This window comes from Paramormyrops kingsleyae, chromosome 18 (genome assembly GCF_048594095.1).
Source record: "Paramormyrops kingsleyae isolate MSU_618 chromosome 18, PKINGS_0.4, whole genome shotgun sequence".
NCBI lineage: Eukaryota > Metazoa > Chordata > Actinopteri > Osteoglossiformes > Mormyridae > Paramormyrops > Paramormyrops kingsleyae.
This window is the reverse complement of record NC_132814.1, coordinates 24,244,505-24,448,191: the sequence shown is the minus strand read 5'-3', so window position 1 is coordinate 24,448,191 and position 203,687 is coordinate 24,244,505. Positions and strand designations below refer to the sequence as shown.

The 203,687-nt window shown below is 39.7% G+C and overlaps 9 protein-coding genes, 1 long non-coding RNA gene and 1 other non-coding gene across 36 annotated transcripts; 7 read left to right on the top strand and 4 right to left on the bottom strand.

Moving 5' to 3' along the window:
* Nucleotides 1-12,640: 12,640 nt before the first annotated feature.
* LOC111855323 (sodium channel regulatory subunit beta-4-like) lies at nucleotides 12,641-31,835 on the top strand. The gene is made up of 5 exons (XM_023834241.2): nucleotides 12,641-13,115; nucleotides 20,937-21,100; nucleotides 24,078-24,297; nucleotides 25,594-25,723; nucleotides 25,960-31,835. The coding sequence occupies exons 1-5, from the start codon at nucleotides 13,028-13,030 to the stop codon at nucleotides 26,051-26,053; spliced, it is 696 nt and encodes a 231-aa protein (XP_023690009.1). The 5' UTR covers nucleotides 12,641-13,027; the 3' UTR covers nucleotides 26,054-31,835.
* Nucleotides 31,836-45,970: 14,135 nt separating this feature from the next.
* Nucleotides 45,971-56,599, top strand: LOC111855293 (uncharacterized). 2 transcript variants are annotated; one of them, XR_002840847.2, is made up of 3 exons: nucleotides 45,971-46,228; nucleotides 48,919-49,046; nucleotides 56,409-56,599. It is a non-coding gene; the product is annotated as an uncharacterized lncRNA (long non-coding RNA). The 2 variants fall into 2 exon arrangements; XR_002840846.2 differs by lacking the exon at nucleotides 56,409-56,599 and adding an exon at nucleotides 54,042-55,434.
* On the bottom strand, nucleotides 49,070-65,052 carry LOC111855292 (long-chain-fatty-acid--CoA ligase 4-like). 5 transcript variants are annotated; one of them, XM_023834165.2, is made up of 15 exons: nucleotides 64,940-65,052; nucleotides 59,539-59,776; nucleotides 59,164-59,341; nucleotides 58,329-58,438; nucleotides 57,841-57,979; nucleotides 57,483-57,633; nucleotides 56,442-56,565; nucleotides 56,263-56,334; nucleotides 55,273-55,412; nucleotides 54,164-54,336; nucleotides 53,502-53,576; nucleotides 52,526-52,714; nucleotides 51,253-51,367; nucleotides 50,977-51,134; nucleotides 49,070-50,722 (listed from the first exon to the last, which is right to left on the bottom strand). In XM_023834165.2, the coding sequence occupies exons 2-15, from the start codon at nucleotides 59,764-59,766 to the stop codon at nucleotides 50,565-50,567; spliced, it is 2,010 nt and encodes a 669-aa protein (XP_023689933.2). In that variant the 5' UTR covers nucleotides 59,767-59,776; nucleotides 64,940-65,052; the 3' UTR covers nucleotides 49,070-50,564. The 5 variants fall into 5 exon arrangements, with proteins under 5 accessions (XP_023689933.2, XP_023689929.2, XP_023689930.2 ...); XM_023834161.2 differs by having other exon boundaries at nucleotides 59,539-60,105; nucleotides 64,940-65,036; XM_023834162.2 differs by having other exon boundaries at nucleotides 59,539-60,100; nucleotides 64,940-65,009.
* A 3,367-nt stretch (nucleotides 65,053-68,419) lies between these two features.
* ppm1nb (protein phosphatase, Mg2+/Mn2+ dependent, 1Nb (putative)) lies at nucleotides 68,420-75,349 on the bottom strand. Of its 2 annotated transcripts, none has more exons than XM_023834021.2 (6): nucleotides 74,626-75,349; nucleotides 73,530-74,101; nucleotides 71,199-71,316; nucleotides 70,780-70,894; nucleotides 69,755-69,809; nucleotides 68,420-69,346 (listed from the first exon to the last, which is right to left on the bottom strand). In XM_023834021.2, the coding sequence occupies exons 1-6, from the start codon at nucleotides 75,017-75,019 to the stop codon at nucleotides 69,317-69,319; spliced, it is 1,284 nt and encodes a 427-aa protein (XP_023689789.1). In that variant the 5' UTR covers nucleotides 75,020-75,349; the 3' UTR covers nucleotides 68,420-69,316. The 2 variants fall into 2 exon arrangements, with proteins under 2 accessions (XP_023689789.1, XP_023689788.1); XM_023834020.2 differs by having other exon boundaries at nucleotides 69,755-69,812; nucleotides 74,626-75,343.
* Nucleotides 75,350-80,816: 5,467 nt separating this feature from the next.
* On the top strand, nucleotides 80,817-92,121 carry rtn2b (reticulon 2b). 2 transcript variants are annotated; one of them, XM_023834217.2, is made up of 8 exons: nucleotides 80,817-80,969; nucleotides 83,215-83,422; nucleotides 83,512-83,650; nucleotides 84,531-84,600; nucleotides 84,891-84,937; nucleotides 87,253-87,311; nucleotides 89,152-89,309; nucleotides 89,574-92,121. In XM_023834217.2, the coding sequence occupies exons 1-7, from the start codon at nucleotides 80,957-80,959 to the stop codon at nucleotides 89,234-89,236; spliced, it is 621 nt and encodes a 206-aa protein (XP_023689985.1). In that variant the 5' UTR covers nucleotides 80,817-80,956; the 3' UTR covers nucleotides 89,237-89,309; nucleotides 89,574-92,121. The 2 variants fall into 2 exon arrangements, with proteins under 2 accessions (XP_023689985.1, XP_023689986.1); XM_023834218.2 differs by having other exon boundaries at nucleotides 89,152-89,314.
* On the top strand, nucleotides 82,792-82,938 carry LOC111855350 (U4 spliceosomal RNA). Its single transcript, XR_002840875.2, has one exon. It is a non-coding gene; the product is annotated as a U4 spliceosomal RNA (small nuclear RNA).
* Nucleotides 92,122-94,621: 2,500 nt separating the features above from the next.
* On the bottom strand, nucleotides 94,622-134,160 carry LOC111855332 (glutamate receptor 3-like). Of its 10 annotated transcripts, none has more exons than XM_023834259.2 (16): nucleotides 133,914-134,077; nucleotides 126,723-126,757; nucleotides 126,138-126,296; nucleotides 117,381-117,620; nucleotides 114,372-114,559; nucleotides 113,688-113,741; nucleotides 112,459-112,620; nucleotides 109,622-109,789; nucleotides 109,391-109,495; nucleotides 108,442-108,549; nucleotides 107,533-107,739; nucleotides 106,524-106,897; nucleotides 102,388-102,586; nucleotides 101,193-101,440; nucleotides 100,203-100,317; nucleotides 94,622-96,913 (listed from the first exon to the last, which is right to left on the bottom strand). In XM_023834259.2, the coding sequence occupies exons 3-16, from the start codon at nucleotides 126,283-126,285 to the stop codon at nucleotides 96,668-96,670; spliced, it is 2,562 nt and encodes an 853-aa protein (XP_023690027.1). In that variant the 5' UTR covers nucleotides 126,286-126,296; nucleotides 126,723-126,757; nucleotides 133,914-134,077; the 3' UTR covers nucleotides 94,622-96,667. The 10 variants fall into 10 exon arrangements, 7 of the variants coding, with proteins under 7 accessions (XP_023690027.1, XP_023690022.1, XP_023690023.1 ...); XM_023834254.2 differs by lacking the exon at nucleotides 133,914-134,077 and having other exon boundaries at nucleotides 94,622-96,368; nucleotides 96,667-96,913; nucleotides 126,723-127,047; XM_023834255.2 differs by lacking the exon at nucleotides 133,914-134,077 and having other exon boundaries at nucleotides 94,622-96,363; nucleotides 96,667-96,913; nucleotides 126,723-127,047.
* Nucleotides 134,161-136,751: 2,591 nt separating this feature from the next.
* LOC111855348 (myelin proteolipid protein-like) lies at nucleotides 136,752-142,783 on the top strand. Of its 3 annotated transcripts, none has more exons than XM_023834278.2 (7): nucleotides 136,752-136,905; nucleotides 138,837-139,023; nucleotides 139,151-139,307; nucleotides 139,813-139,990; nucleotides 140,521-140,594; nucleotides 140,720-140,785; nucleotides 141,231-142,783. In XM_023834278.2, exons 1-7 carry the CDS (start codon nucleotides 136,902-136,904, stop codon nucleotides 141,303-141,305), a joined length of 741 nt encoding a protein of 246 aa, XP_023690046.1. In that variant the 5' UTR covers nucleotides 136,752-136,901; the 3' UTR covers nucleotides 141,306-142,783. The 3 variants fall into 3 exon arrangements, with proteins under 3 accessions (XP_023690046.1, XP_023690045.1, XP_023690044.1); XM_023834277.2 differs by lacking the exon at nucleotides 136,752-136,905 and adding an exon at nucleotides 138,142-138,485; XM_023834276.2 differs by lacking the exon at nucleotides 136,752-136,905 and having other exon boundaries at nucleotides 138,524-139,023.
* Nucleotides 142,784-145,426: 2,643 nt separating this feature from the next.
* On the top strand, nucleotides 145,427-153,968 carry rhogc (ras homolog gene family, member Gc). Its single transcript, XM_023834214.2, has 2 exons — nucleotides 145,427-145,721; nucleotides 150,344-153,968. Exon 2 carries the CDS (start codon nucleotides 150,373-150,375, stop codon nucleotides 150,946-150,948), a length of 576 nt encoding a protein of 191 aa, XP_023689982.1. The 5' UTR covers nucleotides 145,427-145,721; nucleotides 150,344-150,372; the 3' UTR covers nucleotides 150,949-153,968.
* Nucleotides 153,969-155,347: 1,379 nt separating this feature from the next.
* taf1 (TAF1 RNA polymerase II, TATA box binding protein (TBP)-associated factor) lies at nucleotides 155,348-176,500 on the top strand. 3 transcript variants are annotated; one of them, XM_023834168.2, is made up of 42 exons: nucleotides 155,348-155,588; nucleotides 156,306-156,420; nucleotides 156,721-156,844; nucleotides 157,157-157,273; nucleotides 157,816-157,932; nucleotides 158,048-158,292; nucleotides 158,900-159,115; nucleotides 159,616-159,696; nucleotides 159,806-159,949; nucleotides 160,150-160,351; nucleotides 160,461-160,574; nucleotides 161,202-161,366; nucleotides 161,456-161,583; nucleotides 161,692-161,799; nucleotides 162,214-162,387; nucleotides 162,821-162,994; nucleotides 163,072-163,176; nucleotides 164,851-165,051; nucleotides 165,155-165,296; nucleotides 165,986-166,116; nucleotides 166,413-166,493; nucleotides 166,587-166,736; nucleotides 167,033-167,152; nucleotides 167,265-167,440; nucleotides 167,569-167,798; nucleotides 168,549-168,756; nucleotides 168,909-169,074; nucleotides 169,175-169,386; nucleotides 170,014-170,122; nucleotides 170,248-170,346; nucleotides 170,466-170,643; nucleotides 170,758-170,825; nucleotides 171,199-171,321; nucleotides 171,468-171,560; nucleotides 171,831-171,915; nucleotides 172,151-172,218; nucleotides 172,467-172,583; nucleotides 172,943-173,047; nucleotides 173,661-173,759; nucleotides 173,868-174,081; nucleotides 174,714-174,885; nucleotides 175,181-176,500. In XM_023834168.2, the coding sequence occupies exons 2-42, from the start codon at nucleotides 156,307-156,309 to the stop codon at nucleotides 175,419-175,421; spliced, it is 5,916 nt and encodes a 1,971-aa protein (XP_023689936.1). In that variant the 5' UTR covers nucleotides 155,348-155,588; nucleotide 156,306; the 3' UTR covers nucleotides 175,422-176,500. The 3 variants fall into 3 exon arrangements, with proteins under 3 accessions (XP_023689936.1, XP_023689935.1, XP_072558388.1); XM_023834167.2 differs by having other exon boundaries at nucleotides 155,349-155,588; nucleotides 161,199-161,366; XM_072702287.1 differs by lacking the exon at nucleotides 172,943-173,047 and having other exon boundaries at nucleotides 155,349-155,588; nucleotides 161,199-161,366.
* A 3,219-nt stretch (nucleotides 176,501-179,719) lies between these two features.
* LOC111855280 (zinc finger protein 711-like) lies at nucleotides 179,720-194,565 on the bottom strand. 6 transcript variants are annotated; one of them, XM_023834145.2, is made up of 11 exons: nucleotides 194,367-194,565; nucleotides 193,937-194,126; nucleotides 193,392-193,693; nucleotides 188,102-188,182; nucleotides 187,747-187,845; nucleotides 187,011-187,460; nucleotides 186,437-186,589; nucleotides 185,871-186,008; nucleotides 184,962-185,096; nucleotides 182,593-182,736; nucleotides 179,720-182,424 (listed from the first exon to the last, which is right to left on the bottom strand). In XM_023834145.2, the coding sequence occupies exons 5-11, from the start codon at nucleotides 187,823-187,825 to the stop codon at nucleotides 181,247-181,249; spliced, it is 2,277 nt and encodes a 758-aa protein (XP_023689913.1). In that variant the 5' UTR covers nucleotides 187,826-187,845; nucleotides 188,102-188,182; nucleotides 193,392-193,693; nucleotides 193,937-194,126; nucleotides 194,367-194,565; the 3' UTR covers nucleotides 179,720-181,246. The 6 variants fall into 6 exon arrangements, with proteins under 6 accessions (XP_023689913.1, XP_023689912.1, XP_023689915.1 ...); XM_023834144.2 differs by lacking the exon at nucleotides 194,367-194,565 and having other exon boundaries at nucleotides 193,937-194,265; XM_023834147.2 differs by lacking the exon at nucleotides 194,367-194,565 and having other exon boundaries at nucleotides 193,392-193,460; nucleotides 193,937-194,265.
* Between the last annotated feature and the right edge of the window lie 9,122 nt (nucleotides 194,566-203,687).

Genomic DNA, 203,687 nt, shown 5'->3' with positions numbered 1-203,687 from the left:
TCTGTAGCTATTGACTCTGCAGACAGTTGGCGACTTCTGCACACTGTGCACCTCAGCATGCGTTGTCCCCGCTCTGTGATTTTACGTGGCCTATCACTTCATGGCTGAGTTGCTGCTGGTCCAAATTGCCCCCACTAACAGTTGACCGTGGAATATTCAGTAGTGAGGAAATTTCACGAATGGACTTATTGCACAGGTGGCATCCTATCACGGTACCACGCTTGAATTCACTGAGCTCCTGAGAGTGACCCATTCTTTCACAAATGTTTGTAGAAGCAGTCTGTATGCCTAGGTGCTTGATTTAATATACCTGTGGTATTGGAACACCAGCATTCAATTATTTGGAGGGGTGTCCCAATACTTTTCGGCAATTTAGTGTATTATTTAAGCATTCTGCTAAAATCGAAAGGAAGTAGTTAGTCTGCTATATTTATTATTTAGGTTTTTGTGCTTGCGGAAGGAATAGTGGCTCGTCCTAATAACAGAAAAGTAGTAGACGTACATTCCTTAAATTAACTGGCTATTCAAATCCCGATGAAACCTATGATCCTCAGTTATTTTCACTGTCTACTTCAATTAGTATAGATTAAACATGCTAAAGAGAACCTTTTAAGTTCTGGCAGCGGGGCCCAAAGGTTAGGCATGCACATTTGTAATCAAATGGTTGCTGGTTTGAATCCCTGACCAACACAGTACCACTGAGGTACCCTGAGCAAGGTACTGCTCCCCAGGTGCAGAATTAGCTGCCCCCTGCTGTGTCATGATGTGACGTAAGGGGTAAGTGCAGAGGACATATTTCTTGTTGTGCACCGTGTGCTATGGTGTGTGTCAACTATTCACTTTCCCTTTAAGGGCTGAGACATCAGAGGTGTATTTATGGTAGAAGGGGGAAGAGAAAATAAAGATTCAAGTAGCTTTGAATGAAACTGGAATACTTTTGGACCTTCTTTTTGCAGCCAACAACAGTCCAGTAGTCAAAAATGGCTCATTGATGTTAGGATGTGTATGTCTATAAATCAATAGACAACCATATGCTATAGTTGATTCTGTAAAATTTAAAGCATTTAGAAAAGTATATTGCGACATTCCCAGTCCAACTAAACAGATGTATTCAAAATATAATGCCGACTCTGCACTTGGCTGGGGGGAGACCGTGCACGTGTGCATTTTTGTTCCAGTCCACCACCTGCATGCCTGAGTTAGGTAATCAAGGAATGATAAATGGCACGAAGTTCAAGGGTATATTGTATATATTGGAAACTTGATTCAGTCTGCAAAAACAAACTTAGGCTTGGTAGGAAATTCACCTTTCAGCAGGACAGGGCTATGGAACGGTGGGTCACCACAGCAGCTCTGGGTCCCGACGGTGAGTGCAGTCGAGTGAGAATGATAAAAATCACACAAGAAAAAGGAGGCATAATGTAGAGCCACCATGAAACACTGCTAATCAGCATAAATGTGATGGATGTTTGATTGCTCTCTGCTGTCCTCACAACGCATTCCAGTTGCTTTTCATTTCCTTTTTTGTTTGTATAGTGAGGCCTGTTGGTGCATTAGAGTTTGTGAACATCATTTAGGGAGTATGGTGCCTGAATTAAAATTATCTGAGGGGGTTAAAAATACAAGTTACTTTGGGTAAGGAAATCCAAATGAAGTTGTTACTTTATCAGATGAAAGTCATCAAAAAAAAAAAAACAAATTCATTTTTCCCTGACATTGCTGCCACTGAACTCTCACTGCAGTTTCCCTAAAAACGGTCAAAACAATTATACTTTATTGCTGCTTGTAGTGTTTTGTCATTATTTTTTTGCTATTGTTTTTGTGGGAAAAGGTAGACCGATTGGAGTGCAGTACCCGTCCTGTTTCTGTTTTAGCTATAAATAATAGTGCATCTCACAATCTGAGGAAAATTACATCCTCCCAAACACAAACTTTTTAAACTTTGCTCTTGCACAAATTTAGATAATATATCCAACGACATCAGAATCATTCTGAAATATACTTTGGCTTATGACTTATAACAACACAACAAAATTAAAAAAAAAATCTATTTAAAAAGAGTAAGTGGCGATGACAAAGTTTACTTTCATTTTTCTTCCAGTGTATCAAATAGCAAACCAAATATTACAAGGTTGCCTTTGGTCTGCTGGCTGGTGTGAGATTTTCAGTTAGAGACAAGTCTACACACACATTTACATGCAGGTAAGAGTTTTATTACTGAATAGCCTGTAGGTCTTGCAAACTACCCTAATGCTTTTGATGTAGATAATTTTAGGTTTATAATGGAATAATAGATTTGCCATAAGATTTCTTGTATGAGTGTGACGATCTGAAAGTGTGAGTGTCACGGCAGATGCGTGAGAGTTGGCAGACCATATCATGAAATATGTTAAGGTGCAGACCCCTCAGAGGGTCATCAGCTTTCTGAAAGATGAAAGGTGGAGGTCACATGCAGAGTCATTCGGACGGCAGGCATGAATGGGAATTGGATGGGTTAAACTTTGGAAATGGACGCTGATTTGGAACCTTTCTGGCCTAAACTAGTGAAGGATAGAGTTAGACTTACTTGAACACACAGTTTAGGCTCTGAAAACAGACCTCTGGATCAGGGAAAGATTACAAACTGTTATAGAGAAGCTCTACGGCAGATAGGTACAGTTTTATGTTCAAGGACATACTTTGCTTTTGATTTTTAACTTATTTTAACTAAAAGAAATTAACATGGACAAAATTTTTGGGAGCCATAATCTATATTTTGCAGCCCATTTGTGGCAATAATTGCAATCAAATGCTTTTTGTAGCTCTGAATGAGAATCATACACTTCACAACAGATAATTTGGCCCACTCCTCTCCTCCCAGTTATAGAAAGAGTTTCATCTACTTCCAGAAATATTCAGTTAGATTCAGATCAGAACCCACAACAGACCACTTCAGAACAGTCCAATGTTTTCTTTTCAGTTGTTCTTGGGTTTGATCTGCATCTGATACAGATTTCTAACACTAGGTAGTATGTTTCACTCCAGGATGCCTGGATGAGCTTCTGGTTTCATTGTGTTCTGAACAGATTCAAGGCACCTGGTGCCAGAAGCAGCACAGCAGCCTCATAATATTACTGAACCTTCTCCATGGTTCACAGTGGGGATGCTGTTCTTTTCCTTGATAGCATCTTTATGTCTTTTGTGAATAGAGCTGCTGTGACTTACCAAGAAGCTCTCGTTTTCTTTCCATCTGTCCAAAGGACATTCTCCCAGAAGGCCTGTGGCTTGATAACATTTTAGTAAACTATAGTCAGGCTTTTTTGTGTCCATATTTTGGAACTGGGGTCATCCTGGGTTTTCCATCATGGAGCCTACTTTAATCCTGGAGGTCATCCTGGATCTGATCTGACGTTTTCCTTGGTTCGTTCTCCACCATTCAAACTATCCTTCTGTTTAATCTGGGGTCAATTTTCCTCTTACAGATACATCCAGGGAGACTGCCTTTGCTGTGCTGACCAGAACATGAAGCTCTTTGGTCATGGTCTTGCCACTAACAACTGATTCACTTTCTGCAAGGACTTGCACACAGCTAATCTACTGAAAGAGAATCCATGCAAAAGAACAGCTACCTTTGCCTAATAAGCTAATTTACACTTGGACACAGATTCCTGACAAACCACGCTACGTTATTCCTGCTTGCTCAAATGTGTCACTGTTTTTCCAGTTCAAAGACAAAATTAATGTCTTAATTACCAAAGACAAATTGCACTTTTCTATATTATAAGTAATGTATTTGAATGTTTGATTCTCTCCTTCACTCACTGAAGTTTGCACAAAGAGTTAGCTGCCATGTGGACAATGCTGTCAACATTGCATGCACTGTATCCTGCGACATCTGGACTCAATCACATATGCTGTAATTAGGGTGACCACCTAATCCATGTCAGGAGGGACACTATGAGCTACTTCAGCTTTTACGAACTACTTTAAAGCTGAAAGGATTCTGTGCTCTGCTAAAATGTTTGGTTAGTTCCTAGATTGAAAGCCTCATCCAGCTGTTTCGCATTAACATTACCGACGCATATGCATGATTATAGGAGACTGACCAATCAGCATACGGCAAGAACCCAGTGCTTAAGTGAAATCCTGGTCCTTTTAATTGAAATGTATGAAATGGTAGTTTACAAATCCTGTTGTAGCTCATAGTGTCCCTCCTGACATGGATTAGGTGGTCACCCTAGCTGTAATCCAGGTTGTGTCTGTATATTTCTCCATCTGACACCAGGATCCCCAAACTCTCTGTTCAGATGTAATAAAGCTCGCTCCATTTGTCTGTCAATAACTTTCTGACTCCATAAGATGCAGTGCATGAGACTGTATTCAGCTGTCTTGCTGATAGCAGGAGTACCTCGTACCTCACAAGGATGCATACTCTGTTACTCACTGCATCTTCCGTTCTGCTTCTTGCGTCTTGCATCATGTCCTTTTTCTTATCTCTTCCTGAAATATATGTACATATTGATTGTGCCTTTTTATTATACCTTTTATTACTAATCTTGCTCCTTACCTCCCTATGCCTCCTCTGGTCTACGTAATAAAAAAAAATTTACGGTGCTTGTCAGGAAAACAACCACGTCATGAGATCAAAGTCATTGTCTGCAGACCTCTGACACAGGATTGTGTCAAGGCACAGAGATGGGAAAAGGAGCCGGAAATGAAATGGAAGAACTCAGAACCACGGAGTCTTCCTTGAGTTCGTTGCCTAACCAAACAGAGCAAACATGGGAGAAGGGAGGTGACCAAAAATGTCTTGAACCATCTCTTCAGCACTTCATCAATGAACAGAGAATTTTCCCATGAGGGATCAAATAGGTGTCATTGTTGTGAATAGTTAAAGGCCGTAAGGAAAAAATTGTATGGCGTAAAGAAAGCATGATTGAATTCTTTGTCTTGAATAGTAAGCATAACATCATAAAACGAAAGCAGATACGGTTCATAAGCTGGCCAGTACCATTCCTGCACTGAAGTGCAGTGGTGATGGTGGTAATGTGTTGGTACACTGAGCCTCTAGTTGGAAGGTCAGTGGTTCAAATCCCAGGGTTCACACCGTTGGGCCCTTGAGTAAGGTCCTTAACCCCCAGTTGCTCCTGGGGCCGTCTGACACTGTTTTTTATTATTATTTTTTATTTATTTTTTTTAAAAAAAGGGCTGTCGCTTTCAATAAAAGCATCTGCTAAATAAATGCAATGTAAATGAATTGCAGCATCGTGTGGAGTTTCCCAGCAGCTGGGATGGGTAAGCTTGTAAAAATCAGGGCAAAGATAAATGAGTCAAGCGAGATCCTTAAGGAAAACTCATTGAGAGCTCAGGACATAGGTTAGAACACAGATTCACCTTCCGACGTGACGATGACCTGACGCAAGGCAGCACAGCACAGAACTGCCTTCGGGGCAAGTTTGTGGATGTCCTTGAATGGTCCAGCCGGAACCTGGACATAAACCCAGCAGAATTTCTCTGGAAAGACCAGAAAATAATGGTACTTTGACGCTCCAAGTCCAACCAGAGCAAAGGGTTTTGCGGAATAGATTCGCAAATCCTGGTGTGCCATGCTCAAAGGGTTCTTCATGTGCTACACATGCAAAGTATTTTCAATCAGACAACTGAACCAGGTTGTGATCTTTTTCTGAGCCATAGGTAGCTAGTCCTGATTCTTATTTAAACTGAGCAGTGAGCACTGTTTGAGGCCCCATTCTCATTGCTCTTTGAGTGTAAGGCCCAGAGCTTCATTTTGGAGCTTCATTCTGGATTTGAGAGGCTGGGTTTAGTTTGCTTGTGCTTTGTTCTCAGAAGCTGATCAAGGCTGGCTTTAGGGCTCTGAGTGCTTGAGTTTGGTTGCAGCAGTGGGCAGGGTTCTGCTAATCTGCTAACCCTTAATTAGCAAAGCTAATTAAGTCTACAGTCTACAGTATCTGGCATGCTATTGGTTGACTACTTGTAAACACGAGATGTGATTGGCCGATACCTTATTTAAGGTAATCTGAGCTAAATGTAAGCGAATGAAGTTCATTTAAACTGGGGTACCCTGAACTAAGCAGAGAAATGGGACCTGTGTCATGAAGTTGGATTTCTTGCTTAGATGCATGGCTTGTTTAAATGGACTTTTTAAATGGATCTGGGTAAAGGATGCCATGCTTGTAGTCCCAGAGTAACTTCGCTGATGGCAAAATGTCAGCATGAGCCAGTCGCAGAACAGGACTCGTCTGACAAAAATGCTTATATCTCGCAAACAGAATATCAAAGAAAATTTATTCTGCAGAATTAAATGGTCCCCAATTGGTTAAGTCCTACATTACTCCAGCCCTTTGGAACTAAATTGCTAAACAGGTTAGAATTTTAGCTCGCTAGGTTTCAGAGCCCAAAACCAAACCAAAGCTATAATAAAAGTTAGTGGTTATTGTTAGTGCCCACTAATTCTTTTAGTGGTTTATTGGTTTTGTGTTATCAAATTAAATTTTGAAGTTAGCAGATTAGTGATTATCGAAGCTCACTTTTCGGTTAGCTGTGCCCAACACTGGATTGCAGGTAAACAGTTCTGGCTTGGTTTGTTTCTGTGTTCAAGATCATGATTTGCCAGAGTTCTGCAGCTGGCATCTTATTTTAGGTTTGTTGTTTGTATGTTTTCAGCCTGATTTCCCATTTTCCTAGTTTTCTGATCTTCTGCACTTGAGTCTGCGTTTTGTAAGCCTCGTCCTGGAACCACCCATTCAGCAGTTTTAATCTCCCTTGGTTACCTGGTAATTGAAAGGTATCATCCAGTGGTCTCAGGAAGCACTGGGGGGAGACACCCTGGCAATATGGATAGGTTGGCCCTTTCAAGGTGCTTTATCTTAGCTGACTTAAGTACCATGCACTGCAGTGAAAGTGTACTGTATACACTTACAGCTCTCACTGTTTGTACTTGAGTCAATGTGATGTTTAATTCTAAAATAGCATATGTATAGTTGTATATTTATTATACTGTTCTTTTAAAAATATTAAAAGCTATTCTTGTTCTGCTTCTGCGGTAACTCAAGGTCATACCAGGTCTTCTGCACTTTCTGCACTTCTCTGCCTCACCAGGATAGTGTAGTGCTCAGGCTTTTGTTACCATTTGAGATGACATCCAGTGCTACATAATATGTCCTTCTCCTGTCATGCCTCTTCATGTCTAGGGGCATACGGACTGACCAACTATAGATGAGTTCAACAGGCATAGGTGTAAATCCCAGGGAGAGACAGGGGGGTCGGGATCCCCCTTCATGAGGGCTGCCCCCTATATATTTTTGTTAACCTAACTATTTGATTTTAAATACTATATTAACATGTACTGGAAGCACTTGTGCAAATTGTAAATGCATGCAATGCATTTTTAAGCTTCGAAAGATTTCTTCCCCCCCTCTCCTTCACAGTGGTTTGGTCCACTGTCTGCTATCACTGATTCCACTACTACAGTATATACATTATCCCTTACATGACTGTCTGTGGCTCAGTGGGGGTTGACCACCAGTACGTAGCTAAATGTTCACTTAAAACAGTGGATGTGTCAAATATGTTTCTTTACCTCCTACCACTCAGTAGAATAACACACATTTACATTTGTAACCAGACGGCATGTTGTTCGCTCTGTTACCTTGTGGGTGAATCTTTAGCTTGATTAGCTAATTAGTGGATGTTTCTTCTCTCCTACTGTAAATAACCTGCATGGCGTGTGTGTGTTTGTCAACCAGCTGAAATGGACGTATGGTTGTTTTTCAGTGCAGCAGAATGACAAGTAAGTAAAAAAAAAAGTCCCCAGTACTATCAAAAGAAATTTGATAAAATCTTGATAAGAAAAGAATAAATGTATTTAAACCATTTGACCATGCTAACCTTAAGTTATATATCAATCAATTATCAATTATCAATTATCAAATATGCAATAGTAACAAGGGTTTCATCTATATACATTTAATACAAGTACAATAGTACTTTTGGGGGCATTTTTTGTGTCCCTCTTAGGAATTGCTCTTGAGACATTTTTCTCTTTATTGTCCCTCCCAATTAAATTTTTCACCCATTTCAACAGGAGACCTCACTATAGACAACCAGACATGCTGAACAAACGCCATCCCTCTCCAAGGTCCTTACAGTCATGAAATGGAAAAGCTTGCATAGTGAATGCCATAAATCTCTGATAATAGAACATTATTAATATACAACTCTAAACGGAGACAGGATGACCTGTCCCATGACGCATGCCAAATAAAGTCTGCCATGTCATGACTAGGTGCCCCATGTTACATTTAACTGTTATCAGTCACATTAGAGGACTGCATAGGTCACCGCCGGATCACCATTCCTGCCGTATTTGAGGTTTGCCCTGTAGCAGTGACTCAGTCAACCAACCTCAGCAGCTGTCTTGAGACTTTGCTATAAAAATATGCAGCAGTACACACTTACTTAATACATTAATTAACCAGTAACTAAGTGTTAGTTATGTACTGATTGTGTCACCTCAAGTAAATACCAAAATGTTCAAAACTGCACCAGCACTAGTGTGTAAATCACGGTCAGGACTGTATTTGTATCCACTTCTTTACTGACTCCCTCAGTCAGGAAGGCAAGGGGTTTCATTTGGCAGAACTGTAGCTTCCCTAAACCATCTACAGAAAGTCTCTTTATTTATTTTATACGTTTCTAAAACTACTTGTTTGAGATGATGGATTTACAGTAACACTTTACTTGACGAGGCACAAATACGTAGTGGTAACAGTTACTGAAGCATAAATCATGAGCAAATATAGTAGCTACTTGGGATAAACGATTCATTAATGATGAACAAACATGAAATCAGCATTTCACTCGTGTTATTCATGATTGTTCCTTCAGTAGTTCCTTCAGTAGTTAACAGATACAATATAGTAAGAATAACTGCTTCAGTTAAAAGATACAATTCACAATTCATCAATAATGAACAAACATGAGATCAGTATGTAGCAAAGACTTAGTTTGTGGTTAATTAGTACGTATGTAATAGCATAATACTAAACAAGTAAAGTGTTACAATATTTAACAATATACATTACTAAAAGAAGAAATAGATGAGAAAAGAAGAAGGGGGATTGAGTCTAATCAGATAGAAAGCAGAGGATAGGTGGGATGTTGCTGCTGTGGGATGCTGGCTGGACTCGGAGCTGCTGCTGGAGCCTTTCTGATGGAGGGAGAAACTGCAGCAGCAGTGGGAACTCATCCAGAAATACACAAAAAAATCCCGGGGACTGCAGATTGATGCAGCACTGCAGAACTGTAGAGGGGAAATGCAGACACACACACACGCACACACACACACACTGCTGAGTTGCATTGCATCAAGGTGAACAAGGTCAGGACTGATACAATAAAGCTAACAGAATGTTTTCTTTCTCATACAAATGAATTAGATTTATTTTACCACATAAATACACAATCTGCAGAATATAATTACATTTCTGTTCCATTAACAAACAATGGCTGCATTTTTTAAATAGTACACAACAATACTGATCTTCTGCCCAAATTCAGTCTTTCCACACTTATTTTGCTAATAAATCTTATAGCACAGTACAACAAAACACATTTTGTAAGTAAATGAGAATAAGGGTAGCCATGACAAAAAAAAACAAATAAATATCACAATAAAATGCATTGTTTACTTTTGTTTTAACAAGTAATATGACCATTTTAAAATCTCCACATGTTATTCATAAACCAATATAAAACAGACATACAATAGAATAGTGTAATGATGTCTAAGTACAATTTTTAAATCTATTTCAAGAGGTTATTTATTTTAAAAGTAAACTTTAGTCTTATAAACATAAAAAACACTTCATTTGAGAAAATATCCTTTGTGAGAATAACATTTTTAGTTTTTGTCTTATGTCTTTTTAAATAAATATTTAATTCTTCAAATTCCACCAGCTTGTACGGGAAGCAGTTACAGCTATCCTCATCTTTTCGTTCTGTTGCCTAAACAGCCCTAACATTGCATGTGTTAACCTCCATTAACTGTTGTTGTGTTGACTGTCCCATGTCTTTGTGTGTGCTACATTTCTGTCCATCTTATCATGCCTATAGTTAAATCTAGCATATTGCACCAAAGTAACTTTGCTTGTGTATAACCTATTTATTGAAACAACCTTTTTTAAAAAAAAATCCTTTTTTGCTTCCTGCTTGGGTCATCAGCTAGACTCAGACTCACAATCTGCAACAGTGTCTCAAGAACAAACCTAGGGGTTTAGACAATGCCGCCTACTGACTCTGCTTAAAGGGGGTCATTGAATAATTTTGTATTTTAGTGCTTTTTTGTGTTTTTTCATGTAATTTGTCTCTTGACACATATATTGTAAGTTACTACACTACACTTGTATACGGTATATTTTCATAACATTTCTGTAACTACTTATCTCTAACAATATAATTAATTCCAACAGAGTCACATGACGCGTTGATTAAGACATCTGCTGATACAAACCTAGTGAATTCTTCACGGAAAACGTGCTCTGGTCCATTCTGTCATTCTGCTTCCATTGAGCTCCCAGGATACACCACTATGCAGTTTAGACAGAAGCTGGCATTGTGTGGATCAAGGCGATCTGCATTTCTTTATTGTCTTCTGCAGTGCCGTCGGAGTGACCTGGTTCTGTGGCTTTGTCTTCATGCTCGTTTTCTCGCTGTTTGTCATCTACCTCATGGCTTTCACCAGGAAAGCACTTTATGTAGAACATGCATGTGAACAGTTCTCTTCGTACGTACCCAGAGATGTATGTCAGAGGTTGAATACTGTACAGCTACGGTCGCAGATAAAAATAGACACCATGTAATTTGCCTATAACACTGCCACTGTTTGTACAACTGACAAACTCCTTTGTGTTTAGCACACGATTCCCTTTGTCACATTTCCCACTGTCATAAACATTTGAATGCTTGGTCACACTTTATTTGAGGGAACATGAATAATGTAGTAATACATTCTTACTTAATGCAACAATTAACCAGTAGCTAAGTGTTAGTTACATACTGATCCCATGCTTTTTCATGATTAATCAATCGTGACAGATCATTCCAATAAGACACTATATTAGCTAGCAGTTAACTAATTAGTTAATAAAGGTAAGAATTCACTCGAGGGGCAAAAATGACTTAACTAATTTACCACTCAAGAACAAATCATGAACTAATATAGGTTTCCCCATTAAATACATGAACTGTCATGATTGATTAATGATGAATGAACATGGGATCAGTACTTAACAAACACTTAGTTACTGGTTAATTAATGCATTAAGTAAGCGTGTACTACTACATTATTCAAAAGCTCGAGTAAAAGTATGCTGACTTCTTAATATGAGACTGTAACACCAGCCATAAGTAAGGTGAATCTAAGGATTCCCTGCCACCACAATTAATACCTGACCTTAACTATGTTACAAAAGTGACCTTCACCATCAGTTAATACAAAAACAAATTCCATTTCACTGATTTATATTATACTGACTCATGCACACTTACACTTCTGCTATATATGATTGCATTTGTGGGTTAGCTATGAAGGCAGAACTCAATAAAAATTATATTTTGCAAACCATCTAATCTTTGAAAATATTTGGATAGGTGCAAATTCCTCTCTAACAATCCAAAATATGCTCTTTGCCTCAAATAGAATTAAAATGAAATTTAAAAAAAAAAAAAAAACAACATGTATTTATTCAAAAATCTGTGATATTCTGATCTGTCATGTAAGCTTAAGTACCATGCCTTCACAAATATTAGTGTACCTGCTGCAGCTCTGCATTAAATTGGTTCACACGGTGAAAGGAAAGATGCATTCCTTAGTAAGGACAACATGTTTTCCACCACTTCTGCTGGAATTCCAATTACAAGCATGCCAGATGCATGCCACAGAAAAATACAATAGCCATAGGTGTCAAGTACTGGATATATAGGAACTTCAAAGGCTGACTTTATGATTTACCATGGATAAGAACCTGCACTGCAGAATTCCCCCTGATCTAGCACTCCTTAACACAAAACTGCCTACGTTTGCATTCGCTTCCAAAACTCAAGGAGGAATAATCAAACCAGAGAGAGAGAGGCAGTGATCCAAAAAAAGACTGAGGTGAAGTTGAGTAGGGGCCAGACGCTGAGTAACCGAGAGTGAAATGGACAGTCGGGGGAGCCTCACATCTACCTGAAATGTTATAAACATCAGAAATACACACCCCAATGCAATCAGATAGTTTCATTAATTCTTTTAAGGCTGAAAAAAATAGAATGAAATTCAAAAAAGGAAGGATTGCAAATTTTTGCAGCATCATTTTTCGGGTGAAAATGGATCGTTCTTTGAAAGGACAGGACCCCAGTTAATACCTGAGTTAGGCCCCCCTCTTCATACATGCCTCAGTCTCCTGCTCTTCTCCCCCCCCCCCCCCTTATTATAATCTGGGACAGATATACTATCCCAGGACTCCATGCTTGACTCACCTCCCTTTTGAGTCATTCATAAAATTCTAAAATCTAGGTGACTCATCAAGAAAATTGCGGACTACATCCTGCTTTATCTGCTGCTCAGACTCATCTAAAGTTCCCTCCTTTTGTGTGCACAAGGGAATTTGCTTTTCTGTTAGAGGCAGTGAAGTTGTGAAGTACTACAGACCATTTATATTTGTCCCCGGCTAATGCGGGAAGGACTGCAGCTTTCTCTCTCTCTCTCTCTCTCTCTCTCTCTCTCTCTCGCTCTCTCTCTCGCTCTCTTGCTCTTTTTTCACGCTCACTCTTTGTGCACCAGAATGAAGGAGGGAGGTAAGCGTTCCTCTGCCGGACATCAGCTGATTGACTAAGTCATCTCTTAATTTTTTTTTGGGTCTGTGTCCCACCCCCTCACACACACACTCCCCACACCCCTTACCTCCACTGATCTCCATCGGACTCCTTCTCAGAGGAGCGTACAGGGTGTTGACAGGCAGGCAGGAACTGCACCAGGGAGACAAACATGGAGTCCTGGATATATGGAGTTCTGCACAGGTGTACGCACTTCAGGGATATAGTGCATTGCGGTCTTTTTATCGGCTTGCTTTTAGGTAAGGTTACAAACTGCCTGTTATCTCTTCCTCATCCCTGCGTTTCTTTCTGCCCCCTCTCTGTCTCACGTTCACCTGGCCGGCTGCCTGCAGTGGGGAGGCATGAATTGTGCTGATCTCTGTCCCTTTTGAAGTGTGCAAATTTATGTGCCATTACAATCAGCTCCATAAAAAGTACTTAGAATGTGCTAAAAAATGCTTATTTACATTGTCGGGATTTTCAAATATATGATAAAACATTTTTCATTAGTCATTGTACTGTTCTGTCTGAGTTTCATCTTAGTTTTTTTCTGTGTGTTCATGCTTGGTGTAAATTTCTATTTTTCATGCAAGACGTCTAACCCACTTTCTGTGCCTGATCTGTAATTTATTTTTTTCAGTACATCTTGACAATGTGTTCAATCTAATATTCAGTAAACTTTAATGAAAACAACTTTCAGCGCTGTCACACAATGACATGGCTGCTTTTATATCGGTATATACATTTAAAATATAATGGCCGGTTTTATAGACATGCTTTGGCAATATAGTGGCTGGTTCTCTGAAAACACTGATGATAAAGACTATGGTACCGCAGTCCACAATCTTCTAGAGGAGTAAGGAGAAAAAGTTCAACACGGCGTTAAAATAGACATACGCTCGCTCCGCTTGCATGCTGGAAGACTGTTTCTCCAATTACTCCCTTCGACATTTTAAATGCCCTTTAACTTCACTCGTTTTAAAGTACAGAGATACAGACATTACTTATAAAATTGGTCTCAGAGCTCTGCTCTGTGTGTGTTGAGCTGATCCCCTGGTGATGTGTAGGGTTTCCTCCCACGATACACGGTCATGCAGTTATAGGCTATTTGGTTTCCCTAAATTCCCTGTAGTGATTGACTGCATCGTGACACTGCACATGTTACATCCCAAGCGCCGGGGGTTGCTGCTCATGTTGCGTTTGCTCACCTTTTCATTAGAACAGTGCTGTGGGATAGTGCCAGGCTGCATGTTCCTTTAATAAGTTTGCCTTAACTGGAAGGTAGAATCTGATAAAGGGTAGCTGAGAGTCATCGGGAGAGTTGGAGCTGTAGAGGAGAAAATATGTATTCTTAGTCGCTTATATTTGTGCTCCAGTGCTTTGTATTTTTATAATTTGTTCAGCATATCTACCACATCCCTTGTTTGTTGCATTCCCCCCGCATTACTCCGCACCAAACCTGGAAATACGTCATCTTCCACTCATCCATACCAGCCATCCCATTCCTCATTTCAGGATCGCTTATCCATTGCTTAGACTATGGCAATTACCATCCTCCCTGCAACTTAACTGGATCTCCAACAGACCGATTGTGTTCTTGTAGGATCCGGGTATCGTTACCTTTGTCATGTTCGTACTGCTTCTCCTCGTGAGGGTTGCGGTGGCAGCATGCCAGGCAGATCAGCCCAGACCACCCTTTCAAAGGTCAAAAACTCTTGCGCAAATATTTCACAGACGCTGTGAGATATAATCCATCCAGTATGTTCTGGGTCTGCACCAGGAACTCCGCTCATTGGGATGTAGCCGTTACAGCTAATTTGGAAGTCAGCTGGCATCCTTCTAAGATGACTGGCATCCTTCTAAGATGACTATTCTTGATCCAAAGGCGCAGTGGCTCCATTTAGAGGATATTTAGGATTTTCGAAATCCTCACCCAATCGCAAAGAAGTAGCCTAGCATCACACTGGAGATACCTCCTTTCGGCTGCCTGTACACGTGACCTTGTTGAGTAGGATATTACTCACGGTTCATGAGCATGGGTGCAGATAGGGACATCTTCACCATTATTAACTTGCCTGCAAAACCACAGCCATCAATCCGTTCTGCCTGTCAAATTCACATTCCCTCCTACTATCATTGTGTACAAGATCCTACGGTATTTGAACTCTTTGACTGAGGGCATACTCTCCTCCTCACTGGAAGAGAATAGTCCACTATTGCACAGGAGAACACTGTAGACTCAGGTTCTCATCTCAGCTGTTTTACATTTGGCACTGAATCCCTCAAGTATATGCGGGAGGTTCTGGTGAGAAAAGTACAACATAATCTGCAAACAGCAATGATGTCACCTCTAGCTTCCCATACTGTACACCATTTTAGCTTTACCTTGATATCCTGTCCATGAAAATCATAAACAAAAGTGGAGACAAGACATACCTTGCCAAAACCCACTCTAAATTTCGATTTCGTGCCAATTATGTAGACGCAACTTTTACTACATTCAGATAGAGACTGAAAAGCACACAGTAGAAGTCATAGTACCCCATGTACCCCATGTTCCTGAAATACATTGCACAGTACATTATGAGGCACGCAGTCATATGCCTTCTCTAAGTCTGCAAAGCACATGTAGACTGAAGTAGCATATTCCCACAAATCTTCAGACCGAAATGTGAGGGAGATTGCAATCTGCATTGTTCTATTTGAATCCTAGGATTGACTATTGGGTGCAGTGTCATCTCCAATATTCTGGCATAGGCTTTCCATAGAAGGCTGAGATATGAGCCCCACAAACTGAAACACCAGTTATAAAAACCACCATTGTTTTCCAGTCCAGAGGTACTCCCATATTACACGGTCCTAATTTCCATACCACACTGAACTATTGTATCAGCCACATCACCCCAACAAGATCCAGTGCTTTTGACATTTCTGGATGGAATTCATCCACCCATGCAGCTTTTCCCCTCTGGAGTCCTACGACTGCCAGAGTGATTTCAGCTGCAGTGATTCAGATCCACCAGAAGTTTCCAACACTGTAACCTGGTGAGAGGGCACCATGAGTTCTTCAAAGTGTCCTTTCTTCTGCACGCCAATATTCTTGAGTTGCACTTCTCCTCTCCTGCTGAACACAGCTTGATCAAGGTCCTGCCTCCCCCCAATGAGGCATCTAACGGTCTTCCAAAACATCTTTGGGTCACCCCAATGTCATCTACAAACTCTTTCCATGCACCAGCTTGTGCTTCTGCTGCAGCCCTTCTGGCATGTCGCTGCGTGTCAGTGGTCCTGTCAGGAGAATTCCATGCAAACACTTCCTTGAATGCCTCCTTCTTCAGGTTGTCTCACCTTCAGTTTCCACTAACAGCTCTGAGGTTTGTCACCTTGAGAAACTCCAGTTTGCTTCTAGAGTCCAAACTATGCATGGAGGAAAGACTGGGTGATACCTTTCTATAGCCCACACTAGCTGCAGAGACTTTCCCACATGAGATGTAAAATTGCACTTTATCTTAATATTGAACATGCTACTGTACAGTCACGTGTCTATTGTCATGCTATATTTATACCCTGTATAAATCACATGCATCACAGTATATTAATGTCAAGATGTCATGTGGACTGACATTCTAGTCAAGCTGTACCCCTGCCTTGTGCACTTAGCTTCCTGTGTTATTATTATTATTACTTTCAATCTGTGCTCTCGGTGCCCTGCTAGCATTGTGTGTCTGGTTTGCTCTGTCTTCATCATACCTATTGGGATATTCTGTATTTTGTATCATCAATTGTCATGCTACATTCCATGCTGATTTGAACAGCTATGAGGTCACCATGTAATACTTGTATTCCTTTCTTACTGCATTGCTTGCCACGGTCTACATATTTTGCTTTGTCGGTTTATCTGTTTATTCTCTCATGTCCATCACTGCCCTGCCCTGCTCCGCTCTGTGTTCTCCACCCTCTTGTAAATCATTGTAAAATTCGTCATGCTGATTCAGCTGTGAATTTATTAAAAAATCAACTAATTCATCACACAGATATCTGTCAAGAATTAAAATTATAATCAAAAATATTAATACATTGAATTCCAAATTAATGTACACTACCAGTCAAAAGTTTTTGCACACACTGAGATTTTCTACATTTGCATGTTACTCACTTAACAATTACTGAAAATACACAATATTTTTTGCTAACAAATGGTGAATATACATTTACAGTATATTCACCATTTGAGTTCCTTTATTAGCAAGAAAATGTCATCTTTTACTCATCAAATCAACCCCCTCTAGCAGTTACAAGAGAGGAAAAAATTCAAGGCATTATTTCTACAAAGGACATTAAATACTGCTCTAATCCAAACTAATGCATTTAAAGGACGGCCTAGAATTTGACTTGCCATCACCACAACCAGTTAACAGGATGTCAGACACGCACTGTTACATGCTCTTTCCATGTTATAAAGGAAACCTGTTTTATTTGGCTTAAATTTTAGTTTATAGTTGTAATAATGCTTAACAAGAAAAAAAATGGAAAAGTGGCAAAAATTTGTGGTGGGAAAAAGCGTGTACAATTGGTCGTGTACAATTAACACCAAGTGGAGTATAAGGGTCATTGGCATGAATTCTCTAATTTTTACACAGACTGAAATTATACATCTTCATTGTCTAAGCTGTCAATTTTGCCTCTGGGGTAAATCAGTTAAGTTTTGCTGCCGTTTATTTTTGTAATGTAAGTACATTACATTATAAATTTGATAAAATCCAGGACGAGATACAAATGAGAAAAAAAGACAAAACTAACAAAATATTGAGCAGATATATACATATTATTATACAAATTGGCGGTTTATTGTGGGTTACATGGAATAAAATTTTATGATTAAGTAGTAGTTTTAGTAATTTTGTGTTACAGATTTTTTGCTGTCTACTGCCCTACATTAAAAACAAACATTATATTTCCCCAAAAGATTTTGGTCTCCAAAATTCTCGAGAATATGAGAATGACTCACATTTTAATTTGTTTGATATTTAAACTTAAACTTGCAATGTACAGATTTCCAACAAAAATACTACTTGCAAGCTCAGTGCTTTCAAAAAACTTGATGAACCGATGGCATTAAAAAGGATAGGGTACTGTGTGATAAGTAGGGATGTTAAACGATATTTTTTTAATCGCATACCTTGGTGATTAATGGAGTATACCACATGTAGATATACTCGACCGGCCAATAAAAACATTTATTCCTGACGGTGTGATTGATGTAAAATCTTAAACCTACTTGGGAAATGACTGAAAACAGAAGCCTGACAACCGCGGAAAGTGCACTTTACAACATGAAAGATCGCAAGATTTTAAGGTATAAGCCCTAAGTAGAATAAAATAAATCTTATGCATAAATCTTACTTATATATGTTTTATCCTATGTATGCCTCCATCTGGAAATGTTTTAGAAAGAAATAAGCCTGGGGTCTGTATCACAAAGTGAGATTTGTTAATTAGCTAGATAACGTCATATTAAAGGTACCTCGGCTTAAATGGACTTTATCTTTGTTCACATACATTTAGCCCGGGCTAAATCTGACAAATTATCTTGCTAAACCGAAAATCCAGCAGGCTCCACGTAACATCAGCTTCTCTATGAGATGCTAATAGAATGTTTTGGTTTTATTTTATTATGATTATTATGACTATTATGATTATAGATTACCATTCCATTCATGTTACAGCACTCTCTGGTGTTACCAGGGTGCCATGGACTGGGCATCTGGGTATGTTGGCATTAAAAGCTATTCATTTTATATCATTAATCAATTATTAATACAACTGAATCACTAATGATCGATCAATTTGATCTGTATCTGTTGGGGGGGGGCAGACATTTTAAAATCTAGGGTGACCAGATAATCCATGTCGGGGAGCACCCAATGAACTAGGACAGGATTTGCAAACTACCATTTCAATTAAAAAGATCATGATTTAAGCACAGAGTTCTTCCTGTCTGCTCATTGGTTAGTCTCCTACAATCATGCGTGCATCACTAATGTTAATGTGAAACAGCTGGATAAGTCTTTCAACCAAAGAAGCAAACCAATCAAAGCGCGAGAAAAACTGAAGTTATTAGCCAAGAACAGGAGCCATTCAGTTTCCAAGCAGTTTGTAAAACCTGAAGTAGCTCAAAGTGTCCAGCCTGACATGGATTATCTGGTTACCCTATTAAACCCTCACATTGTTAACGCAATGCACACAAGGACTTGAACTTGATGCAAGCACTTACAGGGAGCCAATGGAGGTAGACAAGAAGAGGTGTAACATGTTGTGCATTTTGAATCTGGAGTGATTTCACAACTGATCTTCCTAATGTTACATGTCATAAGGAAATAGCTGTAACATGGCTAGCTGGTAATCTATCATTTCCCCATAGGTTCCATCTTTAAAAGGTGATGTTTCCCTTTCCAGTCTGTGCTGTCTTTCCCATGTCATTAACCAATTCAATTCTAATTTTATTTGATTTTTACATAATCAACTTGGATCACATTTCGCTAATTTTAATCTTCACCAATTTAAACTATGGTACCTAATCATTCACTTATTACAAGTCATAGGCAGTTCTGAATGTTCTGCGAATATAATATGTATGAGCTGAGAAAATAGAGAATGTTTGATAATATTGTTTGATAACTTTTTCAATATTGTTTTGATGATTTCATTTTACTAGTTTATGTATAGACTACAAATTCTAATTTACAAAAACTGAAAATTAAACGGTGTCAGTGTGATAATACTAGTTGCCTTTAAATAACAATAGGTAATAAGGGCAGTGGTGGCTTGATGGTTAAGGAACCACTGAGGTAACCGGAGCAAGGTACCGCCCCCAAGCACTGCCCCCCGGGCGCTGAATTAGCTGCCCCCTGCTATGTCACGAAAGTCACATATGGGTTAAATGCAGAGGACACATTTCGTTGTTGTGCACTGTGTGCTGTGGTGTGTCAACAATGACCACTGATCACCTTATTCTAAGAAATTCTTAAATTATGTCATTTTGCCCGTGAATTGACAGCTTTATTACAATAAAACTGTGTTCTAAGTAATGTGGTCTAACAGATCTTAAAATAAGTCTGGCACGATGCGCTACATTCGGATGATATATAAGCTGGTACTCAATACACAAACTACGTCTAAATTTATATCGTGACTCTCTGTTTGCTCTCTGCTGTGGCTCTGGTACCAGTGCTCACTGATGCTTTGACTGGCCATTTTGGCAGCTGCAGCTTGTTGGATTAATAGTAATTTGTAATTTTGCTTGTCCATCCCTCACAGCCCTGAGTTGAAGCATACGCTGGTGCAGTCTTCTGTACCAGCTATGTGAGACCCGAGAGAATGGTGACTTTATGATGGAAGTACAATCAGCATTAAATTTCACATCTGCAAGCAAAACACGGCCCCCAATGAAAACATATCCCTGATCACAAGTTCTTCCTTATTGATCATGATGGGAATACTGTCAGCAGGTTCGCAGAGATATACAGCTGGCAGATTCAGCAGATCATGAGGCCAAAAAAGGAGCTGACCCTGTGGTTAGTTCTTTGCAGCCTCTCAGAACTTGCAGTCATTTGTTAGTGAACTGAATATTGTGAAATGAAACTTATTTACACAAAAATAATTGGTAACACTTTCCTTTAGGGGGAAGAAGTAAGTCAGTAACTGCTGAGACTCAAGTACAAATCCTGAACAAATACAGTAACTGCAAAGTTCAACTGCAAAGTTCAAGTTATGATTATGACTGATTAATGACGAATGTACTACTACATTATCTGTGCCTCAAATTTAGCGTTACCAAGTCATTTATAAGTGTAATTACCAGACAAATAATGTTTCATTTAATTTTGCTGCAGTCAATAATCATTCATAAAATGGGAATTTATTTTTTTTTTGAATACCACTTTTCCAGTGTTCTTATATTTTGGTTGCTGAATTACAGCAATGTCAACGCTTTATATGGTTATACAGTATGTTTAGTTTGGACTCTGGTTAAGTAGTTTAATTTTTCACTGCTCACTGCCTTTTCTCTTTTTTCCTTGCTTCAGGGATATGGCAAGCCACAGCCCTGGAAATGTCCGTGGGCAAAATCCCCTTCATCGAGGCCGTGAACGGCAGCACTGTGTTACTGCCCTGTACCTATGCCAGCTGCATTGGCATTAAAAACCTCTACTTCAACTGGCAGTATGATGACAATGGCACCATGGAGAAGGTGAGGTATGATCAAAGCCACCATGTGCATTCATTCTTGCATAGTTTGATTGTACTAAAACTCAGTTTGTCAGGTATACTTTTTGTTTGCAGTTTGTATATATCACGATCTGGAACACCTGGCCATTACACCTACAGCAACTTTTATGACGTCCCATTCTAAATCCATAGGCATCAATATGAAGTCAGTCCCCCCCTTTGCAGCTGTAACAGCTGACACTCTTCTGGGAAGGCTTTCCACAAGATTCTGGAATGTGTCTGTGGGAATTTTTGCCCATTTATCCAGAAGAGCATTTGTGAGGTCAGGAACTGATGTTGCACGTGATGGCCTGGCTCACAATCTCCGTTGTAGTTCATCCCAAAGGTGTTCGATGCCGAATCATGTCTTAATGGACCTTGTTTTGTGCGCTAGGGTACAGTCATGCAGGAACAAAAAGGGTCTTCCCCAAACGTTTCCCCTAAAGTTGGAACCATAGAATTGTCCAAAATGTCTTGGCATGCTGAAGCATTAAGAGTTCCCTTCACTGGATCTAAGGGGCCTTGGCCAGCCCCTGAGAAACAACCCCTACCATTACCCCTACTACTCCAAACTTTACAGTTGGCACAATGCAATCAGGCAGGTAATATGTTTTACTGGCTTTTGCCAAACCCAGACCTGTCCACCCGACTGCCAGATAGAGAACCACCTACTGCCACAGAACATGTTTCCACTGCTCTAGAGTCCAGTGGTGGTGTGCTTTACATCACTGCATCTGATGCTTGGCAGTGCGTTTGGTGACGTGAGGCTTGCGTGCAGCTGCTGTGCCTGTGGAAGCCCATTGGATAAAGCAGCTGGCCCACACTTTTTGTGCTGGGTTTGACGCCAGAGGAAGTTTGGAACTCTGCAGCTATTGAGTAAATGGAGTATCATCAACTTTTACTCATTTAAATGCTTCCACTTTGCAATAATACCACTTACAGTTTGCCATGGCATATCTAGCCGAGAAGAAATTATCTATCTATCTATCTATCTATCTATCTATCCACCCACTTTCAATGTCCACAGGATCACAGAGCCTACCACAGAAGTTACAGGTACAAGACAGGGAATAAGTCAGGATGGGATACTACCCCACACCCACGTGCGCACAGGAGCTACAATTCACCTTAGCTTGCTTTTGGACTTTGGGGGGAAACCAGGAAGAAACCTCACAACATACTCCACACAAAGAGCTGGGACAGAAACTGTCCCAGACAGGAAAGGCAACACTGATAACCCCTCTACCACTCTACCACCTGGTATAGATTACTACTCGAATGTCTACCTGGCTAATTCATTCTTAGTATTGGTTTGCAAGTACAATAATAGACCTTCCCAGTAAATCAAAATGCAATGGAAACAAAGAAAATGTTCAGGGCTGGGTTTCCTGAAACCTTCTTAATGTTGCGTCATTCATAAGTTCTACCTTAAGTTGTTTCTTAATGCTTCGACGCATTTCCTGAAACGTCCTTAGTAAGTAGATCTTCCGTAAGATATTCTTTCGTAAAATTCGTCTGAGCCTCTCTTAGCTGTCTCTTATTGCTGTTGTCAGCTCGTACTGCTCATTGAAGATTCGTAATGAAAGATAAGAAACACGGTGTTGATTATGTATTTATTTATTAATTGGGAAGGAAGCGGGGGGAGGGATGGGGGGGTGCTCTGCTGTCCGTGGTGGATACATTCCACCTATTTCCGATGCCCCTGGAATGCACACACCTTTCTAAATGTGCCAAAGTCACAGTATTAAAACATTAGGTCATGAAGTTGATTAGAGTCGACACTGCTGGTTTATTTACATATTTCTCTGATACATTTTCCTCCAAAAAGCACCCTGGAATAGTCCTTAGTAGTCAGCACTGAAGCATATAGAACATTCTCTTATATTAAGACAGTAACGTAACTTTTATTTCAGCTATTGTGCCATTGCTCGTCCAAATATGAATGACATGTACACATATTGGTGCATGTAGGTGTTTTATAGAACAAATAAAAACAGCTTGGTGATACTACAATCTAGGAAGGTGGGTTCGTGCACCCAATCCCCGAAAATCATATTTACGGTCAAGCGATTCAATTTGTTAATTTTGTATTTTATTTTTCGGCTCTCCCCAGTTCTGATTAATGATTTCTGCAGTGTTATATTTATAAAAAATGCCACTGTCTCTCATGCAGCAGCCAAGCAGTTGTTGCATAGAGGGAATAATCAATTCTTGAGCCATCAATAATAATTGATACTTTATTCATCCCTGTGGAGAAATTGTCTTTACAACTCCCTCAATTTGCTCTTTGTAGAGTAAGTTGTCTGCGAAGGGCAGCCACCCGTAGCAGCGCCCAGGGAGCTGGGGGTTAAGGGCTTTGCTCAAGGAGCAAGCAGATGTGCTGAGGCTGGGTTTGAACTGGCAACCTTCTGATTACAGGGACGCAGGTTTAGCCCACTGAGCCACACGCTGCCCCATGTCAACCACTCAGCTTTTCTGGCGCCTATTAAAGTTACTCTTAAGATGCTCAATGTCTTAAGAGTTGGTCAGGAAACATACATAGGAAAACAAATACCTTTCGTAAGATTCTTCGTAGAGTCATCATAAGACGCTAAACGGCACCGTTATCGGGAAACCCAGCCCAGATTTTTATTCTTAACAGTGTAGTTTTAAGAGACATATTTATTAGGCCCGGTGAAAACTGTGGAGGCGATAAGCTGTGAGAACAAATTCAGAAACAACACTGGCCTGGGAGAATAGATGCCAACTGAATCAGAAAATAATTGTGCCCCTCTTCGTGCACATACATAGGCGCGCGCACACACACACACACACACACACACACCTATTAGCCATTAGGCAAATTAATTATATAACCAAGTGCAATATCCCCATTGAGTGGGTTCCTTTATAAACACCCAGGGTTAGCATTATTGTTAACAGTCCCCTGTTGCTTCAGTAACATTTGCCCACCTCCTCAGGTGTGCGAGGCGGTGATCCCTAATGAGAACATGGAGCCACACGTGAACATCTTCCGGGAAAGGGTGGAATTCGTGGGCACTAGCAAAACCAGCAACGTCTCCATCCTGCTGTGGAATATAACCTTTGACGATGAAGGGCAGTATACCTGCTATGGCCGCAACCCCAAGGAGAAGGGAAGAAATCACAGTGCAATCTTCACCCTTATCGTCGTGGACAAGTGTGAGGAGCTTAATATTCCTAAAAAAAACATATTTTTTAAAAAGAATAATAATAATACCTCAAAGGAGAAAATCTTTACTATTATACACTATTATACATTTCACTAACATAATTTAGCCACTAAACTAGTGATTAATGTTTGGATACAAAGTATTGGTTGGGGGAGGCCATATTATTTATTTTCCAATTTGTCCTTATTAATACAAAATATTTGCCATTTTAAGGCTTTAAAATTTTGAACAGAATACCTTCAAATGTAAGGATCAAAGGTCATCAAGATGAACAGAAAATCTAGATAGCTAAAATAGCCAGTGTCATGGGCATTAATTATGGGGGGTGGGGGGTTGTAACCCCCCAAATAATCAAAACCAGCCAATACAACCCCACGGACCCTCTTAAATATGTGGATACCTCAACCCCCAGTATTCAACCTAAAGTTATCCCCTTGGCCAGTCTTCACATATCCAGTGTTTTAGCATTATGCACCAGGAGCAAGGCCCAGTAGGTGGTTTATATTTGTGGTGCCTAGAATGCAAAGGCTTGTACTTGCCTGGTAAGAAGTACTAACAGTTTTTGGCAGGTGCTGCTGTTATCGACATTACATATGAGGAGCAGCTTGCACTACTAGGTGGTTCAGAAATATGGCACAGTTCATGTGTTCCTAGATGGCCCTATAAGAGAGTGAACAGTCACATCACAGGGGGTATGGTGGTACAGACAGGGTTAGGCTTGCAGCAGGGGGTGAAAGGGCTGAAGCTGGGATGAGAACTGGTACCTCCAGAAATGACTGAGCATGGAGGAGGAGAAGTGAAAACGCAGGATGAAGTGAAAGAAACGTTTGTTCACTGGCAAAACAAAACACCCAACGCAGTAATTTATACTATATCTGGCGATGAAAGACAGTCACACAAAAACAAACCCATTAGTCCCCTTCCTGTAATAGAACCTACCCCCCTTTTAAACCGATTCTGCCATCTCGATGAGCTCAGAAAGGGTTATGGAGTGGTAGCCTACCCAAAACTTCAAGAACAGTCTCATTTTACCCAATGAATCTACACAGTCTTAGAAAGTCCTACATTTATTTTGGAATAGGAGGATTAAATATGTACAGTATCAAGGTATCTGTTGCGAGCTTCTCCCACAATTAAACACAGTATGAACAGTTACATCTTAAGAGAAGACATTAGTAAATGACTAATAGTTGTTTTTCTTTTGACGGTTAACTCATAACTCATTACTTTTCCAATATTTTTCCCCTTCCTCACGTTCTCTACCGACCTTGTCGCATTTCACCAGTGAGGGTGGTCGACAACACTCTGACCCTCATTATTGCGGCGGCAGTGGGAGGCTCTATTGGCTTGTTAATGGCTTTCATGTTGTTGAAGAACTTCACTCTCTATGTCCTCGCCAAGATTGAAGAGAAGAAGTAAGTGACAGAGAGTGGAAGTACGGGGTGGAACAAAAGGGTGATGTGTTAAAGGAGGGTGTGTACGGAATTTATGCTACAGGGACAGCTTTTTGAGAAACGTAGCTTGTTTCTGTTTGGGAGGGTAGCAGTCATTACTTATTTAAATGAGAATCTGGGGTTTCCACTGCTGTAAGTCCTGAGTAAATGTAAGCCTCCCATTTATCCTACAATCTTTGTTTATTTTTTGTTCACAGCAAAGAGTGCCTCGTGAGTTCCTCAGGGATTGATAACACAGAAAATGGCCTCTCAGGATCAAAAGCTGGATCCAAAACACCAAAGAAGGCATGAAATGTGTTACATTTGTTTATATGACTGTGACATGAACATCTATATATGCAAATATATGTGGCAAAATAGCATATATTCACTTTTTTTATGGGCTATTTCCCCAAGTATTAGATTTAACAAATCCGTACAACTAATACATGGCTTTAACTTCGCAAACATTTATTCAGGACTTTCTCATAGGTCATTGCATAAGAGAGAGAACTTTTCAATTTAAGTTTCTAAAGCAGATAAATGACATTCAGGTTATATCCCCCCCCCCCCCGACACTTAAATGCATTTTATGAAAAACAATTCTAACATATGAAATGCATTGGAACGCTTTTATGATTTAAATATGTAGGAAATTTGATTTATTATTGTTAGATTGGTAGATTATAATAATACAAAAGACTGTTTCCTAGGTCCTGTTTTGAATTGATTAAGTATAACAGCCATCAACTGAAATAACATGAAATAGTTCAAAACTTTACGTGTATCACTGCCCCCATGACAAAGACATAAAAAAGCTGGGCTTTCATTTTTTTTGTCATGGTGGTACAATATGCTGCTGTGCAACCTGAAGTTATACTAACCTGAAGTTATACTAACCTGAAGTTATACTTATACTGTAGTTATACTCTTTTGTTCAATGATTATTTATTCCTTTAAAACTTAGAATCGAATACATGTTTACATACTATTCCATAGTATTTTTTTAAGAAAATATTTCACATAAATATTTACATTAAGATTTAACTGTTGGTTATTAAAATATGCCATAAAATTAATGCTAGGGAAAATTAAATAGAAAGTGTAATAATCTCTAAAGCAATAAAGGATATTTATGGCTAGAAAATACACTTTATATATTTTAGAAGGATCTAACATGTGAGTTTATTGTCATCAAATCTATTTTGATGACGCTCGTCTGAACCTCATAAGGCATACATATCATCAATTAATCAGTTAATTATTATGTTAAAAAAACGTTTTTTAATGTACATTAACATGCACTGGAAAAAGGATAGCCATAGAACAAAATATAGGATGTCTAAGCAAACACATAACTGTCGCTATTGTGCATGTCAAATTTACTAGAATTAAGCTTTAATAATAAGCGATTAACAACTTGAAGTTTGAAGTGCATACCGGGATTAATTATATGCATATAATCTTTTTCAAGACTAGAAAGTAATTAATTTTAAGCAAAAGAAAGAAAAGGAGGTATGGCAATAACAAGCTACTGCTGAATCCTTCTCTAGCCAAGTAAGGTCATCTTTGCTTGACATTAAACACAGGTGCCTGTAATCATTTCTTTCCCACTGATGCAAGGGAGGGTAAAAAACAATGCAAATGAATATGCTGCTACAACATGCAAAATAAAACTACTTTACTGATGAATTAAAAAAAAACAGCCAGTTCCTATATGAACTATATGAAAACTTGATGCTGCTTTAAATATTTAACCAATGCATTTTAGCATGCCAAGAAGGTATTGGATACACAATATTTCAGTTTAATATTTCATTGTAAATGCTCATTTTTGAAAAATCAAACTTAACCGACTTAATTTAAGTATTTGCGTAGAGAGAAGGTTAAACATCACCAAACAGGCCTAACCAGCCAAACATGTTAAAAATAATATACTTCACAAAATGGAGTGCAATGCATATGCTGTTACAGTTTTTTTCCTAAAAGTTTAAGCTGCTACATTCACTCTGGTGCCCACCGACTCAACCTCAGCCAGGGGCAGACTGACAACAAAAACAGTTTGGGAATTTGCTGCTGACCGGGGGGGTCCTCCATGGTATATTTTGTTGAAGAGTATTTTGTTAGTCGTGATCAACTGGTTGGCTCTATAATATATGGTTATATATAGGCTGTTTAGTACCATGATTGGGAAAGATAGACCGACCCTCACAAAACCGGCCCACAGGGAAAATTCCCGAACTTCCGAATGGTCAGTCTGCATTTCACCTCAGCCATTTGTTTTCACACACTTGGAGTTATCAGATAATGAGTATTACTAATCAACTCAGCCCTATTGAATTACTGATAATGTGTGTAGCTGATTTTTATGTTTTTACTGTAGATAAGGTAGAAAAGGAAATGACTTGATTTTTTTGGTAAGTCTATGAATCAAGAATGGGCTATTAATCGGTATATATGTCAAAGCGTGGCATGAGGGGATGATGTTCTCCTTTGCGGCTTAGACACAGGAACTTTATTAAAGACTTAAGTAAATGAACATGAAACAAAATAGGACCACAAGTGGTCTAAACAAAGGAAGATAAACAACATGGCAACTAACTACAGCAGAACTAAACGGCAAAAGAGCACACGGCCATCCAACAAACTAAGAAAGGGGAGTTACAAGGAACTACAAGAAACACAGGTAAACACAATCCAACACCTATAATGAATGACAGAGGAACCAGCATCGGGCAGGTACATATATATATATATATATATATATATATACTGCTAATGAGGATAGATGAGGAACAGGTGTGGGTCATTAACAACCAACCAAAATACTAGGACCTAGAAACTACACAGGAGAGAAAAGGAACATTAGACGTAACTACATAACTGGACACAAGCAGGGTAAACCTGGAACAAAGACACTAAAAGTAAGGACTGATTCTGAATAAATAAACACGACAACAAATGCAACAAATGGCAACAAAATGTCCAACATAATTGGCCCATGACAAAAGGGAACCACAATTACTTAGCCGCTTGCACAGCCCATTCAGCCACGCGGCGGCCCAGGGAACAAGGAAAAACAATAGGAACAAAGAACTTTGCTGAACCTAAGGAGACAGCAAGGAGAGAACTGGATGGTCAGTGACACCTGCTGGCCAAATGGGGAAACGACAGGCAGAATTGGACAAGGCAGGGACCGATCCTGACATACAGCATTTACACTCACGGGGTACTTTATTAAAACAACAATTTAATATTGAGAAGAACCACCCTTTGCTGTCAGAAAGACCTGATTTTTTGTGGCTTGGACTCAACCAGATGTTGGAAACATTCCTTAGATATTCTGGTCCATGTTGATATCGCAAGATTGCTACATATTTGTCTGCTGCACATTTCTGCTGCGAATCTCTCATTCCACCACAACTCAAAGGCCCTCTATTGGATTCACATTTGGTGACTGGAGAGGCCATTGAAGTATGTTGATCTCATTGTCATGTGTATAAACCTAGCTTCAAACAACTTTTGCTTTTTGACATGGTGCATTATCATGTTAGAAGTAACCATTATAAGATGAGTAAACTGTGATGCACATGGTCAGCAATAGTACTCAGGTAGGCTCTAGCATTCAAGCAATGATCAATTGGTATCAATGGCCCAAAGTGTGCTAAGAAAATATTCCCTACATCACCACCAGCCTGGACTTTGACACAAGGCAGGGTAGGTCCATAGATTCATAATTACACCAAATTCTAAATTCTGTGACATTTTTCCACTCTTCTAATCAACTATATGATTTTGCTGAGCTTATGCCCACTATAGTGTCATTTTCCCATTTTTAGCCGATAGGAGTGGAACCTAATGTGGCAGCCCATCTACTTAGATCAGGGGTCACCAACCTCTTTGAAACTGAGAGCTACTTCACGGGTACTGAGCCATACGAAGGGCTACCAGTTTGAAACACCCTCCTAAACTTATCTAAACTTCATGTATTAAATGCTTTATTTAGATATTGTCATTTTCAAATCTATATAAATGCACATGTGATTAAAGAAGAATAGCAAGAGGATAAGATTAAATTTTAGACGCTGCTCACTGGTGAGTTGTGCTATTTTTAGAACTGGTCCGTGGGCACCATGTTGGTGACCCCTGACCTAGAGGTTCTGCTCGCTACTGTTGTAATGAGTGGTTATTTGAATTAACAAGGCATTTTCCATACACAGAACTTCTGCTCAATTCTGTGTGAACTCCAGAGAATGTTGTGTATGAAAAACCCATTACTGTACGTAACATAGGCAGCTGCATAGGATGTCACCTTCTGGGGGGGGGTGCGGACTTGGGAAACTGCTGATGCCAACACCCAGGAGATCAGCCTTTCATGAAATACTCAAACAACCTGTCTAGTACTAACAACCACGCCTTGGTCAATTAAATAATATTTTTCCCCCATTCTGATGTTTGATCTGAGAATTAATTGAAGCCAAAGTGGGCCGTGAGTGTATATATTCTATTAAATTATTTAAAATTTCCCTTATTCATATAAACTTGCAGCAACTCACAAACATACATCTCAGCTTTATTAGTAATATTATTTGGATATTTGATTTATACTTTGCTATCGCTGGCAAAATGATACATTAGTGGTTGAAACCAATCACCTTGCATATTTAGCTGTCAATCTGTCTCCAGACTCAGTTCCTTGTATGCGTAGTGTACGCATTCAACCTAGAAACACTGGACAAGTGGTTACTAAAGACTGATGGATATTGATATTAAAGTATTTAGTTATGTTAATGTAACCGACAGTTAAGGTTCTTGGCAACCACAGCAGTGAAAATGTATATAAACTGTCACCTTTGGAACTGCATGGGAATAACAGACCTGCTTTAAATTGCTAGCAGCTAAATTACATTTTTTGACAAAGCTCTGTGTTAGATATGTAACCTGGCCTATTGTTCTGTAATAAATGTGCACTTAACAAATATATTATCGCCAAGCCATTGGATCACTGCAGATAAACCAGGAGTTGGACCATTGTTTAAAGTATAATTTTAAATGAAATATCAGTCTCTTTATATCAACCATTAATTTAAAAATCTGCAACAAGCCATTATTCTTCCTGAATAATAAAAATAATACATGTGAATTTCTCAACATTTTTGCAAAAAAAAAGTTGCAGAAATATGTTTCTTTAATTGGGGTACAAATCATCACACTATGCCTTGATAAGAAACACAACAATTATGCCTTGAAATGCCAAATAATAGTAGAATGTTAGTCTTACAGAAATAAATTTGCTGTTTTGTCATATATGTAAAATTGCGACCAGAATTTTACAAATGTATAGTATGTGATACTGTCATTTATCTGTCCCTAGTAATTTGTGACAGTGTTTGACAGTATGTAATTTATTTAAACAATTGTTCATAAATTTGCATAACTATTTTTATGTCAGTTGTGTTTAAATATACTAGTAACTGTACAGACATAATGATCATTGAATTACCTTTTAATGTAATTTCACCTGCCATCAGATTTTTTAGAACCTTCTTGCTTGTCATCAAATGGAGAAATGTAAGCCTTGTGGTGGATTATGATGATGGCGTGTCACAATCATCAGCTGACTGCAGTTTGACTGAAATTGTGTCATTTAGTTAACAGTAACATATATGTTTATTTGTTTATTAGTGGAACTGAAAAACTTGAATGAGAAGTGAATGTGTGATAAGGTGAACTCATCTTTTCCTCTTTTCCTATTACCCTCCAACTACTGAAGTCTTTCTAAAAAGTTGACTGTGATATGTTAAATTATATGTTTAGACAATGAGCTGTAAGGGCTGCCTGTTGTAGAGCTTTTGAATCATTTTGCCTTTAAAGGAAATTTTCCTGCAAAATTAACTGGATTGTAAGATCATTGCACTACTGTTATATAATGCTGTTTCTTCTGTTAATACATATGCCATCAAAACTATGATGCAATGTTACTAAAATTATGGTAACTGTCACAAAAATGTCCCCTATGCTTCATGTTGGCTTTATTGTAGGAGCACATGACAAAAATAGGCACTTTAAAACCAAAATAAATTTCTTAAAGGAATTTTCTGAATAAAAAGTGTTATTATTATTATTATTATTAATAGGTGCAATCCTGGTAACCATATAAACTGCAGTCCTCCAAAATGTCTTGTCTTCTTTCCGATTCTTCTACCTTCAGTGTGAGTTTATCCATGCTGCTGCTACTCGTCCAATCATTACTCTCTTTTTCGCTTAAAATATGATAGCTTCAGTTTGGTCATTTGTGCATCAAATGACAGTTCAGGCTGAATTTGATCAAGAATCCATTTGTTTTTCTTGCATTAAACGGTATTTGCTGTCTTTGCTGACACCAAAGTTCAGTTCTTAAGAAGTCAACATCCATAAAAAAGTCAATGGAATGGTCCATATTCTGAATTTTTCTAGTCTGTGTTCTTAGGGCAGTGTTTTCCAATCAGGTCCTACAGACGGTCCACGTTTTTCTCCCTTACTGGGAGCTGGGAGGGAGCAAAAATGTGGATTGTCTGCAGGTCCCCAAGGACTGGATTGGGAAACACTATCTTAGACTTTGTCAGAGAAACATCAACTACTATTTCAGTATAAGATTTTTTCTAGGTCCTTCATCACAGCTCTGCCAAAAGAGTCCATCTGAAACATTCTCCCAGACTGCTAGATTCTGTTTATAACCTCTGTGTTCATCACATTTAGCCATAATTTTGCCATTTTCTGTTCTTACTGTGGTGTTACATTCAGCGTAGAGAATCTTCATACTAACAATGAGAACATCTGCACCCATTTTCCTGTGAACATAGAAAATAGTCAAAACATTTGATTTGTTGAAATCAATAAAGTACAAGTTGACTTCCTTCTGGTATTATTATTATCCAGTAAATGTCAGAAATGATCTTTTTCTCCTTTTGCCTGAATCTAGATTGCGGCATTTCACTTTGTGTAGAGTCCTAATCTGCTTGGGATGTTCATTAAGTGTGATGTTACCTACATGTGACTTTATGGAAATTGCATGAAAATACATAATACTAAGCATAAAATAATACTGCTAATTTCACAGGAATCAACAATTCCAAACATGCTTTCAGTGCATGGGTACATCCCTGCTTATAATAACTGTGAAACACAATATGATGCTTTCTTCTGTTAATGGATTTATTAGATATTTTTCATTGTAAAAAAAACAGACCTATATTTTAACTTAATTTAATAGTCAAGCTTTCATTCCAGTGTCCCTAGCGATCATTTTATTTTTTATTCAAGATAAAATTTTGATTGACTGAGTTTAATTAGGTTATTTTTAAATAAAATATTTTCAATAAAATAGGTAAGTTGATATGAATAAAGAATAAATCATCTTAAATGTAAAAAAAAACAACTTTTCATTTAACATTTGGAATTGCTAACTATATTATACTATAAACAACTGAGAAATAAGTTAATTGATCATAACACAATATGGACAGGATTAAAAACATTATGAATTACCTTTTGTTTTCCTTCTAAACATTATTATACACAAAGATAACTGAGAAATCTAATTGTGACTGTGAAAATGTGTAAAATATAAATTGAAAAAGGTAATAAATATATGTTATTATACAATTTTTATTGCATCACCTGTATAATAATTGTTTCCAAAATTTTATGTGGACTGAAACATAAAATTCTCAAAACTGTCCTCTGGCTCCCCCAAACAGCCCATATTTTTGCTCCCTCCCAGTGGGGAGCATAAACATAGACTGTCTGGTGCTCTCCATTTAGAGAAACACTGCACTAAAACTAATAGACATATCATAATGAATTACCCCTTTAAATACATGCATCTTGACCAATCTTTACACATACAGTTTGCAGCAATCAGCATGTGTTGAAATGCAACAGACAGGACATCAATTAATAGTCAAAATAACAAAAAAATTGCAATACATCAGAATTAGGTTTATTGGCCGAGTGTGTTACGCAACGAATATGGTTCTGGTCGATGGTGTCTCTCAAGTTGCACAGGCAATAAACAGACAATCAACATATAATTTTAGACAATACGCAATGTACAAGCCAAATACGGATTATATACAAATATAACATAAATACACGTAATAAAAGTACATATAACATTTACTAAGATTAATCGAAAAAAACAAACAAACAAGTATGCCACAATCGTCCGTGGATTCGCCTGCTTTGTACTTCCTTATCTGTTGAAAAGAACCCATAACAAATAAGTGATTAGTTGTCACCATGCATGAGGCTTTTTCATCAGAAGTACCTGAGATTTCAAAATGACTTCCTATGAATGCTTGTAGTAAGTCCTGTTGTTTTCCTGTTTCCCAGTCGTCTTAGGATACAAAATGAAATGAAATGCATTGGATTCATCTTTGATACATAAGACACTTTTTAGTTTTAAGGTAACAACTAATCTTTTCTAAATCTCTTATCATCAGACAAAATCAATAATGCATTAATGTGTCTCATACGGACCTCATACCTTCAGGGGTTTTTTAAATTCTTTTTATTCTGGATTCCTTGCTCAGTCTTGTCAGTGGACAAACACCTTTACATTGTGTCCACCATATATATATATATATATATATATATATATATATATATATATATATCCGTTAATCATTTTCTGTATGTTTGCCTTTGACTGCATGTTTTGGCTGCAAGTTTAAATAATTTTAAAAATTAATCTACTGATACTTATATGAATGAAAAAAATATTCTTATACATTAGATAATACCCCAATGAGAACAGCGACCTTAGCACAGTGAATGGTTCTGCCTTAAATATCCAAAGAGCTACGTCATCTAGAATTTGAGCTTCCCTTGTTGAGCAGGGGCCTGATTCACAAAGCAGGATTTTTGGGTTAGCAAGACAACTTGTTGGATTTAAGGTAGTCTGGGTTAAATGGCAGTGCATTAAAATGAAGTCCATTTAAACTGGGGTACCTTAAATTCAACACGTACTCTAGTTAGGTCCCAGGTCTATAGGGGTAAGTGAAACAAAGTAAGACTTAACGAAGAACCCTAATGAAAAGTACAAAGTACTAAGAAGAACCAATGAACACTTCGGAATAGGTTGGCGTGTGCCTGGTGGCTGGGCCCTTGTTTACCCCGAAGAGGCTTAGCTTGATATGGCTATGAGCTCATTTTTACATTATGTAAGAGTCATCAATAAATTTATTTATAAATTGTGAACTGTGAAACTCCACACGAAACACAATTTTTGAACTTTGACCCCTACGACAAGACCCAGGTAAGAAATTGTTCCATGTCGTAGTATACTGGAAAGTATCCCCAAGGTCGTAACTTTGAATTGAATATTTGGTGGGTTCTGATTACCCCCCACCCCCATTAATTTAGGCCCATGATTATCTCTAACGTATCATTCTAACATGCTGCATGGGGTTAATTGCAGGTTACATCGCAAACTATAACGAATTCTCACCTATCCACATGTTTTATATCTAGCTGTCATTGAAGCTGTGACTGTAGTATATTACAAAGAAAAGAAAATAACTACTAATTCGAGCAAATCAATAATAATTTTACATGAAATTACTGTTTTAAGTAGCTATATGGCTATTACGTGTGTGGAGTTCGTATGTCCTTCGTATGTTTGTGCGGATTACCATCCTGTAAGCATTTCCATACTACAGTGGACTGGCAGCCTCTTCAGGGTGTTGCATAACTTCATGATTCCTGGGATATGTGTTTTTAACACACTTAAGAGTAAAGTGTGTTTTTAGTACATAGCAATATTGCAGATTATAATAAGAATTAAACTCTTTTAATTACTTAAACTTTATTATTGTAGGGTTAATAATAGAAATAATTAATGATTAAAAAAATATGTTAAATATTAAAACATTCATAATTAACTTCATAATAGAGAAATTTCAGTTTATCTTACTGCAATTTAGGAGAGTTATATTCAGTGCTACCAAGTTCATTCATGTCAGGTTCTAGGAATTCTTTTTTAAACAGGACAAAACAAGGTCAATATTAATTTCATATCCTAGTCAGCAATTTTAGGAATGATTTTATAGTTTAACATTTGAGATACAACACATTATAAAGATGACTTCTCACTCCTAACATGAGTTAATAAGCATTCGGATTTCTACTCATTTATATTCAAGCCAACATTTTACATCATGACACTCTTAAATTTACAATTAAATTGCAAGATCCAGTATTACACACATGATTAGTTTAATTTTGACTATCTGTGCAAGTATGATGCAACTATAAAGACAGTTCTATAGTGCCTATCTTGCACATAATCTTGAATACAGATTCTGTATTGATTTTATACTTGCATATCTGCTCAGAAGATCATTGCTGTGGGTAAGTAAATTGACTTGGTTCATTACAACTGGCTTGCACAAGATGAATGTCTGGTGCTGTTTAGATGTTGAGCAACGATGGCGACAGTATAGACTTGACTTTGACTGTGAAGTGTAAGTGCTACTTATCCCCTAGGGCTGACAAAGGAAAAAGATGCAATTAACAATGATTTACTCTAGCCCAAGAAGTTGCACATACTGCGACATTTTCAACAAATTGTGATTAACAAGTATTTGCACTATATACTGCATCACACTATACTGCAATACCTCGTCTTAAAGGTCATTTAAGTTCACGTTCCTGCAAAGAAGGAAAGAGAAGCACATCAGTAATATTACCTCGACTACATTAATGTCTCTATGATTCAATTAGTTATTTCTTACTTTGCAGACTGATTTCTCCCACATCTAAGCTTTTTACCTAAAACAATGTGGATAAAATAGAAAAAAAATATTGAACATATGTAATACATATAAAGAGCAAGTTTTACTTTATCATGCTTTCTTGTAAAACACACTGTAGAAAAATAAAATTACAAATTTAGCTAACACTTTTCGTACAGCAACATAAATGGCGGAATCATTCCTTCCCGAGTGAACCAATATTGCTGTGTCAGCTACTCGTCAGTATGATTTAATGGGTCTTGAACACCTCTCATAACTCTCAAATGCTCAAACAGCATTCTTGATTAACAGCACCCCCTGCTGATGGCAAAGGAAAAGACATTTCTGGTGGTGCGTTTCATGGATCAGTATTGAATATAAAGAACCTCATAACCAGCTAAGTTCAAGTTAGGCTGCCATAAAGCAGGATTAATATGCAGGACATGTCAGCACAACATGACAGGATAAAAATTAAGGTCGCTTTGACAAACCGAAATTCCGACATCACTGGTACGATTTCCTGAAACACAGGTAGCTAACTCGTTATACATGTACGAAATATGAATAAATATGAATATGTATAAATATGAAAACGCTAAATGCAAACACTAAATGCTAATTTACGTAGGTAATTTTCCCAAACATAAGGTCACTTACTGAATATGATAGCGATGCCAACACAAAAGAGCACCGCTGCAAAAATCAGGCCCCCTTTTCGTATCAAATGATAGTCTAAATGAAAAGATATAAAAACACATTCAGTGCATGAGACATTTTTTTAGACTTTTTATTTTAATATCAATGCTATATTGAATAAGACCATCGAAAATCATTACCTATAAAGGCCTACAGAAAACACCACATCTTAATTTAATCTTCTTTATCGTAGTGATACTAGTAACTCCACAAGGAGGACCCTCATGATATAGTGATAATTGCTAGCTTTGCCGCAAAGTGATGCCCTATAATTTGATCCAAATTAAAACTGATTTCATTGTTTAGATCTGTAATCTCTCACTTGAAGAAGTCACTTCCTAGTTATCTTGATTGGGCTCTAAATTAAATATTGGTTCAGGGTCAGGTTACTTTATTTGTAGCCGTAGGTAAATTTAGTGTACAGGAGAAGAGTCAGCATCCACATAACCAGCAAACAAACCACACATACACCCACACAGACAAGTAAATCAGTAGATAAATAAGCAAAACCACACAAGACATAAGTAAAATTATCTTATCACATGTGTAAAATAATACTTGATAATATATATATATATATATATATATATATATATATATATATATATATATATATATATATATATATACTGTATATATATATATAAGATCGCATGTATAAAATGCTATTAATAAAATATATAAAAGGAAGCATCCCTTTATCCCTTGCCCAAGTATAGTCTCATTGTTCAGCTGAATGACTGCTGCTGGAACAAAACTACTTTTGTACCCCTTAGTTCTGCACTTTGGAACAATTGGCTTTACAGTTTAATCAACAACAAATGTTTAATATTGCTCAATAGTTGACAGTTGATAGCATTTATTTAATTACACTTTATGTTTGGGTCACTGTCCTGTCATGTTATGTTTTCCTCTTAGTTTAACCCAAAATCAATAAATTACACACTGAATTAAGTTTGTTCTATTAGGGATGAGAGGTTGTATCTGTTTCACGTTGTAACAAAGTACTTCCACTGCCTAGGAAATTGCACTGTATTACACCAGACTACACTTTGATTATAAGGTGGGGACTCCCTTATAGACCATTACCTCTCTATTGAGATATGTTCGAATCCATCTGTCAGCACAGTCATAGACAGACACATCCAGCTACTTATAGTGCTCACATCCACCTAGCAATTAGCAGCTCCTCAGGTAAGTTTCGCTTCTACACCCTCTCTCTTGGTGTGCTTAATGGAGACAGCTGTCCTCAGCTATGAGGGCTTGGTGAAGACCAGCAAGTCTAGCTATGCGAGACCCCGTGAGCTTAGACACAGGAAGGCTTTAGCCAAATGAATATAGCGTTTTTTGTCCCTCACTCCTATTCTTCCCCTTTCAATACATTCCTATTGTCAACTCCTGTGGGATGGCTCTTGCTTTTTGCAGGAGAAAATGCACTCCTCAAAACCTATGCCATGTTCTGACAACCTCTGATGTCACCTCCCTCTATACAGAATTGTAGAGCTGCTAGTCTGCTGTCAGCGCTCAGCGTTGCAAATCCCAGCCCACACGGAAATTTTTCTGCCCACACTGCCCGCTCAACTGGGCAGGGGACGCGTTTGCTAATTTGAGCTGGGGATTTACTACTCTCTTTGCTCCGTATAATAACTTTACATTTGAGAGCTATGGAATCGCTATTACTCACCATACTAAAGTGCACGGTGTTGTCATTTATCGCCCACTGCACCGGCTAGACATGCTACTAGCTCACCGTTTGTCAACCTCAGACACCTGAACATTCACCATGATAAGCCACAGGCTACCTGAGCTGGTTCCTGCTCTCTGCCAGCTCAGAGCGCTGGAATGAGCCTGACCTCATCTGGACGTGGGTCACAGAAAGCCCACCTATCAGCCCTTTACATTTCTATATTCAGTTCGCCTGCTCACTGCCTGCACCTCCTGTCTAACCTCCTGACGTCTCCATATTGCATGTTATACAGAAGCTCCCTACAGCAGTGATTCCCAATCCGGACCTTGGGGACCCACAGACAGTCCATGTTTTTGCTCCCTCCCAGTGAACTGTCTTGTAGGGAGGAAAAACATGGACCCACTGTGGGTACCTGAGGACCGGATTGGGAAACACTGCTTTATAGTGTCTACTCCACCAATTATTATAGACTGAAAACGATCATCATTTCATTCATTCTAAGATTTAATAGGAATTAAGTTTAAATTTACAGGACATACAACTGTGAGCCGAATTTTGCTAGTAATGCATTATATTATTTTCTCCACTTCTTGAACACTTACTGTAGGTAAAGTCATCATCAGGCACCTCTAAAAGAGTTTGGAAAATAGGAAATAATTGGTTAATGTTAAAAAAAAATCCAGTGTAATAAAACAGAAAATCCAATACTTAAATGAAAAAAAATAAACCATGATTGCATACGAACTAAAAGAGGGGCACACATACATTAAAAATAACATTTATGATTGATCAAAAATACTAAACAATCAATAAAGGAAGTATAGCAATTTTTAAGCTATGTATTTTAAGTTACGTATGTAACTGCATTGGCAGTTAAGGCTTTTTATATAATAAATTGAATTACTTTCAAATTTGATGTACAATAAAAGTTTGAAACCAGATATCAAAAATCTTACCTGTACTCATATCTGCAGTGTGTATTGAGAGGTTTTGCTTGGATAAAGTCTTAATCTATAGTGTAATGATTAGCACTCTTCCAACATATTCATTGCTGAATCTGGCCCCTCCCTAATTCATCTCCCTCCTCCCCATAACTCCTTTTCCATGTGATCTAGCAAAAGGTCTTCCAAACTGTTTTGCAATTACAGGAACATGTAAAAACTAAATAAAATGCCCAGTGAAGTTAAGTATAGTGTATTTTTTAAATATTTGCTCTTATGTTTGATTGGGTGCCACTTTTTATAACTTCAGCCTTTGACCTACAGATAACTACAGGCATTTATGAATTACCAACTGTTACATTAACACTTTAAATGGTACATTAAATGTCTGTATGTTTAAAAGGTAACACTGTACTGAACAGCATAAACAGTGTGTTCTGAGCCAGTGACTAGTTAATATTTAATTATGCATCCATTTGTGGTCACATGAAGGGAGTTTGAGTGATGTTCCTTTTTAGCAAGTTTTATTGAGGAAAAAAAACTATTGTTAAGGTTTACCTCAGAGTACTGATCATTTCATCTTCATCACTAACCCCGTCATTGATTTACTGTTCTGATTATTTTATTGACACTCGGTCTTGTCCTTCAAAAATCAGTTGTTATGAAACAGAATCACCGAGTAAATAAAAACTGCAAAGGGTCCCCTAATTTTCCATTTTCCATCCTCCACATGTAACTCCCAGAGGGAAATAAGGAGTGTATTAATTCATTAGAAAGTGTTCATTTTTCACTGAAGTGGAAAGCATTCAAGGTGCTGTTAGGAATATTTCATTTAACATGTTAGTGCATTGCTTTTCTGTAATATACATGTTGCTATTTCCTTTTAAGTAGGGCTGAATTGTGAAGGTGCATGAAGAACTAACTAATTTTAATAAAGTTAGTTTGGCACAATTTTGAAAACGATACCTGGTTACTTTCTGAGATGAAGGAATCTGCAGACAGATGATAGTATAACAAAACGTATCCAAAATCCTAAATTCTTGTAGTACTTTAGTTCATGTGCACTTATCAATATACAAATGAAAGTTAAATTAATTAAATATGATTTTTGTACTCAGAATGAGCCACCTGAAAGAGATTAGAATAAGCCAAATAATATTATTTTTATTTGTAGGTACAGTATATACAGTATCTCCCACTCAAGTGATGTGCATGCCTGGTTATAAACAAAGTTAAAACACTTAACTGAGGTGTGACTATGGTCAGCTTAATACATAACAAGCCTGGAGTCAGATGTATCTCTGTATAACCTGTGGTATTCTGTTGTGGAAAGTTTGTAACTTCTATCACATTAACCTTGTGAGAAGGTGAAACAGCGATATGCATTTGAGCTTTCTAATCTTTTTCTAGAAAGACTAGAAAGTCTCCCAAATAACCACCTGCTGCATTTAATAACAGCTTAATGGACGTTTTGTTATAGGAAAATGTTGCCGTTTTTTTTTGTTGTATAGTCGGAGGTTTATGATTCATTATTCATTAATTATTTTGTCTTTTTGAGATACTAAATGTCCACATGTATGTTTCTGTAGGCTAACTGAACCATTTATTCAGAATTCTTGTTGTCGTGCCTTTTTTTCCTACGCATGGAAACTTGATACATAGGAAACTTTCGTCTTACACAGCTGATTACTTGAAAACGTCACATAAAAATAGAGGGAGTCTTGTTGACATGTTGTTGGTTTGCTAGGAAAACAATAATTGGAAATAAATCAGAACAAAACATGTCCAGTTTTCGTCAACAAAAAACAGCAAGCAGACATTGCATGTTTATTTTTTTCCAGTGCTTCCTGGAATTGGCTCACGCTCACCATTATGATGCATTGAACGATATAAATACTATACTCATTTAGGAATTTAAAGATTTATTGCAGAATTGTCCAACAGTAGGACTGATTTCACGTGTGGATTCTGCACATTCTCCATTCGTCCTTGGTGCCCTGCGATAGCCTGGCATCCAGTCCTTGGGGACTCTGTTTCTGGGGATGCAATCCTAGCTCCTGCTGACCTTGTATTAGATAAACAGTTATGGAAGATGGAGGCACAGCGCTATGCTGATGAAATGGTAGAAATAGCAAGTAATGCAATATCAGCTAATGGGTTCAGAGCTTCACAGGTTTTGTGATCTCTGGGATCTTTACCATTCTGTAAGTAATAATGATGTACAGAGTTATAATCCACACGGCCACACCGCACAGCATAGAATATGAAGAAATGTACCCACACACAGACCTAGTTTATTTTAATGTAAATAGTCAGTTGAGATGATAGTTTGATTGTTTGTTAAACAAACATTTATCAAATAAATAAATACATTTATAAAATCACACTTTTGGCTTATATGAATATCAATAGGTTTTGGTTCTTTAGTGCTTAATTTTTTTGTGATTGTGATTTTCTGTTTCTTTTCTTATCTGATCTTCTGACCTCAGGTTCTTTCAGAGTCGAAATATGAGGTAGGTTCCTTTAACTTAAGCAGTTTACTGGACAGAATGAAGATGTTACAGGAAGATGTCACACACGGCCGGTTCTGCGTCTGTCTGCCCCCCCTGAGGGCAGCAGGCCCTTTATCTGTGGTCTTCACACAGACTCCTGGAGCCGGAGGTTCAGACGGCCTTGGTGAGAGTAAGTCGTATGAGATATGCAAGGAACATGATGAGTGAGTAGCAAGGACAGAAAGAAATATAAAATAAGAAATATTAAAGCTATAAATGAATGAAGTAAATGAACATAATTAAATAACTACAAATTAACTACGGAATCACTACGTTTGTATGAAATGGGGAATGCATAAAAAATATTTAATAAATATTTGCTAACTACATTTTATTTTTTTACAGGAACAAATGTTTCCAGTATTTCAGAATACTAACTGGGTATTTAATTCTAATTTAAATTATTTTGTAGGCCCAGTGACCTTGACCAGAATGAGCAGAAGAAGGATGGAGAGATGGACACACTTGTCCTCCTATGTTTAGATGTCATGCAAAGCACTTCCCATGTCTATACATAGACGTGTAGGATGTTTTGTGTTTAAATGTCGCCATCAAATTTCTGAACCAATTAATGTTAGGAAACGGGAAAAATTTCAATTTTCTTGAATTACAAGGGCCTTGCAAAAATCGGGTTTGTCATTGAAGCTGGCAGGAGGCTGAATAAGTAACTTATTTGTGAACATAATTCAAGAAACGTTAATCCTAAATCGGCATTTAAAAGCAAGTCAGTCCTCCTGCTTTCTGACATCCTAAACCCAAGAAGTGTTCCAGTGTTGTCTAACCATCCATCCATGAAAACTTACATGGCCACATGTAAATTAATGATTGATCTCTTGGCCTCTCTGTTAGCTTATTTTTCATGTCTGAAGGGCATTAGCTCGCGTACCATGTTAAGATTGTTACGATTATAACATCATAATGCTTCAATTGCGATATGCTTTTATAAAAGATGTTTTAAAAACCATAGTTGTGGGCTATAACTTTATTTAACCTTCTAATAATTTACTATTACAGCTCTGTGAATGAAATTCACAGTTGATTATACAAAAATAGTATTCCATAGTGTCATTGCCATAATGTTTCTTTGTTTTAATGCTTGCTGTTAACAGTCAGTATAGTAATTCCACAGTGGGTGGCATCACACAGAAAGGCTCAGAGTAGGAGTCCCTGTTCATCTCAGGTTTGGGTTTTTTTCTGCCAGTATAAAAACAGGCAGTTAATTCAACTAGTATCTCTAAATTACTCATAGTGAACAATGCAAAGAATCAGTAACCTGGGCCGGATGATGGATGCATATAGAATAGTGATACTTTATTAATCCCCTTGGGAAATTCTCTGTCTTGCCTACCTTATCTTGCTCTCCATCAGGCACACATACAGGTGAGAGGAAGCTGGGGGGGGGGTCACGCACGTGGGCAGCCACCTCGCATCGCCTTGGGGGCTCGGCCTTGCCAATTGGCCCACAGATATGTAATATACTGCTGAGGTGGAACTGAAACCTGTGATCTTCTGATGAAAGGCACAGAGGTGTAGCTTGTTGAGGCATTAATAAGAGCCATTTTAGTACAAGTATTGTATTTTGGGAGAAAAAATAATTGTGAGGGGGAAGTTGAGCTGGGGGCAGATCTACTGTGAAACTGCAGCCTTCAGGAATATTAAAAACGATATGAACACGTTATATGTCTGACGTACAGTATATAGGAATAGATCTTCATCTATATAATGTTTTTCTTTTTTTATCACATTCAGGTTAAATGTTGTCTTCCCTTTGCTGCCACTAAGTAGCTTCCCAAAAATGGGCAAATCAATATGAGATACAGACTACAGCAGGGTTCTTCAACTCTGGACCTCGATTCCAAATCCAGGCCGTGTTTTCAGTTCTCCCAGGTAGTTGTTTAATAATTACTGATTCTGATTGGTCAGAGGCTTCACACCTGACTGACAGGTAAAGGAAGGCTGGAAAACCAGCAGTGCTCGGACCTCGAGGACCGTGAGTTGAATAACCCTGGACTACAGGAAAAAAATAGCCATGGTGGCACCTGGTGGTAACAATGGGCATTGTCAACGGCCGGTTAGGCGTGCAATCCCAGACATAACCTTTTCAACCAAGAAGGCAGCCAGAAGACTGGGCCCTTTTCTTGTCTGAAGGAGGTGGGGTACTAGCTGAGGAAAGATGATAGAAATATGTTTGACTTAAGTATCTAAGGGTGTCTCATTATGTTGTGTTGAATATTTTTGTAAAGAGGTTCTTATATGTTATATAAGAATATATGTTGTTTCACACTCCACATATAATGGATTTTTAGAAATATGTATTTTTCATTGGACAGTGATGTTATAAATATCAGTATTATTTAATACTTGTTAGTGTACGTGCATACTATATTGTTAATATTAAAAAGTATTTTTGGTAAAAAAGACTGCTATTTATGCATCTTGGCTTGGGTATGCCGCAGCTCTCGTGTTTCTTGTGGTACCTTATAAACTTTTCAGTGCCTTTAATTTTGCATTTTTAATAATGGGCCCAAATAAGCTGAATATTCGGGAATTTTCAGATTCACAGGGATTTTCCACCCCAAACCTTGTAAACGTGGTGATTGTACACATGCCATCATAGAAAATGTTTCGCTTATGTTTATGTTTATGTTGGTGTAAAACTATGATTTTATGTTTGTCAAAGTGAGCAAGTTTGACCATTTTAAAAACCTGTCCTCCAGCACAGTATTTGCTATTGGGTCATTCAATAACTAGGGGTACATTTTGGCATTTGTAGAGCTGATGAAAAAAGTATTTCACACCAAAGTACTAAAGAATAGCGATAAACTCTGCTGATTGGTTCACCACAAGCACCGGAGCTAACTTACGCAAAAGCGCATGAGAAGAGTTAGAAGTAGTGGGAATAGAGGAATAATGTTTAATTTTTTTATTCTGTAGGTTTATGTTTAAATAGCTAGTCACAAGTTTTGCACAAGGAAACACCAGCGAACGATGTAACCAGGCAATCAATAATTGTTAATAAACAAGCAATAATCAGCAATTGTTCATGACTCAATCACAATACATTGATTGCTAAGAGCAGCATCCTGAGCTGTGGCACCTTCTGCAGACTCAGAGGGTAGGAGGTCAGGTATTGCAGGACCCCACAGAGCTGGCTGGCTGACGTCTGCAGCACCCTGGGGCAGATTCCATCAGGCCCCGCAGACTGTCTGTGCCTTTCCAGCACTTTCCTCACCTGGTCAGCAGAGTGGAGGGGATTGGAGAGCTGGGCTTGCAGTCCTTGATGGGCAAGTCACAGCCTGTGGCAGGGGCAGGAGGCTGAGGTCATCTTGAAGTATAGTATAGTATAGTATAGTATAGTATATAAGTATAGTAAATAAAGTGAGGGATTTCCCTAGTTAATTTGTAGTTATTTAATTATGTTCATTTACTTCATTCATTTATAGCTTTAATATTTCTTATTTTATATTTCTTTCTGTCCTTCCTACTCGCTCATCATGTTCTTTGCATATCTCATACGACTTACTCTCACCAAGGCCGTCTGAACCTCCGGCTCCAGGAGTCTGTGTGAAGACCACAGATAAAGGGCCTGCTGCCCTCAGGGGGGGGCAGACAGACGCAGAACCGGCCGTGTGAGACACCTTCCCGTAACATCTTCATTCTGTCTTAATAAACTGCTTAAGCTTAAGGAACCTGCCTCATCATTCAACCAAAAGAATCTGAGGTTTCACTAAAGAAATCTATCAGTTGGGGTTATGAACAGGATCGGTGAGAGACAAGGCCGAGAGACTAATTAATGCTGGATGACTGAAGACAATTAAGCGTGCAAATCAACTGAGGTAAGATCTTCCTCTTGTCATTGGCTGAAGGTTGAAAATAGCCTCTCTCCTGCTCAAACACCCAATCAGAAAGATGTTTGATGAAGTAAACGTAACTAATTGTGAGATATTTGTCGTGAGCTCAAAAAAGATCAGTCAACTATAAAGAAGCTTTTCCGTTGCTGTAACAGGATAGAAACAGCATTCTCTTGCAAGAGTTTTCCGTTTTACTGTTTGGGAAAATAAAAAACAGCTGTTTACTGTTTGGGGAAAAAACAGGAGAATGAAACTGTGCTTTCGCCGTTTACTGTTCGGGATAAAACAGAGTTTACAGCTCATAATCTGTAGCTGTTCCATCAAACAGGGCCTTATCTAGGAAATTTGATAGTAGAATTAATGTTTCTGCAAGGCCGACCACTGAGATGGGAGGAATGGAGCCTCCAGAGTAAATGATGGAAAATCTCAGTGAATATCTGGACACAGCCTTGAAGTCGACAGCTGCTGACATCCGTGAGAAGTACATCAATACAGATAGCGGCGGCATTTGGTCTTTGGATGACATGCAAAGAGCATGTGGAAAAGCACAGCGCATCGGAGATGGGGGAAAAAACAGTTGCAGTGGACACTTCTTGTGCTGGGTCAGATTTGCCGTCGGAAAAACGTGATTGCAAAAACTAATGCTGGCTTAGAACAGAAGAGTTTGCATGAGCAAGTTGCTGTTTTAACTGATGTCCATGAAAAGAACAAACAGCTGTCTGACAGAGAGCGGGCGCCGGCAGAAGAGCAACCTGTGCGTGTGAGTGCCGATGCTGCGAGTCCCGATGCTGCGAGTGAGGGCAGAAGAGGAGAGAGATGCTTTAGAGGGAGTTAGCGAACTGCAGAGCCGAGATGAGCAAAAATCATATTGCTTTGTTAACGAATCAGCTGCAAATGGCTTCGAATGCAGGAAACGCTGAGCGACCCCTGGGGGGTGGAGCAACCACATGGGTGACTCCACCTATTCCTCCTCCTCCTCCTCCTCCAACACCAGCCCTGCCTGTGACTGCTCTTCCACCTGTCCCTCCTGCACCCCCTCCTCCACAAGCGCCTATGCCAGCAGAGCGGCTGCATCCTGCTGAAGGTCGGAAGAAGGATCGGAAAGAACAACGCTTCACACTGGAGGAAGAATTAAAGGCCACAATGGAAAAAAGAAGCAAAAAGATGAGTGCTGTGAGTACTACATCACTGACTCATCCCTGGAGAGGGGACAAGGACAGCTCTACATGTCCCAAAGGGACAAGCAGACGCAATACAGCCTGTAGATAAATGCTCCAAAGAGCTCCCACATCCAAAAAAAAAAAAGGGGGGGGGGGGCTAAAGACATGGCTGCGCTGCTTCCTGGGACTATGCAATTATAACAGGACATGGGTGGATTCCTGCACCGAAATAGTTCAACCACTCAATGATCTACTGAAAGGCAGGAAAGACTCCAAAGATCATGTTGAGATGAATGAACTTCAGTTGAAGGCTTTCCAAGAGCTGAAAGATGCACTGTGCAAAGCTCCGGCCCTGGGAATTCCAGACACGGGCCAGATGTCCATCTTGCATGTTCATGAGAAGAGTGGCTACATGACTAACACAAGATCATGGTGGCCTGCAGCAACCAGTAGTCTACTATTTGGCAAAATTGGGCAACGGGGCACTCGGATTGGGGCCATGGCTGAGAGCCGGTCATCACCGTCTGAAGCCTGGTGCTGGATCAAACTCTGGTGGTGAGATGGCCCACATGCTGTCCACACTCTCCTGACACTAAACAGAGCATCACAAGTCACAGCATCCCGATGGGCTAAGTAGTCAACGGTCTTGGAAACACCCAACAGCTAGTTCAAACAACCCTGCCACCCTGTTACCAGAAGAAGAGATCGATCACGACTGTGTGGAAATAGTAACGGTCATGGAAGAGATCGATCACGACTGTGTGGAAATAGTAACTGTCATGGAAGAGATCGATCACGACTGTGTGGAAATAGTAACTGTCATGAAAGAAGCCGTCCACACTCAAGAAACGGCGTTGCATAATCCCAACTTGGCGTTGTATACCGATAGTCCTCAATGGTCGAGGGAACGCTGACATCAAACCTAGTGGCGCCTGCTCCGCCTGGCCCCTTTCCCCATCTCCAAGTGGACTACATCACTCTGCCGAAGTCACAGATATTCAGATGTGGTTGTCATTGTTAACAAATTCTCAAGGTGGGTGGAAGCAGTTCCCTGCTGAAAAGCCAAAGCCACACACACCGCAAAGACACTAGTCAAAGACTACATTCCACGCTGGGGCATACCATGCCTAATCGACTCAGACCAAGGAACACATTTCACTGGAGCAGTCTGTCAAGAGATCAGCCGACTCATGGGCATTGAATGGTCATTCCACCGCCCTCATCACCCACAGTCTTCGGGACAAGTGGAGAGGATGAACAGTCATCAAAAACAGGCTGTCCAAATATCATCAGTAAGGAGTGCCTTGGCCTCAGGCACTGCCAGTCGTTCTCTGCAGCATCAGAGCGACGACCAACAAAAGCACTGGTTTGAGCCCATTTGGGATCATCACAGGGTGTCCGACGCATCTTCCCGACAGCATAGATCTGAAAAAGGCAGACGTTCACCTTGCTAGTGATAGCCTGGTTGATTATTGCATTAAGCTCACCAATGCCGTTCAGTCTGCCTTCCAACAGGTTTCCGACGTGTGGGAAGATCCCATTGACGGAGGTCACACTCTGGTACCTGGTGAGTGGGTACTAATCAAGACACCCCAGAAAGAACCGCTTGGGGCTAAGTGGGACCTCCGTCTAATACAGCTCAGGTGAGTGCAGTCATCGGATTCCATTTAATTTTTTGGAAAAACATTTATTTGCAAAAAGTTCAGCAACTTTGAACAAAACTAACGATTGACATTAAAAACACACTTACTCTCACACATAGACACACAAATACATAATGCCCCGATGTCTTGGCACATAATACAAAGCATTTGATAAGTTAGATATTCTCAAAATCAAAATCCTTTGAAATAGCAACATTTACAGAGTTGATTGGCTGCAGGCTTTTAGAAATGTATCATTGTAACCCTGAGAACAAATCAAAAATAAGCCATGGCACTTTGGTTGACATACACCTTTAAACATGACCCCGTGAATCGCCAAGGCCTGACAACACAGAGGGCCAAATTTACATTGTTTGGTTGATTTTCTAATTAGAAAAGTCAATAGTTTAAGGACAGAAGGTGTAGGTGAACCCAACATAGTGAGTGCTGAAATTTAGTCCTATCAAATTACTCAATACAGTACTAATGCATTGTAGACGTTGGCTAAGTGCATGGGTCCAGCATTTTCATTAAAATGAATTACACAGGATAATTTTAACAAATCAAAAAGAGGGTTGCGAGCAAAATGTGCGTAAAGTTTTTCCTGGAATAATAGGACTTCGAGTTTCTTAACTGTACACACTGTACCAGCCAGTAAAGAAACCACAACTGTATATATACACATATGTGTCAGCACACACAGTGCTCCATCATAACACACTTTTATAAGTTAATTTCAACCAGTTGACTCAAAAAGTATTCAAGCTTTAACGAAATTGACTTTACAAGGCTTCAGAATAATGCCAGACAATTGTCCTTAGGAGAGAAATGTTTTGACATTAGACGAAATAAATAAAGCTAGCAAAAAAAAATTAAAAAAAAAATTATTTAGAAGTAAGCAAAAAATGCCATAATTCAAAACAAAATAATATAATATTAAGCAGAAAAACAAGTGCAATGAAAAATTCCTACGTTGCAAGGACCAATGGACAATAAACCTTTAAATTTCGATAGCTGGATACATGATGTTCTATTTTAATATGTATTGTATAATGTATTCACTGAACTTTTAAACCCTTAAATCTATACAGCAGGTGTAAACTTGGCCAGCACTGGCTGCCCAGAGAACTGTGCAAGCATTGACCCTTCAGAGTTGAACCTTAACCTATGACAGCCATTGCCAGCCCAGTCCTTGGGGACCCCCAGATGACCCATGTGTGTTGCAGACTGACTGGCAGAGAGCAGAATCCTGGACCGCCTGGGGGTCCCCAAGGAGCAAGCTGAGAAACACTGATCTGTAAATTTACACATCACTTTACACGCACTTTCATCAAAAAGTTTCTGTTCCATTAGTCATTTTTTACATATACAGCATTTTGTACAAAATGTATAAAGGCAAATGGACACTAGCTGAAAATTACAAAAGTTTACTAAATCTATAGGTGCCTGGGAATACACGCCCTGATATGCCATGGCACACAGACAGAATTATGGGATGTTTTGGTCAGGATTTAGATCCTACTTCCCTCCATACATTCTCTCAATATCATTGAGATAGTGGTTCTTCAGCTCCCTCCTTTTCAGTTTGAAGGCATCTGTGACCAGGCCCGTCTCCGGGGTCCAGGGCTCTGGACTGAGCCGCACCTTGACAGGAATCTCAAACCGCTGCAGCTGAACTATGGAGAAAATATGAAGTATTTAGGCCATGATTTGCTTGGGGCCAGGGATACAACTATGGGTTTTGGCACATCGCACTGGGCCCACAAGCCAGACCGATCCAATTAAGTTTCAAATTTTTTGGGGCCCCTGGAATCATCCCTTATGGAATCATCCCCTATCCCACCTCTGTGTAGGGCTGCTGTTGTGGTAGAATTTAAGGTGAGATATGAGTATTTACTGTTTTCCGTGTAACACCCCAAGCTAGACTTACACGACACAGCAACCTCCTTGATGGCCTGAAGAACTGCAGACTCCATCACTGAGTGGTTACAGATTTCCTCCCAAGTTCCTTCAATTTCCTTTTTACCAGCCAATGCTGTCAGCTGCTTCTGATTTGGCACCACAAAACTTATAACATAGTTCTGGTCACTGCAGGACAAGGCAAGACGTTGAATGAATTTTTATTGGAGAAGCAGCATTTACAAAAAAAAAAAATAACCTGCATATAAACCTGAAAGTGATGTGGTGGGAGCAGAGATGGACATACCTGTTGGCATAGGCACATATGTTGTCAATCAGCGAGCAGCTTTTCAGGGCAGACTCCACTTTGCCAAGAGAGACATACTCTCCAGCTTGCAGCTTAACAAGGTCCTTCTTACGATCTGTGGATCAGCAAATTAAATCAAACTTAGCTTTCCATGGGATACTTTAAAGCCCTGTCAGGTGACCCCGAAATAAATAATAAAGGAGAAATTAACTGTTCGATAACCTCAACCTCAGGGCTAACTATTTTACACAACATAGTAAAATAAACAAGTATAACGGTAAGCAGTCATTTCATTATTCAAAGACAAAACAGAAGATTTTTTAATGGAAAAGCATAAAACTATTTAAATTTACAAGATGCAGCATCGTTTAGAATCGGTTCCAAAGCTATGCATTTTAGCAGTACAGAGTTGTATAGCAAAACTTTAATTCACCTCTACAATGAAAAATAACTAAACGACCAAAAAATATTGGTGTGAAACAAAAATTCAAACATAGTGCAGCATTAATACAAAACCTGTTAAAGCCAATGATATACATGGTTTAATGATAACCCTGTTATTAAACCATGTGTTACAGATATGTTAATCTGTTGTACAGTACATAGCCTAAATGTCTATAAACTGGTCAGGTTGGGAAGAAGCTACAGTTCATTAAGTTAAAACTACGGTGCCACTTTACAATAAGGATACCAGTCTATGAATGGTTTACAATCTGGTTATTAATTAGGTTGTAACACTTTGTAAGTTAATAGATCATTTTAAAACACAGTTATAGCAGTTTTCTTTTTATTAATGAGCTAGTACCATTTACAAGTGACAAAAGGGTGCTTTATTGTAAAGTGATACCAAAACTACTAAACAGTAGGTTCCACAATCCTGTTCTGGATTACGGAAGATGCATATTAAATTGCTAGCATGTCCCTGTTTTCTGGGTAAAAACACTAAACAAATGTCACAGATATACTAGTTGATACTAGTAGATGCACTACAATAAAAAAAAAATGACAGTTACACGTAATGTTAGTTAGTTGACTCTAAAAACCATGTCAGCAAGTGGGACTATATTCATGGCAAGAATATATGGGTATCAAAACAAACTAATGAATATTACAAAATAAAACACACCCTGGATTAGCCTTTTGCCTGTTTATCATGTTAGAAGAGGACAGCATCAGACAATATGCATTCGCCTAAATATGCAGTAGGGGGCACTGATCTCATCCACAAAACACTTAAGTGCGCCGATAGAGTAAACTTTACAAAGGAACTCACCAACAATCTGCAGGCACCCGTCTGAGTGGATCTCACCCACGTCTCCTGTGCAGAACCAGCGCTGTCCATCCTCATCCACAAAGAAGTCTTCGTTTAAATGTTCACTCTTGTAGTAGCCCATAGCAACATTGGGACCACCGATGACCACCTCTCCTCTAGGATGGGGTTTATCCTGTGCTGTGTAACCACCTAGACAACACAATAATGGGACCATCAAGCACTTTCCCCTTCAGTCAGGAAATCTACTCGGTCGATTTCATAATGTGAATATCAATGTCAAAAAGTATACTGCTCTAATAGTGAGTGTCATACGCATATCTAAGATCCCCTTCTATAATTACAAGAAATCTTACATCTGAGGCAGCCTAATCTCTTCTGATAATATCACTCTTTCAAAAACCTCTTACCAAGTTTTTCTAAACAAACTTTCTGTGAGGACAGAACAAGGTTTGCTGGTATCCTTCAGTCACGGTTAATTAGCCACGGTCACGGACACGAGCTTCAGCTTGCTAAGCTTGATATCAATCATACACAGGTCTCCAAATGACCTTTGTCACAGACAATTGCACAGTGCAACCTTCAGAAAAATCATTTTTTCCCCCCATTAACAGAACAGCTTGGTGAAAAACAAACCAACAAACAAAAACAAAGTAGCAAGCTGACTATGGTAGCTGTAGATAATACAAGTGAAATGACCATGTGAGAAGCAGCACAGCAGTAGTAAACCTTCCTACAGGGCAGAGTCACACAGAAAACATGATCTACAGAGAAAGAAACACAAACCACTTACTAACAAATGGCGTACAGGGTTTTAAAGCAGTGCTTCTCAACACAGTCCTCAGGGATCCCCAGACAGCCTAAGTTTTTTCTCACGGTGGAGAACTGGGAGGACTGGGGGTCCCTGATGATCGGGCTGAGAAACACCATTTAAAGTTTGCTGTAAGTCATCATTTGTAACAGCAGCTTTTTAACTTACCTTCGACCCAATCGCGCAGCTTGATCTCACAGCAGATGAGAGGGGCCCCAACTCTGCCCGTGCTATAATCTGCCACTATAGATAAAAATTAAAATTAAATTGGGTTTATAATTTTAATTCTGCAACCTTTCAAAACCATAAACATTTTACAAGAAGCATCAGAAACACAACTAAGTTCCGAAGTTCAAAGTTCCAGAAGTAAACAAAATCTGTTACATCGCCCATATTTTAGCAGTAACAAATAGCAGTAAATATAAATTTATAAAAAAAAATATAAAAAAAACAACAACATTCATGCAAAAGGGCTTTATGAGAATTACAAATTTCTTGTCCTTACATAAAAGCAAGTACATCTGGCCACAGATTTCCAAAAAATAGCTGACCCTAAACCCCTCCCACATTAGCTTAGGTTAACTCTGGTTTCTTCAACATCAGATCAGTTGATTATTACCATTATAAAGGACTATAACTGAATCTGGACAAAGGAGGACAAAGCACATCACCATCCTGGCTAAAGTGTAACTTATTCCTACTCCTTAGATATTGCATCTGAGCACCTGTGGCATGGCAGAGAGACAGACCAATGTCTACAAGTCAGACAGCATGCATGCTGACAGACTGCACGAAGTGCCAGCACATCGCCACGGCGACCGTTCCCGCACCTTCAGTGATGGTCCCAGCACCGCACGTCTCAGTTAGACCGTAGCCCTGGCCAATCGGGCAGCAGAAACAGACATTCATGAAGCGCTGTGTGGCTGAAGACAGGGGGGCCCCTCCAGATAGCATCATGCGGACATTCCCCCCCAGGAGAGCCCTGACCTTCTTAAACAGCAGCCTGTAACATAGAGCAGGATACTGAGTAATCAGTCCATCATGATATTAAGGAAAATTGACATAATATAGTTATTACAAAAATCATAAAATCAGTACCAGTACTGATGATCCAGTGTCTTAAGCAATGTCATACTTTTGCATTATTTTTTAAACTATGCATAATCATTCAATCGCTTTAAAAATATATTTCTCAATTGATATTCAAGCACAAACATTTTCAACTATGAAGATAGGCGTCCAGCACTCAATGGCAAAAAAATAAATAAAATAAAATTGCTTTTAGCACTGATAAGCATTTACACACACACTGATGCTTGACACTGATCCGTACAGGAAGCAGCTGTTTTTCAGTAATACATCCCAAAATAAAGGGTAAGAAACACTAAAAATGACCACCACCATGCTACACTGCAGAAAGAAATTCTTTTGGCGGCACTGGATTTTCTCAGGTGACATCCCACAACCCAAAGCCCTCCAGATGGATAAATAAAACATTCCACTTATTTGAACTAATCAGCAACCCTTGGGACCCAGAGAATACTCATTCTTAACAGTATAAAGGAAGATGATTACTAAAATTTGTATTACATTCCTGATGTGGTCAAACCAGTATTTTTTTTTAATTACATGCAATAAATATGAGAAGGCGTGGCTGGGGTGGGTGCCCACACCTCTGGAGAGTTCCATTCCCTCCCCAGCTCTATAAGTGTGGAGTTTGTATGTTCTTCTCGTGTTGCCGAGGAACTTCCTCCAGGTTCCAAATAGATGCAAAGGTAAACTGCAGTAGCCAAATCGTCTGTAGTTGTGAGTGGTGTGTGTGCGCCCAGCACTGGCATGATCAGTGTGGATCGACTTTCAATAACTATATAAACTATATAACGCAGATCAGAGGAATGCATAGAGATAAGCGCCCCTGCAGGAGAGTGTAGGGACTTACATGTTGCAGAGTGGGGCGTCATACCCCCGTTTGAGCTGCTCCATCTTGTAGCTGAAGCCTAGCTTGAAGAGCGTTCTTTGTACGTAGTTCATCTCCTGTACTTTGCTCGTTACATTTTTGTATATGCGGTCCATGATTTCCTGTAAACAAGCGAAAACATGAGGAGGTGGTTTGTTTATCACTTATTTGCTTGCAGAATTTGACTTTCTACAGCAGAAGGAAATTACCTTCTTTAACCCTAGAGGCAATCAGATCAGAGGTTTTTTAAGCTAAGCAATGATAGCAAGGGTAAAATATATAATTTAACATTTGGAACATTTAGTCTTGTTTTCTAGAAAAAAAAATGGCAGAAAAATGAATTAACACTAGTGATCCAAAATACACTATATGGACAAAAAGTATTGGGACACTTGACCGTAACACCCACAGGAACTTTTATGACATCACATTCTAAATCCATAGGCATCAGTATGGAGTTGCCGCCCCTTTGCAGCTATAACTGCTGGAAGCATAGAATTGTCCAAAATGTCTTGCTATGCAATTCTATGCTTCCAAATATATGGAACAGTTTGGGAAATGTCCTTTTCTGCTCCAGCTTGACTGTGTACCAGTGATGTGTTTGGTGTACAAGAACTTGACAGGCCGGTACAGAGCCCTGACCTCAACACCTTGAACACCTTTGGGATGAACTAGGACGGGGATTGCGAGCCTGGCCTTCATGTCCAACATCAGTGCCTGACCTCACAAATGCTCTTCTGGACGAATGGGCAAAATTCCCCCAGACACACTCCAACATCTTGTGGAAGGCCTTCCCAGAAGAGCAGCAGCTGTAATAGCTGCAAAGGGGGGACCGACTACATAGAATGGGGTGTCATTAAAGTTCCCGTAGGTGTAATGGCCAGGTGCCCCACTACTCTTGTCCATATAGTATAAATCAGTATATCCTACGGTCCTTCACCAAGCCTGTGACATCAGAGAGACCCTTCCTACCGGAACTGCCGCTATCAAAGTGGGCTTCAGCACAGAGCAGTCCCCCTTGGTCCCTTTTTTGATTTTTGATGACTGGGGGGGGGAGAGAGAGAGAGAGAAAAAAACATGATTAGCTCACTTTATAAAAATGTGATGTCTTCTGACAGAGCCCTGAGGTGAGGCTGAGGATGGAGGTCTACCTGATCAGACAGCGTCAGAGGTGAGGAGTACCCGACGCGACAGCCGTGGGTGACACACGACATCTCTGCTGTCATCTCCAGTACATGGGCAAGCGGGAGGTAGCCGATGTATGTGTCCTTTGGCCTATTGAAGAACAAATATAAACTTAAACAACAAACTAACATGAAAATTCAAATTATTTTCCTATTTTCTATAAGGACTTCATATACCTCTGATATAATGTTTGTAAGTATACACGACATACATATTTTATCTTTATACATGCACCAAATACATATACACAGGTACCATCTTAACTAATAAAGGATTGTTTATGCAAAATGCTTCCTAACTAGAGAACCTTATTAAACTAAAACACTTTGGGATGAACTATGTGGGAAGAATTTTCCTTGCCATTTTCTGCCCATCCAGTTACAATAATTATTTACCTATAATGGTTTGAATTTCAAGGCAACAACAGAGAATGATGCGTGAGTGTGCGTGTTTTCGTCATCTAGGTAGATACACAGGAAAATACAGCATAGTTATATTTTTAAATGTGCCCTGATGTTAAATTAGCAGGTTTCCATGAGTATCAATTATAGCAGCAATTTTATATTGTCCCAATGAGGGTACACATCATGAATAAAAGTCTATAGTTACAAATACACGCCTGAAAAGCCTCAGAGGATAAGGGCAATTCATACTTCACTTTTCTACGTGCACTTCTTTCAGTTGTGTATGAGGGGAACTGAAATTTCTTTATCAGGGGCTACAATCAGTGTGTGTTTAGCCCACATTTTCACGTCCAGCGGAAATCATTCACATCAGTGTGGATCGACTGTGCATGTGTAAGGTAACTAATTATTTATGTCTAGTAGGTGGCAGCGTCATCTTGCCCAGATCAGCAGGCAATGACAAAAGGGCAGAGGAAGTACTGCTGTTGTAGTTATGGTGAGCAGGTACCCGCATACCTAAAAAGCAGTACTATACCGGCATTTAGAAAAATCTTGGCGATTAAACTAGCCTGGCTAGATTTTGGCTATTCTACATCTACTCACCCGAGGCCTGGGATCCTTTCGCACTGTCCCGTCATACCAGCAATTAGGTTGCTATGGATCATAGTGACACCTTTAGGCCGTCCGGTGGAACCACTGGTGTACATGATGACTGCCAGATCGGAGGGCTGTGGCCTCTGGGCTTGTACAGACACTGCAGGAGATTGCAATCAAGTTATCGTTGCTCCAGAAGCAAAGTGATCGTAAGCCATGCCATAAACAGACAGCAAAACAACCTTACTGGTACTGCTCTATATCAGTGAGATAAAAGATCATCCAGATCATTTGCCTGTCTGATAGAGCTGTGTCTCTAGATGATCGGAATTGTGAACTGATCAGTCTTCAGCGGCTCAGCACTCACGGTTATCAGATTTGGCTCCCAGCTCCTGCACTGCCTGCATGGTGTGAATCTGCAGATCCTCTGGATATCCAGTATTGCTGATCTTCTTTTTGTCCACATAGATAACATGCTTCAGATTAGGTACCTTTGACAGCACGTTCTGTAAAGGGATGAATCATGTAGGTAAGCAAATGGTTTATTATCACGGTATCTACACAACCCTACGCAAACTCATGGAATAAGGTTGTACATAAACTCATAGCACTAATGAAAACCAGAAGGGCAAAGAGCCACTATCTGAAAACATGTTTAACAGATACACCTCACTTGATGCCTAAACACAACAAGTCATTCATACCAATGACCATTTAACACTAATATCATCTAAAATACACTGCAAGAAACCAAATGAAATACTGGCAAAAGTATCTCAAGAGCTTGAAAACATTCATGTATAACTGCAGGAGACATTAAGGTTCTCTGCTTTAGGTGAAAGCCAAAGCAGGTACCTTCAGTTTGGTCTCCAACAACTCCAGGCTGGTGATGAGATGAGTGGCCCCACATTCGTTCAGCCCATAGGCCACCGCCTCCTCTCCTAAAGTTGCGTATAAAGTGACCACTGCAAGAAAGAGAGATCATTAAAAAAAAATGATACTATTACTGAATGGATAAGGCCCGGGGCACACTGGCTGCATGGTGCGTGCACTGCATTCCAGTGCCCGTGTTAAGAGATAAGAGCGGCCACACTGCCGTGCCAGACACACAGCTCACACCTCGAATCAGAACGGCACCTCTTTTTCACGCATGCGGCGAGCAGCTCTGAGCAAAAACAGGCAGTTAAAAGTTCAAATATTTTTTAAATATTATTTTAACCATTTTTCCAACTGCGTGGCATTAAAGGAGAAAGCGGAAGCTACACGTGTATCATACAGTGAGAGCAGTAAACCCAGTGTAGGCTATAATTATGTTGATACGATAGGTTAACGGAACATTAGGTAACGCAGTGGTTTTCAGGTATTCCCTCACACTCTGAATGAGGGTAAACAAAGACCACAAGAAACACAGGGATTGCTGTATAATGTTTATAACAATATTTAAATTTATAAAGAATTGAATATTTATATCCATTATCAAAGGTAAAATCAGCGTAGAAAGACAGGGCTTGCAATAGCAGCGGTGCAGTAGCAACCGTGCAGATACCCGCTGCAGCTGTTCTGCGCTGCACACGCCACGCATCCAGTGTGTTCCAGGCCTAAAGCTTCACTGAAGCATGACTGAGGGCACAATCACTGGATTAAGCATAACACAGATGTGCAGGAAGTGCGGAGGGAGAATGGGGCTTACATGGAAAGTTGTGCCTAAAGCAGGTCTGGGCGCTGATCATCCACTCTGTGCGGGTCTCACAGAAGATGGCGATAGTGTTCTTGGGCTGCTGGCCCAAAACATCCAGTCCCCTGCCAAAATGGCCCACGGCCACATCCACGTCCTGGTAGGAGAGCCAGCTGTACTCTCCAAGAATCAACTACAGAAGAGAACAATTCAAATCTCTTTGATTGTACAAAAAGCAAATTGCCATTGTGAACTTCACAGACTGATTATACATGGGGCTCAAATAAAACTGCCAAACTGCATTGGTAATGGAACGCTGTTAAAATGGCTTAATACACGCAATGGTGAATGGTTAACAAAAAAAAGGTACATTTACCACAGCCTACATACCTTTTTGAAAACCCTGCCATTGGGTTGCTTCTCATTCTCCTCACTCAGTACTTCTCTGGTGCCCAGGCAGTCTGCACTCCCAAAGCGACGCACTGCGTGATCAAAGAGCTTATCCAAGGTGTCCGTCTCTTCGAAGGTCATCCGAGCCAGAGACTCAAAGTGGTCCAGCGAGCGATAGGGCCCCTCTGGCTGGCCGGTGACGGACTTCGCTTTTAGCCGCTTGGCCATGACTTTTTTTCTATGGGCATCAGCAAAAAAATACCATGGTACAAAAGTAAGGAGGGTGCAGAGCTTCATAAACAGATGCCAAGGGACAAAAATGACAGAACGCACATCCATTTTAAAAGTCACTGTAACGGCTCAGTCAGTAGTGCGTAAGCAAGTAGCTCGTATAGAGAAAGACGAGAAATACTGGGAAAGGAAAAGGCAGATTGATTCTCATGGAAAGAAGTGATCTCTGAGGCAAAAAGACTGAAGAAAAAGACAAAAGCACTGTTATTTGGGGTTCTGACTTTGAGCATAGGAAAAAATGCGGAATTTTTACTCCCCAAGAACAGAGGTGCTGTCCTTGCAATGTTGAGAAGCAGGGAAGGAAAGAAAGGGAGAGAGATAGAGAGTAAGACGAATGTTAGTAAGACAGTGAATATCAAGAAAAGCTTCTTACAAATAAGATCTAAGAGAAATGGCAAATGTGCATGCTAGGTAGATGATCTCTTCATCTCTTATCTCATTAAACGTGCATGACATGGCATAACGGTGAAGAGGAAGTACCCACAGATATGTAAACATTTACGTATTTTCAAATGTAAGATAATGAAAATGAACTGAACTCAATCTCAAAGAGTCTGCCACAGGAAAATCTGATCTGCATAACAATTTTCAATACTCCTGGACAGGCACTTTGATTAAGTTATGGATATCGGATTCTTTTTAGTCCGGCAATTTACAAGAAATGACTATAGCAGAGTGGTATGAGAGAATGTTTGCATTCTAAATTGGATTCTAAATTGACACAAGTTTAAAAAAAGCTTGTCACATCTGCTTAAATTTAATAGCAACACAACAGGATTGTACACCATTGAAACAAACACCCTGTTTATCTCCACAGCTTATTTTCCAGAGCATCACCAATGTAACTAGGAATACTTATGTACGTGGCAGACTCCTATAATCACCCTGAGCAAGCCCATAAAACAAAGAAGTATGTCATCACCAGAAGACACGGTGAGGAAAGATTTGTATTGAGCCATAAAAACAGTTTCTAAATCGATAAGGAATTCACACCAATCTACAATAGGGGAAAAAAAATCGAAAATTAATCTATCCTAGAAAGGATGATACATCACAATAAAAGTCATCCTAATAGTTTTATCAAACACTAAAGGTAAAATGAGTACAAATCATATAATCAGAACCATATTTCCATTCATATTCAATAAAGTCAAATAAACTTCAGAGACAGTACAGCTCATGAAGCAGATAGCCACCATTTGTCCTATAGAGCACCACTTAAAAATTTTAATTGAATTAAATTTATTCTGAAAATGTCGAGGAACTCATACAAATTATTGCCTTTTTTCAAATGAGGTCAATACCTACAGGAAAATTTAAATGTCAAAATCTTTTGCCCATATCTTTCATTTGGTCCTCGATTACTACTTTAATGAATTTTATGCTTCTCTGATGCTTTTTATAGTTCACAAAGAAGGAAATTGATGCTTTTTTGGTACACAAGAGAGGAAAGCTTAGGGTCAGAGGCAGCCCGCATCAAGCAGTAATTAGGGTTAAGGGCCTGCCTGAAGATGAATACAGTTGTCTCAGTGCTTTGCATACAAACACACTATCTATTTTCATTGGGTCACAGATTGTATGATTACAAAGAATTCTTTTTTGTAATGTCAGACCTTTGTGTTAGCAAATGGAGTGCAATGTCGTCCTGTCGTCTGTTTTACTGCCAGCACAATAACCCTGTCCCCCTTCCACCATTTTTGGTTAAAGAAAGAAGTGAATAAAAATAGGAAGAAAAAACAACACAAACATAACTTAGGGCTGTGACTTAGCAGAGGCATGATATGGGGCCTGAGTTGGGAACCACTGTTCTAGACAAAGTTATCCATAAATATGTATTTCTTGCAAATAAAGTTAAGAAGAGAACCAAGGCAGGAAAAGCTGAATTTTGGCAATTAGTACCCTGATTGTTCCCACTGCTTTACAGTCCCTACATTTGAATTCCATAGGCAGCTGGTAACACAGTGGTTAGGTTCTTCAAAGACCACTGTTTGCTAGGTTGTGTCCCACCTAGATGCGTACTTAGGAATGGAATACGTTAAACTCATTAAAGGGAAATGTAATCCCAATATTCACGAAACTGTATGGCCAGGTTATTACGATGGATGGACATTTTTCCTGTGAATTGAGGTCCACAACTAGACCACAATCACAATTATATTAAAAGAGTGGAAAAAAATGTTGGTTGTAAAAAAAAACAAAAAAAAACAGCATTCACTATGGTTCTGAAAATTTAAATGACACTTCTGTTTTATGGTGAAAAACCAGGACATGCCCCCATATCAAAATTTCCCAGAAATTATCATCTGTAAGTATTATCTGGTATGTAAATCAGAAAGCCAGTAACCTCACAGACAGGAACAAAAATAAAGAACCTTTTTGGGTCGACGCACTGAGAAGTAAATCAACCTACTGTAACTAACTACAAGTTATTTTGCATTTTGTTATAAATTTGGGGGGGGGGGGGGCAGGTATAACACAGGGACCCTCTATACTTAAAGCAATCAAGACAAGATAGGTAAACTTAAAAGTTAAAGTTAATGTAAAATGTACATAATCTGGCGAACCTTCACTGAAGTTTTCTGTTTATAGTAAAGTTACTTTATCATTTTAATGGATTTCCACAAGAAGGTGAACGTATAGAAAAACAATTTCCTCCACAAAGGAAATGTTATCAAAAGTGAAGAACAACACTGTTTTATAGAGCTTCTCTTTTTTGACACATTGTGGTAAATTCAAATGACTTACCACTTGTCCTTCCAGTACTGAAGGTTATTGTTTGTACCAAGAGGAGCACAATATTACAAAACATTATCAAATAGGAAGAGAAGACACCTTACCTTTAAAACACAAAAGTGGACAATAAAATATTCTTGCTATAATTATTTCCCCTCAGAAACTTCAGGTGTTTTCTGCTATTCTTCCTTGCCGATCAGTGCCACCGACTACTGAATTCTGTCTAGCTCCTGACCGAAGAGAGGCTTTTGAAGGATGTGAGGCAATGCTCCGGAATGTGCATGACTAAGCTTGAATAAGGAGCAGAAAATGACGACATCAAATGTGCTCTAAAGGAAGTCACCCACCCACCCACCCACCCACAAAAAAAACCACTTAAAACTTTGCTGCTCTGTCTATACATGACAGTGAAAATGTCCTGAATTAGAATACCAAAAAAATACCAAGGTCAAAACACCAGGATATAAAAATCTCAACAAAAAAAAAAACTGGGATGGTTTTTGAAAAGACTGCAGCTGAGAGTTGTAAAACCTCTGTGAGTAATGAGGATTTCTTCATCACAGCAACATCATCACAAATTTAAAAACACCAACGTACTTATTCCAGTTACAACACATACCTTATGACGAGGATATGAGTGATGCAGTTCTAAAGACACTATTACTGGTCCAACTCAGAGTACACTCCAGATTTCACTAGTTGCGCACCTTGACTCCTAAAGATTAATTGCTCAAGCCTTGCAGACAGTTCTGTAGTAGCTGAGCAGGTACTTTCCCTTGTATTTTTCTGTGTGTCACCGGAGCAGGGATAAACAGCCCTGCTCAAGGGCCCAATGGTGGCATAACCATGGGATCTGAATACCCAATGGTTTATACACAGGCACAGACCCATAAGCCAAAGAGCTACAGACTGCCCCCTAAAGTCTGTCTTTGAAAAGTGCCTGTGAAAGTCACATGGGAATGTTCAGCTCCCATGAAAATTCTTAAATGTGAACCTCTGATGTGTACAATTCCTTATGTCCTGTAATATTATACACCTACATTACACAAAATTTTAATTTATAAATTCAATATGTGAAATGTGACTATATGTCAAAAAGTGTCCATATTTTTACCATACATATGACTCATCCATAAAAACGTCAATTTTCTTAATATTTTTCAAACAAGTGAAAGCCCACACTGCAGGTGTTGTTAGGTGTCGATTAGGCTGTTGCAGTAGATTTGCATCTCACTACATCATTACTTCATGCGGTCCATCCATAGGAGCACACTGTGCACTCAAAATTCAGAATATAACTTAAATACCCTTATAACCGGCATGGAAAGTTTGACTTCTCCCACGGTTTACCAGCTGCTTCCATATGCAATAATTTTGTTGTAGGTACAGCCCCTTGTTGTTTGTTTAATGTTAATATCATTAATAAATTAAACTGATCTTTCGCTAGTATGAAATTTATTTTCAGGCAAAACATCTCATTGTTGAACACTGCGTATAATGAACTGCATTGCCCACTGAATTTATATTACTAAGTCACTTGCACTGTATGTTATATTGCACGATACTTCAAATAAAATGATATTCTTCCTATCTGAAATATATCAGAAAACATCACCAGGTTATAAATCAACTGGCAGTGCCAGGTTCTAAATCGACACAATTCTGTTCGCCTAAATAGGCAGAACAAGTCTAAACCTAAACCTATTGTGACGTCTAGTTTATTAATACTCCCCAATGAAAACTTCTGGCAAACAAGGCCAGAAAACGCATATGTATAATACCTACCTAAAGCAAAAAGTATATAACTAATATGAAATATTAATAATTTACTATTCAAAGGGTTGAAAATACAGTCAATTTCCTTTTTTGCATGACACGGTGCCATTCGAAATTTCCACGTGCATTTACTCAATCCGAGGTTCCCACAGGCTCCGTGGTAGACATATACTGAAAACCTCACCTTTAACGTTTCGTACGTTTCACTTCTGCCACTTCGCGGTAAATAATAAGAATAGTAATTAACGCTGAGTGTCGGACACAAGAAGGGTGAGGTCGTTAAAGAAAGTACACCACGCAACAAAACACAGAATCCGTCCTCCCCATGTTAAACAGTGTAGCTGTTTGTTTAATTACTTGCTGGTGTTAGATGAAGTAGCTCGATAAACCGAGTTTTTGAATAGATAATCAACCAGACTAACGACAAACGTATGTTCAAGTGACTGGGATTGTAAAGAGACACAGCAGGATGAGGTACATGATTAATTTATTTTAGAAACGTAAACTGATAGCATCATTAACAATTAATTATTCATGCGTCAAATAACATAAAATTGCATTATTTACAAGTTCCTATTAACTAGTTAAAACGAACTCTTACCTCTAACAACAGATGCAGTTACAGCTCTACAAAGCAGTGAATGACCGAAAATAACCTTTTACCCAGTTGGAGAACATGGCGGGCCCCAGGCTCAGTACGTCACATGACTCCATTTTTCTGAACCAATGATCGTGGACTCTTCTGGACACGTGTTGTCCTTTGACTCCTCCGCGCACATCTGATTCACCAGGATGTACAATCGTCTTCCAGGCACATGCAGTACGTGGCCAGTGATTACTCGCTGCACTGTTTAAAAAAATAACTAGAGGTGGAAATTCAGGTTCAGATAGTATAGATCCAGGCCAAGAATTTGTTTGTAATAATATTCTAAACCTGAACTTTCCACGCCTGTTGATAACCATAGTACCTAACAACTCAGTTGTTCCTAACAATATGTTGCTTAATTACCAGGAAAATGTATCTGAATTGCTGAGGGAAAACACAGAGACCCTGGGATCTTATGAATCATGGATTTCTCTCTAATGATTGTTTGTGATACTGGGATGATGTCTTGTATATATAATTAAATATAATGAATTTAGTATGAGGCTCCCTGAGTTATGCCCCTGAGTGGTAGGTCACTGTTTCAAATCCTGTGCCTGGTAGAGTGATCTCACTGTTGGGCCCTTGAGAAATTCCCTAAAACCCAGCTGGTACAGGACCACTGGGTGATACTGCTCTGTGACCTTACTTTGCTTTGGAAAAAATGTCAATGCAAAAAGTACATGAATTACCCTGTCTGCACTTAATGCATTTTTACACTGAGGCCGTTAAACTCTTGCAATGTGTACAAATAAACATGACCCACTTGCTAATATTCATAATACCCACTGTTACAAGGTCAGCTGGCATCATCCCTGGAGCCGGGGGCTACCGGCCTTGTTCAGGGACCCATGAACCTGTGACTATTATGCCGAGGATGGATCAAACCATCTTTTGATCACAGGCATACTTAATGTTACTTAAAATATACAGATATTTTTCCTGATTACCATGCAGGGCACACAGTGGTGCAGTACATAACTCTATATCCTCACAGTGTCTGTCTGGGTTTCCACCCACAGTTTAAAACCTGTTAAAAGACTTGTGTTTTTATGCGTGCCAAGTCGGACCGTTCGAGGGTCACCGTGACTCTGTTCTCTGTAAGCAGTGCAGAATGTGGATGAATGAAGCATGGACTGCCAGTCCTTAGAGCAATTGGGGTTAAGCTGGCAAAGGTAAAACCACTCTGCCGACCACAGGGGTTGAAGTGGTGACCTTTCAATCACGGACACAGTGTCCTGCCTTGCTGAGCCACACACTGGCTGAACACCAAACATTTGGGTGTAAAAAAAGACAGTGTCTTATAAAAGTGTGGTGAAAATAGTCATGCACAGGAAACCAGGGCACAGTTTATGCAGCAGTTTGCATTCCAGATTTCTTGAATCAAAATTAGAAAAACACTATCCAATTTTCTATTTGTTTTCCTGAGTGCAGTGTGTTTTGTATAATGCCATTCACCCTTTGCCTTACTATTCTTTGCTTATTCATTTAAGACTTTCGCATTAATCTCTATGCACCACGTGCGCCATCGATTATTCTTGATTCGACTCCCATTTGAATGACTTCTCGATCGTCCGAGTTAAAACCTTTTGTCCACCACACAAAGTTCCAGTTGACATATAATCAATCAGTTTTGACACCCAAACAAGCTTGTATATACATTCTGTCATATAAATACTAACGTTATAACGTTAGTAAACCGTTTTTTAGATTTACGCCAAATACACTAAAACGTCAGTGAAAATAAAATAAGTTTGGCCAACGGGTTTTAAACCTGATCTCATCGATTGTTAAAATAATAGGTTTGGAGGAGAATTCAAAGACATCCCGGCAAGCTTATTTCCAGGTTAAACATTCTGTCGTCTGCGGCGTGTAATGACCTAGTTTGGGGTTATGACGACTTTTATGACACAGATACAAGTCCATGTAAATATTACTTCGTGTGCTGTAAGTCCTTTAGCTAGGGCGCTTTCTAGACAGATAGAAAAAACATTATTTTTTATCGATATTGTGTTCTGTCCGTGAATAAATATTAAATAAATTAATTTAAAAGAAAAATAAATTCGGAGCGTTTCAAAAGCCGTTTCCTCACACAGTCCAGGGAAAATCGTGTGAAATTAATTATTCGCCAGTTAAACAAGTCGAAATAAATGTTGCAAACCATCCACAAGCCAGACAGAAACGGAAGTTACGCAAACCAAGACGGTTTCCTTGGGTTAAGCGGAATTTACCGGAATTTAACATGACCTCGATTCCCAGGAAATGCCACATTTACCGGCAAGATGGTGCTATTCAAACTATTCAAACAGCTATTAGCAGTATTTCGACACAGTACTATCTATCTGAACATCTAATTCAAGAAATGCAGTTTAACAGTATTAATATTTTCCCGGCCCAAATGTATATGGTTATGTTAAGTATTATTGTTACATTACGTTACCAGGGTTGCCAACTCCCACGCATCTGGCGTGACACTCACGCTTTCAGACTCACGCAAGCAATCTTACAGCAAATCTATTTGCTGTTATAAACCTAAAATTAGCTGCACGATTAGCTGCACGAAATCACTCCAGCCTGCTTACACAAGCTGGCAACCCTGCATTACAACAGCACGTTTAGGTCTTACAAGCCTCTTTTGCTAGTGACACTTAGCTACTCATTGACATTTTCGTTGTTTTGGATAAAACATACCGATTATGAAACAAAAGAACTCCACAGAAAAAAATGTTTATTGAAAACATACCATATATATTTTATTTATATTTCATTTAATTGTTCTGTTTAACATATCTTAATAAATGAAACCTTGGTAGAACCGGGATAGGATGTGAGCGATTACACAATAGGATGAAAACATAAATATTGTGCACATTATACATGAAGATTGTCAAAGAGTAAACAGTAAAGATGGAGATTGCAGACGAGATAGAGAATAGATGAATTAGGGTGTAGAAAAACTGAGGGTAAGGAACCAGAAAACATTCACCAGAACTAATGGGCAAAATTGGGAAATGAGGTCTAGTACAGGAACAAAATCAGGAAACCAAAGTCAATCTAGGAATCTAAGGCTGGGAACTCAAAGGAGCAACAATGCTGAGCTCTGACTTTTGATAATAGCTGTAAGGGCTTCTGAGTTGTGGTGCAGGTTGTTGTGCACAGTTGTGGCCATGGGAAATTGGTGGATCAGAAGTGGGAAAATCTGCCCCTTCATGGCAGCACGAAAACAAAGTGCATGAGTGCAAGGACAACACAGAAAGTACAAAAACAGACATAGATCAACGCCTCTATCTACGAACTAAGTGCAAATTTTAATTTGTTTTCTCAGGTTCTAATTTTAAGTTGAAAGATGACAAATAAAATTGAAGGTACTTAAAATACTGGTTCAGCTCTAGATTTCAAAATACCTTGTGATAAAAAAGACTATAATTTCTATATAAATAAAATGAACAAGTTTATTTTCTTAGAACCAACTATAGTTCATTACCAAACAGTCACAATGTGCTACATGCTTAATTCATACATAATATAGAAAACAACAAATTTTAAAGGTGAACACAAACATGTACACAAAGAAAGGATGGGAGACTGGCATGTAAGAAGTATTCCTTTAAAAATATTTATGTATGTGTCAGTCTGCATTCTAACATGAAGCTGCCTTTATCCTACGATTTATTTTGCCTTTGTGAAATTATGGCATTTGGTATCTTATTCTTATACATATGGTGCATATATTTCGTTTGCAACAATATATATTGATTGAATACTTACACCATATTCCACAAAAGAGGTTAATAAGGCAAGTACCTGTACAAATCAAATTGCTGACAATGACTGGATGCCAGGCAAATGAGGCTCTGTCTCTTGTTTTTACTAGTAATGTAGAACTAATCTGATATCCCAGTTGGCAAACTTTGTGTTTGATGCACATTAGGGTCCCTCTGTGTACACTTATTTATTCTTCCCTGAAAGTTATTGTTTTACCTGTTTTATAAGTACATTTCATTATGTGTGTCATAGGTGCATTAATTTATAGTGAAAGCACAATAGATTTAGGTTCACTGTATTATTGCTTCATATGATACGTAAATCCTAATGTTCTGTTGCTTAATTTTCTTACAAATATATTCTGACATCAATTTATTCCAGAAGACTGAGTCTTGTAACTACTGGATATAGAAAAGTTGCTCAATTAATTATACTTTTGATGAGAGTTATTTATGATACACACTGTAATTGTATTATTGTGGTTGTCAGGTTGACTCACAACCATGTCATTATCTTTTTCTTATAGATTATTTGTTTGTTCAGTTGGCAGGTAGTTTCTCAAAGGTGGCATCAATGTAGAATTCCAGAGGCATCAATATCCTGAAAATGGACAGGAAAATTAGTTTGATTAATGCACTGACTATCATTTAGAATTCAAGTTGAATTCTGAATGTGTGATTCATATTGCAGCACCGCACAGCCTGTATCATGCGTCACATCCTGTGACATAGCCAGCCTAATTTTTGCACTGAATTAGAAAGATGGGACTAAAAAAAAAGAGTCTGATGACATGCACAGCTACACACTTAATAATGAATTAAAAGCATGCTAATGTGTGGCATATTTGAAACATGTATACTCATACATAGGGCAGCCTATGAGTATTTTTGCATTACATCTACATTTTTTACATTATAAAGGTTTATAATTATTATTTGTAGTAGCATTTTCCAAAATTTACATTCACATTCATGTTTCTAAATTAAAATTAAAGTTTAGGCCACTTACTGCATCAGATCTGCTTGCTTCTTTTTGCTTGTAGTAGGCAGATATAATGCAGTTTCTTCTGAAATAAAATATTATACATACAACATTTGGAACATTTTGTTTTACTTTTCCAGAAATTATCTTCACAACAAGATGGTTCCAAATAACATTTTGGACTATGAACTATCCTCATGCTGGAGTTTTATTTATGGCAGTGTTTTTAATGCAGATGGTGCATATATATTGCAAAAATCTTTTTGTATGTGAAATAATAAACATATGCAAAGTAATTTTTACTTCAAATATTGCCTGTTTCCTTAGGTGATTTGCAAAGAAAATGTATAGTGTTCATGAAGTCCTACTTTTAATAACATCTGAAGTATTGCAAAATAATATGCTTTAGACATAAAACGTAAAATGAAAACCTTTTAAAAAGTTATTGACATTCTATTAAAGCTAATGAGTCAATACTATGAAGCTGATTGTCTTTTAATGCAATGTAAACTTTTCTGTATGTTTAAACTGAAAGTGAGTTTTCCATTGTGTTAAATGTCTTTTGTTTGTTCTTTCTCAATCACCATTTTTAAAACTGCAATCCTGTACCCAAAGAAGTCCCCTACAATCCTTGTGTCATGTTGTTCTGCTTGCTGACCTGCTCAAAACAAGTCTTACCTTGTCTTGCATACCTGTAGTACACCATGAATGTGTTATATTTAAAAAGGGGATTCCTGTGAGTTTGAAATGTGGTCACATGCGCACTATAAAATTTACCGACTGTGTATGGAATGAGAGTGTGCTGGAGGATATTTTGCAAAAAATAGTCTGTCATTATTGAACTGTGTTAGCCATATTAGACAGAATGTAGGAAGAGAGTAATGAAATACCATCATTGTGATGAGAAGGTCATTTTAAATATCATTGCTCCAATGGGAAATAATCACTACATAACTTATGTACCCAGGATAGTGTTATTTACGATTGAGTGGTCAGTTGAAGTGGCGTTTAATGTTTAGTGTTATGCTAACCCTCACTCCCCAGACACTCACTTGCTGGTGATGTCGCCCCCTGGTGGTAGACCAGGAATGGCTGCTGATGACAGACAATTCAACACGTACAGCAAGTCAGGCTCCATGTCACTTGCTCTCTGGTCTTCAAAGATGTCTGTTTGGAAGACAGTGGGATAGAAAAAATGAAACTATTTATTAGACAACAACATGAATAAAACTGTAAATAGAACCACAGATTCATTTTAAAGGCCTCAGAAATAAAGGATAGCATGTGCACTTTTATAAATCAAGGCCACAAAAATAAATGTTCAGATATGTGTGACAGAAGAAGAAATAGCAGCTGCATTGAACTGTATAACTTGTTTAACTTTATTGACAGTTACTAGTTAAACTACCAGCTTAATATGTGCAGTGATCAATAACTAGTTTGGATTGTGAGTTTACTACCTGTCCCATACCTGCCACTTTGGTCTCAATCAGATTCTCCAGCTCCGCTTCCCTCTGTAGTGCTTCACGTGAAACTTGGGGAGCGCCAGGGAAGCAGATGAGGATGACTGTGATGTTATCAAGGCTCCCCTGTTGGGCACGGGGGTGGGGGGAGGATTCATCAGTATAATCCATCTGATGACTTATTGCAAAGGATCTACCACAAATGCAGAAAACAGATAAAAGCCTGCAACTGTGGTAAAGTTCTACCTAATTATTTAATTAAATTTTCATCCTCATTGTGCCAACAATGTGATTATAATCCAGGCAAGTATGTACGTGCTTTGGCAAGTTTTGGCTAAACTGAAAAATCTGTTAAAGGGATAATAAATTAAACACCCATTTTTAATGCAAACTCATCAGTTGTAGGATCATGATTAGCCTGGAGCCTGTACTTTAACAACACGGAATCACCTATATTCTGTCTCTGGACTGAGTGAATCCATGTGAACACAAGGAGAATATGTTAACTCCACACAGAACAGAACAGCTGTGGCTGGACCCCATGACCCACACCTCTGGCTGGCCAAGTAGGAGAATAATCAATTAAAATGAAAAAAAAAATCTAAGAAAAGCATGTGAAAATCATGTAATTTCTGCTCTGTTTTATTGATCAAATAGTAATAATAATAATACATTTTAATACTTTCATATTAATAATAATAATAGTAATACTTTCAGAGCACACAAGGACACCGTACACAATTTGTACGCAGTATGCTGTGAATCAGCACTGGACTGGAATTAAAACTCAGCCCAGGACGAATTTTGCCAACAGAGGTGCCCTGCGATTAATTTTGCTTGCCCACATGCCCGTCAGCCCACCGGGAGAATGCCCAGTATGCCAGATGGCCAGTCCAGCCCTGCTGCGAATATAAACGAGCAGATGTCCTGACAGCTGAACACCTGGTCAACTCAAACTACCAGCTAGAAGTGTGTGTTATCTAACCACCCATTATGTAATGCATCACAATATGCTCATTTTGATTCCCCAGATGAAGCAATTCAGCTTAAATCTATATAATGTTTACTAGCCATTTCTCAGGCAACCCAATACTACAGTAAAACTAGACTGAAACAGAATGATGCCAACGACAATTACCTGTTACGTTCACTTACATATGATAGCTGTAAGTTTTCCCATGGATGCCATGGCTGTTTACGCCGCGCTTGCAGCGTAGGCCGCAGGAAATGAAAGGCTATTCCAGGTCCACCGAGAGAAGCTATTTAAGGGGGTGTTTTGCAGGCTTTCGCTCTCTCGGTGTGCGGTCCCGTTGGAATTAGCAGGGCACATATTTGTAAGGCGTGGCTGTGGCCAACAGCAACGATTAGTAAACCGTTTAAAGAAAACGTCTGATTTATTTAGCAGTGAACGCTACAGTGCATTCATTTACATGCGGTAGCGACTGTATTAAGCATCGCTTAAAATACTAGCTGTAAGCCTGCAGCTAAATTCTGTGAAAGCCCCTTAAATGACATATTAAATTATGCTTGGATGTTACATAACTCAAAGAAAGGTGGTAAATACAGTGCTGCTTTAAGATGAAAATAGCTTATTCCAGGTAGGCACTACAACAGTCGTGCAAGACTATCCTAGGCTACTTCAGAGACTAACTAGAAATGGTGTATTATCTATTATTTATATTGTCAATAATTAGATCAATAATTCAATTGAACTTTCCAACTATTCATTTTAATTGCAAAAGCTTGTGTATATAGACTTAAAACCAATAGTAATGAACATTTCAAAGAGTGTGCATTGAATGTGCCATTGTGACCACGTTGGGTACACTTAGCATCTAATTTGAGGTGGATATCTGATGGCCGTTGTCCTGCGTAATCTGCATTGTATAAAATCTTTGCAGCACAGTTCGCTTCACGGGTGACAGAGTAGTGCCACCGGCCACCTTCATGATTGGGGGTTTGAACCCCCCACCTGCTAAGGCTGTGTGTGAGTAGTTTGCACCTTCTCTCTGCATTGTGAAGACGTGCCCCCACTTTCCAAAGACATGCAATTAGGTGAACGGGTGTCCCTGCGTTGCTCAGTTTGACGCTGGATGTGAGCATGTGTGAGCCCTCTGATAGACTGGCATCCCGTTAAGGGTGAACCACTGCCTGGTGTCCTGTGGCACCTGAGATAAGCTCAAGTCTGTAAATCTGTATTTGAGAAGTGTTTGGAAGATGGACATTTGTTTAATTTACATTTTTATTATTAATCACTGTAAACTCTTCTACAATAATAATTCTCTTATATAAACGCTGTGTTGTAGATCTCATTTTATTTGCATTTGCAACGTACTTACCTTATAGAGGCAGAGGTCAACAACCTGTGTGCAGACCTCGCTTAAATCTGCGCAGACCTCCAGGCGGTTTCGCACAAAGGAGCAGAGCTCCTCACTGCTGATTATGTCCCACACCCCGTCACAAGCCAGCAGCAGGAACTCGTCAGCCGCTGAGCGCTCCACCTCATATATATCCGGCTCGGGTGATACCATCTGTTCTGTTGGCGTCCGCCATTCTGTTTCCTTGTAGTTGAAGTCGCCCAGCGCGCGGGAGACCGCCAGCGAGCCGTTGATGCGCTGCAGGCTGACGGTTCCCCCAGCGTTCTGGATGCGTTCCATCTCGCGTGGGTTGAAGGGCTTGTGATCCTCAGTGTACAGGCAGAGCTGGCCGTCACGGCAGAGCACGGCGCGCGAGTCTCCGCAGTTAGCCAGGTAAATGTGGTACGGAGAGAGCATGGCAGCCACAACAGTAGAACCTCCACGTTCCCAGCCCTGCCTCCTAGCCATAGTGTGCAGGTGCTGGTCAATGCTCAGGAAGGCATCTCGGATTCCGCGTCTCACGTGGTCCTTGTCTTCCACTGGCTTAATGGCTCCTGGATGAAAGCAACACACAATACTATGCATCACTTATTACAATCACATTGATAGTCTCTGCATATTGCATGCATTTTTTATGAATGATTATTCATTTTATGAATGATTGCCGACCAAAGATACAAGTACAGTCATAGTCATTGTATCTTGCTGATATTGTTGTTTTTGCTTGTTGAATGACAAGATATATTGCTGAGTTTTCAGCAGTACGTGTTCAGAGGCTAACAGCATTGGTATGTGGTTGCTTTAGCTTTTCAGCTGTCGCCTTCATCTTAGCCATAAATTTCTGTCTAATATATATTTTTTCCAAGTAAACAAAAAACAAGACTAAATAAACGTTTTTTCCCCATTTTTTTCTCTCACCATATTCATATTAGACGATTCCTGAAACAAGTCAGCTACTGCAGATTAATTAATTCATTCACAGTCAGTTTTATGGGATGTTCTTTTCATCAAATGATTTACTGATTGTTTAACGCTGGCCTCTTTAATCTCATGCAAGAACAACAGACAGCAATATCACCTGTAGCCCGAATGTGGTCCAGCAGGTTCCTAGAGCAATACTGTGCCACAGTGCTGCCAGCATGCCCATCATACACTGCAAAGAAGCCCCAGGAATCAAGGTCACCCTCCATTTCAGGCACGCAGGTGTGGGCATCCTCCATCTGGGCGCGCCAGCCCTGCACACTGGACAGAGCAAACTTGATGCCCCATTTGGCCCATCCTTGCTCGTTGTGTTTCTCCAGTATTGGCTGGTCCAGGTAAGGACTGGGTATGGCCCCCTCCTCCGCCACCTCCCCCTCATCTGCCCCCTCCCTGCCCCCTTTGAAGAGAGAAGAGACCATCTTCTCCGTCCCCTTCACCAGCTGCCGGACAAAGGCGGGCACTTCAACATTTGCTTTCCTGGCCGTTCTCATCACTGCTGCCTGTTCCTCTGTCAGCTTGGCAGGCTGCTCCAGTCCACGAGACAATTCTCCTCCTTTCGGCTCGCAGAACTTTAGTGATGAAGATCAAAATAACATCAGAAGGTTGACAGAGTGCAGGACTGACGTTGTGCTGGATTCAGTATGAATGGGTTGAGATTCACTTCCTGCAGCACCTCTCATGTTTGTATCCATGCGGGGCCGTTGACCTGTACTGGTCTCCTTTCCGTCCTACGTGGTCCCGCGTTTCTCCCTTTCCTTCTCAGTCACAGCCAGTCTCCCTCTCTCACCAGCTCCGCTCACCGGCTCTATTTTCCTCCCTGAATTGTGATTGGCTGACCTGTTTCTGTGCATCTATCTCAGTATAATCTTCCAGCCTCTCTCTCACATGCTCTGCCACGGCCCTCCCAGCCTTTATTTTTATTCCGGCAGCTAATCGCCCCCTATGATGACCTTAAATTACCAGATTTCAGCGATTGCAATTGCAAGTGTGTCAGTATTTCTTAAATAAAAAATAATTAAGAACACATAGATTCATGAAATAATATATTTTTTTTAAATGTAGTTTCTCAGTCAGCTGGCAGGATAACCCTTATCCTCAGGCACATTTAACGATGCAGTAAATAATGATTTAAATATGGTATCCTTATGAATCTTAATTTCACACACAACAATATTTTCCAGTTACAAAATAGACTTTCAGTTATATTGCAGTTGTTTTTTTAATGAACAAACAAATCAAGTAATTAATCCACCTCTTTGTTTAAACATATTGTAAACAGTTTACAGTTACAATTAACCTATTTTTTTCTATTTTTAATATTCTAGCTTCAGACAATTTCACCTAAAAATCAGCCTCAGAACATTTCTGTTTAAGCAGTAATAGGCATGTAATCTAATTGTAACACTGTAATCTAACACTAAACACTACATTCCATATTTCAAATAAATAGTGAGTAATAGTAATACTCAAGTATTAGTCTATGGGCAGCTCTTCTTGCTAACAATTGGTGGTCAGAAAAAAATGCAAATTACGGAATTGAATTGTAGCACGTTTCATTTAAACTAAATGTAAACAAATATTCTAAGATATGATCCAGAAAAATAAAAAGAGGGGGACATTTAGCAGTAATAGTCAGAAAACAAGCTATAATATAAGTAAAAGGTTTGTATAAAATTTTTTGTGTTATTTACAGCAAACAGCTGGAAATATATATGAACATGTAAATGATATGTAGCAAAAAAAACAGCAAGTAATACACAGTTAAAGGTGAAATCACTGTATTTTAATATATTTATATACAGTGCATTAAACTGAAGTTCTTTGTCATCTTTGTCTTCTCTTCCAATACATTCCCATTTTCTACCCTCAGCTCTCTTTGCAAGCAGAACCACAGTCCTCGAAATCTATGCAGTGTTCTGCTGACCACTGGTGTCACTTCCCATCACACTGGCTTGTGGAACAGCCAGTCTGCCGTCAACACGGCTGACTTCCCTGCCCTCCAGTGCACTCGGCACTTCATGCCCTGGATCTGCCCTGAGATGATGCCCTCCCTATCTGCCCTGAGATGATGCCCTCCCTATGTGCCCTGAGATGATGCCCTCCCTATGTGCCCTGAGATGATGCCCTCCCTATGTGCCCTGAGATGATGCCCTCCCTATGTGCCCTGAGATGATGCCCTCCCTATCTGCCCTGAGATGATGCCCTCCCTATCTGCCCTGAGATGATGCCCTCCCTATCTGCCCTGAGATGATGCCCTCCCTATCTGCCCTGAGATGATGCCCTCCCTATCTGCCCTGAGATGATGCCCTCCCTATCTGCCCTTTTTCCCACACTCCCCGTTTTACTGGGTGGGGTGGGGGGACAGGTTTGCTCATTTCCAAGACCTGGAAATATACTCCTCTCTTTACTCCTTGTAGTTACTCTCCATTTGTGTACCATGCGGTTACTATTACTAACCCTGTCAAACTGGATATTGTTGCTATTTAGTGGCCACCAGGTTGACTAGGAAACTTTGTCAAAGAGCCGGATATGCAGTTGTCTGGCATCATTGATGATGGTTCATCACGTATTATTCTGGGGACCTGAACACACACTTCAGCAAAACCACAGGCCTCTTTCTCACCCTCCTGATCTTTGCTCTTCTCTCCCACACCTGCTTCACTGCCTCTGTTCCATCTGCTCTTTCCTCTCCTGAGGAGTTCTCTTCACTTTATGGATGGTAAGATTCATCGACTCGCATCGGTGCACCGGTATACAAGTTCATGATGCGATTTCCCTAATTAAAAAAGTATGTACTGGATACAATTTAGGATGAACTCAGGATGCATTGTTTCTAACTTTGCAATGGTAAAATCCTATGTATTAATATATAACTATTAGTAGAAACCCAATGCCTTTATTATTTATAAATGTGACCAATAATTTTGGACCAATGATACTACATTTAGTAAATTTACCACATTGAATTGTATAGCTTCATATTGTTTTTCATAACATTGTATCATGTCGAATTACATTGCGTTGAATCAAATTGCATCAAATCGCACTGCATCGCAATAGGGGTGAATCATATCATATAGCAATAGTAGTTCCTTCATCTATATCTTTAATGTATCAGATTGTCGCCAATGCATGGAGATGTGTATAGCATCAGCCTCAGTGATGGAGATGCACATCCCTACTTCACTTGATGTTAATGGAACCCCTGATATACTCTACTCTGTCCTTACCGCTGCTCCAGACCAGCATGCTTTCTGCTGAAAGGAAATGACAATGACAAGACAACCCAGGGATCTGACTGAGTACCAGTCACTTCTGCCTCCGTCACTGCTGCGAAAACCACAAACTACCATGATAAGATCACGACATGTATACAAACATTCATCCCCACACAAATTATTCTTTACTTTCAACACCTTCCTCACCCTATAACTGCCGCTCCACCTGCCACTCTGAATGCTATGCTATTGGCAGCTGGCTCTCTGCACTCAACACATACACAACTTCCTTCTCCCCTCATTCACCCGCCTCACCATCTCTGATGTCTCCAAGCTTCTCACTTTTAGACCTACTACCTCTACCCTTGATCCACTTCCCCCCTTCTTTCCTACACTAACATCTTTACATTCAAGTAGATTCATGCAACTGGGCTGCTAAAAACACCCAACTTATACCATTTCAAAACGAAAATTATTGGCCAGTTTCTTTCCTTTAATTTCTGTCTAAAACTCTTGAATGTACTAACTTCATTCAGGTCTTTGACTTACTCATGCAGAACAACCTCCTGGACCCTCACCAATCTGGCTTCTGAGTTGGACACTCGCCTGAAATTGCTCTTGTGGAGGTTGTAGATCCTCTGAGAGCTACATCTTGGTCATCTGTTTTATTCCTGCTAGATTTCTCTGCAACCTTCAACACGGTAAATCAATAAATCCTCCTGTTGACCTTCTCAGTTTGGCATCACGAGGACTGTTATGAGACAGTTTGACTTTCATCTATCAATCAAATCATTCCCATAACAGTTAATCACCCCCAAGGTTCAATCCTTGGTCCCCTTGATTTCTCTATATACAGTATATCACATCTCTAAGGCCAATCATCCTGTGACACGACTTATCTTGCCACTTCTACACTAGTGACATCCAGCTTTACTTGACCTACCCTTCTGATGATACCGTGTGATCTACTCAGACCTTGTCGACATTGCAGCCTGTTTGAGACATCACCATCACCATCTGAATCTCTTTAAGCTTCTTGTCCTTCCTGCAAATCCAACCATCCACCATGACAATGCTGTACAGCTTAGATCATTCACAGGTCTGCCAGGAAAGTAAGGGCAATGGGTAAAAATCTCCCAGTGTAGGAGGGCAGGTGGTGGCTGACATGGGGAAACTCCGCCCTTGTAGGGTATTTCAAGATGGCGGCCGCCACAAGTACACATGCTCATGGTTTGATATCGACTACCTTGTCGCTTTTACACAGTTGAGATTGGGGAATCATTTGGAGAACTCGCTCAAGTTCATAGACAGTTTTAGCCACTAGGATTTCCTTACGGATGAACTGTGGAGGCGGACGAGAAGAAGGTATGGGGGTAGCCGATGTGAAACTACCGAGTGCTGGTCCAGTTGCGGTAGCCCCAGTGATTTAGGAATTGCGAGCGACCCACTGTTTTCTCAGCCTGTGTTTTATTTTGTGTTTGTGTTTTATAAATTGCATTCGGCAGTTACGCGGGCTTGTGGGAAGTGCTGGGTTTTAAAAGGTGCTGGATTCCTTATTCGGTACATATTGTGTTTTTAGTTACTTATTATTCTGTGACGCCCTCCACACGGCGAGGCTTAGTCTGTCTCTAATTACATGCTTTTTTCTATGTTTCCTTTTTGTTTTATTTTATAATTGGCCCAGACCCAGCTAGTTCTTTTAGAGACCCCTGCAAGGAAGTGTGTTGCACGGATTAACCTACTGCGGTGAATAATCATGCTCGTGGTTGGAGTGCTGTGAACTTGTTCTTGTGGTGTTTGCAGTGTGTCCCATTTGATGTGGTGGGTTGGGTCAGTTAGTCTTGTGCGATTTTCCTTTTGCGAGTATCTTCTGATTATTATTGTTTTGTATAATAAAAACACCTTGCAGTATACCACAGTCTCCTCAATTATTAGAGATTGTTAAGGGAACCCCTACCCTTCGATAAATTGGGGTGGTGTAATCTGCTTTGTGAGGGCTGGTGAGTTGGGTGGAACTAAGTTTGCCACGACTTGGCTCGCCCCGTCACGCCAGTTTTGTACATTTTGTACATTCACCTGGTATAAAATCAGGAAGATCGGACCTTATTTGACTGAGTATGCAACCCAGGTTCTAGTCCAGGTCCTTGTCAACTAAAACTACATATAGGACTACCAGCTTGTGCTGTCAAACTGGTTCAGATGTTTCAAAATGCAGTAGCATTTCTGGTATTCAAATGCTCCCATGTTATGCACTTCTTTCTTTCTTTCTCTTTTTTCATTGGCTCCATATAGGTGTTCGTGTCAAGTTTAAGTCCTTGGTGTTGGCTTTCAGAGCTACTAATGGACTGGCACCCATCTCCATCAAGATGGTCTTCAAGCGATACATCCCATCTCGCCCTCTTCGGTCAGTAAGCCAACACCCCTCAGAGATCCTTCCAGCACATGAGAAGTTTTACTCTAAACATTCCCTGACGGTGATATCAGCTGCCAACCCAAATCCAGTGATCAGATTCCTTTCAATCTTCAAGAAATACTTCAATACACATCTGTTCTAGGGACACATCTACAGTACCAACCTACACCACTCCATGCTGGTACCTATACCCTGCGTGCTCTTATTGTTGAACTTTGGCTTTTTGCTCAAATACTACTTATGCTTGAAACTCGGGATCGAGAAGCTCAGCGTAGTGGGATCTTTGACTGCTGTATGCTTGCTATGTGCCATTCGCCTCACTTGTACATCACATTGGACAAAAAAGTCATTTGCTAAAAAAATTAACGTAAATGTGAATTTTCTTGTGTGGACACAGCCTAATTTGAATCATGAAGCTTCTCAAATTTTCAGGCCCCTTCTGCTTGCAAAGCTTGTGATTTGTTTTTAAATTACAAAAAAAAAATCACAATTTAAAAGATTTTAAATGGCAAATATGTATCATTTCATATTTTTATTTTATGCATTATTAAATTATTTATTTGGAAAAAAAAATGATAAAAAGGTTAATGTGACCTATTTTAACCAATAGCAATCAATTGTTTGATAGAGCAAGATGATAAATAATCGAGTGACAGGATATGTTTGGTATTATGTAAAGATATATTTAGTCCCATTTGGTTGCGTACTGCTGACAGGGGCTAAGGCAGCCCATAAACAGATTGTGGTTCAGGGGGAAGTGGGGAGGCAGAAAGCACTCTACGGACAGAGCTGCAAAAATGTCCAGCAAAGGTGAGACTCACTTGTAAATTCAACTTGGGAGTATTGGATTATCAGTAGATTTAAAAAAAAAACTTCACTGACAAAGCTGCAGCTTACAATAATCTGTGCTCTGCCTTTAAAAGGCAGACTAGCACTGAAGGTGTTCCTCTCTAGGCTGACGCTTAAACTTCTTTCATGTGGTCATCAAATCAAAAGATGTACTTGATATAATATTCCCATGTGTGTGGAAAAAAGGGGGATTATATAATTGTACTAAAAGAGACTGAAGTTGGAAAAATGGAAGGATTTCAAAGTTTTAATTGTCGAATTCTCTGTTACTGGTTTGCACTTTCTGTAGAGTGATTGAACAGCTTGTATGATATAAAAGTCTACGCATCAATGTTTTTTAAAGATAACATGCTGATCTTGTGTAGGAATTTTTTGAGATTATTTTCGTTTTGGAATGTTTGACTCGCCTCTAAAAATACAAAAATGTAATATATGCAACATGAGCACATGCTTTTTTAATAAATATCTTTGGTGTTTTTTTTTATCAATTACGAATGCTCATTAGCATGTTTGTGCATATACAAGTTTCTGAATGCCTGACACACGGATATTGCTACAGGTGACACAAATGTCTGCTTTTCTTCCATAAGACAGATGTAGCCATATTAAAAAAAAAAAAAACTGCAAATGCAAAGATATGCATAAATATAATTTAAAATTAACATATTATTTTTTAATACAAAATACTGTGGAATTCCTGATATAGGTTTTACCCAATAACTTTGAGGTAACAATGCTAATTCTATATTAGTATTGAAAGCATTCACTACATTATAGTTTATGGCATCATAATTTGCATTTTATAATTTTAACTAATTTTGATGCTTTTTTCCAGAGATATATAGAAGAAAATAAATTGGCATAATTTATCTACTACTTCTTTAAATTATCACTTTAAACCTTTATGCAGCTAAATGTAAGTACTATGTACACAAATGTTATTTATTTCATCACTTTTTCATATGGTTTCCAGTTTTATAACCATATATGACATGTTCTTTTATAGACATGTGCTGAAAATAAATGGGGTTCTTCAAAGGAAGAAATGGTATTTTATAATGACTATTTTCTAGAAGCTTCAGTCATGTTGGCTGCAGTTAATAACAAATGGCGCATAGGGGTGTTAGGTTCGAAACCGCTCTTGAAATAAAGAGTGATTGCTAGTTTAGAATAGATTTGCTGAACTGTTCTACCAGAATGACCATCTGGGCAGATAAGACTGAGTGTAAATAAAGTGCCATAACGTAAGTTGCATTCACTGGTGAGAGACTGAGCAGTGATCAGCAGTGATCAGCAGTGGGAGCAGTGACAGTGAAGCCTGGCAGCAGGTGCTTGCTGGAGGCCACATGCAGTGTCTGCTTCCTTCTCCATTCCTCTTGGCTCTACTCCCATCTCCTTCAGTTATATTAAGCATGGCTTGAATTTCAGGTCCTCCTTCCTTCTCCTTTAAGACTGCTAGGCTCTATTTATGAGTGAGGGGGGGGCTATATTTTGTCTCAGCCCCCTGAAAAATAGCTTTCCATACCCCCAGCTTGGCAAACTATATTGTGGAGTCCCCCCCCCCACACTTCTCTCGACAAATTTAATCATGGGTGGGGTGATATCCCATGTTTCTTCAGGGGGCTGAGCCCCCACCCCCGAGGATCATCACTGTATTAAACAGCACTACCATCCTTCTTAAACTTAAAGGGTTAAACATAATCTTGAGACTAAAAATTTAAATTGTCATTTTAAAAGCGTGAATTATTCCTCAGCATAAATATGTACCTCAGAGTAAATAAGTATTTTTGTGCAGTGACAAGATCGTAGCCTATAAGGTTTAACCGAGGCATGATTACTGCTGGTTGAAAACTTAACCCAATGCCTCTTTTAAGAGACTATTTGGGGGCAATCTGCGGTCCAGCGGGCTAAGCCTCAGTGCCTATGATTGGAAAGTTGCAGGTCCAAGTCTGGCCTTGGCACATCTACAGGTCCTTGAGCCAGGCCCGTAGCCCCCAGCTCTCTGGGTGCTGCTGTGGGTGGCTGCCCTTCACAACAGGGGGCATAAAGAGAATTTCCCCACTGGCATCAATAAAGTATCAATTATTATTGTAATAAATACTGCATACAGTATATATCTGAGAGCTGATATCTTTCATTGTCCAGAGCTTCCTGTGTTTTTTTCTGTGTGATATTTTCATTCTCTCTATCCATCCTCTTGTGGCAGTAATGGACCTGATCTACTGGCGAGACTTGGAGAAGACTGGCACTGTGTTCACAGGGCTGGTCATAGGTTTGCTCTGCATGTTCCAGTATAGCGCCATCTCTGTGGTATCCAACCTCTGCTTGACAGTTATGTGTTTCACCTTCCCAGTCCGCCTCCTCTTCAAGGCCCTGGAGCTGCTACGTTTCAGAAACGTAGTCCATCCCTTCAAGTGAGTACTATATTCACCATGCTGCAGTTTATTTTGTGGCTGCGTTTAACAATTTGTCTGTATCAGGTTATCTTGCCGTCTTTCTTTAGGTCTTATCTGGAATATGACCTCTCTCTGACTGACGAACAGACTGTGCGCCATGTGGAAACAATCGTTCTGATGGGGGCCACTGCCGTAACGGAAATGAAGCATCTCTTTTTTGTTGGCAGTATTTATGACTCCATAAAGGTTTGGTATCAATATCACAAAATGCATATTTTTATATGGGCCAGAGCAGCTTAGTGGGTCGTACAGTGGCCTAGCACCTTCCGGGCTGTGGTTCTGATCCCCGCTACAGCTCTGTCCACATGGAGCTTGGATGTTAGAGGTCTGTGACCCGAGCCGAGCCCGACGGACCGCTACAAAGTATTGGGTTTCGGGCAGGGTACGGGTCAGGTTTTCAAGTTCGGGCTCGGTTCGGGTTTGAGTTCGCTTCTTAGGCTTAAATTGCTTTTTGAGCTTGCTGGGTCCTTTGCCAGTAACAGTAGATCTCCCTCCATTAGTTGGTTTTAGATTTACTAGTACTATTTGGACTGGGTAGGGTTCAGTCTCAAGGTCTCGGGAGTGGGCCAGACTTGGGATTTTATTTCAGGCCGTACAAAACTCTACTGCATGTTCTTCCTGTGTGCGGGTGGTTTTCCTGTCATTTGCCCCCCTGGTCCAAAGATGTGTGGTTTGGATGAATTGGAGTCTCTAAACCACCTGCATTGGGTGTGTGTTTGGCCTGTATCCTCAGGGCGTGCTCTCTGCATCCTGGGATAGCCCACACACGGCATATGTGCTTACAGTATCTATGTTATTTACATTATTTAGTTGTCATTCATAAACCAATTTAACCAACAACACCAACCTGAGTAAATGGATCTATGTGAGCCGCACAAAAGTTATAATTACTGCTGGCAAGCTATCAAACAGACAAAGTTTATCAAGCAACAGTCTCCTGGATCTGGTACATATTCCTTAAAAAAATTAAACGTAACTGCAGAAGTTTAAGTAAATGTTACACATAAGACAAGTCTGTCATACAGAAATATCGGTCCATAAACTGTATTTTTTTGTGGATTGGCAGTTCATTGTCCTGGTTTACCTGCTGACCTACGTGGGAGTGCGCTGCAATGGCCTCACGCTGATGATTGCCGGTAAGGTGCTGCACACGATCTGCATTCGCCTTCCTTTCTTGACACCGTTCCTCAACATACCTTTTCTTGCTGAACCACATGACTCTGAGTCAGTGTCATTACACTGTCATTACACTGTCGTTACACTGTCATTACACTGTCGTTACACTGTCATTTTCAGGAACACAGCCGCCATGTGCTTACATGGTATTGATTGCTTTGTTCAAGAAGGACAGCAGTTTCAAAACAAGACTGAATCTTATTGGAGTTATATAGGTGGTAATTGTTAAATTCTTCTGATCCACCTTTAGGTGTGATATCGCTCTTTTCACTCCCCTTGTTCTACAGGCAACAACAGGTAAGACCCTGTCCACATTTCAAGTACTGTAAAAATTAAAATAATACAGAAATAAATATCAATATTCATGCACACTCAGTGGTGAATTTAAGTACACCGGCATCGTAACACAAAAAGTCTCCTTCTCCAAACAGAAAATTATGTGGAATTAAATGTATACAGCATGAAGAGAAATTCTACAGGCTCAATTACGATGCGCCTAAGAATTGGAAGAGCTAAGGCATGTGCTCTAAGTGGTTTTAAACATTACAGTATAATGACAGCTAGCGCCAGACACGCTGGTGCCAATCTCTCAGAAATCCCTCCTGGGAATTTCGTGTTGTGCAGTATCGAAAGTTTATGGATCTACAGCACTACAAAAAAAAACATTCAGTCAGCAACAGTTCTGTGGGCCAAAACAGAGAAACGTCATATGTGAATGGCATTAAAGCTACAGTATAGTGGACAAAATTACTGGGATACACCTCTCAATCTTTGAATTCAGGTGTTTCATTCAAGCCCATTGCCATAGGTGTATAAAATCAAGCATTTTCTATCATTCATCCAGGACAGTATTTGTGAGGTCTGGCCTGGCTCACAGTCTCCACTCTAATTCATCCCAAAGGTGTTCTGTCGGGTTGAGGTCAGGGCTCTATGCAGGCCAGTCAAGTTCCTCCACACCCGACTCGCTCATCCATGTCCTTATGGACCTTGCTTCATGCTCTGGTGCGCAGTCATGTTGGAACAGGAAGGGGCCATCCCCAAACTGTTCCCACAAAGTTGGGAGCAAATTGTCCAAAATGGCTTTGAATGCTGCAGATTTAAGTTCCTTTCACTGGAACTAAGGGACCAAGCCCAACCCCTGAAAAACAACCCCACACCATAATCCCCCCTCCACCAAACTTTACGCTTGGCACAATGCAGTCAGGCAGGTACCCCGTTCTCCTAGCAATCTCCAAACCCAGACTCGTCCATCGGATTGCCAGAGAGAAGTGTGATTCCTCACTCCAGAGAACACATTTCCACTGTTTTAGAGTCCAGTTGTGGCGTGCTTCCGACACTTTGCATTGCATATGGTGATGCAAGACTTGGGTGCAGCTGCTCAGCCATGGAAACCCATTCCATGAAGTTCTCTACGGACTGTTCTTGAGCTAATCTGAAGGCCATACGAAGTTTGGAGGTCTGTAGCTATTAATTCTTCAGACAGTTGGCGACCTCAGCATGCGTTGTCCCCGCTCTGTGATTTTACGTGGCCTGTCACTTTGTGGCTGAGTTGCTGTTGTTCCCAATTGCTTCCATTTTGTTATAATACCATTAACAGTTGACCATGGAATACTTAGCAGCGAGGAAATTTCACAAATGGACTTATTGCACAGGTGGCATCACGGTACCATGCTTGAATTCACTGAGCTTCTGAGAGCTACCCATTCTTTCGTAAATGTTTGTAGAAGCAGTCTGCATGCCTAGGTGCTTGATTTTATACACCTGTGGCTATGGAAGTGACTGGAACACCTGAATTCAATTATTGTTTGGCAATATAGGGTATCTGTATTTTTGCGTTAGTATCATTTTGATTTTTAAATTTAGTTTTAGCATTTATTATTTCTATTTGAAGTCAAGTTTAGTTTTAGTTTTTGGTATGGCTTCATTTGTTTCTATTTTAAAAATGTAAATGTATTTGGTTGTTATATATCTTACTTTAAACTTTAGTCATTTTGATTCTAGGTATAGACAGAAACTTGTAGAACTTTGCTAAATAATACATAACATCACAATATGGTGTCGTTGTCTATTTCTATGGTTCAAGTGCATTACACAATCAAAATCAATACGTTGGCTAATTAGTATTCAAAAATGGTAACAAAGTATTTCTCATTTGGTTGTAGTTTTTTTATTTTCGTATTACGTTTTTTTTCATTTTGTGGAAATGTTCATTGTGTTTTGCACCGAGCCCACTCTTGTGTGCAGTAAGAACTGACCCTAGTCTGCTCATTCACCACTTAAGGGGTTTAAAAGTACCGGCCCTGCAAAAAAATCATTATAAAATCTGGCCTGTAAATTGTTTTTCATTTTTCTGATTAATAAAAGTCATTCTGCTAATACGCATCAGCAAGCTGAGCAAGTTTCACTGGTTTTTCTGAATAAAAAGAAAATGTGTGACTCACAGGGCAGCACAATAAGCAAAACAGACAAGCATTGGGATACACCTCTAAATCATAGAATTCAGGTGCTTCATTCAGACCCATTGCCACAGCTGCATAAAATCAAGTATATGTATATATTGAACTGCTTGTATAGATGACTGTAACCTACTCCAAGCCCTCTTTGTGTTACAGGAGAAGATTGACAAATTAGTGACAAAGTTCCAGACTTCCGTAAACAAAATCAAAGATACGTAAGTACTTTCTTCATTCCCTTGTGACAAATAAATCTTATTATAGTAGTTTGAAATGAATAATGCTATTGATATCATTTTAAAGACAATAATTTGCTGTACATTTGTGTGCAAAGTACATTCCTTATGGATTGGATGACACTGCAGATTCGTCACCAAAGCACAAAGACTTTCCCTCACTTCTGCAGTGCAGAAATCAGGTTTTCCTGCTCTTTGTAATAGAAACCTTAAATGCACCTATTCACATATTCTTCAGTCACCTGGCCAACACCAACCACATTCAAACCTGACTGATCGCCTTTCCTGCAATTCAGTTGAGAGGTTATAGTAAAAAGGGGAAAAATTTGTAGCTACTAGATATTGACCCCACTTATTTGTTTCTTAGAGCCCTTAAATGTCAGAATATCCCTCTATTACATCTTTTATCCCCAACGGAAGCCTCTACCACAATAGAGCCATGTTTAAAGCAGGACAGGATACCCATAAACTCTCATAACAGCTCCAGATACTACAGGCTATAGTTCTGTCTGTTGACAATGACTAATTGTAGCTTCTTATACCTCTAGCTTTGCCTTCTGGGGAGGTGGCGACTCTTGGCACCTCTGCATCAAATGCATCAAATCTGAACAAAACATTGACTACACACTGTTTATATATGTGGAGATACCATCTATTATCGCCCAGTCACCTCCACATAACCGTATAACATTTGATGGCGGTAAAGTCAGCCAAATGGGACTCCGTGTTACCCAGTTCGCCAGCTGGTTTGATAAAGGCTACTGCATGCAGGATGCCTCTAAAATTACCACAAGTAAGCCACTTTGTACGCTGGAAATGGCCTACATATGTTATTTGGGTTATGTGGAAATAGCAACTGTTTCTTTGTACATTACAATATTTATAACAGCTTGTAATGTTCTGCTTCTCTTGTGTCACTTTTGACAAAAGCATCTGCTAAAAAAATTTTATAATACTGTAGAACCCACAATGCCATTTAATAATAACAATAATAATGGAAACTACAGATTCCAAACAAAAGTATTAAAGAATTAAGTTATTACAAATGGTTAGGGAAAATTTGGTTAGGTTAGATAAGTTGCTCGCAGGGCTATAAAGATTTAATGTATATTTTATGATCTGTCTGTGACTTTGATGACCTCAAAAATGTAGAGTATTAATACATGAACATGCAACATAGAGAGACAATGACACTCAACTCACAAAAAAGTACATATGTTTTCTGTTACTTGAGGTGTAAGGATTTGTTGAATATTACTAGCACCTTATATTAACTGAAGTAATTAACTTATGGTACTGTATCTTTTTAAATACCCCATATTCCATATTGAGAGTGGCACAGTGATGGAGCAGTTATTGCTGTCGCCTCACACCTCTGGGACCCGGGTTCGAGTCTCCTCCACGGTTCCATGTGTGTGGGGTTTGCATGTTCTCCCCGTGTCGTCATGGGGATTCCCCTGGGTATTTCGGTTTCCCCCGACAATCTAAAAACATGCTGAGGCTAACTGGAGTTACCAAGTTGCCTGTAGGTGTGCCTGAATGCTGTGTGATTGTGCCCTGTGATGGGTTGGCGCCCCATTCTGGGTTGTGCCCGTAGCCTCCAGGATAGGCTCCAGACCCCCCATGACCCTGAATAGGACAAGCAGTTACAGAAAATGGATGGATGTACTGCATATAAGGATATTACATTATAATATTCATATTCACATAAAATGTTAACATATTTACATTATCTTTACTTTTCACCAAACTCCTACTCGTATCAAATAAAAAACAACTGAATAACACACTAAATATTACACTTGACTTTTTTTGTTTTTAGATTTCAACTGTTGCTTCAAAACATTAAATCCGCCCCAGCTTCTGCCCCCACCTCTGGACCCAAAGCCAAACCCAAAACAAAATGAAGAATTAACAAAAGTTATAAGATGAAGAAGAGAAGAGAGAAGATGGGCTAAAGACTCAATGGCGCCTTAAATAGTAATGTATAATTAAGGTTGACCCTAAGCCAAATAGGGCAATGAGCACTGAGTACTGGGAGCTGTGGGTTATTTTTCTAGTATGTCTAAGTGGCCAAATTCACTCTTCAATCAGTACTAAAAGTTACTGTTTGGGATTAATAAAATCCAGATATTATAACTTTATGTTTTACATAGTATGTTGTACATACTGTACATCCTAGTTTAGTTTTAAACAAAGTACAGACAGTGAGATTTTAAGTTTCTTTTTTTTTTACCTTCACAGTTACTTCACAATTCCCTGGATTGCTCCCCTGCAGCTTGAGCGTCATCATGCTTCTGTATAGAGTGACAGAGTTTGCTGTTAAAACCCTAAAATCAGTCCAAACACAGAGCTTGGAACCTTGCACCCTAATCTGTAATCTACTCATCCTTCTATGCATTACTGAAAGGTAAATGTTCCTGTATTGTAAATGTGAATTAGAGCAATTGCATTAAAATCTAGCATAAAACAGTTGTGTTGTTAAAAAAGGACTGCTTGGAATTATCATGGGGTATTCTGAAATTTAATTTGATGTGGCTTAAGGCTTTATAAAGAATAGCAAAATCAGACCCCATACAGAATGTTTTGAGTACACTAATAAATTCAATCCTTTCATTATTTTTTTATTTCTTTATGGCTATGCCTTGAAAAACAGCAATATTTTCTAAATTCTCAGCATTTACACACACCTTACTTACAAAATGCATGCAGATGGAAGACTGTTCAAAGAACTTTGTGCATTGAAGTGAAATCAACTAAAAACAAGAACACTCCATTAATTCAAATTACAAAACCCACCCTGCTGATTGCAGATATGCTTGGTTCTAATCTCTAAGGACTATGGAAAATGGATAGAATAGAAAAGTTTACTTTCTCCAGAGGCAGGATTTTATGATAGTATTCAGTTATTCAATATGTTTATACATGATTAAACAGATGTATTAATTGTAATGTTTGTATTTCATTTACCATTCATATGAAAAACATAATGGGGTCCAGTGTGTTTCCACAATCAAAAATAAGATCAATAAGCCCAATAATCTTGAATTTACTGATTTGTTTGTATATAAAACTGATGTTTGGCAGAACAGTTATATCCTCATAATTTTTTTTGTTTAATTATGTTATTGTCCTCAGTAATTTTGTACAAACATTTAAATTATTGCGCAGACTTTTACTAATACAGTTTAAATATATTTTTGTTACCAAAATACATGGCCAATATTATTCCCAGTTAGTTCCTTAGGCAGAAATTATAACACCCATCTAAAAATACAAAAACATTTAATTTACCTATCGAGAAATCAGATGTGATTACACAAGTAATGTACAAATAAAAGCAAAACATCACTGTCAGCCACCCCTCTCCTAATCACGTATTGAGACGTATTGAGTGCAGGGTGACTGCAAATGGAAAAACAAAATATAAGAACTGCATTTTTAAGTTACTAAAGTTTTCATTTATGATTCCATCAAGTATAACATCTTATTTGTGTTTATTTGGATTGAAAAGTAGTGATATTAACTAATTAATATTATGTTCAGAAAGATACTATATATCTAAGTAACTGCAAATTATATTGTCTTGGTTCAATTACTGACTTTATTTTCTTCATGCCCACAACCCTGATATTATAAAGCCGCAGTGATGCTCCCTCAATCCAAAAAGAGGCACCTGACTTAAATTGTTGTCTCTAAATTGCTTATAGTAAGTGATGGTGAATGTGTTAGTGTGTCTGCAATCGGCAAAGAGAAACTCCAGGTGTGACCCTGTACTGGATAAGCAGTTATAGAAAATGGATGGATGGAATTCTGATCATTTGTTGCATTATAATAGTTTTATACATGTGCTACATAATAGGTTATGCTGTAACAGCACAGAGCAAAAGTAATTAAAATTTTCATAGTCCTGGTCATAATGATTTTAGCAGTACTGTATCTCCTTAAAAGTAATTTTGCATAAAATTTTCACAAATTAAATTGACTCACTAATGAATATGGCTGCTCTGCTTTTTTCATTGATTCCTGATGGCATGATCTTGATCCAAAATACACAATTCTGGTATTTCCATGCTATATCCTCACAATTTGTTTGGCCTAATAACTGGATTTTGACTTACATGTTTTGTGTATTTAATACAGTCCTCTTGAAAACCTGATGATCAACTACTAAAATTAAATTTTTGCAAACCATCTGACTTTCATTGCAGCACACATATATTATTTTTCGTTCCAATAAAGATCATAAATTGGTTAATTAAAAATCTATGACTATTATGTGTTATTTCATAATTTAAATAAATATGCCATATACTGTAAATTTACAACATGGTTAACACAGGCCTATATTCAATTATTCCTTAGTTTTCTAAATATATACAACATATACTTATATAAGTTCTTAAATACACCCACAAACCAATAAAAGTAGAGTGTATTCAATTATGTATCCTGTGCTGTTTGATAATTCAAATTTATATACATTCCATGAAATACACGGTCAACACCAACTTCCAGTCACTAATCCCTCAGCTGCAATTTAATCCACAGCCTCATGGTGGTGCTGTAAATCCTTGTAAATGTGCTCTATCATAATGGCAATGAAGGCATGTTGAATGTTTGTTTCTTAATTCAACCTCTGAAACTTATTGTTACTGTTTTACATATTATTTCAAAATATTCTATGTTTACTTAAAGTGTTGCAACAGGTTTGCAAAAACACATTACTGTTCACTGCTGTATTATTCCAAATGTTATTCAAATTAAGTAAAAATAAATGTGTGTCTGTGAATATTTGACTAAAATATTTGCTTGGTTTGTTGGTTCGGATGAACCAATTTAATTCGATTATTTTAGTTTACGGGATAAAAACCCTTTTTCTCTGTTTATTGCTGTTCCTGTTTTTTTTTTTTTTAGATGGAGGGGAACCATATTAGCTTCCATCTGAGTTGTTCCTTGCCAACTGTTGTATAATTGCTTGTCACACAGATTGGGAAATTGCCCTGAGCTGCGTGGGAGAGCAGGCAGGTTGTACAAGATGGATCCAATTTTGGAATTAATGGGTGAGGTAACCAGAAAGGGCAGATTCAGGGAATGCAAACGAGAACAGTAGGTTTGCCGGCCAAGGGGCAGGGTCCAAGTGAAGGTGCAGGATTCTGAGCTGTTGGAGCCGCTGGGAATAATTGTAAACTGAAAGCACAATGAAGTGAGAGTAAGAAAAGGAAGAGACGAAACTTGACACCGATGGCAAACGGGAAAGTCTAACATAGAACAGTGAGATAAAACCAGGATAATCCAACATTAACACGATTCCGGTCTTGTGACTTGCGGCTACAGTGTTTCTAACTTCTGCAGCTGAGCCATACAGCCAGTATGTTTTTATAGGATACAAAAGCTGTCAGCTGACAGCACATACTGTGTGGAAAGTCTCAGAGGGTGACCACGCCCACACAAGCTAACTGAACATGTCTGTGACTTAATGTAAATATACTCACACCACAAATGATAAGCAATTCGTAGATGGATAATGTGTTAAAACATATATTTTTGTTTTAAACGTTTTTCTCTTAATAATTTCTCTCTTTATTTTGAATATTTCCTTAAAATATATAAAAAAATATATATATATAAATATAAATAAACATCACCTGTCAGTTTTAGTGCAGTTTTTTTCACTGAATATCGCCATCTGGTTTGGCACTGCATCTACCCACTCAGAGGATAAATGAATGAATGTTACATTTATACAGGGTTTTTCAAGACTCCCAAAGCATTTTACAGAGTAAGCTAAAAGCCACTTCAGCCGCCCCCACTGTGTAGCCCCCACCTGAATGACGTGTATGATTTTTATGTCCTGCGGGTTTTTAGACTAATTAATTATTTATTGATTGAAGAGTTATCAATGGATATTAACATAAATAAAACTGTTTTCTTAAGCTGTAAGTGAAACAAATAAAAGTGAGAACATTCTTTTCTGTCTCCATTTATTCTTAAATTCTTAAAATGCCAGTTATCACAACCATATTTGCCAATAATCTGTTCGCTGTCGTGTTTCCCCAGTTCTGGTTTTCCGAATAAATCCCAGTTTTACCCTGCTCCCTGGCTCCGATCGTCTGCTTTCCAGCTCGCTTGGCCCGCGATCGTTATACTGTATATATATATATATATATATATATATATATATATATATAAATAATTACAATCAGGGGTTCTTTATATTTATGGACGTACCTGTATACATGCCCAATTGTAATATCAACGATGCAAGTTTTCCCTTGCAATAAAATTTTAGCATCTCAAAACATGTTCTTCTAAATGGTTAACAATTTCTTTTTTACACTATATTCATTCATATGGAGTAAACCTTCACTTTGATCAATTGCACTGGTGTAACTGGTATGACAAAAATACATTTTAAAGCCTTAAGTCATACCGTATAAGTGTTATTAATTACAAAGCACTTCTGAAACACTGCAGTAGGATTCATAATTCTTAAAATATATCCAGGCATTTGATTTATCTGCATCAAATTTACCCTCTAAAAGGGTTCCAAATTTGCTGGAGGTAGCTCTTCCAACTTTACTGAAAATTTAAAATTTTAAATTGAAAGGGAAGCATATAATAACAGTTGGCATATAATAACTTGGTTTTATGATGGCACTCATATAGAGAGTAATGTTTGAAATAAAGAGAACCAGACTCCTATGCAGGTTAAATAACTGGCCATTGAAATACAGTGTCATGCAGAAGTTTTTAATGTTTGCTAGATATTTAATGATATAGACCTTGTCTATCCAGTTAATATTTTTATTGGAAACTGATGTGTTCTTTATTCAGTAATATACAAAGAGCAAGTACATCTTAAGTAATATGATACACTTGAAAGAACCAGAATTGAATTCATGTACAAGCAGGATATTTCAGCTTAAGCCTTAGTTTCCAATATCTGCAAAGAAATACAATATATTTGCTATAAATATTTAGTATTTGACAATGTTACTTTGCAATAAAAATAGCAAGTGGACAATGATTTGTAATCCACCATCATTTGTAATCCACCAACATTTGTAATCCACCAACATTTGAAATCATAAATATATTTGCAAGGCATTGTATTGGCCCAACTATAAAAAATATTGTATTGTGTGTTTCTCCTGAGAACTTCTGAACATATTGTGCTGTTAACATTGCAGTTATTTTTATATTGCTATACTTTGATCCTCTTCTATGCCACAATGTGGCAAAAATATTGGTACCCAATTTTTAAAAAATAATCACAATTTTAACAAAAGTAACTGTCATCTGCCATTTATTCCATATTTATTCCATTTATTATTGTAAATAATAAAACAGATGAAAACAGCAAAATTATTGGGACTCCTAACATTTTGCAGCACACCATTTTGGAGCAATAACTGCAATGAAGCAGTTTCTGTAGCTCTGAATGAGACATATTATACTTCTCAACTACTAGTCAGTCCTGCTACAACGCGACTAATGCTTCCTGAAAACATCGCATTCACTAAAATCGTGTACTAAAATAAACACATCCAATAGGATTGTGCTTTACTCATTCACCTGTCAATTACAGAGAGTCGGGAGTAGTGAGCAACACTTCCTGAACCATTTGCTGTATTTTCTGACCCCCCTAGATGGCGCTAGTGAGCCCTTTTTTGAACAGAGGGCATATTGTCTAATGGGTCAGAAAACACAGCAAATGGTCCATGAAGCATCAGTTTGCCAATCAGGAGTCGGGTTATCGAACCCCAGTCACCAAGCAGCAGGCATTAATTCAAAGAATGATGGTATGCGGACGGGTACTGAAGGCAACATGGCTACAGACAGACTACGAAAATCAAATGTAATATAAGGATCTAAGACTTTGACCTGTGCAATGCCTGGATGCCATAAAATCTTTTAGATTTGAAAAGCTGGTCCGACCAATTCACTGAAAAGAACTGGTTAAAAAGAACAATTCTTTCATGAATCACTATCATTCACTTTGATAGCTGTTTTTGCATGTATGTAGAGTTTCTTGGATTGTAATTCACAATGCTTATCTCTCCAACTGAACATCAGGCAAGCGCATTGTATTGGGTAATAATATATTAATTGTGATAGAACAAATTCATGGTGTGATATCACACATTGTAGCAGGACTGACTGTAGTACTTTGGCCCACTCTTCTTGAGCAAACTGCTCCAGTTCACTTAGGTTTGATGGATTCCTTCTCCCAAATACAAGTATGAGCTCTTTCTATGAAAGTTCAGCTGGATTCAGATCTGGACCCATAGCAGGCCACTTCAGAACATTCCATTGTTTTCTTGTCATCCATTCTTGGGTGCTCTTAGATGTAAGTTACTGTATGGGTCATAATCCTGCTGGACGACCAATGACCTGCAACTGAGACAGAGCTATCTAATTCTAGTATGTTAGATAGCACTAACACTAGTATGTTTCGCTCCAGGATGCCTGGATAATCTTCCAGATTCATTGTGCCCTGAACAGATTGAAGGCACCTGCTGGGTCTTCTATCTTGGAGCATACTTTCATTCAGATGGTGATGGATTGACATTTACTTTAATTTAGCAGACACTTTTGTCCAAAGCAATGTATGATTGAAGCGAATAGCACATTATAAACATATGTTCTGTTGAGGTGTCGACTAGGCATAAGTGCAGCTAGGATGAGCTTCCAGTAAATTCCCAGTTAAAAATGTAAGCAATATTAGAGTAAGAGCCACACAACATCCATGGATGGTCTGACTTGAAACTGTTGCACCTTGAGCTTGGGAGTCAGCCTGGATCTGTTCTGAAGTTTTCTTTGAGTCTTTCTTGACCATTCCAACTATCCTCCTCTTCAGTCTGGGGTTAATTTTCTTCTTGTGACTATGGAGAATGTTGCCTTCTTGATAATATTAACAACCATGGTCACAGGAACATGAAGCTCTTTGGAGATGGTCTTGTAGCCTTTACCTTGACCGTGCTTGGCTATTACCTTCTTCCTTTCCTCCTCAGACAGCTCTCTGCTGTTCCTTCTCTTGTCCATGTTCAGTGTGATGCACACAATGACACAAAAATCAGTTGAGTATTTTTTTCCATTCAAATAAGCTAAGTACCTGATTATAATATTGAAGACTCATGTGATACTAATTAAAATAAACAGTCTGATAAAGAAGTCATAAATCAAAATTGTTTAATTATTTTTGTCAGTTTCAACTTATTTTACAGAAAATTGTGTGTATTTTTAGTAAGTGAAATGGTACCAATTTTTTGTTCATGTCTGTATCCTATGTCATTCAATCAAGACAGTGAGATAAAATATTTGGTAGACATACCCTAGATTTTAGCACTCTCCATCCCGTACACATTGTAGCCTTCACGGTATGTTGCAAAATTCTGGGTGTTTGCTGGAGAAGTTGGTTCAAAGGGTTCAGCATTTTTCACAAGTGTCACGTGTTTGGTTTCAGCTTGGGACTTGTAGCAGAACTCTATCAAAGCCACTGTCATAGCCAGACCAAGCCCACCGACCAGAATGTAGAACACTCCTGCTACATTACTAAGACTTAGAGCACTTGTCTTGTCCTGAAAATGAAAAGAAAAAAATATATCTATTTTTGTAATAAGATGTGTTACAAAATTAACAACATGAAAGCCTCTTGCGTGATTTTCAAGTTTGTTTAAATCATAGGAAATAAAATGTAATTATTCCTCTAAAAATCCAGCTCTAGAAGTAGAACACTCAACATAAATGCAAATGGCTTTGTACAATTGTCATCATTTGGCACAATTTTCAGTTACTTTAGTCTTGTTAGTCAAAACAGATCATGTAGTTCCCCATAGTAATAATTTTACATCCAAAACTATACATGTTTGTGATTATTGTGTTAGTTGAAACCGTTAGCTTTCAAAATAATTTAAAAAAATATTGTTGTGTTTTTGTTGTCTTTGTTTTTGTGTTATACAGTTGTGTGACTTTTTGTTCACTGTTGTACTGTGATTTGAGATCTGAAGAAGCCACATGTGCATGCGAGAGCTTTCACATGCCAGTAAACTTTACACACTGTGATGTAGAGCCTCATGGTTAAAACAATGCTGATCGTGCTTTTCATTTTAGTGGCACGTGGATTAACTGTTTTGGGTAAGTTACAGGCTTTTGCAGCTAGTGATGTGCTATATGGATGAACTGCTTTGAGAAATGCTTTTATCTTCTTGAGAATGTTAAGCATGTTTCATAAAATGTGCCAGAGCAATCAAGAAAAATTGTAAACAAACAAAGGCTTTAGAAACATTTCTCTGCTTTCCTCTATGATGATTTCCCCTTTTAATGCCATGTTTTACTCTTTATTTCGAAAAGTGAGACACTTTCAATACTGCTCAATAGCCTGGAAGGGGTCGGAAACAAACAATCTTCTGTGACACCTCTCATTAAACTGCATTTCTGAATGCACATGATAAAACCATTTTCTCTTATCCTTGACTATGCAAAACAGGGCACTCAGCACAGGCATCAGTCAATGACAATTTAACCTTTTCTTATGATCAAAAGAAAGTAGCCCTGCAATCAAATCAAATCAAATCTTTAAAAAAATCAGTAGTCCATCTCACAAACAGTCATGAAACATGGCATTTTATTGCTAATAATGGTTAATAAAGCAAAAAAATCTAATACTTTGAAGACAAAAGTAATTTTGGAACAGACAGATAGCTAGGCAGAGAGATAGATAGACAGACAGACAGATGATTTGTATTCAAACGACTGACCTCACTCCCAGACTCCTTGGTTCCACATTCACCATTATCATACCACCAGCTTGTTTAAGATGACTTGTTCATTACGTTTCAAGGCTTACAGGAATTCTTCACATGGGAAATAATATAAATAACATTATCTTGTTATAATGTTATTTATGTTATCCAATGTATAACATCAGATTTATAAGCGATAAAGCAGGACCCTGTCCCTATAAATAACAGTGAATACAATGCCCATTATACAGTAGACCGAAAGCTAGGTACCAGGGCCCACTCATATCGCTTTTAGTAATCGGCACACACTGTTAGAAAGCAGCGCACCATGCGAAATCAACAGGGGACACTATCAGTAATTACACGTGGATATTTTAAACCAGAAATTTGATCTAGCAGGAACCCTTCCTTAAGTAACAGATGAGAACCAATGAAAATGGCAGCTGTTCCTTCCGGAGGAAAAAATGTGCACAAGGCAACAGACAACTTACTGGGAGAGATTCAACACATTGTAACTGGCATTGATGAGGAAAATTCCTGAAATTAGCAATTTACTTTCATATTCCTGTTTTTGTTTTAATGCATAGTGCTTTGAAACTCATTCATAACTGCTTATTAGCTTCAGGGTACACAGGGAACATGGTAAGGGGCTTGTAGGATGGGATGCCAGTCTATGTATGTGAGTGTGTGTCCTGTGATACACTCTGATGCCATTTAGTGGTCCTTCACCCTCACCCCTTTAATGGATGGATGGATGGATGAGAGACTAACAATCCAGAAATTAGTCAGATATTAATTCAGTTAAATAAAATTGTATGACTGGTGAATAAACCTATTAACAAATCATGCAAATACAGAAAATTTATCAATTGAAACTAAACAATTCATATATTAGCATAGATCATAACTATGGATGCATGAAAAATTATATTTTGTGCAGGTCACGATGATACATAATCCATGGTCCACAATGTGGGTTATAGGCACAGGGAACTTAGTTCAAAAGAAGTGGAAACAGAACAGGACCTCAAGGGGTCTAGACAACAGGCAGGCAAGTAACTAGAGAACTAACAAGGACTTGAAACACTTGAAACAAACATGAGGGAACACAGAATACTAGGGCTGCCACGATTAGTCGACATAGTCGATGATGTCGATGCTGAAAATGTGTCAACATTGATATTTTAAATCAAGTGCCTAGAGAGAAAACACACAGGTGCTATTCTGGACTGCCAGAATAAAGGGCACTAAATAAAAGAAAATAATTTGTGAACTGAAATAAAAAATGAAAACTATATATTTTTTAAAAAAACGTGTCAGACATAAATCAGCAAAACGTAATCCCACACCACTGACGCCTTCTTACCTAGTTCAATGGCAGCCTTACTGAACACGTCACAAATGGGGCTTCACTGAGAACATTTGACACCGAACAAACTCCAGTTTAGTAACTGATGGGAACTGAACACATACTAGGATTTTATCTGCATCTTTAACACTGGAAAATAGCTGTTTATACCCTAATTTTTATTTTTTCATAACCTAAATTGTCCAAATGAGACTCAAGTTTATAATTTGCAATACTGAATAGGACAGACAGTTTCAGAAAATGGATGGATGGTTGAATAGACATTAGTGTCTTTGTAAGATTAGCAAAGCTTGTTAAAATGTCTAGATGTAGCTAACTTTGTTTTTCTGTAATTAGAAATATCATATAATCTTGTAATGCTCCAAATCTCTAAAACTCAAATGTGATATATCTACAGACAACTCCCTAAAGAACAAAAGAATTACGATATATTTGTTTTGCACATGGTGATAAAACATCTGTTTAGGTAAATAAATACAGTATATGTATGCACATATACATAAAATAAGAAACATAAGGACTTAAATAACATATATATTTTTTTAAATACTCCGTAATACTGCCTACAGAAATCCATTTAATGCCATTTATTTACTTCATTTTCCAAGTAAGGGTTCCTGGTTGAAACTCAGTGGTGCAATAAAGAGAAAATACAGACAGCTTTAAGGTCATGATGTGCTGCAGAGGTAGTCAGGTGATACCAGCGTTGCCGATTACTCCACAATGGTACCTGACTATGGTAGCTCTGGGGCTGACCTTGGAATCTCCTCCCCCACTGCCGCACTCTCCCTTGTCGTACCACCATTTGTTTTTCAATTTGTCCAAGAGGCCTTGCTCATTCAGTTTTAAAACTGCCAGGTTAACAGCATTTCTTGAAATGATAAAACATAACATAAGACAATATGGAAGTCCAAGAGAAATCCGAGAAATAATAGAAATTAGAGTAATGCAATTAATGATCATTTAAGTAACCATCATGGCATCAGATCCATGTCAAAGCTATAGAGCAATAAAACACAAAGTTAAAAATATGAACTTGCAATTTTTTGCATGTGTAAATATCCCACTTGTGGCCACAAATATGAAATCTGCGAGTATAGAAAGAAGAATTGCATGTGTGTCATAATATAACGCTCAAACACTCTTTTTTCCTTCTTGAATATTTATTTTCTTCCAGATTTGACAGATATCCACACACTAAGTGGATTACATTCGGCTGCTCTCTGTGCTCAAGTGAAATTGTTGCTTTTGAGTTTGACATGTTTTGGATAGTTTATTAATTATTTTAAAATTTTAAAACTTGTAGGTTTGTATTTCGCTCTTTGTGTTTTATCGCCCTTGAGTATTGACATAGATGTGACGCCAGTCATTTAAAGGACACCAGATAACAAGCCGGATAAAGTCACAGATACAACTTACAAAGAATATATCAGAAAGTTAGCAAGAGGAACTACATTTAAAAAGTAAGACATGGGGAAAGTGGACACTAGACAGGTTACAGACAATAAACAACAAACACCATGAAATTAAACTTCACTGGAATTGAAAGAGCAGCTTTCAAATATTATATTGGAAGAAAAAATATATTGTACTGATATTGACAACAAATAATGGCCTAATGATAGATTATGTAAATAAAAGGAAGAAAGAAAAAAGCAGAAAGAAGAAAAGAAGTGACAACACAAGACACAAAAGTAACAGGAATACTATGATAACTGTTAAGTAAAGTTACATGACTCAACTCACCCTAACGGTGAGCCTTTCGGAGTAGCCACACCATAGCCTTTAGAGTCGAGGTTGCCTCCAACCTTCATTGTATCGCATGGTTTGCGCTGCTCAATGTATTCATTCATAGTCGACTCGAGAAGAAATGCAAACTTGCCCTTTGACTTCCGTACACGGGCGACTCCATCAGGTGTTGTCTTGGCGAACACAGAGGGTTCAGCTGATTTCATGTATGACCACATCTTTTCATAAACTGCTATTTTTGAACGCTGCGTTGGGGAGTAAGAGAAATATTATGTAATTTTCAACCCACAAATTTACTGAACTTGCCTTCATTGAATATTAAGACTTGAGTCAATTGTCTTATGGTTCTGTATTCATAAAAAGAGAGCAATCTTTTTCACAAAAGATCACATCACAAAACAATATATATAAATTTCTTTCTCGGCAATCCCCTCAGTGTATGTGTACATAGACAAGCAATCTTCAGAACAGCATTATGCGTCTGTATGGTTGCATGTAAAGACTTCCCTAATTGGACTCATGGTCATCTTGTCACCTTTGATGAGTTTGACCATTCACCCGTGTGTCCGTTTTCTCCCACAGAGCTGTCGCTGATTGGATGTTTGCTCTATATTTCCTCAATCTGTGTAAGCTCGAGACATTGTACTATGCGGAAATTCCAGTTAGATGCCTGTTTCTGAAATCGCTTAACGTCGCCACCATACTAAGGGTCAGTCAAACAGTCAGTGAACCTTGTGACTCTGTCTGCATGTTCTATGTGTTTATTCTCAGCCACAAAGTATGCTGTTTAAAGGAGTAGGCTGACTGCTTAACAAGCAGGTATGTCTAATAAACTGGCCACTGTGTATCTGGTATGTAGAAATGGGCACGGCCACACCATACACACCTACAGACAATTTGGCAACTCCAGTTCACCTCAGTATGTTTTTGGACTGTGGGGGGGAAACTGGAGTATCTGGAGAAAACCCCACAACGGCACAGGGAGAACATGCCAACTCCACACACATGGAGCTGTGGCAGAGACTTCAACCGTGGTTCTAGAAGTGTGAAGTGACAGCACTAACCATGGTGCCGCTGTGCCGCCCCAAAATAAAAATTAACCTAACAAGAACAAATCTAACAAAGCAAATTGCGCACTAGTACTTATTATACTCATTATACCACTTTCATGGAAGAAAGTATGAAAACTTACTCTAAAAAACTCTTTGGTGGAGCCTGAATCCAGTGTGCCATAGGCAATCTCTGTTTGTTTGGAAAGGTCTTCAGCACTCTCGATAGGAGAGACCATCCTTTCCACGGTCAGAAAAGCAGCTAGATTGGCAGTGTAGGATGAAATTATAATTAAGGTGAAGAACCACCAAACACCACCCACAATCCTCCCTGGCAATGATCTAAAAAAAGAATAAATAAATAAATAAACAAATGAACAAAGCAAAAGGAAGAAGGCCATGCTTACAGAGAATGATTTACCCCAGTCAATGAAATCAACAGCATAAAACAATCACCAAATTATTAAAAAAAGTTTCCTTATTTATGTTGAATGAGAAATACAATTGTAGAGTATAGTACAATCAAGGCAATGCAATAGTGTAAACGGGGGCTTTGCAAAGTAGTAGCAGAATTAGAAAAACCCAATCAAAAATAGGTGAAATATCTGTATTGTCACCCGGTTTGCCCAACACAAAAAAAAAACAGTCAAGGACAACCGTATCTCTGGTCTATTTAGACGTCCCTGACTGAAAGCCCCCAGGGAAGGTGATGGTTTACTGTAAATGCTAAGAATTCACAATATTAAATTAAATTACAATTACATTTAAATATCCAGAGACAAGAAGATAATAAGGAATTTAAATATTACCTTTCAAAACATATCTAAATACAATGAAAAGGTCTCTAACGTCTCTTTACTTTTTTACAAATCATTTTATAGCAGTACTGAAGGCACGCAACTCAAAATTGAAATGGATGTGTGAAATGCAACACAAACTGCAAAGAGAATACCACCACAGGTAAATTATACATTGATTCTTTTATAAGTACATATAGTTTATTCAAATTTTTTGCAGAGTTAATTGCATTGAATGTGTAGTATAGGAATCGTTTTGATCCTGGTGATGAATGATTCAAAATAGCTTCAAATTTTCTTTTTTTTTCCATGTCTATCTGCATCTTTGACATTTTTATTGAATCGTGTATATAAATTATTAATAATAAATTCCTGTGCTTATGAGTTTGCGTTGCATTACATTTTCATGTCATTTGCTTACAAACACTGCCACCAAGTGACTTCTTTTTAAAAATCATTTTAAAATGAATCGTAAACACTAATGAATGATATATTTATATAACATTAATGTTAAATGCATGATTTTATACACACACACCTACAGTGGGGTACAAAAGTCTGAGACCACTAGAAAAATGCTTATACTTTGTTTTCTTTCATAATTTAACACGAAAATGTTCATTTCAAGCAGTACAAATATTATCAGGAACACTATTTGAGTGAAAAGTTGAATCTTTGCAGAAATGTACAGTTTCAGAAATCTTTGTATTTGGTATGTCCCCTATTTGCACCAACCCATCACAGGGCACACTCACACGCCATTCACTCACACGCCATTCACACACGCCATTCACTCACACGCCATTCACTTACTCTCATACATGCACCTATGGGCAATTTGACAACTCCAATTAACCTCAGCATGTTTTTGGACTGTGGGGGGGGGGGGGGGGGGGGCTGGAATACCTGGAGGAAACCCCATGATGACACAGGAAGAACTCTACACACATGGAATCCTGGCACAGACTTGAACCCAGGTCCCAGGAGTGTGAGGCAACAGTGCGAATCAGCTGCACCCCCAACCTGCCCCACTTTCCTTTTCTGTAAAGACTATTTTAAATAGTTTATAAATGAAAACACCGGTCAACAAATTCTTCCTTTTTTGTCATACAAACCGAAATAGATTAATCTAAGTATTTTTTTTTGCGCTGTATTCAAATATCAGAAATACATAATCACGCAGGTGATGCACAATTAAACTTCACGCTTGAGGAAAAATCCAACGTTTCATTAACAAAAAATTATTCCAAGAAAAAAAAATCCTTCATCAAGAAATATCTATCTTTAACAAAAACACATGTGTCACAATTATCGGCACTCCTGCTCTTAATACTTTGTACAACCTCCCTTTGTCAGTATAACAGCACTCACTCTGCTCCTGTAACATTTTATAAGGTTGGAGAACACAGAGCAGGGCATCTGAGACCATTCCTCTTTACAGAATCTCTCCAGATCACCCAGGTTCCTAGGCCCTCTCTTCTGCACTCTCCTCTTCAGCTCAGCCCACAGGTTTTCAGTGGGGTTCAGGTCAGGGGACTGAGATGGCCATGGCAGAAGCTTCATTCTGTGGTCAGCTAACCATTTTTATGTTGATTTGGACATGTGCTTGGGATCACTGTCCTGCTGGAAGATCCAATGATGGCCCAGTTTTAGTTTCCTAGCAGAGGCAGCCAAATTTTGATTTAAAATGTTCTGGTATTTCATGTCCATAATGCCATGTACCCTAACGAGGTTTCCAGGGCCTTTGGAGGAAAAACAGCCCAACAACATCACAGAACTTCCACCATATTTTAGTTGGGTTCTTTTCATTATAACCATCCTTCTTTTTACACCAAACCCACCTTATGTTTATTGCCAAAAAGCTCCATTTTTGTTTCATCAGACTATTGAATTTGGTTCCAGTCAAAGTTGTAGTAGTGTTTCGCAAACTCCAGGTGTTTGTGGTTAACTGACAAAAAAAAGCTTTTTCTGGCATACCTTCCAAATAATCTGTTAGCATGAAGGGGGCATTTTTAAGAGAGATTTTACTTGGTCTTGTAATTCACCAACACTGATCCTTGGGGATTTTTTTGATTCTCTTATGATCCTCCTCACTGTACATGGGGGAAAAATAAACATGGGTCCTCTTCCAGGCAGGTTTCTAACAGTTCCAGTTGTTGTCCACATTTTTTATTATTAAACTAGCAGTAGAAATTGGCATTTTAAGGTGGGTAGCTATTTTTTAATACCCATTCCCTGACTTATGAAGGTCAACACACTCCTCCCTCATTTGATTTGTATGTTCTCATATCTTTCCCATGTTGATGAATGACTAAGGGAATTTGGGCTCTGTGTCACCAGATGTTCGTATCCCTGTTAACCAGGAAGTCATGGATTACAGCTTGAAGGTTCCTCTTCACTCCACTCAACTCAAAGATGTACAAATTACAGGGGAAACATGCTTCAGTTACATTGAGTTCACTATCATTTCCAGGGGTGCTAATAATCGTGGCACATGTGTATCTGTAAAAGATAATTACTTCCTGATGAAGGATTTTTTTTTCTTGGAATAAATTTTTGTTAATGAAAGATTGGATTTTTATCAATTGTTCAGTGTGACATGAAGCTGCTTCACCAAAAGGTGGATTTTTTTCTAACCCTTTTTATAAATCTGCCAATAATTGTGAAGGGCTTATACTACATTATATATTATGTAGTATACGCCCTTCACAAATTCTGAGTGTGATTCTGAAATCATGAAGTGAAGCCCCTTAGCTGGTCTATGACACAATCTTTGTTGATATTTCTTCACCGGCTCATTTAACTTTCAAGCAGACTAGAAACATTATTTTGATGCTAATAAATATAAATATAAAATGCCCTGGTCTGGGCTTTAACCTTTAAACGCCAACCAGTAATGGTTAAAAAGCAATGAATCTGTTGCTGATTCTTCCATGTATAGAGTGGCACCACAACAATAGTGCATGAGAGGTTTTATGTTTCATGTGAGGATGGACAGGATAGTAAAATGGCAGGGGGCTTTGACAGAATAAGACGCATCATGGAATAGCTATTTGCTTTAAGCTGCTTCACTGGCTTGCTGGTCTGAAAAATGTATATATGCATACAATTCTTTATATATATGTATATATATATATATATATATAAAATTTTTCTACTTTCGTATGGAAACAGATGAGTATGGAAAGACTATGCAGCAAAAACACGGTAGTTCTCCAAATGTTGACACCAAAAGTCACCAGCAAACAACCCGGTGCATTTTACAGTCCCCAACATGGTGGATATATGTTATTTAGAAAAGGTCATCCATGAAAGCGAGAAATTATGAAGAACAGCGGTGTTATGGGAACACGTAGGTGAACGGTGAACACAAAAGGAAGTTACGTGGTTCCAAGAGAAATACTATAGCATATATACACCATGGGATCAGCTATAAGATTATAAAATGCAAAATGGGAATAGGTATGGATGAATTAACCAACCTTGGTGAAATATCGCATCCTTGCTGCATAAAGGCTCCCAGGGAGAACCAGAGACTATTAAAGATTCCAAAGTCATTCGGTGGGTCCGGTGCAGTCTGACAGTCTTTACCCTCATCACTGTCATCCAAACGCCACTCATAAGGGCTGAAGCGACTCACCAAGAACAGCACCACGCTCACTCCAATATAGGCAAATACTATGCACATCCAAATCTCATAGGCCAGGGGGTCGAGGAAGGAGAACACTCCAGGCTTAGACTTTTGGGGCTTCTTAATCATGATTGAGATTCCCAGGCTCATAAATGGCTTAGAAAAGTCAATGACTTCTTCTCGTACCAGCGTTATAGTTAACGGAGCAACAGCGATATCAGCTCGCTGGAAGAATGAACACATAGCGCATACATTAGTTTTTTAATCCTTTGTTATCTGAACATTTTATTAATATCGATGATATTGTAATGACTTGGAAAATCTTATGGAAAACAATGTTGTTCTACTAACCAATGTATTTTGATATTGTCTGAATAAACTAATGTGGACTAAAGTCATTCATTGTGACAAAATTAAAATTTAATTAAAAATTACTAATATACTAGCTATGAGTTAAGTACAGTATTTTTTATTGGTGTAATGGAATAATCAGTGCTTGAAGTGGGCCGGAACGCAGCGGAACGCAGTTCCGGAACTTCTGTATTTTCATTTTTTGGGTTCCGCCACTTATTTCTGCGTTCCGGTACTTACTGAAACTGATCCGACGCAGCGACAGTGGCCCGAGAAAATTAGGGTTCCTGCACTTATTTTTTCCCACTTCAAGCACTGGGAATTATATAGATATGATAAAAAAAAAAAAACTCATCAGTAATTTTTGGGGAAAAAAATTAACAGTCAACTAACTGAGAGTGTGAGTATAGTATTTATGTATTAACAAAAGCATAACAAGATGTAATGGTTTATTTACGATACATGCATGAAATAGATTATTACTGTATTTTTACCATACTTTTACTTACTCCATATACAAGCTCGCCCACCATCCCATTCCAGGCGTTGGTGTCCGGGTCTCTGGCTCCATACTTCCCATCCATCACAACAGACAGTCTGTATTTTATCCCCACGTGTTTAGCGATTTCAGAAGCTAAATCAACACAGTAGCCTTCATATTTGTCATTCCCTTCCAGATGTAAATAATTTTTCTTGAACATCACATAGGGAGCTTCCTGTTAATTAAATGTAACCTGTTTTATGTTTGTGAATGCATTTTCACTGCGGTGTTAATCATAAACGTGCACACTTTGACAAAACTCTGTACTGCACAGAAGGAACTGCATAGTGCATAACACAAGGATCTTACAATGTCTACCTGACTCAGCAAATGAGGTAGCAGGAATATCTGTGATGGATTTTAAGAATAGCAAATAGCTTTTCTTACTAGAATTTAGTTTTCTTTAGCTCATTAAGAACAATTATGAGAGACGTACTGGTATCAGATGTACAATCTTCTTTTTAGGAAAGTCTATTTTTTCAAATGTTATCATCATATAACGTGTGTTAAACCATAGTTTTACATTTGAATTATAATCTATATTATCTAATACAATTATGCTATATTTGCACCAATTGGGCTTTCACCATTGGTTAATTTTCGTCATTGGCGCTTCGTTCACCAATCTCACCCGTTACTGCTCATTTATTTATAGATATTGCCTTTTGTGTGCTAGCTTATTGTCACTAAAATATCAAAACGCAAAGACAAAACATACAAGTCAAATACTTTGTTAACCTATGACTACATATAGACTCACTATCTGAACATGCTTAACATATAGATGTAAAACAAAATGAAGCAGATTGTATATGTGGCAGCATCATCATTATAACCAGGAATAAATGGAATATTTATAACTATACTGAAAGTTTACCATAATAGTAGTCACCACAATTGTTCGGTTTTCCACAGAAGATGACTCGTTGGAGACCTGTTGATTCATTATATATACAAATCTTTCATACTCATTCCAGTAGCCAATCTGAAAATTATGTATAAATCATTGTTAATATTGAGAATATCACATGGTTTTCATTCTGATTGTTTCAATAAAAAAATGTGATGAGACAAGTAAACGGCAATCTCAATTACATGGTATTCTAAACAACAGTTGTTAGGCAGTACCTTTGGCTTAAAGACTGGAACAACTCAGAAACAATAATCCAGTACTTTCCAAGAATTAGTGGCAGTTCTTATTTTAAAAAAGGGTATTTCTGGTAGGGTGTCCTTACATATGCCTTAACTCAAAATCAGCATAATCACACCATTATGACATTAAATGTTTGTTTTGTTTACACAAGGCATTACTCTCCAGCTTCACATGCAACTTATCTGTAGATGCCTCGATGAATCTTTATCTTTCTCTATCACAGAAACACTCAAACTGGACCCTAAGTGTCACATCCTCAGCAAAGTGTAGAGACAACCACCAGAGGGCACCAGTGAACAGACAAACGCAGAAGCCTCTGCACATTTCCAGCCCTGCACATCTTCACACAAACACGTCTGCTGGCTAGTACCTGCTGGGTAGGCAGGTATTGGAGCTGCCTAGTTTTCCAAAATCGCAGGATTTGAGAGTGGAGTTATTGATTTTGATTGATGGTGCTCTACCATCAACACTTTTAGCCTTTCTTTGCAAATGCCATTGTTTTTTTAGTATATTCCTCCGTTCTTTAGTTCCACCCCTGAGTATATAATAAGTATTTTGATCTCTCCTCCTACAGTTTCTATAAACAGCAAGTAAAATTAGTTTTTCAAAAGAAGGACTGTTGGAGGTCTCTAGGTTGGTGAAAAAAAATCCAGAAATGGCACTAATTGCTTACCCTTTGTCTTCCCTCTGTCTTCATCTCGTATACATCAATAGTGTAGTTGGACCTTCGGCCAAAAGTATCAAACTGAATATTTCCTGTCATGCCCTGCACCTGAACCTGCCATACAACAGTACAATCAGACAATAAGACCAAAGTATCACCGGATTTATTTCTTCTTTCTGAACTATATTGTCATTCCATGTGAATTTCTTAAATAAGGAAGTTTTTATTTAGAAGTTTTACCATTTTTAAGGCTCTCTCGATGTCAGTGCCTTGACTCCAGGGTACAGCGGGATTGGCAAGGCAGTTTCCAGGATTACCCCTCCGGGACACGTCAATCCTCTGCCGTCGCAAGTAACGAAATGCTTCCGTAATCACCAAAATCGCATCATGGGTTAACGCTGACGTATACTGAAACAAAAGGGGAATCCGATTGGATCAAAGTGTTGCCAAAAATTCACTGTCAGTATTCTTGGTAGAATCATACGAGACCACATTTACATAATGAAAGTAAGAATGCACAATGAAATATCCATTTCAGATGAGGATCCGTTGTACAAAGCACAAAATTCCACCTTACAGAAGAATAAATGTTAGTCTTGTGTAGGAAATGATGATTTTCATTAAAGCTAAACATTTAACAGTAAACTTTTATTTTTACACATGCCTAGTGTGATGTATGTTTGTGATTACCAAAGACTCTCACTAATGAATACAGACAAGAAAATCATAACAAAAGCTCGGTTAGAGATAGTCATCCCTACTGTATCTCCTGGTCAGACAGGCTTCATCAAGACAAGATACGCCACACCTCGGAAAAGATCCATAGATTATTTAATTTAGTCAATATTGCTCAGCATACTCATACTAAAACCATAATTACAAACTCCTAACTCTTTAATCTCACATTTTTACTGGAAAAACAAAAACACTTCACACTCTACAGAAAAATAAATCTCAAGGTGGATTAGAAGCTCCAAATTTTCTTAATTTTTACTTAGCAAATGGACAGCAATACTTAACTAAATGGTTACACTGCAGTAGTAACAGCAGCACATGGTTATGGTTGGAGCAATTGTACTGTAAAAATCTCAAACTTGCTGACATACTTTTTTCTCAATATTTCAGTAAAGAAACATAACTGCTTTATCAATACTGCTATTTCCACAACACTGACAGCCTGGTGGAAAGGAATCAAAATCAATAACTCCACTCTCAAGTCATGTGAATACACTCCAATCTGTTATAATTCGGACGTCCAACTTCACAATCTCACTACTCACTATCGCTTGTGGGAACAGAAAGGGATTACACATCTCCAGCACCTTCAAAGTCCTTTCAAAGACTTAATTCAGAAATACGGAATTGAGAATAAGCAGTGCTTGGAATATTTACAAATCAAATCCACCATCAAAACTAAAATTAGCATCACAAATAATACACTTCACCCTCCTTAGAGATTAGATGATATTCTCCAACTTAAAAAAAGAAACTGACCTCTAAAATATATTATATATAATATACACTTTGATATCTGTCCCAAAATTTAACTGAAATAGGGACCTTAACGTTCCCCCCAACCCTGATTTCTGGATGGAAGTCCACAACAGCATTTTCACAATAACAAATACCAACCTTTAGCTTATCCAATACACAGTCATTCATATAGCACTCATCAGCACTGACACCTGTTCACAGGGCACCACTGGTGTCACAGATCTGTGTGATCTGCATGCTGTATGGGCCTGTATACCTGTTCATACTTTTTGGGTAGGAATCATGGGAAAACTCACCTCCATCCTAGACTGCAGAATCTCCCCTTCACCTTGACTTTCTTTGCTTGGAGATTTCACACAGATAAACCCACCATCCATTTATAAGAATAACATACTTATTTCTCTATTGCCAAAAAAGCAATACTTCAACACCGGAAATCCAAAAACACGCTCAATTTAAATCATTGGACTAATCTAATGGTAGAATACATATCCATGGAAAAAATATAGCCTTAATAATAATAATAAACTTCTGTTTGAGAAAAACTGAGAACCATACTTACACAATCTTAACCTTAACTAAACAACCAGGCTAATGCCATGTACACTCAACCACACGCAAACAAACCCTAACACTCAAATCTCCATCTTTCTTGCAACACAATACAATCCTGTCTCTGCTTTTCTCTCTCTCATTTCTTTCTCCTTTTCTTTCCTTCCTTCTCCCCAAATTACACATTGATTGACTCCTCACATCAAACTTTGACATCACGATCCCTCCATTCCCGTGACTCTCACTAGATCAGGGGTGTCAAACTCCAGTCCTGGGGGGCCGGAGTCCTGCACATTTTTGGGTTTCCCCTCATTTATCGCAACTTGATTAAACTCGTTTGTGCTAATTGCCACACAGCTCTCGAGTTGAATCTTTTGTGGTGGAACAGGGAGGTATTCCACGAAGCAGGATTAACAGATATAGTAACAAATATAGTAACTGCTTGAGATACAACAGGCATCACAATTCATTAGTATGTAACAGCATAATACTACATTATTTGTGCCCCAACAAAGTAAAGTATTACCAGTTTACTCAACATTTAGCTTCTAAAGTCATTTCAGGTGCTAAAAACGTCCCTTCAGGTTCCAGTGCCATGTCCTCCAAGGCTTACTTTCTGAGGTGTCATAAACCTTCATGCACCTCTTTGCTCACTATATTGGCTTTCCAAGTACATCTGGCAACACAACACCAAGTATTGATTAGTTTTGTCCCTTTTTTCATCCAGCTGTCTAGAAACTTTGAGGCCTCAGATCAAGTCTCCGGTTAATATTATAGTGAAGATCCATTTAGGGACTGTGCTGTCTATATTAAGACTGGTGTTGATCAGAAGCATTTTTTCAAGCATGGCACCAGCAGCCCTGGGGACATTTAAATGTTGTTTTTACACACATACACACATGCAAACACTGTATAAGGTACTTTACCTAGTCAATAGCTCTCTCTCGAAAATAACAAGGGAGAAGAAAAGAGCAAGAAAAAAGAGAACACATCATTTAATGGGTCACGCTTTGCGTGTTACGCTTGCTTACCTTCAGAGGCGTGCCTTTCGCTTCTGGAAATTCTCTTTCATCCAGATGATTCCAGCGCTGGAGGAACTGTCGTACGATGGGTTTCTCGGGGTTAATTATCTGAAACCCAGTTATGTTGGCTCCCCCGGCAATGACCTTGTCCAGGCTCATATTGGAAAAACCCTAAACAAGAGGCGCAAAGGAAACAGAATTATTCAAAATGGAAAACCAACACACAGTGGCTGTGAGTGGCTTTGTCTTAGCGGTGATGATTTCATAGCTGACAAAAAAACACTGAACTTAAAATTCCAGCCTAAAGTAGATTAATGTCCGTGGTTCATGGACTAACACAATACCTTTGCTAACAGATTAATTTTCTTAAAGCTATTTATTTTGGTCTACTGATAATTTTGTCGTTTTTGATGTTTTTCTCTGTTCACTGAAGAGGTCACTGTCCACTTTACCGTCATTGTGATAAGCGCAGGTTCACGCTGTTCTGCTCTGCACTTCGTAACATTGTGGTGCCATTTGCCTCAGTAGACTATCACATCACACATAATGTCCTCCTTTACAATGGTTAAGACCTTCGGCTAATGCGTAAAAGGTCATCTTCTCTGTAGGAGATGGAAATATGTGAACTTTCTACCACAAAAGACAGCTAGCTGCTGGTAGCCTGGCTCTAATCACTACTTTCATTACCTGCCATTATGGTGGCAGTCCATCCACATGCAGAGTACAGTAATAGGACACAAACTGCGTCTCTGCTGTTGTCTTCAGAAACCCTGTGATAATTGCTTTTATGCTAACGTATACAACATTTGTAAAACACTAAAACCGATACTAATTAATTTCATTTTTTAAGCACATTATATAGTTGGCTGTAAACATCCATCCATGTTTATCCTATGCAGGGTAACGGGGGTCTAGAGCCAATCCTGGAAGCTACGGGCAGAAGGCATGGAATAACCCAGCATGGGGTGCCAACCCATTACAGGGCACCCGCACACAGAAAAATCAGCAACAATTAATTTAGCATGTTTTTTTAACTGTGGGAGGAACATCAGAGAGAAACCCGTAACAGCACATGGAGCCATGGGTGGAGATTCAAACCATGGTTGCAGATCAACAGTGCTAATCACTACACCACCGCATTTCATAAACATTGGGATAAAGTACTTTAAGATCTTACATTTTATGAATGTGTATGTATGTTTTTTTGCTAACAAAATGTGTGAATGCCAAAAACTCACCAGATTAGCCAGAATGTAATGGTGGTTTCGGCTGTTCTTCCCAAGCGCTACAACCTAGAGAAGTAAACTGGATTTACAGTACCGTGACAATAAAACAAACAAAAATCCTAGAGGGTTTTTAAAAATGACATCAATACAGCATGCTATTGGTGATAGGAATAGCACTATATATTTCGTATATAATTTTTATTTTACATGTAATGAGCAATCGTAATATTCAGCATTAATAATATTGTCCCTCCTTCCATGAATTATGTATAAATTATTGTTTTTTTTTGTTTCAGCACCAATAAAGCTTCTACTTCTAGATGCCTATCCCAAAACCTCTTTGATGTTTTTGATGTTTTTATTTATTGATTTGTTTGTTGGTTGGGTTTGTTTTTAACACATAGCACTGCATGATTGAATACATTCAAAGAGAATAGCCATTGTGCTGTTTCATACTGTTACCCTTTAATTATAGTCATGTGACCAAGCCTTTCAAATTCAACTATAGAGACTAGTATTTTGGTTTTATCAAAAATAAAATACAAATTCTGTCAAAGGCTACCTCCACCAGATTCCGTTTGAGATTATTGCCTGTTACAGCATCTTAGTTTTAGATATGAATTTAGGATTTAGTTTCATTTCTTGCACATTTATCAAGATCTGCAGGCCTGGGGGTGAGTATTATATTGGTAATACCTGATCCAGAATCGTCTTTATCCTTTCCACTTTGCAGTCCAACAAGAAATACTTCTCTTGTCTCCTGTCCATCTCCTCCATGATTCTTCTATACTCTTCTGCGTCTACGATGCTCATTACAGACCGTGCCGTCACTTGCCAGTTATTTGTCATCGCTGACTCCATTATGGCTTGTAGAACTGAGAGGCCTGTGAACGATGCAAAATGTTTTTCTCATATGAATACTTTGTGGTGTTTTGGTTTTGCCATGTAGTAATCACGTGTGAATTGTTAATTATCCAATAGGTTTCGGCTTTTTCTTCAAAGTAAATCTGATTTTAATCTTCAAATGTAGAAACACATGCATTTTGCCTCATTGTTTTAAACTTTCTGATGTGTATATATTAACACAACACAACACAGTGAAGTACAGCTGTACATTGATGTACAGTAATGAAAGAGGTTATTTTATGGGAAATACTGCAGGTGTGTTTCTATAGTATAACAGTTAAGTATAGTTTAGTTGATGCAGCTGTGTGGAGTGATGACTGGAGGCAGGCATGACCGCTTTCCCTGGGCCATAATACTATTATAATGTTCCTTCAAATAAATGCAGGTAGAGGGGTAGCCATCGAGCTGAAAATACTTACAAGGCACCTATATAGATTATCGAAGCCTAATCTCAGGCTTGGTCTATCTTTGAACTGTTTTGTTTTTTATAAACTGTTGGGATATACAATTAATACGAATGAACAGCTACATATATAATTGTAGCAGCTATATATGTGTGGTGTCTACATGTTCACTCTTTTCACTATCTCTCCAAGGGATTTTCTACCACAGTCCTTTTGATGAAATGGATCAGGCCCCACTGTGTGTCTAGTGATCTTCTGTTTCTTTTGCCCAGTATGTACTCAGTTTGGCACCCTGGGGATCATTGGATTGGCTCCCTGTTACCCTACACTATATGCACTGTATGAGTGGCTCCATAATGAGAACATATCACCCATATTTTGGAGAAAGGAGCTGGCCTAGATTGGAAATGACCTTTAAGTTTTATGAATGTGACCCAGCTTGTTGACCTGATTTCTTTATTTTTGTTTTTTTTTCCACCCCGTGTTGGCATGAGAAAATGCCCGCCTCTGACTCAGATAAAGCCGTCTGTCTCTAGAGCTTAGTAAGATCTCCACAAGAGGTAGGTAGATCTTATTTTACAATAGAATGGGGGGGGGGGGGGGGTTCTTTTCTATGAAATATAAGCAATATGTGTTGGCCACAACCTGGTTTTCTTTTGTCTAAAGTTTAGAGGTGGAGGTGGATTGCAATCATAAATGTCCCATTATTATGCAAATACTGAATTTTGTGCAAATCGTTCTGTACAAGTTATAGCTGCGCAAGTTATTCTTTAAATTGCATGTTAAGTTCAGTCCTTTCAGCTGACTGTGGCTCAGTGGCTTAACATGCTGAGCTTGTTGTTGGAAGAGGCTCAATTGTCCTACCCTTCTTTTCTCAATAATAATAATAATAATAATAAATGTAATTAACTGAGCTGGAGGTGAAATTTAACAAACTCATGGAATGGCTGAGGTGTCCCTGAGGAGAGCTTTGGGATCTGAAGAGGGTTCATCTAGCTACCCAACAAGATCAATCAATCAACTTTTTGGAGAACAGATAAAATTCTTGTTATTTTTTTATTGCGTTACCGTTAATTTGCATGTGTTGTAATGTTATTATTTTTTTCTGAGCAAATATGCACTTACTACCTAGATCAATGGTCTTAAACACTGTCTTTGTCTGCCTAAGATTTTATTAAGATAAGATAAGATAAGATAAGATAATCCTTTATTAGTCCCGCAAGTGGGAAATGTGCATTGTCACAGTGGATAGTACAAGAATATAGCAGCAAAAATAAAAAACAGTAGGATAAAAACTATATTACTGTATTGTATATATTTTCACATTCCCAGACATGTGTTATCCTATATAATGCTATCTTGACTTGAAATAATTAGTATTATGTATTTATAATTAGTATTATGATTTATGCAGTCATTGCTATGAAAGTTATTTTTTTAGATGATTTTCTATTTATCTAGGCTTACATCTGTCGTTACAAAAGGTCATAGAATTATCAGTAAATTTTATCAAGAAATTAATAAAATGTGTTAATAAACACAATTTAGGATTACTGATATGAGTATATGTATAATATATGTATGTGTGTATATATATACTTAAAGATTAATGTTATTACTATCTAGTCTAGCTGAGTTCAAGCAGCTGTGCTATTAATACAGATGCATCATGCGCCACAGCAGATACCTTACAAACATTACTGTCCATCTCCTGCTGGCACAGTATCCACAAGAAAACTACAATGTGTATTCAAATGTTCCTTCAACTGAGAACCTGTACAACTCCAGAGTAAGGAGCCTGAGGACACAGCCTGTCCCAAAGGCTCTGCTCTGGAAAATGCTGACAAAAACACACCTAAACAGATCTCCCCAGAGCTCTCCAGCTCTAACAGTTATACCTTCTCTAAACTCAATCAAGCCTCCCATTCTACTTGTAGGGCAGGGAAGAGAGGGGACGCCCTAAACAGGATGCCCATCAATCGCAGGGTCCATACACCCACTGTCATTTAGAGAGAGCAATTAGCAGGATTTCTTTTTGCCTGTGGAAAGTATCCTGCTCAAACACAGAAAGATCACACGCAATAAAAAAATGTATACAGGCATCCCACATCTCCCAGAACTTCTGGGAGCTTCTCACAAACTGACAGCAGCTCCCTAACACCCACGAATCATGCGCAACCTCCCAAAAGATAAAGTATATTGTTAGCCTGGCCAACACCCCCCAACCCCCCCCCCCCCATCTCTCACGTGTCACATGTCCCTCTTCTGCCTCCTTATCTGGCGGGATGTCTGTATGTATTTCAAATAAAAAATGTTTGGTATCTGTCCCCTTATATAAACATGTAGTAGACTATGTGGCCTAAAAATAAAGCAAACATTACAAAGTTGAACCCACCTCTTTCCGTGTCATAAATGTAGACAAACTTTTCCCACTTGTAGTAAGCCAGCAGACTTAGGACAGCCCCCTGCAGTGATGGCCGCATTTGGATGAGAAACTGTACGTCCGTATCTGTGGGGTAGCTGGGTGTTACAAAGGACGTGTGGAGTGCGCCGCAGAAGGAGGTCAGCGTGTTCATGGACATCTTGTCATAGAACCCGAAGATAGCATATACTCCTCTGGAGAACTGTGAACAGACTGAAATTGGAAGATGAAGTATGTTGATAGACGTCTTATGCTAGTTACTTATGTACAATCACCAACTCAGAAAGCGTTAGACTATGTACCATGGGGTTGTTTGTTTTTTTATAAAGGTATCGGTATTTACACATTACGTGACATTATGTGCTTAATTGTAGGGTCCACCAGCACAATACAATGCACTTAATTGTTACTGGATAGTAATTATTATGTTTAGCACAAGTACTCATGCCTGACCAGCAGTTTGCCAACCACTTACAAAGGCATTTTTCTTTTGGTTTGTGAAAACATTATTAAAATGAAACAGCTATTAGCCCCACAACCAAAACTTTAAAGAAAATGCAAAGAACATCTGAAGGAATTTGAAATGACTTGCAGTGGTAATACTCCAGGAAGCCTTACAAAAACAAGAATCAGTGAAGGTTTTATTAATAATAGCTACTTTATCGATCCCCATGGGGAAATTCTCTTTACGCCTCCCCCAACTTGCTCTCTGTAGGTGAAAGCCAGCTGGCTGCAAAGGACAGCAGCCTGTTGTGGTGCTCAGGGAGCTGGGGGTTAAGGGCCTTGCTCAAGGACCCACAAATATGCCAAGGCCAGGCTCATACCAGCAACCTTCTGATCACAGACACAAAGACTTGCCTACTGAGCAGATAGACAGACAGACAGACGGACCCATAACATAAAGTAATACACTCATACACAAGTGTTTAATAACTTAGTATCCCGTTCTTTCTTAAAGGGACCCAAAAGATTGAATTTTTTGGAATGGTTGCCCCCTGCAAGTGTCAAAAAGCCCCTCTGATTTTGCCACTTCTCAGTTAGTGTCTGTGCCTTCTCAGGACAGAGCAGTGTATACATTTCCCCAGGCGCTGGGAACTGCCCAGTCACCTAAAATGAAAGTAAGATGCAAGCCTACTACCATTACACTATGGATGCCATAAATATCCCCATGCACACACCATCTCCCAACTGAGTCCCTGTTTCTCCAGCCATGTTTCAAATAAGAACTTGTGGATTAAGAATTATTCTCATTGAAAACCTAACAAAGCTCTAGCCCAAAACCAACAGATCTTCTCCCTCATGGTTTAAGGAAGGAGAAGGACCATCAAAGAGACCGACCTGAAAGAAAGCAGTGCAGTGGAGTTCAACTCATGATTCATTTGATCAGGCTCCAAAAATTAAACTAGAGGTGATTTCCATTCCCTTTTGTATTTTTTTGACATATCAAAGAAAATGTCTGCGTTGTAATTATTGTTTGTTCTTTCACTGTTTATTCAGCCATATACAAAATTTTTACTGGGGAAAGCTGAAAGTTTGAATCAAAAATTAACTTTAAAAAGCCTATAAAACCATTTTGTTCAATATTATCTGGGAAATGTTTAAAAGGACTGAAAATTCCAAACAATTATTTGTTAATTGCTTAATACAGTTATTAAGATTGCACTGAGCCAAACATTAGCCTAAGAGAAGAATCCTGATATCTTAAATATTAGTTCATTTACCATTGCAGTTGACCCACTTACTGACCTGCTATCCTCTCTGTTAAGCAGAAAAAGCAGTCAATACTTGACTTCTGGGGATTCATGTGTCACAAATTATATTTCACCCATTAGATACAATCAATACTTTAGTCAGTGTAGTAAAGTGTAAGTCAAGGTCACAGATACAGTGCACTGTGATATGAGTCTCCATTCTCTGTGTTAGATCTGAATCTATGCTACTGTTTCTGGCTCCCCTTTTGGGAAATAATGCCAGAATATCTTTATTTTTAACAATGTTTAAGCACTGGGTTAGTGTTGATCGATGATTCAAATGTTTCTACTGACTTAAAATGTGGCATTTCTGCAAGAAATTCAAATTAATTACACTCATCCTATTTTATATCATTGTTACACAACATCCTCTACAAAGACAAAGGAAAAAAGCAGAACCAAACTTTATTCTTTAATAGTTAGGCTATTTCAGCTCATTGGTAAAATGGCTGGTGGCTTTAAAACATTTATCTAACACCATTTATTGGAAACAGTATTGCAAAAGTGTGCTGTGCACAAAAACCCAAATATATAGCAAAAATGAAAGGCGCAGGGATGAGACACATTTTAAGTGCATATCAATTATATTAACTGCAAACTTTGTAAATCATGGCAGTCTAGAAACTAAACCAAACTTTAAAGTTATAATAGGTCATTTTTGAATGCAGCATATTTTTAATAGGTTATGTGGCTGGTATGCATAATCAAAAAAGCATAAGTGTTCCGTTATTCTACTACTGTTATGGAGACATTATGGAAATTCATAAAGGAAGGGGATTCTGAAGAGAATGCAGTACACTCTTGTCGTGAATAAATCTTTAATATCAAGTTCAAATTCAATTTCCACAGAGCTATGTTCTCTGGAGCTTGTGTTCTACCAGCAAAGGGATGTGTAAGGAGATGCCAGAAACAGGCCACCAAAGAAAGGCCTGTTTCTAAAAATGCTGTGTGGTGTCTGTAGTGGTGTTTGCTGGTGGCCACTCATGTAATCTGGCCGGGGTCAACTGAAAATGGCTACATGAAGCCATCTTGTGGGCTTATCTACCTGCAAGATGAACGTTGGTAATCTGGTGCAGTACCATTTGGGTAGCAAAAATGAGCAGGAAGGACCCAGATGGATTATGGACTATATTTTTGGGGTCACCTCTCTGTCTGGGAAAGAGCCTGAGTTAGAGTAGGTGATACTGTAGATATAAGCACTGATCATGCAGTGTGAGACCTCTTCATCAATGGTGGAGTCTCATCTACTCTAGATTTTCCTAAAGAAATACCTCTGGAGGATGTGGAGATGCTGACAAGCCTCAGGCTGATAGCTGTACAGCTGAAATATTCCCCCACGGTGAAGGTTGCCTCTATGTGACTGAGAGTTACAGAGAAATGAACTCTGACTGTTATTGGCGCTTATGCACCTTCAAATGCAAGGCCATGACTCAGCTGACACACCCAGTCCGTTGCTGCTCCAACTCACAGCTGTGGCTCATCAAGGTGACAGTCCCCTTTGTAAGTGGTGAGATGCTGAATGGTACCACCTATGGACTCTGTGGTGATATTGGGAGATTTCAACCTGGTATTTTGTACACTCTGGTGAAGAAAGAGGGTAAACTAACAACCAGTCACCACAAGGTGCTAATTTGGATTTGACGCAGAGGGAAAATGCCAAATAGACCAGGATGACCCACATAAGCAGTCCAGGTTCCCTGGAAAAGCCTATGTCAGGGTACAGGAGTGGAGACTCTTCCAGATGGTGGAACTTCAAAGCAGAATCTGGCCTGGCTGTCAGACAACTCAGTGAAAACTCTCAGATAGCTATATGACGGTTTGCAGGAATATGCTAACATATTCTATTGGAATATGCTCCAGGAATATGGACCATTGACACTGTATCTGCATGCTACTCTTTCCCTATATGAATGAAGCATAAGTTATGTTCACATCATTGGCATAAAATCAAAGCTATTAGTGCTGGTGTTAGCCACAGTCAAAAGGGCATTTTGTCTCCACTCCCATTAGTGATTTTTATTAACAGGATATCAAGATGCAGCCATAACTGGAAGCATGTCCAGTATGGGGGGTGGGGGGGGGGTGGGGATGACATCCCTGGTACTTGCAGATGATGTCATACTCTTGGCCTCATTTGACCCTGACCTTAAGCACTACTGAATAATACCAAGTGAGAAGCAGGGGAGGATTAACAAGATCACCTTCAAATCCAAGGCCATGACAGTATCTTGGAAAGGAGTAGAACACTTCTTTCCAGTGAGTGGTTAGAGTCTGTCCTTAGTGAAGGAGTTTAAATATTGTATTCAAAATTTTAGGACCTTGTTCATTCAAGTGATAGTATAAGGTCATGGGAGATTGGTAATGGATAGTTGGATTGGTTTGGTGTCTGCAGTTTTACCTACACTGTGGAGGGCAGCAGTGGTAACGCAGTAGTTAAGTCATAAGATGAGACTAACAGTTCAACCGTCAATCTACACTCTATACAATCTATATTCTTATCCACAGCTATGCTCCTGAGTTCTGGGTCATGACCAAAATAACAAGACCACACGTACAAGCAGATGAAATTGTGTTTCTCCACAGCATTTCTAGACTCACTCTTCATGACAGGATGAGGATATTGGATCCAGAGGAACCTTAAGGTAGAGCTGCTGCCTCTTTGAATCGAGAGGACTCATAAGGTAATTCAGGCATCTTAGGAGTATGCCGGCTGGATGGGTCCCAATGTATGTCCCAACGGGCAGCGGACCCAAGGGAGACCCGAGACACACTGCGGGGGTTACATCTACCAGCTGGCTTTGGGAGATTTATAAACTCCCCAGAATGAACTAGAGCTGGAAGCCAAGGAAAAAGATTTCCTGTCTGAGCTGCTGGGTGTCCGGCAGCTGCAATCCTGACCACGAGAAGCTTTGAGGACATCATCATGATCTGTTTTTCAGTTATTTGTTTCATTACAATCACTCTTCTAGTGGCTTTGGAGCATTTAACTGGTGCAAGCAAGCACTTCCCACCTGTCTATGTGAACTACATTAAAGAAACATTAAGGAAATTCAAAGCTTGGCTTATATGAACTCATTTTTTTCCCCGATTGACACACGCATTAGTCTATCATGCTTATTAATTTCATGACACAGCTATGCCTTTACTGCCAAACTGAAAGTCTAGCAGTTAAAGAGAATGTGGGCAAGGGGAACATAACTCTGTAGTTCAGTGTACGGAAATAACACATTCATTACTGTAAACAACAACAGACAAAAATCTGAAAAAAATCCAAAATGTCAATGTTCAAATAAAAGGTGTAAAATGAAAATAAAGAGTGCTATACCCAGCCCTCTGTTCATCACTGCCCCAGAAAGGCACAGTGCTTATCCTAACAAGTGTGAATGTCCTTGCCTATTCCAGCATTACAGCAGATTGCTGCGGTGGGGCATGCTGGAAGGGTGGTAGAAAATAAGAGCTAAAGCAGGGAAAAATACAGGAACTAATACAGCACATAATGTACATACACTCACCTAAAGGATTATTAGGAACACCATACTAAAATGGTGTTTGACCCCCTTTCGCCTTCAGAACTGCCTTAATTCTACGTGGCATTGATTCAACAAGGTGCTGAAAGCATTCTTTAGAAATGTTGGCCCATATTGATAGGATAGCATCTTGCAGTTGATGGAGATTTGTGGGATGCACATCCAGGGCACGAAGCTCCCGTTCCACCACATCCCAAAGATGCTCTATTGGGTTGAGATCTGGTGATTGTTGGGGCCATTGTAGTACAGTGAACTCATTATCATGTTCAAGAAACCAATTTGAAATGATTCGAGCTTTGTGACATGGTGCATTATTCTGCTGGAAGTAGCCATCATAGGATGGGTACATGGTGGTCATAAAGGGATGGACATAGTCAGAAACAATGCTCAGGTAGGCCGTGGCATTTAAACGATGCCCAATTGGCACCAAGGGGCCTAAAGTGTGCCAAGAAAACATCCCCCACACCATTACACCACCAGTAGCAACCTTGCACAGTCGTAACAAGGCATGATGGATCCATTTTCTCATTCTGTTTACGCCAAATTCTGACTCTACCATTTGAATGTCTCAACAGAAATTGAGACTCATCAGACCAGGCAACATTTTTTCAGTCTTCAACTGTCCAATTTTGGTGAGCTCGTGCAAATTGTAGCCTCTTTTTCCTATTTGTAGTGGAGATGAGTGGTACCCGGTGGGGTCTTCTGCTGTTGTAGCCCATCCGCCTCAAGGTTGTGCGTGTTGTGGCTTCACAAATGCTTTGCTGCATACCTCGGTTGTAACGAGTGGTTATTTCAGCCAAAGTTGCTCTTCTATCAGCTTGAATCAGTCAGACAATTCTCCTCTGACCTCTAGCATCAACAAGGCATTTTCGCCCACAGGACTGCCGCATACTGGATGTTTTTCCCTTTGCACACCATTCTTTGTAAACCCTAGAAATGGTTGTGCGTGAAAATCCCAGTAACTGAGCAGATTGTGAAATACTCAGACCGGCCCGTCTGGCACCAACAACCATGCCACGCTCAAAATTGCTTAAATCACCTTTCTTTCCCATTCTGACATTCAGTTTGGAGTTCAGGAGATTGTCTTGACCAGGACCACACCCCTAAATGCATTGAAGCAACTGCCATGTGATTGGTTGATTAGATAATTGCATTAATGAGAAATTGAACAGGTGTTCCTAATAATCCTTTAGGTGAGTGTATAATCAGGAGCAAACACAACGACCAGCTGGGAAAACCGAGTAAGAGACAGGTGTGGAAGTTTACTAATTAGACAATAGGAGCTAGGAACAGGTGAGGGTGATTTAACAGACACTAAGGACTGGGAGATACTTCGAAACTCGGGTAAAGCAGAAACATAACTGAACTAGATACAAGCACGAATAACCTGGGACAGAGATACAAAAAACAAGGAACCAACAAGAACATAATTAATGTAGGGGAAAAAAACTGATGGTAAGGATGTATGCCTCTTAGCTGCATGCTCAGCCCATTAATCCTTGCGGCAGCCCAGGGAGCTGGGAAACACACGAGGGAGCACAGGACATGGGATGACCAGCGACACCTGCTGGCCAAACAGGGAACTGACATAGGACAAGGACTGATCCTGATAGATGGAACTTCTCCAGATAGAAATCATTGTATGTTTGAGCATTGCATGGACAATCAAAGGCCGAGCAGGTGAGTCTTCAGACTGCGCTATTTACTCACAGCTGGGGGTTATTCATTATGAGGACACTACTGGTCATCTCTAGTAGCACTTGTTAAGTGGGAGATTATGGTTGCCATTCCAAACAGACCCCAGACCCTCAGAAACCCCCCTAAACAAGACTTACAGATGATAGTCAGGATTTTGTCCTCTCCTACCTGACTCTTCCTGCAGACAGGGCTGGACTGGGATTAAAAACTGGTCCTGATATTTTGCCCAGACAGGTTCACCACAGGTTTTGCCAATTTGGGGGACTGGGGGGTCCCCTACAATGATTTTCACAGCGATCACCCCCACAATAACTTTTCCTGGCCCACCGGGGAATTGCCTGCTATGCCACAAGGCCAGGCCAGCCCCGCCTGCAGATCCATACCTAGCAGTGGTTACCATACCAAATCTATTCCTTTCAAGTGAGTTCACTCCTATCCTGGCGGCTGGTGATAGATTTTCTATAATGTGCCTGCTGGGTCCACTACTTGGGTCCTAATGTAATGGTACTGGCTGAATGTGTATGTAATCAAGCTTTCAGGTTCAATGGGACACCAGAGGACATTGTCCACATCCTGGCTATGAAGCACTCAGCGTCAGATAGAATGGCTGAATCAAGATATTGGGTGTTTTCTGAGACAATATTTCTCCTCCTATCAGGCTCCCTAGTTTATACTTCTGCACACCTCATCCCTTTCCGATGTGTCCTGGACTGGCACACTCTGCTGTTTGCACGGGAGATGGAAGCCAGCGATGTCTCAGCTGGGGGAATTCTGCCACACCAATCTGACACACCCAATGGGCTGCTGCTCCAGCTCACAGCTGTAGCTCATCAAGGTGACAGGCTGGAGCCCACCCAGGGCATAGGGCACAGGGGACAGGGGACAGGGCACAGGGGACACTCAGCCAGCCTGCCACCCACATCATTCCCATAATATATCAACATTCTTGTTTGTCCTCAGAAAGATTAACTTTCTCTAAAAGTGTACTTCCGATAAATGTATCATTTTCACATGGTATCAAAATCCATACACACTGGACTAAAGAAGGAAGTCAACTGCATCAGAATCCCACTCTAAATTCTAAAAATAAAGTTCTAAAAATACAGCACCCTTTTCAGGTACTAGAAAGCTAATCCCTAGGGGAACCATATAGAAATGGATAAGGAACACGATGCAAACCATTGCCTTTCCGCGTGGATCAGAAGGTTTCCTAGGAATTAAAGTACCGTAAACTATGTAAATAACGTAAAAAGTCTATTTTGGCTGTTAACACACGTTCACAGGAAACGTGTGTATTCGTTTATTTGCAACTCTTACATATCGGCAGGTCAATTTGTATTTATCCTTCAAAAAACACAATAACCATTCTTCTGAAATAAATGTTAAACAGTTAATTATATTTAAATACAGGGCAAACACAAGAAATGTTTATTTTTTTTATAGAAAAATGAAAAAAGAACGTCAAGTATAGTATATGCTTAGACAAGGCTACACACAATTAAAGTAGGCTAATAAAACATCATGTGCATCTTAGTAACTAACTGGTGTCCGGGCACTGCATGCAAAATTCGTCTGCAATCATAAACGATGCGGGGTCCGTCGCTTTTATTAGTAGCCTATTTAAGTTTCATTTTGTACTTTTAAATAGATCCAATAAAAACCAGGTTATATATTCTTAGCACATTTTGTATTTTTTAAAACAAAATGGAAAATAATAAATGAACTGCCATTAATAATATATTAGGGGTACTCACACGCATGAGTGACAGAAAAGCTGGCGGAAGACTCCAGATTGTCGACATTATAATTCAGATGAAAAGGTTTCTCTGTCACATTCTGATTGGTGTTGTACAGCTGCACAGCAAATCTAAAGGCGCTGTGCTCCTGAACCATAGATCGCATGAAAAGTCCCCCTAAAAAAAGAAGAAGAGAAAACAAAAGTGAATTAAATTCACCGGTTTGTTCGACACTCGAAAACATACACGGGACCGCTTTGAAATGAGCCACAGCGACGCGGAATCATGAGTCCTCCTGATGTTGAGATTCTACCAAATATACACGCCGTTTTCAGACGAGTTGCCAGAAATACGGAGAAGATATAGCTTAATGAAATACTTATTCATACGTATATTTTCGAATCAGAAGATATCGAATTTTACCCGCTGAGTGGTTCTCTTTATTTTTTTCATGAACATACCAGTTTATTGATTTACCTTCTGTGATTCTGTCACTTAATTATTAATAACATTGGTGTTTTATTGAGCTATATATAAGCTGAACGGTAGTCAACATAAAAAATCATGTCACAGTTTAAGTTGGTACGTGAAAATAAAACTTACCTATGTTTATCTGGCTTGGAAATCCTGCAACACATCTGTCCAAAAGCAACGATAAGGAAACGACATGAAACACTACTTGAAACCACATTTGCTCCTAGTTTTTGATCCCAAAACTACTGTATACGGAGAGAAAATTATATATACACTCAGTTCCTTGAGATATTTAATATTCCTTCTTGTGGGACCAGTTTGATTTCCGAAGGTAGTGACAGGTTGCAGAGGAAAATTTGTAGCGCTGAAAAAGGTTTATTTCACAGATGCCTGTGCGGTCGAAGCAAACAGTTGACCGTTGGGTAATAAGCATCTCTTAGGAGTCCTGCTACAGCAGACCTAGATATCAAAGTGAAACACTTGGTGTGTGTGCGTGTGTGCGTGCGTCTGCGTGTGCACGCCACAAATCATCAAAGTACAATTTATAAAGCTGCACACAACAAAAACTGTATCACTGTATCAAGTGTCTCTCAGATTCTGTGAATTTCAGAATCTGCACCTTCATGCATGGTGAAAAGTGTTTTTCCTGACAATTTTCTATCAAAACTGTAAATATATGTCACTGCAAAAAAGTGAACAGTATGGTATTCCATTTTCCTTGGTGGCTAAATTAGCTGTACTGGGTTGAGTAATAATATATGATGCAGCCCAAAAAGTTGTAGTTAGGTGTAGCAGTGTCTAAATTTCTGGTGTAAGTAATTCTGTGTGAGCACGTCTATCCTTTCCTGCACTGGACTGAAATCCCTGTTGCCTGGTATTTGCTCCAAGCTTACTCCAACTCTGCATTGGATATGCAGCTATGTACTGATGAATGATATTGCCATAATTATAAATGTATACCAATTAAAATACATGAATTTGTATATTTATTATAGCTTGCATAAACTGCATCAGTCTGCAATTTTGTTATAACTTTAGCTTCACATCAGTGTCACTGTATTTCTTATGAAATTATGCAGGGTGTTTTGTCATAGCAACCTGCAGTTATATTTGCTTTAGATATATTAATATTTAGTCGCCATGGCACATCCAGGACCTGCTTGCATCTCTGACCTACACACGTTACCATGTGAGCTGACACAACACCTCGGACAGCAGCCACTGGTCATATTTCAGGACCTGTGTTTTGGACAGCCAGCAATCACACGGCGACGAGGACGGGGGACACTTGCTATCACAATGCCAGGATGTCGTCATTCTGTGGAAAATCATATCTTATATTTGCACTAGCCTATGTTTGACTGGATTACATTTTAGCTGTTCAGTCAACTTTTTCGGTGGCTGCTCCAGGTTATCAGAGAGAATGGCAACATCAGCTTTGCTTACCACCGGGTCATACAAGTGCAAAGTCTTGGGGGCAGGGTTAGCATTAGCACTAACACTGGAAGCAGCCTCAGCCTAAGCCGCTGTATCCTCAGGTTAGCATTAGCACTGCATCCTCAGGTTAGCATTAGCACTAACACTGGAAGCAGCAACAGCCTAAGCCGCTGTATCCTCAGGTTAGCATTAGCACTGCATCCTCAGGTTAGCATTAGCACTAACACTGGAAGCAGCCTCAGCCTAAGCCGCTGTATCCTCAGGTTAGCATTAGCACTGCATCCTCAGGTTAGCATTAGCACTAACACTGGAAGCAGCCTCAGCCTAAGCCGCTGTATCCTCAGGTTAGCATTAGCACTGCATCCTCAGGTTAGCATTAGCACTAACACTGGAAGCAGCCTCAGCCTAAGCCGCTGTATCCTCAGGTTAGCATTAGCACTGCATCCTCAGGTTAGCATTAGCACTAACACTGGAAGCAGCCTCAGCCTAAGCCGCTGTATCCTCAGGTTAGCATTAGCACTGCATCCTCAGGTTAGCATTAGCACCGTATCCCCAGGTTAGCATTAGCACTAATATTAGAAGCAGCCTCAGCCTAAGCCACCGTATCATCAAGTTAGCATTAGCACTGTATCCTCAGGTTAGCATTAGCACTAACATGGTTTGAGTGGCGGTAAATGCCACTATTGCACGAGGACAGACCCCTAACTACGGGAGGCAGGTGATAACAATAGCTGGTGCCAGGCTTCCAGGATTCCACCATCACATAAAGGCCCAGAGGGCTTGACATATGACTGCTAAATGGTGTAAATACTACGCTGTGGTGGAAACTCCGCCCCCCTCCCCAGTTTGTTGGTCTTTTTATTGGTTTCTTCTTCTTTTATTGCCCTTTTCGGGTCACTATGAAACAGCCTCCCAGTCTGGATGTTCAGCGTGTTCCATTGGCTGTGTGCCTCTCATATTTATGTAGCATATAAATTTTGTGACTTTCTGCATTCAATGGAAGTAGCAGGTGTTGCAGGGGAAGCCAAGGATGCATAATTGCAGTTACTGTAGTGTTCATGCTCTCTGCAGCCTATTTGTTTTACTGTTTTGCTTACTACTAGAATTTGGTTTAGTTTCTGCCTCCAGAAGGAATGTTGCTGGACTCCTGGTTGTACTTTACAGCACGTTTGAGGGTGCAATTCCCTGTCGTATCACAGAAAGAATGGATTCAGCAGAAGAAGAACATGTCAAGTCATTTGTAGGCAAGCAGGAGGTCGTCATCAGCTTCTGTAGGTTGTAAGCATCTTTCACACTTCTACTTCTTGGAGCTTTACTCAGAGGGAGGTTACTTCTCATTCGCTTCACATGCCCAGAATGTGACATTCAGAACATCTGAATACTATGATGGGCACCTCATATGGTCCAATGCCCTGTGCTGTATGGGGTTCACTGGCCAATCGGAGGAATGCAACACAGTGAGGGTGAGAGTGTCCTCTGTCACCTCCCTACTAACATTGAGAGCCCATGCTGGGGCCACAGCAATTTATGAGCGGAAAGGTCCAGAAACTGCCAACTTGGCTCAGCTTCTACAGCATTTCCAGGATATGTTTGACCAATTCTGCTGCACATCAAGCATTGGCTGTTCTCACTGCATCCAAGCTAGGTTCCGTTGCTGATTATAATTGTAGAATTTCCACATTATCAGAAAGATGGACAGACATCATGGTCACTGCCTAAAGTAGCAAGGGTTATCTGAGTCCTAAATAAGGATATGAGGGGGCATCCTTGAATCTCTGTTTCAAAATTGGATAATTGAATCAAATTGGATAATTTTACATGAGAATGCTTGTTTCAGGATCAGACTGAATACTCCCTTGAATCCCAATCATTACTAACTACCTCTGCATACCTACTGATTCGCTTGCTTCAATCTCAAGATCCACAGTCCTTGCAACTAGGTCAGATGTGATTCCCTAGACACTTACACATTCTTTGGTTACAGAACAGTATCTTCTTTTATTGTGGTGAGTCTGGTCACCATTGTCCTGCCCAGAAGGATAGGGTTGGAGTTCCGAATTGTTCTGCCTCATACTGGTATTTTCACGCCAGCTGCACCGGCAATATCGCCCCTCTTGGTGTTAGTGGATTTTGGTCCTACAAGGGATTTTATTGACCAAAGTCATTTTCTACATGTTTATCCATTAGAGCTCTGTATGGAAGTTGCAAGAATTTGTGAGTCAGTTAGTGAAGTTATCTGCTATAAAGGACCAACGAAAGCTGACCAAAAACTTACTTTGTGAAATCAAATGTGTTTTGATAATTTGTGAATTCTCCATACATGGGCTCATATGTTGGATTGTATTCATTTGTGCAAATTAATTATTATGTTGAGCTCTTGTACAAACAAGTGAGGTCATCAATGATCAGTGCATGCAAGCATCTTGTTCACCAAAAACAGCCAGTTAGCATTCTGTAAACCAGTAAGTTCAGCTATTGCATTTTTTATATTTTGTTGGATAGTTTTATCAAAGTGTCCATCCGTACATTTTCCATAATCAATTATCTAGTGCATTTTTCCTGCATGGGATGCAAGTCAATCACATCATACAATCATGTTCTATTTAGAGACAACAATTTGCTTTAATTCATGTTTCTCGAATGTGTGGGGAAACCTGGAAACCATTGGCAGTACATGCAAACCCACCACAATGAGCCAAGCTCCGGAACTGAACCAACTGAACCATTATTAATCTTAGAGACACAAAAAATTAGAATGATGTGCTGTTTTGTTCATCCCTTCTCTTAATTGAAAATACTATGTGGCTTTCATGACTGTCATGACAACATGTATTAGGATATTTTAAATTGAGTTTGTTTAAAATTATGCAAGTTTAATTAGAAAGCTCTGAGAACACTACACTGATACCCCCAGATTTGCTGACATCACAACTCCATGGTGCCCTAACATCCCAAACAAAGCGAAACTGACAGATAAGTCCCACATCTTGTAGCTGTTCTGTGTTAGTACTGCAGAGGGCGCAAGTACTGCTAGTTATGCCATATATCATGTAGCTGTTCTCTGCCAGCACTGCAAGGGGCGCAAGTACTGCTAGGGGTGCCCTACATCGCATAGCTGTTCTCTGCCGGCACTGCAAGGGGCGCGAGTACTGCTAGGGGTGCCCTACATCACATAGCTGTTCTCTGCCGGCACTGCAAGGGGCGCGAGTACTGCTAGGGGTGCCCTACATCGCATAGCTGTTCTCTGCCGGCACTGCAAGGGGCGCGAGTACTGCTAGGGGTGCCCTACATCGCATAGCTGTTCTCTGCCGGCACTGCAAGGGGCGCGAGTACTGCTAGGGGTGCCCTACATCGCATAGCTGTTCTCTGCCGGCACTGCAAGGGGCGCGAGTACTGCTAGGGGTGCCCTACATCGCATAGCTGTTCTCTGCCGGCACTGCAGGGGGAGGAAGTACTGCTAGGGGTGCCCTACATCGCATAGCTGTTCTCTGCCGGCACTGTAAGGGGCGCGAGTACTGCTAGGGGTGCCCTACATCACGTAGCTGTTCTCTGCCGGCACTGCAAGGGGCGCGAGTACTGCTAGGGGTGCCCTACATCACGTAGCTGTTCTCTGCCGGCACTGTAAGGGGCGTGAGTACTGCTAGGGGTGCCCTACATCGCGTAGCTGTTCTCTGCCGGCACTGCAAGGGGTGCGTGTACTGCTAGGGGTGCTCTACATTGCATAACTGTTGTCCGCCAGTACTGTAGAGATCATGAGTTGATCCTAAGGCAGGATGAACTTCCTCAGCTAGTGCAGGAAGTACATCCTCTGCTGGGCCTTTTTTATTATGGAGTTTATGTTGGGAGATTATAGATTTACAGATCATAGAAATGAAAAGACACGACACAGCAGACACAGAGTGAAGGGGTTGGGGTGCAGTGTTGAGGGTCTCCCAAAATGTATTTAGCTTTAGGATGTCATGACCACACCAGCAGGCTAGCTGTTCAACCTCCTCGTTATATGCAGACTCGTCACCGTTACTGATGAGTACAATGGCCGTTGTGTAGTCTACATATATAGTATGTATTGTAGAGGGAGAAAAGCAATGGGGGGAGAGAACACTGAGAGGCGCCAGTGTTGACTGTACTGGATGTGAGTTTCCCCAGCCTCACTTGCTGCTTCCTGTCTTTTATGATGTTGGTTATCCAGTGACTGTGGGAGGAGTTTGCAGTTGCATAGGTCCATGGATCAAGGTGTTGCAGTGCACAATGCAGTTCCATGTTGACTGTATCATCCACCGATGATGCTTGGTCGGGAAATTGAAGGGGGTCCAGTAAGGCGTCTATGATGTCCTTCAGGTAAAGAGGTCTTTCCAAGGTCTTCATGACCACAGATGTCAGAGTGACAGACCTGTTGTCATTTAGTCCTGCTATGTAGGATTTTTTTGGGAATAGGTATAATGGTGGCATGTTTGAAGCAGGAGGGAATTTTGCACAGTTCTAGTGATCTGTTGAAGATCTGAGTGAAGATGGCATCCAGGTGAGATGCCATCTAGGCCTGGTGCTTTCCTGGTCTGTTGTCTCCAGAAGGGCCGACGCACGTTCACTTCACAGACCTTCACCTCCGGCTGAGATGCAGGAAGGGTGGGTGAATGGGCAGTTGTTGGCTGTATATTGGGTAAATCGCACTGGGTGGGGGGTGTTTGCCTGGGTTAATCAAACCTGCAGTGAAACGTGTTCAGGCCGTCTGCCAGTTGACAGCTCTGTGCCACGTAGCTGCTAACGTCTTGCAGACATTTTGACACTGACGCAGGGTCGTTGGCTAAAAACTTGTTCTTCAGCTCTTCAGAGTAGCTTTTATAGCACCTCCAGCTTCCTTTGTCAGAGTGCCCCTTGCCTGCCTAAGCAAGGCTTTGTCCCCACTTCTGTAACCTACTTCCTTGGCCTGCCAGAACTGCTTGAGTTTTGCTGTGAACCACGGTTTGTCGTTACTGAAATAACCCAGTTCTGATGGGAACACACATGTCCTCACAGAAGCTGATGTAGGATATGACTATCAATGAGCTCATCCCAGTCAGCAGCTGCAACTTCAGAAACCCTCCAGTCAATGCAGTCAGTCAATACTGCCATCATGTGGTAAGATATTAATATTACATTTTGAATGAAATTTTATTTTTTAAATCTTAAGATCTGAGGCAGTTCGACTGTGTGTGTGTGTGTGGGGGGGGGGGGGGGGTTACATGTCCAAATTGATGTGTTTTTTTTTCCCAGGCCTGGAAATGATATGTGCCACTGATCTGAGGAAAACAATTAAAATATGAATATAATATTTAATGGTGGGTATTCTGACAGATATGCATTTCAAGTTCTTTTTAATTAAGCTTCAGGTGGCCCTGGTTGGCACAGTAGCCTCACAGCTGCAGGGTCGTGGGCTCAGTTCCTGCCCTGCTTCTGTCTCTGTGCAGCTCCTATGTTCTCCTACTGCTCCCTTGGGTTTCCTCTCATAATTAGCTGAATAGGTGTCTCTAAGGATCACACTGTGTGCCCCATAAAGGCCAGGCATCCCATCTGGAATCATTAACTAACTTTAAAAATATAATTTCAGTTTAATTTGAGTCTGTAGAAATAAATAATATACTCTCCACATCTACAGTGTTGAATATCTGATTCCTGTCCGTACCTCCCTGCACTGATTGGCCATCGTATTTATAGGTATATGAAAGACTGTTCACCCTTAAAGCTTTAAACAGACTTACACCACTCTATCTTACCAAATCTACTTCTGCCATACACTCCAGCTCAATCACTTATAATATGTATCCATCTTCTAAATGTTTACCCTGGTCAAAGTCATGTCAATGACTTGTACAAAACAGTTAAACAGAAAAGGTTCTTAACTCTCACCTCAATGTTGGTAGCTGTGGTCTTTGTATGACAAAGAATCCATTCTGACTGCCGAAAGGTTCAGCTGTGTCTAGTCTTATAACAACTGCAGTTTCAATCCATCTTCTGTAGCTGCTTATTCTATTCAGGATTATGGGGGGTCTGGAGCCTATAGCAGAAGCTATGGGCACAAGGCAGGGAACAACCCAGGATTAGGAACCAATCTGTTGCAGGACACACACACACACCCCTATTGGGAGTTTGGTAACTCCAGTTAACCTCAGCTTGTTTTTGGACTGTGGAGAGGAGGCTAGCATACGCAGGAGGAAACCCCACAATGACATGGGGAGGGCATGTAAACCACACACACATGGAACCCTGCTGGAGACTCAAACCCGGGTCCCAGAGGTGTGAAGCAACAGTGCTAACCACTGCACCACTGTGCCACCCCTATTGTTGCAATTTATGAGTATTTTTATATAAAATGTTTCCAATATGCTTATATTGTCCTTTAACCAGAATTCATTTTATTCCATATCTATCCAAGAAATTTGAAGAATGTAAATCATAGTTAGCTCCCCCCCCCATTTGCTTAAAATCATTTTGTTACATTATGATGAATTATGTAGCGTTACAATCAGGAGTAAGACAATATGACTGAAAAAAATGTTTGTCCTTTATTGGTCGATTTATTGAAAAATCCTCTCTGAAAGGACAAATAGCAAACATTTTGTGGGGGAAAAGTCACTTAAAACAGCTTCCAGTGGCTCAGTTCTTCTTCGGTTCCATCCGCTTGTGCTGCACACTGGTCCCATTGTTGTCAATGGGCTTTCACTGGGTTCAGTTTGGGATAGAGGGCAGGACACAGTCGCACAGCTGGACACAGCTTTTATTGTGTTTGAGTAGCGTTTGTTGTTTGTTTTCTAGCATTTTACTTATTTTTCAACATGTACAAGGCTTTCAATGTCTTATTCTGCTACTCTTCATGTACCCTGTGTGGTCTGTGTCACTAATAAATTGTTTAGAGTCTTGGACGAGGCCATTTGAATCACGGTCCTCACGGCCATGCACTGCTGGTTCTCCAGTCTTCCTTTACCCGTGAGCCAGGTGTGAAGCCTCTGTGGCCAATGAGAATCTGGGATTATTATACTAACTACCTGGGAGAACTGAAAACTTCGAGATCCAGATCTGAAGAGCCCTGGTCTTGGAGATGGACGTGTAATTATACTTGGCTTCTCCCACAATGGGAATGGTCAAAGATTGCGGAATTCTTATTAAAACAGAGCTGCTTTTTTCTCAAGGTCCTTGTGTCTGACTCCAAATGCCTTATAAATAAACATGTAAGGGTACTATATGAGGCCCTAGGCTTACAATGATTTTCCATACCGTCCCAACTTTTTCCAGTTTGGGGTTGTACACGGAATACATTGCCCTGATATACACTGATAATACAAAATATAAGGGGAACTTGGTAATATTATGCTGCATGTCCCTTTGTCCTCAGAATGGCTTATCATCAGGATTTGGGATCCACAAGGTGACAAAATCACTGCAGGCCGGTTCTGACCCAAATGCTTCCCTTAGTTAAGTTGGCTAGCAGTGAATCACAATTTGAAATAATTAATTCCATCTCATGCTTCAGCTGTTCAGCTAGATTGTAAACTGGTAATTGGGCAGGTCAGTACATTAAGTCTGCAGTTCCATTCCTGGACAATCTTAATCATGTAGCACAGAATACTATCATGAAAAAAATATCGATTTTCTGATAGAAACATTTCCGCAGTGCAGGGAAGCACTTGAATGGCAAGGCTATCCGGATGTCCTGTGGGATTGAAACATTGCTCAACTTTTAACAAGCACCCCAGTGAGTGCGGTATAATCACACCCCAAACCGTCACATGACCACCTGCAGTCTGCAATGTTCACTATGTTTTTCATCTTACCTACAGTAATGGCAAACAGTAGAGACTGGGTTTCATCACACCGGACATCCCAGTCCTCTAGTGTTCAAAGTTATATTCCTTAATCCACATCAGTCTTATGGCACAATCCTTGTACTGGACTGTTAATTGATTGACACAAAGAAAATTCTATTCTGTCTGGTCACTTTCGTCTGCATCGACTGAAATGGATAACAAGTAAAATACATCATGGATCATGTCTTTGACCTTGATTTATTCAGCGAGTCTTTTTCAAGCAAAGCGTAGGCATCTCTAGCTCTTTGTGCACTCAGAGAATATGGTTTGTAAATGTCTGTAAAATTGCCTGGCCAGAGAATAGCAGTGATACGTTCAGTTGTTTTTCATGTCTCAGCCCGTCATTATAGTATTCTGTTGGGTAATTTTAATTAAATGGAATTATTGTGTTGTAAATTTGTTTTGATTGATATAATTACATTTAAGTTATAACAATTTGAAATTTTACATTCAGTCAGCTGAGCATTAGTAGAAGAAGTGATATAGAACAAATATATAAAAAATATATGCATATAAGAAAACAGTTTAATAATCGATTAATCAATTCAATAACAACAACAACAATAATAATAATAATATGGATGTTAGTCAAAAGTAATTCATAAGATAAAAATTATTGTTGTACAAAAAACCTTTTAATTAGTAAAACAATATTCAATATATTTGGTACCTTTAAAAGTGATGTAATAAAGGCTAAACATACAGTGTAAATTGTAATAGTAAATTTAGACCTTTGTAGCAATAATAACACTTGAATGTGACACATTTCCTTGCACTCATGAGTAATAATGATGCTGACTGTAAGTGTAGCAAGGTTAAATGAAATTGTTGAGGACTGAAGGCTCTTGATGGCTGTATTGTTCGCCGGCAGCTGAAAAGCGACTTTGTATCTTTAAACTTGGAGTGACTTGTCTGTTCATTGTTGATGAAAGAGGAACGAGTCAGATTAATAAAGGGAGCTTTTTGCCAAATGCGCATATCATAGCAGGATAACAAAGTGCAGACAAGGAAAAGGCGCATAGTCTCTCTAGATATGGGTAAGTGAACAGCTATTTTATTTTGTTAATCTGAAATATTTGGAAACGTATGTGATTAATATTTAGCATTTAACGGTAATATCTGGAAATGCTAAAATATAAATTTTGAGGTCATTTTCTCTGTGGCCTTTAAAGCATTTTTTAGCAAATGCCATGTGATGTATGAAATTTTTGCACCTGGTTACTAAATGTACCTAAGACAAATGGCAGTGAACATGCATTGTTACAATGTGGAAGATAACTTCTGGCTGTGGGATGGATATCAATTGTTATTCAATTAAATGAATTCTTCCATACATATTGTATATGAGTATATATGTGTTATAGATGAATTCTGGCATTCATAAAAATCCTGCAGAATAAATCAGGAATCCTCATGAATCTTACCACATCTGTCACGTCTGATTTTGCCTACATGATAGGTACGAAATTGTGACAGTATGAGTTTGTCAGTTTATTTGTTTATTCACAGATTATAGTAACTGCACTTGAATTCAATATACAAATGTCAAATAAGATTGTCAAATCAGTAAATGATAAACGATGGCTTTTGGATACCTGAACTGGTGTACTGTTCACCATTGGGATTACAGGTTAGGCAACTGATACAGCACAGCCAATCCCTTCTAGTCAAACCCGTGGATAAACTCTTAAATAAATAAATGAATCCACTGCAGATGTGAAAAAGTTTTTTTTTTTATTTTTACAGATTTCCTATGTACTAAAACATAGTTCACAGAACACTTGAGATGCAACAGCTCTCAGAATAATTTCTGTCAATTTATTTATTATTTTATTAGCAATATTGATTAGACTTTCAATTGTAAGGTTATTCCTGTAATGTCCATGGGGCAGTATGACATTTAGGTAACTTTTTCCCCATACAGTAATAGTTTGTGGAACTATTTCCACAGTATGGATATTTTCGTTGTGTTTGGACAAGAATAGAAGATTCACCCTCCTCTTGCTTATGCATAGTGCAGCGGTACCAGCAGGGTGTGGAGCTCACATCTGCTTCACCAGTGCACCCACCCCCCCCACCCCCCCGTACCCACCCCCCCGTACCCACCCTTGCAACACGCTTTTCAAAAGCTTATTTGTTGGTTGCTGTGAAGAGAGAAGGCGGTTATGGTCAGTGTTTACTTTACATCACCAGCCTTTGTATTTCTGTACTGTGTTGGGACAAAGGCCATTGTTACCACGTCTACAAAAGAAATCTCTTTCAGTCTTCTTGGAACCTTTTCCTTTGTCTCAGAGCCCCCCTTGTTATAATAACCCCTTACTCTGGAGATAGGGCTGGACTTGGTACTGGCTGATTACCATGGTTAGCCCAGCAACTGGACTAAGGCAACTGGTGTTGTGATGTCGCGTGAGAATGTCACTGGCAAATGCTGAGGTGGTGTCACACTCCAGAGTTGACAGATACTATCATCATGAAGGGAGAGACTTGCCAGTGGTCCAGCGTTTTGGTTCCTAACTGAGGTCTCATTGAGCATCAGGGCTGCATTGCTTTTGTTCCTTTGGCATAGAAGAGCAACAAATGATTCCATTCAGAGCACCTTGGCTTCTCGGAACATTAGGTGCTGCTTGGACTAGTTTTTCAAAGAAACTAGATATTGCATGTATTTCTGTGTTTATTATAAGCTGTCTAGAAATACTTTATTGGAAATACTAGATCTGTTTTCCTGGTCTTTTTCTTGTTTGTGTTAATTCAATTTTATATTATGCTACTGTTTTGATTAGTATCATATCCATTTTATACTCATGCCTGTATGCAAAATTTCACAAATGTGTAACACCTCTGTGATTAATTTTAGCAAAGGTGCTTATACGATTTTTTTCAGTTATGACCATGGAAAGCTACAGTGGCTGAGGAATGTGTGTGTTGCTAGTGTGTGTGGTGTTTGTTTTTATGTGTTTTGCTCTCCCAGGTTGTTACGATTGCTGTGTCCGCTGTCTCGGGGGAGTGCCGTATGTATCCCTGGTAGCCACACTGCTATGCTTTTCGGGCGTGGCGCTCTTCTGTGGCTGTGGGCACCAGGCCCTGGCACAGACGGAAACATTGATCGAGACTTACTTCAGCCGCAATTCCGATGACCACGCCAACTTGTTTACTTTGTAAGTCTCTTTTTTCCTAAAACGTATTAACAGCAATACTTATCTGGGTGGATGGATGGGTTGATGGATGGATGGTTGGATGGATATTTTTCTGAGAATCTTGCATCTTTTCTTTTCCTCATAACAGTATTGAGTACTTCCAGTATGTCATCTACGGTTTGGCCGCTTTCTTCTTCTTGTACTGCATCCTTCTGCTGGCGGAAGGTTTCTACACCACCAGTGCAGTAAAGCAGACTTTCGGAGAGTTCAGAAGCACCCAATGCAGCCGATGCCTCAGCACTACGGTGTGTGGACAGTGCAGGGGGCTTGGATATGTCGGTGATATTATTTTAGGTGTAAAAGCTACAGAAATGCAACTTAACGACAATTTATTTTGAAGGAAATGTTGATGCGTATTTAAACAAGAATATATTCTTTGATCATTTCAGGCAAATGCATATGTTTGTATAGGTTTATATACGTGTTTTCAAAGGCAGCTAAACTTTTATTAATTATGCACTACACTTTTCTTTTTGCCTTCTTTTAAATTCATACATTAGATTAACCAGGGAAATTCCAACAAATTGTTTTTAAATTCATCTGGATTTTAATAAATATAGTCTAGTCTACATTCCGAAGCTGAAGTGACTTTGTGGAATATCATTCTGAATAGTTTGTAACAGGCGGGATGCAGTACCTTGGAATCCCTGTACTTTAAGTTATCACATAAAAACATAGATCTGCATCAAGAACTAGAGATGTATTTTGTGCCCAGAAACCTGATGTGCATCTCTATAATTTCCCCTACAGTTTGTCGTGGTGACATACATACTGGCTGTTGTCTGGCTGATTATCTTTGTCTGCTCAGCGCTGCCTGTCTACTTCTTTTACAACATGTCCTATACATGCCACACGATTAACATTCTCTCTGAGACGACGGCAAGCATTACCCAGCATGCTTGGGTGTGCATTGATGCCAGGCAATATGGTATGTCTCTATGTCTTAATACGTTGTCATATTTATTTATACAGAAGCATGATTTGTTGTGAATGGCATTGTAAACTCTCATTGCAAGCATTGCCTTTACAAGTTGCTCTGCCAACAACAAAGAGGGTATATTTTTTGCAATTAGAGGTAGCACAACCTTTTCTCACACAGCTAGTTAATTGACTGGTCGGTGACACCGTCACAAATAATGTAGTAGTACATTTTTACTTAATGTATTAATTAACCAGAAATTAAGTGTTAGTTATGTAGTGATCCCATGTTCATTCATAACGGTTCATGTATTTCATCCAGTTAATATGTTTGCTTATGATTTGTACTTAGACAAACTTAGAGTTACTAAGTTGCCCCCCCAGGTAAAGTTTTAGCAACTGGTCTTACATTTTAGCTTAGGCCAAAATGAACAAGAATGAGGCTGAAAGTACATTGCTTGATTACCTACATCCAAGTGAGAGTTGCTACAGGGGAACTGGAATAGACATGTGATTAATGCCAGTGCATTTCTTCTTCAGGACTTTTGCCCTGGAATACAGTGCCTGGGAAGTTGTGTGGATCGACTCTGACATCAACTTGTAAGACTAGTGAGGTGAGGCTGTTAGTTCATATGCTTTTGAGGGCCACTGATGGCAAGCTGATGTTCTCAATAGCAAAGTCTCCTCAGAATTGCCTCAAAAAGTGGTTAAACTAACCTCTGTGTCTTTGTTTTGGCAGTTCTTCGTGACATATGATTTATATGTAGCTGCATTTGCGGGTGCTGGGATCACTCTTCTAGCTATGGTAACAAACTGTCATGTGCTAAATTAGTTATAATAGTTATTGCAATAACGATGGTGCAGAGAATTGCTACTGCATGTATATGAAGTAGATGTTTCTTTCCTAGTTACTTCCATTTGCAACTATTTTTTGTGCCTGTCACAGTAAGAGTATCCTTCATAAAACTCAATGTAGATTGTACCTGAATACCTACATTTTCATGCTGTTATTGGTCATGTGAACTATAGTTCAGCTTTAGTTTTCAAGACAGGCATTCAGTAAATCATACAGACTATTAAAAAAAATGTTTCATGATATTACATTATTTATTCACCAGTTGTATTTCAACGTTGTGTATTTCAATGTTCTGTCTGTCTGATGCAAATCATCATTACTCTCTGCTGTGAATTTACTTTTCAGTCATTAATGTACATTTCCGCTTGCCGCTTCTTTCTCCTTCTCCCTGCAGTTCGTGTACGTGATCTCCACCACCTATAACTTCGCAGTGTTGAGGTTCCTGGGCAGGAAAGGCATACGGTGTTAGGCCCGTCACTCCTGCTGTACTGCAAGTCCTGCCACATTCTCCACGGCAACCATCCAGGAACCTCATGAAATTCCTGCATGTCTCCTGCTTTAAAACTACTTTAAAGTGACACCACAAAATGATTATTTACTTGAAGGGCTCCTAGGATTGAAAAGTAATACAGTTATATTTTGAACAGCAGTATAAGAAATATATAACTGTTCATTCCTGTATAATATCAACCTCATAATTTTCAGTGGATTCTTGCTTTGCTGTTGTTAATTGCTTTAAACATCTGCTTTTTTGGTCTGTTGCCGTGAGGTAATGTTTCCTTCCTTATTCGGTATTTACCGTGTTTTGAACAATATTTTAAGTGGCTAGTTAGCAGTGAAATTTGCCTCTTCCTTTAATGATATATCATGATTATTAAAATAGCTTAAAAAAGCATATTTTTACAAAAAATTGATTGGATTGACCATGAAGCCTGAGAAATGGTTATCACAATTATATGTTGAACAAAGATGACAGCCACTTTTTCCAAACCCTAGGTATCTCCTACAGGTATGTGGTTAGGACAATGGAGAAAAACAAATTAATTTTGTAGAGGACAAACCTCTAAAAATATTTTGCAAAGATCCATAAATGTTTTCATTCCGTGTGCAAAGACCCTGCATAGCCATAAACTTTACTTAGATAAACAGATCAGATAGTTAGATTAAATAAATAAATGTAACTCCCCATGACTAACACCAGGATAATCATTTGGAGGATGGATGGAAAATGGGTAATTAAATCTATTAAGGCTCTTCACATTGATACTCCAGTTGTAACCACAGTGGAAGAGGATGAGTTGAGGAGGAGAATGATAGCAGCTTTTTGGTGCTCTCTAAATGCAAAGAACACACTCAAAAAAACTGTCTTTTAGGACTTGAAGTCAAATCAAAACTCTTTATAGCATCATCTGCCTTTTGCATCTGCAGTGTAACTAATAGTTGTAAAATGAATGATTTGACTGGCAATCTGGGGTCTGCAGTGCCCTGGGGGTCAGCAACAGGAGGCCCGCAGAGACGTTTCATAGACAGAGTGTTGGTGTTATCATCCAATTCATACAATGCAAAAAAAAAGATATCACAGGGAGACCCACCCCAGAGGAAGGATTACTGAGGTCCCCCACTGCTCCCAGTTGTTAGTTCTTTACTTACTGACATGATCAAGCATTCATGATAGAGGTTCCTCTGCTTTAGTACAATATATTTAAACACAGTGTTAGACACTATAATATATAGAGGTATTTGGCATAATTAATGTAAACTCATTGATAATCTGTTATGTACTAGGCAAATGCTACATTTTGCTTGGAACTATGAATTAACCTAAATGTACTGTATTCTATACAATTTGTGTTAAGATTACTCTCTATTAAAATTGAAGTGTGATTTCACACATACTTACAGGAAGGCATCAGTGTCTTTCTATTAAATGATGTCCTTTAAATTTCATTGCTCTGTGCCAAGTCTATTGTGTGACCTCGCATCTGCAGGGTTCTGCGTTCGATTTCTGTCCTGTGTTTGAGAGTATGTGAGTTAGAGCGTGGTGTTTGAGAGTATGTGAGTTAGAGCGTGGTGTTTGAGAGTATGTGAGTTAGAGCGTGGTGTTTGAGAGTATGTGAGTTAGAGCGTGGTGTTTGAGAGTATGTGAGTTAGAGTGTGGTGTTTGCATCTCCTCTGAATATTTGAGTGGGTGTTTCTCCTGGACATCTGGCTCCCTCCTTTGACATAAAAATAAAATAAAAAAAGCCATGATCTCACAGCAGCTCTACACTGGATAATAATGTGATTAATAATAATAAAATGGATGTATGATTGCATATGCTTTGCAAAACCGGCATGGGATGCAAGACTACTGAGGGCACTGATTCACACAGAACTGAGAAGACGATAAAGGCACCACATGGGGGGCTGCTTATATAGAAAACCCAATAAGGACACAAAGGTGATGGTATCTGAGCCACTGTGGCATAACACTAAGTGTCTGGTTTCTTATCTGTCCTTGTCACTTTTCCATTCAGGTACTGATGTGTAAAACCAGGACAGGGCTACAAATTATGCAGAGGTGAACTGCAGGATTAACCATCCCAATTCTGGGAAAAGATACCAAGGAACCAGACACAAAAAACAAGGTGGTACCAAAGATGGTGGCAGACTGGCAATATTTATGCAAATAAAATTCACACCTTAGGGTAACTAGGGAAAAATCAGACTGAAATATTATCCGAATTTATCGCCTCTTAAAGTCGAATAAGGATGGAATTATGACCTTGCAAAATAGTGTAAACGATGTTAAATCATGGATGGAATCGGTTTTTTTGAGACTCAGTGAGAACAAGATGGAGTTTATTATTTTTGGTAAAACTGATCTCTGGTTGGTAGCACTCTTGGTCCCTTAGCCTCATATAGTCGCCCTTCTGTCAGGAATTTAGCAGTGATTCTTGACAGTGCGATTAAACTGGATAAACATATAAGTTCCGTAGTTAAAACTAGCTTCTCTCATCTGAGGATTTTAGGAAAGGTAAAGCCTTATCTTCCTCAAAATGAATCTGAGTGAATCATCCATGCGTTTATTACATGCAGGTTACACTATTATAATGCCTTATATTATGGGTTAGATCAGTTGTCCCTTTGTCGCCTGCAGATGGTCCAAAATGCAGCAGCACGCTTGTTGACTGGAAAGCGAAAGGGTGACAATATCACTCCTGTACTGGCCTCTTTGCACTGGCTTCCTGTCACTTTCAAGATCCAGTTTAAGATTTTATTACTTGTTTTTAAAACACTTCAGGGGAATGCACCTGGTTACTTGACTGAGTTGTTACACCAACATGCTCCACTCAGACCACTGAGATCAACATCTCAGCTACTTCTGGATGTCCCAACTTCCAGATTTTCAGCTTTTTCAGCCACTGGTCCTAAATTATGGAACGCTCTGCCCTTTCATATCAGAGCTGCTCAGACCCTCTTTGCTTAAGACTCATTTATTTGGGTTGGCTGTTAATCCCAGTTGTGATTGATATTTATTAATATTAAATGTATAGTTTTGTTATACTAATTTATCTTTAATACTTTGTAGTGTATTTATTATATGCAAAGCACTTTGGGACAGTAAGTGGTTGTCTGTAAATGTGCTATATAAATAAACTGGAACTTAAACTTGACGGATGTCCTCTTGAGCGTGACTCTACTGTGGTAAGATGCTGTCACGTGCGGACCAGGGAAGCAGGAGCAGGGAGACGAGGAAGTGGGGAACAAAGGATTTATTATGGAGGCAAGGTGCAAAACAGACGTAAGACTTCAATAACCGTACAAGGAAAAGCATACCTAACGCAGACTTAAATATATAAGAGTAATGACAGCAACAAGAAACAGCTGGTAAACACGGGGAATCCACACAAGGTTAACGAGGGGGCATGTCCCAAAAAGTAGGGAAATTTTAGGTTTTACTACATTTTGGGGACAATTTGGTCCTCAAATGTGATCTATACAAACCCCCCCCCACACACAAAGATTCTTATCTAACTTATCCATTCTACAGCATATCCAGTACAGTATTGTGTGGGGCGCTTGATCAATGAATACAATTAGATCCACAACCAAATACTATTACATAAAAGGGGCCCAAGCAAACAATGGTTGTGTTATCTTTAGCTGTAATAACTGCAAATAGCACTGTCTGTAGCTGTTCACCAGGGTTTTGTATTGTTGTGCGGCAATTTTGGGGCACCCTTTATCTCAGCAACTTGGGTTTTTGATTAGCATGAATAAGTCTTTCCAGGGCCTGCCTCAACATCTCCACTGAGTTTAGGTTAGGATGTTCACTAAGCCATTCCATAACAATTTCTTTTTTAGCCATTTTTTTTTCATTCTTGTATTTTTGTGATCACTGTTGCATAACCAAGCTCTGCTTTGGCTCCAGCTTACAGGCATATGAAGCAGTTCCGTCTAAAAACTGAAATATGCCCTTTAAAGTAGATGCATAGACACTTTTGTTAAGGTTAACGCTTCAGTACTTTTCTGTGGCATTACGTGTAGAATATAGGAGGTTATACTACATTTCCCAGAATTCACTTTGTCGGTTATAGTCATGCGCTGTACGTATTTTCAGGGTGCTGCCCGTATGACCGTCTGCCCGAAAGCTAAGGAAAGCGCGAGTTGTAAGAAACGCGAGGAAGTTCCTCAGTTCAGTTTGTTTTTCTATGGATACTTATGTATCGTGTTTTTAGAGGAATTGATTTCTCATTCTGTTAACATATATTTAACTAAATATTTATAAAACGTCACCAGCTTTTCAGCACCTACAGGCTAGCTGCTTCGCTAGCTAGCTTGATATTAAGTGGCTGAAAGGATTTTCTACGTAGCTAGCTAAGGAGCTAGCCAACTGCTTAAGGTAACTATATTTCATAATTAAACAAGTATATTTTTATATATATAATATCACTTCAGTGACTGTTCACGGTTCGTTCTTGACGTGTGTCGGTCGCTGTGTGTGTTTGTTTTATTAGTTTGACGAGGAGCTAAGTGTACTTTTTAAAACAGCTAACATATAAGAACAGTTTTCTGTCGAAATAACACCAGCAGTGTCAGCGTTCAATTAATGTTCAAGTTATTTCTGCTTGGATATTTAGGTAAAATTGGGCTGTAGTTTTCTATGCTTCATGGTAACAGCCCAGTTTTCTGGTTCAGGATCTGGTAAAATACCTTCTGAGTCAGTGTTTTGATTTATGTCCTACTTCAGTTACTCGTGATTTAAATGTTTCTTTAATTATATTTTTGGGAGGTATGACAAAGAGTCTGCCTTACTTACATTTGTGTATGTAATTAGTGTAGTTACATCATGAGGACTGAGTTTTATGAAGGCCAAGGATTGGCATTCATGCAATGTATTTCGGCTAAAAAGATGACTTAAGTTTGCCTAAGTCTTGTTGGTGTCACAGCGCCATAGTAGTGGTAAGATTAGTGTCATTTTTTATTCTGTTTAAATTTTTTAAGGTGTATGTTATCTTCTCTCCTCTGGGGGAATCCATGTTGATCATTCATTAATTTATTGTAAAGCAAATTGTCCGTGTATAATCTAAGATATTTAACATTTAATTACAGTTACGTGTGTTTAAGAAATATAAATTACTAACAAAATAAGGCAGTCTGAACCGATTATCTCCTTTCTGATTGAGTTTGAAGATTTCAGGAATGTGTCGTTTTGGCTGAATGAATTGGTGAGCTGCTGCTACACTTAAATGTAATTCTACCCTCAGCTGCAACTAACCTTTCAAATTAGTTTGCTAAATGTTCAGGATGCAACTTGGTGTTTAAATAATGTTAATATGTTATATTTTGCTATTATACCTACACTGTCCTGCAACTGTGTGAAATGCTATTGTCATCATCTGTGTTTATACATGGATTATCTGAAGGAAGAATTCTATATATTTATTATTAGTAGAATTGCATATTGTGATGTATTGAGGCATTGCTAAGAACTGAGAACCTGAAAATTTCCAACCTCCTACTTTAGAAGTACTATAGAACGACTGAATGGAATGGATTCGTAATGCAAATTTACACATGCGAATGCTAATTCCGCTAGCGTTTGATGCTAACGTACTAAGGCGATTCAGATGTGCTAGCAGATATTAGCAAATACTAACTCATGATGTACACCGTGTGAACAGTAAATAAACATTTCTCTGGTTTTACATTACTGACACTCTCCTAATCCAGTAACACCTTTACCAAGCTGACCCTTCTGCAGTGGAAAACTGAAGTGAGCTGGAACTACGCAATAACTAGTCTCTCTTTGTGGTACGGCTTTGGTACGGCTCGGTTCCTGTATGCCAGCGAAAAAGCACCATATGTGAATGTGATAAGTCAAAAGGTATTTGATAGATCTTATTACTGCTTCACAAAAACATTTTATGGATGCACTCCTGATTTCATTTTGAAACAACTTGCCCCAAAATTGAAGCAGCAGCATGTTGTGGCAGTAAAGGAAGGGAACGCAATTGTCAAAGACAATTGGTATTGTGAGTAGCTCTGAAGGTATTTTTCAGATCTTTTTCAAACTTTGCAGGGACATTGTATGGGTGACAAACTAAGGGTGTACTCACATTTGGCCCGGTTGCCTTGTACCGTGCCCAAGCACGATTGTTCCCCCTCCCTGCTTTCCCGCTGCTCTGTGCTCACTTTGCACTTAATGTCCCACAATGGCATACGGCTCTCTTATACTTTTATCAAGCATGCACCTCAGTGATTTTTATTTAATCATGCTACACGTATAAAGAGAGTCCCATATTTTACCAAATATCTCTGAGTTTTTGTATGTTGCATCCAGTAGTTCTTGGGTACTCTTCTCAGCCCAAATTTCCACCAAACACTGCACCTCTACTATGGTCCAAAGTGATTCCTTCAGCACAATGATTGTTAAATGTTTTTTGTATTGTGTGTTTGTGCGTTTGCATGTGCCATGTCTGTGTTCCATGCTAGGGCACAGTTAGTGACTACACTAGGTGCGTACCATCCCCGAAACTGACTAACCATGCTCTGGCCTAGTTCATCAAGTGGGCGCCAGTGCCTGGTTAAGCATACCGTGCCTACGCAATGATCACACTAGTCAAACTGGACTTTGGGGGTCAAACATGCTTAGGCACGTTCCTTCTGGGTCCGGTTCGTGTATCGTGAGTGTACCAGTCGCATCAATGACGTCATGTCTGTTTTCCGTGCCTGGGCGCGCTTTAGCGTTCCGTCCCTGGAGTGATCACGTTAGTCACATGAACAAGACTTTGGGGGTCAAATGGGCTAAGGCTTGTGGTTTGATCTTTTCCAAGCTTTGCAGATGCATTGTATGGGTACAGCTCTAGACTTTTTCAAATAGCACTAAAATGGAAGTGACAGAAAATAGAAGGGTGGTTTAGATGCTTCACCTTATGAACAGAATAGCTCCATTTGATATTTTGTTTACTCTGTTTGATCCCTCATAGATCTTACTGGCACTTCCCAAAATTATAATTTCAATGAAAATCTGCACCTAATAGACCTGAGCTGCTGAAACTGCAACAGCAGAGGGCATTGTGACAGTGGCCGTCTACCATCTAAATGCATTCCATGGATCTATTTGAAGACTTCCCCAGAACATTGTATTAACGCAGAGCCAGAGAGCTGAAGTTGGCATCAGCAGCACAACATGTTGGGGTCATTCACTCAGTACGTTTACATACACAGCTAAGCCAAGCTACGGTTAAATGGTGTAGTCAAGCTATAATCAGACTACTGTCCTTGTTCCAATATACATGTATGGGAGGGGAATCGATTTATTGACTGAAGTATGTTTGATATATACATGTGATAAGTATGTTAAATATGGCTACTTTCAGTTTGTTAGTATTGGGCTTTTTCCAGTTGACTAATTGCATCACAGTAAAAAAAAAAAAAAAAAAAAAAATTATATATATATATATATAAAAATAAAAATAAATAAAATTAATAATAATGGATGTGTGGACAAATGAAGTCACACAAGCTTTAATTGTGATCTGGTCAGAAGAACAGATATAACAAGATCATGATAACATAACAAGAAAAAAAGTATTTTATATGATATACTGTGACAGCACGGTATTGGAAATTTTTCAGATATTGCAATTTGATTTTGTTGTAATAAATATAACAAACAAATTTCTCATGAACCCGTCGAAGTTCAAGGGCACTATTCTGTTAAAATAAATAAATAAATAACATGATCTGTACAGCTTTCTTGATTTGTTTGTTCCTGGTTGGGTTCATCATTGAGAGGGAGTGTACGTGTGATTTGCATCATTGACATCATGGCTGTGTTCCATATTTGGACACAATTCATACCGTGCCTGAATCCGACTAACCATGCTCTTACTTCACCTCATCAAGTGGGCCAGGGCATAATTAAACATATTGTGCTTGCACACGGTATGGAACAATCACACGAGTCAAGTAAACTAGAATTTGAGGGTCATATGTACTCCGGTACGGTATGTGGGAATTTAATTTCAAGATTTATTTGGTAAATCCAGGATTTCGCATAAAACATTGTATGGACCTTTCAGTTTCTGGTGTCATTTTCTGCATACATAGCTTTGATAATTGAAGCCCCTGGTGAAATGTGGCCTGCAGACTTGACCAATGTTACACAAAGGAGAAATTCTTTGAAGAGTCCTCAAAACACGACACTTAAGGCTGTACTTTAGATTAAGGTCTGGTTCACGCTTTCTGCATATTTGGCCACGCGTGGAACCGTCCATTATTCTAAATGTTCATACTTTGTACACCAACACTCCAGGCAACCACATGCTTTGATGCATGCGCTAATGCTGTAGAATACAGCTGCTCTTCAGTCATATTTATGAATGTTAGATTAAGAATGTTACTCTGAAACTAACAGTGTACTATATACTTACAGTATATAAGGCAGGGTTATCATTAACAAAAAATCAAATCAAATGATGCAAAAATAAATTGCAAGTAATCAATAGTAAATGTTTTTATAACTAACTGAAGTAAAATAAAATGGCAAGCGTCAAATACTTTGTGCTATTTTTTATAATACTATTTAGCTAATGTATGTGGCATTGTGGTTACAAGCATATTTTATATTTTAGTTTGCATTCATCTGGGAGGATTTATAATTCCGTATCGAGGATTCATATAAAATTTGGTGTTTCCAGACTTCCTCAGCTAACCTTTTTTTGTACCTGCTAGCCATATTTGCCCTTAATGTTTTGTCACTAAATAGATCACACATAGATTAGCACAATAGTCTTATTATTTTATTGCATTAGCTATGGAATTGGAGGAGTAATTTTTCTTTTTATCCTTGATATTGGACTTTGAAAGAATTTCTCTCTCATGCTTTTCGATTTCAAATACCTGTATATCTCAATTAATAGATGGTTCTGGGTGTTACGAACTTTCACAATCTTTTGGAATTCTTGTCTGACTTAGTTTCATAGAGTTGACATAGATTTGTCTTTTTTTTCTGTGCAGGTTGTGCAGCCTGAGTGGATGAAGAAAAGATGCAGACAATTAAGTGTGTGGTTGTGGGTGACGGGGCTGTAGGCAAAACATGTCTGCTCATCTCCTACACAACAAATGCCTTCCCGGAGGAATACATTCCCACTGTGTTCGACAATTACAGTGCCCAAATGAGCGTCGATGGCCGCACAGTCAGTCTCAACCTGTGGGACACAGCGGGCCAGGAGGAATATGACCGTCTGCGCACTCTCTCCTACCCACAGACCAACGTGTTCATCATCTGCTTTTCAATCGGCAGCCCGTCTTCCCATGCCAACGTAAGGCATAAGTGGCACCCAGAGGTGTCGCACCACTGCCCCAGCGTGCCCATCTTGCTGGTTGGCACCAAGCGGGACCTGCGCGGAGACGCGGAGACGGTGAAGAAGCTGAAGGAACAGAGCTTGGCCCCCACCACCCAGCAGCAGGGCAGCGCGCTGGCGAAGCAGATCGGTGCCGTTAAGTACATGGAGTGTTCGGCGCTCCTGCAGGAGGGTGTGCGGGAGGTGTTTGCTGAAGCTGTGCGTGCTGTGCTCTACCCTGTCACCAAGAAAAATGCCAAGAAATGCGTCCTCCTATAATCAGGAGGGAAGGACTAAGAGGGGACGGACATGGAATGCTTGACGAGTTCTCACAGAGGGGCTCCCTTAGCTTGAAGACCTTGGCACTAGATTTTACCCAGGCCCTGAATTGCTTTGAATCTTCGTAAGAGGGCCCTTCTATTGCTTTATTTTTAAATTTGTATCCCTAACCAAAGGCCATAGTTACACAAAGTTATGCCGTTGGAATAGTCTTGATCTGCCTCCTGGTATATTGCTTCACACCCAAGTGACCTACTAGATGTGTCTGTTATTTTCTTTCTCTAGAAGTCCTGCCTTTCTGAATATCAGCTTTTCCAGTTGTGATTTTCATTTTGCTTCTCTATGTTTTAGTCTATAAAGGCAGGGAATTGATTGAAGAAAGTGTTATCTAAAATATGGTAATATCTAAATGCCAGATTGAACACACAGGGAAAAAACAGCTTGAACAGAATTCAGGATGACCTCATGGAATGTGTCTGTTATACTTGGCCGTAAAGTTCAAGTATGATTGAGAAGCTTTGTATCAGTGGTGCAGCTGCAAACTACAGTGCCACTGGAAAGTATCCCAGGTACAGCAACACTCTGCCATAACCCCAAGCAGTTGTTCAAAACTGGTCCAAAGTGAATGGTTGCTGCCATGGTTTATCAACTTGATGGGACAAAAGCAAACTGGACCAAAGACCTTCCAGTTCGTACATAGCAGAAATATATTTTAGTATTCCTCTTAATGATGAGGTAAATTTATTGGTGTGGAATTCTTCAGAACCTTAAGATGTACCAAAATGAACAGCAGGCAGTGTTTCTCATTTGCCTTATACCAATTTGCCTTTCTTCTGATATGCACTGTGCCTTATATATGAAACTTATCTTTCAATTTATTAAGCTTTTCTATTAAGTACAAGTGCCAACCACAGTACTGAAAGACTAAATGATAACCCAGTCTGGAAATTTAAATGTGTATTGTGGAGGAGTTGCACAGGTGAATGTGTTTTGACAGCTCATTGAACACAATGTTTTGTGAAACCAGTTTGAGAATGGCAAAAATACATTCCATTTTCTGTAAACCTTTTACCCTATCAGCTGATACTAAATCTCATTTGCTGCTTTTTATTCAAAACCTCAATCCTGTCAGCCATGATTTTCTTGAATTGCTATAGTATCTGTAAAACGGTTTCAAAAATAACACTGTGACTATAAGTAATATGACCAGCTATGTTTCACATTTGCCTTTTTAGGAAGTTGTGCCAAGTTTTCCTTTTCATAAAAAAAGATTTATTTGGGGTATAGTCTCGAATGTTTCTAAAGCCGGGATTTACTGAATCTGTTCAGGAGGGGAATGCACAAGTTTTGTATAAGATTTAAACAGTACTTACAAACCATGAGCAAGTACCACTGCTGGGTGTAACTGTGTGGGGCAGAAGACAAGTTGGCACATTATCGTTACTCTCTGAACCTGTATATCTTTGGTGTTTGCAATTTGTATTCTACTTCACCAAAGATTTAGTAACAGGTTAAGCCTTCAGATGCCTGCTTGCAGTTGTGAGTGCCTTATTTTATTTGCAGTTGTGGTCCATGTCATTTACCTTGGAAAAAATACATTTGCAAGTCATAATAAGGCTAAAAGTGTTTTCTCACATTCTCCCAGTCGAGTATGTGTCTGTATTATGTCGAATACTGCCCATTACAGTTGATTAGTTTAATTTTTAAGAGGCCTTAGGTCATGTGACTGGATTTTAAAGTCATCCAGACCATTAATTTGCACAGATTTATTCATGTTCAATTCATTTTATGGGGATTTGACACTAAAACTCTCCAGTGGTGTACTTTGCTTTGACCCATGTCCGATAATGACATCTTTCCTGTTCAAAGTCGTTTTTTTTTTCATAACAGCAGCCAAATATTTTTACAATATTAAAAGGTGTTGAACCACAGTATTGTTAGACTAAAATCTAAGGGCTCTTTGTCTCACTGTAAATGTGTGTGATTGTACTTAATTTGCTTATTGGTTTTGTTTATTTGGCCCTTAATACCAATTGTAAAACTGAATTTGATGGCATGTTGATTCTGTTCCGAAGAAGTTGCCAGTGTAGAATCCAGAGAAATGATGGTGACATTTACTATACAGCATAACAAAATCAATTCAAATCAAAGTGGTTAATATTTTATTTACCCAGGGTGGGGGTGTCTTTCAAAGTTCTAAGAAGAAAGGCTGGAGTACATTGGCAGAATTTAGGTTATCGCATTGTACTATTGAGATGAATTGTATGTTTTGTTATATTGTACTCTGTCACAGAGAATAGGTGCTGCTATTGATGTAGTTCTTCACAGTAGGGGGAGGTTAAGCATACATATATTTGAAATATATCAAAAACAGGCTGCTCTGATTAAACTGAACAATAGATTCTACCTAACGGAAACAGCTTCACTTTCAGCTCGATGTAATATTTTATTCCATCAAATGTATTTTTCGAGACTTTACTGGAATACATGAATGTTGGAGTCCTGGTAACTTTAAAGTCTTTGAAAGTTGTGATTATGTGTTCTCTACCCACTCACAAGCAATAGCTGCCAAATGGACAGGTTCAGTCACACCAGTGTATGACAGTTTTCAGCTCCTGGATGTTTCCTTGGCAACGTTTTTATAGATCTGAGTGCTACCAGCATATTCAGAATTTTCAGAAATAAACTGTAGAGTGTACCCAGATGTTTCTCATTGTGATTGGGGATGTGGTAGTGTATATGGTACAAATAAAATATGGAAAATTACCCTTTTATTTAAATATGTACTGTTTTTAGCCAATCTTCAGAGTTTATTTGTCATATGCTTCCAAATCTAAACTGGTGACTGGGCCCCACTCAACAAGCTGCTAAGGACAGTTTGTCACGGTGTGGTACTAAATTTATACACTGGGAATTGATTTTTAAATACTTTTTCTTTCATTTTTTTTTTAGCAAACGTATAAAAAATAAATGGTGGAGATTATTTTTAAATTATGGTAAATAAAATTGGTATGATTTAACGTGTGTGAATGTGATTTATACAAATATAGTAACTAAGTTAAATGAGAGAAATACAGTTAAATCACCTTTTCAGTTCTTCTCTAGAATCCAAACATTGTTTACTGGAATCATTGAATTCTGTATTTGAGTCTCAGTGCTTTAATTTAAAAGGATATTTAGTAGAAAACATGGATGAACTTCCTAGTTTTGTGTTTCTGTAATGTGCATGTTAAAAGGAATTTAGTCAGTAAATGTTTTCTGTCGATGGTCCTATATTCTGTACGAAAGTATATCTACAATTGGGGGAAACATTTTCTAAAAAAACATTTGCTAATAATCCCTATCGATAGATGCCTTTAATATTAGGTATTTTTGGAATACACACATATTACTGAAGTTCTAAAAATTCAGGGAAACCTAAATACAAGTCTTGTAGCAAGTAGAGCAGTAGTTAAGATGCCTTACATTTGTAAATAAACTGCAAGGTAGTCTTCAGCCTCGGCTGTCTTCATAATTGAACCTGTGTGTGTATATATGCTTACTTGGCACTTTATTATATGCATTTGTTTAGCTACTCCTTGAACAAATATCTAATCAGCTAATTATAAGACAGCAGCACAATGTATAACATCATACAGATACAGTTCATGAGCTTCAGTTAATATTCACATCAAACACCAGAATGGGGACGAAAGGTGATTTAAGTGACTTTGAACATGACATGGTTATTGGTGCCAGGTGGGCTGGTGTGAGTATTTCAGAAACTGCCGATCACAGGCCCACAAAAATTGGACAAAGGAAGATCAGAAAAACGTTGCCTGGTCAAGAGTTGATTTCTGCTATGACGCTCAGATGGTAGCGTCAGAATGGATATATCCTGCCTAGTAAGAACAATTCAGGCAGCTTTTGGTTGCGTAATGATGTAGGGGATATTTTATTGGCACACTTTGAGACCCTTAGTACCAACCCGAAATGCAAGGAGGTGTCGCCCTTCATGATGGGGAATGCAAATTATACTTTAGGAGCGGCTCCTGCATTACAATATGTTGCAATGAGGTTGTTGCCGACTTCAGCTCTGAAATAAGCGACACAATATTTATTTGAATTGTATAACAGATGCCTTTGGAAGGTAGGACTAGCTGTCAGTACCCGATCTGCAGCAACCGCCCAATTAGCAACACACAATTCCGCGTATGCGAACTGTTTGCACATGCGTACACTATATTATTTTATGGCGCTGCCCGATAGGAAATGAACTAACTACCCTAAAAATTCTTATACATTCTTTAATGAATCAAACATATATAATATAACATTAAAATATGTTATTTGTTGCTTGTTTTTTGTGAATCTTATGGATTTTGTATGTTTTGTATGGAGTTTGACCGGTTGTGACGCAAATTTAAGTAGCCGGAAGCTGGGGTTAGTTTATTGTCAAAACACATAGCATAAGTACAAGAAACACTGGAAGGAGAGGATATGCTTATTATATCGAAATGTACAATTAGCTAATACTTATACACTGAAAAGGGGAACATGTATGACATATAGTTGTTTTCTTTTTGTGCACATTATCTCCAAAGCCTAGTAGTATCATACAAAGTTTGCTCTCTCCCGCGTTTTAGTGTTCTGCAAAAGAGGTAAGTTATGATATAATCCACGTGAAGTAGAAGTTATAGAGTGAAAATGAATTTGAGTGATCGGTAAGACGTTCTCACGCAGTAGTCGTTTTTTGTTGTTGTTTTTGTTGATGTTAATATGAGTAATCCATTGCATTAGTATTACAGAGATACCTATGTGACTATGTCGAGTCTAGTATCATAGGATCTGTAGAGTCTGCTATTTTGGAATTTATCTGAAATCATGAAATGAAAGTTTAAACCGTTTTAATATCGTTAAGGAATATAGTAATGTTTATTAGTCGGAATAGTCCTCTCAACCTGTCTGATGTCTTTTACGCTAACCATATAGTAATGTTGGTGTTGTGTTGCCCCTATATTTTGGGGTTTTAGGTGTTGTAAAAAATTGATCTAATGATCGATGAAATAGTAATGAGTGAAGCAGTCAGGAAAACATATTAACATGTTAATTATAAAAATGGCTATACACGATGTCTCGTGGTTTAAGCTGTAGTGTCACACCCCCAGGGTCTCGCTCCCGACTACTGTGTATGTCGGATAGGCGTGTTATCCTGTGTTTGTGCAGTTTTGCTTTCGGTATATTTCGGTTTCGCGTTGTTTGAAAACATGTGAAGAACTAGCATGTAATGACAAGATAACATTGCGAACCGAATCTGGACTGTAACACCGACTAGATATTAGCTGAAGTATTTTATACGCTCTTGGTCTGTCTTTCAGAATGTCGGAATCAGACAGTGATGAAGAACAAGAACGTCCATTTTCCCTTACTGGGTTCTTGTTTGGGAACATCAATGAAGATGGACAACTAGAAGATGACAGCGTGCTGGATACTGTGAGTGAGCAGGAGTGCATAGAACGGGATGGAAATTGTGCATAGTAAGGGCAGTGAGAGCCATGCAGGGAGAGCTGTTTGAAATGTATATATATTAACTATTTGTAGTTAATCACACAATGCAGACTATGTATGACAAAGAAAAATGAAAATAAATACTCTGAGCAGAGATTTTATGTGCAAATGTCCGTGTAATGCTGCATATCCGGTGTTCAATGCTTAACAAAATCTTTTACGCATTTATTCTGTGCTTATTACCACAAAGTCTTTTAATTGAAATTTTATCCTGTGGTGATCCAGGAATCCAAGAAGCACCTGGCTGGTTTAGGCTCCTTAGGGCTGGGTACACTAATAACGGAGATTACTGCTAGTGAGGAGGATGCGGGTGAGGAGGAGAAGGACTCCAGTAGTACCGATGCAGAAGGTAAGGGCACTGTAATGCCCCAGTAATAAATGCATCATTTTAATTTTCATGCTCTATTAGGCTTGGGCGGTATTACGGTATTACAGTATACCACAGGATTTAGAAATCCCAAAGATATTTTTAGCACCGTAGAACATGCAGACGTTCTTTTTTCAAAACTAACATGCGCAGAACCCAAGGGTCCATCCTGAACTATAAACTGACATCATTCTTGTCTATTTCTATGTTACCTGCTGCCCAGAGATGACTTCTCAGCATCTTTTAATGTTTCCTTTGAAACTGGAGAATGTTTTTTTTTCCCTCTTTGTACAGGATGGGTAAAAAGCACAGAAGATGCAGTGGATTACTCTGACATCAGCGAAGTGGCTGAGGATGAGACCAGGAAGTACCGTCAGGCCATGGGGACACTGCAGCCGTCCCACAGGACAGGTGCATCTAAAAATCATAAAGATTCATCATAAAGACAATGTGTCACAGGACACCATAGTTTTCACATAGCAGCTTTTTTTAAACTTCTCTTTCTTGAAGAAATTCAGTTTTCATTTCATATTTCACCAGTCAGTAAAATCTGCATATTGCGTAATAACTTATAAAATGGACCTAAAATGGAATTAGTATGCTATTTTCATTTTTGTCTCTTTGTTGGCTATATCCCCTGACCAGTTTAGATAGATACTTTATTAATCTATAAGGAAATTGCAGGTTAACTGTAGCATAACACAGACATGTAGATGGTAGGAAAGACACTTGGGCAGCAATAAACAGTAACAATAAATAATAAATGGCAGCAAACTGTTAACTTTTTGCCTTTTAACTAATATATATTTTGATGTTCTGCCCTGATCTCATAAATTAAATAGCATTAACATTTATATAGTTTCCCAAATAAACACAAAAACATACTAGTGCTTAACTGGGAAGAACATGGAAGTGTGCCTTAATTTGTTTTGTGACTGATTGTGATTTTGTAGATGATGAGGATGACTATGATGCTGACTGTGAAGATATTGATGCCAAGCTGATGCCCCCACCGCCCCCGCCCCTCCAGCAGACTAAGAAAGATGACCTCATGGCACCTTCTGCAAATGGTGAGATCTTACAAGAAGGATTCTGTCTCCGTCTGTCATCTCCTGTAGAGAGTGATCCTGTCGGGATGCGCTGTGTGACTGGATCCGCTCGTGTTTTCTTTGGGACTCTCCTTAGCATTGGGCGATGAGGGCGATGGCATTATCCTGCCTTCCATCATCGCGCCGTCGTCCGCGGCGGACAAGGTGGATTTTAGCAGCTCCTCTGACTCTGAGTCGGAGACGGACCGGCCGGCGCTGGGTCCGGGATCCAGTGGATCTCCGGGAAGTCTGACCCTGCCCTTAGCCGGCATCATGCAGAAGGACGCGGCCAAAGCCCTGCCAGCCGTCACAGAGCTCTTTCCTGAATTCAGGCCTGGAAAGGTGCGTCATTTCACATACAGTACCAGTCAAAAGTTTGGACACACCAGGCTGCCTACTAAGGAGAGTGATGGTGTGTGACGTCACATGACCTGGCCACCTTACTCACAACACAGTAAAATGGTTTTAGAAGAGTTTGACCTGATAGTGAAGGAAAAGTGGCCAATGACTGCATGACATATGTGGGACCTCCTTCAGGACAGCTGGAGAAGCATCTCAGGAGGCCACTTCATGAAACTGGTGTAGAGGAGACAGTTGGGTCAGCCAGTTACTGGAGCATTTAGGGTTAGGGGCCTTGCTTCAGAGCCTAATGGTGACATCACTCTACTGACCATGGGATTTGAACCAGCAACCCACAGAAACCCCCCCCCAACAAATATATAATTTTTTTTTGCTTTATATTTTTTTGGTCAGAGCATAACTCCATATATGTTGTTTTATAGTTTTTAAGTCTTTATAATTATTCTGAAATGTAATGAATAGTACACATAAACCTTTTTATTGGTAGGTGTGTCCAAGCTTTTGACTGGTGCTGTATGTTTCTCACATCCTGTACTGGCTGTGATTAATCATTTCTATAACATTCACTGGCTGCTTTCTTTCCTGGTAGGTGCTGCGCTTCCTTCGCCTCTTTGGGCCGGGGAAGAACATGCCGTCGGTCTGGCGGAGTGCCCGCAGGAAGCGTAAGAGGAAGCACCGCGACCCGCAGCCCGGAATGGCGCTACCCGATGGCGAGCCGGCAGAGCTGGGGTGCGAGAAGAAGTCTGGCTGGAGCTCCGAGTACCCGCCCCCCCCGCCGCCCGAGCAGTGTCTCTCTGACGACGAGGTCCGTGCAGCCAGCCGGTCATGAGGCCCTGCCCCCCCACGTTCCCCACATTCGCTCTGTGTGCTCAGTTTGCACGTTTTCCCCCTCCTGGGTTTCGGGTACATCAGCGCCTCCGTGCTTGAGCGACAGTCACCTGGGCTCTTTGGGGTTGAAGTCCTGCTTGATGGGCTGCCTGCAAAATGTTACCTTGGCTTTTTTGGGGAGGTGTGTGGCTCTGCTGGTTGGGACTTTGCTAATCATGGGATTTGAACCAACGACCTTCCGATCACAGGCACAAAGTAATTATATCACGGTTGGGCCCTTCAGCAAGGCCCTCAAACCAAACTGATCCAGGGACACTGACTGATCCAGCTCTGTGATATTAACTTTTACATTGAGCTGGTGTCGTATGTATTTGAGTGCCCCATGGTGACCAAGCATTCTGTCCAGCACTTTCTGCTGTGTATTCTGTTCTCTCTGGGATGGGCAATGTACTGTACAATGCTGTGTCTTTTTGTTAGATCACCATGATGGCCCCCGTCGAGTCCAAGTTTTCTCAGGCAGCTGGTGATGGGGACAAGGTGCCAGAGTCACGTCCCAGGGTACATGCTGATCTCATTCTCGACGTCTCTTGATTTAACGAACATTTGGCAATTTGGGTGTAACAGCTCTTTGCGGAGATGAATAAAGGGCTTGAATGTGATGTGACAGGTGGCAGAATGGCGCTATGGACCCGCCCAGCTCTGGTACGATATGTTAGGGGTGCCTGAAGATGGCTCCACTTTTCACTACGGGTTTCGGCTGAAGGAGGAGCAACCAGGAGAACAGGAGAAGCAGCCCGCCCCTCCCCAGGAAGTAAGCTGGACTGCACCCTACTCTCTTTTTTTTTTTTTTCTTTTCATCCATTTTTATTCTTTGCCGGAAAGAGCTTCTTAGTTGAACGTAATATTTAAAAACTGAATTTTGAACCATGATACTGTTTCAGTCTTAATGAAATGTAAGTCATGAGTCCTGTGACCAGTTTGCTTGACTTGTGGTCCTGTGTTTGTATACAGGAAGAAACTGAAGAGGTGACTGAAGGACAGAGTTTAGAGAATGAGTTGTTCTTGATGGTGACTCAGCTGCAGTGGGAAGATGATATTATCTGGAATGGAGAGGATGTTAAGCATAAGGGCACTAAGACCCAGCGTGCCAGTCTGGCAGGCTGGCTGCCTTCGAGCATGACCCGTAATGCCAATGCATACAATGCACAGCAGGGTAAGGGTCACTGGGCACGATTCCCCCATCCCTCTGGGTGCCGCCTGAACAGCTGTCTGTGCCGCAGGGTTTCCTGCCTTCAGTAGCCTGACTTCTCCCTGCCATGCAGGTCTGAGCCGGAGTAACTCGCAGCTGGTGCCCCCCACGCCGCCCCCCATCACCAAAGTGCCAACGCTCAGCTCAGGCTCAAGTAAGCGGGACAAACATAGCCAGGACCAGCAAGGTATTATTATTATTATTATTATTATTGATTATGTAATCTCTATGCTACTTTCTATGGACATAAACAAGGTTATCCAGTGAGTTTTGCACAGGCAATAACATGATCAGAATAACATCATAAGACAGGAAATTGATATGATCTTCTGGAAAAGTAATTATTTAACCAATGAAGCATTGCTTATTATAAGCAAGTTATACAGAAACGGAAAAAACACAATAATGAACTACAATAAAATATGACATAATGTATCTCAAATTTGATTGTAGTTGATATATTAAACATTTTTTGGATCCACTTTGGATGAATGATTGTGGTGTATAAGTGTAATAGAAGTTGATGGATGATGGATGGGAGAGATGGAATGTTTTATATTTGCAGTGGTACGATAATGATTCTAACAGAAAGAACTGAATGTGCCAAATTGGCTGAATTTCTTTGCATAGTTTGATGGTATATGGTATCGTTTAGATTTTGCATCAGCTATGTACCGTAAATTATTGATAAGCTGGCAGTGTTTAGGTATTCTGCAAATTCACAATTATGAATTAGTTTTTAGGTAGGTGATCTGGGCTTTGTTAAAATATGCAGCAGTTTAATAAGGCATCACTCTGCCTTTCTGTGCAGCAGCTCACGACGACGACGCCCCTTGGTTCTCCATTTTCCCCATTGACAATGAAGAGCTGGTCTACGGCCGCTGGGAAGACAACATCATTTGGGATGACCAGGCCATGGAGAACCTGCTTTCTCCTCCTGTCCTTACGCTAGACCCCAATGATGAGAACATCATTTTAGGTGCAGTGATCAGCATCTCTGACATATCTCACTTTCTCTCTCTCCCCATTCCAAGATGTTTCACATTTTTTTCCACCCCACGACCACAGAAATTCCTGATGAAAAGGAGGAACGAACGTCAAACTCCCCGTCTAAAGAGAACAAAAAGGAAACGGCCCTCAAGAAGAGTAGAATACTGTTGGGGAAGACGGGTGTGATCAAGGAAGAGCCTCAGCAGGTAGCAGGCTGGCTGTGCAGTGCAGTGCAGTGCAGTGCAGTGCGTTTCCTGCAAATGACTCCTCTCTGTTAAAGCCACACACCAAACCCATCTTTTACCATTTTGCAGAACATGTCTCAGCCAGAAGTGAAAGACCCCTGGAATCTCTCCAATGACGAATTCTACTACCCGAAGCAGCAGGGTCTGAGAGGAACCTTCGGTGGTAACATCATTCAGGTAGGTCAGGTAGAGATCCACCAGAGCAGTGGTACCTGTTACAGTTTGCAGACTTCCCTGTTTAAACACATATACTAAACCTGTTAATTAGCTGACTTAAGATGTGTCTGAGACTCGAAATCTGCAAGCTGTCCTCTGGGAGCAGAACTGGGGAACCCTGCTCTGGGTGTTAAAACCAAAATGGCTTATGGTAGAAATTGTTGCATTTTCTACGATGCTAGATCTTATGCTGAATTTCCTATGCTGTTACCTCGTACTGCTGTTTTGTCCTTTATTTGCACTGTTTCCGGTGCTATTGTAGCAGAAGAACTTCACTGTGTTCCTCGGAACCCATGTGACCCAAGCCTGAAACTGACGTTCTGTATGTTTATCTGCGCTTGGAGAACCTGTGAGCACGTCTGCGTCTCTCTCCAGCACTCCATCCCCGCGGTGGAGCTCCGGCAGCCCTTCTTCCCCACACACATGGGTCCCATGAAGCTGCGACAGTTTCACCGGCCGACACTCAAGAAGTACTCCTTCGGGGCGCTGTCCCAGCCTGGCCCCCATGCCGTGCAGCCGCTCCTGAAACACATCAAGAAGAAGGCGAAGGTGGGCTGCCTGCGTCTGCCGCCTGTGCGCGTCGCAGCTCCTGCGCATCACTGTCAGACATGCGTTTGTTTAACTGCTCTGCTGCTTCTGCCGACATCAGCAGCTATAGGGCTCTTCTAGGACCGAAAACACAGCTGTTAAAGTTTGATGTTCAGATAATGAATTCAAAAGAGGCGCAAGCAGAAATGTTTCCTGTATTTTCTTTTTTCCTGATTTTATCATAGACATAGGTGTACATCTTACAGCAATGTTTCCCAGTCTGGTCTTTGGGGACCCATGGATGGTCCCTGTTATTGCTGGGTCGGAACAAAGACATGGACCATCTGTGGGTCTTAGAGACCCCGTCTTAGAGAATTGTGGTGGAGCTGCCAGTGTCAAATAATGACGTTTAAACTGGAAGGAGAACTAAAGGCCCTGGTTTCTGTCCCTGCAGATGCGAGAGCAGGAGCGCCAGGCCTCAGGTGGGGGGGACATGTTTTTCATGCGTACAGCCCAGGACCTGACCGGCAAAGACGGGGACCTTATCCTGGCTGAGTACAGTGAGGAGTACCCGCCCCTCTTCATGCAAGTTGGCATGGCGACCAAAATCAAAAATTACTACAAGAGAGTGAGTGTCTTAATGAATGTTTTGTTGTGTGAGGCTGGTTGAAAGCAGAGGTCTTACAGCTTGGGTTCTTCCCACAGAAACCAGGGAAGGATCCAGGAGCACCGGACTGCAAATATGGGGAGACCGTCTACTGCCACACGTCTCCCTTTCTGGGCTCCTTGCATCCTGGCCAGTTGCTGCAGGTGTGTCTCTAGTCATGAATGACGTATCGATGGGATGTAGAGGGGATGTGCTTATATGTGCTTATATGTGCTTATAACCAAAAGACAGCAGATTCGTCTTCTGCAGGGTGCAGATATGGGAGGGGAAATAGCTGACTGCAGCATAATGCTGTGCAGTGTTGGGGGTTAGATGTCTTTCCCAGGCGCCATGTCTGTAGAGTTTCACACCTCCACTGTTGGGGGTTAGATGTCTTTCCCTGGCTCCATGTCTGTAGAGTTTGCAGGTTCTCCCCATGTTCTTCATTTTCCTCCTGAAATTCATCAATCCATTTTCCGAAAATGCTTGTCCTATTCAGGATTGGGGGGGGTCTGGAGCCTATGCTGGGGGCTATGGGCGCAAGGCAGGGAACTTCCCATGTTGGGTTGCCAACCCATCGCATGGCTCACTCGCACACCAGTCACTCGCACACCAGTCACTCGCACACCAGTCACTCGCACACCAGTCACTCACACACCAGTCACTCACATCGGCACACCTACAGGCTGTTTGGTAACTCCGATTAAGCTCGGTGTGTTTTTGGGGGAAAGCGCAGTACCCGGGGGATCCCCACGACGACACGGGGGGAACATGCACTCACAGCCATGGCGGAGACTCTAACCCTGGTCCAAGAGGTGTGGGACAGCAGTGCTAACCACTGCACCACTGTGCTGCCCCCTCCTGAAATCCAAAGACACTAAAACACATATTTCAAATTGATGGAAAGGATTTGGGGGGGGACAATAACAGAATCAGTCAGTTTTATCACTTTCTTGGTGAAGCATGTTGGAAATTGTCCTGGTTTAAGCTTCACTGGTCTTTGTTTGTGTCTTAGCTAAAGGTATCAGCAGAATGAACATAGCACAGCAGCTCATCATGCAGTAGCACAGCTCATCATGCAGTAGCACAGCTCATCATGCAGTAGCACAGCTCATCATGCAGTAGCACAGCAGCTCATCATGCAGTAGCACAGCAGCTCATCATGCAGTAGCACAGCTCATCATGCAGTAGCACAGCAGCTCATCATGCAGTAGCACAGCAGCTCATCATGCAGTAGCACAGCAGCTCATCATGCAGTAGCACAGCAGCTCATCATGCAGTAGCACAGCAGCTCATCATGCAGTAGCGCAGCAGCTCATCATGCAGTAGCGCAGCAGCTCATCATGCAGTAGCGCAGCAGCTCATCATGCAGTAGCGCAGCAGCTCATCATGCAGTAGCGCAGCAGCTCATCATGCAGTAGCACAGCAACACAGTGCAAGTCAGGCAGATAGTCAATAGTCACATCTGAATCCTAATAAGGATGTATTTGGCTTGTTGCTTGTTTAAAAAAATAATTGACAAGCAATGAATCAAAGAAGCTGCAGTTGAAACCTACAGTTACAGTGAACGATCTGGTGATTACCGTTGGGAGAGAGAATTTCTGGTGCAATTTCAAGCAAGGGATTTGTGATCGAATACTCATTTCCAATAGTTTAATTGACTTTAATCATGCCAAAACATGCTGTATTGCTATGGGTTGTTGGGTGAGTGTAGGCAAGCTGTTCACTGTTTACGGTTCCTGCATAGACCCTGAGTTTGAGATCCAGCATTAGATAATGAATGTATTGGAGGAGTAGAATAAGAACAGTTGAATCTCTGGTTTCTGCTCCTTCCCCAGGCCTTTGAGAACAACCTGTTTCGCGCCCCCATCTATCTGCACAAGATGCCCGAGACAGACTTCCTGGTTCTGCGCACTCGGCAGGGATACTACATTCGTGAAATCGTGGACATCATCGTGGTTGGTCAGGAGTGCCCTCTCTACGAAGTGCCGGGGCCAAACTCCAAGCGCGCAAACACCCACATCAGAGACTTCCTGCAGGTAAACTTATGCTGCGACTCCTGTCGTAAAATAAGCAGTTCTGGAAATGGTATCTATTGGCTGTCATATTTCACGCAAACTGACTCCTCTGTCTCTTTGGTAGGTGTTTATCTATCGTCTGTTCTGGAAGAGCAAGGACCGGCCCCGGCGGATTCGCATGGAGGACATTAAAAAAGCCTTCCCTTCACATTCAGAGAGCAGCATTCGCAAGCGCCTGAAGCTCTGTGCCGACTTCAAGCGTACAGGTAGGACCTGCCGCTGTTGTCCTCCCGTCTCCCAGTGCTTCTGCGTACTTTCACACCAAAAGAACTTCCCTGGACAACTTCCCTGGACAACTTCCCTGGACAACTTCCCTGGGTTTTGCCATGGTTTTGATTTTGACACGTAGTGTATTTTTCATGTACTACCCTGCTTTGACCTGTATTATTTAACGGTCTGTAATGATACTTTGAGAGAGCGCTATAGCAAATGACTGCGTTTGGATTTTGTAGGCCATTGAGAGATGAGGATACAAAGCCCACACATTCATTCAGGGTAACTGGTAGACAGTTTCTCAATTAAGTGCTCAGCCCAACCAAGTATTACGCACATTTGCCTTGTCCTTAAACTCAGGAAATAAAGAATGCTCACTTCACATATGAATTTAAATTCTGTTAATATGTGCATTTCACTATTTCACATGGTGGGTGTTTAATCAACAATTTAAGAACTTGTTTGCGAAGCCAGGGACAAGCAATACTGAATTGCAGATGGCGATACATGGGTAGTGGAAATGAAGTCTCAGAAATCCTTTGGAAAACATCACACACCCCAGCCAATTTCTCTCTGTCTGGCTGTCTGTCTGTCTCTCTGTCTGTCTGTCTGTCTCTCTGTCTCTCTCTCTCTGTCTCTCTCTCTCTCTGTTAATTATTAATGATATCTCTGATCCTGTCAGGCATGGACTCCAACTGGTGGGTTTTGAAGCCGGATTTCAGACTTCCTACAGAGGAGGAGATCCGTGCCATGGTGTCCCCAGAGCAGTGCTGTGCCTATTACAGCATGCTGGTGGCAGAACAGAGATTGAAGGTGAGATCCAGCCGCTTCATGCTTTGCCATATTCTTACACCATCTGTAGCTGGACCTCAGAAATATTTGATCTGGGCCAATCTGTAAGTGCAATATTACCAACAGTATTTCGATTCCCTTCTATGTTATGTTTTATTGTAAATTTGCAATAAAAAACTATTTGATTTTGATTTGATTTCCAGGAACAACACTATATTAATTATACTCCTTGGTGCATGTCACTGTAATATGAAAGAAGCTATTAAATAACTTGTATGATTTTTGCATATTTTTTGATGTGTCCTTTGTATCATCAGGATGCTGGATATGGAGAGAAATCTTTTTTCGCTCCAGAGGAGGAAAATGAGGAAGACTTTCAGATGAAAATAGACGATGAGGTAACACTTCTCTCTGCCCATTTGAAGGCTTCCGTTCTTCATGAAAAAGGAACGAACCCTTTCATTTCTGGTTGGTTCTCTTTGCCCCCCCAGGTACGCACGGCCCCCTGGAACACCACACGAGCCTTCATTGCTGCAATGAAGGGGAAATGCCTTCTAGAAGTCACAGGTGTGGCCGATCCGACGGGCTGTGGTGAAGGTTTCTCCTACGTCAAGGTTCCCAACAAGCCGACACAGCAGAAGGTCCGTCCTGTAATCCCACTCTTATTTAAGTGCTGTTGAATTTCTTCTTCTTTTGAAATCACACTAGCTGAAGCAGCAGAAGATCATTCTCTCTTTAACTCTAAAAACTTCAGGCACACCTTTCATAACACTGAAACAGATTTTTTTTTAATGTAGTGTAATTAGTTTAGAAATATTGGATAAACATATACTACAATTTAAAAATTACAAATACATAATTATGATGGTGGAGATGAATTTATTTTGACCCTGTAGTAACTGTATATTTCACTGTGACTCCTCTTTACCTTGAGTAGGATGACAAGGAACCTCAGCCAGCCAAGAAGACTGTGACGGGCACGGACGCTGACCTGAGACGTCTCTCTCTCAAGAACGCCAAGCAGCTGCTGCGCAAATTCGGGGTTCCGGAAGAGGAGGTATAGGCTGGGGCAGACCGCCGTGCTCTGGGCGTCTAGGTGAGGCAAATGTCTATCCTGACAAATTCTACCTGCTGATTCACGGTGGGGATGCATCTTCTTTCCTTGGCAGATCAAGAAGCTGTCGCGGTGGGAAGTGATCGACGTCGTGCGCACCATGTCTACAGAACAAGCCCGCTCTGGGGAGGGGCCCATGAGCAAGTTTGCCCGAGGTTCTCGGTTCTCGGTGGCAGAACATCAGGAACGTTATAAAGAGGAGTGCCAGAGAATCTTTGACTTGCAGAATAAGTAAGATCTTCCCCAAGCCTTCCTACTTCAGACAGCTTCACCATTGAACTGGTTGTAAACAACTGAATCATAGTACATCACAACTAAGGCTTTACACTGCCCCATTACACACTGCTGCGTTATTTCAGGGTGCTGGAGTCCACTGAGGTCCTCTCGACCGACACAGACAGCAGCTCGGCTGAGGATAGCGACTTCGAGGAGATGGGCAAGAATATAGAGAACATGCTGCAGAACAAGAAAACCAGCTCGCAGCTGTCCAGGGAGCGTGAGGAGCAGGAGAGGAAGGAGCTGCAGCGGATGTTAATGGGGGAGGACAGTGACCGAGACAAGGGACGCAAAGACCGGCGCAAGGGATTGTGTGAGTCCCACTGCTTTTAGTGTTAGAATGTTCCTGCAGTGATAATGTAACATTAACAGGGTGGGTATTTCAAAGATCACATACCATCCTGCTGACTTGCTTTTAATTGGTAAATTCTGAGTTTTGTGAACTGAAAACTTCTTTGGATTTGTTTCTCATAACCATAAGAAATAAACTTATTTTGTATTGCAAGGTAGTTTTGAAATCATATTACCTGAGATGAGGCTCATTAATTTAATTTGAATCCATTAAGTATCTTAATAAACTGTAGTGTTGACCTGTACGATGAGATTTTCAGCTAGATGTCTACAGAGAAACGCTTCTGTGTTATGATTATTTGCACTGCCGAGTCTCATAATATATCTTGATTCTGAGTCATTGGAGTATATTCTTCCTTTGAAGATGATTTCCATGTATCTGTGTTGCTAGGGCTGCTTGATTATGGCAACAATAATAATAACGATTATTTTGGTCAATGTGGAGATAATGATTATTTAACATGATTATTCATTGACTTTTGAAAATTTGCATTTTTTAAACTTATAACAAGTCAAAGCGGGAGCATCACTGCGAAATGAAATGTGGCACAATAATCGTTTTATTTTGATTACTTTTGATGGATTTTTGGAAGCCAAAATTGCAATTGAAATTAAAATTCAATTAATTGTCCAGCCCTATATGTAGCTAAAAATGTATTGTTACAGTAAATTCTCATGGACCGTTTTGGTTTTCTTTGCATTTGTTCTGCAGCCAGTGCTGTCTCCACTGGCTCCCACAAGGATGATGATGCTTCTTCTGTCACAAGCCTCAATTCCTCGGCTACTGGAAGGCGGCTGAAAATATACCGTACCTTCCGGGACGAGGAGGGCAAGGAATATGTCCGCTGTGAGACCGTCCGCAAGCCCGCCGTCATCGATGCGTACCTACGTATTCGCACAACAAAGGATGATGAATTTATGTGAGTCTGAATGTGTTGTACGACTTTGAACGTTCCTGTCACTAGTCAAACTTGTTGGTATTTTAAAGAATAAAAATTTCAGTGGGTGTCAGTCGCTAGACAGGGAGCAGGATCTTTACATGCCCGCTTGGCGTCTCCTGTTTTGGCTGCAGACGGAAGTTCGCGCTGTTTGATGAGCAACATCGGGAGGAGATGAGGAAAGAGCGACGGCGCATCCAGGAGCAGCTGCGGCGACTCAAACGCAATCAGGAGAAAGATAAATTTAAAGGACCCCCTGAGAAGAAAGCCAAGAAGATCAAGGAACGCCCTGACCTCAAGGTATCTGGAAGTTTTCCAGGTGGCAGGAAGGAAGACCTGATTTATGGCTGCTTTTGGTGTTCAGGCAGTATACTCACATGTTCCTTCTAATCTCCCCTAGCTGAAGTGTGGAGCTTGTGGTGCGATAGGTCACATGCGTACCAACAAATTTTGTCCGTTGTACTATCAAACTAATGCCCCACCGTCGAACCCGGTCGCAATGACAGAGGAGCAGGAAGAGGAGCTAGAGAAGACTGTGATACACAATGACAACGAGGAGCTGATCAAGGTTGAGGGCACCAAGATTGTCTTAGGAAAACAGCTCATTGAAAGGTACTTAATTTTGATTTATTTTTAATAAAGCATTTTGTAACTAATAATGGTTTGGATAAAGAAAGATTCAGATGAAACATCATTGTTTGGACCAAGACCAAGGCAACCTCAGAATTCATAGCTGTAGAACAACAGAGCATGACTTACTGATGATCGACTAGGAATAGAGATACTCTATCATACTACACAGGAGTTTTTATATTTTAACAATTTTTAAGGTTAAATTATAAGGTCATAAAATGGCTTATTTAATATTATTTTGGCTACATGTACACTTCATGTGTCAGTAGAGCACTGTTAAATTAGACACCAACGGTTTTGACCATATATTGACCATATAAACTTATCTGGGTGCCACTTTACAATAAGGCTACCCATAGAAAGGGTTTATGAATGGTTTATAATCTGGTTATTAATTAGGTTGTAACACTTTGTAAATTATTAATAGGCAACTGTGTTATAACTTGTTTAAAATATTATTTTTATTAATGAGTTACTACCATTAAGGGGGCCTTATTGTAAAGTGATACCTTATCTGATATTATCAGTTTCTCCTTAAAGTCAAGTGTATCAGAGACAATTTTTTTCTGTGTTGGTCCCACTGGTCATTTTGAATGTTCCTTGCAGTGCTGATGAAGTGCGTCGGAAGTCCTTGGTGCTGAAGTTCCCCAAACAGCAGCTTCCACCCAAGAAGAAGAGGCGAGTTGGGACCACAGTACACTGCGACTACCTCAATGTGAGCCACTGCTTCTGCCTTTCCTGTGTTATTGCTGCAGATATATGGATCATCTTGTTGCTTCTCCGCTGCCTCCACTCCAGTGAGGCTCTCTCATTTCCTTTCTGCTGATGATTTTCTCACAGCGGCCTCACAAATCCATCCACCGCCGACGCACAGACCCCATGGTTACACTGTCGTCGATCCTGGAGAGCATCATCAATGACATGCGGGATATCCCCAATGTAAGACTGTCTTCCCTCTCATCCAGATGCCCCTTAAACAGGGATTTCCATGTTAAATATATGTCAATATTATGAGTTTTAAATATGTACTAAACACTGTTCTTCCTTTCTGTTGGCAGACATACCCGTTCCATACTCCTGTCAATGCCAAGGTGGTGAAGGACTACTACAAGATAATCACACGGCCCATGGATTTACAGACGCTGCGTGAGAATGTGCGAAAGCGCATGTATCCGTCCCGCGAGGAGTTTCGTGAGAGCGTAGAGCTCATTGTCAAGAACAGCATTACCTATAATGGTATGACTTTTCTTCCAGTTTCCTGACTATTTATCGTCGTGTAATTCCACTATAATCCTTTAGAACTCAATGTTATTACCGTGACATCTTTCCCTTCTTTTACTTGCTCTACAGGGGCGAAGCATCCGCTGACCCAGGTGGCTCAGTCCATGCTGGACCTCTGTGATGAGAAGCTGAAGGAGGTTTGTTCAGGCCTGCGCTCTAATATGCTGCTTTTTCATTGGCTGTTGGCTGTCACTGTATTATAATGACATCAGTTCTTTTCAGTGGCGTAGGAGAGAGTTTGATATGGGGGGGGATCTCGGTATCTTAAAGGCAAAGGTCTATTTATTAGGGGGATGAATGAAGCCAAATTACATACTGGGGTGGGGGGGGTATGTGCCCCTAGTTCCTATGCCCTTGATTTTTTTGGCTTTGGTCTCTCCCTGTTGTATCCTTCCCATTTTCCTCACTGTTACCACCCCCCCCCCCACTGCTGATTCCTGCTTAACCCTCCCCTTTGTTTATCCCTATTCCTTGCCCCCAAACCTCCCTTCTTTGCTCCACACCTTACAGAAGGAGGACAGACTAGTAAGGTTAGAGAAAGCTATCAACCCCCTGCTGGACGATGACGATCAGGTGGCCTTCTCCTTTATCCTTGACAATATTGTTACCCAGAAGATGATGGCTGTCCCAGATGTAAGTACCTTCTCACGCCTTAGCCAGTGTTTCTTCATCATTTTGTAGTTTGTACAAATGTCAGTGATTCAGAAACACTTTTTTTTTTGCCACGTAATTTTGGAACGTAGTTCATCTAAACTCATTGTTTGTTAATTTTCCATCAGTCATGGCCTTTCCACCATCCTGTGAACAAGAAGTTTGTGCCAGATTATTACAAGGTCATAGCCAATCCTATGGATCTGGAGAGCATTCGCAAGGTTAGTGCTACGGCGTACCTTCATAAAATTCAAGGTATTTTCTTGTCATAGCAACACAAATGCACATAAAATAAGTACACAGATACATTGTTACCACGATCGATTGTCACACGTATTGTTCTTAACTGGTACGCAAGTACGCATTCACCTTTATCTGCACCCCTCTTTATAGTTTTGCATGTTGGTTATGTGAGTGTGAAATAGTAACTTTTAGGCAAAGTTTCCTGGTTGTCAGACCCAAATTGCTATGATTTCCATCTGTCTTTTCAGAATATCTCCAAACACAAGTACCAAAACCGGACTGTGTTCCTGAACGACATCAGCCTGATCCACGCAAACAGCGTCAAGTATAACGGTATTTGAGCTAAAAAACTGATTCTTGGAATTAAGCTAATGCTTAAGCATTAGGCTTAAGATGAATGTGATTGTGTTTATGATAGGTAGTGGCTCACACTGCAGTGCGAGCCCTGGTGCCTCGTCCGTCTTTTGCACTGGCTGCCCATGAGAGAGCCGGCGCAGTGCACAGCCAGTGAATTGGGCAGCATGTGGGGAAAGCAGAGCTGATCCATGTGTTTGTCTGATTTCTCTAGGCCCTGACAGCCCTTATACCAAGACTGCGCTGGAAATTGTCAATGTGTGCAAGCAGACTCTGTCAGAGGTGGGTCACTTGAGTTTGGGCACCAGTTATATGTTTAGAAACATGATAGCTGAACATGAATTATGACAATAAGGTTCTACTCATGCTGTTCTCTTCGTGTAATGATATCGTAAGCTGTGGAGTCACCACAGATATTTGACATTGGTCAGTTACGTAACGTTTACAGCTGCTCATAAATGCGTGTTTTGTTTTCCTGTACACTGCTCAGCGAGTTTTGCTGCTCACTGTACTTGAATGTGTCTTTCCAGTACGATGAGCACCTGACTCAGCTGGAGAAGGACATCTCCACTGCCAAAGAAGCGGCCTTAGATGCAGCTGACCTGGAGAGCCTGGAGCCCATGACGCCCGGACCCTACACCCCACAGGTACGCCCATGACGCCCGGACCCTACACCCTACAGGTACGCCCATGACACCCGGACCCTACACCCCACAGGTACGCGCCGCCATGGGGCCGCAGGGCCATCAATCGTGCGATGCAGGTTCCTGTACCTTATAGCTCCTTCAGTCGCCTTTGCTGCCTCTTCCTCGTTTTTGTTTTTGTTCTTCCTGGGATACAAAATGTACTTTTTAAAATGACTGATGGATACGACACACTGCTAACACCAAACAAGCTCCACTCTAAGCTCTGCCTTAACAGCCTCTGTTTCCAGCACTCTTACCCCCCCGTATCTGCCTCTCTGTATGGCCTCCGCCTCTCTCTCTCTGTCTTTCTTTCCCCGTAGCCTCCTGACCTGTTTGACAGCAGCAATTCAATGAGCCTGCACAGGGAGGCCACCCTATTTCTGGATGGGCCTCCCCCCACAGCCCCCGAGAAGAGAGGGGGGCAGGTATGGAGAGTCAGGGAAAAAGAGGAACCATGCGTTCTCAATGAAGGGCCCCCCTCCCTAGATCCCCCCCCCCCATGCAGTCTTGCTTTCTTACCTTGTCCGTTCACTACATCTGTACAGTATGCGTCGGCTGAAGCGCTCCACAAACACTCATGCAAGGAATGTGACTGTTGTGTTACTGTGTAAACATAAGGCATGCAGTTTTAAAAATTACAAATCACGGACTTCCTCTTCCTCCTAATGAAAATTTTGACTCCCAGTTCTTGGTATTATTAGTTCTCAGTACTGCGGATCTTGCTATAGTTGGCTTGCTCGTGTTTCCAGGTTACTACATGCACTGCTGTTAGTGGTAAATGGCACCCCGCTGATTTTCACTTCGCTTTATCATGCCTTGCATGTGTGTATGTTTCATTCCATGCTCTGGTGAATCATGACGCTGTGTCACGTCAAGGCAAACGCGAGGCACACAAGCATTACCGCCCGCTCACGGCTATTCACCTTCTCCGTTCCCCTTTTCAGTTTGCTCCTGTGTGCTTTGGGCTACCACCATCGATTCCTCCACTCTTCTGGTTCCGCTGCCTCATACGCACTTTGTTTCATATCTGTTTCCCAGGGCCGGCATGGGCGCTGCAGGCTGGGTGAGGAGGAGTCTGACGTGGATATTGAAGGCTTTGAGGAAGATGATGACGGGAAGCCCAAGACCCCGGCTCCTGTGAGATCTGTGTTCGAAGGAGGGTGGTGGTAGGGGCTGGGTGGTGGTTAGGTGATATGTCACTAACTCCTCTGATTTCTCGCTCGTGTACGATGGTTATGCCTTTAGGCAGAAGAAGGTGACCTGGAGGATGACGATGAGGATGATGAAGATGATCTCCTGCTGCCTCCACGGAGGCGCCTGCGTGGTCATGACGACGAGGAAGAGGAGGAAGACGAAGGCTCCAGCCGGCCTGCCCAAGCCAGTGTGCTCTACCAGGATCTGCTCATGTCAGATGGAGAGGACGATGCCAGCGAAGAAGAGGGGGATAACCCTTTCTCCTGTGAGTGTGGGTGAAAATGGGCCGAGCGAAGGACCATCTCACGTCCACTTGGAAAACCATCTACTCAACTTGCAGGACTGTGCAGAAGTCTAGACAGTCAAAGGAAATGTTTAAAGCTATTTATCTGGGTAGTAAATGTGTATTTGCTCAGAAATGAGAACATATGCCAGTTAACAGTGACACGATAAAAACTGAAAGAAATTTCTTCTGTTCTCCAAAAAGTTACAGATATGTTGTTGGATGGCTAGATGAACACCGCTTCAGTTCCCAAAGTGATCAGGTCACAAAAAAAAAAACAGATGTATTGGATGGTTTCTGCAAATAGTGGGGTGATTTAAGCAGTTGTTTTAAACGGTTGAACTGTCACACTTTGACGCAGATATAGTTTTACACCAACATGAACATCATTTAAGCATCGTTTTCTTTGACTGCCTAAGACTTGCACAGTACAGTATGTTAATGAGACAGACTGCTGATGGTAACCCGTGTTTAACATACGGGATCTCGAGAGCTACCCTCCTGAAATTTTCACATTTCCGTGCTGCTCTGCCAAAATGTTTTTTGAGACGCATTTCCGCAGTGTGTAAATAATGCCAGTCGTCTGCTAAGCCCTGGTGCCCTCTCCTCTTCAGCCATCCATCTCTCAGAGAGTGGGAGCGATTCAGACCGAGAGGTGGAGATGCGAGCTCCTCCCTCCAGGGGTCATCAGGAGATGGCCCGCATGGGCTTGGAGCAGGATGAGAGCATGATGTCCTGTGAGGTTGAGGGGGCCGATGAAGCTCACCTTGAGGACAGCAATGTCAGGTCAGTGCAGCACCACACCTGAACGGCCAACAAGCCAAACAATTAGTTTACGATTTTATGTGGAATTGTGTGGTTATATAGTTTAGACTGAGAAGTACATGGGGGTGAATTAAAATTACATGTATGGGTGGCACGGTTGTCACATGCCTCTGTGTATTGGTGGAGTCTGCTGTTCATGTTGATTGGAGTCTCTGAATATTTTATTGTTTGAGTGCCTGCATGGTCTATGGTGGCCCCTTAAGAGGAAACTAGTAGATGGATTATCCACTCTTTCACACTTGCTTTCCTCTCTTAGCTATGGCAGCTACGAGGAAGTGGAGGGCCAGAACCAGAGACAATCCCGCGGTCTGGGCAGTCGAGAAGGGTTTGGGCAGAGCGAGGAGGAGGATGAGGAAGATGATGATGACGAAGAGGAGAATGCGTCGAGGAGGCACGGCCCCAGTGTCTTGTCTCAGGTCCAGCTTAGTGAAGATGAGGAAGATAGTGAGGAGTTCAGGTCCATTGGAGGGGACAGTGATATAGACTCAGATGCCTAGAGGACATTCCAAGGACTGGCGTTCAACTTACCTCATCGTCGCCTCAGGCTGTACACATTGTTAATATTAATATATCCAGAAAAAATAACCCTGTCAGTGCCCATTGATCCCATTAAAGATCAGTTTGGTCTTTTATTTCCATTTCACATTTCTAGAAATACTGGGTACTTTGGCTGTGTTCATTTTTAGTTCAGAATTAGTTTTTACAATTATTTGTTTGCTTTTGTTTTTTTTTTTTTTTATGTATCATTTCCTTTCAATAAAAAAAACAGGAACCATGTAAAATTTGGTAACCGTTTTCAAACACAGTTCTGACACATATTGGGGTTCATTGCCATCACTTTTTTTTGCAGATTCTTCCACATAATTTGTATTTGGATGTAATTGGCATCTTCTGTTCTGGAGATTCCATGACCTGAAATCATATCATATATGTTGCAGTTCCTTGGATTTTTCTTCTGAACCAATCACTTCACTGTACTTGCAAATAGGCTGATCTCACACTGCGATAACATTTGCTTTGGCTTTACATCATTGCCCTGATATCGATAAGTGGTATATTAACCTCTATTAACCTAGTACACAGTTATGTTAACATTTCATTTGCCACTTTGGCATAGTGAGGGATCCATAGGTGCAAATTCACTGCAGTGCAAAAATAAAACTCTGGCAGTTAAAGTTGAATAATTTCTTAATGAAAAACAAAGTTTTCAGTTTTTTGTGTATGAAGTATATTTTTTGGTGCTAATAACTGCTCATACCATGGCAATGTTGAATTCTCGAATCGAGGAGTTAATTTACATAACCACACGTAGAGCCATTCACAGTAGTAAATTGTTTTTCTAAATAATGGCAGCGGCTTGGGTCGTATCTCAAATGTTAAATCATTGGCAGAGTGTCGTTCTACTAATACATGTATTTTTGCCTCATAAATCTGAAAATTGTCTTTTGGTACAAACGTGTAATCCAAGTGTGTCGTAATCGTGGTATAAGAAGGTAAATGCACAGCTCGTTGCGTGTGGGGTTGTTCTTTGCCTCCACAGACGTACAATTAAAAATGTGTAATGCATGACTATTTACACGATTGTGGAGAATCCTTTGTCATCATCATCAACTGTGTGCAACTATTTATGGAGCAATTTTCTGAAATATTTATAATACATTATTGATTTCATTACAATAGAAGATCTCAAGATTTGAGGTCCCAAATATGATATGTAAAACATAACAGAAATTACACAGGTCTGGAGAAGTTGGTAATTACCTTTGGTGTTGGGATAGAGCTGCTCCTAAGCAGAGGGGTTTGTGTAGGTGGTGGCGCGCGGCTCTAGGTTCGCTTATCTGTGATCAGTCGGTTGCTGGTTTGAGCCCCGGCTATGGTAGAACAGTCACATCTCTGTTGGACCCAAAATATTCTGGGGCCCTGGATTAATGTCAGGACATCAGGCTTCACTCTCAACTGTGTTTCAAAAGAGTAAGATGGAATTTTTCAAAAGACGTACCAAAGTAGTTGTGAAAACAGGTAAAGCATCTTTTTATTCAATGTTAGAGTGATTCCAAAACTGTTTAGAATATGCTATTTGGCCAGGAAAGCTTGAATTGATGTTCTCTCAAGCTAACCAAAAGTTAATCAACAACTACAAGCAGGGGCATTGCTAGAATCATCCATGTTTGCCCAGCGACTTAACAGTAATCTGTGAAAGGGTTCTCAAACGGAGAGCAAGGCTGTTGAAATATCTGAGCTAATCAAATCACTTAGGCTTATTCGGATTCATTCGGGGCTTCACCCTCAAAAGCCCCAGGCTAATTAAGCTAATTTGTTCTCTTTAATCAGAAAAGAGGAAAGTGATTATTCTTGTTTAGGATTGGGTGTCGCCAAGGTCCCTTGACGTGACTTGCCTTTTCAGCAGTGCGTGCAGATCGGAGACAGTGCCTCTGAACTGGTAGACGGGTGGTGGACTCAATCTTTAAGAAAGAGGACCAGAGGATGTGTTCCAACTTCAGAGGATTCACACTCCTCAGCCTCCCTGGGAAGGTCTATGCTGAGGTACTGGAGAGAAGGATCTGTTTTTGCAAACAATGCAGTTTTTATCCTGGTCATGGAACACTGGAAGACTTTACTCTCACGATGATATTAATTCATGGGTTTCCCACTCAGTCTACAGGCGTGGTCAGAATTATTGGCACCCATCAACTCTAAGTACAGGATGTAGAACATCTCCAGTTTCTTTTTCACAATGGTGAAGACGAGAGCGCTATCTGAGAACATTAAAACTGCTATTATCAAAAAACAAGGTAATTCACCAAAAAACTTGAAAATATTTGTTTCAACTGTTCGTAATGTTATCAAGAAGTTTCACAGTTTTGAACCTATTAAGACGCTTTCGGGCCGTGGTGCTGATGCTTAGACTGCTGTCCCCATGACTGGGAACCGGAGGGAGACAGTGGTGTCATCTACTGATACTGGGATGCATCTTTTCTCTGGGGGGTGTTGCGTGGCTCAGAGGGCTACGGCCTGGACATGCTTCTCCACATGCAGACTGTGTTTCTGCACTCCATGCTGTACTTTGAATAACTATGTACAGTATGTGACAATTAAAGAATCTTGAGACTGTGCTGGGAGACACAGCAAAGCTTGCAAACCTGGCAATGACACGCATTGATGCGCCATCTTGGAGGAGTTGGACCACCTGTGCAGCCTCTGTACTGACTGACTGTAGCCAAATGGAAAACTATTGAAAAGACAGTCAGAAAAGATGGAGGGAAAATGTCAGTGGCCTCCACCTGTTAAACCATTCCTGTTTTGGGAGTCGTCTCATTGTTGCCCCTCAAGTGCATCTGTCATTAATGGAAATCGACCAGGCACCTCCCTATACAACTAAACATATGAAAACCACAACCGTTCATGAACTAATGTTTCTGTATTGATCTTCACGTTTACAACTGAAGTTTATTGTTTTGAGAAGTATTTGAATGGGATGCATTTTCACAGGGGTGTGCATCTGTGACTAAGGGCATGAGCACACTCAAACATGATAGACCATGAAGGAGGCATCTGAGAAAGAGGGAAAAAAACTTTAAAATTGTGTTTAAAACATTATTTAGACATTATATTATTTCATATGACCCAATTTTCGAATGGCGTCGGAATGCGTGATAATATCTATACGTTCTGGTGAAATATTGCCAGTCGCCGATATAAAACGGCTAGATAAAAAACATATGCAAGCCACATTTAATTTATGTGCCTACAACCCAGAATTGCAACAATATGGACACCATGCCCGGCCCTGTGCATAGAAATCCTGTTTACCGCAGTGTGTGTGAATCTTCCCGAGGCACACGGGCACCCATTTCCCATGAGCTTTCAAAAATGGGGCGGTGACATTCTAGCATCTTTGCAAATAGCTGTAGATCGCCGTAAGTGCATCCTACTTCCACAGCCATCTCAACATATGTCACTCAGACAACCATTAGCTGATTAGATCTGAAATAAAAGTACGTACGTTGTTTTTACTTACATACAAGTAAAAACTGCTGCGCCAAGACAAGTTTCTCGTGAGCATATGCACTCATCTGCCGTGAACCTGCAATGATAGGTATTATTACACAATAGTACAAGGCTGTTTTATGGATTTTGTTAGAACGAAGTTACTTATTTAGAGCCTTATTTAGTAGTATTTATTTAGTAGAAACTAAAACACTAGTATACTCACTCAACCAATCTGTGTTCCAGAGACTTTTCACAAGCAAGTTTCACCGCTGCATCCTACTCAGCTCCACGCTACAGATACCAGCTGAAGTCTCTGCGTCCATTTTGAAAGACGTTACTGAGTATTGGGCTACGACACCATTTCATTACTGTAGCATACATATTACCGTATTCCTTCCATGTTGATAATTTATGCAAAATGAGCGTCACAAATTATTTGTAGCATTAAAAAACAAAATGGTTTATTCTTATGCCTACAGTGACAATTATGTGACCATATAAAATTGCATGTGTTATGTTTTCACAAAAAAGATTTTACCACCCATGTATAACATGAACCAGCAATACATTAGTGTGTGTGTGGGGGGGGGGGGCATTCATCACTACTACTGTTTTCAGTGGTCAAACACCGGAGCTAGCTACTTGAAAAAAAAACACATTTTCCAATTTCCATACAGCTGCCTAAGGGATATTGTCATGACAACTTAATTTCCAACAGTAGTCAAAACTCCCGAGAACAACCTCAATCCCATATTTTCCTCTTCCACTGCACAATTAAATCAACCAAATGTATTTGCACAATACAGGAAAGAAAACATTGTTTATATTGAATTTATATTAAATAAAATGAGATTGTAATGTAGGGTACACATGCAGTTTATTGCAAAACATTTAAATGTTAAAAAAAAATAAAAATATAAAAATCTGAATGAGCAAATATGTAAATACACCGATTTCACCACTCAGTGCTACTAAGATATTCAACGCTGTGTTTTTGTAGCAATTTAGGGTTCAGTCAAGAAGACAAGCTGATTTGTCCGGTAAATAGTATTGGAGGTGGGTCACAGACCTAACATCAGGAGTATTTGAGGCCTTTTCCTCACATATCACAACTCTAAGGTGAGGGGTAGAGTGGGAACATTACAGAAATGATCAATGAAAGCAGTAGTACTATACTACAAGGGCATTGACAATAACAGCACACGTCACAGGTGTCGGCAGAATGCTCAGGCGAGCAGTATTGTGTAGTACTGTACATCAAAGTGGACTAAACATTTGAATATTCATGATGCCAAAACCCTGAGGGTAAAGTGGGAGTCAAAAACTCACCGACACTGAAAATAACACTTCTCATCATACAGCTAGCTTCACCAGAGAAAATATCAATTGCAAATATTACAATGAAAATGAAAACCTACCCACTTGGTAACTGTCAATGGGTTCATTAGCTGGAAATAATGATCATTGAATTTGAAAATAATTTTGCATTATTTTGACACATAATCACAAACTGCAATGATCAGAAGTAGAACGTATAACAGATTATAACAACTGGAAATAAAGTATTTATGGCATATATAAAACAGTGCATGAACACATTACAGAACCTGCAAGAAAAATTGAAGGTGTGAAAATGCATGTGCTCCTGACATAAAAAAAATTATGGGTAATATGTGCAAAAATACAAGCTTATAAAGACATTTTGTAAGTGAATTTAATTGCTAGTGTCATCTATCAAGTGCAATATTGCTATCAGGATCTATTGACCCTTGAGCAACCTACTCCAGCTGTGTCAATCATCTCTATCACCCCAGAGGAACATTTTTGGACAGCAGTTAATATATTAGGGTGGTTTTCTCCATTAATCTGTTTGTCCCCCCCCAAAAAAAAAGAAAAATAAACTTGCAAATGCTAATGTATCAACATAAGTCGTTGATTGGGTCTTGAGGATGGGATAACAAATGCACCCTTAAACAATGAAGATGTGACAGACGCTGATTTAGTAGATTTATAGCAGAACTCCAATGTAGACATATTACACTTACATGGTGTATTATTTGAACAGAAAAGCTGTTAAAGGAAAAAAAAAAAACCTTGAAATTTGACAAATGACATTTTTAGAGCAAAATGATGCAAACGAAAGTGAAGACATTATCATAACGTAACCCCTCACCATAATTTATAACCCGTTTCTTTGTCTTTACCATTTGCAAATGTATGGTGAGCATTATCAATAAAAAGTACAACAGTTCTGTATAGTTCTTATATAAATACGTCTCTACTATATTGTGAAAAGGGCTTTTTACACAGTGATTGGGGGGAGTGATTAACATTACATCAACACTTCTTTGTGATGCCTCATAATATGCTGTTTTTTTTCCGAGGGTCTGCGGAAACCCTTCTTGCAGTAATCACACCGGTGGGGATAGTCTTTGGTGTGGATGGATATGACGTGACGTTTAAAACCTGAGGCATCTGTAGTGTTATATTCGCAATACTGGCACTGGTACACCTTTCGGCCACTGTGCGTTTTCATGTGCTTCTTCAGTTCGTTTTGGTGACGGAAGCCTCGCTTGCAGCGCTTACACTTGAACGGCAGGTCCTTGGTATGGACCGATAAGATGTGCCGGCTAAGTGTGAAGGGGTCAGAGATCTTGAAGTCACAGTGTCGGCACTGGTGCACCCTGCTGCCCTTGTGTGTCTCTGCGTGCTTCTTGAGCTCAGAAGGCCTGTGGAAGCCCTTTTCACAGACATCGCACTTGTGTGGGAAGTCCTTAGTGTGAACAGAGATGATGTGCCTCTTAAGGTCACTGGAGTTTGTGCTCTTGTGGTCACAGTGCGGACATTGATGCGTCTTGTGTCCCTGAAAGATCTCTGTATGCTTCCGCAGCTCCTTGTCATCAGCAAAGGCCTGGGAGCAGTGGCCACACTTGAATGGCAGGTCACTTCCATGCTTGCTCTTGATATGAGTTTTTAAGTTTGACTGATCAGCACAGCGAAACTCACAATGCTGGCACTGATACGGCTTCTCACCTGTGTGTGTCCGCATGTGTTTCTTCAGCTCAGACGGATGTCGAAAGCCTTTGCCGCACTCCACACACACATGGGCAAAGGTTTTGCTATGTACGGCCAACAAGTGCCGGTTTAATAGGCCCTGTTCAGCCGTCTCGTAGTCACAGTACTTGCATTTGTGGAGCTTGGGCTCCCGGTCTCGCAATATGAGCTTGTTCGAACTGAGAGGGCTAGCCTCACAGTAGCGCCGTGTGTACTCTGAGAACTCTGGGACCTTCTCACTCTTGATGATTAGTTTGTGGCTCTCCAGGTGGTTATGGAAACTCACCTTCTTGTTGGTGGTAAAGTCACAGTCTGTGCACTGGTATTTCTTCTTGAACATATGGTCAGGATGGTTTTTCATGTGGCGCTTCAGGAAGCCTCGTGATTTGAACTTCTTCCCACAAATATGACATGGGTAGACCGTCAAAGGCTGTCCATCTGGGCCAATGATTACAGCTAAATTTACAAATAGAGGGAAGGGTATAAAAGAAGAATAGATTCAGAAATCTATGGGGAAGTGGGTCAAAAACAAGCCATATGCAAGATGATGACAATAATGAGATGATTTAATGAGGACATTAAGAGGCACCATAAGCGAAATACTATGAAACTAAAATCACATACCAGTCTGACAATGGCGAGTCTCTCCTTTCTTTTTCTTTTTGGTCCTTTGCTTGAGAGCCCTGCCAGTGCTAAGGCTGTCACAGATTTGAAGGTACTGAGTAGCTGGTCTGTTTTTGTTCTCCAGCCTTGGTTCCAAACTGTTACCTATGAAGCAAGTACAGGGATTTTTAGAAAGGTAACGAAAATTTATATCATAGTAGTTTAGAACAAAACAATTAGACTGAGAAAAGCATTGAAGGTTAATAATAATTCTCATACATTTCAATTATCATACATTTCCCATGAGCCAAAATTCCAACATGTATAAACCTGTTCATGGCACCAAGTATCCATAGAAAACAGGGCTGGGTGACAAAAGATCTCTACTTATCGTTATATAAAATTTAAAGGAGAAACTTCGATAATATGTTGATAAAGAATATTGCTTGATAGTTCAATTGGCTGGTGTGTACTTATGGTACATACTTACTGGCTAAAGTCTGAGACCTAACAGACTGGTTCTGTGTATTGAAAACCACCGAAAACTCATGCCAACTATAACTGGAAATTCTGCAAAAAGTATTTCACCACCTGCTGCATTGCCATCCAGTACACCATACAGTGACAATCGAAATTAGAGACAGACGTTTTCGTCACAGTCTGAATTCAAAGTTATTCTAACATGAATAGAAGGCATGCGTCTGAATAATATTTCATCAGTGAAATATATGCCACATCACAAAATAAATGGTTTAAACAAGAAATTTGAAGAAGGCATGTACGACCAAAATTAGAGAACAGTCAAAATGTTTTGTAGAAGTCGACAAATGAATTGTCAACTTTTTTTGATGGTTACAACTTTCAGAAATTATTAGGAAGTTTGCTTTCAATGACTGCCACATCAGCACCCCCAAGGCATAACCAATTTCTCACACTGCTCTGACTTTATTTTCGTATTCCAGTTTCTTCCACAGTTTGGTAACTGTAGTGGGTTTGTTTGCTAAAATTTTGTCACCAATTACCTTCCATAGCTTCTTGATAGGGTTCAGATCAGGACGCTGGGCTGGCCATATCATCACCTTCATGTTCTCAGCTTTGAGGAATTGCTTCACCTGTTTTGCAGTGGGGTATGGGCGTTATCATATAAAAATGACTGGCTGACTGGGTGAGTTGGGCAAGAACCACATGTTGCTGAAGGAGGTTCTGATGTTCTTTAGCATTCACCTTACAATGTAGCCATATGAGAGGCCTGACTCCTGCAGCAGAGAACATACCTCATACAATGACTCATAGCCCTCCCAACTTTTCTGACTTGTTCACACAATCCAACGCCACAAATAATGTATCCCATCTGAACCAACTAAATCAAACTTGCTTTCATCACTGAAATTAACTGTGGACCAGTTCTCCGCTGTCCGCACAACATGCTCCTCAGCAAAGGGCTAGTCAAGCCTTCTCAGTCTTCTTGCTGATGAGGGGCTTGGTCACCGCAGAGTGGGCTCTCAGTCCATATTGTCCCAGATGCGAGACCCCATCAAGACAAGTTCTTGCCCTGCCCAGAACTAATTCGGCGAGCCATTCCAGCTGTTGAACAGATCCTTCACAATCATCCTGTTCACTTGTGTTTTAATCATATGTGGGCAACCAGCTTTTTTTGGGACTTAAATGACTTTGTTTTATTGTACAACTTAAATACTTGACAAATGAATAACTTCTAAGGACTATTCCAGTGGCCAAGAGGGTCATCCTATAAGCTGAACAACCTGACGTCACAGGGTTTTAGCACCTTGGAGAGGTTCACTATCTTGCAAAATGCCTAGCAATGTCGCCAACACAGATTGGTATCTAATCTAATATTTCAGACTAGATCCAAAAACTGTCAGGTATAAAAAAAATCACTAATTTTGAATGCATGCCTTCTTCAGATTTCTTGTTTAAACCATGTATTTTGTGATGTGACACTGATGAAATATCATTAAAATACATATATTCATGTTAGAATGACTTTTAATGTGGATAACCGGTGACTCTGCATATTACAATGTCTCACTATAATTTTGATCACTACTGTACGGAATACGAGTACTTGACTTGCGGTCATAAATACCAGCAATTAGGGTGTCCACTTGCAATCTGAAGAATTACTTTATTTGCGTTTTCAACCTGTTTAAGGGAATCCTAAGGTATTTTTAAGCAAACATGAAGCCTTGAAGTAAACAAATAATAAATTGTATTTTTATCGACGGATATGAAAAAAAAAAGATTAATTAATTAATTAATTAATGCCCTGCCATAATGGAAAATAAAGGACTCTGGTTTCTCCACTTCACCACCATTAAACACCTGATGTGTTGCTGGCTGAAGAAGCCGAGGAGATTAACTCAGTTTACCATAGGCGGCAGCCCATGCCACAGGGACGAACGTCTTGTTGACAGGTGGTTCTTCCAGTGCCTCTTTGATAACAGGGGCATCCTCTTCCCCCACAATTACTTCCATGTATACCTCATCAGTAATCTCTGCAGAATCTGTATAAAGATAAATGTATGCTCAGGTTTAATTCCAAGACTGGGGGGGGGGGGGGGGGGTGGGCGAGGTCATGATGAAGCTGTAATACTGCTTAAAATATATTTGAAAATTCCAACAGTTCGAGCCCTTCAGTTTTTCAGATCTAGTGCTTACTTTCCTTCCTGTACAATGTTAAATCTAAACCATAATGATACGAAATTCTCATTCAAATGTTAAATTAGTATTACTGTTTTTAATATTTCATTTTGAGTGACAAACTGTAATTAATTCATGCATTATCACAACTCATGCACTATTCTCATGTGTAACTAAGATTTTGATACTATTAGTACATAATTTAAATGAATTAAATAATTACCATTAGCCTTATTTCCTATTTTCTAGCTAATCTGTTTACTGGTTGCATTACCAAGTACTTTTATATGTAAGCTGCCACTTGGTCTTCACTGTACATACTGGGCTACAGCCATATACTTTTATTTTTGACAAAAACTTACACCATTACTTAAAATGTGTTCTGATATATAACATACTAAGCGGAAACATTGACTGGTTTAACAAGTTATTTATGTTAATCTCAATTAATCATATAAAATTGAAATGCATTTACAAGACAAAATATTCAATTGGTCTGCAATTACTTATGGAATAAATTGCAGGAGAAACTCACAAATTCATGCTTCAGGCATGTTTAATTTCAAGAAAAATAATCAATTTTTTTTTGTTAACATTTATAGTTCTCATAATTCAGCAAATATGTAAACAGCACTCACTCAGCTCCTCATCTCCCTGGGAAGTGTCTCTTACGGCCATGTAGACCATCTTTTCTCTTTGAGGCCTCCCAACCCCTCCCTGCTCCAGACCAGCATGGCCATTAGGAAAGTCACTCTCTGTTACAACCTCTGTCCCACCTGGAGTGACAGCAGACAATACCACAAGTGGTTATGGTTCTTGTCTTTGGGGCTTTTAAAATTAAAGTTTTGACCAGGGCAGGACTATGGGGAACAACTTGGTTCCTCAACAGAAAGGGTTACACAAATCACACGAAGAGGATTAGGAATCTCTCTTAGTAATGAAAAAAAGCTTTAAAAAAGCAAATCAATTGTAAATCTAAAAATCTATGGTTTCCTTTTTTGATAAGTAGGCATCTCTTGGTACTTAACATGAATAGAACTCACGCACGTGAGATTTCACTTTTGATCTTGCAGAACAATGAGAGAATACTTTAATCTTTATCTCAGGAAAGTGCTTTGAGGAAAAAGTGCACCAGAACTGAGAGCATGGAACATTAAAACAGAGAAAAGCACATTTATAAAACATAAAGTAACGTTTTTTTTACCTATATCCACATCATCGTCAGCTTCTGCTTTGAAGATGTACACCTTAATGACCTCAGAGCCATAGCCATCTCCTTTGGAGCCCTCATCAGTCTCCTCTGTACTTATCTTCAGAGGAGTATTCCCTATGTCAAGTTTCTCCCCAACTTCGTCCACTGTGGAAACAAAAACCAACATGGTCTTCCATACCATCACAAGCATTATCAGTTTAATGTGGAAATGTAACAACTCAGAGTTATTTACAAGTAGGGGGAAGGAAAAATTTATATTCTAAAATCAGCAACATGTACCAAAACTAAGTATAAAAAGGTTTCCATGTGCAGTTTCTATGCTTTGCATTTACATAAATCTGAAATATGCTAATGGAATTTCACACCAAATACATCAAGCATATAGATCCTACTTATGGATACCACTAAATACTTTGTTGTAGGGCTGGTCGATATCACATCAATATTATATCGCACATGCACAATAAATCAATCTAGCTTCTTAATCAGAAGTCCAATAAAAGGAGAAAACACTCAAAAATTGAGAAAAAAAAAGTATTGAATGACTGGGTACCGATAAACTCACAGGAGATCATTAGGTAGTCCTCAGAGGGTCTTTTTTCATCATCATCTTCTGCCTTAAGGTTGACTGTAGAAGCTGGTATACCCTGATGAGTCTGCACGACTGTTTCCAAGTCACAGTTGGAAACCATCACCTCTTCTGACACCATTTCAAAGACTTGATCTGGGACATTAACAGACTCTTCGATGAGGTCAGCAGTGATTACATGGTGATCAGAGTCCAGGTGCTCTTCGATGGCCACTTCAGCACCAAGAGCAGACTCTGACACAACCATACCATCAGCATTCACCATTTCGTCGGAGGAGATGTCTGGTTCCTCAACCACCTCTTCCTCCAGATCATCTTCTAGTGTGATGTCCTCGCTTGTGACCACATCCGACACCAGCACTGCCTCCGGGACTGACACCACGATGTGGTCACCATCGATGTGTGCCATACCCCCCATGCCAGCCACTAAAATTTCAAAAAGCTAACGTTACTTATGAAGTAACAAAAATTTGCTGGATGACATCACTCACAAATGACAACAAAAGTATACAGATTAACATAAAACATTTGCATAAGATATTTAAATATGGGCCAAATCCCCAGTCAAACCATTTTTTTGAACATTTGAAAAATAAATCGGAATGCCACAGCAGCACAACATTCCAACCAGTTTAACAGTCAGTGTTTTACGTTAGATTAAATTCACAACTTCTACGAAAATTTAGGAATGGATTTTGCCTGATCTACATACCGAAGTCCTGCATTATCATTGTGTGAGGCATTTTTGCATCTTGCAACTGAAACTCCAAGACGCCTCCACCTTGGTCCATTATGTATTATTTTCAAAAATCTTCAGAAAAAGGGGAAAAAAGAATAATGGCAAACTATGTCAAATCATGACTAACAGCAAAATCATTCTGGCTACGCATTAAAATGAAAATATTAATTTACTTGAAATAATGATACAACGCTGACTAATTGTGTGTTTAATGGAAAACAATACATAATTAAGGAAAGTGTAATTTCCTTTAAGGCATTACAAAATTTTCATCATAGTCATGCATAGTACAAATTGGGCATAAAATGAAATTCCATAATGCACTAACCTTCACATTTGATGTAATTTTCTCAAACAAACCAGGATCAAAGAGTATGGGTTTTTCTCTTCCATCAAGGAGAAAAGAAACCTAAGGGAGAAGAATTTTATTTTCTTTGTGTTTAGCTGCTACTTTTATCAATGACAGGTCTGTGTTGAAGTAAGAAATACACCCCTGGAATAAATGGAAAACGTCAATGGCTGTTCTTGAACATCTTGCACATCTTATGCCTCAAATTTAGAGAGGTGTAGAAATATTTTGTTCCTATGTTTAAGGTTTGAATATAAGAATGTAAGATGTTTTGTCAAATTGCCTAGAGTATTTGAAGAAAACTTTCTGCTTTAATTTGTTTTTCGTTACGCATTTTATTCATTTACTACAGTTCTCTGGCCATTTAACCAAAAAATGCTCAGTAGTGTTGTTAATTTAGGTCCTCATCTTCTAAGTATTGTCTCTTTTTCATACTGTCATAACTTCCAGACATTACACCATGGCACACAATAGGAGGAGGGAGGTTGTTTCCGAGTAGAATAATTGCTTGAAATCATTACTAATTTACTGAATGATACTTTAAACTTATACTATTACAATTGTTCTTGTACAAGTATTTAACAAAACAATCAAATTTAAACAGAATCTAAATGAAAGGTACAGGCATTTAGCAAAAATATTTTAATTGAATTAAACTGAAATGAATGGCTACAATTACAATAAACACACAAAAATTATTTTGAACAATTTGAACAGAAATCAAACGAATGAGTACATTTAGTTTAACAAGCACTTTGTGCACTTCATCTGGCTTTAGAGTGCTGTGTGGAGACCACGTTCCCCATGGTGAATATTTGCTCGGATGCTATTATTAGGATTATGAATTCTCATTATGATTCTCATTCTGATTATGAAGTCTCATTATTCTATGTGTTTTATCCACAAATGCAAACTGGTAAAATAGAATGCTAGACAACTGCACTTAAAAATTAACTAACTGCTGTTCAGCTTGATGTATAAGCAGTGAAGGAATGCAGAAGTGACTGACTATCAATGTAACGAGACCTCTATCTATAGATTATTCTCCCCCAGCCATTTCCACTTGCTATTTCACTCTTTTACTTTGTACTGCTCAGTCCTTTTTCCTTTCCCTTAAACAAATAGTTACAGTACTTATAGTCATTTTGTTTTGTTAAAGTTTGGCATTCATTTATTTATGGCGCATACAAGATCAACCGTTACAGATTCTCTACCAGGGAAAAACCTGTTACCCTCTAATGTTTTTGAACTTGAATTATTTTAACGATACAGTCTTCTGCCTTATTTGTTCGATAATGTGCCAATGTATCTGTAGGTTCCTATAGGTGAATATACTCATACCAATGCTTGCTTTCTGAAGCCTTGCCCACACTTGCACGGGTATTTTTAAAAACGTAGCTTTCTCTATTCGCTTTGGCCTTTCGTCCACATGGAAGAAGCATTTTACGTCAATGAAAATTGAGCTTTTGTACAACCCTATGCAGGGTGAAGATTTTCAGAAAATCTGTTTTCAGTGTCAATGTGTAGACAGGGAATACAGTGTTTTTGGCTTGTAAGTAATGTCAGACTGTGCGCTGTTGTCGAATTTCTTTGACGTCAGAGCATGCGTCGTTCCCTGTTTACATTAGCTGCTTTTAGCCTAGCAAGAACGGGTAATATGGCTTCTGATTGGCCAACATGGCTTTACGATTAGAGTTATATCACCACCTGTTTGGCATGCTCTTGACAGCGTGTTTTAGCATTTTCATATAGACAGATTTTTTTTTTTGCTAACAGAGGAGGAAACACTTTTAAAAATAACCATGTACATGCAGCCAAGGCTTGGTACTCTCAAGAATACCAATTAGGGCTGGGCAAAAAAAAATAAAAAATTTAATGCAATTTTCATATGAAAGCATGAAAAATGACACCAATTCACCAATCCATTAAACAGTGTTAAAAGCTTGTTCACCAGGGGAGGTAGAGGTGGGGTGCTGGTTGTGCCGATTCTTGTTTTTTTAGTATCTGTAGAGACATACCACTTGATGCATGATCATCTCTTTGATCTAGGGTACCGGCAAGGCTTCCATCTGTGCTACTATTACTTGTCTCTAGCAGTGTGCGAATAATAAAAGAGCTTTACTTAGAATACAACCCAACCCACAATGCAAATCCTGCTACAATATACTACATTAGAGTTTCTGTTCTTTCATTGAACAAGGGTTATTGTTTGACATTTTCTCTCTTTGTGCTACAGTTTACTGCACATTGAGTTGTTGCAAACTAAACTAAAAAAATTTAGTCATGCTCTTTCTTATGATTAGTTTTTCGATCTTTAGATTACTTGCGTTGTATGAACTTATTTTTGTACCTAGATAGTTAAGCAGAGTACAGTTTGCAGTCTGCTACGCTTTGGTTTTTGTTGTTAATTTTGAAGTACTTCCACACCGCAGACATTTTGTCCCATTTATTTTGCTCATTAAGCATACATCATTACGTGGTATCAGTTATAGGTATGGGTCCAATACCATGCTCATGCATGGTATTGGACCCAATACCAATACTAGTATCAGTATTGCTGTAACACTGATCGTTGCCTGCTACTAGACTCCATGTTGACTCTAGCAGCACAAGACGTGAACTACATCACCTCAAACAGTTGCTTGAGTTGACCAGTTTCACACCAAAAACGAACAAGGCTACTTAAGATAGAATGGAAAAACACTGCCAAAATTTCAAAACATTGCAGTATATCTTATAACACTAATACTGCCCAAGCCTAGTCTTATTACTGTGGCAGCAGCAAGCTTTGAAGAATTGGATATGCCTGACAAATCCATCTCCCCACAAGGAACTTAATTTTGTAGCACACCGCACAAATTCTCAAAGGACTACACAATCATGAATATTGGATTTTCTTGCAATGAATGTAAAACAAATGCCAAAAAAATTTTAATAGGCAGGGCACTTTCAGCTTCAATATTTTGAACAGCATTAGCATTATCCTCAAGTGTGTGGAGGTATCTTGGACCATTCTTGAATAAAAAAGCCTCCATTTCTTACATGGGTGAAGTAGTATTATCTAGTGTTGGTATTTTAACTTATTGACTATTTTCTTACTGTTCTGGAGCAACTGTAACCATAAAATTTCCTTAGGGATTAATAAATTATTTTGATTGATTGATTAGTAGGAAAACTTTTTAAATACCCCAGAACTTTCCACACAGGTTAGCTGATGTGTAGATCTGGTGATTGAGGAGGCCATGGAATCTATTCAGCTTCATCGGGTGTTCAGAGCTAAACTTGCTTATTTGAACATTCTGATGGATTGATGTTTGCACCATGGGGTGCACCAATACGCAGAAATTGACTTTGTATTCTTCAGTGGTTGTATGACTACTCAGAGCAAACATCCAACCTAATGACTTTCACAACATTACGGCATCCTTTGGCTCTCTCCAAGAGTAAACCCATCTACATGTAGAACAAGAGGCTGAAATTTGATTCATCAGACCATATTACTCGTTTCTACTGCTGAGACGTACAAGTTTTGTGGTCTTTACACTGTTGTATGTCTTTCTACATCAGGGTTATTCAACTCACGGTCCTCGAGGTCCGAGCACTACTGGTTTTCCAACCTTCCTTTACCTGTCAGTCAAGTGTGAAGCCTCTGACCAATCAGAATCGGTAATTATTAAACAACTACCTGGGAGAACTGAAAACACGGCCTGGATTTGGAATCGAGGTCCAGAGTTGAAGAACCCTGTTCTACATTGACCCTGGATACATTTTTTGTTCTAGCCTACAAGGATTAAGAAGCTCATAACATGAGACTGCCCTAGAAGAGTGCCAAATTAGTGTTCTCATATTTGAAACTGTACTTTGGTGGTGTTACACTACCCTGTTAAGTATCCATCTGTCCCTTTTAGTGAGCTCTGGTGAACAACCACTGTTCCTCTTTGTCTGCACAGTTAGTCAGAGTTTGTCATATGCAGTCCTGATCTTTTTGACTGTCTCGCCTGGCACAAATAATTTTTTCCAATGCTTCTTCAATCCAGGCATTAGCACTGACTGTGCAGTAACAAAAAATATCAATAATATACTAAGTCACAAGTATTCACATATGCATTACCTATGGTGCACTGTGACTAAAAAGCTTTGTTTGGGAAACCAGCTACTTTCGATGTTAATAACATTTATTTTGAAAAGGTGAAAACAGATACACCTTCAAGTTTTCAATTTCATCAAGCTTGTATTATATATTACACTGCAGAAACAGTTAAGAACATCAACCAAACTGGGTAATCAGCAGGGGAGAAAAAATAATGAGTAATATTCCCACAAGAAATTACATTAGTATACACTATACAGTAGCATCGTAAAACATATACAAGCAGGTATAAAAAAAAATAAAGAAAGAAACTGTGAATATGAACGAGTATGAAAGTCAAATTCAGTCGAGATCTTGCTTTTCAAGATAGCGAGTAAAGAGTAAAACACTCCTGGTATTAGCACAATAGTCCACATAAAATACATAACATTATTTTTAATGACAGTTACAAAATAATCAAAAACTCCATACTTGTTAATTTTGTTTGCCTCACATTTTCAGAATAAAGCGCACCACTTACTGTAACATAATACTGAACGCAAAAATGGCAACACTGTTAAACGAGATAGTTAGTCTTTATTCACGTGACAACACAATGAATCATTCCGCTCAAACGTCCAAGGCCAACAGGTGACAAATATTTACATAAACACGGATTTCTATCTTGACAGAGAAATTCGCCTTTAAACCGCAGGAAAATATTAACATGCCTTATTTATTACTACCGACGGCTTATGTTTACAACCTCAGGTTACTCCAAGTGTTACTACTAAAGTTCACGTGCATCTAATATGGTATGCCCTGTTTATAAAACTGAAATTATACGTACTATCGTGGCAAGCAAGATCAGGACCAAACCAGACTGGATTTATCTGATAAGACTATTACAAATAGGAGAATAGTAGAGGTGTTTCTTTTATTTCCTTTTTTTTTAAGAAAAAGAAAAAAACTAAGTCACGAGGCTAGCCTGGTTAAAACGATCAGTTGTTGTAGCATATAACTGCACAACATCCAAGAGCAAACGCCTAAACCTCTAGCTAATTTACTTTCCCCGCCTAGGCGTATTCTTCACATGACATCTCCTAATAGGCATTTTACAGTGCCTACATATTTAATTTCCAAGGAGTACAATGTTATAGTGCCTACTTCCAATTTAATCTTTGCTTTGATAATAATTACCTCCCAACCGTGCATCGCCGCTGCTGACTGATTAAACATTGCTGCTTCCCTTGTCAGATTATCTGTAGACTTAACGAAAAAAACAACCATCGAAAAACATTCATAAAAAATACAGCATAGACCACTTAAATGCTCTACAAGTTGTGCAGGACACCAGACAGACAAATCAATACAGCGACATGGTTATGAAAGACATTCAAACTGTGAGACTATAGGGTGTGCACATAAATAGAACTAGCTAGTTAGCTAGCTGTGAGTGCTGTCACAGACGGCCGTCTTGTGTTCCGCCATTTTGTACATCCCTGAGTAAAATAAAATAGATATAAATAAGCTAAATTCAAAACAGACGTGTTTCTAGCTGCAGCCATATACATTTAATAGATGTTGCATCCATTAATTATACTGCAATATGTGCAAAGGCACAATAAAAAGTACACCAAAACCGTTTCTTCACGCTGGGTGTTTTTCAAGCTGTTTGACAAGGCCCCAAGGCCAGTCAGCTGGGCCTTTGTCATGCAAGCCCAATTTCCCCAACAAATTCTTACCGTGCCGAGTAACTTTTCTCCCCTCCGAGTCACCCCCAGCAGCCGCGGGAACGTTTTCTCCACTATCGTTGTAAATTAATCCCAAATGCTGTATTTTCCCCTCCAAATAACAGACGCTGCGGCCTGCACATTCTTGGTGCCGGTTCGCTCCTTTCCAGGCCCCGACCAATCAGGCGGCTCGTTGACAGCGCTGGCGAGGGAGGAGAGAGCGAGTGAGGGAGGAGAAGAAGGAGATGTAGGAGAAGGGGACAGAGCGCGCGGCCTCTCCGCCATGGAGCTCTGCCTTTACGTCATTCGGCTTTAGGGCCCCGCAGCCTGAGCGCTCTTGCTGGGCTTAATAAGTGTGCGGTGCTATTGCGTCTTGATTGCAAAATGTCTGCTTTTACTTAAACCAGTAAAATGCGAAACAAGTTTTGTATATTTCGGTTACCTGTCAGATTTTTTCTCTCAGTGCTAGTTTACGGTTAATAGCGAATAGTCCAGTTTTCCTTGTTGCCGATCGTTAGCCACACAGCTAGATACCAGTAACCTTAAAATTATCGTAGCTATATTAGGTATCCCGGGTTAATGAACTCGACTAAGTTCGAGGAGTTGATATAACGCTAAATATACCGCCACTAAAAGATTTAATGTTCCTGCCTGAAGGTGTAACGAAAAAAATATTTTTCTATTTCGTAATGTTATATGCTACGTTTTTTTAATTTCAAAATAGTTTTAGAATTAGTGTAGTTATCTTGATCCCACGTATAAAAATCTTTTTTTGTAAAGTTAGTGCTTATAGCCTTGTATTAAATGTCCCGCAGAAGCATATAACGCCATATGCTTGCGCGACATCTATTTTGTGGCGGACTGCTGGTGCATTCAAGAAAACCTTCGCTTGCAATAATACAGTAATAATGAAGTCTTGCAGGTTGACTCTGGCTGAATTACGTCTCTCAAGTAGATTTTTAAAAGTATATGGCAATGTTGTTTTGCTCATGCGTACAGTAAGCATGTGTTGTCAAAGCAATTTACAATACGAAACTTTTTGTTTTTGCTGTACAGTAGTGATCAAAATTAGAGAATTAGTGACATTTTTGTAATATACAAAGTCGCTGCTTATCCGAATATTAAGTTATTCTAACCTGAATAGAAGAATTATACAACCACTGGCCACTTCACTAGGTATGCCTTGCGTACTGCGTTGGACTCCCTTTTGCCTTCAGAACTGCCTTAATTCTTTAATTATCCATCGCATAGATTCAACAAGTTGCTTTGAAACATTCCTCATTACTTTGGTTCATGTTGACATGATAGCAGCATGAAGTTGCTGCAGATGTGTCAGCTGCACCTTCAGGATGTGAATCTCCCATTCCACCATATCCCATAGATGCCCTATTGGATTAAGATCTGGTGACCCTGGAGGCCATTTGAGTACAGTGAACTCATTGTCATGTTCAAGAACCCAGTCTGAGTTTGTATGAGCTTCAGGACATGGCTTAAGGGACTTAAGGGATGTAGACTATACTCAGTTGGCACTAAGGGGCCAAAAGTGTGCCAATAAAATATCCCCCACATCATTATACCACCAGCAGCAACCTGAATTCTTCATTCATGGCAGGATGGATCCATGCTTTCACGTTGTTCATGCCAAATTCTGACCATGCCGTCTGAAATTGCAGCAGAAATCTTCATTTGACCTGGCAAATGATTTTTTTTTTTTTAATGGGTGTACTTTATATTTAAATTTTTCGAAACTGCATTTCCATTCATCAATCTTGCAGCTGCCTATTCTGATCAGGGCTGATCAGTCTATGCCAGGCTGTCAAATCAATAACATTATGCCGAATAGTGCAAATTAGCACTATTTTTGCTAAACGTGGTCACCTTGATCCATTAATAGTACACTGTGTGCAGATTTATTAGGCAAGTGTGAATTATATTTGTATCTTCTCTTCCGACAAATATTTTCAGTCCAGATTAACTTGTAATTAAGAATGAACTGTTTAAATGGCAGTACATGTTCAGTATTTGGCCTGAGTACTTTGTGTTTGGAGAAAAACAAGAAAACATAGATACTTTCCTGTGCAGAATTATTAAGCAAAATTTTATGAATATTAAAATGGGCCAAAAATGGACCTTGCAGAGACCAGAAACAAAAAAAAAACTGTAAAGTGTCAGTCAGACAAAACTGTAAAGTGTCAGTCAGAGGGATGCAAAACAATCAAAATTGCTAAACCTTTAAAATATGATTACTGTGCAATCGAGTGTTTTGTGGCCAGCAGACAAAGAGGACAGAAAAAGTATGTTGCAGGAAGACACAAATTAACTGCTAAAGCTATGTGTCAAATTAAAGGGGAGACTTTTAGAAACTCTTTAGAGTCAAATGCCACCATTTTTAAATACTGCAATCTGAATGGAATCTCTGGAAGCATTTTGTACAGTGTGTTACATGACACTGTCACAAAGGCTGAAACATAACCTCCACTCAGTAAGGCATGCAAGATAAAATGTCAAGAATGCACACAGACACATCTCAAGAGTGATTTTATAAAGGTTTTGTGGACAGATGAGATGAGAGCAGATGGATGGACCCATGGATGGTCACCTTCTTCAAGCACCAACAGGAGGGTGGAGGACTGATGGTGTGGGATGCAGTTATCAGTGACAAACTTGTTGGATCTTTCAGACTTCCAGATGGTATAAAACTCAACCACAAGATCTACTGCCAATTTCTAGAACATATCTTCTCCAAACAGCAGCACAGGAAGAAGTCAGCAGGTTTCAAAAAGGTTATAATATACATGCAAGACAGTGCTCCTTCCCATGCATCAAAGTATTCCATAGATTGACTAAGAAAGGTGACTGAATTATGACCAGGCCCCCGTCATCGCCTGACTTAACACCAACTGAGAGATACAGGGCCCGACTAAAGCATGAGATGTACCAAGATGGCAAGCAGTACACTTCTCAGAGCAGCGTCTGGGAGTAGGTCCTAGCTAAAACTTGACTGGTTCAATGGCGAACAGGCTCATGATGGTCATTCAGAAGAAAGGTGTCTATAGAAGACAATAAACTTGGTGAAATTTGTTATTCTATATATAGACTGAAAAAGACAATTGTATTATTATTTCTGTTGACGTTGAAGTGAAAAAAATCTACGTAGTTTCTGATTGCCTAATAATTCTGCACACTGATAATCACGTGCTTTTCTTTTATTTTTGTTTGTGAAAGTCTAATGTAACATTTTCTCTCTAAATACATTTATTTGGAGCAAAATAAAACTTTGGAATTTATCTTTATAAGTCTGCCCAACTTTTGCTAAAAAATATCTCTGGAAATAGTACTTTCTTAATAATTCTGCACAGTATATTTAATGAGGATCAGACTTTCACATGAGACATCCATGTCTATTTATGTGAAAGGACAAAACTATTCTGAGAACGAACTTATTCCTCGTGATGTTATGCGAGATGCATAAACATGTATGTCTGCGGGTCCTTAAGCAAGGCCCTTAACCCCCAGCTCCCTGGAAGCCCCAACAGGTGGCTGCCCTTCACAGACAGCTTGTTCTACAAAGATCAAGTTGATGGAGGCGTAAAAAGAATTTCCCCTTGAGGGACAATAAAGGTAAAATTATAATTATTATAATTATTATTATAAATCTACTCTAACGAGAGGAAAACTAAGAGGTAGAAATGAGAGGTAATGACAGAAAGGGAAGGAAATAAGAGGAGCAGAGGAAAGAAGAAAATACAGAGGATCCTGAGCTCCTAATGTTCTTTTATATCTGCTAAACAATTTTTCTTTATAATTTCATAGGTTGCAGGGATCCTATCCTGGAAAGAGCAGGCGCAAGGTAGGGAATCCCCACGGATAGGGAGACCCGCCTCAGGGCACACACATCATTTACATACACAGACAATCTGGCAATTCCAATTTACCTCAGCATGTTTTTGGACTGTGGGGGAAAACTGGAGAACCCAGAGGAAACCCCACGATGACACAGGAAGATCATCCAACAATGCAGCACCGTGCCACCCCCATAATAAAGAATTATTAAGGATTTATTTTGATCATTGTATTTTATGTTTCTACTCTCCACATCTTGTCAGATAATACAGCATAAACATGCACAGCTGTTCAAAATAAAAAGATTTAAAGGGTGGACCTGGAATTGTGCTGAACAGTGTTAATACTGTAGTTATAGGAATGTGCCATTAGATGGCAGTATGTAATTGGCAATGTTACAAAGCGCTAACGTTGTTGATCACTAGCCTGTTAAGTGTACACTGTCCGAGAAAGATACTCTAAACCAGTGGTCACCAACCCCACTCCTGCAGATCTACCCCCATGCAGAGCTTAGTGCAACCTTAATTTAACAGACTTGATACAGATAATCTGGCCCTTCAGTAGCATCTCAGTGTTAGAACCAGTTTAGCTTCAACATAGCTGACTTTAATTCTTATCTGCATCAGGTGTATTCTCGCTTTTTCGTGTGGAGAGTGTCCTTAGACGTACCTGCCTGCCAACTGGGTTAGGGTCCCTAAAGCTACAGTTTACAATTTCTGCAGCTATATGGTCACTTTTCAACGTGTTATAGGACTGCTAATTATAATACTATAAGGTTATTGGCCTGCCTACTGTTTGTTTTTTGCATTTATATATTTAACAGATGCTTTTATGCAAAGCAACAAGCGTGGAAGAAAGAGAAGGGTTAACCAGCAATTTGGGATTAAGTAAGTGTGATAAAGTATGTCATATTTCAGTCAGCATGTAAACCAATGTCCTTGGATAGATTTGATGTATTTTTAGATTCTGTTTTATCTGTATTTCTGTATTATATTAATGAACATGTTAAAGTTAATATGCTACAGACTTTACTGATGGTAGTCAAATTATTATGCAGAATGACATCTTTCACCATAAAGGGGAAAGTCAGGATAAGTTGTTATTACAACAATGTGTATTTGAATACATAGTGAGCACAAATAATGATGTTGAGTATATCTGTGTCTATTCATGTAGGTGTCTGTACTGTCTGTGGTACATAAAGCTTACATTAGTGTAGTATAATTCTACAGGCAAATCTAACTCTTTGGCACAATATATGTTTTAAAAAGTTATTTATAACCATATGTGGTACCAAAGTTCTTCAAACTATTTCTATTGTCAATGCTATTTTAATAATAGACATAACAGCACAGCATTACTGATGAATACGAGAAAGAATTTATTAGCACAAGAGAAAGGGAAGTAGCTTAAGAGAAAATCAGACATAACAAAAGTTCAATTGCTTATTATTTTGTTCAAGTGGAACAAAACGTAGTAAATAAAACATCTCTCACAAACAGGGTGCTACCCAATGTGAACAAAAGCTGCAATGTGTTCGTTATAGTCTCAATTTTTAATTACAGTCTCAATTTTAATTACCTTACTAAAATGCAGAATTTTATTATAGTGACATTACCTGAACTGGTGTTGCAGGTGGAAATTGGTCAGTAGTAATCCACCTGCCTTGGGCTCATTGCCACTGTAGTGCTCAATTCTAGCACTCAATATAAAAGCGAGTACAAATACTACGTGTGAATATACCATTATCTGATTGGAAGAATAGGTATATCTGCTAGTTACTGAGGGCAGAACCTAATAAGTTCAATTAAACTTAAGGCTCACTAAGTTGAAGAAAAGCATGGCATGTAGTTTGGGATGAAATGCAATCATTGATGGTATTTTGATTAAATCGTCATCATTGTTATTCATGTGAGTGAAGCAGAGCTTGTGCATATGTTAATAATTCATCTTTAATTTGTGACAATAATGTCACCTCCTGGAGTCATGGTACAGGAATAATCGATTTGATTGTGTTATGACATATGGCAGAGCGTCAAATCTTGAAGTCTGATAGATATAGATTGTGTAACAATCGAGTGTCACCTTGCTAAGTCAATAAAAAAAAAAGTATAGTTTTATTTGATAGCCCCATCAATTCTTTATCTTTTGTATGATTTCATTTGCACTTGAAAAACGTGATATTCTCCACTATCAATCCACAAAGCACATTAAGAGCAGAGCACTCGGGGAATCTGTGACCTTGATGAATGACCAGATTATAATGCAATGTTTTGGAAACCTTTAGCAAAAGGGGAAACAAAGTAGTTTAGATGATGAAAAATATAGGTAAGAAGGAGCACAGAGACATTTCAAAACACACCATATTAGCAATGGAGTAATCAGCCTGGGGGAATGCAGTCTCCTCACACATTCCCTCCTCATCCGTGCCAGTCAAATGAAGCTCATGCTGCACCTTAGGCATGCTTCACTGCCAGTGGGGGGAGCTTCCATGGTGCCTAAGGTTTGCTAAGTGGGTGGCCTCTCGCAATATGGTGCCCCAGGTAGCTGCCCCAGGTACTGCTCCTTGTAACAGATAGTATACTTCCATACAACAGCTATACTATAAAACGTTGCATAGATTTACATTGCTAACTCTTTCATATGATTAATATTATGCCTTTTTGACATTGTTGCAAAATTCGTCTTGGGCAGATGCTGCCAAATATGAACTGGAGATAGTTGTAATATCTCGAGCCGATTGCAACATATCTTCATGTACGCACAGGAACACAATGATAGATTCATCCAGATGTTGTGCAATGCTGCTTTCTGACCATATTTAAAATTGTGTTATAGGACACCTGACGTTCATGTGTTCACACCCCTTCACTGTCATCAGGCACGTTAACAAATGCTGACAGGCTGCGACAAGTCTGAGATGCTTCAAAACAACAAGATCTAAGATACTTAACCTTTGTTTTTCATGTTACCTGTTAGTAATTGCAGCTGAGAGCAGAGATGTCTTACATGAATGTGCATATTCACTAGAATGATGACTTTTAGATGCAGGAAAGCTAAACAAATGCAAAAACATATTTGCAATTATTATAAGACAACATGTTAATGTGTATGACTATACAATATGTATATACTTATAGACTGCACATTTACAGATGTTTAAAGGCTATGCATAAAAAAATCAAACACAGCATTAACCAATTAAATTCCATCTTCCAACTGCTTATATAGTACAAGGTTTTGGGGGTGTCTGGACCCAAGCACGCACATGCAGACACACTATGGTCAATTTGGTAAGGCCAGTTTAACTATCTGCATGCTTTTGGCTGCAAGAAGAATAAAATGTGTTCCTGCATGAGAACTATATTCTTTAAAATTGAGACACCCATGATGTTTGAACGGGCAATAGGTCCAGACATGCTGTGTGTAACTTTTCTGGAATGCAAACAATCCTTCAACTTATCTAGCTTCAACCTCCTATTGCTCATTCATTTCACGTCAGGGTTGGCCTTTTAACAACCTCACATTATTTACATTACTGTTATGTACATTTCTCCAAAGAAAACATTTTACTGTTGTTCAATTGAGCCTTTCATTTTTTAATGCAAAATCTAGGAAAACATTAGGCAGACCTTGACTAGAAGTGATTATTTTGCATGGTCTCCTTTTTTGTATGAGGACTTCCTCCAGGTATTCTGGTTTCCTTCCACATGCCAATTACATGTTGTTTAGGTAAAATGTCAGATGGATATATTGTATCTGAAGGTGATGAAAACAGGTGTCAGGTCTCCCCTTGTTATTCAGTAACTGGTGCCAGGTCTCCCCTTGTTATTCAGTAACTGGTGCCAGGTCTCCCCTTGTTATTCAGTAACTGGTGCCAGGTCTCCCCTTGTTATTCAGTAACTGGTGCCAGGTCTCCCCTTGTTATTCAGTAACTGGTGCCAGGTCTCCCCTTGTTATTCAGTAACTGGTGCCAGGTCTCCCCTTGTTATTCAGTAACTGGTGCCAGTACCCCCCTTGTTATTCAGTAACTGGTGCCAGGTCTCCCCTTGTTATTCAGTAACTGGTGCCAGGTCTCCCCTTGTTATTCAGTAACTGGTGCCAGTACCCCCCTTGTTATTCAGTAACTGGTGCCAGGTCTCCCCTTGTTATTCAGTAACTGGTGCCAGGTCTCCCCTTGTTATTCAGTAACTGGTGCCAGTACCCCCCTTGTTATTCAGTAACTGGTGCCAGTACCCCCCTTGTTATTCAGTAACTGGTGCCAGGTCTCCCCTTGTTATCCAGTAACTGGTGCCAGGTCTCCCCTTGTTATTCAGTAACTGGTGCCAGTACCCCCCTTGTTATTCAGTAACTGGTGCCAGTACCCCCCTTGTTATTCAGTAACTGGTGCCAGGTCTCCCCTTGTTATTCAGTAACTGGTGCCAGTACCCCCCTTGTTATTCAGTAACTGGTGCCAGGTCTCCCCTTGTTATTCAGTAACTGGTGCCAGGTCTCCCCTTGTTATCCAGTAACTGGTGCCAGGTCTCCCCTTGTTATTCAGTAACTGGTGCCAGGTCTCCCCTTGTTATCCAGTAACTGGTGCCAGGTCTCCCCTTGTTATTCAGTAACTGGTGCCAGGTCTCCCCTTGTTATTCAGTAACTGGTGCTAGGTCTCCCCTTGTTATTCAGTAACTGGTGCCAGTACCCCCCTTGTTATTCAGTAACTGGTGCCAGTACCCCCCTTGTTATTCAGTAACTGGTGCCAGGTCTCCCCTTGTTATTCAGTAACTGGTGCCAGGTCTCCCCTTGTTATCCAGTAACTGGTGCCAGGTCTCCCCTTGTTATTCAGTAACTGGTGCCAGGTCTCCCCTTGTTATTCAGTACCACGTGCTAGTACTCCCCTTGTTATTCAGTAACTAGTGCCAGTACTTCCTTGTTATTCAGTACCAGGTGCCGGTACTCCTTTTGTTATCCAGTAACTGGTGCCAGGTCTCCCCTTGTTATTCAGTAACTGGTGCCAGGTCTCCCCTTGTTATCCAGTAACTGGTGCCAGGTCTCCCCTTGTTATTCAGTACCAGGTGCCGGTACTCCTTTTGTTATTCAGTAACTGGTGCCAGGTCTCCCCTTGTTATTCAGTAACTGGTGCCAGGTCTCCCCTTGTTATTCAGTAACTGGTGCCAGGTCTCCCCTTGTTATTCAGTAACTGGTGCCAGGTCTCCCCTTGTTATCCAGTAACTGGTGCCAGGTCTCCCCTTGTTATTCAGTAACTGGTGCCAGGTCTCCCCTTGTTATTCAGTAACTGGTGCCAGGTCTCCCCTTGTTATCCAGTAACTGGTGCCAGGTCTCCCCTTGTTATCCAGTAACTGGTGCCAGGTCTCCCCTTGTTATCCAGTAACTGGTGCCAGGTCTCCCCTTGTTATTCAGTAACTGGTGCCAGGTCTCCCCTTGTTATTCAGTAACTGGTGCCAGGTCTCCCCTTGTTATCCAGTAACTGGTGCCAGGTCTCCCCTTGTTATTCAGTAACTGGTGCCAGTACCCCCCTTGTTATTCAGTAACTGGTGCCAGTACCCCCCTTGTTATTCAGTAACTGGTGCCAGGTCTCCCCTTGTTATTCAGTAACTGGTGCCAGTACCCCCCTTGTTATTCAGTAACTGGTGCCAGTACCCCCCTTGTTATTCAGTAACTGGTGCCAGGTCTCCCCTTGTTATCCAGTAACTGGTGCCAGGTCTCCCCTTGTTATTCAGTAACTGGTGCCAGTACCCCCCTTGTTATTCAGTAACTGGTGCCAGTACCCCCCTTGTTATTCAGTAACTGGTGCCAGGTCTCCCCTTGTTATTCAGTAACTGGTGCCAGTACCCCCCTTGTTATTCAGTAACTGGTGCCAGGTCTCCCCTTGTTATTCAGTAACTGGTGCCAGGTCTCCCCTTGTTATCCAGTAACT

Excerpts from the sequence above, each read along its gene's own strand:
- LOC111855323 (XM_023834241.2), top strand. The coding sequence starts at position 13,028 with ATGGAGTCCTGGATATATGGAGTTCTGCACAGGTGTACGCACTTCAGG. Across the intron at positions 13,116-20,936 it reads TTTTATCGGCTTGCTTTTAG|GGATATGGCAAGCCACAGCC; the intron begins GTAAGGTTACAA and ends TCCTTGCTTCAG. Across the intron at positions 24,298-25,593 it reads CCTTATCGTCGTGGACAAGT|TGAGGGTGGTCGACAACACT; the intron begins GTGAGGAGCTTA and ends GCATTTCACCAG.
- ppm1nb (XM_023834020.2), bottom strand. The coding sequence starts at position 75,019 with ATGAGAACGGCCAGGAAAGCAAATGTTGAAGTGCCCGCCTTTGTCCGG. Across the intron at positions 74,102-74,625 it reads GGACCACATTCGGGCTACAG|GAGCCATTAAGCCAGTGGAA; the intron begins GTGATATTGCTG and ends GCTTTCATCCAG. Across the intron at positions 69,347-69,754 it reads AAGCAAGCAGATCTGATGCA|GATATTGATGCCTCTGGAAT; the intron begins GTAAGTGGCCTA and ends GTCCATTTTCAG.
- rtn2b (XM_023834217.2), top strand. Across the intron at positions 83,651-84,530 it reads GTATTTATGACTCCATAAAG|TTCATTGTCCTGGTTTACCT; the intron begins GTTTGGTATCAA and ends GTGGATTGGCAG. Across the intron at positions 84,601-84,890 it reads CCTCACGCTGATGATTGCCG|GTGTGATATCGCTCTTTTCA; the intron begins GTAAGGTGCTGC and ends ATCCACCTTTAG.
- LOC111855332 (XM_023834254.2), bottom strand. The coding sequence starts at position 126,810 with ATGTGGTTTCAAGTAGTGTTTCATGTCGTTTCCTTATCGTTGCTTTTG. Across the intron at positions 117,621-126,137 it reads CTTTTCTGTCACTCATGCGT|TCTGTTCACAGTTCTCCAGA; the intron begins GTGAGTACCCCT and ends TTCCAATTTCAG. Across the intron at positions 114,560-117,380 it reads CATTTATGACACGGAAAGAG|GCCTCTCAGTTCTACAAGCC; the intron begins GTGGGTTCAACT and ends CATCGTTCACAG.
- LOC111855280 (XM_023834145.2), bottom strand. The coding sequence starts at position 187,825 with ATGGACCAAGGTGGAGGCGTCTTGGAGTTTCAGTTGCAAGATGCAAAA. Across the intron at positions 186,590-187,010 it reads GGACTACCTAATGATCTCCT|TGGACGAAGTTGGGGAGAAA; the intron begins GTGAGTTTATCG and ends TTGTTTCCACAG. Across the intron at positions 182,737-184,961 it reads GGCATGGGCTGCCGCCTATG|GTAACAGTTTGGAACCAAGG; the intron begins GTAAACTGAGTT and ends CTTGCTTCATAG.
- taf1 (XM_023834167.2), top strand. The coding sequence starts at position 156,307 with ATGTCGGAATCAGACAGTGATGAAGAACAAGAACGTCCATTTTCCCTT. Across the intron at positions 171,561-171,830 it reads ATCTGGAGAGCATTCGCAAG|AATATCTCCAAACACAAGTA; the intron begins GTTAGTGCTACG and ends CTGTCTTTTCAG. Across the intron at positions 174,082-174,713 it reads GGGGGATAACCCTTTCTCCT|CCATCCATCTCTCAGAGAGT; the intron begins GTGAGTGTGGGT and ends TCTCCTCTTCAG.
- rhogc (XM_023834214.2), top strand. The coding sequence starts at position 150,373 with ATGCAGACAATTAAGTGTGTGGTTGTGGGTGACGGGGCTGTAGGCAAA.
- LOC111855292 (XM_023834161.2), bottom strand. The coding sequence starts at position 59,877 with ATGGATGTGCGTTCTGTCATTTTTGTCCCTTGGCATCTGTTTATGAAG. Across the intron at positions 56,566-57,482 it reads GAAAGGATCCCAGGCCTCGG|GCCAAAGGACACATACATCG; the intron begins GTGAGTAGATGT and ends GTTCTTCAATAG. Across the intron at positions 51,135-51,252 it reads ATATGTGCCTATGCCAACAG|TGACCAGAACTATGTTATAA; the intron begins GTATGTCCATCT and ends CTTGTCCTGCAG.
- LOC111855348 (XM_023834276.2), top strand. The coding sequence starts at position 138,782 with ATGTGTGTGTTGCTAGTGTGTGTGGTGTTTGTTTTTATGTGTTTTGCT. Across the intron at positions 139,024-139,150 it reads CACGCCAACTTGTTTACTTT|TATTGAGTACTTCCAGTATG; the intron begins GTAAGTCTCTTT and ends TCCTCATAACAG. Across the intron at positions 139,991-140,520 it reads CATTGATGCCAGGCAATATG|GACTTTTGCCCTGGAATACA; the intron begins GTATGTCTCTAT and ends TTTCTTCTTCAG.